Below are 202,174 nucleotides of genomic sequence, written 5' to 3' on the forward strand. Positions count from 1 at the left end.
TAAAAAAGTAACGAGAACGGTCGCGCCGATATATTAAACCGACGGCTAAACTATTAAAAAAAAGATCTACTTAAAACACGAACTATTTTAATATACGACTAGAACAGTAACCTCGTATTATCACGATAACTAAACGTTATAAATTACGTTTAATATAATAACGATTAGATTATTAAGTTTCGATAACTTAGTTAAACTTTAAACCCTATTAACCACGTTAAAAACCACCTCGAAAGCTATAACGGCCTCACTTTTTACCGAAATAAGATCTATATCCCTAAACGGTATCGTAAAAACTTCATTAAAAAGTTTTACGAACACCTCGTACACGGATACTAAAAAATATTTAAAACCTAAAAACGAATTACTAAATAATTTAATTACGAAAACCTTAAACTAGTTATAATATATCCCATAAGCGAATATCCTATATAAGCGAATATTTTATTTTTTTACACCCTTTTTAATAAAATATAAATTAATTTTATTATAACGTATTTAATATATTAAAATTAATCGGAATCCTTATTTTTAAATATTTCTATAGTATTTTAATAAGTACGCGTATTATACCTGGGCTCTCCGTAGATTCTATAACGTTGTGAGTATGTTTTAAACGTTCTCGTATAACTACTCCTTTAACGCGATTCGTTTTATAATTATTTATTAACGTTCCTTTAAAACTATAGGTCTTTTCTAGTTTATATACGAAGTAATCCTTTATTTTATAGCCGTTTTTTTTTTTGTACGGCGGCGCCGGCTAAGTATTTTATTTACTTTTTAAAGTGTTACGTTTTTACCTTTTAAAAGAGTAACTCGGTATATAATATGCGTTATAACTTTTACGATTTAGTTAAAACTAATTAAAATAAATATCGGAAAATTATTTTAATATTATATAATACGGTTTCGAACGTATTTAGTTTAGGACTAAGCTTTAATCGGGTTATTTAAAGTTTTTAATTCTTAAGGAATAAGTAGGCCGGAAGACGTCCCTAGAGGTATTAAAATACGTAGCTTTATATCTAATTATGAAATAATATATTCCGGATTATACGGAATAAGTCCTGTTTTTTTAAAAGCTTCTTCGTATATTCGAAACGGTGAAAATCGCTTAGAACGCTTTTAAAAACGTTAGTAGGAAATCCTTTTTTAAAATATAAATAATATACGCCCGTATAAAATATTTAATTTCTTTTTTATACGCTTTTTTTAATATATAAAAATAGCCGATATTAAGAGGTTAGAGCTTATATAACGAATAAGAAGGTATATAAAATATAATAATCGAGTTCTTTTTATAATAGAGTTCGAAAATTATTGAGTAATAACTTTCGTAGCCGTTTAGGATTAAAAAGTAATAATAACTCTTTATACGAAACTTAATATATTAATTAAAATATCGAATCTAATCCTCGCTTTTTTTATTCGTGGTTTAATTATTTTTAATAACTGCGATCACCTAATCCTTCGGTAATAGGTTATTTTTGTACTAAGAAAAGAAGTACGTTTTCCCGGTAAAGATGATGTATAGAGGGATAGCGTAACCGTGTAATCTAACGCTTTAAATAATTATAACTTATTCCCGATTCTTTTATTATATTACTTTAGGTTTTCTACGTCGATCGGAGGTGGTTACGATTATTTCGAACGAGATTTAATTTATAAAAAAGCCGGTTTCGTCGAAGTTATAAATATCCTCTTTTTAGATCCCGTATTTATAAATTATATTTCGTATAAAAATAAATTATGCGCGATACGCGTCGGGATTTTTATAAAAAACTTTTTAATAATCGATTCTTTAATTAAAACGCGTCCGAAGGTCTAATTATTATTATATAAAGTTAACGGCTTAATTAATATCGACGCGTTCCGCGTCGCTTAAATTAAATAATCGATCCGTTATATCTTTTATATTATTTAATTAGGAAAGAAATGATCGCGTATTTAAATTAATAATATATTAAATAATTATATTTTTTTTAAAATTTAAAACTTTTCGAGAATTCGTAAATATTTCGTATTATATAGGTTAATTATTTCGTCTACGCTATAAGGTTTTTAATAAGACGTAATAGATTAATATAGCTTTTCGTACGTTTAAAATTAAATCTTTTTAAAGCGCTTAAAGCGCTAGAATTATATTTTTTTTTTTAAAGTTATAATATTTTCAGACGTAAAAGAATATAAAAAAAGGTTAAAGCTATAAAGAAATTTATAAAAGTGGAATATTCGCTTATATAGGATATTCGCTTATAAGATACGTTAACTAAAGTTATTAATAAGTATAACTTATATAGTAAAGCTAAGTTTATAAAATATTAACTATATAAAGAATTATAACTAATTTCACCGCTAAATAAAGCGTGGAAAACGATCGCGCTCGACTTTATAATTAAGCTACCCCTATTAGAAAAACCCTTAACTAAAGTTAATTACGACAGCATCCTAATAATTACGGATAAACTCATAAAGTATACCTACTTCCTACCGTATAAAGAATTTAGCGATACTAGTAACTTAATTTATACCTTCCTCCGTATTATCGTTAACTAGCACGAACTACTAGAAACGATTATCTCTAACCGAAATATGCTATTTATAATAAAATTCTAGAAATTACTTATAACATAACTGGGTATAAAATATAAGTTATTTATAACTTATCACCCTTAAACGAACGGATAAATAAAAAGAATAAACTAAATATTAAAATAATACTTACGTTACTATATTAATTACGAATAAAATAATTAAGTATAATTATTACTTATAATTTAATTCGTTTATAATAATATAGATAACGAAACTATACATATATTACTATTCCGAATAAACTACGAATATAACTTAAAAATTACTAAAAAAACCCTAGAAAGAGAGCTAATGATAATCGCGACCACATAAGTCGAAAAACTAAAAAAACTCTAAATTACATTATAATAAAACCTTACCTTCCTCTAATAACGAATAAAAAGATACGCCGACTAAATAAGGTTAAAGGGATTAACTTTTAAAGAGGGAGAAAAAGTTTACTTTTTATAACGAAATATTAAAATAAAACGACCAAGCGATAAACTAGATTTTAAAAAAATCAAACTATTTAAAATCGTAAAAATTATTTTAAAAACTAATTACTAATTATTACTATTTAAAATAATACGAATACACCTTATATTTTATATTTTATTACTCGAATTAGCGGTCGAAAAAACCTTAATCGATATATAGCTAAAAGTTAAAATAGATTAGCACGAGTACGAAATTAATAGAATTATTAAAAAAAAAAAAAGCCGAAGCTTTTAATACCTCGTTTAATAAAAAGGTTACTTATTAAAAAATAACACTTAAAAGCTTAAAAAACATTTAATAAACTATTAGAATAGTAAGAATTGAGGTTTTTTATATTATTTTAAAAAGGGTGTTACGTACTTATACGTATAAACCCCTTTCTTATTTTATTAAGAGGGGTATACGATACCCTTCGTAGCTCGTATTAAAAATAGATATAAATAATAAAATAAGAATAATTAAACCTTGATTAAAACCGGAATTACTATATATACGAGAGTTTATTTAATACTAATTATTAATTACCTGTAGCGATTATAAATTAATAAAAGTAAAAAGATAGTTTTACGCCTTTATTAATATAAAAGCGACCGTATTAAAGAGCCCCGAGAATTTCCGCCCGTTAGAAATTCGGAAAAAGAGCCGCACTAAATCAATTATATAAGGAAGAACCCCTTTTCTTAAATATATATTATAAAAAAGAGATTAAGTTCCGAATTATACGCGAAACTAATTAAATTATATATAATTATATATTTAAATAACTTTATTATACGATTTATAAAATAATAACCCTTATTAAAATAGAATTAATTACGATTAGCGAATCGAGATCGAGCCTAAACGTATTAAACTTAAATAAACCGATAATTTTAAACCCCGAACCGTTTATATATAAAAAAATATTTTAAAATATTAGAATTTTTTTAATAATTTAAAAAAGAAACGTTAATTTCGCTTTTTAAAAAAATAATACCCGAATTATTTACGATATACTTTATATAATATTTTTTAAAATATTATATATTAAAAATAAAAAGGATCTCTTTTAAAAAATTATTTATTATAAAATTTAACGAATAAACCGAATATTAATTCGGCTAAATTAACCGTATATTTTAAAAAAAGCTTTTTAATTATTTTAAAAAATACGGAGTTAATATATTAATAGACCGATCTTTTAAAACTAAACTTATAAATTTAATATTACCGGCCAATCCTATATATTAATAAGACCGACCGGCAGAACCGATTTCGGAAACCCGAAAAGAGGATATTCCACACTCTTCCTAAAAATAGACAGTCGAAAAACCGCCGCCTAAGCGAGAAACACCCGGTCTCCGTACGGAGTAATCGTCCGCGACACTACAGGGCACTCTAAGACCGACGTTCAATCCCGGAGTTTCAAACACTCCAGGCCCGACGTCCAACCCTAGATTCCTAAGCACCTAAGCGTCGCAAAACATTATCCTTTTTCCTTCTCTGACTCCGATACCGCCGGACTAGACGGCACGATTATCTGGTCTAGCGTATATTACGAAATACGATATCCTTCTAAGCCGAGCTATTTATAACGGTAAAATCGATCAAAATAAGGTCGTTACTTTCTCGAAAATATAAAAGAAAGAAAAGAATTATACCGGCAAGCCGTACGATATCTTTTACGACAGAGTATAAATATTTATCGAAATATGCCGACGGCTAAATATACTAAAAGATTAATACTATACAATTTTTCTAAACATTCTTTCCGGCCGTGCGGAGGTATTCTATCTTAATTATATTAAACCCGAAAAGAGATAAAACGAAATATACTATTTAATAAATTTATATTTTAATATAATAATAAATTACGTATAATATTTTATAAATTAAACGATAATTTCTTTTATATAAATAAAAAATAAAAACGTCGAGAAATAATTTATTAAAGTTTTAGAAATCCTACTAAATAAGCTCTAATTTATATAACAAGCCCTCGGAAAAGGATTCGAAAGAAAGATCGCTTTCTATACCTCCGTCGTAAAAGTTTATCGAAGAGTTCCGGAACTTTTATTAACCTTTATTTATTAAAAACTAATATATAAAGCGTTATTTTCGAACTTTCGCGTATCGCTAAGTATAATAACGGATTAAATATTATCGGAACGATATTTAATAGAGGAACTATATCGAAACCCGGCTAAAAATACGTACTTAATTAATAAACGGTTTATAAATAACTATATACGAAAAAACTAATTAATTTATAATAATAAATTATTATATAATAACTAACTACTAAAATAAGAAGGTAATTAACGACCCGTTAACACTTTTTAACCAAAGCTATCGTACAAGAACCGGCAGTTCGAACGAAGAACCTGCCGAATCTGCCATAAGCAAGGCTATTAATTAATAAACCACCTAGTCGAAAAGCGAACCCGTATAATAATCTAATACTTTTAAACGTGTAATAACGTGGGATAAGATCTCCCTACTTAAAAAGAATACGGGGATTTCGTCCAAAATTAAGAAGGGAAAAAGGAAGAGCTAAAAAACGATAAAAAGGAGTACAATTATTTCGATCCAGAAAACGTATAATAAGGCATTATTTATTTAACGGACACCGCGTTCTATTACCGGCTTATTAGCGAAAATATTTATTCGACGAATATTTAATTAAATTAAAAACGATAAACGAGAAAAGATTATTAATCGATATTATATCGCTCCGAGAATTATATAAAAAAAGGGAGATCTCGGAGATCTGCTAGGTCGATAGCCGAAATAACCTTATAGACGCCTTTACCAAGAAATCTTTAAATAAAGCCCTCGAATAGCTAGTATTAATTAACAGGTTAACCGTACGCGTAAAAGCGTACGTCGAGAGACTAGACTTATACGGCGAGTAAAAAAAAAAGGAAAAAAAAAGATATCTTCTTCCTTAACGGGGTATAACGTATCGCGATATACAATAACGCCCTTACTACTATTACTATTTCTATTATTATTATTTTTTTTAATTAATAACGGGGAAATAATACACGTTAACATATAATAATTTTCCCTATTATTATTATTTTTAAGGGACCTGCCACTTAACTAAGTTAACGTTAAGAAGGTATAGTATTACTTATACGGCTCAAGCAAGCACCGAATACCGGATTAATATAACCTATCCGTACGAAACCCTTACGGCGGGAAGACTCGTTCTAATAAGGGGAGCTGGCCAAGTCTATTATTAAAATAAAAAATTACCAGTATTAGAATAGCAGGAATTAAGGTTTTCTATATTATTTTAAAAAGGGTACTACGTACCTATGCGCACGAACCCCTTTCCTATTTTATTAAGAGGGGTATACGATGCCCCTCGTAGCTCGTACTAAAGATAAATATGAATAATAGAATAAGAACGATTAAACCCCGATTAAAACCGGAACCACCGTATATACGAGAGCCCATTTAATATAAACGTTATTAAAAAGTTATAAACGTTTAAATAATAACTTTAAAAATCGGCTTAAAAAAGAAGTCGGTCGTGTTTTAATTAATAATATTAAAGCCCCCTTAAGCTTAAACGGCTATAACGGCCTCGGACTCCTAACGCTCCTATTTTTCTAGTTCGTTTAAAGAACGCAAGCTACGCTGTATTAATTTAACCCCTTAGGTACGAACTATCTCCTTTTATTTATAAAAACGAATAAAGCGAGTAACGGCCTCGTTAATCTAGCGTTAAAACTCTAAAAAATAAGCTTCCGCGGCGGACTCTTCTTAAAACAGGCGGTCGTACTCGTCCTATACACGCCGTAAAAAAGATAATAAAACTCGAATACTATTATACGCGTAATTAGCATAAGTATACTTCTTACACTTATTAACGCCTTCTATTATTATATAAAACCACCCCTTTAAGAAATAGCGATTATAAAATATAACTTTAAAACTAAATTTAGAAAAAGCTTCGATAAAATCCGTACAACCAATAGTAAAAGAACGATTAGGCTTGGTTCGAGATTTTTTAACACGGCTATTTATAATAAATATATATTATAATAAAAGCGATAAAGAAAAAAGAACTTATTATAAACTACGATAGCAGGCGGCTAAAATACTTATAAAGTCGATACTTTAAAGATAAAGCAATTAAAAAAAGGAGGATAATATTATAACCCGACCTAATTATACGGCTAAAAAACCCTATTTACCAGTACGGAATTACTATACCCCGACTAGGCTATAATACCACAGCTATAAACCGCACCACTAGTTATATTAATATAAAACTAGACCTTCCTTAATAACGAGTAACGATAATACTACCCCGCCTAGCGATAAAACGAATACGCTTATAAGTAACGGCGACCGTTAATAAATTACGTAACGCGGCGAACGCTTAAACGAAATTACTAAGCAGCGCGGGGCGTAATTAAAAGAGATTACTAAGTAACGTAGAGCGTAATTAAAAAAGATTACTAAGTAATACTAAACGCGCTTAAACGAAATTATTAAATAATAACGAATTAATAGAAAAAGGATTAAATATATAATTACGAATATTTTTTATATATTTTATATAAATATTTTTTATTTTAATAATTAATTTAAATATTAATCTAACTTATTAATAAAATAAACAGCTTTAATAACCCTATTATAAATATTTTTAAATCTATACACCTTAATTATCTTCGTTTTTACGAGCTATTACCCATTGTATCGATAAAAGCGGACTTTTATCGCACGTTTAAATACTCTTTTATATTATTAATATAAACCTTAATACGTCTTACTAGGTTTCTTTTAAAACCTAGATAGCGTTCGTTATAACTATTAATTATTTAATTTTTAAAAAAGACGTTAAAAAAGGGAATAAATTACTACCTTAAAATATATAAGCTATAAGAAGGTGGCCCTCCCGCCGCTAATTATTTTTAAAAGGGCCGACGTTTAAAATTAATAGTTTTTAAACTAAAACTGCTATTTTTAAAATAATTAACGGTTTAAGTATTACTTAAAAAGTAGATTAATAATTTTATAGTATTAAATTAAATTTAAAATATTTTTATTCCTTATATTCGGTCTCGTTATAGTAATAAATAAATTATTTTAATTTATAACGGCTATAATTTATATATAAATAAAGAATTTTTATAATTTTATTTTATTAATAAAATATAGCTCGTTTTTTATAAACTATATTATAATTATATTATATAACGTATCCTATAAGCGAATATCCTATATAAATAAATATCTTATTCTTTTACACCTTTTTTAATAAAATATAACGTATCCTATAAGCGAATATCCTATATAAGCGAATATTCCACTTTTATAAATTTCCTTATAGCTTTAACCTTTTTTTATATTCTTTTATATTCGAAAATATTATAACTTTAAAAAAAAAAGTAATATAATTTTAATATTTTAAGCGCTTTAAAAAGATTTAATTTTAAACGTATAAAAAGCTATATTAATTTATTACGTTTTATTAAAAACTTTATAATATAAACGAAATAATTAACCTATACGATATAAAATATTTACGAATTCTCGAAAGCTTTTAAATTTCGAAAAAAATATGATTATTTAATATATTATTAATTTAAATACGCGATTATTTCTTCCCCGGCTAAATAATATAAAAGATATAGCGAATCGATTATTTAATTTACGCAACGCGGGACGCGTCGGTATTAATTAGGCCTCTAATTTCGTACGACGATAACCAGACCTCCGGACGCGTTTTAACCGAAGAATCGATTATTAAAGAGTCCTTTATAAAGATCCCGACGCGTATCGCGTATAATTTACCCTCGTACGGAGTATAATTTATAAGTATAGGATCTAAAAGGAGGATATTTATAATTTTAACGAAACCGGCTTTCTTATAAGTTAAATCTCGTCCGAAATAGTCGTAACCACCTCCGATTAATGCGGAAGGCCTAGGGTAATATAGTAAAAGAACCGGGAATAAGTTATAATTATTTAAAGCGTCGGATTATACGGTTACGCCATCCTTCCGTATATTATTTTTATCGGGAAAACGTACCTCTCTTCCTAGTACGAAAATAGCTTATTACCGAAGGACTAGGTGATCGTAATTATTAAAAATAACTAAATTACGAATAAAAGAAGCGAGGACTAAATTCGATACTTTAATTAATATATTAAGTCTTATACGAAGGATCTTTATCGCCTTTTAATCCTAAACGGCCACGAAAGCTACTACTCGATAACTTTCGAGCTCTATTATAAAAAAAACTTGATTATTATACTTTATATACCTTTTTATTTATTATATAAACTTTAACCTTTTAATATCGGCTATTTTTATATATTAAAAAAGGCGTACGGGAAAGAAATTAAATATTTTATACGGGCGTATATTATTTATATTTTAAAGGAGGATTTCTTATTAACGTTTTTAAAAGCGTTCTAAGCGATTTTCACCGTTTCGAATATACGAGGAGGCTTTTGAAAAATAGGACTCGTTCCGTATAATCCGGAATATATTATTTTATAATTAGATATAAAGCTATATATTTTAATACCTCCGGGGATATTTTTTAGCCTATTTCTTCCTTAACAATTAAAAACTTTAAATAACTTGATTAAAGCTTAATTCTAAACCAAATACGTTTAAAACCGTATCGTACGGTATTAAAATAACTTTTCGACGTTTATTTTAATTAGCTTTAATTAAATCGTAAAGGTTATAACGTATATTATATATTAAATTACTTTTTTAAAAAGTAAAAACGCGATACTTTAAAAAATAAATAAAATACTTAGCCGGCGCCGCCGTATAAAAAAACGATTATAAAATAAAGAATTATTTTATATATAAGCTAAAAAAAACTTATAGTTTTAAAAAGACGTTAATAAATAATTATAAAACGAATCGCGTCGAAGGAGTGGTTATATAAGGACGTTTAAAATACGTTTATAGCGCTATAGAATTTACGGAAAGCCCGGGTATAATACGCGTACTTATTAAAATAATATAAAAGTATTTAAAGATAAGGATTCCGATTAATTTTAATATTTTAAATACGTTATAATAAAATTAACTTATATTTTATTAAAAAGGGTATAAAAGAATAAGATATTCGCTTGTATAAGATATTCGCTTGTGGGATACGTTAAGTTAATTTTACCACAACGTATTTAATATATTAAAATTAATTAAAATCCTTATCTTTAAATACTTCTATATTATTTTAATAAGTACGCGTATTATACCCGGGCTCTCCGTAGATTTTATAGCGTTATAAGCGTATTTTAAATATCCTTATATAACTACTCTTTCGACGCGATTCGTTATATAATTATTTATTAATATATTTTTAAAACTATAGGTTTTCTCTAATTTATATATAAAATAATCCTCTATCTTATAACCGTTTCTTTTTCGTACGGCGGCGCCGGCTAAATATTTTATTTACCTTTTAAAATATCGCGTTCTCACCTTTTAAAAGAGTAACTTAATATATAATATACGTTATAACCTTTACGATTTAATTAAAACTAATTAAAATAAATATCGAAAAGTTATTTTAATACCGTATAATACGGTTTCGAATATATTCGGTTTAAAATTAAGCTTTAATTAAATTATTTAAAGTTTTTAATTCTTAAGGAATAAATAAGCCGAAAAACGTCCACGGAGGTATTAAAATAGGTAGCTTTATATCTAATTATAAAATAATATATTTCGGATCGTACGGGAGTCCTATTTTTCGAAAGCTTCTTTATATATTTAAAACGGTAAAAATCGCCTAGAACGTTTTTAAAAACGCTAGTAAGAAATCCTCCTTTAAAATATAAATAATATACGCCCGTATAAAATATTTAATTTCTTTCTTATACGCCTTTTTTAATATATAAAAATAATTAATATTAAAAGGCTAGAGCTTATACGATAAATAAAAAGGTATATAAAGTATAATAATCGAGTTTTTTTTATAATAAAGCTCGAAAGTTATTAAATAATAACTTTTATAACTATTAAAAATTAATAAATAATAAATACTTTTTATATAAAACTTCTTATATTTATTAAAATATTAAATCTAGTTTTCGCCTTTTTTATTCGTAATCTAGCTATTTTTAATAATTACGATTACTTAATCTTTCGATAATAGGCTATTTTCGTACTAAAAAAAAAAGTACGTTTTCTTAATAAAAATAATATATAAAAGAATAGCGTAACTATATAATCCGACGCCTTAAATAATTATAACCTATTCTTAGTTCCCTTACTATATTACCCTAGGCCTTCCGTATCGATCGGAGGTGGTTATAATTATTTCGAACGAGATTTAGCCTATAAAAAAGCCGGTTTCGTTAAAGTTATAGATATCCTCTTTTTAAATCTCGTATTTATAAATTATATTCCGTACGAAGGTAAACCACGCGCGATACGCGTTAAGATCTTCGCAAGACTCTTTAATAATCGATTCTTCGGTTAAAACGCGTCCGGAGGTCTAGTTATCGTCGTATAAAGTTAAAAGCTTAATTAACGCTAACGCTTCCCGCGTCGTGTAAATTAAATAATCGATTCGCTATATCTTTTATACTACTTAGCCGAGGAGGAAACGATTACGTATTTAAATTAATAATATATCGAATAATCGCATCTTTTTTAAAATTTAAAAACTTTTAAAAATTTATAAATATTTCGCGTCGTATAAGTTAATTATTTCGTTTACGTTATAAAGTTTTTAATAAAACGTAATAAATTAATATAGCTTTTTATACGTTTAAAATTAAGTTTTTTTAAAGCGTTTAAAGCGTTAAAATTATATTACTCTCTTTTTAAAGTTATAATATTTTTAGATATAAAAAAATATAAGAAAAAATTAAGGCTATAAAGAAATTTATAAAAATAAAATATTCGCTTATATAAGATATTTACTTATAAGATACGTTAAGTTATAAATATAAGGGTTTTTAAGTTATTAAAAAAAAGGTAAAAAATCCTTTTAAAAGTATATTTAAACCCGGTTTTTAAACTTAAGCCTATTAAATTAAATATATTAAAATATACCGCTAAGTTAAAATTAATATTTTAACTCTTTTAACGATTTAAAATGTTTAGAAAATAGCTAGGATTTATCCGCGGGATCGATCGAAACCTTTATTATTTTAATATATTATTTTAAAAGATAAAAATATTACCCGATTATATTTAAAATTGCCCCCGGTAGTTAATAAAGAATTAACGCTTAATTTCGTCGCCGAATTAAGTTCAACGCTTATTAAAACACCTTTTAATAATTAAGTATTAAGATATAATAGTCGAAAACTAGCCGCTATAAACTTTATTTTTAATTTCCTTTTTTAAAGATTTTTTATTTATAAAGCTTATAAAGCCTTTAATAAACAAGCTAATAAAATCGCGAGCCTCGAAGCTTAAATTAATTATTTTTAAATTAAAATTAATAAAAAAACTATTAAAATACGTTAAAAAGTAAGAACCGTATCGAGATAGCGATTTATTCGTATAATTAATATACGACGGGCTAAGAGAAGGCTAAGGGGTAGGGTCGTATTTAAGGACGAATCTACCGATATTAAGGTATTAAGCAGGCTATAAAATTATATAAATGGAATAAAAAACGATAAAACGGAAATAAAGGATTATATTATTATTAAAAATATTAGAAAATAGTACATCCTAACTAATTTTAGCTATAAAAATAACTTAAATTAAAAAGGTATATTTAGTAGGTTTTCTAGTCCGCGAAGGGGTGGTCCGTGGAGGGGTGCTTTAGCTTAACGTCTAGACCAGAGTAGAATTCCATTTGAAACTCGCGTATCACGCCGGTTCGGCAGTGATGATAAGCACCTAGAACTGCAGATATCTTTCGAGGAGGTAATAAACCAGCGTGACTTCGTGACCCAGCATTGTGGTCCGCCATTCCAAGTGGCTCTAGTAGGTCATGTGGTGTGAACGACTTGGGAAGCTGTAGTGAGCGTGACTCCAACCACCCTAATCGGAATGGTAAGTGATGTACATAGATATACTGCATCGCCTGAAAGGTCGCTAGGTACCGAATTCCGTGCAAAACTTACCTAGGCCCCTGGGCTATAGAATCGAACGACAGTGTAAAATCCGTTTACATAACTAAATACGACCAATTGCGGATTGTTTATTGTTGAAGTCTTTTTTGGATCCCGATAGCAACAGTAAACCGATATCATTGCTCGCCTCCTTTTCGGCACCACATTTAACCAACATGGCAACCCCAAAAGGCCCGGCATCACTATCTTCAACATCCAGCTTACTCCAAAAGATACCACTGGCAGAGTTCAAGCAAGGGAGCTCACTCAGGCAAGTGCAGGCAAAGCCTCCGAGTTGTTGATGCTGAACCGTGTTCGCTATCACACCCTGTTCGACCAAATCGGTGTTCACAGTAAGTGCATATAAGTACGTGTTTAAGAGTGACGTTCTGGCAGACAATAATATCTCTGGATGAAGCACTCAGTCAGGTTGACTACTCCCAAATTCTCACCACACCTCACTCTTCTAATGGCGACTAATATTCCCAGGGTTTCTTCATCCAATGATACACCTAGGATGCGCCCTCGAGTTTCAGCAACCCTGTCTCGTAGCCGAATCGCTGGCATCGCCAAACGCAGGAACCGTGACCAGCTCGTCCTCGCCACAAGTACACCATTGGCTACGTGAAGGAAGTCATTGCAGAATCTCCACCACGTCGTGGCGTAGGTTAGGATTCTTTAAGCTGCCATCTCTGGGGGGAGCCCCAGCTTGACTCGTAGTCAAGTGCAACGAATGTAAGCCATCCTCGGCGGCCGCGCAGTCGCGCTATGCCTGCACCAACATCGAGTCGCTGGACATCGAGCTCAAGTCCGAGGAGCTCGGCGCCATTCACAGCACTGTGCCCTTCGACTAGTGATAACCATTACGGTCTATAGTTACAATGCCCAATTAACTGGCATGGCGTATGTAGTTACCATGTCGTGAGATGGATCATGGGTAAGGTTTGGGGTAGCAGCTTCTATCCGACATTTTGTACTTTTTGTGGAGTTGCCCCTGATTACATTGTGTATCAGGTAGTGAGACACCCGCGATGTTTTGAGGCTTTTTTCTTGTTAATCCGGACAATTCCCCTGAAGAAACTAATCCCATAAGATTGGTTCAACGTCTCTTTGACAAATTACGCGTTGATATGGAAATAGGTGCATCTCTTACAACTGTGTACTCCAGACGATATCAAATTTATTCTCGATGTTATTTACCGTATTGAACTCCGAAATAATGCTCTAATCGCTGGATGAACGCTACTTCCTATTATCTAGCTCTAATTCCACTTCAACTGTAGTGTGTACACCTGGAAATCATCGCTGTTGGCATGTAGCCCACCAGTAGCATCATGATCGGACTGGCCAGTAATGACTCCGTCACTCGTCAATCGACTCTCTTGGCGACATACTGTAGAAAAATGCATTGTAAACCATGACCCCCCAAAACAATACCAGTCCCGACGCACGACTGGCCTTCCGCTGAGACTATAATCAGCGGTACAAGCCATAAGGTTTCAGAAAGAACCTGGCTCGATCCTGATTTCTGTTGGCAGAGATGCCCAGGGCGTGTCTGGCTAACCCCGTCTTCCGCATCTGCCATGATAGTAGAGGCCTAACTCATGGTATCCGACGTGGGCATGGTCTGAGATGATCCGCCCTCGGCAGTGCTACCTCCTCGGGGCGGGGCACACCGGTGATTAGATGCTCGGATGCCAGGTTATTTGCCTGTTGCGTGTTGGGAGGGAGTTGCGGCTGACTCTGCGCCGCCTTGCTAGCAAATCATCAATGGCATCCTGCATGAGGGCCTGCATCTCGACTTTCATCAGTTTCAACCTTTGCATCCCCTTATCGATCCGGGCGAGCCGCTCCTCGTGCGCCTCCTCGTATTGCCGGATCTCCCACTCCACCACCAGCTCCCACAATATCACTCCGGCGGCGGCGGTCCCCTCCGCGCCCATTCCGAGGGTCATGAAGCGCGCGAGGTAGGCAACGGACTAGGCGGCCCTGCTCTTCCAGGTCGGGCGGGCCGTGTAGAAGGCGCAGACTTGCTCTCTCGTGCGGGGTCTGTTCGTTCGCTCGGTCGGCGGGAACTGGCCGGCGCTCTCCAGCTTCCCCCAGAAGTCACGGAGTCTAGAGAAGAGGCGAGGCATCTTGTGGGCTGACCGTGTATATGTCTGTGTTGCGGAATCGGCAAAAGCGTGTCACGGCGTTGCGGGAAGCGGTAGGCAAGAAGTAAAGTCATGCAGCGTGGTCCTGGAAACATTGGAGGGCTTTCCCGAGAGATGTAACAAAAGAACTAGAGATATACAGAATTGACTTGTCCCGGTGCTGAAATGACCTTCAGTCTTTGTCGGATGAGTGAAGCCATTGTAGTACAGAAACCGCCATTTGTCAATAGACGGTGTACCTGCCAGTTGGATGGGATCAATGACATGCAAAGCGTTGAGACGCAGGTATGCAAATGGCACCTTCCAGAGAAGGGAGAAAGGTTGAGAGAAATTTGCCTAAGCCATGGTTCATGGAAGGGACAGGTCAGGCACGGGTCTCGTGTCAGTGTGCATGTTTGCAGGTCATTTTGAGGGGCAAGAGAAGTGTCCACTACACACACGGCAATGACGAGATGCGAGAGACTTTGGGAACCAAGCAACTTCACATGCAAGAAAGATTGAGCTGGGCAATCGACTTCATTTCGAATAAGTAGCTATCGGAGGTACCGTCTGAGTTGGAGACAGAACATCGGAGTTTGGGGAGTCAATAGCGACATTGAACACGCGCCGGACAATAACGGTTGGCGGTGTGTGATGGTGTCGCGGTGTTTCGCCTGCCGTCCACTGTTCTACGTAACCCCTCAGAGACCGAAGCCCCCGAAATTCCGAACATCCCTGTTTGTCAGGCCCACTGCGGAATTATTCAAGTCCTTCCCCAAGCAAAACACAGCCAACACCATTCACCAATGAACACGGCAGCAACGGCACTGCAAAAGCCAACCCAAGAAATTGCCCAGGAAATATTGATAAATTAATTCTGAACCTTCTGAACAGCACGTCTCTTGGAGTCTTGGTGCCTCATCCGTTTATGGTTGCTGATTGGATGCTCTAATAAAGTTGCTGGTAGCCTGTCAGCACGTTGCAGTGGCCCTAGAAAGAAAAAGTTTGAGCCGCAGCCAAGCAGAAAGCCCGAAGCAGCCAAGAACGGAAACATCGGAAGCGGGCTGCATCCAATCTGTGGACTCGGCGAAACACTCCAACGTTCTTTCTTTTCTGTTTTTTATTCAACGTCTGCTTCGAGAAGACTTGCAACACGTCCCGATCAGAAAAGCGATTAGTAACAGATCGAGAAATCTTAAGATGCATTTACCTGGCTCGTACGTCAACTAGGCCCAGTTGCCCAGGGGCAGGCCCACAGATAGCCTAGCACGCGGCCCTTAGTGGACAGGGCCAGTATTGTAGGCGAAGAGTCCAAGACAGCAAGGCAAAGCTTGTTTCCACACTGTCACGGCATTTGCTTTGCTTATATCCTGATTATATCCCCCCTAGCCTCAGTCTAAGCAGTTAGCCTGTTCCGCGCCTGCCCATTCTCGTCCTGAACTGCCGTTGCCATGTGCGGAATCTTGCAAGAACATCGAAGCAACACCCAATTGTCAACTGTCACGAACCCACTTTGCCGCCTAGAAGCCGTTCCAATCGTACTAATATGTAAGTGTGATGGGTAAGTGGGTGTTTACGCCTACGTTATGTTGGAATAATGAGCGTTACTTTTATATCTGGCTCGTGCACGATACAAGGTAGTATGTAGGCGTCATTACTTTGGCCTGATACCATGTAACGGGCCTGTCAGGCTGTCAGGCTAGGTCCGCTCTCGCTACCTTCGTCCCTTAGTTCGGACGGGGAGGGGGAAAATTCCCCGAGGCAATTATGAGCCGACCTCAACCTGGCCAGGTTCGGCCGACCTCCCGACGCGCACCGCAACCGTCTTCCTCCTCTTCTGCAACCCTTTTTCCAACGTGTTCGTATCTCACAATATTGCGAGATGACGTCACGCAGGCAGCCACGCATCTCCAACTTTTGGAAACAGTCCCCGAACGAAGGCAAGATCGGCCGAACATGAACGGATGGATGACCCTAGCAGTTGCATTAGCACACACCTCCGTCGGGCGTTCGCGACTACGGCCCAGGAGACTTTGCGCGATGGGCCAGATCGCAAGAGCCACCCCAAGCCACCCGCCCAAGTGCCGCACCAACATCGGAATCCCGAACTTACTGGACTAAGAGCAAGCCTAATGCTTGTCAATACCCCCTGACCTTCCTTGATTCCCCTGGATCCAAGTGGACTTGCCATCCCGGCTGACAAGGGCGGCAGATCACCACCAGCTAGGAAGATACATGCTTCGATAATTCCGAAGTTACGGATCCAAGCTATCTCCTCAATGCGCAGGAAACACTTACGTTTCTCGATGTTTGAGATCTTCCATGCTCCTTCCATTCCGCTTTGCTGGGTCCCATGTACCGCCCTGTCGAGCCTCGCTTGATCCGACCATGTCGACGATACTACTCAGGAGTTGCATAAGGGGGGGTCCTCTCCACTCCCCACAACAAAACCTAAACGTGCAGAGATATAAGAACTCGCGGCGTCCCCTGATGGCACCTTGAGCTTCTGGAATAAAATGCCAGTTTATTTTGTTCTTGCATATTGCAGATACCCCTGTCATATCGCACTTTTGTTTCCATATTGTAGATTGTCATGGCTTCTGGAATGACGAACGGCACCGCCGCAGCCCACTCAACGGCCAAGAACCCCTATGGTCAACGACTTCTCCCGCATATCGTCGACCAGAATGCACTCGAAAAGCCAGACGCAGAGTGGATTTCGATCCCCAGATCATCTAACCCCAAGGACGGCTGGCGCGTGATCACGTGGAAGGAGTTCGCAAACGCTGTCAACGCCTGCTGCCAGAGGATAATCGCGAAATGCGGCGAGGCACCAAAGAACGAGTTCCCTACCATCACATACATCGGCCCTAACGATGCGCGATACTTCGTGAGTCCATTCGCCGTAACCTGTGCTGTTCCACGCATGAATGCTGACGGCGATCCCAGGTGATTATGATAGCGGCTGTGAAGACGGGCTACAAAGTGAGTGGAAAGAGCGCCCTTGAAGCTCCATAATACTATCTCGGGTAGTTGGTGATCAAGCGATCCCACTACGTCGTTGGTGCAATCCACGAACGAGCCGGACACCTTCTAGGATCTGTCTACGAGTCGCAATACTGACAATGAACTAGTGTCTGTTCATTTCACTCAGGAACACGCCTGAAGGACAGCTTAACCTCTTCGACAAGACGGACAGCCACATGATCGCCTACCCCGAGTCACACCGGACCATGGTTCAGCCATGGGTCCAGAAGCGCGACATGCAATCCATCGAGGTGGCCTCGTATGAGGACTGGTTCCCCAAGGAGAGGGCGCCGGTCTACCCCTATCACAAGACCTGGGAAGAGGGTGCCTGGGAACCACTCGTGGTTCTTCACACAAGTGGCAGCACAGGTTTCCCCAAGCCCATTCTCGTTAAGCACGGCATGCTGGCGGTCGGCGACGCCTTCCATGACAAGCCCGAATGGCAAGGAACCAACCTCTTCCTGGAGGAGTTCAACTTGCTTATAAAGCGACAGTTCCACCCAAGTATGTTTTCTCATCATTCATCGTATCTCCTCCGGTACTTCCGCTAACAACAAAACTAGTGCCCTTATTCCATGCTGCAGGTATCTACATTGGTACTTTGAACAGCATGTACTGGGATACGCCGGTGGCTCTGGGTATTCCAGACCGACCCCTGACTTCCGAGCTTGCCAAAGAGTGTCTTCAGGAGGCGGACGTACAAGGTACTCTCTTACCACCAGCGATTGTCGAGGAGATGAGTCAAAGCGACGAATGCATTAAGGTAATGCAAAAGATGAGCTTTATTGGCTTTGGAGGTGGTAAGTCAAAGATCCCAGAAGATGCGAGACTGTCCATTTTTGACTGATTCATGTCGCCTTCAGGTCAACTTCCCCGCGAGGCTGGAAACCGCCTTGTGAAGAACGGAGTGTTCTTGGCCAACCTTATCGCAGCAACTGAGTAAGTATTTAGAGTCGCGGCGTACCATTCGCAGAATGCCCCTTGCTAACATTTTAAAAGATGCTGCCCGTTCCCAATCTACTGGAACAAAGACCCTACCCAGTGGCAATACTTCATTTACAACTCCGACATCTTTGGCTGCGACTGGCGTAAGCAGGAAGGGCACGAGGACGTTTATGAGCAGGTAATCGTGCGCAAGGAGCAGGACCCGGGACTGCAGGGATACTTCTACACATTCCCGGAGGAGACGGAGGTCTCGACCAAGGATCTGTACAAGCCGCACCCGACGCTGCCAAACCACTGGATCTACTACGGGCGCGCCGACAACATCATCGTCTTCTCCAACGGCGAGAAACTCAACCCCGTCGACATCGAGGACATAGTCTCGGACCACGCCCAGCTCAAGGGCGCCGTTGTCGTCGGCTCGGAGCGCTTCCAGGCCGGCCTCATCCTCGAGCCCATCACGCACCCCCGCACCGACCAGGAGCGCAAGGCCCTCTTCGACAGCGTCTGGCCCCTGATCGAGCAGGCCAACAGGGAGACCGTCGCTCACGGCCAGATCGGCCGCGACTTCGTCGCCCTCTCCAACCCCGACAAGCCGTTCCTGCGCGCCGGAAAGGGCACCATCCAGCGTGCCGGTACCGTGAAGCTGTACGCCGAGGAGATCGAGAAGCTCTACGAGACAGCTGGCCAGTCTGCCGCGGCTGAAGCGCCGCCTCTGGATGTTAGCTCGGTGGAAGGCCTGACCGCGTCTATTGTGGACTTGTTCTCCACCAAGCAAGGGGCAGCTCGTCTGGAGCCGGATGCCGACTTCTTCTCGTCTGGCATTGACTCGATGCAAGTCATCGGCGCATCCCGCCTTCTCCGCGCCGGCCTAGAGAACGCCGGACACAAGCCCGATCCCAAGGCACTTCTTCCCCGTGTCATCTATAACAACCCAACGCCGAGGAAACTGGCCACGTACGTCATGCAGACAGTCCTGGGCAATGGAAGCAACGGCGAGCAACAGTCCGCGAACTCGCCTCAGGCCATGGAGGCGCTGTGGAAGAAGTACACCGAGAACCTGCCCGCGCCCCAGCACCCGGGCCGGCCCGAGGCCAACACCACCGGCCAGGTCGTGCTCCTGACGGGCTCCACCGGTATGCTGGGGTCGTACATGTTGGAGGCCATGGCGCGCGACCCCAAGGTGGCCCGCGTGGTGTGCCTCAACCGCGCTGAGGACGGTGGCGTGGCCCAGCAGGCCCGCAGCATGCGCGAGCGCGGCCTAGACACGGGCTACCACGGCGGCAAGGCCGAGTTCTACCGCGTCGACGTCTCGCGCCCGGACCTGGGCCTGAGCCCCGCCGTCTACGAGGCCCTGGCCCGCGATGCCGACCGTTTGATCCTGAACGCCTGGCCCGTCAACTTCAACATGCCGGTCGAGTCGTTCGAGCCGCACCTGGCGGGCGTGCGCTACTTCGGCGACCTGGCCGCGCGCGCCGCCAAGCGCGCCGCCGTCGTCTTCATCTCCTCCATCGGCTCCATCCAGGGCTGGAACATGGGCGAGCGCGGCTGCGCCCTGCCCGAGGAGCGCTTCGAGGACTGGACCTTGCCGTCGGCCGGCTACGGCTGCAGCAAGCTGGTCGGCGGCCTCATCATCGAGGACGCGGCCAAGAAGGGCGACTTCCCAGCCGCTGTCATCCGTGTCGGCCAGATCGCGGGCTCGGACCGCGGCTCCGGCGTCTGGAACCGCCACGAGTGGATGCCCAGCATCGTGCACAGCAGCCTGTACCTCCGGGCGCTGCCCGACAACCTCGGCTCCTTCGACCGCGTGGACTGGACGCCCGTCGAGCGCATCGCGGGCCTCGTGCTCGAGGTCGGCGGCATCACGGTCGAGACGCCGCCGCAGAACATCAGCGGCTACTATCACGGCGTGAACCCCAAGGTGACGTCGTGGTCGGGCGAGCTCGCGGCCGCGGTGCGGGACTACTATGGGAAAGACAAGCTGCCCGAGACGATCCCGTTCAAGGAGTGGGTCGCGCGCCTCGAGCAGAGCGCGCAGGAGCAGGCCGAAGATGTGGCGACGCGCAACCCGGGCGTCAAGCTCGTCGACTCGTACCGCGAGATGGCCACCGCAGCGGACCATGGGCTCAGGCCCGTCGAGCTCGAGACGCGGCGCACCGTGGGGCAGAGCCCGACGATGGCGCGGAGCGAGGCGGTGACGCCGGAGCTGATGCGGCAGTGGTGCGAGCAGTGGGCGTTCTAGATTAGAAGATCTGAACTATGATGAACCGAGTAGCTATGCTACTTGATATATCTGGTTGACATGTTTATTTGGCGCACCCGAATGAAGGAATATGGCTGGCGTTGGGTAATGATGACTTTTGTATATATAACAGACATAGAGAATTATGATATGAATAATCTAAAAGATATATTTGAGATATTACTTCCATAATGAACAATATGAAAAAAAAAGATTAAAATAGACATAACCATTGCTTCTTCTCGTGACTGTCTTTTGTGTTGTAGCATCTGGTGAAACGTGGATACCGAGCTCTTACCTGCTCATTGTGGCCAATTTCTCTTGATCCTTCAGGCGCTAGCTAAAACAGGGACCTTTCTGACCGTTAGGATTCAAGACATGCATATTCGGGTAACCACCCTGCATACAGCCGGCAGACATGGGTCAGGAGCTGCAGAGGTGGATACTTGCCTTTGGCGCCTCGGGATGTGACATGACCTGTTCATTCCGAGCAATCGTGAGGACGGACTTCCCAGATGTTACCCCAGAACTGACATGAGTCTAGAATACCATTTACCCCTTTTCGACGCTAATTACTGCCTTTTGGTAACAGGTAGGATTAGCTAAAGTTGAGATCTAACCAGTAACATGTACATTTTCTTCATGTATCAGTGTTGGTCACTTGGTCAGGGGCTCAGGGGCTCAGGGGTTTGGGTCTTCTGGCTACCCGTGACAAGATGCGTAATGTTGGTCCATGTGACACACACACACATCTGTATGAGTCAGAAGAGATATAGATGTTCCTCTTTTCAACGATAAGGCTAGTAGTCGGCTTTATAGATCCAGCAGTTGCATGAAGCTGATCCATAGCAGGACAAAGGTGAGTTCAGCGAAGCTAATATTTAGGAAGGATGGTAGTTTGGACGCCTCCCTCGTTAAGGTTTTCGCGAATGGACCGCGCTCCTATGCGTACTGTGATGATTTTAGCACCGTCGTCCTTCTATAAACCGACACTGTGAATTTTTCATCTTAGTGCTGAGTGTTTCGAAAGGTTTTGTCAATGAAGCTCAGCGGCACCTTCCTCCTACCTTACTGCCTTGCCTCACTCGATGCCTCTTCTCACAGCTCGTCCAGCAGACGACCTTTGTCAACCCACTTCTTGTGTTGCTCTGCATCCTTTGCCATTTGAATCTGCTGGAGAAAACGTTCCTGTGTTGTGGGGTGCTTGATGACCCAGCCAGCAGCTCTTGGCAGAAGCCAGTGAGCGAACAGCTTCAAAGCCAGGTGAAAGGCGCTTTCAGCCACAACTCGCTTGTGTGCCGGGACGATGACGAGAGATGCGAAGGGAAACTAAAGGGCTGCCATTGACCAAGAAATCGGCCCAGCCATCCAGGCACGCCTATACAAGCAACCCATGAGTCGGTGAATTCCAAGGGGTTTTTGGCACAACAAAAGGGGTAGAAAAAGACGCTTAGGAGCAGGAAAGCACCGGCCGCGTTAGAGAGCACCCACCCGTAGAAGGACTCGGGGTTTGGGCTAGACGTGGTGTTGGGATAGCTGCTGCTACTACTGTTGGTGGTGTTCGGTGTACCGGTCAGGGCCATGGCAGCGCTGCTGTTGTTGTTGTTGACCGAAGTGGCTGCTGTGGCGATGGTATCCTGACGTGCTAGCGCAGGAGAAGTGCGGTTCATCACCAGCAGGGACCAGTTTGCGAAGACCGTGTCGTCCCACAGGGCATCGTAGGCGCCTTCTTTGAGATGCGTGGCTATTGCGCCGATGGTTTGGAGCACGGTCGATTGAATAACCGCCGACAACATCTGGTATGCGGCCATAGTGTTCCTAGGGGCTGCCTCTATCCCCCTCTTTCTTGTAATAAACCAAAGGGAAAATTCTTCATGAAGATAAGAGGGTTGCCAGGTGTGTAAATAAGCCGGGCCGGGGTTGCCAAGGTCTAGTGGGCTGTTATGTCGCTGTTGCCTGGAGAAAGCAATTTACCTACATTGCCATTTCCGTGCCGTTTTTCCAAGATACCAAGACCACGGTTACGGCGCTGCCAAGCAAGATGAACCAATCAACTGGTAAGTTCGGTCAGACATGATGAGATAAAGACCCTTCTTCAGCCCTTACATTGGGTCTCATGTTCCCAATCGGCATATGCTTACCTAAGAGGTACTCAAGAGGCAGGAGAGGTTCAGAGAAATCATCCACGGGGAGATGATCATTACGCCAAGCTAATGGTGAATTGCCTCCTGTGCTTCTTCCGAGTAGGGTCTCTCTGGCAAATAAGAGTTTGTTAAAGCTGTTGCTAATTAAGTATATAGGTATTGGGACTACTTTGTTCTTGTATTGATAAACATCGCGTGGCTTATGCCTGGCCAACATCTTTGCACAACTGCATCGTATCCCTGACAACGGCGGGCAGTAGGTTGGTTGGTCATTCGACTAGGCAAACAAAAGGGTCACAATTGATCAGAGTCGCACATCAGACCACTGAGCCAAACGACCACCAAAGACGTACAAACACAGTGGTTCGAATCCCACCAAGAGCATAAACACTTTTACGTTATTCACTACACAGGGGGAAAATAGAAATTAACACCGCACGTTTCCCGGAGATGCTCCAGTACTCAGAGATACGCGAGAAGTCTTGGGGTCCTAGGAACATAGTAGGCAACCAAGTGGTTGCGGCAGTAAGTGGCCGGGGACCCTAGGCATCAAATTTGTCTGTCATTAGGACTTATAAGCAGACCCTCGCCAGGAGATATCAGTCAAAAGTTTCCTTACGATGACCGAGTACTGATTGATGCCGGCCCCACTCTGAGTTCCATGTTCTATGTCTAGACGCATTGAGCATCTATGAATCGTTGCTTAGCCAGGTGATCTCACCCCAAAAATCTTCTGTTGGCTCTTTGTGATATCAGACCGAGTCTTAAAGAGAGGCAATCCACTTACACCATGCGTTGGCCGTTGTGCAAGCATAAGGAGCAGCACAAACGGTAGGTCCTGAATAACCACTTCCACCACATCTTGGGAGTGTCAGTGCGAGATTCAGTCATCAGAGCCAGATAATCGACTTACTGTCCATAGCGAGTTTGAGTTGGGCCGCCAGTAGGAGGGCTCGTATCGGCAGGGGAGACGACGTTGTCGGCCGAGGCGGAGTAGTGGTGCTCGTGGGGCCTCCAGGGGAACCGCCGGAGCCGCCGCCCGTGATGCCGAACCAGTCCAGGACTACCTGCTCGTTGGTCGGCACGTAGTGGCCCACGCCCGCGCCGCTGTAGGCCACGACCTGGGTGCCGTCGCCGTAGACCATCTGGGTGTAGCCGCTCTGGGGGCTGTTGGTGACGTTGCGCGCGAACGCGACGCCGTGCACCGTCGACCACTGCTTCACCTCCTCCACCAGGTCCTGGTACTGGATCACGAAGTCGGCGGTGCCGTGCCACAGCTGCATGCGCGGGTACTTTCCGCTGTAGCCCGGGTATGCAGCCTTGACTTGGGTCGCCCACTCGGCGCCCGTCTTGACCTTCTGGCCGTTGGCGCACGCCGGGTCCGCCGAGATCGGGCTCGACCCGGGCGAGCCCGCGAGGCAGCCGTACGGCATGCCCGAGAAGACCGCGCCGGCCGCGAACACGTCCGGGTACGCGCCCGCCAGCACGTTGGTCATGATGGCGCCCGACGAGGAGCCCGTCAGGAAGACACGGGCCGGGTCCGCGCCGTACTTGTCGAGGGCGTACCGCACCATGTTCACGATGCCCTGCGAGTCCGAGCCGCCGTTGTGGGTTAGGGATGCGCTCGTCGCCGCGTCCCAGCAGTTGAAGTCCTTGGTCGTTCCCGGGTAGATGGCGATGAAGCCGAGCTCGTCCGCGAGCTGCCGGCCAAACTTGTTTTCGTTGTAGTACTGCTGGGCGCTGCCGCCGCAGGGGTGCATCTGGTGATGGTGATGTTCACGTGTCAGTCAGTGCTTATATGGGTGGGCATTACACACACACGTGTAAAGTAAGTCAAAGAAAGGGTCTTCCTACTGCTACTATGATGGCTGGGTTGGCAGGCAGGTTGGCAGGTGCGGCGATGTACATCTGGATGTTGGACGGGTTGGCACCAAAGTTGGTCACTTGCACCAGGCTGGCGGCTGAGGCCAGCGAGGCGACGAAGAGACCCGTCAGGCCATACTGCATTGCTGATGTTGAAACCATACTCATGACTTTCCAACGCAAAGAGGTTGGGTGTGCGGCAGTCGATGTTGATCAAAGGCTATCCCATATTTCAACACGTGCTACCAATGCCGCTATATACATACTGTCTCCCATCTCGAATGTTAGCTAGTCCCCGCTATCATTCGAATCATTGCCTTTGGTCGAATCAGCGTCGTGTGTGGAAGTTCGGTCCGCATGATCGAACAGCCCACCCTCACGAAGCAACCTGGCGATAGGAGACGGACCGCGACGTTGAAGTTGAGTGTAGGGCCCTGGGGACCAGTATCCAATCACCATCTCGAACACATCGAAGCTGTTCCATAACCAGTTACACCGCAGCAGCCCAACGCCAGCAAAGCACCTGTCAAGCTGCAAGGCCCGCAGAGCAAGCAGGCTAGCGGCGCTGGGCGGACCGGGGTTGTACCACGGCGCTCAATGCCGATTGGTGGACCAAGGCTGGTGGGATTTCGGAGAATATATTGCCATCACGGCCGCATTGGGCCAATTTCGCCGTCCGGTCCCGTAATCTTTCCTCATCCGGCGCCCTAGCCCCATTCCCATCGTCCTTTTCAGCTCTATCACGAGCCTCCCGTATGATTCACCGATATCTGTCCCCGCCGGGCCAGAGGCAGCTGCGGACTTGATCTACCAAGGCTGCCGGCAACAGTGATCGGCACTTTTATGATGTGCAGTTCCCCCGGATCTGCATCAGCTGAGAATGAGGATGTGCACGGGCGAAGCCATATGCTCGTAGCACACACCCTCTCCCTGTCCCGGCCTCGGCCCTTCCCTCTCGGTAGACCGGCGGCGCGTTCGACCCCAGTAAGAGATAAGCCATTGATCGCATTTTCGTCAGCCCATACCCGGATACCTTCGTTTTGCTGACTGCCTGCCAAGGTGTGGGGCAATGGGGTGCGCTGCATCGACGAAGACACCGCTTTAGAGCTCCGAGCAGGATGAAAGTAAACCTGCAAAGTCACAGGAAGTACGATAATGAAGACGCGACTTGGCAAGCCCAGCCAGCCTAAATAGTCACATTGAAAACTGCGTATATGCAAGTCCAGGTAAGATCGACTGATTTCCTCGCTTCCTGGCATCAATAGGCGAGGACCCCAAAAGTCAACACTGTGTCTATGAGACAAAAATGCAAAGTTAGAAGCTCCCCCGCACAGGCTTGAACTGTGAACCTCCTGATTGCTACTTTATAACAGTCAGACGCGCTAGCCAATTGCGCCACGGAGGATTCAATTTGAAATTGAGTGGCAGATTGATTACTGAAAATTTGGACCCCTATGGAATCCTATATAAAAGCTGGATACGACCTAATCCACCATTTGAGCTGTGAACCTCCTGTAAATCATACATCCTGCGCAACTCCCAAGCACATGACAGCCTCTGCCTCTATTTGTTAGAACACAAATGTCTTAAGTTGAGTATTACTGGTGGCACAATGTATAAACCTATCCTAAATACTTGGATATTTTCTTTGGACATTGAATTATAGCAGATATTAATAGACCAAAACGATTCTTTCAATCCATAACAGAGCCATTTGGGCTCGAGTCATGTGGCAGGACCAGATTTCATTTTCGCATTCACAGATTGATCAGAATGCCCCCCCACAATCACATACAGACAGAACCAGGATGTGATACATGTGCCTACCTGGGAGTTTAAGCCTACAATAACCTATGGTAGAGAATACGACATCGAGGATTGGAAGATGCCTGTCCTGATTGCCATCCATATGGTGGTTTTAGATGCGCCAGGTATGCTGCTTGTCCTCATTGTCGTCAGGAACAACCACAACTGCTTGATGATGAGTTGTGAGGTGTTTCGATTTTAATGTGGTCCGTGACGTTGAGGCTAGCTAACAAGGTGCAAGCAAGGGCTAGTCTCGGCTGTCACCCCACCAAACGCTTTCCCACAAAGAGGCTCCAAAGGCTCCTTGGCACTTGGGGCACAGGCCCGGGTTTGGCCTGGCACTTCAGGGCAACGGCAAGTGACGAGGGCAACAACAGGCGGACAGTCAGTTGCTGTTCAGTTTTGACGTGGCGTCACGGCGTGTGGTTAACCTGTCTGGCAGCCTGGGGCTTCAATTGGCAGAGAGCCAGTAACAACAACGGACTGTCTGTTACCCAACTCTCCAGCTCCAATCAATTAATGGAGCTCCCACTCTGGCACCGGCATCATCCCGTAGAATTAATTATGCATTGCATGTAGCTCACACTTCACACAGGACCACCATTGCACTCAAATTATACATTGTATCCGGGTATGGCCATAGCCGACTTCACTGCAATTGCGAGAATGCCGATGACATATTTGTACGGTCATTCACCCAGTTCTGAGTTCGGGAGAGCTGTAGCATTAGCATGCCGGTACTTGAGGGTAGATCAGGGGACCAACCGTCACAGTGTGTGGGCACGGGTTTTCTAGGTACATAGAGCATGTCCTGCAGAGAGCTGGTTGTTGACTTGCATCAGCCAGCACAATGAAAGCATTGATTGAATTGCGTGCTAGTCTACGAACTGAGGGGATTAGAGTACATTGAAGTGATTGTTATTGTTCTCATCCAATTCCTTAGTTTTCGTCACGTTAGATACCAAAAAGCAAGTACTATTGGGTTGTAGCAGGCAAACATGCAGCAGTGAAAATGGCGGAGCTAGAAACCCACCCCGAAAAGAAAGCCCAGCCTTACCTGAACGGAAGGCAAAGGTAAAATCTCAAAATCTCAAAACTCACCACCCCCAAGGTTTGACGTGCACATTACTTTAGGTTGAAAAAACTGTACCACCCTCTCAGCTACCAAAACCACAAGCAACATCACCTCATCCACATCCAATCCCAAACTCCAAAACATCCTCCAGCCTTTGCGCATCATCTTGAGACCTGCCTTCGCATCGCACTAATCTCTCTCCCACTCTACCTACTCTGCTCTGCTCCCCCTGCTCCAGGTCGACCAGACAGACGGACACCGTTCGCCCCTCCACTGCCTACTCCGAACTACGAGACACGCCACCCGAGACGCGACCCATTCCGCATCTCGATATTTGTCCAAATCCCGTTTTTGCGACGAGATACAGCATAGCGATCCAACCCAGCGCTCCTCGAGTACTTTACTGTCTATTTTCTCACATTGAAAATGCCGGCGACAAATCTTAGTTTTGCTTCGGCTGCTGCAGGCCAGAACCGCGACTCACGGAACGGTACGAGAACAGATGGACGTGGAAGCAACAGTGGTGAATGGTAGGTTATCCTCTACAAGACCCCTTCTTCCAGCCTGTTCATTGCGTCGACTCCTTGTTGTCCGGCCAGTCCTGTACTGGCCGGAAACTGGAAAGGTGCTTGGAACTACCGTCCCTTGCGCTACTCGCTACATAGTTGCGGGGTGGTTGGGTGAATCATGATGCTTCTCTCTACTTCCCTAATTCTTCCAGCCCAGTACTCCTCAGAATTGGGCGGATCATGCCTGCCAGCCTATTCACTCCTAGGTTCAATGACTGACATGGGCCCTCCAGGTCGAGACAGGGCAGATCAACCAATGGAACCCTCACCTTCCGAAGATCCTCGACCACTCCTAGCCAGTCCATGAGCCAGAGCAACGTTCCTTCCGAAGCCGTTCCCTCCTCAACTGCGATGCCAGAAAGACAAGCAGTACCGCCACCACAGTATAGAGAAGAGATGCTATCCATTTACAACAATCTCGAGCCCGGCAATGTTTCAAGTCTTTTTGTCGCAGGCTGGAACCCTGGACACGTGAATGGCAACAGCACTGCGACCCGGGGCTGGGGCAATCGTAATGATACTCATGTCTTGCCTCAAGAGCCGGATTTGTGCTGGGATGCGTCTGCGTCAACGACAGCGAGCAACCTGCGCAACCTAACTCCGGAGGAAAGGGAACTGCTGGCTACTGATATCAACGCTGCTGCCAAGCCACCCCAGCAGAATACCAAGGATGGTGGCAACCAGGCGGGCGGAGGAGCGGCGCTCAACGGACGGAAGACCTCGGTATCTCAAGGCACTGGGGGCAACTTCTCGTTGGCTTCTCCTACTTCTGCATCGAGACCTGGTACCCGCCGACGTGAGACGACCGACACTAACCCTTTCTCCAGTGGTGGCGGTCTTAACTCGCCTCTGTCTGCACGCCCACCCCGGGAGGATTCCTTCTGGGGAAGAAAGAACACCGATGCCAAGGAGACTACGTTCGAGGAACCCGAGGAGGCACCGGCCAGCAGTACCAAACCCAACCCCATGATGCCCTTTTCTCTGATGAGGAACAACTCGACTGCAGCTAATTCGGGTCTTGGCGCCGCGTCTTCCATCTGGGGCCAGGCGCAAAATCCTTCGACTCCAAGCGCCACAACTCCGTCTGCGACTATTGGCGGCGGAGGTGGTTTTGGCAATTTCGCCTTGCCGGGCGCGACATCGGCTATTGGCGAGAAGCGACCTGGAAACAACCGTGGCGAGTCACGTCTAGCCCATCTGATACCCAAGGACAGTTCCGATAGCATGAATGCTCGTGCTGCCGAAGGAGCCACCGCAAGCTCTTGGCGTGCCCGGCCTCGTACCGATACCGATCCCTTCGGCGGAGAAGACAATCTTTCTGGTAGTGCTTCCTTGGGTGGCGCTCAAGATACCAGCCCTCCACCTCAAGCTCATCGAGGTTCGACATTCGACACCCCGGTAAAAGGATCCGCTGCCGATTTTGGCATGGCTGGCCTCAACATCGGCAGCCACCCTGATCAAGACCACGAACCACTGAGCCCATCCGAGACGAACCCTTATCGCAGTCCCCCCGGGGAGCGCGGCGAGCATGAGGATGCAGGCGATAGGCTACATGCTCACGGTCTAGGACATGGTGGTAACGAGCATATTGCAGGGCCATTTGGCGGTGGTTTACATCGTGGCTTCGCGCCAGCCGGGTTCGACGGAAGCGATCGCAGTCAGACTTCCAGTGTTGGTGCCAAGGCTTATCCGTCTCTGGGAACTTTGGGTGGATGGCCCACATCGGCTACTCCAGATCGCGAGCGGAATCCCTTCGGATCTGCCTTTGGTGGTTCGCTTGGTGGTTCACTCTTCAACCCTATGGGCGATCTACATTCACCAAGTCTGGGTAATCTCAATGGTGTCTTCGGGCCACCCAGCACTACTGGCATGGCCGGATCCGGTTCTATTGGTCGTGCAAGCAAGCTGGGCTCTCTGTTCCCTCCTGCTATGCAGTCACAAATGCAGGCTCATGACAATGAGAGCCTCTCCGATTCCGTGCCTGATCTCCGCCAGGTTAACCCCCTCGGCGCCATTGGCCGCAACGCCTTTGGCGATCACTCCCGCGAAACCGAAAGTCCCGTGCGAGCAGGTAGGGGTTTCCTTGCCGATGTCTTGAATGCAGAAGCGTCGCGCACTCCTGCCACATCGGAGCCCTTACAAAGTGGTGTCGCAGCTACTCAAAGTCAAGGCTTCCCGCAGAACTCCGGCACCCCGTTCAGCGGCGCTCAGCCTTCCGAGCCACCGTCGGCCCAGGCACGCACCATGGTCATGCCAGACCGCATGCGATGGGTTTACCTTGATCCTCAGGGTCAACAGCAGGGACCTTTCACTGGCCTTGAGATGAATGATTGGTACAAAGCTAATTTCTTCACACCCGATCTCCGCGTCAAGAAAGTGGAAGATCCAGAGTTCGAGCCACTTGGGCAGCTTATTAGGCGCATTGGCAACTCCCGTGAGCCTTTCTTGGTACCGCAAATCGGCATACCCCATGGACCTGCTACGGTCCCTGGGCCATTCTCATCTACCTCCGGGGTTGTTCAACCTCCTCTTGTCGGCGCCTTCCCCAGCTTCGGCAGAACTTTGACGGCCCAGGAACAGAATGATCTTGAGCGACGGAAGCAGGAAGAGCAGTATCTCATGGCCCAACAGCGTGATATACTCTCGAACCAGCAACGTCTTGCTCGCGCGCAATTGCAGGGTCATCCCGGCCTTCACCATCATTCCAGTGCTCACAGCCTGCAAAGCCAGCCGAGTTTTGGTAGCATTGCCTCTCCTGTCACGCTCCCTCCCCAAGCCCCCATCGGCCCTATCGGCGCTGCCAATGCTTTTTTTGGCGGGCACCCGGCACACCAACCTATCGGCCACGGTAGTACGGGTCTCGACATGTTTCGAGACCGAGAGGACGGGCTCTCAACTCAGGAACGTGATCTCTTGGCCAACCTCGGACAGAGGTCCAACGATATTTTAACTGGGCAGCAATCACAGCCTCCCATTGGTGATCAGTCACAGGAGTCATTTCGGGACCGGCTCCCGCGGAGCAGCGATCTCCTCGACGATGCTGAGGGATTCCGTGCACGGCTCCAGGAGTTTGAGCAATACCAAGCAGAGAATGGCCAGATGGAACAGACATATGGCACCGCTCCCACCTCGGGGCCGGCTAATGGACCAGCAGCAGCTCAGTTGAACGAATCCCAATCCGCCACCATGGAGGAGATGATGGCAGGGCACGGTGATGATCAGTTTGCCAACGAAACAGAGTCTGCTGCTATGAACAAACAGTTCCAGCAAGCTCAAGCCGCCGAGGCTGCGAAAAACAGTGGTCTTCCTATGCCTTTCCCCCCTCCCCAATCTGGGACTCCTCTGCCTGCCCCAGCGCCCCAACGCGTTAAATCCAATCTCCCGGAGCAGTACGCAACTAGCTCTGGCTCTCATTCACCTGATGCTACCCCCTCGTCTGCTGCAGCCCAGCCCCCGCCTCTGGCACCTTGGGCCAAGGACACCTCTGGGTCTCATCGTGGACCCAGTCTGAAGGAGATTCAAGAAGCAGAGGCCAAGAAAGCTGCCAAGGCCGAAGAGGCTCTCGCAGCGTCGCGCCGCGCCATGGCCGAGCAGGAAGCAGCTCGCGAGCGGGAGAAGGCAGCGGCTCTGGCTTCGGGCTTGCCTACAACCAGCACTTGGGGCACTGCATCTCCCGTGAATACGACATCCGCCGGTTCTCCATGGGCCAAGCCTGCCGCTGCTCCCAAGGGACCGGCGCCTGGTTTGGCTGCCCCGCAACAGAGCTCCGACAAGAAGAAGACACTTGCGGAAATCCAGCGTGAAGAAGAGGTCCGGAAGCAGAAGGCGAAGGACACTGCCGTCCAGGTGGGCGCACCCGCTGCTGCGGGAAAACGTTACGCTGATCTTGCGAGCAAGCCCAACGCTGCTTCGTTGCCAGCTTCGGCTGCTGCCTCAGCTACATCGTCGCCCGCTGCCGGGTGGGCTACTGTGGGTGCTGGAGGCAAGGTCAAGATTCCTACTGGCCCTGCTGCTACTCGATCTGTCAGCACCACCAATGTGAAGCCTGTTGCTGCCCCAGCCGCTACCCCCAAGCCTACTGCGAAGCCCGCTGGGGTAACTGCCCCATCTGGCCGTAACGAGGCCATGGAGGAGTTCAAGAAATGGCTCAACATGCAGCTGACCCGGGGAACGACGGGCATTCTTGACAGTAAGTGACTTATCCCCTGAAATGAATGAATACATGGTAGTTGACACTAACCCCCGCTATAGTGAACGGGTTCATCCAGAGTCTTCTAGAGATGCCTCTGGAGGCCGACATCATCGCGGAAATTATTTACGGCAACTCGAAGACAATGAACGGCCAGCACTTCGCTGTTGAGTTCATTCGCCGAAAGAAGCTCGCCGAGAGAGGTGTTGTGGAGAAGCAGACGATGGATGTTCCTGCCCAATCTGGCAATGCTGGTGGCTGGAACGAGGTGGCCAAGAAGAGCACCAAGACGGATGCGAGCAATGAGGCCGCAGCTCTCCCGGCTGGATTCAAGGTTGTCCCCAACCGCAAGAAGGGCAAGAATAGACGGCATCCGCGGGTCCAGCTATCACGTCGGCAGATATGTTTGCACATGACGGCACCTTACAAGCCAGCTCGCGTGTATTTACCAAGCGTTGTTTGTCAAAATCTCCAGGGGAGATTGGTTTGTGTAGAATTGCTGTGTTATGACGACGACGACTGGTTAGGAGGAGCAGCACGATGCTAGGATCGTATGGCTGTACGCATGTATGTATGTATGTATGTATGTATGTATGAAGAGAATAAGAATCTCAACAGGCTCGCTTTGGGTGTGACGATGCGTGATAATATGTTTGGTGTGTATGGTATAAAGAAGAGAAAGCTTGGAGGCTCTGGTGATACATGACAAGGAGTTGACTTATCTTTTCATCACCAGTGGGCACTTTGCCCATAATCCTTCTTTCTCTCTAGATATATTACTTCATTTCATGGGTTGAAGGAGAAGGCGAGGCCAGTGAGCTAGAATTCTATACCTTTTGATTGAGGTCGAGCCGTGAACCACTTCACATACCTATCTAAACCAACCCAAGCGGACTGGGAGCTGGGTCGCACAGGAATAAATGCTTATAATACCGAGGCTGATGTCTTCTTCTTAAGTGCTAACATGATCAACTAAGTACTTATGGTATGGAAGCAGTATTTACCATCCTTAGCCTATCTTCTAATTGACCCTCCAGCTGTGTAGCTCTCGCGGTTATGAAGGCAGTCAGGGAGAAAGACGGCCAACAAGAACAACCAGACATGAAACTTCGCTAGTCGATCAAAACAGTAGCATTGATAGCTAGCTCTGCTGATATGGACCCAGACGATTCTTTGTTTGGTTCGGATAGATGGCGAGATTCGACCAAAGACAATTGTTCGAGCAACCCAGGCGCACAACTGTTATGGAATGGAATGGATATCTGCACTCATTCCAGGAATCACTTGCTTCCCTAGAACCGGTCGGAACTCATCTTCTCTTGATAGGTATTCCACAGACCCCTTTCGCAGCCAATATGTAGGCATCAAAAAGAGTAACTCCCGTCATTCTCCCTCATCAAGCCTTAGGCCCCTAGTGAATGTCTTTTCACCCCCTACATTGTGTAGAACAGAAAGGGTGGGGTTGGTTCTGTTTTGTATACAAAAGCACGCTTGTTACTTTATCGACGTCAAACCGAAGCCGCTCAATCTGTAGAGATCGGACTTGGATGTGTGATAATCGTTGGTATTATTATCAAGCGGAACGGGATGGTGGCGGACGCGGACAGCTGGATTTGATGAAGGTCGTGAGGATAGCCCTTGGCAGTCGTGAGCGCGGTCATACTACATCCATGCAAACCTATTGTCGACTCACTCTCGAGTAGACCCTGCAAATTCTACCTCTCCATTATCCTTGTGTACGTTAATTCATGAAAAGCCACGTCTCCGGCTTGATACCATTCCCTGACAGAAGCATGTTGTCTTGGCATTTTCCGGAGAAATGATTGAAACCATCAACGATGTCCTCGAACTTGTAACCTTTCTTTTTTCCACCTCGGACCCCATCTGCGTAGAATATATACACCAAGAAACGAGCCCAGGCCATGCCAGAGCCCGATGAAGGTGAAAAACCATGATCTTCCAATCGCATCGACCAGAGGTTGGAGAGCTGCCACGAGCGCGGCCGAGGTGACGCAGCGGCAGATGTTATTCGCCGCGCCGGCCGTCCCTGGTGTATCCGGGAAGATATCAACCAACAGCGCGCTGTAGATTTGGTGCAGAATAGTAGCGAGCGCGCCGAGGACGGCTTGAAGGATTAGGGTCACGGCCGGATGAACTCTGCGCTGAACTGCCCAGCCGTAGCCCACAAACCCAATTACGGACATCAGGATCAGCGTGTACGATCCTCTCGAGCGAGCTCTTTCTATGGGAAACCTTTGTATATCGTCTCCCGCTTGTTTGTCAACTGAGTAACCAGCCTGCTTGGCCACATGTTTGTAGTTCCAGTCCATGAGCCGACCGGCTATGAGCCCGCCGGCCAGGATACCTCCGCCACCTGCCAGATAGCACAGCCCCACGATCAACTCGTTGTAGCCGTAGACGTCGCCATATATGAGTGGAATGGAGGTTGTGACGGTATACCAGCTTGCGTAAGGGGAAGCGGCCAGATACAGCACAGTAAATGCGTCTTTGTGAAACAGAATCCTCACGGAACTCCATAGATTGGGAAATGTCCACTTGCCTTTCCCTGTCGGTCCGCCCCTTTCAGGTGGTATTTCACTCTCGGTGCAACCTGAAGAGTCGCGTCGCAGGAGGTCCATCCATGCCCGCCACATGCCTTGGGGCGAAACGGCACCATTACCAACCACCTTCCGGTTCGTTTCCCGCATGGTGAAGAGTATGAGCGTCAAGGCGGATCCCCCAAAGATGGTCAGGGTCCAGAAGGCCCACCGCGAATCGCCCGTGGCGAGGATGGCGCCCCCGCCGATCGGAGGTCCGATGGACGGTCCGAGATTGGTCGCGACCATCATGGGGCCCAGAAACCGGCCGCGCTCGGCATGCACGGCGTAATCGGCGACGACGGCGTACGCCAGCGAGAGCGTGGCGCTGCCGCCCGTGCTCTGGAGTGCGCGCAGCACGACGAGGGCCGCGTAGCTGTCGTGGCTGAGGGCTAGGCCCAGGGAGGCGGCCGTGTACAGGGCGAAGCTCGCGATGTAGACGGGTCGGCGGCCCAGGGTGTCCGACAGCGGGGAGAAGATGGAGGGGGTGAGGCCTTGCATCACTACGTAGATCGTGATGGTGAGGTTGATGCCCTGGATTGACGTGTGGTACTGGTCTGCCAGCAGACTGATCAAGGGGAAGTAAATGTTCGCCGTAAGGGAAGAGGCCAGGCACAGATAGCCTAAGAGCAGAGTGATGTACCACCGGTAGGTGAGCGAGAATGCCGTGTAAGATAAACGGCCACCATCTTGAGGGTTGGCCTGGGCCTGGATGCCATTTTCTTGACCTTTGACGCTGTTGGTAATGGGCTCATGGGGAGGTGTCGACTCCTTTTCCGCAGTTGCCCGGGCCATTTCATCGGCCTCGATGATCTTGACTAATGGATCAGGGGCGATTAAGCTCGGATGGATGCGACAACTTCGTACCAAAGGGAATCTTTGAAATCGAGAGTAGGGGTCCGGGTGATAGATACCCGCCGTTCTATCGACTTCCTGGTAGGCGGCCCGATGCCACCCGAGGAACGAGGGGTTTGCGGGCGAAAGGTTACCCGGCTGCTACCTTGATAGTGCGTGTTGGTTGCGAACATCCCTTGCGTGGTATTGCCAAGAAAGCAGATCCAACCCCGCCCATCAGTATCGCAGTTGGTTCATTGAGGGAAGCAATATGTTCTTAAACTGTCGGCAATCGAAATCATTCAACACTGAAAACCTAATCAGTGAAACGGAAATCCTCCAAGACAACCGAATACGTTTTCAACTCGCCGGCTTTACCTTGGATTAATCAACATGGGCCCGACTAGCAAAGATGTGTGGAATCAAAAGATCCCAGTGCCAGAGAACACTATCTCGTATGTCGACGAGGCCATCCGGAAGGGTACGTATCTTACCATATGTAAACAAGTAGACCTGCGGTAACAAGAAAGCTGATCGATGTTGAGTTAGTCTTGCCGAGTGGCTTGCAAATAGAGGGAATTTCCGCCAGCGGCGAGTCTTACTGGGCGCGCACCGCAAAGATCAAGGCTATCGACTCAGATGGAAACGAAGACAGCTATTTCGTGAAGGTATTACACTTCAACGGCCTGATTCGAACAATAGCTAACAGTACTCGAGGTTCATCAAGGCGAGCACGGCAAGACGATGGTTTCGGCCGAGTACGAAGCTATGAAGACCTTGTACAAGCTTGCGCCCGAAATGGTCCCGAAACCCATAGCGTGGGGATCGTTTGAAGACATGCCGGATATCCACTTCATCGTGTGCGAGTTCCACGAGATGCGTAAAGATGCGCTTCCCGATAAGACAGACTTCCCAGCGATGGTGGCGGAGTTCCACAAACGCTCAGCATCGCCCGATGGAAAGTTCGGGTATCCAAATCCCACTTTTGGAGGGAAGAACCCTCAGTTCTTCCCATTGAGCGACACGTGGGAAGAGTGTTTTAGGAAGGGGATGGAGGGATGCTTTGCTGCGGAGCTGGCGACGCATGGGCCCGACGAAGAGTTCCAGCGTCTCACCAAGTTGACGCTTGAGAAGACGATCCCCCGTCTCCTTGGCGCTCTTCTGGAGGCGGATGGTGGGAAGATCGTCCCCCGACTCGTCCATGGTGATCTCTGGGAGGGCAACTGCTCCGTAGATGACAAGACAGGTGTTCCGATGATTTTTGACGGCACCCCTCTATACGCACATAACGAATGTAAGTGTTGCCCAACACCTTGCACATATTCTACTTGACAAGAACTAATCTATTTATGTCTAGATAAGCTTGGGCCTTGGCTATGTCCTCGACATCGATTCCCCGACCACATTGACGAGTACGTAAAGCACTTCGAAGCCTCTAAACCGAAGGAGGAATTCGGTGATCGCATTGAGCTCTATTGCCTGTCAGTCACGTCAAGGCTATCGCTTATTGGAAGGCCGCTAACCGTCATGATTCTAGACGCTTCGATGTTCACTCATCCTCGCTGTATGCGGGAAACCTCTTTTTCAGATCTGTGTACGTATCGGGTGTTTTTGAAAGCAAGAATTATGCTGACACGATTCTCTGCAACAGCGCTCAGGAAACAATGAAAAAGCTCGTGGAAAAGTACCAACTCGATGAGGGACCGGAACGCGAGAAAGCCTCTGGGCCACGTCTGGAAACCGGCATCCTCTCGGGGAAATGAGATGGAATGCATATCTCGGACAGGGGCTATGGCGGCTAAATTCAAAGAGTCATTGGCCTTGGAGGTGATAGGATTAGGATGGTGTTGCATTGCATATAACTGTATCACCGACAAGCCCCGAGTCCCACCCGAGCTGCTGCTGTCCTCCTGCTTCGGTCTTGGCGGCTTTGCCTTTCCAGGGATATTCATCATCTTGGTTCTTGGCCCCCCATCGCAAGTTTCGCTCCTCGTTCACGTTTGTAAAATTGAAGCAAAACACCTATCCATTTGTTGAATCCCGCCAAGTATGGAGCCACAACGATCTCGCAGTTCACTCGGTAGCATATCGTCGTTCAAGTCAATCTTTACCCGCAGCCTGGCACGAAGGGACATTACTAAGAAAGAAGGGGAAGCGAGCCATCTCGAGGTCCCCTTGGGATTGACCACAGTGCATACGCCTGAGAGAGAGGCTGCAGCCGATTTTATCTTCGTCCACGGACTCAATGGAGACTCTCGGAATACATGGTCTAGAAACGGGGATCCAGCGTATTTCTGGCCTCGAGAATGGCTGCCGAAAGATCCCGCTTTTCAAGATGTTCAAATACACACGTTCGGATACTCTTCTTCTATCCTACGAGAGTCTACCGTGCTTAATGTGCCCGATTTTGCGCGATCGCTCTTAGGTGCTATTCAGGGTGCACCCACTATACCACACGAAGCAAACGTATGTCTTCATCCTACGTAGTTCGACCAGTGACTAACGTCTCGCAGTCTCCGTTGGTGTTTGTTGGTCATAGCATGGGTGGCCTTGTCATCAAGAAAGCCTTCATACTTGGCCACCAGATTACCGAGTTCAATCACCTTGTAGAGAGGACTCGGGCAATCTTCTTTCTCGCAACGCCTCATCAGGGAGCTGATATCGCCGTGGTTCTCAGTCGCATTCTTGCCATCATGCCCGGTGCTGGGGCGACACCATTTGTCAACGACCTGTTTCCAGGCTCGCCTGTCCTTCAAGCTATCAACGATGAGTTCCCCCGACTATGTGATCACCGCACTTCGCTTCAAGTCTTCTCCTTCTTCGAGACCAAAGCTATGAACTATGGGATCGGAAAAGGCCTGATAGTCGAGAAGCACTGTGCAATAATGAACTATCCTCGTGAGCGCCGAATGCATCTCGATGCTAACCACCGGGATGTTGCACGTTTCACTTCCCAAGAAGACCCGTCTTTCATTACAGTGCGCAATGCACTGGCTGCCTTCATGGATGCAGTGAGAAAAGCTCGTACTAGACACACTTCAGATGTCACAAGGGATCGTCTTGAGATTGTCTACAACTTCCTAGGGGCTCCTGATATTAGTGATGATGTCATCTTAATGCAAGACACACGCCGGTTACAGGGCTGGGGAATTGGCTTTTCCAAAAGCCCAGCTTCGAGCAATGGCGTTATGCCTGTTCTTCGAAATTATTGTGGCTTCGCGGTCGACCCGGTGCTGGGAAGAGCTTTCTTGCTGGCAATGCGGTCAAGCATTTACGACAACAAGGTCTTGACTGTTCCTGCTTCTTTTTTGAGTCTGGCGACAGTCGGAAAGCCACAGTAAATACTTTCCTCCGGTCCATGGCGTTCCAGATGGCTACTATTCACCCCGAAATTCAAGAAACTGTCACCAAGCTTTCCGAGAGAAAGGATGCTACCGTGGACCTAGCAGACCACAATGCCGTTTGGAGACATTTATACTTAGCAGGGGGCATACTCAAAGTGAAGTTGAGCAGGCAGCAGTACTGGGTGATAGACGCTATGGACGAGTGCAAGGCGGCATCATCCGATCTCATGAACTTCTTGACCCGAGCTCAAGAATTGTGGCCGTTGTGTATACTGGTCACGTCCAGGTACATGTTTGAGCCCCTTACGACTCGCCGCAGCGAGGCACTCACAGATACTGTCGATGATGAGGACAGCTCTCAGGATATTTCTCTGTTCTTGAAAGCCAATATCGACTTTCTGCCCGCGGCAACCGCTCTAGGCCGTGCTGAGATGGCCAAGAAGATTTTGGAGAGTTCGCGAGGATGTTTTCTTTGGGCTCATCTTATCATGAACGAGCTGCGTCATGTCCACACCCTGGCCGAGACAAATATGGTGTTGGACAGTACACCCTCGGATATGAACGAGTTGTACAAGAAAATCCTTGACGATATGAGTAGAGCCCGCTTTGGCAAAGACTTGACTAAAGCGATACTCACTTGGATCACCTGTTCATTCCGGCCCCTGGCAGTCGAGGAGCTGCATGCTGCCATTGAGCTAGATATAGCTGACGCTGTTGATGACATGGAGAACTCTGTCATCTCTTACTGTGGAAGCCTGGTATATGTCGACAGCCGAAAGCGGTTCCAGCTCATCCACCTGACGGCGAGGGAGTTCCTGGTGAGCAACGAGCTTCGATCCGAATTCGCGATCGAAACGACCTTGGGGCACACCAGGCTGGCCCTGACCTGCGTACAGTGTCTGGTTTTACACAACAGAAAGGACGATAGACCAGGTTCTCAGACAGATTCGAAGGCGCAGGGGTGGTCTCAGATGGTCGATTACGCTTCTCAATACCTTTTCCAGCATCTGATTCATACAGACTCCACCAACGACCAGATTATTTCCTTACTTTCCAGATTCTTCGGAAGCCTGAGCATCCTTACTTGGATAGAGTACATCGCAGCTCACTCAGACCTTAGTAAAATATATCAGGCCGGGAAGGCTGTTCTGAATCTCCTGAGCCGCCGAGCCCGCCACACCCCTGACATCGATACCCATCTGCAACGAGACTTAACGAGACTGAAAGCATGGGCTCAAGATCTTATACATCTTGTCACCAAGTTTTCACATCGGTTACGACAGTCACCAGCGTCAATTCACCAGCTGATACCACCACTTTGCCCTCCCGATTCAATCATACGAAGACAGACCTACGTTTCTCATAGCGGACTGAGTGTTCATGGCTTGAGCGGATCAGGCTGGGGTGCATATTTGACTACCATTCGCTACGAAGAGCATCGCACACCTTTCAGTTTTGCTGCCGGAATAGGATACTTTGCTTTGGGCATGTCCACAGGAGATGTTATCCTCTATGATGATACAATATTCCAGGAGTCTCGTGTCCTTGCTCATATGGAACCAGTATGGCTCCTTAAGTTTGGAGAGACTGGAAGATATCTCGCCTCATCCAGTGCGAAGTCCATAAAGATATGGGACACGCAGTCTTGGGATGAACTGTATAAGATCCCTCTGAAATCACGCCTAATCGCCATGAGCTTCCTAGAAGGCGACGCTACGCTACTGTACGCGAACAAGATGAACGAGCTAGTGGAGTGGGACTTGCTCAGCGGATCTGTCAGAAAGGGGCCTATGGACTGGACACTAGATTTCACCGAAGCCGGAAATGGGCCATATATTCACTTGAGAGAGCCAAGGCTTGCCGCCTACTCGCCTCACCAAAACCTGCTGGCTATCGTTTACCGCGGAGAAGACATCCTCCTTTGGGATACGGAGCAAAATAGAATACACGACATGTACGAGAAAGAAACAGGATCACGCAAGAAAGGGGCACCTGAGCTACCTGGCCCCTTGACACCCGTAACTACGCTTGCTTTCAGTGCAGCTTCGGACACTAGCCTTCTCGCTGCCTCCTATGAAGATGGCGATCTTATTGTTTACGATATCTATAGCGGAGACGTGAAAAAGATTGTTCGAAGTGCCAACATTCTTGCGCTCGCTTCGTCGCCCGATGGCAGGACATTAGCGGGTTCCGATTCACGAGGCGGCATTGTCTTGTTCAGCTTTGAAGGATTGAAAGATCTATATCGAATTTCTATTGTGAACTCAACCGTCAGGCCGCTGTTCGTTAATTTCACTGTTGGCGGCGAGCAAGTTATCGACATTCGGACAACACAATGCAGGGTCTGGCAACCAACCATACTTTTCACGCAAAACCTAGATGAGGGGAAAAGCGACACCGTACCAGTATCGACTGGCCTGCGCGAAATCGACTACCAGATCCCAGATCGTGTGGCCATTACTGCCATCCACTGCGTTCAACTTTCGTACCAGGCCAGCTCGCTAGTGTTCTGTGGTAAAAAGGATGGCTCTGTCTTTGCATATGATGTCACCGGGGAGCCAACGGGAAAGCAGATTTTCGTCCAAAGTTCCGGTTCGATCGCCTGTGCGATCGCCGAAATCCACTTCGATGACAATAGCGGGCTGTTGACCTGCAGTGACTTCGGCAGCGTAGTCACGGCTCGCAGGCTCACGAGACGGAAACTTGCTTACTGGAGTGCGGCGGACCCAGAGCTTCGCGTGGGCGTGGGTCTAAGTGTATGCCAGCTGCTGGGAAGTGGGCAGAACCATGCAGTCTTGGTATCGACCGTCGAGCATGCCAGGCTGTGGTCTACAAAGTCAGACGCAAGGCTGCTAGCGACCGCCGATAATACAGGTCAAGGAGAAAAGCGCTGGTTCGCACACCCAAAAAGGCACGATTGCTTGATACAACTGCGAGCCGAATCAGTCGAAATTCGCAGTTGGTCCAATCTTGAGCTTCTTGGACGCATTGTATTATCAGGGGGTGAGAGCTATCTGGGGACCATTCAACGCTCTATCCCTGTCAACAGTGCAATGTACTTTGTGACGATGGCATGTGGCGACTCTTCACCAGACGAGGCGACTCATTCGAGATTCGACTTTTGGGATTTCGACGAGTTTCAAGATAAAGGACCAGAGGTGGCAGCTTTCTTACCCCTCTGCACTTTGAGGCCCACATGGATCAACTATGAAGCAGCTATCGGGATCTACGGCGACAGGTTTGTGTACATCGACACCAGCTATTGGGTCTGCTCGGTCGAGATATCTCAGCAATCAGAAGCTCCCGTCCGGCATTTCTTCATCCCAAACGACTGGCTCTCCCTCGTCGGCCACCAGCCTGTGTTCGATATGGGCAAGATAGGGGAGATAATCTTCGCCAAGGAGTCGGACTTGGTTGTCATCAAGAGGGGTCTGGAGGTCACTGAAAGTGGAGCTCCATTCTATCCTCGCAGCCGAAGCAGCGCGGCCGCCATCCCACTGGTGAGGTCTGGCTGAAAAGGGTTGTCTGGAAGAAGATGGCAAATGTCACCAGCCGTATGGTTCGTATGTGCAGTATGACGGTATTTAACTATGGCGTGGCAAGCGGACACATAAGGACATCTCATACGTTCAAAACACAATAATCTTAAGGAGGCCCTAGTAAAAGATTTAACGAGTTGGAAGAACCCTAACTCCAGAACCCGAAACCTACTTCCCATGGCGCCAAGGCACCGCACCTGTCATGCAACCCGGGATAACAAGAGAATAACAGCCACAATAGCCACAGTGTCAGTCATTCACAGACGCATCCGCAAGCTGCCGCGAGCAGTTGAGTGTATTCAGGAGTTCGGGAGATTCCACCTGGGCAGATACATGAAGTACTCAGGGGCAAGGTCTCCGCGTTGTCCCGGAAGTTCGGTGGGAGGAGCGGGAAGGCGTTGAAGGATGCTATCCACATGCTGCAGGACATGATCTCGCGATAGCATCCTAAGGCACCACTGGCACCTTAGCAGACCAGCGAAAATGACCTCCAACCGTTGAAAATGCTGGGAGGGGTCGCGTGCAGCTTCGGCCAACTCGATGCACTTAGCGGGTGAAACCCAGGCTATTGTGCGTCTAGCCAAAGACTACATCCGGACATGTGAACCATAAGGCATCTATCTGGTAAAGTATACTGTATGTCCAGACTGGAATGTAAGCGAGGGCATCTAAGTTAATGATTTGGAACATACACAGATGACAATGGTCTGGAGTCTAGACTTTTAAAAAACAGAGGCGCGCTGTAGGTATCAGGGGTAGATTGGCTTATCGGCACATTCTGCACGGGCCACGATTGCTATCGCTATCGCTATCAGCTCCATGCCCCTCCCCCTCCCCCACCAAAAGCTACAACTGCAGCAACAAAAGTTGCATTGCATTTAGAGAGCAGTCGGAGTGTGACGCATCCTGACTAATTCCAAAGGCGCGCAAATTTTATAACTTTTTAGTAGACGAATCTGCGCGATTACGATATACTCATTCGTCTAAAGTCAATAAAGGAGACGAGGGACCTGGCTATTCCGCTTTATCAGTCCTGATCTCCAGACCTAGGCTCGAAGGTTTTACTGTTCTAACCTTACATTGGGACCTCAACTCGAAATCTGCCCCTCCATCGCCGAACCTCACTCAACCTCCGTCTTTCCGTCCCGGACTTGGTGGCGTGCCACTCAAACCCCAAGTGCGCAATGCAGTCTTCGGCCAACTCAGTTGGTGAAGATGTGCCCTATCTCTCAGTCTTCCGTTCAGATGTCGCAAAATCTTTGGTTGAGCGATTTGTAAGGCGCGTAGCCTCATCGGAAACTACGACGCAGGAGTCCGAGTCCATCTCTGAGGGCGCATTGCAGGAGGCAATTCAGACTGGCTCGTCCGCGCTGAACGCCTTCTTACAAGCCAATGTTACCGGCCCCGTTCTTCAAGCTGCCGAATGCCAAACACTATTCATCACTGCCTACAACCAGACAACACCACAAGGCACTGCAACCACGTCAAAAAACCCTATCGAGGCTTTGAGGAAAGTCTGTCTGAAAAGTCTAGACATTGATGGCGTATCCGTCTATGCCTACATACCTCACATCGAACTATTCTGTTTTGCGAAATGGGTATTGACATCAGGCGAAGCTGTCCCGCTGAGCAGCGACCTGGCCTGGACCCGGTTCCGCATTCATCTCTGGCATTATAAGCTCCTTTCTCAGCCATCTTTGGGGCCTGGATCACTCTTCACCAAAACTGGACGATTCACCGATGTGGCGACCCTGCAGGAACTTGTCGAGAAGAGTCTTGAAGATGCCGAGACCACAGTGCTGGCGTCAACCGAGGGAGGCGACGACATCAAGGCCCAGTTTCTACTCGAGAAATCCAATGCCCATGTTATGCTTGGAAACGATACTAAAGCCAAAGACGCACTGCAGCTCGCGGCACAGAAAAGTGGTTTCACCTATGCTCTCTCTGGTGCTCTCGGAAAACGAACGAAGTGGCAAGAGAAAAGCACTAGTCAACTTGTTGTCTTGGCCAAGAGTGCGGAGGACAATGCTGCTAACGGAGAGACTTGTTCAGGAGCGACAGCGCCGCAAGCGCTGGCTCTCAATGACGATACTCTACTGGAGAAGATCTCCTTCAAGGACAGTGGCAGCGAAGATGCTACGAAATCGCAACTACCTGAATCTCTGCAGGGATCGCTCCCAACAATCAACCCCAGCTGAAACCCGAGGACAAAATCATCCTTCTCACGGAAGCAATGTTGAAAGACACATTCTCTCCTTCTGACTCCCTTACCGCAGAGGAGATCTTGCCATTCGCTGAGCGAGTGATCAATGATAAGTCGACCAATTGGCAAATCTACACCCAAGCTCTGCTGGTGCGATCCAGAATTGAGCTGAATCGAAGCAGAACCCTTGAGCGTGGTGTATTGCAGATGCAAGCAGTTGTTGATCAAGTCATTACCGATACGGATGCTAGTACTGCACCTCCTACAAACGAAGATTTTCATAGGGATGCAGCAGTACCGTCTATTGAGGTCTCTCAACCAGGTGAACAAGCGCACGCCCAGACCTACCAGAACAAGCCGACATCTTTCCTACCCGCCCCGAAAGATACCGAATCGGCACCTGCTCACGAGCGACTCAGATACGTCAACGCACTATCATCACCTCCGAGGTGGCATCTAGAATCAGAGCTTGGCTATGCCTGGGCCTCTGTAGGATCTCTAATCTCGGCCTTGGAGATCTTCAAGCGCTTGCGTATGTGGCCCGAAGTCGCGCTCTGCCTGGGTAGTAGCGAGTCTCACGATGATGGAAGCGGACGCGGTGACGGTGGAGTAGAAAAGGCCAGAGCCTTAGTACGGTGGAGATTGTACCACCGAACTGGTGAAACGAAGGCTTCAGCTCAATCCGAAGATACAGAAGACGCTGTCAACACTGACGATCTGAAACTGAAAGACTATTACGGCGGGGAACGCGATCCACCGCCGAACGCGCCGAGGCTGTTCTGCATCTTGGGTGATCTCGAGGAGGAACCAGCACATTACCAGCGTGCGTGGGAGATATCAAAACCGCAGGTTCGCGAGAGCCCAGAAGTCTTTGGGTGAGTTGTGGTTACGGAAGCAGGACTGGGAAGCAGCTTTGGAGTCCTATCGTCTCGCAGTGGGTGTGAACAGACTGAGCCCCGAGCTCTGGAGCCGACTGGGAGATATTGAGCTTCGTCTTGCCCACTTCCCCGATGCTGCTGAGGCTTACCAGAGGGCCATCTACACCAGTAACGGCGAAGAGGGCGGCGAAGATGCTCGAACATGGAGCAACTTGGGCGGCGCTCTGCTCAGCTGGTATCGCGAGGTGGTTGCGGAAAGCAAGATCCTTAAGTCTGAGAAAAAGCCTACCGACGATGATGAAGAGCCTTCAGAGGCGCAAGTGGAGGACCTGGAGAAGAGGTTCCCCTCCACATCCCGAGCAGCTGATCTGAACAAGTCGGCCCGCAACCTACTTCTGGATTCACTATCGGCTTTCAAGCGTGGCGCCACTACTGCCCACTCCAATTGGCGAATTTGGGACAACGTCGTGACCCTCGCAGCCAGCTTGAAGCCAGAACCGGCGCTCGACGATGTCGTACTAGGCACCCGCAACGTTCTCAGCATCCGAAAGACCGAAGACGCCCTGGACCACAGTATTCTTAGCCTTTTGGTCCGCGAAGTCAGCAAAGAGCCCGCCGGTGGTGAGGGTGACAGCATCTACGTAGCACCTAGAGGCACGATACAGACTAAAATCATTTCGCTCTTCGAAGACGACGTCGTACCGCTCATCACGACCGACTCGGAAGCGTGGTCGCTGATCTCGCGCCTGCGGGCCTGGCGCCGCGACTACGCAGGCGCCCTGGATGCTGCCGAGAAAGGATGGCGAGCAGCCACGGCTGGCGCTGGGTCCGGCAGCGCGCTGTCGGCGTCTACGGGCGCGGACGGTGCCAAGCCCAAGGGCGACTGGCTCAACGACGCCGACGCGTGGGACACAGTGGTCAGCCGCACGGAGGAGCTGGTCGCGGCGTACGAGAACTGGGGTAGCCGCCTCGAGGCCATCGGCGACAGGTGGCGCGGCAAGGCGCGGAGTGCTGTGCGCAGCGTCATGAGCAAGGGGCGGGAGAACTGGGAGGGTAGTGCGGGGTGGAAGACGCTGGAGGATACTATGGAGGGGTTGAAGATTTAGGTTGGGCAGGATTGCATGGCATGGCATAGGATGGTGTTCACATCTATCTGGGCGGTTGGGTAAATGAAGTAAAACACGAGAATAGAAATGATATATTAAGTTAACGAGTTTGTCACTGATCAAAACTGATAGGTATTGGTTGTCGTTGAATTTGACAACTGCAGTGACTGGTGCCGATGCTATCGGCCGCGGGCGAGATTGAACAGATCTACAGCGGTGATTGGTGTGGTTTCGTAGGCTTACGGGCGCAAATAGCCGACGTCATGACTGCTTTCATTCCACCATCCATCGTTTGCCTATGGGGTAAAACTACCACATAAAGGGAAGAAACGAAGGAAACCTTCCTTAAACCGTTTCATTTCCCACACAATTGCTTGGCTATCTGAGCCCCTTTTACTGCTGCGCGACGGAAAGCAGAATTAGGAGCAACCGCAAGATGGGGAGGAAATCAGCGACGCTCGCAATAAGGCAACGGGATTCGAGCCCTTCCGACGTCACCATGGTCTATATCGGGGGCGTGCCGTACCTGCTGCAGCACGATGCGCCTGTGATGAACCTGGGGCCATTGTCGATACAGAATGGCCGGCAGCATGTCCCCGCCACGTCATTCGGGGGCTTGGTGCAGAGGGAGACCCCGACGGCCGTGATGCGGGCGTTTGAAGAGGATGCCGTTTGGACGGAAGACTTCTTGTTACGTAAGTATTGTCGTGGTGACTCTGGTCATGGACTGCCTTGAGCAGGATATGGGTGGGCTTTTGGTATGGAACGTATAAAGGAGTTGTCGCAGTCCAGAAGGGTCGACAAGGTCCCCTCCACTTTCTTCCTCTCCTCTCAGGAGGTCGATTGACATACATGAATGAAGGAAGAACCAGGAACTAATCAAACACCATCATTTCATAGTGGTTTTCTACGCTCAGAATGACTCAGACCGCTTCGAAGCATTCATGGCGGAGATTGTTCCGTCCGAATCTCGCGCATCGACAAGGACCCTCATGGTGGGTTCGGATATACACGGGCAACCGGTCCCACTGGCCCCGAGTCCCTATATCTTCGACTGCGCCACGGGTAATTTGCATCGCCCATTCCGTCTCTACGTGGACTCAAGCAACGCTTTCGTGCGCGGCTGTTTACCGATAGGAGCCGTGACTGGAAAGGGGAGTAGCAGTAACAGTAGTTACCAATGGCTGGAGATTTCGGATGTACGTACATTCTCCCGCGACGAATATCACCATCATCTCGTCTCACATCCCCTGAAAAGGCGTCCACGGTTAATACTTCTAGTCATATATTAGTTAATACCAGTGCCGTCGAAACTGCACTGCCTAGACGAAGATTGTACGACGAAGCCGAAACCTCTGTCCGGCTTGCGGTTCGGCGTCAAGGATAGCATCGACGTCGCGGGCTTGCACACGGGCAATGGCAGCAAATGCTACCGCGAGCTGTACCCGCCGCGCACTGAGACGGCGGCATGCGTCGCACGGCTCCTCGATGCCGGCGCTGTACTAGTCGGGAAGCTCCGGTGCGGGCAGTGGTGCGATGGCCAGGATCCAATTGACAGGTAAGAGAGTGGGGAGAGAGGTTCCCCAACCCCAACATCACTGCCTCGCATCCACCACCCAGCTCTTTCTCAACTGGAGAACCTGCCCCGTCTGCTTCTTCTTCTTCAATAGGACAAATCCTCATCATGACTTCCCCGCAGAATCGAAGAACCAACCCCCATCAACCCACGCGGCGACGGCTTCCAGAAGCCCTCGGGCTCCAGCTCCGGCTCGGCCGCCGCCTGCGCCAGCTACCCCTGGCTCGACTTCACCGTCGGCACGGACACGGGCGGCTCGATCCGGCACCCCGCCGCCGTGAACGGGGTGTACGGTGTCCGCCCTTCCTCGGGACGCGTGCAGCAGAGCGATGACGGCGGGATGCTGGTGTGCAGCCCGCTGCTCGACACGCCGGGCGTCTTGGCGCGGTCCGCGGCTGTGGCGGGAGAGGGTTACTAAAGCCATGTTTAGAAACGACAAAAACGAGTCTCTTCTCCCTCAATCTCAAGTTCGCCGGCGGCGGCGGCGGCGGCGCTTCAAATTCGTCTACGCCGTGGAGGAGGCCGACAACACAACTGACACGACGACGCCCAAGTTCTTCTCGGCGGACAGCACCGGTCCCGAAGCCAGCACGCCCGCGGGCCAGATCATGGAGTCCTTCGTGTCGCAGCTCGAGACGCACCTGGACTGCAAGCGCCAGGAACTGAATCTCTACGATCTATGGGCCTCCATCTCCTCCGCCAGTTCCGAAGAAGATCTAGAGACCGCCACGTCGACCATCTACCAGAACCTCGTCTACGGCAACCTAGCCCGAACCGCGATCGACCCCTTCGTCCGTGACTACCGCGCCGAAAAGGGGCCCAATGCCTATCCGTTCATCGAGGCCACGACGCGGAAGCGTCTCGAATACGGTAGGGGTGTCAGCGACACCGAGATGGGAGACTCGGCGCGCCGGCTGAAGCGCTGCGGGGACTGGGTCAACAACACAGTCCTGCCTGGCCCCCCTTTTTCTTCTAATACCGAGGATGTTCGACCGGCCGATGAAGAAGAAGAGAAGAAATTCCGCTCCTGGTATATCCCCAAGTCTGGGGCCAGCCCGCTTACCGTGACGAGCCCGCCACGCGCTCCCGTATCGGACCCGACGGTAAACCTTCCTTGTTCTGGACGGGCTTCTCGGCCTATTCGCTCGCCTACGCGTCCGGGTGTCCCGATATCGCGGTCCCTCTCGGCGAGGTTCCTTTCACGTCACGGATTACGGGAAGCCCAGGAGAAGAAGAAGGGAGTGACAGCAGCAGCAAGACGCGATTACCGGTAGCCATTTCAATCATGGCGCCGCGGGGCATGGACGAGGTGCTGTTGGAGTTGCTGAGACAGTTGGAGGGGTGTGGGATCCTTCGGGCAGTGGAGTGTGGGAATCGGTTGTTTAAAACTCAGACGGGAGGAGAGGAGGTGCACACACGTTTTGTCTAGATAGATCAGTACAAGTTTCTTACTTTGGCAGGATACATAGGTAGGCATAGGGGATCCCAGGGACCGAGCAACATAACATGGAATTAGAACATGGATTTGAAACCTCAGTAGCCTAACCAACTTGAATCTATTGGTTGTTCGAGCATGTAGTTGTTACAAAAGATGTCAGTCATCATTCAGAATCTGGATATCGAAGCATGATCTGGTATGGGTAAGATGAGTGGTGTGCTGGTACTTGAAGGCTATGTGCCAAAGTGTTTTGGAAGACTCAAGCAGTCGTCTAGCAGTCGGGGTCAGGTCTACCCACCATGGGAGCCCCCCAGCGAATGTGGAGCATCAGAAGCGTTCTCGGCTGCACATGCGGAAAACCGAATGATTCATCCCACTTATGAAACTCCAGGAAGGCAGACAGAGCATCTCTGCTTATTAAGCTCCGTTCTGCAAAGCCTCCTTGATGAAGCGTCGCTTGTTGATCGTCTCAAGTATGAGGATGAAGAGTCGCCCGTAGATGAAAGTCCGAGGTTTTTACACCCCCCAATCCACCCCGCCTCTCCCCCTCCCAGAAGCGACCACACTAGACCGATTTCCCCAGACTTTTAGCGGTGATCTTAGTGATTAGTGATAAGATTTGGGGTGATCCGAATCCATCTGCCGGGCGCTGGGTTGCTTAGGCCAGAGGCTCTAAAACCGAAGTTGGCCGATGCCTCGGCTGATTCCCCAACGCCCCACAAGAACCTGTCGAGTCGAGATTCAAGGGATCTTTGGACCCTCGGCCAGTTGTTGTCGTTACTTACTATCATCATCATTATCATCCTCCGTCTAGTAACTTCTCGTTCTCGTTGTCGTTGGCCTTGTTTAATTCTTCAATTACTATTGCTCTCCCAATTGAATATTTCAATCAATCCTACACACACACATACACAATGGCCGAGCGCATTGGTTCTATTCTGAAGCACCTGTCTCCGGGCTGGGGCTTTCGCAAGTGTATGTTAACAAAGCCAATCTATCTCCCCACCAAGTCCCGGCACATTGACTGACAGCCCGATTCTCCAGAACCTCCAAGAGCCCCGACGACATCGTTATTACGTTAGCCATCCGAACGCCGCTCTGCAAGGGAAAAGAAGGGAGGTTTCAAGGACACAACATTAGAATACATGACATATGCTCTCTTGAAGGAGGTCAAGGACCGCGCAGGATTCGACACCAACCTGGTTGAGGATATCTGCTTCGGCAATGTATGTACCGCCCAATATCTTTATTTGCTTCATTCTGCCCATAGATGCGCAAGCAACGTCAGGGACTAACGCAGCTCTTCCCCATTCTCACAGGTCTCCGACGCAAAGGCCGCCTACAAAGCCCGCGCCGCGGCCCCTCTCGGCCGGCTTCCCGAGTCCTCGGGCGCGTCCTCGGTGAACCGCTTCTGCAGCTCGGGCCTGAAGGCGACGGCCGACATCGCGCACGCCATCGCGGCGGGCTCCATCGAGGTGGGCGTGGCCATCGGCGCCGAGTCGATGACGATCGGCGGCGACGCGCTCGACAAGCCCTTCGACGAGGCCATGCTGCAGCACAGCCAGGCCGCGCGCGACACCATGATGGCCATGGGCTGGACAAGCGAGAACGTCGCGCGCGACTTCGGCATCACGCGCGAGCAGGTTGACACGTACGCCGCCGAGTCGTTCCGCCGCGCCGAGGCCGCGCAGAAAGCCGGTTGGTTCGCCGACGAGATCGTGCCCATCACGACGCGCGTCCAGGGGCCCGACGGCGAGGTCAAGGAGGTCACGCTGACGCGCGACGAGGGCATCCGCCCCGGCACTACGGCCGAGGGCCTCATGAAGATCCGCAGCGCCTTCCCGCAGTGGGGCCCCATCACGACGGGCGGCAACGCCAGCCAGGTCACCGACGGCGCCGCCGCCGTGGTGCTAATGAAGCGGTCCAAGGCCATCCGGCTGGGCGTGCCCGTGCTGGCCAAGTACGTCGGCTCGACGGTGGCGGGCCTGGCGCCGCGCATCATGGGCATCGGCCCGGCCGTGGCGATCCCCAAGTTGCTGGCGCAGCACAACCTGACGGTCGCCGACTGCGACGTCGTCGAGCTCAACGAGGCCTTCGGCACCATGGCCGTCTACTGCCGCGACAAGCTCGGCCTCGACTGGGCCAAGATGAACTCCCGCGGCGGCGCCATCGCGCTGGGCCACCCGCTCGGCGCCACGGGCACGCGCCAGATCGTCACGGGGCTCAGCGAGTGCCGCCGCCAGAAGAAGAAGATCCTGCTGACGAGCATGTGCATAGGCACCGGTATGGGCATGGCGGGCCTGTTTGTCAACGAGCAATGATGATTTGATACATGATTCGTTTTCCCTGTGTTTAGTATTATTGTATATATGACAAATTGATTACAGCGATGAAGCAATATATTCTATTTTGATATATCATTGCATTTGGACTACTTCATTGTTGAATTACATTGTTGTTGGCTATTTCCCTCCTGGACGGTGTTCGGGTAACATAACGTTGGTGTGTTTTTAATTACTCAAAACTGGCTAGGCCAGAGGCGACTTGAAGGTATAGTCTGTGTCCCAACTTTTACCCCTTATCTTGTACATCTGCCACTATCAAGCCTGCAATTCACTGCTTCCCAATCGTAGCCCGCCGTTCCCTCCCCGCCCTGTCGAGCAGCGCGACGTGATCCTCACCGTGCGTGTCGCACTGCGCCGCCACGATGCCGCGCACCCAGTCCCCGCGCGGCCGGAAGCAGGCCCGGAACGGCTTGGGCATCGTGACGAAGCCCTCGGTGCAGTCCACGTCGCTGACGCGGTGCCGCTCACCCGTGGCCTCGTCGACGACGCCGGGCTCCAGGGTCTCGAAAGCCCACAGCAGCCGCGCCGTCTGGATGAACAGGCCGTTGCGCGCGATGTTGCGGCCCGTGCAGATGCGCCGGCCGAACCCGAAGCCGGTCTGGGGAGGTCCTTGAGCGTGCACTGGTCGTGGTGGCTGAAGTTCTCGTTGGAGTCGGGGTTGGCAGAAGCGGCAGCTTTCTCGTCGGAGGGGTACTGGAGCCAGCGCTCAGGCTTGAAAGCGTCGGGGTCGGTGCCGAAGACGGACTCGTCGCGCGTGATGGCGTAGTGGTTGCCCATGACGATTGAGCCGGCGGGGATCTGGTGAGATAGTAAGTACCCATGTCCGCTTTTTGAATGATGACACGAGAACTCTGTGTCTCATTCCAATGTGCTATGATGTAACAACTTACGTGGTATCCCATATACGTATCCTCCTTCTTGGTGGCATGGGTACACCACCCACCACCACTGGCCGCCATCGCAGGACTTCGTTGACTACAAGTTAAGACACATCAATTATAGTTCCTACAGTATTCAGCAAAGAAGGCTCTGCAAGACCGAATGAGATGAAAGAGAATGGTGGCCATACCAATGGCATCGATGTAAGGCAACCGCGGCCGATCCTCAAACGACGGCAACCGGTCACGCCCCACAACGCGATCAAGGTCCGCCTGAGCCTTCGCGACGAACCCCTCCGCGCCACCGCCCGCCGTGATGCACGCCACCACCAACCAGTCCATAGCGACGGTGGACGTGTCGAGCGCCGCGTCAGCGACGATTCCCAAGTCGAACGCGAGCTCCTCGGTCGACATCCCCCGAGCCTCGGCGCTGGCCTTCATGTGCTTGCTGAAGTTCCAGCCGGGGTTCGCGAGCCCGCGCTCGAGATTGCCGACGTGCAGGTTGCGCTCGAGCTGGTAGAGTTGTTCGCCCTCGCGCTTCCAGGGCGCCAAGCAAGCGGGGAGGTGGTTCAGGACGGGGAAGGAGTCGACGAGATAGGCGCCGACCTGGCCCGTCCGGGCGAACTCGGCTTGGACGCGCTTGGCATCTTGGAGGGACTGCTCGTGGCCGGTGCGGAGGCGGTAGCCGCTGTGGGAGAGAGCTGAGTGTTAGTGACTACGTATGTGAAAGAATATGCCATGCATTCATTCATGGTATGAGAAGAGGGTACTTGTAAGAATCGGCTTACTAAGGTATGTGGTCAGCGATCGAAGTTGTATGTGAGGCTGCATGACGCCAGCGAGAAGTGGACTCACCTATATCAATGAATAGATAATGCTGGCCAGACCACGCTCAAAGTGGTGATGGAAGTCTACTCCTTTCTCGCCATGGGTCTTGGTATCCTCGATGATGTCAAACAGCAACTGCCTCGACTCCATTTCTTGTATGGGGCGATAGCAGTTGGACGCTTTCATGTTGAGAAGAGGCGCCTCCATGCGTTGGTGTAGCCTGTACAAGGTGAAAAAGGAGTTTCAGCTCTGGGTACCATTCGCAGCAGCAAGTATACTCGTAGGGGGTTCACTCCTCCATCAAGGGTGCCCGTCTCTGGAGGCAGGGGAAGGTATACACGATGAAGCCTTTCTGTTATTACTCACTTGTACTGAGCGTCGTACTGGCGCAGCAACATGTGCATGCCCTTGGTGACGAGCTCCCCGGACATGACCATGCGGGGCCGGTCCGAGTACTGGGCGCTGCGGCGCGCCAGCAGGCCCTGGGCGGCCTGGTTCGTCGACAGCAGGACCAGGGACTGGCCGGCCATGCGCAGGTGCATGACAGGCCCGTACTCGCGGCTCCAGCGGTGGAAGTGCAGCCACTGCAGGCTCCTGGGCACCTGGTGCAGGTTGCCGACGAGGGGCAGCGCCGGGGGCCCGGCGGCAGCGGGGGCCGCGTCGACCGGGCCCAGAGGCTCTTGGCCAGCAGCAAGACGCAGGCGAGTGCCAGCGCCAGTGGCAGGGAGGCGATGGACGAGGGCATGGCTAGGGGGTCGGGGGTAGGTACCGGAAAGATGCTACTATATCGTTACACGAGGTGGTTGGTGAATGGAAGTACGATGAAGCTCAAGACGCCATGTCTTTGGGGGGGGGGCGCGAGGGTGCATCGTAAGCACACATCCCTATCCTTTTGTACAGCGGCCTGCATGCGAACTGATCACTGCACAGCCTTGGTAAACCAGGTTGAAGGAGGGGGCCAGCTCCGGACTCTTTTGGGGAAGTTCATGTTTATCCATATGACAGGTTTCATATGCGGGTTGCCGCCACGTTTCTTCAATGCACGACTCGCAGTCCATATCCAGCCAGCCTTGATTCCAAGCCCGTCCACCCTTCATCTCCGTTGATGCCAAAGACCGACGCCCAATCAGATCGTGCCCAAAAGCGGCGATCTCTTGCCCGAAGGTGGGCGTTCGCCTACCCTTGTCATATTCTGATATGGGCATACGTCCGATGATCTGTCATGAATATGTATGCCCAGCTGCGCACGAAGTTATGCATGATGGATGGTCTCATAGTATGTAGGTCGATTGCTGTAGCCATACCGGCATTTCCCCGTGGCGGGAGGCATTTCCTTTCCCATTGGAGCTTCCCTTTCTCGAATGGCTGCTCCGTTTGCGCATAAGCACGTCTACACTGGCATGGGTTTGTCGGTCGCACGAAGTCTCTGATAGGCTGGAGAAGGCCGCGAGATAAGTGTGCGAGTGGGGCCAAAAAGACGTTGACAAGGGGTCCTGGGAGGGGGCATACACTGGCAGAGGTTGGCAGGTCTGTCTCTCGGTTGGTCGGGTGGTTGGAGGCGGCCAGGCGGCGACTGCTCCTTTGACCCAAGCCCCGACTCCGCACAGTGTCCGGGGTGGGTTGACGAACGGGCCGCGCCGGAATCTGAGCTCGGGAGGAAAAGCAATGCCATCTCGCTTGATACTGCCTAGATGCTGGGCCTGTAGGGTTGCGCTACCAAGGATGGTGATCTGACAGCGAACTAATAAGAATCGCTTCCTGCTAACCTTTCTCGCTTCTCGCCCTATTTCAAACCGCCGGTGATGAAGTGGCTGAAGTCAAGGCGCGCTTTTTACGTACTCGCAACTCTCAATCATGATGTCCGGCTCAGCTGAGATCTCCAGTATATATACTTTTTCCTGCTCCGGTGCTTCCCCACTACTGCCGAATCTACCGGCCTCATTGGACAGTGTCATTCAGGGGTCATTAGTTAAGCCTATAATTCTGCAGGACCCCCGGTCTACGCTCCCATCCACCCACATGGCGCCGGCAGGCCGGCCATCTATGTACCAGTTAGCCGCTGAGAACGACCCAGAAGAATGAAGAAGAAACGATGATGCATGTTCGCATCGTGACACTTGAACTTATGCAATGCAGGCGACCGCGACTCGCTAGTTTTTGCCTCCGAGAGGGATCGAGCCAACCCAGCCGGACGGCACATGGATGGCGCACGCACTTAAGCAAAGTGATGAGCGGCGCGACCGTCATGGCTGACAGAAAAGAAGACACAGCAACGGCGGACGTGCGCTTTGAGGCGGCCGCACGAGCTGAAGTGCACCCTGGCTGCCTGCTTCGCAAGAATGAGCTATCATAAAGCTGGCGATCTGCCCCGGCACCTATCACATATGGCTTTTCACATTTGCTGTGTGGCTAACTTTGGAGAAGAAATGATCGGATTATGTGTATTGGCGACTCTTTTGGTGTTTAATAGGTAGAAAGTGGTTGATAGAAGATATATATTGGTCAAAGGCAAGATGCAATGCACTATGGACATTTAAACTGGACTTATCGAAGCTATATTTGAGATTGACAGTTCTGAAAACTTATCTTTCACATATACTGCCTGTGCATACTTCCCCTGATTGTGGATCATCTGTCTGTCTCATGTTGTTCCGTTGCCTCTTCGCCTTTAGCCTAAATGCTTCCTTCTATACTAATTACCTACTAGCACCATGGCGCGAATCACGATAAGTATCTTCAAGGGCGGACTAGCTCTGCTCTGCCTGATACAATTGGTTTATGGTCAACAACCTATGCCACTTTGCGCGGTACGCTCAGAACAAGAGCCGCTTGGGGAGTGACCAGTCCCGCTTACTTGTATGACAGAGTCGATGCCTGGAGACACACTTGCAGGAGTCAAGATACTCAGCTACCGACTTTGCTTGCATCTGCGCCGACCAGAAACTGCAAACCGATGTCGGAACTTGCACATTGGGAAACTGCTCTCTGGTAGAAGGACTTGGTAGGCAGGCTATCCTCACCATGCACAAGAAATGCGATTTTATATACTAATCTTGCCATTCTGCAGCGGCGATGAACGTCACCAAGACAGCATGCAAAGAACCCATTCGGGATAAGGGCACACAGACGCCAGTGGTCGCGGCTATCTCAGGCGTACTGGCAGTCATATTCGTGGCGATCCGCCTTGTCAACAACCACATGAGAGGCTCGTTGCACATGGCCGACCTATGTGCTGTTCTCGCGCTGGTTAGCCACCCTTTCCTAGCTCTCTTATAACGACACTGTTTGATCTAATCTGACACATTGCCGAAACAGGTATCTTCCATTCCTATGGATGTTTTGGAGTTTTATAGTATGGCCTACCCCTTATTAGCCGTGCAACAAGTGAGATTTCCACCAAGTCCTAACGCATCCAACTTCTAGTGGTGGCCAAATGGATTTGGTAAGGATATATGGACCTGAGATCAGCCGCGTATCAACAACGTCGTAAAGGTAAGCAAGCACCCTTCCCTCCAGAGCAATAGCACGGCACGCCCAAACGACCGAACTGCGCCTAACAAACCTATCTTCCTCGTAGTACATCTGGATCACCGAGATCACCTACGTGCCCGCCATCGGCTTCACCAAGATCTGCTTGCTCTGCTTCTTCCTGCGCGTGTTCCCCTCGCGCCGCTTCCGGCACGCCTGCTTCGGCACCATCGCGTTCGTCGTGGCCTTCAGCATCGCGACGTTCATCACGACCATCTTCAGCTGCGCCCCCGTCGACTTTGTGTATCTCGGCTGGGCCGGCGACCGCGAGGGGACGTGCATCAACGTCAACACGTTCTGGTTCAGCCAGGCCACCATTAACATCACCACCGACCTGTGGATCATGGCGCTGCCCATCCCGCAGATCTTCAAGCTCGACCTCGAGCGGAAGAAGAAGATCTTTCTTTGCATCATGTTTTGCGTTGAGCTTTTGTAAGTTCTCCTTGTGATTTAAAACACATGATGCTCAAGGAGCGGCACAGCTGCTGAACCGCGTCTTCCCCAACTGCTTCGGCGGCACCTTCTTCAGCTCCGGCGGCGGGAAGAAGGGGCAGAAGTACCACACCATGACGTCGACGACGGCGGCCACTGGATCCGGATCCGGCGCGGGGGCGACGGGACGTCGTCGAAGCTGTAGCAGCAGACGACCAACGCCACGACGGCCACGGCCACGACCACGGATGATGGGGCTGGAGAAGATGGGGATGATGATGGACGGAAGTGCGGTTCCAGGGTTTCCAGGAGCGCGGAAGAATCCGTCGGGGCCGCGGAGGGGGCGAGCAGATACCTTTGAGTTGGCGCCGATAAGAGAGACTCTGGCTAAGTACCCGGAGTGGTGAGGGCGACAAAGGAAGACATCTGGTATATCGAAAGACGTGGCGTGGACTTGGTATTAACCAATTTCCGGTGGCAACATGACAAGTCTGATGGATCAAAAATGGGGTTCCTGTGTGTATGTATGTAGTATAGTGTACTTGGGTACTGCAAGACTTCTACTGCAGTAGAATGAACAAATGATTCCATGCTAAGGATCTTTATAAGCCCCAAAGACCCCAAAGGCCTGCCACACACTGCTGCTTCGGGGCTGTGGTGTTGGTTTGCTGACTTTTGGTCGCGTTTGCCCGCCATTGACCCCTTTTAATAAAGCCTCCTCCATCTTCCCTTGTCTCTACTCCTAATCTTGATTTGCTTCTACTCCTAATCTTGACTTGCTTAGCTGACGGACTGGAATCCATGGCAAAACCATGCAAGTCAGTGTTTTCACTTTTCTATGTCACCGTCATATTATGGAATTACGGGTTAAGGTCATTATTCTTTTCGAAACATTACCAAACCTTTCCCACAAGACCTGACAATCCGATGTGGCGCCTCGTATTCTCATTTCTACAATTGTTTCCTGTGACCCGGGAACCCCTGCTGCCGCGCCTTTGTCACTCGGCTGTCTCGGGTGAACTTTGGGGCCTAAGAGTTCGTTGGTGAGACGTGCCGAGCCGCCAAAAAGAAACGAAACGGAAAGGCTAAAGATTACCGGATTACTGTCTCTGCATTTGCATGAAGGTTAATTACAGTACACGTGCTCAAACAGGAGTGTCTTCTTGGCATAACTAATGACGTGGGAATTGTTTCTGATTTGGAAGAAACAATTCCGAGGATCATTGATGAATCAGATTACCATCCCTTCGAGATGACTGGTAAGGAAAGCGCACACCAGTGGATGCACAAACCTAAGCAAGCAAGATTGATCTTTCGATACATGAGGCATTCTTTCGGGACCCAGGATGTGACTCAAATTTCTTCTTCATTTGTGTTTGTGTGAGTTGATATATACGTGTTGTATCCAACCAAAATTGCCATGCCATGCCATCATGACCCTGAGCTATATGCAGTACCAACCCTTGTATCTTGAAAAAGCAAGTATTAACGTATACGGACCCACTTTCCCAACCCATCTATAAAACGGAAAGTGAGGGTATTCTTCTCATGCTCCTCCATTTTCTTTTAGGCGTGGGTGGCGAAGCCCAGCGAGTTGTTGCCACCGTTGAAAGCGACAAAGTTGCTCTTGAAGAAGATGTCACCGTAGATGAACATGTTGGCAGGGCTGGCCTGGACACCACCGAAGCAAGCTGTAGTGTACATGTTAGCATATAGAACTCAAAGTATAATCGGAGAAGAAGAAAGAAAATACTTACTGGTCTGGTCGACCTGGGCGAAGTTGATGAACTTGCCGGACACGGTGGCCATGGTGCCGCCGACGTCGAGCTGCAGATCGGGCAGCTTGGCGTCGCAGGGGAAGGTGACGCCGCCGGCCTGCGGGTCGTTCACGGCGCCCTGGACCTTGGAGTAGTAGGCCTGGACGGCCTTGGGGTCGGCCAGGATGAGGGTGGTGCCGGTGTCGGCGATGGCCTGGGAGCCCGGGGTGCCGGCCTGGGGCGCGCCGCCGTCGACGGCGAACTTCTCACTGTTGAACTGCCAGAAGCCCTGGCTGTTGTCGACCTTGACCCAGGTCATGGCGCCCGTGAACTTGGTGTTGTCGATGCGGCCGAACTCGTACGCGCCCGCGGCCTGGGCGCGCAGGTCCGCCGTGAAGACGGGCTCGGCCAGGCTCGGCATGACATTGTCGAAGAAGGTCTTTTGTTGTTGGGGCTTGACCGTGTTGAGCTTGCTGAAGGCGAGCCCGAGCAGGCCGTTGTTGTTGGTGTCCTGCACGAAGGACTTGGACACGGCCGTCGCCAACTCGATGGCCTGGGCCGGCACCGTGGCGCCGCCGAGGTCGACCGTGTCGGTGCCGACGTTGCCCGCGGCGCCCGAGCCGTCGCCGTAGCTGATCTGGAAGCTGGCGCCCTGCATCATCTTGAAGGTCTTGGACTTGGTCGGGTCGTAGATCTGGTGGCCCTGGGTGGCCGCGGCGCTGAGCTGGCTGTTGAAGACCCACAAGTCGGAGCTGCCGGAGTCGAAGTCGAGGTTCACGGTCTGGCCGCCGATCTTGACGGGCGAGAGGTACTCGACGTCGTTCTTCTCGGGCTTGGCGGCGACGAGACCGGTGCCGTTGGTTGCGGCCTTGCCACCGGTAGCACCGGTGCCGTTGCCAGCGGCCTTGCCAGCGACAGCGCCGGCACCGACTGCGGCACCGGCACCGGCACCGGCACCAGCCGCGGCGGCTCCTCCCTTCCTGCCCTTGCCCTTCTTGGCTCTCTTCGAGACCATCTCGACGGACACCTTGTCGGCGCCGTTGTTGACGTACTCGGCGGGAACGCGGCGCTTGCTGATCATCTCATCTTCGATGCTTTGAGCGTTCATGGAGTCCATGAGGGCGGCGGGGACCGGCATACGGTATTTCGGAGGGTCTTGAGGAGGGCTCGGGGGCCGTTCCGGCCGGTATAGTTGGGATTGGGTATCCGCTCCACCTTGTAGACGCCGCGCTTCTGGATGGAAGACATCGGGGAGGCACAGGCCAGGGCCACGAGGCCCAGGAGGAAAAGGACCTTCATGATGGACTGCATTTTCACAACAGCACACTCAAAAGAAGAGTATAAGAGCCCTCAAAGAAAGAGAAAACACCACACCTGGTGGTAACGAATGGAAAGGAATGGACGAGTAGAGGACCAATGAAAGACCTCACAAGTCGCTATAAAAAAAGAGGATATATAGTACAGCGAAACAAAACTGGACCTGCCCAGATGGAGAAGAAGAAGAAGAATGAACGGAGTCAAAGCAGCGAAAGGAAGGGGATGGAGAATAGAGAAACAAGAACGACCTACATGTTCGGATCTTGGCGACCTTTAAAGACAAACGACAGAGAGCGACACCGAGACTGAGCACCTACATGACCTCGAGCCAGCGAAGGGATTGGCCCACTAAGACGACATCAGGGGTTTCGGGAGCCGAGACGGGACGAAGAGGATCGAAACGCAGAATAGGCAAGACTAGCGCATGCTTATCCCGGTTTCCCAATACCTGTCGCCTACCAGGTAGAGGCATTGTGCGCAGGTGGTGATAGGACACGGACAATGATAGACCGGCTGTGTACTAAACAACCCAAGCAACTTACGTATGCGCAGTGGTAGTCGAGGCGGCTCTGCTGGTTCGTCATGACCCCTGCCAGTCCAAGACACGCCATGCAACAGGATAGTGGGGTGCGGACCACTAAACGGTCAGATCGATAGGGGAGCCGGTGGATCGACGTAGGCACTGATTGGCGGGCTTGGCAGACCAGACAAGCTTCTGAACCCCGACCGGTGCGCATTTGAGACATGGCCAGCAGAGGACATGGGGACCCTCCTGGAAACGTCGGATCTCGTACCACTATGGCCTATGGACCGATTCGACATGCAAGTGTGACGAATCGCGAGCAGCAAGGTAACCAGGGTTCTGACCAGGGCGATGCAACTAGGCAGGGTCGGGCTGTACCGCCTCTACGGACTGGACGACCGTCTGGGACTAGCGACTGGCTCAAGGGACTGGCAACTGGTGACGGGAAATCCTGCAGCGAATCGGGTTGCGAGTCGTGGGTAGGGAAACACGATTTCTTGGCACAAACCGTTTGAGCTCCTCAATGCTTGTGCTCCGTACTTTCCATACATGGCAGGGCTTACGTAGATGAATGGGAAGATGGACCATTCGGCGTGGGCATTCCTCCATCCTGCTCATCTCGCCAAGGCGAATGTTTCGATTTGACAGTTCATCGGAGAGGCAGTGCCGCCAAGGAAAGGAATAAGAGTAAAGTTCCCGGGTTGAGCGGCAATAGCAAACAAACTATTCCTGACTGCTCTCGGGGCCATCCCAGCCACCGGATGAGACGACACACACACACAATACTGTGGTTGTTAGACGGGAAGTCCTGGCGTCTTCCTGTCAGCATGTCCGGGCGCCTGCCTATTTGGAGTGTCGAGCTTGTTTCATGAGCGGCGCAGGGTCTATTCAACCAGCCACTGTTTCTGTGTGCAGATCATGACTGTCAACAGCTTAAAGTTGCTGATGGGCGTTAATACGTGATTCAATATACCGCATTCCAAGTAGGACAAAACCAAGTAACTTCCTGGTTGCTAAAGTAACGATATAAAGTCGATGTATATGGCCAGCAGCGGGAGAACGAGATGTGGTGCTCCGTGATGAGGCGGCTGGAAGATGGTTTAGACCGAAGTGCCTAGCTCTCAGATGCGCGAGCGTTGCTGGGTTTCGACGAAGGAAGCGCCGAACAAGAGCACGATTGGTTGCGCAGACGATAGGACATGATAAGCATACATACATACTTAAGTCGGCATCCCGGCAAACTCGCCATGAAGAGATGTGTTCCCCAGATAAACCAAGGGCTCTCCAGTTCATCCATCATATCACACAGATGCACCAGCCAAGAAAGCTTGGCGTGAATTAAGCTCATGATGGAGAGATCGCTGAGGGTCGCCAAGAAGACCGCTCAATTCTTGCATCTCGGATGCCCCTACCCGCAATTACCACATTCAATCATTCTTACCAACTCCAGGTGACGCGTGTCCAGTGGCTTCAGTGGTTGCGATTGGAGGGTCAGTGGACGGTTGCGGTCGCATTCGTGCGGGCGTGCTGAAACCAGACTGCTGTCATACTTCCCCACCAAAAAAACATGAAACGGGCTTCAGATTTCGCCTGGCCACGGCGGTTGGTTGGACGGTATTGGACGACCACCCCCAGAACCAGAACACCCCAAGGAAACTGGACCCCATCCTGGTCGTCAATGCTCAGCGGCACTTCTTTCTTCCCCCCCGATCCCGAATTATCCACGAGGTTGAACTACAGGTAATTGATAAATCCTTCTTCTGCCCAGCCAACTATCCTCATACCTTTGTATGGGAGTTGCGGTTGTTCCACCAAGCATCGCGCCATCTTAGACGACATGGGACCTATCATCTAAACTTCCTACACCATACAAGTGTCGCCCTGTATCCCCCGGCTCCGGATTTGAACGTGTGACGGAGGGATGCGACAGCAGAGCAGTGCCATGTGAGCTCCTGGAAACAATGATAAGGCACGCCTCTATTCTTAAATGGAGATGCGCCGTCATCTTTCAAGTTCCGCTAATGACATCCATCTTGCTACTTACTAGCCGAACATCTCTCTCACTCTTGCTTAGATGGCAGCCTTGATGTTTCGACGTAGCAGAATTCCCGACAAGCTGGCCTAGTTCTAAGTGAGGCGAGTGACGGTCGCAAATGCAGTGAACATGATCAACTTAGCGATGGCTAATGTTTACTGAAGTCTTAAGTGAGATGCAGACAGGAATAGGGGCATGGGCTGCTTTTCAGAAGGCAAACCCCTTTGTTTTTCCATGACGAAATGCTATTCTTATTTCAAAGGTCAAGGATCAGTAACCGGGCTATGTTCCTGGCCTCTTGTCCCGCTCTCCCTATAAACCGAAGATATATCAGCTTCCAGGTCACGCACATCGCCCAACCCGAATAGTCCACTATTTTAATATACACAAATACGGCCGCAGCATACTGGGTCAACATGGTTACTTATCTGCTGCTGTAATAAATACCTGGTAATTGACTCATAAAGTTGATACAATTTGTCTGATGCTGCAATCAAAGGTCCAGCCCGTATTGGCATTGGCCACTGGAACATTGAAATGTTTTCTTCGTTTCGCTGCATGGGCATCGCCTGGCTGTTGCGTTGAATGGACCTGCCCTAACAGGCGGGTTGCATCAAGCCCGCTGCCCCAAATCCATCTGTTCTGGATGGATAGGTATGCCAGAGCATATGTTTCGGTCACTGGATCGAAACTTCACTTGAATATCAAGCAAAATCGTCCAAGACATCCGAGTAATATACCTAGTTAATCACACATTAGTATTCAACTATCTGTAGAATCAGTCATGTCGCACTCTGAGCAATTGCGGTCACTTAGGTAAAGTGAATAGGATTGAGTGAGCTATTATCAGATACTAAGTCACGTGAACTAACGGAGAACGGAGGCAAGAGGCTACAGTTTCAGTTTTCTCCCACCGTACAGTTTTGGGAGTCGCTTACTCTCTCTCTCCACCTGCTACCCCCATTCCATTCCCTCCCACCACCAACTTACCATAACTGCCGTTATCGACAAGCAAAGGGAAAACGGACTTTTGCCAACCTCCTCCCATATTCATTGGACTCCACCCTCCCTCATACATACATCCCGGCCCAACGGACGAGTCTAGAACGACCGATAAGCGAAGCTGGAAGGGTAGCTGACTGTCGATCACTAACTACCTTTCCTCATTCAAATCCACACCACCGATCATCGATAGAACTTCATTGCACGGTAGCGCCTATCAATTAGGTCCGACAAGACCCTAATCTCGATTGTCGCGATTGGGTGACCCTCGAGCGATAAGCAACAAGGACGTCCCCGCGTCGTCAATGGCGGATGGTGCCCAGTTCGCCGCCGCCGCTGCTGCTGCTTCCTCTGCCACTGCCACCAACAACACCGCCGCCATGTCGGACGACGAGAACGATAACGCGGGCGGCACCGCCCACAACACGCCCTCGTCGTCGTCGCGACGCAACCCCGACCGGCGGCCGCCGCGGTTCAGCTGGAACGCGGCCTACGAGGCCACCTTCTTCCGGTCGTTGTGCGAGTCGATGCAGCTGGGCTTCAAGGAGAACCACAGCTTCAAGTCGGGCGCGTGGGAGCGCGCCGCCATCGCCCTGCGCGACAAACACGGCGCCTTCCCCGAGAAGTCCCACCTGATCAATAAGGCCGACAACGCGCGCAAGCGCTTCCGCATGTGGCGCGGCCTGCGCGAGGACTCGGAGTTCCTGTACAACCCCAACTCGCGCATGGTCACGGCGAGCGAGGAGGCGTGGAAGCGACATTTCGAGGTACGCGATGGACTCTCTGATATTTCTCTGGATTCCCAACATTCGTCTATCCCACGACTGGACCCGTCGTGCAGAGGCGGGATTCGCTCGCAGGAACATGCGTTGCTAACTTGATTTTCTCCAACAGAAAGAACCGCTTTCAAGAGCACTGCGCGGACGGGCTTTCGACCATGAAGAATTCATGGAGATCCTATTTCCCGATGTCATCGGCTCTGGTGGCGCGCCTAAAAGGATCATGAAGGGCAAACGGAAAGATACTGATGGAAATACAAATACTTCCGTTGACCTCACTGGTACACCCAGCTCAGGCACCGCAGTGCCAGCGGTAGATCCGAACCTATACTCGCAGAGCCCAACCCAAACACCCAACCAGCCACAGCAACCCCAAGCCTCTCAAGTGCCAGTACCGACACCAGCCTCTATACAGCCAGCCCAGCGACCCACGTCCGCCATTCTACCCCCTCGAACATCGATTACTTCCACTAGCGCTCTCACACCCCCGGACGAGAACGTACCGAACACGGCCGGGGCTGCGGCAGCGAACTCTAGAAAGCGCTCTGCGCCCGAGCCCCATGGATCAGCCCCCTCCGAGAAACGTCGGGGCCGACCGTCTCAGGTTTTCTGCGAACCTTTACAGCAGCTCGCCCGCTAACATAGCACCCACAACCACATCCATGTTCGCAGCACCCTCACAGACCACTACCATCGCCGCTGCCGCCACGCCCTCACTGGGCACCCGAGCCCAGCCCATCCACCCTCTTTCAACTCCAGTGGGCTGTTTGAGGAGGGACTGATCGCCCTGGCCGACGCGCTGCGGAGCAGCAGTCGGAACAATAATCCGCCAAAGTGGTCTGAACAAGCTATGGAGATCTTCTTCCGCGACTTCGCCGACGAGGACCCGGATCTGCAGCTTAAGATCGCCGAGAAGGCACTGACGGATGAGAACAAGGCCCTCGTCTTCGCCAAGTCCACGCCCGAACTCCGCAGGCATTGGGTGGGTAGGCTTAGGGAGGTGCATATGCGCAACCTCGGAGGAGGCCTTGGGCTGGGCCGCGTGGGCGAGGAAGCATCATGATCGTGTGAAGGAGTCTACCCGTCAGAACTGAGGGAAGGAATTCGTACAAAAGTTTTTCGTCTTCGTGTATTGGTTCGAACGGACGAATAAAAGGAAGAAGGAAGTAAAGAGTGGAAAGCACATAAGGGCCTTTTCGTAGCACGCGGATACGGCCGTCTTGCGTTTGCTTTATTAGTATATTGTCACTTTTCATATATATCCTTCCCGCGTGGGTGGGGAGAGGCAAGGGGCTGAGATGACGGTATGGATTTACGCGTTGTATCTCTCTTCCTCCTGCAAGAGCCAAGAGGGATTTGCTTCATATTTTCTTTGCTGAATAACCCGAAAACACATTGGCCGGTTGGGCGTTGTTGGTGCAGAAGAGCATCGAGAGCCGAGCGGGCGTCACTTTTTTTTTTTTTTTACTGATATGAGAGTGACTATTATTTTCATTGTGATTCTTGTTCGGAAGCGACATGTGTTTGACTGAGGTATATGCTTTCACGGCTGTAGCCCAAGTAGCAGCAGCAATGGCAGACTGTCTTGTGAAGGAAAGAAGTTGAGGCATCTGTTCCGGCGCATCTCAGGATTTTCGCTTTCTCTTCTCGATGGGCATGCTATGCTGCCTTCGGTGTCCCCAGGTTTCTCTTTTCTGAACGGTTCACATCTACGTTGCCTCTCATTCTCCTTCACGATGACACAGCATGTCACGTATGTATCGAAGTACAGGCCGGCTGTCGCGTGGGCCAACCAAGAGCCAACTCCCAAGCCATTTCCTTTGAGATTGGCAAGATTCCTCTGCCTTACGTTTCTGTCTCTCCGGTTGACTTGGTCAGCGTGAACTCAATCCCCAATGTCTCCCCATCTTGTCCCCATCGCTTTCCCAAACAACGCATACGATGATGCCCAACTAAAGTGACACCCAATAGTCTACTATTGAGAGCTCCTCTCTGATGCCTCGTCAAGCGGTTACGACAAGAAGAAAGCTGTATTTGCAACTTGCAACATACCAAGTGCAGTGACTTAATCATCAGCCGCGTAGGGAAAGCAAAGACAGAGGAATCTTGGATGGAATCGGTCTGTTCTTGAGCTCCCATCTCTCCCTACCTGTGGATCTATATCACCTTCCAATTCAAATAAGCATAGTAGATATTCTATATTTGACCGTACCTACGGCAATTAGAACCCTCATCACCTCCCATTGCGAAACGTTCACGCTCTTTCAAATCACAAAATTTCTAAACTGAGGATCCCCATGGATACGCTCAACTCCGCCATGTCCAGCAACGCCGATGGAACACTTCCCCCGTCCCTTTCGTCGGTTTGTTCTGCTCGTTCTGCTCGGCCTGCTTCCGGATCCTGGCCATCGCGGCTCGAGCTTCTATCATGTGCCCGTAGGACACAAGCGAGGACCCACAGAGCGTTCCCAGCGTCGGGTCCAGATAGTACTTGTCCACGCTACCGCGTGGCACTGGGCGCGGCTGGAATGAAGTCGGCGTCATGGCCATGTCTGGTGAAGACTGATATTCATCAACCGTACCGCTACTCGCACGATTTGCCTTCTGGACTGGCTCATGTGGTAGTAGTAACGATGCTATTGGTTCGAGCAACCTCGCTGAGGAGACCGAGAAACTGCCACGCTCACCTATATCTTCATCGGAGGGATAAGCTGGATTCCTTGACACGAGTGAGTTGATCAGGCCAGCCGGCAGATTATAGTAGTCGTGATGCCGAAAGTCACTCCAGTCTGCCGACCCAGCCCACCGGGATTCTGCATAACGGCCATAGTAACATTTCACAAAGTCTGAGTGGATCTCCGATGCCTCCATCCGAGACACGATCCCGACCAAGTCAACTTCGTGCATGCTGCTCCTCCAGGTCGACTGGGTCCACGTGTCGTTTTCCTGCAGGTACTTCGTGAACCGGCGGGCAAGCATGCTACAGCATGTGCCCACAAGGTCTGGTAGCGGAGTATAGAGCTTCCTTCGGACAGCGAAAACATCCTTTGCCAATGCCGACAAGAGGCGCAGTGATTTATCGAATTGTGCGCGCCATAGGAGCTGGAAGAAGATGGTCGAATAGGAGAAGTCGTCAATCTCTTCTATTTCTCCTTCTCCCATCTCCCAGGAGACCGTATCATCTTGCACATACTCCATGATGACCTTGGAGAGGCTGAGTAGTGCCGACCTTAGCAAATCGATCTCCGAGGCTAATTGTGACTAGGACCATGTGACCCTTCCACGTGTGTTTTCTCTGCCTGCCCAAGATGATTCGTAATATAGATTGAACATCTTTCGGGCCTCAAAGAAATAGAAATCCTGAAGCGAGTGCAAAATGCTCCAATTGGCTTCGGGTCTGTGCATGAGATATGAACATGCCTGTTCACTCAGCTGAAGCGCCGTCGTCACGTGCCGTTTTGCGTCCTCATACATTTCGTACAACGTGAATTTGCTGGCTAATAACAAATGTGCCAGAATGAAAGTGTCCCACCCGGCCGACGAGGTCTCTCGATTCGGCTCGTACTTCTTTAGGAATGATGAAGCCCAATCGCATGCGAGTGGGCTGTGGGTAATAGACCGCACACATGACAATAATGTCATCATATCCACGGCCCTGATGCAGGAGTCGCCAAGTCTTTTCAGCATCAGGGTATAGAATTTGAACGCCTCTCCGTCCCGCTTGTTTCCGCAGAGGTAGTCCCCGATATCTTGTAGATAGAGCTGTATGTTGGCGGTGGTGTTGGGGCCCCTTGTGTTTTTTGGATATGGCCGGGACCGAACAATCTTGGCAAGCCGAAACACTTCACGAGCTATCTTGTCATTCTCTTCACCAGCATACCATCTGGATTCCGAACTGTCCACAAAGTCCCAGGACTCACGCGCCGGACTTTTAGTAGGATGGCCGGGTATTGGGTAGCTAGATTGCGTGACGGCCTGTGAGTTACTACCGGCTCTGGCGGCTTCCTTGGCCCCCATGGCGACGACTGCCCGCCTGAGATTGTCGAACGCAGGCTTCTCGACTACATCTCCATTTGGCCCAGTCATCCGTTCCACAGCCATCCGGAGTCTCTTACTAAATGGCTTGGCGTGGGATGATGATAATGATGACAATGAAGATGGCATGCCGTGTTGATCATTGCCAGACGCTACACCCGCTGCAGTGTGTTTGCGCTTGCTGCTGAATGCGTTGTTTGAGTCGGACTTCTCGCCGTGGTTGACCTTATACTTATTAACCCCCCATTGCTCGAGCTGGTAAATGTACTGCCGACGGCTTCGGGTGGGGTTAGAATCCAGCTGCTCGTCCCATTCAATGGCGCTACGTACCTTGCTGTGAAGCCAGCTTCTGCCATCTTCTTAATGACCTCGTCGAGAGTGAAACCTTCATATAGATCGATTATTTGGGGCTTCTTCTCCTCCCAGAGGGCACGAGGAATACGCGCTGACTGAGTCTGTACGGGCTCACTTGTGTACTGAATGAATGCAACGTCGGCCATGGCTGGATTAGGAGACGATTGCTTCATAAAATAAGCTGAGAGTAGGGAGTAGGAACGGTGGACGTACAAGCGATGGTAGTTCAATGAGGAGCAGGTTTGGGCAAAGTAAGAAGCATCGGAAGAGGTTCCTTATGGACGACAGCCTGATAGTAGAGTGCTTTACCAACCGACCAATCAGAGGGTGCATGGGACTGCATCCGCAGTCCTAGGACGAATTTCCAAAACCCCAAAGGGGTTAGCTCGATCGGTTCATGATGACGCCCCTGAAACAAAACGAGTGGCTGCCATCTCATCACCTTGCAGCTAGCCGAAAAGGGGTTTTGGAAGTTCGGTCTGGTCACTTGATAGGGGGCCGTAACGCACAACATATCTAGTTGCATCATGCTTGGCACGTGAGTCCTATACGATCTACATCGTCTCCGGCGAGCTTAACATTTTGGGGAATTGGAAAATGACGACACGGTAATAAATACATTGTCTTTGCATGGTTGGCGTCGAATCAGAGGTGAATCACTTGTACTCTGAGGACGGTGCTTGCTACTGCCTTGTAATAACAAAAGTACGCAAGAGGAAATTGTAAATGTTGGCTTAGGTTGACTCAGTAGATGTTGTATGTGAAGTGCAAATAGCAACTGGCCAGATGCACTCACCCATCTAGTCCACAAACACTAACTCCCTTTAACATAATTCCTTCTTCATCCCCGAAGATAACTTCTGCAAACTCATCATTCCTGTAAGCAAATCCCCAGCTACCGAGAATTTTGGGCACAGCTCAACGACTGTGTTATCAAGTCAAAAAGTACATTGCTCTCTAAGTGTGCCTAGACCCCTCCCTACTGATATAAGAAAATTTCCTTCTAGATCTTCGTATTAGACAGCACGTGTCCATTACTGCTCAGAATCCTCCTCGGTGTTGTCACATTATCGGGCACACAGCCTAAGAACATCCAGTCAAGCTTCTCGTCATGGCTTCCTCAAACTCCGCCCAACATCAGAATACTCAACCCAAGAGCCAGGCTCCCGCCACTTCCCAGGATGTCATGCTTGCCCACGTCGGGTCTTGGACTGTGAGTATGGACCTTCATATATGACACCGAGACTATCAGCTGAACGAGACCTAGGAGCACAATGGTCCCGTTATGAGGGATGGAACAGCACAGCCACCTCAGTCTTCACAGGCCCAGCAGCCTGCCACGACCACAGCAGGAGCTGATCAAGGCTATCAGATGGCTCGATGGCTGCAGGAAAGCGGTAAAGAAGGGCCTTGGGCCCCTCATGGGAAGGGAACCCAAGACAGATGAGAGGCGGCTTTGTTTGGTACCAACCTGCCTCTGCAGGTTATCATAGTCTTGAGAGACGAGATACTGAACAACACATGGATAAAATAGATAGTCTAGGAAGGTCTTTCGTCGTCAAGTCAAGTGCCCCGTGTTGTCACCTTGCTGCTTATGTCATGCTAGTTACAGCAGTATTCTTACAGTTTCTAGTACCAGACTTTCATATATTTAGTTAGTCCTTTGATAGCATGTTGTGTCCTGGTTCTTCATGCTGCCTCAGCATAATCCTTATGTATCGTCTCTTTGGATTGCATGGCCGTTCATGAACTGTGAACAATACATGCACTACTCGTGGGTATGACATAAGCCTTGAGTCAGGCTTCTATCACTCCCATGAAGAGCAATTGTATATGTCGTGCTAAGACGAAGCATCTATAGTCCAAGCAAGTTCCCATGATTTTGATCGCCTGTGTGGCTCCCGCAAGGAACCTTCTCTGTTTGATATGAATACGGCGTCCGGGAAAAGCCGCCATTAGTTAGCTGTTACTAGATCGTAGGGATTAATCCTGCACCAAGTTACGCCAGGAAATGGTGGTTTATGATGGTAAAAAGAGGACGATAGAGAAAGGAAGTCCATAAAATAAAAAAGACTGACCATAAAGTGTCAAGAAAGTTGACTCCATATCTGATTTTGATACATTAACTGAGCGGGTCAGTCTTCCCTCGGGACTCGGATAGGGCGTGGATGGAACTGCGTATTGTTCTGTCCCTAATCTTTGTAAGAACCAGCAAAGTATAATAGTTGTGCGACACCATTTGTCATGTGTTACAGCGAGACGATCCGAAATCATCTCTCTTGAGTGGAACGCTCCACGACGTATCGCGCTTTGTACTGCTGAAGAATACCAAGAGCATGGCTGTATAGGTAAGCAGTCGAGGGCGGACGTTTACATATGGGCTCTGCCTCGACACCTGGCGCCGCTGTGGCTTTATTCATCTAGACAGGTGGCTTGAATAAGGCCCAAGCTAAGATGCCCTTGGAAATGAGTACCTTGAGATTGGTTGGTAGCTAGGTGTATTTCACTTGGTAAAGTTAGATTTCCATGATAGGTGTTGGGTTTGTTAGGGGCATGTGCACTAATTACTATGAAGCTCGAACTAGACATGATTTTATTTATGATTTAGTAGTTAATAAACGGATTGGAATATTAATAACTACAGTAGAAAGGGGTAAACTACATAGTATTCATCGTATACAACCTTTGTAGCCGATTCGAAACACCGACCGCAACGTTCCAAAAATGCTAGACGACAAGTCAGAAGGCAAAATTATATGACGAGCGTTTGGCGTTGTCAGAACTTAGCGGCCAGGGAAGTCGGAGGAGGGCGGGCAATCCCCCGGTTCGCTAGAGTTGGCGTGACAGAGACAGAGACAGAGACAGAGACAGAGACAGACAGAGTGGGCATTGCCAGGTGCCTACCGCTCTCTGCCTGCAGCATGCCCGTCCAAAGAACTTCATAATGCTCCGGTCAGTCAGCTTGTGAAATATCTTCAATTCCAAATTTTCTACTCAGATCTGGCAGTAGATCAGTGTAGCGATTCCCTAGGCTAGATCGGCTCTTGTGCCGAGTCAATGGTACATGTTGGTGTGGTTGATCAGTGGATGGCACTTGGTTAGGTTAAATCTGAATCGACAACACCGCAGAGGACGCCGGCTGGCCAGCATGGTTCACTGGAAAGTCCAACGTATTTCAATGAGCACAATCAGCAAACCAACTCCAAGAAACACAACAAAATGTAGATATCTTGCGAGGACCGACATTCTTTATAGAGTCGCAGTGTGCATTAATAGGCCATGTCTGTCGTCAGTCGTAGTCGTTTCTATTGTTAGCACAATTGAGCCGCCGGGATGAGACGAACCTGTCTTATCTTGCCATGTCCACAATTGATCTAGATGCAGGACTTTAGTGGTCTTTACGTGCGCGAAGCCGCCGGGCCAAAGCGGAAGGTGGAAATCATGTGGCGCTAGCAGGCGTTCTTGGCGTCGTATTTTCTCTAGGGCCAAGGTGCTAGCGGCAGTGACAAGTAAGAAAGAAAGAACAGCCGAGCAGTCCATCCTGCCTGCCTGCCTGCCGACCAAGATGCATCCATCTTCTCTTCGCGGCAGACCTGATAGGTGAACCTATCACCCTTGCATCTACGAGTTCTCCTCTTTCTTCCGCACTCGCCTGGTTGGACCTGACTAATGGACGGCCCAACTAGCCAAGTGCCCCCCAGTCTTCAGCTGGTTGGGTCGTTGGTCGCCCTGAAATGCCCTGAAGCTAGAGGCTAGATGCAATCGGTCGAGTGCGAATGAGCAGGTTCTGCAGCCGCTCTACCGATCAACAAAACACCATGACAGCGCCTCTTGTTCTTGTTCGGCTCTCTCGGCCGTTCAATCCTCGTCCTCTCTTTCTTTGATTACCTTGATTCTACTGTACCCTTCCTGTCGTTTAGTGATTCGTCCCAATACCGCTCGTTGAAAGTCCAACAGCCGAATAGTTGCAAAACCGACCACCTCCACGCAATTGGTTGATCTACACCAGGGGACCCCTCGACCACCTCCACGATTGCATATCGGGGCAAGAGAATAATATCGGCCTCGATCCATTCTTTCGGCGGTTTTCGTGTCATCCTTCTCTCCAAGATGCGGCAAACAACACAGTTCCTCCTGGCCCTCGGCTCCTCGATAGCCACGGCGTCTACCTCGAGCAAACGCGGCCTTGTCTTCGTCCCCAACGAGCAATGGCCCCAGGATAGCCAGATCTGGGTCGAGCCCAGCAGCGACCTGACGTGGTACTACAACTACAAGATGACGCCGGCACCCTCCTTCGCCGACGTGACGCAGGACAAGTTCGAGTTCGTGCCCATGATGTGGGGCAAGGTCGACGGCACCACCTTCCTCGACAGCGTGACCCAGCAGATCGGCGGCGGCCTCAACATTTCCCACGTACTGGGCTTCAACGAGCCCGACGGCGCCATCAGCGGTGGCTCCAACCTCGACCCCGAGTCGGCCGCTCAGATCTGGGTCACGAACATGGAGCCCCTGGCCAAGCGCGGCATCAAGCTTGGCATGCCTGCTGTCACCGGTAGCGACCGCGGCGTGAAATGGACGCAGAACTTCGCCACTGAGTGCGCCAAGGTCGCCAACAAGAACTGCACCTTTGACTTCCTGCCTATCCACTTCTACGGCAGCTTCGAGGGACTGGCCAGCCATATGGGCTCCATGTCAGCTTCGTAAGTTCTCTCTTCCATCTCTTCTCCCTTCGCCTCCACCAAACCCTTCTGTTACACTTGACGGGCAGATTGCTGACTTTGTCTCCCTTTTTCTCACAGTTTCCCCAACGTAACGCAATGGATCACCGAGTACAACTGGGACAACCAGGACCTGTCGACGACGCAGAGTTTCTTCAACACGACTTGCGAGTACTTCGACCGCCTCTCCAGCGTCGCCCGCTACAGCTACTTCGGCTCGTTCCGGTCCAAGGTTAGTAACGTTGGACCCAACGCCGTCATGCTGAACAACGACGGCAAGCTGACGGATATCGGATCCTGGTACCTGGGTGGTGACGCTACGGGGGTCAATCCACAGTCGGCCGCTGGCAAGAGCGGGGCTTCTGTTTTGGCGGCCGTGGCTGCTGCAGGAATCGTGGGTTCCGTTCTGGCTTCGTTTTAAGGGTTCGGCCGGAACAACCACTGCCAGCTTCGAAATGTGCTTGGATATGTCGCTGCGACCGTAGATACTTGTATTCACATGTATCTTTATAATATCCAGCTCTAGAGATGGTCGGCTATTGGGTACGAACTTTCGGTATATGAATGAGGGGACATTGGGATATGGACATAGATGGGATTGGCGTTCACACAGAGAATCACCTGTGTAGGAGTTCATTTGGCTGATCTAGACATTATATTTAAGATCTAATTGTATTACATCGTGACACGTTTGAAATGTCAGGATATATTCGTGTCGGTCTATGCGTGGTTTCTGCATAACTGTCAATCGCTGCGAGAGGGGGTTTGGTTTAGGCATTCCACCTCGCAAAGCCTGATAGCTATCAACATAACCTACAGCCACCAACAGCCACTCCTGAAGAAAATCGAGTCTCGGCGCTTACGACTCTATCGTTTTATTCAGTTCCAGAAATGAGATGAATTCCAATCAGAAGCTGAGGGGCGGCTGCCACCTGAAGCAGATGCCTAAAGACCGCTTACGTATACACCTCTCCACTCAACAGCGTTGGCGGCTACACCCAAACATCCACTTAAACAGTGTCTACACGGAGACTGGCTTGACTGGTCAACCTCATTCGCCTGAAAAGAATGGTATTCGCTACGAGTAAAGACTCCAGATACGACGCCTGCCGCTTACTTCAGCAGTACGGCATACCTTGTGTCATCTGGTGCGAGGATGCCTTTGGGTACTACGGTATGAACACGGTGCTGTTCAGTCTCCATGTCGTGGTTTCGTCTATCGACATAGCGACCGAAGTGCTGCTGCAGCGAGGATGGACTCGGTTGGATCCTGCGCAGAGACCCACGGAGGTCGGAGTACCCTGGGTGGATATGCCGGATCATAGCATGTGCCGCTTGCTGCCTCCGGACTGGGTTGAGAATCCCGTCCTGCCCTGGCCGCCGCTTCCTCCGTCCTAAAACCGGTCGTGCCGCAGCCGGAACTCGTGCTTCACTCGGCCGGGCATTGGCACTTCCCGGAAGACCAGCTGGCCCGAGATGATGACGGCTTGATACCTCCGCTCGCCACGCTGACCGACTGCCTCATTACGGCCCTCATGGACGCGCCCGACGGCACGTTATTGCAGATGCGCCTGACCGTCTACATAACGAACTTGTATCGGGGCAGGTCGAGGGGGTGAAAGAACCAGGGTTTGCGGAGAAGCTCAGCCCCGTCAATCGGCATTTTCACCAAGACGCGTTGAGCGGCAAGACGGTCACGGGTTTGCCCGTCCTCAATCGCCAGCGCGAGATCAGGAGGAGGATACTTGGTGAGATGGAGTGGAAGTGATGGGTCAAGCCGTTTACATGCCATGCTTGCTGGTCTTGTGAGAGCCATTATCATAGCCTCGAGTCAACATTGCGCACAGCGAAGCCAATTCCCATTCGAAAACGGTTTAACGGAGATGAGTAATATCCCGGGTTGCTTCATCCAATTGGATCCAAAGTGGTGGGTTTATACGGAGATGCCAAGAAGAGCTTCGGAGGGATTACAAGCCTGCGTCATGCCAACGCGGCAACACGTTCCACTCTAGGACCCTCTGTTAACTTGTTGCCTACCGTGTTAGGTAGACACGTACTTTATACACAAGGGTAAACGCATAAAATGGTTGCTGGAACAACTCGGATAGTAGTAATCTCAAGATTAAATGATATCTGATCACACCTGGTGCTACCTACAAAGACATTTCCATACAGCCCCCCTTTCCATCACAACCATGTCGGACCCAAACCCAGCACCAAAGCCAACCAGACAGCACATCATAGACGCCGCTGCCGCCGCCGCCTTCGCCCTAGGCGACAAGGTCCCCTACGCCCTCGTCAGCGGCGGCGCCTGCTCCGTGCTGGGGTCCCAGCGCGTGACCGAGGACATCGACATCGTCGTGCCCCAGGGCCGCACGTCCGAGGCGCGGCAGCTGCTCCGGGAGCTGCCCGACTACTTCGACGTGGCACCGCGCACGCTGCACACGTACTTCCGGAGCGAGCCCGCCCCCGTCCGGGTCGAGCTGCTCGCGCCGCCGGGCATGTTCCGCGAGGCGTTTACTGAGGCGACGCCGACGCTCGCGGTCCATGATGGTAGGGTCCGGGTGCTGAAACCAACGCTTCTGCTGAACACTAAGTGCGGCTCCGTCCAGAACCGGCGCAGCGAGGAGCGGAAGCGGTCTGATGCGCTGGATATCTTGTTTCTGTTGCAGTGGTGTCATCGGAATGCGCTGTACCCGACCGGCGACGAGGTGCCGAATGCGACCGAGGCCCTCGTGCAGACTTTTATCGGCTTGTTTCCTTGTGCGGAGCACTGGATTAACGCGGGCTACGACCTGGTACGTGTGCGATGTGATGTTCCCTCCCCTCTTTACACGACCAGAGACGTTGGAGCTTCGGACTCCTTGTTTCTTCCGGTATGATACTGACGTGTGTAACCTGGATAGAAGCATGGACGATTCACTGGCGCTGCTCCAAACAAAGAGAGAAACAACCAAGATCCTTCTTCGAGCCTCGGTTGAAGCAACCACTGTGCTCGAGATGCGAAATCAGTTTCGACGTAGTGAGAATAACGATAGAACATGACTAGAACAGAGTATACATACTATACTCAAAGGCAAAAGAGGTCGATTCCCTCTGTGGACACTATGAAGTACCAAGCTGCCTTGCCGTCAGCCACGACCAAATACATAAAACTCGCTGTCTCAGATCAGCCTTACGCCTTCACACAGCCCTCGGGCAAGGCTGACGGACAACATATGGACATTAGCAATATGTATCCGGTGGCATTTACTTCACTTGTCATCGACGCCATGAGGCTAACGTTCGGACCAGTTGAATACAGCACCAGCAATCCTTTAAATGTCAATATAACCCCATTAATGTCTACCTGAGGAGACCGAGCAGAGACGCCTGTATGACGAATGACTTGGGGGTGGCGCGAAGCAATTCGATCTTTGCTTTTCCCCCCTCTAACTGGGGGGCTTGACGGCGGAATAGTTTCTCCTTTGAGGACCTTTTTCGGCCTAAGATGACCAATACTACTTCGAGTTTGGATATCGTGATATAGAGCACGGCAGTGCCCTCGGCGCATAGGTAGGCAGTGCTTACTTGATTTGGGTACTTAATAAATATGTCATTCCCGCTACTTAATGACTGTACCGATGACCCCCGGGTTTGATTGTCCCGCCATTCTTCACCTTTACTATTCAAGAAGCAACCCACTTTGCTCGCACAGTAAATCATAGCGTGGTGGAAGAGAAACGAGGACAGTATCATGGCGTCGTCTGGGACAGTGACCACGACCGCAGCGCCGGCATTGTCGTCCTTCTGGGTCCGCCCATCCGACTCCGCCTGTTTGCAGACGTTGGACTACTGGATCTGGTCCTGGGGACCGTCGACAGATGCACGCACCGTACTCGGAGGCCCGTCGCAGATCTCCAGTTGTCTCCCCCTGAGCTGGGAGCCGACGGGGACATACGCGGGAACGGCATGCCCTCCACACTACACAGTACCCATCCTTTCACGTGTCGACAGGGTCTCACCACCTCAGACCATGCGGAGTGGTTCCGATGCAGACTGCAGTACAGGCAGTCGGAGACGAAGCTGATCACAATAGTCGATATGAATGCGCGCACGACATCGACCGCATTGGCGACGCACGGAACGAACGTACACCTGCACGCCCTCGCTGTCGTCTATCAGACGCCAGTACGTATTAACAACCACCACTAGACCGCTGGATACAACTCAGGGCCTATCCACCTTCCCACCACTCAGATGGAAATCTCGATGTTGTGCTATTAGCAGTCGAAAAATACTGACCCTGATGGCAGGCGATTACGGGAACACCAGTTCAATCGACCGGTGCCTCGGCTTCGAATCCTTCGTCTTCGGAGCTGGGTGACCCGTCATCAGGGGTGGCCTGTCCACAGTGGAGACGGCCGGGATAGGCATAGGCGTAGGCGTCGCGCTGGGCGTGGTTCTGGCGATAGCAGCAACGGTCTTCTGGACGTGTTGGCGGCGGAGGAAAGGGGGAAATCCAACAAGGCTGCCATTGCGGAGCCGGCGAATGCGCCCCATGATACGCAATATCCTCCTTACGAAATACATGGCGAGACGAAGAAGAGGACGACTATGGAAGTAGGCGTGTTGGAGCACAATACGACGTTGACGGCACCGTCCACCGGGCCACATCCCGTGGTTCCCGGGCGACACGAGATGGAGGTCGACCGGAACCAGCGGACCGAATTGCCCACCTGGTTGGGCAATCAGTATAACTTGATATACAGGCCTAACATAATATTATGATAGGTAATCTTCGGTAAAGCACAGAATAGGTAGGCGCTGGCATATCGCTGCCAATGAGCCTCAGGCAGGATTGATAGTCTAAAGCACCCGCTTGCTACTCTGTGGCCCCTGAAACATGAAAAGATTAGTAGGAACCGGCGAGTCGCCCGATGGCTTATGGGAGAGCCTTCTTAGTAACTCCACAATGCTGCAATGTCGCCCGCACAATCCAACGTGTCATACATGGTGCTAACTCGCGAAGGCCCCCCACAACCTTCATAGATTCTTTCGCACCCTTTCCACGTAGCATGGCGGCATGTGCGCAATCAGCGAGAAGAATGCCTTGTAGCGCATATCCTGCTTTGGATCGACCTGCCGAAGATCGTAGTTCAGGACAATGGTGGCGCCGATCTTGGCCAGTTCCATCCGGGCGAGGTTCTGTCCAGGGCACGAAGCGTAACCAAGCCCGAACGGCACGTAGTTCTTGTCGAGCCGCGCCGCGTCGGTGCTCAGCCAGCGCTCGGGGTTGAATTCCCTGGCATCGTCGCCCCTTGTTTTCCGACATCAGAATTAGTGCATACTAAGGTAAAGTCTCGAGAGCCCTAGCGGTGAGGACGGTTGACTTACCAGATCTCCTTGGAGTGATGGATGACCCAAGGATGGACGGAGAGGGTGGTGCCTTCAGGGAAGGTTTGGCCACCTATTTCGAGGCCACCTGGAGGCGCTCTACGGGCCAGGCCCACTAAAGAAAGATCTCGGATCAGCAACCCCCTTTTCCATGACAATGTTCGGTTTGTCTGGGCTGGGAAAACCACCTACTTGCACCGGGACCAAATATCCGTAACGCTTCCTTGAGGCATGCCTGCAGATACGGCAGCCCCTGGGTATCGGCAAACGAGATCGGCCCCTGCCGCCCCCCGAGACCAGCGTCTTGCATCTCCTGGCGGGCCCGCCGCCATGCGTTGGGGTGGCGCATCATGTAGTACAGGAACGCCTGGATGCCGGAAGACACGGTGTCGGAGCCCGCGGCCACGGCGTTGAAGGCGGCCGAGTCGATCTCGTGGCGGTGCATGCGGCCGGGGTTCTGTTTCAACATGCGGAACCAGTGTGACGATGCGTCGAAGCGGCCGTCGGGGTTGGCTTGACGCTCCTTGATGGCGCCCATGGCGGTGTCAATGATGTGGCCCCAGGGTACACTGATGATATGTTAGTGAGGTAGGTAAGTAAATAAATCAAAGTTGACAGCAGGGATGCATATCGACTTACATCCCAAGACCTGTCATCACGGGATTGGCCAACAAGAGAACATGGATCCAGCGAAAGAACCCGACCGCCGAGACGTAAGCACTCTGAGCCTCAGAAGCAGCGAAAGCGCCGGCGATGTCGGCACCTTTCTTGAGGAACCCAAAGGGCTTGGAGAAGACGACCTCGCCAACGACGTCAGAGGTCGTGAAGGAGACGAACTCGTCCAGGCGAACCGGCTCTCCACTCTTGGCGAACTTGTCGAGCAAGCCCAGCAAAAGGGCGATGGTATTATCGATGGCTTCTTCCGACTGGAGGACGTTGCTCAGAGTGTAGGCGGGAGCCACGTGCTTTGAGAGCTCGTTCTTGACTTTGGGGTCGGTGGCGGCGAAGGGGTTCATGTACCGACCATCCTTGTGTGGAGGTCGTTGTTAGTGTTGACGATATCATCGGCCATGGCAGGGGATAGGGGGTAAGGGCAATACTGGCATATCCCAGTGCGAAGGAATAAGTCTTACGGGGAATGTTGCCACTTTATACCAGTCTGCCTTATGAAGGGTGGCTAGCAGAATCTTTTTGGGGCCGTCCGGATGGCTGACGCTCACCTCTCCCGGCGCGATGCGTACAAAAATGCCCTGCCACATTGTTTAGCAACCCAAAGTAAGCAAAAATGTAGACAGGGGTGTGTAGATCTAGGCTGAGCGTGCATACCATACTTTTCGTGCGCACGTATTAGCGCCCGGTTCTGGTCGCCTTTGAGGACATGCCTCACGTGCCAGAACCGGGTAACGGACGCGAGGGCCGGCCCGGGTACAGAGCTGAGGGGTGAGAGGAGTCGTCTCCATAATGCGACGCTGACAATGATGGTTCCTAGCCCGACCAAGACGGTAGCCAATGCGAGAAGGGCCATAGCGTATGAGTTTGCTTGCTTGCTACTACCCCTGGTGCGGTTAGCTGGCGAAATGTTTGCTGCGTTGGCTGTGGTCATGAAACTGACAAATCTGCATCGCTCGCTCGTAAGACGAGCCATTTAACCCTACTTGTAATTCGCCAACGTCGTATGACCTCCACCAGTAAGACGCTGCATTCAGAAGTGTGACCCGAAATGAAATACCCCATATATATGCGAGGTTTTGGAGCACGTTGCCATGGTGGTGGAGCAACCAGATTCTCATTGGACTATCCAGTGTGCCGGGACGGGGGCCGCATCCGGCTCAAGGGACAGAGTCGGTACGAACCGGGTCCCGGACGAACCAACTGCCAAAATCCGCGGGGACCCCTGACCAAAACCATCCATAACAACACACGAGAGGACGCCATTCGGCTTGCCGGACTCTCTGTCCACCCAGATGGATCTGGAGCGAGGAGGAGGGGCTGCAGGCTGCCGGCTATGAGAAATTTCGATATGAATGTCTGGAGCTCCTGTTCGGAAGAACCTGGTTGCTTGAGGTTGAAATAAATAACAGCCCAGTTACGCCCCTTGGAGTTCCATAACGTGTGTCTCAAGCCACTGACAGCAAACGGGATCTTCTTGCCTATGAAACACAATATTCGACGATAACATTGCTCTCAGGTTTGCATTCATATTTAAAAATCGAAATAATATTATCAATAGCTCTACATGTAAGGTAGTTATTAGTCCGACTTCCTACAAAGCCGGCTGTTCTGCGACGGCAGGTTCCCCAGAATCATCTCCGACATCTCGCAGTCCTCACTGCCCACCGCGTTGTGCGCGTAAAACACCCCGCGCGGATCCCACGCCTGCTTGAGCGCGTACAGTCTCGGATAGTGGGCGCCGAAGAAGGCCTGCGCAAAGTCGGGCTCGATGTAGTCCGCCTCGGACATGTACGCGCCGGCCCCGGGCGACACGTCCCGCAGCCGCCGCATCCAGTCGAAGGTCAGCACGTCGCTGACCTGCTTGATGTCGGCCGCGTGCAGCGACGCGTCCCAGAGGCTGGCCACGATGGCGTGCAGCACCGTCTCGCGCCACGCCGGGTTGACCGCATTGTCCGGGTACCCTCCCGTCTCCTTCTGAGGGTTCGCGGCGATGTTGAAGGCGATCAGGTAGCCACCGTCCTCCACAACCGACCGAATGGCGTCGAACGTCGCGTTGAGCTTGGCCGGGTCCTGCCAGTCGGCCCGGGGGAACAGCCGGCTCGCCTGCCGGATTGTGTTGCTGCCACGGCTCCGCCGGGAAGCTGGCGGCCCAGGCGTCGTGGTAGTTTGCGTACTCGCGGTACACGGGCTCTATGTTGAGACCCAGCGCACGGAACTGGGCAAACAGCGGCGCGGTGAGTTCCTGTAGCTCCGGCGTGGACAGACCGGGTGCGAACCAAGGCCCCATGTCGGACGTGAACTGGCCGTCGCCGAGGTTCTGGATGCGGAAGTATTCGTAGCAGCCGGCGTCGGTGTAGGCGATGAACCCGTCGAAGAAGGCGCGCCACGCGGCCCAGAACTGGTCGGTTGTGACGTTGTCGGCGCCTCCTGTCGCAAGAATGTACGTCATGGTCGTCACCACCGGGAGTTTCGGCAGCGCCTTGACAATGACAGAGGTAACGACGCCATAGGTCGAACCGCCGCCGCCGCACAGGGCCCAGAGCAGGTTCGGGTGCGAGGCTGCGCTGGCCGTGACGAAGTGGCCGTCGGCCGTGACGACCTCCAGAGCTAGGACTTGGTCCGCCGCCATCCCGTACCGGCTGGAGAGCAGGGAGTGCCCGCCGCCGAGGATGTAGCCGCCCATGACGCCGACGGTGCGGGCCTCGCCGCCGACCACGGTGACGCCGTGCGCGTGCGCGGCCTCGTACAGCTGCGCCGCCTGGGTCCCCGCGCCGACCTTGAACGCCGGTCCCGCATAGCCGTCGTCGTCGTCCTGTTGTTGCGTGTACGACGCGAGGAAGCGGATGTCCGTGAGGTGGTGGGTCCAGATGGACAGGGCGCCCATGCCGGTGGACTTGGCGCCGAAGTCGTGGCCCGTGTTCTTGACGACGAGGCGCAGATTCAGATTGCGCGCGAGGTTGACGGCCAGCTGGACCTGGGCGACGTTGGTGGCGTTGACGACGTAGAACGGGTAGCCGCCCACGGTGCAGGTGGGGGGAGAGGGGGAGTCGGGCAGCATGGTGGGCGGCATGCACGTCTGGCCCTGGAAGAGGACGCCGTTGATGGAGGTGGGGTCTGCAACGCATGAAGGACCCGACGGCAACTGGGATCTGCATTGACAGCGGCCTCTTTGTGGTGTGGACAGCTGGCCTGACGATTTTGACAGACGTGCTGGTACTCGCCTTGCCGTTCTGGATATTTCTCGGCCTCCAGATGAAATGAAAAGCAAAGCTGGCCGTCATGTCGGTGTTCCTTCTGGGTGGAGTGTATGTCCCCCATAACCACCCTCTATTCCTACTTATGTCAAACGCCCGAAATACTGACGATCTTGGGCAGTGTCACGGTCATCAGCATTCTGCGCTTGGTCTGGCTGGTTGAGGTCACGTTCTTGCCGCCTTCAGACGATGCAACCTACGACATCCGGTTCACCTACTCCTCGGTCGAGACGAGCCTGGCCATCATTTCGGCCTCATGCCCCGCACTGCGTTGCCTTCTGATACAGTGGTTTCCCAAGCTCTTTTCTTCTTCAACCTACGGCGCTGGGACGCCAGGTAAGAGCCGCCGCCGCTACTACAACGACGGTCGATATTATGGGCAAAGTAATGCTGGGCCCAGTAGCAGCCACAGTAGCAACAAGACCAAGACCAGACGGTCAACCATTACGCAGTCCTTCGCCATGCAGGACAGGCGTCGGATAAAGTTCGAGGTGCGCGCACACTCGCCCTCGGCGAGCGAAGAAGAGATCATGACGTTTGACGGAATCATGAGGACTACGGAAATTCGCGTGCAAGGGGAAGATGTAAGAACGTCGACGGCGGCTTCGAAAAATTAGACACTCTCGTCCCATGCGACTTCTGACCGAAAGTGATATTTTTAATGTATTGCAGCACCACCATCAATAGCAACTGAAATATACCTACTCGGAATCTACTAAGGGCGTCTTCAGATGTGCTCACTTCTTACCTAACCTATCTGCCATGAAATGGCGCATATCAAGAAGCTATTTACTTGAGCCTCACAAAATGGAATTCTTCTAAACCGCTGGGGTCGAATGAAGCAGCCTCTTGGCGCTCCTTCACGAGAGAAAACGTAGTGACATAGCAACGACTGGGATCACAATCATGAAGGCGTTAGCGGCCAGGATGGCCCTCTACTCGTCTCGTTTAGTAGGAAATGTTGCCATTGCCTAGCCTGGGGCCTTTCTGAAAATCGAACCGTGGATGGGGGGGGGGACGGCAGTTAGAGATGCGCTGCCTGGCCTGTAATCAACGGGTCGAAACAGCTGCATGATCTTTGCGAAGAGCGCGATCAGTTGTTCGCTTCCTACGAGTCGCTGGAAACTCAAGATGGGCTACTATCACAGCATGAGGCATTCGTTGCTGTCAAGGGGTTTTCGCTTCATATTTCTACATGGCTAGGTACGTTACAGTCTGATGAGGCCGGTCCCAAATTAGGATTTGAGGCTATCTCAAGGGACCGTTGCAATTCAGGTGGAATCTGGTAACTTTGCAGACCTTGATTGAAATAAGCTTTCTGGATCAACGGTCAACGGGGTCTCCGGGCACAGTGGATTTTGGTATCAGTGATCTCGGGTTCTGTGGAAACAGCTGGGGCGAAATGAGATCACAAGCTAGGCCCAATCAGATCAAGGAAATTGTTGTGCATAATGATTGCTGATCAAAAAATGTGCATTTACCATAATATTGGTGCTCATTCAAGCCATTGTACTGGCAGTGCATGTAGATAGGTGGTGTGGGAGTGAGCTGAGCGCATTGGGGGCCCACAAGTCAGTCACGTGGACCCTTCAGGTTGACATGCTGCAGTTCTCACAATACGCAAAGGTACGTACCACGAACAGAGTGATTTGAACCAGTAAATCCTAAGCCCTAATCGAGTGCCTAGAACCAGGAGCTTTCAGTTTTCCCAATCAAGGGTATGTATGAGATCAGAGATTTAAAAAATAATAAGGCAGCCTTGAGGGCACCTAAACGTAGAACATGGCCGAAAAGTGGGTCCAAGCCCGAAGCATAGCTGTGGCAGCCAATCAGGTGTTAGGGAATTAGCCAGCTCCCAAAATAGCTACCAACCACATGCAGGAAACAATTGAATTCAGTGTGTTTTTCTTGCACTTTGGCAGTACCCGATCTGCCCTGGACCGGCACAATTAGATCAGATCAGATCAGTAGCTACTGATTCTGCCCTGATCCTGGCCCACTCTGCCTCTCTGGAACCGTATAAATACTGACCTTCTCTCCCAAGAATTCCACTTCCCTTTCCTCTTTCCTTTCTCATACACACGTTGCTTTGCTACCCAGCATCAACTTACACGGTATTCATCAACAACATCATCGACATTGATCATCAATCATCAGCATTGATCATCAGCATCGATCATCAACATCGGTCCCGGCCCGACAACAGCCTCATCTGCCCACTGCCCACTGCCCCTGCCCGACAGCAAGCCTGACGACACAAAGCCCTCACCCCGCCCGACCCGATGGAGGCCAGGGATATGCATGAAGCGACAGGAAGGAGAAAGAGCAGTCCCCAAACAGCAGGGTGGTGGTGGATCGACGGTGGGGCCTTGCAAGGACTGGTGGGCACGACACCTCAGCGGCTCTGAGTGGCGACCGAGTACTCGACGACAACAGTGGCAGTGCTGGCGATGAGGAGCCCTCGGGGGCAACGCCTTCGGGCAAACAATTTTTGGAACTTCCGAGTCACTGACTCCTCGCCTTTTGGCAACACATTTTTTTCATTGTACTCCCTACTTCGTGCAGGGATATGAAGAAGGAAATCTGCTTCTCCTCTCATTTGTTCGTCACGATATCTTACATGATGGATTTCTGGTGTTGATGCCTGTTGACATCTGCTCCGCGCGGCCTGGGCTACTAGGGCCTCTCAGTCCTGCCAAGCAGCGCAAAATGGTATCTTGATCATTTGACGAGGCTCTTATCTGATAGATGCTGCCACCAGCCCTTGTGAATATTCGTAGGATGCTGTTTGTCTGCCAATAACTACATGCTTTTCTTCCTTCTGAAGTGACCTGCTTCCGATTTCATGATGTCTCTCTGGGTTCTCCAGGAACCTGAAGAGGAGCCTGATTGTATTGTGATCTCACTTGTGAGCCACGATACGATTCATGATGCCTTTTTGGTGTTGATGCTTGCTGATGTCTGCTTGCCGCGGCCTGGGCTTCCAGGCCTTCAGTCTCACAGTCTTGCCAAGCAGCGTGACATATTATCTAATTATTACCATGGCACTTGATGAGGCTCTCGCCTATCTCATGCCGTCCATGCTGCCGCCTGCCTTCGTGAGTATTTGCAAGACACCGCTGTCCGCCAATAACTACATGCTCTTCCTACTCGTTCCGTAGTGACCTACTTCCGTTTTTTTTTTGCTCCTGTCTCTGGGTTTGCCGTCAACTTGAAGGAGAAAAACCTGACGGTGTTGTGATCTCACTTGCAAGTTCACAATACGATTCATGACGTCTTTTTGGTGTTGAGGCACCACCACTTCTGGACTGGCAATTCTGACGAAGAAGCAATCGTAATTGATTGGGATTTTACATCCGTAGGCCAGGATAGATTCCATGATGAGACTTTGGTGTCTGAGATCTCATGACTTCCATCTGATGTTAATTCTCGCTGAATTCCGCCTCCAAGGCCTTGTGTTCTTCTGTACGACGTATTACCCTTCCAATCTCAAGCAGGTACTTCTTCATAATGCCATCACCTCCGACGGGCTGCCCAGATGTTGTCGCTGACTTTTGCAGTCCTTGAATGGCCGCTCACGTTGTTCATTAATTATGGCGTAACTGGTGGTGCCCAATGACTCCGGCCACATTTGAAAACATGCCACTCACATTATTGACTTGAGGTAGCGACAGGTAACATGGTGATGAACGGGCCAGGTTCCAGCATTGCACATATCTGGATCTGCCATCTTGAGCTTCACTACTTACAGTCACGTAGAGCGGCAGAGCTAGGTTACAGCCAACGAGATGAATAATAACATGCAACTATTGCAGGATGCTGACTTTCATGGCCAGGAAGGTTTTGAGATTGCCATGCTAAGTGGTTCAATACTCGCCCATGCCTCTCATTTCTACTGGAGAAGCGGTCATCGTGGTCTATTCACTTCCAGTCCAGTAGTAATTCTTCAGTTGAGCGTCTCGGGTAGGATGAATGCACTGTTCGTTCTAGAAACCGTCTCCCTTCCCTCCCGAGAACACCTGCTAATTCTTGGAAGCATACGTGGCCGAGGGCCCTACGTGTGAATAATGAATCTTGGTGTCGAATCCACGTTCAGTAAAGCCCGATCATGACTGACAGAAAAGACGATGGTCCGAGAAACGGCGGGTATCCATGGTGGTGGAAACAACCTGCTCATCGTCTACACTTGCTTTCTGCTGGGGCTGGGTAGACATGAAGGTTACTGTGTTGACAATGGACCCGAACATCACCAAAGCCTAAGTTCCCGACGTCCTTGCTGTTGGCACGAAACATACTTACCATACGAAAATCTGAGGATATCCCGGAGTTTCTACCAGCTGTATCGTCTCGTGAAGAACATGCTATGTTGTTACCCAACATCTGTCAATTTGATTGTCTGAAGACACTTGTGGCTGGCCGGACTTGGCAATTGAATTATTATACCTACTGTTGGAACCCAGGTATGCTTCAAACTTTACATAGATGGCTTCAAAGGCACTGCCAGTAGATTCTCTGGGTTGGGCACGTATGACCACTGCACTTAATTGGAGACCACGTAGAGTCAGACGGTGATTCTGAGAAAGTTGAGGGGGATGATGAGCCCGACGAGGACGACGATGAAGATGAGTAAAAACAGGAGCTTGTTGATTATAAGCTCGAATATCACGTTTAAATGGGCAGTCATGCACGCAACTCCGAGGAGGATACCGAGATGAGTGGTGAGATGTCGAGACTTGGCATGTGAGCTTTTTGGGATCTTGATCCATGAGAAGTACGAGTGCCTTCTACAGCGATGTCATGAGCACTGCAATAGGGAATCATCCATCTGGGGCGCGGCATCTATGTCATTGGTTGTTGGACACAAAAGCTGAAGAGTAGAAACCTCGTCATGTCATGGCACACTAGTTGTCGCACAGGCAGTTATGGAATGAAAGCAAGTTACCATGACCATGAAGCATAAGATGCACGAGTAATTACGGCACACCCTATGGGAAGTGTGCCAAAGGTTTGCTTGAATTTAGCATTACATTAGGTGTCATTAATCATAAGTGGCTATGGCGTTAATTACGATAATCCTTCAGGACCTATTCACGCGGAGCTCGGCCATTGTAATCCACGCCTGCCTTGGCCGTGTAGTTAGCATGGCAGTCGTAGTTGAAGTCGATCTCCTCGATCCGCTTCAGCAGCACCGAGACCACGTTGTCGAACGAACAAAGCCCATGGGGGTTTGGCTCACATCCGGGGTACGATTCGTTGATCGGCAGAACGGCATCATTGCTGGAAAACCAGTTTGTTCATTAGCGATCACGTTCAAGAAGAGGGGGAAATGAGTTGGAAAATTTAAAACACGGAGAAAAACTTACACCATGAATCGGATCTGCTTAGTAGACTGGTAAGCCGGGCACTCGAGCACCTGCGTCGTGAAGTGTGTCGCGAACGGGACGACCTTGCTACTAGAGAAGGCGCTGCGCCGCTCGTTCTGGGCGAGGCTGAGCGGCGGGCCCTTGAAGAGCGCCGACAGGTTGAAGGCCGTCAGCACGTCCAGGACCACCACCTCGTGTGTCGCGTCAGCGTAGATGGACTGGTTCAGCGGGAAGTAGGTCGACGAGTTGTCGAATGTCTCGTTCAGCGCCGAATAGGGCTCCGGGTACTCGTGCGTGAACCGCGCGACGTATTCCTGCAGGTAGCCCTTGCCCTGGGCGGCCGACACGGGAGAGCCGGGGCCGTTGTTGTAGTAGAATTCCTGTGTAGCAAGTGAGTAAGTCTGGTCTGCCAACACTGAGGATGACGCGCGTTGCTTACAAGGTCGTAGTAATACTCATAGTTTAGGAAGTCTTCCTCACTGAACAAGCCACAGAATGACGAGTACCCGAGAGCAACGGTTTCGTACGAGCAGAGCTGCAGCATGGAAATAGCATCGTTGGCGTCGAATTCCAAGCCAGAGATCTGGGAGTTGAGTCGAGCCAGAGTTGCATTGAAAGCGTCCTTGGCGAAAATGGCTGCGACGGTGGATCCAATGTAGCCTTTCGACTCATCCTCGGCATTGGGACAGACGTAGTACGGGGCCCCCGAATTGTTCACGTTGGGTGCCTCGACTAGGATCTCGATGTTCACCTCGTCCATGTACTCGGGCACGCCGAAGAAGCCAGCGGCAAAGTTGGTGGCCGTCTTGACCATGCGGTCCTGGGACTCGGTGCGGAAGACGGGGATGGTGCCCTGCTCGGTAAAGTTGTTGAGGAGATCGCCGTATAGCTGGCGGTGCTCCAGCCCCAGAAGGAACTCTTGGCTGCGGCCGAAAGGCGTGAGCAGCTCGGCGCCGAGCTTGTAGGTCCAGTCGGCCAGGAACTTCAGATCATGCGAGACCTCGAAACCCTTTTTGGTGGCGTTGGCGATCTTCTCGGCGAACACAGCTGGGGCCGCGTCGCTGGTCGGGTAACGGGCGCCGTGCCGGTACAAGAGATGGAGCTGGGTGATAGTGCAGCCGTCGGGGATGAGAGGGCTGGCGTCGGGAAGGCCATAATCGGCGGAAGGCACCGAGTACCACGGTGAAAGATTGCCCCAATACTTCTTCATGTTGAAGGTGGAGCCGGAGCCCGCGCCATGGGCATTAGGAGCCACCAGAGGGAATGAGGAGGAATCCCCCCCCATTGTAGGGGTATATTGGTGCAGTCTGTATGGCGGCGGGCTCTACTCCGGTGGGCGTGGGCCCGGCAAAGCCAACGACCGACTCAGGGGGGAAAGAGTTTTGAGTTGACAGAAGCTGAGGAGCAGATGTGTGTCAGTGGCCAAGTCCATATGGTCCAGGTGAAGGGAGACTTACTGCCTGAAGGAGGGTAGATGTCGGAGGCGGGAGAGCCAGCGAAAGGAGCTGCTGGGATGGTCATGGCACTGACTTGGGCAGTCAGTGCCAATGACAGAGACAGGACGTTCTGCATGGTGATTTGCTGGCGGATCTGGTCTTGGCAGGCACCGATTGGCGACGATTGGCCTGTATTCAGATATGACTATCTCCGGCTTCTATCTTCGGACAAACCCTAAAAAATGCCAACACTCGAGAAGTCTAAAACCAAGAGAGACCCGAGGGCCGGGAGATTCTGGTCATTCGGGAAGCATGCGCACTTTATATGCACTCCCTCTCACCGCAAGTCCGGGACGCTTGAATGTGCCGCTCCCATCTGGAATCCATGGCAATCGCCCGCACTTTCCAACATTCCTGCGTAACCCCTCATATAGAAGTAGTCAGACAGTGCTGACCTACACGATGCAGGTGCAGGGGGTTGGCTGCGTTCAACGGCTACTAGTCCGAGGTCGCTAATGCACTTTGCTTAGGTGATCGCGCCGGCAACGTAGCCGAGCTAGGGTAACAACATTTGTTGATAAGCAAGTATTGAGAGAGCAAGCGGCAGTCTCTTAGAGTCTTAGGTGCTGTTCACGGCTCGCCCGGAATCCTGCGAGAGAAGCTAGCGCATGGAAATGGTCATGAATTGCCCCCCTTCGTAAGAGGTGCAGTGCAGCCACGACGGATCAAGGCGGGGTTGTGGACGTACTATTTCGCCGAGCTGCATCAAAGCCGACTTGAACTGTTGAACCAACCAACCCCTCATTCACATTGCGCGACTCGCGACACTCGATGTTCAACGTCAAATATACCGGATTATACGAAATTGTTAACCTGATGGCGAATCTACAGTAATAGTGAGTTTAGCTTGGGAATTGTAAACATGTTTACATGTACTGAATGTATTTGTTGTTTCGTTGTTCAGCGCATTCGATCGCCCAGTGCAGGTGGTGGCTGCAAGCGCGCGGAGCTTAATCAAGAGCATCGGGCCTCTGCAGCTTCCTGACAATTCTCACATCCTGGTGTCAACTTTTGAGACTACTGTCAATCGCCATCAGTTCAATTTCCACGTGTTTCTCAAAAGGGCCTTGCCGTGTACAGCGATAATGGCCAATAGTTATCTGGTTTCTTTCGCTTGTACCGAAAGGACATTCAATTGGCTTCTTGATTTCCTCCTACTTCAGTATCTCAGCAAACCGGTGGCTGCGTCATCTGTGGTTAATCTCAGGGTTCTGTCGCATACTTATCAAGAGCAAACAAATATTCTAAATCTTGTAGAAGACCCAATACGTGCTTGTGCCAGACGAAACCACTACAATTTCTCGTTGGATAAGAGCCAACGCTCAACCCAAAGGAGTCATCCCTATTTGCTAGACCTAAGCAAATACGCAACCACTGATTCATTCGTAGGAGTATGAATAACAACTAGTTTCCGCAAAGCCAGTACTTCAGGAGACCGTTCCCCCGTCGTTTATCCAATAAGACTCTCTTATACCCAGTTCTTATGTCCAGGGATACGAAAAATAAGTTGTACTTCAAAACGGCAATGATCACGTCCCAAACTATATAGCATCGATACATTTCGGGGAGCGGGTATTTACTTTCCTGTTTAACTAGTTGCAGCCAAACCAGAATCGTTCTCACTTCCAGCCGCTACTTTTCTTCCCTCTGATCCTTCTACCACATTGGAGACCCAGACAAGACGAACGCCGCCCTTGATAGCAAGAAAGACGCTCACCTGGCCTGGGTCGCGAGCCGTGACGCGCTGGAGCAGTTAATTGGCCTGAACAACTGCCAACGGGGCAACGCGCACCTCTACCTTGCGTATAACCACTTTCCACAGAGGTGAACTAGAGGACGCCGCGAAAGACCTGTTTTACTCGAATAGTCGACTCTTCGAGAAATATCCGAGCCGACCTAGAGGACGAGGTCTAGGAGAGCTTTTGGGGGCGGCTTGGTATGTACTCCGTGCCACTGGCACTAAGCTACGCATAGCTAGCGTAACCCCCTATTTGTACTACAGACCTATCAAGTTATCTGATCTAGAGGGATGAGCTACTTAAATTGCTGGCTTTGATAGCTTCATGGAATCCTACCCCCCTCGAGAACAGCCTGCTAATGTAAAGTTCTCATTGGAATCTCTAGAAACTAACCGTCGGTGTTTCACTAGGGTAGAGGCATATTACCTTGCGAGTATGAGAGTCCCATGGCCGGAGCTCGGCTCGGTCCAGAAGACCAATAGCTAGCCACGGCAGAAGACTCCCGCCTATAGCGGCACTGCTCGGACCCGACCTGGACACCCAGCGAACCGGGTCGAGCCAAGCCCGCCTCTTCGAGCGTCCCTTCCTTCCTGGCGCGAAAGAAAACGTGCCCCGAGATTCACCAAGCTTGTTACGCCGCTGCGCGTCATGCACGGCCAGGGAGATACCCCAGTACCGTAGGCGGCCAAAGCCCTTCCTGCAGCATCACCGTTGCGACGGATAGAAGAAATCATGAACCGTCCCGCTCAGGGCCCCTCGGCATTCGACGTAAGAATCAATACCAAACTACACTACCACGAAGAGGTGGGGTTCAGCGTAAGATGCCATGGCGGACATCTTCTTGGAAAATCACGCACCGATCCCCTTCGAGTCCTTCATGACGCCACCGACTTGAAGCTGAAGCAATAGTGGAATCGCCGACCAACCGCGATCCACGGAATTGACTTAAGTAGAAGAGCAAAACGAACCCCTTCTATATTGCAAATCTTCATGGTCCATTAGCATCGAAGATCGATCGAATATTCCACGACTTCGGAAACCCTCCATGGACCAGTTCTACCACGGACGCCAGGTCAGTGTGTGTTATTACGGCCTTCGCGCAGGCGCAAGTGAGCTCTTCATCAAGAACTAACCTCGATCACTTTTGCACAGGTAGTTCCCTTAAATCATGGAGATAACAGGGTACATTTCCCAGGTTGCACTACACCCAACACTGGACGGCCCCGATGGGACCTGCACTTTGCACGCGGGACCCAGAGACGGGTGACTACTTCAGCTTCAGCCTCGAGCCTGAAGGAGTATCACCCACATACCGTATCTTCCAGGTCAGCACCACCACAGGAAGTTCTACAATATCTCCGACTCTTTTTGACGTGCCATACGCAGACGCGGCGCTGCACCACCTCGCCACAGAGGCTAAAAGGGGCCGGAGGGTCAACTGCGTGAAGCATTCTGGAATACAAAGCGAGTGGAGGATGAAAACCTTCGCCACCTCCGTTGAAGCTCGACGGAGACAAGAGACCGCTTGAGAGACCAGATCAAAGCTGGAGAGCGAACTCCAGGCGGAAAAGTACCCGGTGAAAGTACAGGAAGACGAGCCCCACCCCGTCCAAGGAGGTAGAAGTGGACAGGGTAGCGTTCTTCTTCGAATTTGTGAAGAGCACAAGAGGATGAGCTTACCACCACGCCGGGGATCCAATCAGCTTTTCAATCCCTAACCAAAAAGCCCAAGAAGGTCATGGACGACTACCTCAGCGCTTTCCCGGTTGGTGGTGCCCATCTCGATGGCGCGGTCGAGGACTGCGGAACCCCTCTTGTTACTAAGTGTAGGTCCATACTTGGATAGACATCGAGAAGAACCGAGCCCTAGGCAAGACCAACGGGCGCCATTACTGCCGATACGGCGGGCTGGAATGCCCTGGGCTGGCATGGAGGTATTGGAGGTATCTGGCTGTGAACTGCTTATTGATTACAGCGCGCCTCTGAATCTTGTCGTTCAGCTGGTCCATGGTTTGGGTAAGAAGCCCGGCATTCCCGAGTTTCCTTATTGCTCCATCACCGCGGCCGGTAAACAAGAAATCACGTCCTTCAATGGCCCCATGAGCCTCGAACAATTCACCCAGCTGGTCGCAGACCATCCCGGTGCGATGTTCCATGAATTCAAGATCCGATCTTTCCTTGTCATCTCCCAGCATGAAGTCATGACCGAACAGCACAACGAAGCATTCGTACTCGGACTCGTTCTTGAGAGTTGCGATGTGTCGCTACTACTTCAATAGTCTAGGTAGATCAAAGCAGAATCACTACTTTCCGGAGCAAACATTACCTTGCCTTCAAGGTCCATGGCCCTTCTGTATACTCTCGAAGTCCCTCTTTACCACACAGAGCTTCGGGTGGTGGGTATGTATGCCCCAGACTCGAGCGCTCATGGTATGAAGGCATGGTCGATGGGACAGATGGTGGTGGTGGATATGTGGCTATCTGCAGTGGACGATGCATGACATGCTTGATCTTGACGTCCACCGGCGTGAGAAACCCGCCAGTAAGTAGCGGCGGTGACAAAATTGAGCCCCGTGGGCTTCTGCACGAACTTGCAACAGAGGGTCCTACTGGCCGCCCAGAAACATCTATCGCGCCTACTACCGAGTGACATTTAGTGGCCTGGATCAAGTTCGATTGACCACAGTTGTTTTTGTAGTCAAAGACGTGGCTGGAATGAAGTCGTTAGAACTAGTGGAATGAGATGTAATAATAGCATGGCCGGTGACAACTTGAATACCATGATATATAACAACAATAGCAATGGCGAAGAGACATTCGAGCTACTAGGGATAGACCAAGTTCTTCATCGTCAAAATAATAACTTTAGGAGATCAAGTAGAAAAGCTCTCGTCACTGCCCCGCACTCAAGAGGACCACATATGAAAGAATGTATGTCATATTTTGCTTCATATAAATCAAGATGCTATATCACCTATGCTGCGGTGTAATATAATGCGCCCCTCCCGAACGCCGTTTTTGATATCATAGATGCCGCATTTTCATCAAGTCACATATCCTAAATCAAGCCAGCAAGGACCCCCTTATTCCTCGTCAGATTCTTCCTCAGCAACCTAATTATCAAATGTTAGCCGAAACCGTCATCTATCAAACAGAATCATGAGTCAATCACTTACGTCAGCGTGGAAGTTCTGTCCATCCGTAGTCTCCTTGATGATACCAGCACGAATGCAGAAGTCACCAAACCTCTCGCCCTCCTGCCTCTCGGTAGCGTACTGCTTCAGCAGGGGCTTCATGATGGCCAGGATCTCGTCCTCCTTGATGCTGGAGCGGTACAGCTTGTTCAGGCGCTGACCATGGTAGCCACCACCCAGGTACATGTTGTAGGCGCCGAAGGCCTTGCCCACGAAGGCCACCTCGGCTAGCCAGGGGCGGGCACAGCCGTTGGGGCAACCAGTCATACGCATGACGATGGAGTCTTGACGCAGACCGTTCTCCTCGATGCAGTCCTCGAGCTTGGAGATCAGGACGGGCAAGTATCGCTCACTCTCAGCCATAGCCAAACCACAAGTAGGGAAGGCAACACAAGCAGAAGAGCTGAGGCGGAGACCAGAGAACTGGTAGTTGTCGAGCTTGTACTGCTTCATGAGTTCTTTCATCTGCGGCAGGTCCTCATCGGCAACGTTGGAGAGGATGAGATGTTGGTTACCAGTAAGGCGGAACTCGCCCTTGTGTACCTTGGCAATCTCGCGGAGACCAGTCTTCATCTGGAAGTCGGCCGTGTCCTCGATACGACCGTTCTCGATGAAGAAGGTGAAGTGGTTGAGACCATTCTCATCCTTCTGCCATCCAAAGGTGTCGACGTTGCTCTGGAAGTGGAAAGGGCGCGCAGGCTCGAATGTCTTGCCCCACATGGCTTCGACCTTGCTGCGGAAGACGTCGACGCCCATGTCGTCAATGGTGTACTTGAGACGGGCATGCTTGCGGTTCTTGCGATCACCGTGGTCGCGCTGTACCAACATGACCTTCTCGCAGGCAATGTGGACCTCGTCGGTCTTGACGAAACCCAGCATGCGACCGGTCTGGGGGTACGTCTTCTTGTTGTTGTGCGTGGTACCCATGCCACCACCAGCGAGAAGGTTGAAACCAACAAGTTCACCGTCATCGCCCTTGATAGCAATCAAACCGACATCGTGAGCGTACACATCTGTGTCGTTATGGGGCGGGATGGCGATGGTGATCTTGAACTTTCGCGGCAGGTATGTAGGTCCATAGAGGGGCTCGAAGTCCTGCACAGCTTCACCGGCAACTTGCTTCTTCTCGTTGTTCTCGTCCGTGAGCCAGATCTCGTGATAAGCTGTGGTAGCAGGCAGCAAGTGGTCGCTGATCGTCTTGGAGCAGGCCCATACTTGCTTGTGGTACTTCGACTGGGTAGGAAGAGAACTACACATGACGTTTCGGTTGACATCACCGCAGGCGGCAATGGTGGTCATGAGCGAGCGGTTGATGGCCTGCATAGCGGGCTTGAGCTTACCCTTCACAACTCCGTGGAATTGAAAGGTCTGTCGGGTGGTAAGCTTCATCGTCTCGTTACCCAGACTGTTGCTGATATCGTCCATCTGGATCCATTGCTTGGCGGTCGAAACACCACCCGGCAGTCTGCACCGAATCATGAACGAGTAAGCGGGCTCCAGACCTTGGGCCTTGCGTTCATCTCTCACATCACGATCGTCTTGCATATAAGTTCCGTGGAACTTGGTGAGTTGCTGGTCAGCAGCGGAGATGGCAGCAGTCGTAGGGTCGTTCAGGCCCTCAACAATGGTACCACGAAGGTAGTTGGAAGCGAGCTTGATGTCCTCGTTGGTAATTGGTGGTGGTTCCTCAGGGAGACCATCAACGTTTGCAACGCCGAGAGCCGACCAGATCTTGGGCTCCCACTCGGAGTAACCCGTTTGGTAACCATCAGGATCCTGGTCGTCACCAAGACCAACGTCGGCAAGTCGATTACCGCCAAAGTTGCCAAGGACGCGGTCAAGGTCCTTAGCTGGCTTGTTGTAGTAGACACGGTCCTGCTTTCGGGGCCAGTAATGCTTGTCGCCGAGACCAAAGACGGAGTAGTTGACGTTGGCCAGATCGAGATCCGTGCTATCCTTCACAGCATGCCAGAATGACAAGCCGTTCTGGGGGAACTCTCCCCTGTCCAGCCGTTGATGTGATGAAGATGATGTTCTCCTCAGTAGACAAGTCCTCGACGGGGTAGTCTTCCATAGCCATAACAGTGGTTTTGAGTCCTCGCGCACGGCCACGGTTACCAAGTCGCTTTGCCAGCGACTGTGCATTTCCGTTATCAGAGGCGAACAGAATGGTGAGCGGTGCACCGAAAAGACCTTCCAGAAGCTGAGCGTATGCATCCTTGGCCTTTCGCTTTTGCTGCGCCCGAACCTCAGTACCGAAGTCCTGGGCCAAACTAGCAGCAAAAGTGGGTTCCCTGCGCATGAGCTGAGTAAGGTGGTTGTCGCGGTCAAGGAACTGCTTCAGCTCCTTCTTGATACGCTCCGAGTCCAAGGAGAAGTTGGGCTCGCCCTTAGCGTCGTTGTCGGGGTTCCAGCGGTAAAGGGGCCAATAACCAACATCGACTGCCTTCTTGGTCTCTTGCAAGACAGTCAGAGCGGAGTCATGCTCGCCAAAGTAGGGAAGGTAAGCAAGGACAATCGAGGGGCCATTGAACTGATCAGCCTCGAGCATTGCCTGCAGAACCTGTGTGTAGGAGCTGTAGACTGCAGTGGATGCCACGTAAGCATTGCCAAAGTTCATGGCGTAGAGGCCAATGTCCTTCTTGCGCCTCTCCGCATCAGCAGCGGCTCTCTCGGAGTAAGGAGTGGAGTCGATGATCAGCATGTTGACGTTCTCACCCGAAGCCAGAACATGGTGAACACCAGAGTTGCCCAGGTCGTATGACCAGGCATCCGAACCCACAAGCCAGAGCGACTCCTTGCGGAAGAGGCCCTTGCTGGAAAGAAGATCTCGAGAAACTTGCGATCCATCGGTTTCGAGGCGAGCGATAACATCGTCGGCGACCTCACTGGCCTTCTGTGCATCATCAGCTACGGCGGCCCACTTGGCCAGCCAATTCTTGGGTGCCTCAGTGATGAACTCGCTTGACGTAGCCGCGTTCTTTGCTTCCTTCACGAATCGCTGGCGGTGCTCCTTTCGGGCCAAGAGAGAACCGAACCCGAACTCGGGGCTTGTCGCAACAGTTGTAGAGATGCCGGCAGTCTTCGAGTTCAGGGCGTTGGCCATGTAGACTCGGCTTCCGAACAGCTGGTTAAGAATTTTGGTGTAGGCAGTTTCGAGTTTGGGCTGCTCCAGTTGAATGGTAGTCGATGCGGGAACATCTCGCTGGCCAACCTCGAGGTTTTGGAGAGGCTTCTCCGAAACAAGGTTCTGGAAGACGCCGCGAAGAGCTTGGGAGATGGTATCACTGGTAATGTAGCCCAGCTGATAGCCAACAACGTGCTCGACACCACCGAAGCCACTCTTTACTGAGGTGAGAATATCGATCAAAAGTGGGCCCCACTTCGTCGTCTTTCTTGAGATCTGCTCGATGACTGCTATCCGCTTAACAGACTTGGGGATTGTCTCAATAAGCTTGGATGCTAGCCACGGCCGGTAAAGTCTTGCCGTGATCATGCCAGACTTTGCGTACTCGTCAGTGGACTTAGCAGAATCGAGGGCCTCGGCAAAGATTCCGGCATCGGAGCCGAAAACGAAAATGGCCTTGTCAGCAGTGGCTGGTCCGGACCACTCAAATGGATTGTATTCGCGACCGTTTGCCTGCTTGAACTGAGCCCAGATTGCTGTGACATACTTGTAGATATCCTCTGAGCTGACTACAGGCGCCTCAGCCTCGATGGTAGTCGCCGTAGAGACGCTTGGCGGGGCTGTCGATCCACTCTCTTGGCTCGACTTCTCTGAAACCGCGGAAGACGTGGCCTTGGAGGCGGCGTCTAGTACTGTTGAGTCTGAAAGGCCGTTGGTGCCGTTGGCGGGGGCCTCGCGCCGCTCAGAGGCGATTGCGGATCTTCCGTCATCGGCATAGATGCCCGAGCCAGAGACGGGGGCGGCCTGGTATCTGCGGATATCGTCGATGTTCAGGACCTGTCGTACGAACTCTGAGTCTTCGTTCGCAATAGGCTTGTCGTGTGCACAGGCGCCCGAATCGAAGAAGTGGATGACACCCTTTCCTGATCGAACTGCGAGAGCATGTGCTGTGATAGCCATATCTTGGGCCTCCTGTAAGGAGTCCGACTGCAGGAACGTCCATCCCGAGTTTCGGATTGCTGTTATGGAGGAGTAATCGGGCGACTGGGGGGGCTGAAGGGAGACGTGAAGCACGACTGGGTAGTTGGCGAGCTTGTAGAGGTGGGCAATGGATGCCAGGAGGATCTCGGAGCTCGTAGTAACCGAGACGATGCGGCCGGAGCGAATCGGCGCAAAGACGGAGAGGAGAGGATCGTTGTTGTGCCTGACGGCTTGTATCTGGAGAAGAACTGTCAATCCGGCGCCCCATTTTCAGTGTATAGTCAAAACCGCAATATAACATACCTCAGGGACAGCGGTTTGGTCCTTTGCGACCAGGCTGGGATCCTTTCGTTCGGCGTACCGCTTAAGGTGGGATGAAAAAGCAGAATCCTGGGCCAACGAAGGCTGGACTGAGACAATTACATCGCTGGAAAGATAGGCGATTCTCGCAACTACACGGGAGCAAACGAGATCTTATTAGCTTTTCTAATTCTCAATTGTCTCTTCCCAAGTAATAGGGATCTGGACTGCGGAAGTGGAAGACGTTGTTGAAGTGACATGGCCATGGACACCTGCGCTCGGCTTGCAGCAGCAGAATTGCCCCGCCATCCCACCATGGGACGTGGTTGGTGGGCTGTGGTGGTGACAGTGGTTTCTTATTGCAACGTACCTGCCTCTTCGGGCGTGCGAATCTGGATATCCGCCATCTTTGCCGATGCCTGAGCTGAAGACGAACCGAAAAGGAAAGACATGGTGATGGATGTCGAGGGACTCCTCCCCAGGTTTTTATCTAGAAAGCGATTTTAATGGGGAGTAGAGCGATGGCGGCAGCATGACTTGAGGGGCTCGGCGTCTGGGAAATTATTTTCTGGACACACTACAGCACTATTTTTTCTCGAATCGGCTGCTTGCTCCCAAGATGCCCGTCCCATCTGAGCCCCCGCTATGAGTGATAGTGGAAAAGCGGTGGTTTTATTGCCTCCAATGTCAGCTGCTATCTCTGCTATGGTGCAATTGTCATCCGCTGCCATTGATCGATGGCGTGATCGCGACTAGTCCCCATGGTGCCACCCCAGAGACCGAAACCGCCCAATTGCAGTGCTTCCCAAGGTCAGAAACAGAGAACCGCCTGGACCCCGAACTGGTGCCAAATGCCATTTCGAACCCAAAAGACCGAGCCTCCTCCGCTTAAATCGCTGTTACCCCTGCAGACCCTGCACACTGGCTGCACTAAGACGGCTGTCGGTCGCCTGGAATTAGCCTCAACGGGCGGCTGAGAGAGCTGACCATATTTAATGTATCCCGACAGCCGCTCCAGTAGGCCTATAACTCTAGGGACGCTGCCCATCACCACCACTTTCCAAGAACAATATTGGGTCTTAAATACGAATGTAAATTGAACAAAATATGGCATTTATGACTTAGACTCATCATTATCATTCTTTCGGTCTAGATACTCGCTAATTGTACAAGTCCCGTCTGTTGTAAGACGGTGATTGCTACAAACACCGACTTCCGACAGCCGCCCCAAAGCCGCTCATACCCCAGAACCCAAGTATGGCGTCATGCAGATGTGGATATACAACAGTACAACAGGCCATCAATGATCAGAGAATGGCTGGCAGTCGACAGAGATAAACTCTCAAATTGGTAATAATAAATGCAGGCGGTCACATTCAAGCTGAAGCAACCTTGTTGCTTCGGAACTTGAATCGGACATTCTTGGCCCACTCATCGTCCTGCTTCTGGCCGCCGAGCCAGAACCCTCTGCCCACCGAGAGCATCGCACGACCGATCTTGCCCTTGTAGCCCTCGCCCTCGGGCGTGCCCTCCGCAAAGGGGTTGCCAGCCAACTCGGGGTTCTCGCCCCAGCCCTGCTGTTTCGCGTTGCGGTGCTGCATCATGACCGACTGCGCGTACGCCATGATGACGAGCGTGAAGTAGACGCGGATGAGGCAGAAGATGACGATGAAGCTCGTGCTTGCGGTCGTGTCGATGGCCTTCATGAAGGCGCTCAGGGGAACGCCCGTATCGGCGGAGTCGGGCGGCGTCGGCCCGCCCGTCTTGCCGCTGGCCAGGTACCAGCTGACGGCGAAGACGGTGGTGTAGCAGGTGTTGACGACAGTGTCGACGATGTAGAGCCAGGCGAAGGCGAGGTTCTGGAAGGGCGTCTGCTTTCGGATGTGCGGCAGGCAGTACGCGAGGATGCCGAGCGCGACGACCGAGTAGACGTACATCGACAGCTGCAGGGCCGACAGGTGGAAGCCGGTCAGAATGGCGAGTAGTCCGTAGAGTCCGGTCGCTTTGTTGAATAGAAAGGAGAGCGCAATCATCTCGGTGCCGCTCTGGAGGCTCATGAGCCCGAGGAACGTCTGCGACGACAGGGTCAGTGATGCTGTTGCTGCTGCTGGGCAGGCTGGTAGGCGTTGGGCACGCGACCGCCTCCACTTCGAAAGCTACTAACCTTGGGACGAGGCAGCTGGAGCTGCACGCCGGCGGGAAGCAACATGTTTGTAGATAGTGTCGATAAAAGCCGTTGGAGTGCTGAAGTATGATTCGAGCCGTCGCTAGGGTGGCTTTTGGCTGCTAGAGGTAGGGAGACTGAAGCGCTTCTAGGCAAAAGGAGAGCAGCGAGCGACACCGATTGCAGATTCCTCTCGAAACGATGACGCCCGGCTGGCTCGGCCCCACGGACTTTAGCGCCTCCACTGCAACTGATTGGTTACTCATGCACCTTTAGCGCCATGTCACCTTCATAATTCACGTGCAATATCACCAACATCAAACTTGATTCCAATTCTGGTCGTACATTGACTTGCTGGTCCAGAGCCAGGGATCAACTTTCGGCAGGTTGGATTGCGATACTGCCCCGACTATATCGTTGATGTAAGCTCTTGAGCAGCTCTGAGCACACTTTGAACGCCTTATGTACGTTGAATCCATAAATTAAGCAGGACAGCAATGCATCCTCAGACAAGGGAAACCAGAGTTTTGATCTGCATGATCTCAATGGCGACACATGTCAGTAATGACCAAGATGTTGACTATATATCACCTAGTTGCAGATTTGACTTGGGCATGCTTGATAGTTCTCCCAGCATGGAGTTTGTGGGGGTTATGGGCGGATACCATATCTCCTCTGCGAGACCTTACCTCGAATTACATAGTTGCTCAATAACGTTCATAAACATCTGAACTCACCGTCTTTCGACCCTTCTCTTTACAATGTATGGTTTTGACCATATCACTTGGTAGCATGTTCTTGCATTCCAAAGGATCACGATGATCATTTGATAAACATGCTGACGGCCATCCCCTTGTGACTATCCGCCAAGGAAGCCCAGTTCGTAACAGCATATAACCAAGAACCTCGCCTTCCATTGCTGCTTGAATTGCTGGATCGACATGTCTACCTGGCTACGATCATGAACTCCGCTTTGTATCCTGGCATAGATTCGCGGACTTTGGTACACCTGGACAGGTCTCCAGCCTCCATATGCCCGCTAGCCATGGCAGATGCAAAACGCAGATGTTGTAATATTGTCTGAGCTGGGCATCGCTGGAGGTGCCGTATGCAGAAGAGATTTACTCGATGTTTGACTGTTGGTTCTGGACCTTCTGTGGTGGGATGCTCACTGGACATTGGCGGGCGTCTGCAATGTAGCTGAAATCGTACTTGGCGAAAATCTGTCGAATTAGGTCCTATAGATTGATGGTGCACATGACTTACCAGTTGTACGTTCTGTAAGTACTGAGACTAGGCTGTCTAACATGTTTCCAATTGTGCCAATGGCTTCAGTCGAACTCAATCTAGTCTCTCATGGAAACTTGTCCAGTCTCTGCGACATGGAAGATAAATCCAGGGCTTTCAGGCGGCCGCTTGAGTGTTCAGGTCTCTTCCTTTCCAGCATTTATTATTGATTCTCAACATCTTTATTTGCGACCGTGGCTACGCGCCAAAAAGCTATAGCCAGCCTACATAGTCCGAATCAATGATTACAGTGAAATCATAGTGGCATGCTTCTAAGCCGTCTGAGGCCCATACATGCGTCGCCTACATAGGGACGACGATATAAATCATGCCACATCAAACTTTCTCTAAGTCCAACATTGGAGGCCCTGGAACGTGAAGTTCTCGATGAATCATTATATTTGGCAATCGTATGGTTAGCTTTCTCATTGTCCTTGGCGGTTGCTATAGCATGTCTAGATAGAACGTTTACTCATTGCAAAATGAATACTTTTCACTAAATACGAGGGTAACTCCCTCATTGCCAACCCGACTTGGTTTTGAAGAGACCTGATACTTCAACATATACCATGACTTGGGCAAAGCAAATCTTGCGTCTGACGTAGACTCACCATCCGAATATCTGGTGGAACTAGAAGACCGTTCCGGATTGTGTGCGATATTCAGCAAATAAGGGAATCACTGCCAGCTATATGAAGTTATGTTTGATTCTAATGCTAAGCTACTTGCAAATTATGAGGGTATACTCTGGACACCGCCTAGTTGCTTGGGCATCTGGTGGCATATATTGAATCTTGTTCCGATTAGCGTATTACGATTTGCACTTGCTTCTATGAGAATACAGATACCCCTGAGACGTTAGGCAAGCCTTCTCAATTCCGGCAGGATGGAATACCCAATGACCAAGGAGAAGAGGAAGTCTCGCGAGACGAGATCACTTAAGGTTGGTGGGTACACAGCTGACTGCAAAGTCTGATTTCATGACGCAGAGAAGGTAGAAGAACAGTATCCTACATCCCGAGGCCAATTCGGGGAGTTCAGGTATGGTAGGACTACTCAAGGTGTAAGTACAATTGATGTTCTTGTTCATGAAGTCCTGGTGATCCACTTCATCATAAAGCAGCAGTCCATATACATGCTCCAATCCTGGAGTAACATCCTTGGGGTTGTTCTGCTCGCACCTGACAATGAGCTTATACGACTCCTTGTTATTAATATAGAGAGTAGTCAAGTTTCTGCGCGTGCTTGAGCCTTCTGAATCTCTCGGGCATTACTCGCTTTGCTATACTCTGCCCCTTTGTAGACTAATAGGGGTTATCAAAACCCAATATAACAACATGAGTTATCGTGATCCCATTAAGACACACTTCCTGAGGTCCGGGGCTGCCTGGCCTGTCGGCGATCACCCCTCAAATGCCCAAATCGTGGACCTTGTCGGCGACTAAGCTTAGGAAGCCTTGAAATCCCCAGGCTTACCCTCGCAGTGGCAGCAGAAACCCTATCGACTGCTGACAACCGAAGTAATACAGCTCCCTCACCACCCTAGCTCTGTTGCTCTCGCAGTGTCAACTGGAATCCTATCGACTGCTGACAACCGAAATAATGCGGATTCTTCACCACCCTAGCCCTATTGCCCACGGTAGCTTCATTCTCTCGGCTATATATAGACCCATTCATTCCCGAACCTCAAACATTTCACCACAATCATTTTTCCTTCTCAACCACCAAGTTCTGGAACGAACTTCCTGCACTCCCGCACATACACACTTCTTCTCTACGTCTTGAACCACCACCATCGTAGTTCATCTTTCTTCTCCTTCATCAACAAACATCAGCAAAGCCTTCTGTTTCTTTTACCTTCACACTTCCTTCACCCGGTCTTCTTTGTTGCCGTCCGACCTTCCATCACCACAAACCTCCACCGCACCTAGCGGACTTTCTCGAAAGTGCCAGTGGCTTGGAGGAGCTGGAACACTATTGGACACTTTCGTTTTCTCATCCATCGAACACGAAACAGGGTACCATCATCTAGCAAGCAAAGGCTATTCCATCACCGCTACCATGGACGACGAACTTGACGAGTATGGTCAACCTCTGGTGCTTCCTTGCACATATCCATCTTGCCATGGATGTGAGCATTGCAACAGTCATCTTGCTTACCCAGAGCTTGGTGATGATGGCCGCCCCATCACCAGCCATGACCAGCATACTCAACAGTAAGTAAGACCTATTTCATTGTTCCTCCAACTTCGACATCCCACAACCTTCCACTCCTCTCATCCTACGTCACACTTCCACTCCTCTCAATAACAATGATCATCATACACAACAGTAGGTAACACCTTTTCACTTTTCTCACGACTTCAACATGACACATCCTTGCACTTCTCTCACCAACAATGATCATCATACACAACAGGAAGTAATACCTCATTCACTTTTCCCACAACTTCGCCAACCGTTTTTAACCATTCCGTCTTTGGTATAGAGACATTGGAGAACTTCACACACAGGTAAATCCTGCCGCAGCATCACTCGGAGATCACATACCTCAGGTGACCTCAGCATCAACCATAGCCCATTCCTTTCCATCCCATCCAGATATGCTTGGCTCTTTGCCTACGTTTGGTTCCGCACAAATGTCTCACTATGCACTTCCACATACGCTTGATTCTTCAGGTGAGTTTGGCTCTTTATATCCGCTGCCCCACGCGCCTATGTTTCCATCCCACCTCCATACGCCTGACACTACACATACATATGACTCCGCGCATACTTCTAGCTCTTCACATGGGTTTGTATCTCCTTCATATACACTTGGCCATCCCTATACACCTGACAGTCCTTCACATATGCTTGGGCCTTCACATACACCTGGCTCTTCACATAGGTTTGGCACTCTTCCGCGTCCGTTTCATAGAACTTCAAGTCCGTTTCACGACACCTTAAGTGCGTTTCTCGGCACGCCAGATCCGTTTGGCGGTCGTTCACATTCGTTCGGGCTTTCCAACACGGTTGGCGCTACTCACGCTCCTTCCTTCCCAACCTATTCCTCTAACAAAACAGCCTCTGACCATCCGATCATCCCTGCTAACCACCATCTGCCGGTAGAGGTTGATCAGAGACTCGCTGGCCAGACACTCTCTGCTGCTGCTCCACAGGTAACTACCACTATTGCCCCCACCACACACCCCTCTACCACCGCAACTTCCTCCCGTTACGTTTGCGGGGTGTGTGGTAACAGCTACCCAACTCGGGGCCAGCGGCAACGCCATAGGACCGAGAAGCACCACAACTTGACGGCCATGGGGCGGGTTCGCCAACAAGCCCAGGGACTGCCCCGCATTCACATTTGCAGCAATTGCAACATGGGATTCCATACAGCGGGGTCATTGAGGACACACGAGGAGAACATGCACAACCCAAACTCCAGATACCAGAAGATGAAGCAGAAGAAAAAGACGCCGTGTCCGGTTCCGGGGTGTGACAAAATCTTGAACTCGGAGAAACTACTGAGAGACCACGTGAGCCGTTATCACCGTGATCGTGATCATGATGGCGATGGTGGCGGTGGCGTCCAACAGTAAAATGTTGGTTATCCACGAGTGGCGATGAGACTCGGGCGATTCTGCCACAGCCCGAGCAAAGAAAGCCTTACAGATTGAAGAAGGCTGTACGAGATACAAACAATACCTGGATCCTTCGGTGGAAAAGACGAAAAAGCAGCGGCTGTACATTACATCAAGCAAAACGACAAAAACACTTGGAAAACCTAAAGAAGGAAAAAAAGAAAAAGAAAGAAAAACGGATGAAAATCCACCAAGTTCAGACGAAGGACCAGAGCCAGCAGGGAACCCAGCTGACATGTGGTGGCACTGGAGAAGTCATCTGTTGCGATGGTATGTTGATCCCTTCTTATTATCTCAATTCCTGTTGCTGACTATACACAAGGCTGCAACTACTGTTTCCATTGTGTGAAGACACGCCACAAGCCTCTTGTATTTGTGGAGGGTGGAGGATATTACTATTGACTGCCGATCGTTGTACCGCGAGGTCGACAAGGATACTTATGAGCGACTGCCCAGCTTCCTGCCCAAAACGATTCACCGTTTCCGAGTCTCTTACGTCGTGCGCGACATGACCAAGTCGCTCAGTGTCGCATTGAGTACTTATACCACTATTGCCGCAAGCATTAGTGGATATCCACTTCTGTGTGCGACACTAAGTCGCACAGCCAACTCGCAGACACTGCCCAGGACGACTTCCCTGAGCTTACAAGCGTGGTTATTGGCGTTACCGATGATATCTCGAGACGCGCCGGAGCCATGAGATTGGTAGTGGAACCCTTGTTCGCGAACAAAGGCATCGACTTTGCTTGGAGAGAAGATGTTCGCAAACAAAGGCATCGACTTTTCTTGGAGAGAAGACACTTACCTCCAAGAAGACACTTACAGCCCATCTGCGCGTGCCCTTGTTCTTGGTGCGACTAGGCCAGTAATTGGGGTAGTTTTTGAAGAATGCCTATTCTTGGTTTCATCTGAGTCACGTTGAAGATGTATGGTCCTACCTGAATCATACTACAAGATGTTGGCCTGTCCCCCTTCCCGTCTGGAAGCCCAAGTCTGCCGACGAGGATTCTGACAAATTTGTCGAGCTGCTCGACACTGAGGAGAAGAAGCCTGCTGCCGCAAAGCCTGCTGCCAAGGCTGCCAACTCAAGCACGCGCCTGCGGCCTTCCTTGGATGTAGTAGCCGTTTCTCAGGCTCCTTCTCCGGGGTCGAGCCCTAGCCTTCCGCCCCCAAGCCGGCTGCTTCTGACAACACCAAGGATTCTTGGATGTCCGCCGTCCCCTGTGAGGAGGAACAGATGAAGCTGCTCCAGGGCGAAGACTCCTGGAACGAGGTTACCACCAAGAAGAGCACGAAGGGAAAGAAGGTCACCGACAGCTCTGCCAATGCGGCCTCGACCGAGAACGTTGCCGCCACTGCAACTCCGGCTGTTGTATCAATATTTCCCAATCACCCTGTTACTTCTGGGGAATACAAAGCCATACCAAAAGGCTAAGAATGGGAAGAAGCATTCCTACTTGGGCAACCGCCAAGTCCCACGTAGAGAGAAAGCAGAAGACCGTCAAGAAAGAGGCTCTCCCTCACATAGAGACTCGCTTCTTCATGGTCAAGAGCGTCGATACCCGCAACATCCTCCCACGTTCTGGCATGGATTCTAACTTAGAGGCGTTCGGCCATTATCCCGCAGATGGTAGCGTCGCGCTTCTTCATGATCAAGAGCGTTGACACTCGCAACATCTTCACCTGCCAGGAGGACAATATCTGGGCCACCTCGTCAGTCGAGAAAGGTAACGTCCTGGCATGTTGTCTTGCTTTTTTGGTCTTGATCTCGTTGCGAGCATTTTGGCTCAAGACCAACTTGAGCAGCGACGATGTCAAAGCACTCGAGGTCATGCTCGCCCAGGTTGAGGCCTTGAAGAGAAATATCACTCATGCTCTCGGATCCTCTCGAGGCGACGATGCCGGTTCGGATCCCAACGCCCAAGGCTGCTGAGAGCAATGGCATGGAGGATTCGATGTAACTGGACTAGGGGGGCCGGACTTCGTGCTCCATTTGCGTCTGGGGTGTGTTCAAGGTGCTACCCTGTAGCTACCCTGCAACGGAACTCGTTTCTTTTCGAACATTACCAGAAGACGATGTTATAGAGAACGAAGCCGATTGGCCTGTTTAATCTCGGTGTCTCTGGTGCGGTTGAGGATTGTCCGTAGCTTGGCAAGATGTGGCAAGAAACGACCTTACCATGGGAGAGTAAGGGTAGTCTGGTACTTCACCTCCTACTAAGAGACGCACAGTAGTGAAAGCCAGCCTTGAGCGGACGGGATCCCTAGTATTCAGCAGGATATGGTCGTATGTGGCAGGAATCTGGGGTGGCAGGTCACATTTGCGAGAGCCAGGACACCGAGCTGCGGACGGCTCTCATCAGCAGCCCGTCATGGTTGCCACCAAGGAGACTCGCTTGACCCGCCAGACCGTTCAAGAGCAAGACGAGGATGCTATCGACCGAGCAGTTCTCAACGGGATTGCTGTTCACGATTAGCTGCTAAGCAAATGGGTTACGTTTAATACGTGCGTTGATGTGTCGCATTCAATACGTGTATTGGTTGGTTGGTGCATTGCATTCAGTGTAAGCATCCTTCCGTTTAATACGGGTATCGGAGAGCTTCCGTTCAATGCGGCTATTGGCAAGCTTACGTTCAATACGGTGAAGGAAGTATAGATATCCCCATCCCCCTCCACTCGGACGGAAGACTCTCCTGGCAAGCACCCATTCCATTGCCCAAACCCCCCTTTACTCTTCCCAGGCGCCGTCCCCAGGACTTTCATCGGCGCTTTTCTTTTTGCCGGCCTCTCACAGCCCTTCGTTTACCCGGCAGGCTTCCGGCATGCACAGCTCATCGTGAGGGCCGTTGTAGGGCTGTTCTCTAGAGGAAGCTATAGATGATAGCTTCTCTCGGGTAGCCGAGACCTGACCGGCAACGCCCGCCCAGTGAGCCTTGTATGAATATTGTCATGAAAGAACCGGGCCGTCGCTATCAACAGCGGCATCACCGAGGTCCGAACTTGCCAGTGTTGCACCGCCGACACACTCGGAGCCCTTGCCCCCACGGAAAAATGTGATTGCATGGTGGCAGGACTAGCGAGTTCTCTTTTGGAGAGGCAAGTGTTGCTCTTTCGGCACCGAGCGACGGCTATCACGCCTCAAAAACTGCAGCAAACTTTGTCTTCGTAATTTAACGGAGAAGACATGTCCCGGCTGGCATGGAACCCTTCCGCGGAACTAAAGGTAAGCAACACTCCTGGTGAGTAGCAATTACATAGCACGTCCATGGCTAACTTGAGTTTGTTTATAGCGCAAGAACCATAACCAGGCTGGCAATGCCAGTCTGGCATTGCCAGACGCGACGTTCAAAACCGAACTGGTGCCCTAGCTATCAACCATGGCATCATCGGGGTTCAGGAAGAGCCGGATAGCTTTGCGAGGACGCATCTTCAGGCCCTGGCGACGAGCAGGGCGAAGCCGTGAAGGAGATCGCGGGTATGTTTCCCCAATGGCACATTCGAATCCAAACTTGCTAACTCTAGTTTTCATCTAGTACGACCGCAGGAGGCTCACGCCGCACACAGCGGCATCATCAAAGCCCGTCGACAGCAGAACCCAAGAAGAAGCGGCAGTATCGCAAGCGCAAGGCTTCTGTTGTCGAGGGTGAAGAAGATGGCGAAGCGAAACGCAAGGAAACCCGTCAAGTCCCCCAAACCCGGGATGGCAAAGATGTCGCGAATGCAGGCGGCAAAAGTCGGCGAGCTGGGTGATGTTGGGTTGCCTCGGTTGTCAAAACCCCTAGAAGCCGCGATGGAGAAAATACCGAGCCGCAACAGCAAATCGGACATGGCCAAGTCCCAGGAGGGAATGGGCATGAAGAGGAAGAAGACCGCTGGTGAGCCAGCAGCGCGGCCCTCGAAACGTACTCGGGCTTCCAAGACCCCGCGGCAGATACTCCAGTCTCCGGCGGCACGAATTCGTCGGGCTCTACCTCCAGCGGCTCGCCCTGCTGCGATCCCAGTTCCTCAGATCCAAGCTCCTGCACCACAGCCTTTTGTATCTCAAGCTCTCCGGCAGGGCCTTCGAAGCGTACTCGACATGAAGACATCGCGCCTCAACAACTGCAGCAATCCAGCCCCTGCTGAAGAAGAGTTGGTTACTCCTGGAGGAGAGTCGCCCCCCAGATGAGCAGCCCCAGCCGAGGAGTCGGCCCCTGCTGAAGATTCGGCTCCTGCTGATCCGTCGGTCCCTTCAGAAGAGTCGGGTCCCACTGAGCCGAGCCAAATCTATTGACTGGCTGCAACAAATAGCCATCACGAGCTCTCTTGATGATACGCTGCTGCAGGACGCTTGATGAGGGCCTCTACAACAAACCAGATACAGTACCGCCCTTCGCATACGAGATGATGCCTAGCCGTCGGTTGAGGAGACCCGGCAGTCGAGTCTGGCGGCACCAGCCCCTAACCCAGACCAGCCAAGAGAGAGCCCCCATGATTGGCGAGGGAGGGAGGATTACATCTGGTGATGGCACAAGTCACCGACTGAATTTTCACTTTGTTAACTCGGCCAATGACGATAACCAGAGCATGGAAGACAGCGACTCTGGGAACGGCGGCAGAATATCCGAACCTCAACCAGCCAAGACCAGCGTGGAAAGGTACTTGGAGGCCGCACACTCTCTCCGCCAGAATCTGCAGAATCCGCGGAGCTCAGGCGCAACGAGAAAGGAATTGCCACCGCCGCATGCCATCGCAACCCTCATTGCGAGTTTGGGAATGGCAAAGTTATTGCGAAGGCAGTTGGCAAAGTAGGCGAGAATTGTGGTTGTTTCGACACCAACCAGAAGAATATCGCGCCTCAACAACTGCAGCAACCATTGTCGTGGTAACTGTGGTTTCTCATTGAGAACCAGAACCAGACCGGCAACGCCAGACGCGACGTTCAGAACCGAACTGGGGCTGTCGCTACCAACAGTGGCATCATGGGGGTTCATGATGGCAGTCTCATCATGAAGGGCATTTGCTGGCAACGGAGAGCTGGCTGATCTGGCACCCAACATCCCATGAGACACTTGCCAGTGAAGGCACTCTTGGCCAATATCTCAACTGAAGCAGACACTGCCGATGTGACTGATACAACAGTGCATCCTCCCGCACTGAGAGAACAGCTATATAAGCATCAGCATATTGCTCTCAAGTGGAGGGACTTGAGGCAAGATGAAGAGAACGTTGCTGTTGGCGACGTCCCCCTTGCGGAACGCGCTTCAGTGGGTGACCTTCCTGTAAGAACGATACGGTAATGCACTGCAGTGGCTGACCTTCCTGTGGGAACGATACGAGAACGTGCTGCATACAATGTGACACCAAGCCAGCCATGTCATGCTCTCGTGCAACATCTGCGGCCTCGAATGCACCAGATGCGACTCCCTCACCGCGCACAAAGGCTTTGTCCATGCCATCAACACTCCATATGTTTGCTACATGGACAATTTTCACAGCAAAGGCTTGGGTTTAACCACCCACGATTTGCTCGTTGAGCATCTTGGTCACAGGCACCAGGGGGCTAATTGCCAACCGGGTCTCCTTTGGGGCTTTCGCAGCTGTGCACTGCCTTCGGTGCTACCTGGTGCCGTCGGTGCTGGTTGCTGCTCTCGGTGCTACTTGCTGCCTTCGGTGCGACTTGCTGCCTTCGGTGCTAGTCGCCAGCTGCGATGGCAAGTCCTTCTGCAAACCTCCTATCCACCTTCACATCCTTTCGATCACCTCAATATCGTAGAATACTTTATTTTGCAACGAGGCCTTCAATTCACAGACTCCCTTTCACTACGTGACCATCTTCATGGTCAACAAATAGGGGGCCAAGCTGCTGCGCTGGATCACCGAGTGCCCAGCCCACTGAACAAGACGTATGGCACCTTAACAACTGCAGCAAAAACAGCAGAACAGCGAATTGTCGTCGTGTGCCCAGCCGGCAGCAAGCAGCTAGCTAGGCCGACCTGGCCGGGGTGAGGTACTCAACCAGGCCCCGCACGTCGTCGCTCCTGCCACCGTTCTCAGCCATGCTAAGAGAGTTCAGGAGGAGATGCAGCAGCAGGCATTGAGCGCCTCGGAGGCTTCGGGGTTGACGCCGTAAGTAGAAATGTCCATCTTCAAATCCTTAAACAAAGAACTAACAAACTCTAGGAACATTTCTGCGGCCACAGGGATCGCGTTCGCGCCCGCGCCTAGCTTGTCCATGCTGGTCAGCAGCCTCCTGTCAAGGAGGAGCCTCAGAAGAAGGGGGGAGGAGTCATTGCGGGACCGGGCCGAGGAGGTGGTGCTTGACTTTGTGCGGCAGCACGCACTGCACGACGTTCTGCGGCTCGTGACGCTGGAGCACAACCCCGGCAGGGCGGCGGTGTGACCCACGGCCTGCGCTACGCACAGGGAGAGTTCGCCCTCTTCACCAACGCCGATGGTGCTTCTAGTGAGTCCAAGAAGCGTTCCAAGAAGCGAAAGCTGATGCAAGTCACTCCCTGCAGGTGGTACCCACCATCACCTGGTGCGCCCCGGCCCTGGCGGTGCTAGCAGATCGGCGCTATTGGTGTTATTCCCCCGGCTGTGCATGTCGGTGCTGCTGCCCTGGACGAGGACAGCGACAGCAGTAACGCGAAGCTGGACAAGTGGCTTATCGTTACGGATTTGCCTAAGCCGTCAACCCCCATTGCTACCACTTTCAAGTCTGATGCTACAGACCAGCAGAAGATCGACCAATCGTCGTCGTCATCTTCAAGCACGGTCAATAAGCCCGTCCAGTGGGCTGATGACCAGCTCACCGTCCCGTCGTTCCGAACCACGACCACATACAGCCGGGGTGAGGCCAAGGCTGCTGTATTTGTCCAAGCCGGCTCTAACCAAGAACGGGACGAGGTCCGCCGACAGGCACGACACGAGACCATCTACAATGCCATGATGGAGGAAACTAAAATGCTCCTCTGGATCACCCAGCTGCCCGGCTATAACGGCCTCGACCCAGCTTCCTGGTTACGAGGCTGTTGTTGCCGGCGGTCTCTCAAGCTTGTACCATGATGCTGTTGAGGACTCAGACGAGGAGGACATGAACAACAACAAGGGCAATTCTGGCAACAAGGGCAATGCTGGTAACGAGAGCGACCTTGATGGTCAATTTGTTACTGATGGTTACTACATCGAGAAAGCTTCTCGCAGGAGTACATGGACTTCTGCAACGCCTACAAGCGCTACGATCTCGAGCATATCCGGGAGAGAAGAGCCTACCAAGAGTAACAAGAGCGATGCTGGCGACGATAGCGACTTCGACGGGCAGTTCGCAATCGACGGCCATTTCATCGAGAATCTGGATGGCACTCTCAGCTTCTCGCAAGAGTTTATGGACTTTTGCAACACGCACAAGCGCCATGACCTCGATCCTCGTCTGCTGCTGCCGACGACAAACCTGGTGAGGCCTTGACGTTCCCTCACCACCACCTGGTTCCCCGACACACGCAGCCCGGCTCGTCGGCGTCGCGTTCTGGTTGCGATATAGGCTTTGGCCATCGATATTCTTCGCGATACCCCCAAAAGCCTCAATGGAATGAAGAAGAAAGAGCATGGCATTCATATGCTCACATCGGACGAGATCACAATTCACTTCTCGTACATATTTTCTATGCCATCTTTGGCACTTTGAGCGCCGAGCGACCGACGTTGGCCAAATGATAGTTCCAGGCGGTAGATATTCCCAGGCTCTTTGGCGTCGCTTTCTGGTTGCGATAAGACGTGGCGGTGCTGCTTTACGCACAACCTACAAATATCAGTAGATGAGAAATCGCTAGAAGGGCATGCGGTTCCTCAGAGGGAAAGGCCCGGCCGAACCTGAGGCAGACCGGCCAGCCAGGCCCCCGAAGCCTTCACCGTATTGGCAGCATCTTGCCTCCTGCCCCACCTTGAACATCAACAAGGGAAGAGCGGCGCTGGCGAAGATGACGACCTCGGCGTCCAGTTCGCGATCGACGATCAGTTCATTGAGAATCCCGACGGCACCCTAAGCTTTTCGCAGGACTATATGGACTTTTGCAACTCGCACAAGAGATATGATCTTGAGCCGATCCGCGAGGAAGAGCCTACCGAGTCGTCGTCTTCTGATACTGCCGACGATGAGCATCGTGAGACCTTGTCGCTCCCGTACCGACTACGCAGCGTTCACCGCGTGGAGAACATCCTGGCCCCTGCCCCTTTCTCCTCTCTTTGCTGCGACGACACCGACGACGTCGACGTCAAGCATTTCGTCACTCGCGAGCTCGGTGGTACCACGGCCAAGGACATGGCCGTCCGCCCGTACGATCCGGAGAAGGATAAGGACCTGGTCATGCTGGAGGAACAGCAGGATGAAGGTGGTGAGGACGCAGACTGCGATGACGATGGTGTCGGCGATAACGATCCATCTACACCCGACCCCAACGCCCAAAAGACGAGTCTTCGTGTTCTAGGATGGATGCCTGGTTACCCCAATCGGCTCCCTAGTTATTCCGACCTGCCTTTTGCTTGGGTATTTTCGGATGGACGGATGACGGTGGCAGAGATTGAAGCTCGATCCCCTGAGCAGCCCGCTACTCCTAGCGGCAATGATGGAATGGGACATGACTCCTCCCCCATCTTTAAGGTTCAGTGGCATAAGCGCGCTTTAAAGGAAAGCGATTTGATACGCGGATCGATCTTGGATGGTGGTGATACTAGGATAATCAGGTTTCTAGGGAGGTTCCCTACACCAGGTGCCTAGGTGCCTTCATCCGGAAAACACCTCAACAATATGATAAGAGACTCGGGCTCTACTTTCCCGCGGACTTCTGGATCAAGCACGATGATGGCTCGAAATGCATCATGGCGAAGCTCGAGAGGATTGAGGATCAAACCGCGATTCCCGATCGTGGCAACACCCCTGATGCCGATCCCAACGCATCAAGGAAACATTATTTTGACTTGACCCACCCGTCTGCGTAAGTGAGCTCTATAACTAACAAGATTCTAGGAGGAGTGTAGTACATGCAAAGAACCCCCTGTTAAGAGATACAAGGGCCCAGCTGTTTGGGTTTCTATTCCTGCGACACTACCCAGAAGCCGTCTAGCTATGACGCTCAGCCGACTGAGAGTTACGATGAGAACTACCTCAATACGCGTCATGGCACAAGAAACGTGTGTCCGATCTCATACGAACTGCTGCCAGATCCCCCCAAGTGGCAAGTGCTTAAGCAAAGACGATGAACTCCGTCTTTCCGACGCCCACAAGGACGACAAGCAGAGGACTAAGCGGATCAACTGGGAGGGCTCCACTTGTCCGCAATGCACCAGACTCAACAAACGGTCTGCTACCAAGCACCAGCTCACAAAATGGTGGCTGGTGTGGCGGGGATTGACTATACCGACATGACTCCGAGCAAGAAGTCAGCGTTGAGGAGGTTCTGCAGAGAACTGCACGGGCCTGGCCATGCTCCAGAAGTTCATGATCTTCTATGGCGTCTACCAGTTCTGGCACATGGCGGTCTTCGATCGCGTCTACTGAGCATTGGATGGATCTCGCTAGGCCTATTGCACCTGGTTGATGGGGCATGAATGATGATTCTTCACTCAGCGCTACGAAAGCACGGAATGAGGGACGAGGACATCTGAATAGAACGTGTGTTCGGGAGATCCTTGCGCCCGTAAGGCCTAAATGCAGCCGAACTGTATCAGGTTAGAAGATACTATCTGGAGGCAGGGAACAAGCAAGAGGCAGAAGACACTTTTGCTGCCGCCCTGTGTTGCCTCCATGAAGGAGGTCGTGGGAAACGTCTTCGTGGTAACGGCTTCGGGCAAGATGCCGTGCTCTCCCCTTCAGCATCCTCTGCGCCATCCTGCGGCAGCGGCACCTGATCCTGCAGATCGCTGCTTTTTCGACCGAGTTCCAGACCCTCGGGCAAGATGCCAAGCCTGAAGCAAAGACATAGCCGGAGCTTGTCGCAAGAGAGGTCCCAGGAAGTGTGAGTCCCATCTATCAAACTTGTGATAACATGTGCAAAATACTGACTGGTGAAGTCCTCAGACCCACGGCCTAGTGAGGCACGAGGCGTGCAAGCCAAGCTATCGAACTGGGGTGCTTCCCACTCCTACCGCTTCCTGAAGTTCGGCCTTGGCAGCCGCATGGAAGAGATTGTGATTGGGTTAGTCGCTGCATGAAGAAACATGGCATTCTTAAACTGATGGTGTGCAACAGGTTCAAAGAACCCCAGAGGGCCGTGTTCAACAAGGCCCTGGAGGGCCTGATGCACCGCGGGTTGGTGCACCGCAAACGCAACGACGGGGCCGCCTACATTGCTACCCACCGTAGGTAGGCTACCCACCGCGCACTGCAGAAGAACATGCTGTGCAGACTTCGATGGGGCACTCGCCCCTTACCCAGTCAAGCATCGGCGCCCTTTCTGTTTCAGGGGCTTCTTTCTGGTCACATATGTATGGGCCGAGAAAGCCGTTGCAGTCGAGAGCAACCCGCCCCTGAGCCTGAGTTTAAGGTCTCAACCATTGACAACATGGTTACGCGCTTTGTGATCAGGTATCACGATCTGAAGGGAAAGCCGAATGACTACGACAGCTTCACCGAGATAAAGTATATCACGAACAAGGAGGTAGAAGAGCATGCTGCCCTCAATCTCCATCGCAAGGATATCGATGTGCGTCGCTTCCGTAACTAGACCCTGGATAGCATGCGCATTGCCCAGGTAAGTCACACAAATATCATATATTTTTGTTGATTCACAAGGACAAATACATAAATAAGGATTACTAACTTTGTCAGAAACAAACAGTACCACCAGATGCTGAGCGATAAGTGGCAGACTGTTACTGATCCTCCGAAGCCGTCGACCCTTTTCGCTGCCCGGTATCCGAATACATGGTACGGCCGGAGAAGGTTGATCCGCAAGTAAGGGAATTGGATGCCGGCCGGCTACTGGCGTGCTGGCGCCTCAAATGCCAAAGCTGCTCTCAGCGAGCCCTGGGACGAGGCTTTGGACAACAGAATGGGCCAGATGGCATTTGCTAGCACAAGGCTTGTGGATGTTTACATTAAACGTTTGCCTATGGTAGGTAAGCCGTCGATATATTTGCTCAGGTTCTGGTGGCTAATGTGACTGGCGGTTTATAACATGAAGCAGGAGAAAAGAACAAAGGGCGGTTAGCCAAAAGAAACCGAAAAGAGACTGAAGTTAGACCGACGTTTAATCGGGCCGAGAAAGAGACGAGAAAGAGACGACAAAAAAAGAAAAAAAGACAAAAAAAAAAAAGAAAAAAGAAAAAGACAAGAAAAAAAAAGAAAAAAAAAAGAAAAAAGAAAAAAGAAAAAGACAAGAAAAAAAAAGAAAATGACAAGAAAAAAAAAGAAAAAAGAAAAAGACAAGAAAAGAAGGGGGAATGCCTTGACCCAGGATGTGGTCAATCCAGGGCATGCGCTCCTTGCAATGACCAGTGTCAAAGGAGGCAAAAGAAAAAAGAAGAAAAAAGGAAAAAAAAAAAAAAAAGAAGAAAAAAAGAAAAAAAAGAGAAAAGAAAACCGATATCGGGGTGTTCCATCAGGCTTCTACATTGGGGGCATGCGCCTGTCAAGCCTGGATCAAATGACCGACGACACGATGTGGTCCCTGTGGCCTATAAAGCTGGTGCAGCGACTCTATGGGCCGTTCCGAAATACCAAGAACACCTCGAGTGCAGCTGGAACCATGGCCGGCAACAGCATCGTCGCTGGGGTGCCTTTGTTGATTTGGAATTGACATTCTCCCGACAAGACTAGCGAAGAGATTTGACGAGAGGTCTGGTTGAGGGCCTTCTCCGAGCTCTTGGCACCAGGGAAGGGGTGCTTGGGTGGCTAGCAAGGCTCCTGCTATCAACACTAAAGTCGCTGGCGATACCCAGGAGCCAGCCGCACCGACGAACAGCTATTTCCGCTTCGATAGTAGCTGGCTGGAATGGCCGGTGCAACACAGCCCCAGAAACCGACCAGGGATGATCAGGATGCTTCGACCCCGGAGGAAGGTTTGAGCAAAGGGAGACAGGGCGACATGGCCATCCGTTCCAAGACAGCCGAAGGCTGAAGAACTTTTCGCCGACTTGACTGATGAACAGAAAGTCAAAGTAGAAGAGGTCTTTGGACGATGGCCAGCCGAAACATTTCGCGCAGAAGGCGTTCTCAGGTTGCTGGAGCCTGCCTATCATGGAAGGCAACAACAAGCAAAGATCGAAGAGATCCTGCGACCGAAGCATGGACTCCGACAAGAAAGATGATAAGGTTGAGGAGCCAGCCCCTAAGCGACGTAAGGACGACTCCGGTCGGCCCTCCGCCTCGTCCGCGCCCGCACGAGACAGCCCAGCCACGGGCAGCTCGACTCTGCCACGACGCCCCAGCCAGAAGCCGGCCGCTTTGTCCCTGCTTTCTAAATCCGCGGCAATCCGGGCTATGCAGGAGATGCAGGCCGATCAGCGTGATGCCGGAAAGAGCCCCGCCTATAGTGGCACTGCTCGGACCCGACCTGGACCCAGCGAACTGGCTCGAACCAAACCCGCCTCCTCGAACGGCCCTTCTATGCTGGCGCGAAACAGCGCCTCCAAGATCACGCCACCCATGAACACACCCCGTGGCAAAGGCTGGGAACAGGGAGCCACGTACCCCGTGGACACCCTACAGCCTTGCCTGTACCGGCCGAAGGTCATGGAGCTTCTCCCGAATGCCTTGAGAGCTGTTTGACCGCGCTATCGCCGCAAGACGTGATTTCACAGAGTTGTATGAGCAACACCGCCACGGAGACTCGCCAACCCCCGTCAGTGGGAAGGACCGGCATTGCCTGCGAAGATGAGGTGGTCGGTATCAAGGCAGACGATGAGCGCGTGCTGGGCTGCGGACACATACGATTGGTTATGTCGGATGAGTTACGAGAAAGGTACCGATTTGCAACGGGGACGCTTTGCTAGTGGTGGCCCATCCCGTCGCTATGACGATGTTGTAAGTCAGCAAGAGACACAGACCTCTTGGCGAAACGTAAGTTGTCATCGATACTCCATCCCTAATAACCTATGTTAACACATTCCAGATGGATTTCAGAAGGGTGTTTGCGTTTCGGCCGGTCAAGTCGGCCATGATGTCGGTGCCATTCAGACCGGTCAGGTGCTGCGATGTGGACAGGATCCTGGTAAGGCATTCTACGTTAATCGCCAGACGGGAAGATGCCTTTGAAGGATGGCTGGCGCTTGGAACACGAGCGAGAGAAGGTTCGTGACCTGGGCGTCATTGAGCTTCGAGTATTTCGAGTCCAAGAGCTTGGAGCCTCGGAATTCAAGCCCAACACCGAGACCTCAAGACTTGCTGAGGTCGCCGAGAAGTCCTTGGTAGGCCGAGCCGAGGCGGCGGAAACAGCGCCCCTTCGAGGACCAGTACACGATGCGGTTCAGCAACGCGGCCGAATGACGGCTACTTTGAGCAGCTGTTCAAGGACTAGCAGCGAAGTCACGGCGGCCGGCATGACAGGACCCAGCCAGTGGAAGGATGCAGAGTGCGTTCACCCATCCATGAAAGGAGTCAAGATGCCGGATACATCAGCAGCGACACCAGGACAGACCAATGTGCCCAACGCATTCCTGATGTACAACGAGTACATCACGGTCAGAGCAAGCAGTGGAACCTCCAGTGCTTGACCACCGGACACTCCGTTCCGGTGACATCTACGGACGTCTTCGGCAAACTGCTGTTATGCTGGGATCTCCAACGGCCATGCGCTCCTGCTTCTGGGCGAGGCAGAACTCGGAGACCCAATGCTCGTCCTTACAGATGCCTCTTACAATGCGGGCAAGGATGCCAAGGCGAAGGGTAGACTTGAGAGGTGCCATAACTGGAAGGGCTCCCACGAACTCGCGCATAGAGCGGCAGGAGAACGAAAAGAAGAAGAACCGCCAGCCGTTGAGCAAGGCGCCCAAAAAGATCATATGTTCTTTTACTGGATGTACCAGCTCATACCGCTATGTTTCAAGGCCGCCAATGATGAGGAGCCCATTGACCAGTCCATGGATGAGGACAGCGACGAGGTGAAGAAAGTCCGTCGACTTTTCTGCATGTGAACAAGAACACCATTAGAAGAACAGAGCCGTTATGTTCTTACTCAAATCCATCCGAAGACATCAGAATCGGTCGATGGTGCACCGACATCAAACGACGTCGAAGACTTCGACGCCAAGCAGCATCGCCGCGACACCACGGCTTCTATCGGAGGTATGGGCTCGCTTCTTGCCCTCCTGGACTAAACCGCCATGACCGTAGGTACAACCATGTAGTACATACTGTCAACCCCGGCTGGGTGGTTCTGGAATGCCAATTCGACGGTGGCAACGCCGTCCACCTGGCCATACCCAAGGAGTCGGCCATCACTTGCACAGGAGGCACCAAGTCCAAGTTCGATGAGCTTAGGGACGCCTGCAAAGCCTATGAAACTGCAGCTCCTTGTAGAGATAGCATGCTTCGGCAAAGCGGCCGCCGTCGAGGCCGAGAGCAGCAAGCAGATGATGATGAGCCTGTCACGCCCTGGTACATGAAGACCATGAAGGCCTACAGGCGACACTGGGGGTTGCCCTCACCATTTGCATGACCCTGTCCAGGTCGACGCCTACCCCTTCTGTCTCCTATACGCCGTGGGCCGCCTCGTCGATCAACGAGGCCCCGTCCCCGCAAAGGTTGACTACCTGCCGATCTACGGCGCTGGCGGTTCCCGCATCCGAGAGATCCAAGATGCATCTGGAGCTAGGCTCAATGCGTCTGATTCGTGCTTGCCTTTATCCACTGAGCGCGCTCTCGTGGTAATGAAAAGACGTGGTTGGAAAGCTACCACCACAAATCGCGATGGAATGCTGGTGTTTTCGCTTTGGAGAGTGGGCTCCAGGGATATGAATGGTACTGGCGCATCGAACCTGGTGCAACCCGTCGACAGCAGAACCTGCGACAGCATCGCAAACGCAAGGCCCCTGTAGAGTGTGAAGAAAATGGCGAACCCGCATCAGCGGCTCCAAAGAAGCGGCCCAAGAAGAAGCCCGCGCAGCCAAAGAGGCAGTGCAAGAAGAGAGCCCGCGCAGGAAGAAGGCGTGGGAAAAGGCGAGGGAACCCCAGCAGGCCCCAAGCCACGACGACAGCGCAAGAGCAACGCAGCTCCGGTACGACGCGGCCGGGTGGCTTCGGCTAGAAGTTCGATGACATTGTGTACTGGGACCGGACCTTCTACCGGTACGACGACGGGAAGTGAGAGGAGGAACACAACCCCTTTGTCGAGCCCGAAGTCCACCGCGCCAGTCACTGCCTCGTTGACCAGCAAGTACAGCGACTTGAGGTCAGCGCCGTTTTGGTTCGGGGCTGGAAACGACTTGGTGTTCTGCCGAGTAGAGACGACATCAATCCTGCCAACATCCAGACCTGGCTGCATTTGGTTACTGTCAAAGGCAACCTCTTGAATCATCACAAGAAGCTGCCGGAGACCGAGGGAAAGAATTGGCTCGTAAAGAGATTCATCGTGGCAGCGCAGTCGTGCAACCTGCTTCCCAAGTGCGCCTGGATCCGACTTGATAACTGTCAAAATTGGCTATACCTCTTTATACCGATCCACAACCCCTGGACCACCGTCCCCTCCTGCACGAAAGAGCTGGCGTACTGGAGATGTTAGAAGAAAAGGTAAGCAAGCCACCACTCTGACTTATAATACAGAGCTTGAAGCTAACTTGGATGCCTGTGACTAGAAAAAAAGATACGAGAAAATAGAAAGACGAGAAAATAAAAAGACGAGAAAATAAAAAGACGAGAAAAGAGAAGCTTAGAAAACACCTCGAAAACCGGGAGAAGGAAAGGAAGCCGAGAGCAAGATGGTGTAGCCATTCACCGGAGCATGATGGCAAAGAAGCGTCTGCTAGCCACCAGTAAATCGTGGAGTTGTGTCACCCACACGAATTCAGAGCGGACATGGCTGACTTTTATGAATCTTGGAAGGCAAGAACTGGCTCTTGATATTCGATGATGTGGTGGAATGGACCGCTATAAAGGGTTTCCCCCCAACAGCACACGGTTCGAGCCTGATCACGACTCAAGACCCGAGAATTATCCCGAACGCAACTCACAATTTGCAACTCGACTCCTTAGACTCCATCTCGGGGGCTGAACTGCTTTCCGCGTATCTGAATTCGCAAGCAGAGGCCATATCTGAAGACGACCAAGGACTTGCTCGAGCAGTGTCAGAGGAGCTCGGCGGCTCGCCCATGGCACTGGCCCATAGCAAGCATGTGTTGGTGTCGACAGGGGATTTGGCATGCTTGCTGAACCGCAGCAAGAGCTTTCGACAAGGCGTTGGATGATATCGTCAAGGACCTCAAAGCCAATTCAGAATACCCGGATCCGCCTCCTTCCCGATCAGCAGGTCCGATGCCGTTTGGTGTAGTGCCTGAGAGCAGCTACTCGTACTACTCTCACAAAGGCTTGCTCGATGCTGACAGAAAACCATCCGGCTTCGAAAAGGGCGTGACATCGGAAAGGGCGCGACAAGATACTGGGCGCCTACTCGTTCTGGGTCTTGGGTATGTTCGCTTGGTTTGCTGTTGATCCCGTCCGAAAAGAGGCGGCTGAGAAGAAGCGTCTGGAAGGAAGCGTCTGAAAGGGAGCGTCTGAAATAGTCAAGATTAACAACGGGTCACATTGAATGCAAGGGAGTCACCCTCACCTTGAATACATGGAAGTCACCCCTCATGTTAAATGCAAAGCAGTTAACTCTCGAGTTGTTGAACGCAAAGCAGTCAACCTTCGATCTGAACGCAGAGAGTCAACCCCCAACGCGAAGCAAACGACATTCGTGTTGAACGCAATGCAACAGACGTTCGCAACCAACCAGACGCAGCCAATACTCGAGGCAGTTACTCGAAACGTCGAAACTGCTGCTATCAAGACAGCCATCCACTGGAACCTGGACATCTGCGAGTACAAGGAAGCGCAATAACAGTCTGCCCAATGGTTAGAGACCACTGAGGACTACGAAGATGTGGCCGAAGGCGAAGATGTTGGCGCGAAACAGCAGAAGATGAAGTATTACCAGAAGCGCGTGATAAGTTTCTACCGCCGGTCAGAATCCATACTGGACCTCACAAGAGAAGTTCATGCGCACTGGAGGTCGTTTATTGCTAGGCTCCTGGACACCATGATTTCTGAACTTCGAGGAAATCATGACTTTCTAACAAGTCATGTGGAAAGCGAGATGCCAAATTCGTTTCTTTGGTCGACTTTGTTCGCATGCCTATCTGACGGAGTTGTTCCTTTCCTTTGCTTGGAATGAGTTGCGCATGATCGTTCATAGCGTCAGAAGGTGCAAGAGGACTGGATTCGAGATCAGGTTCACGATGTGCAGTTGTGGTTGTTGTTGCTGTGGCCAGTCAATGGTCGCACGCCTTTGGGAGCGTGCATTGGCAAGGGCCACTGAATTAATACGCAGTCATGGTTGTGGTTGGTCGACATTTCCACAGATAACTCGTGTGCTTTTCTGATAGCTTATCACGAAAAGAAACGAAGGTTGCCCTTTGATCAGATTGGAAGGCGCGGATGCCATACAACGGCAAGAGTGAACGGAGACAGGACTAGAGATGGGGAGAAGAAGACCAGTTCAAGCTTTAGGAACATGCCTTCCTGTTCTTATTGCACACTTCGCTCGTGCATTGGTCTTGCCTGGTTGGGTCGCACGCCACAGGTGATACACCACGCTGCTTGCTCTCTCACAGTCCCTGTGAGGTTTCAAGCAGACAAGAAGGATGTTTCTGGATGGTGGCAAGGCTGGCGAGGATATGTTCTGCCCGACAAGGCCTCCCAGTAAGGACGAGATGTGTCCCGTCCAGGTGTCCATAGACCGCGCCACGATCTCCTCCACCGACGAGTCTGAGATGGTAGGGGTCCCATTTCGTACGCCCTGAGCGCAGATATCACATCCATTCTCTCAGGTTCTCTCAGCCCCATTGGCGCGATCGTGGCTCTGAGATCATCGTCGTCGTCGCCTCCGCCCCTGTCCACGTCCCCTCCGCCACCATCACCGATACCTGGGTAAACTCCCAGACCGGCGACCAGGTCACCAGCGAGGTCTCCGGCGTTTCTTGTAAGTTTCTCGTCCATATCAAGTCCGTTATTCGTCGCTTCTTGTATCGGTCGCGTCCTTAGCAAAGCATCATTATACTCTGAAAGAGATGGAGATTAAGGACTAAGAACTGAGGGCTAAACAAATTTATTGAGTAGCGTACTCCTGTACATGCGACGAGGGTTTTGCTTACGCCACCAACGAGCGGCACGTCGTCGGCTGTGCCTTGGGCACATGCTCACAAATGAAGATGGCGGCAAGACTAGTTGTGACGATATGCTAGGAGGATCGTCATTTTGGATCCCTTCTTAAAACCCTTGGATCGAGAAGCAGGCTGTTGATCGAACCAACTGCTTGAGTTCGCTACATACCAACTTTGGTGAGCCTGGATGGCAAGACCGGTGTCTACTACATCCATATCCGACAAGCGACTCAGATCTGCATGCAAAGTCCTTCACCACATGCAGGTCCTTCACCGCATGCAGAGAACCCCGTTGGAGTACATCGCATCTTGATCTAGGACATGGTGCGACAATTGGCAAGCCCAGTCATTCTCACGGATATGCGAGATCTTGTTGAGGGGGGCCGGTAACGGGGAGCTATTGCGCTTGCCCAGCCCAGATGGGTGTCATGCCCAAGAGGTGCATCATGCCCCAAGAGGTCCATCATGTTGCACCTTGCCCAAGTGGTTCATCATGTTTCACCATGCCCCAAGTGGTCCATCATGTTGCTGCTTGTCCCCTCGACCACTTTAGGGGACAGAGTAGACGAATGTGGATTGAAGACTTTGTTGCTTTATCCTCCGACAAGACTAGCGAAGATATTCCCTCTCAAAGCGAGAGGTAATGGCAAGAAAGGCCGAGCTCGACGACAGTGTCTTGAAGGGTGGCAACATCAAAGTCACGCCCGAGAGAGCACTCGGGTTTGAGAATCGAGGATTCGAGATCGTGTTAGCCACGGATCTGGCAGAGGTTCATTCGGTGGCAGAGGAGGATTCTACCCACGAGGGTCGATTACTGTGGCCATGGAACCGGTGGCTTCAACTCGTACTGGTGAGCCGGCTGTGAGATACCTCGGGTCGCAGTGATGGTTGCTACTAAGCGACATCACACCTGGGCTTCTTCCCCAACCCCAAGGAGAAGCTTCTCGACAGCAGCCAACACAGTGTGCGACGGCGAAATAACGGCGTCACATAGCCGCAGTTGATGTTAATCAATACAACAAGACAAAGGTTCTTCCCCAACACCTAAGGGATTATGAAGGCCCATGGTATCAACGGTGGTCTCACCAGCAATAGGAGTTCAGCAGACAAGAATGCCAACTCTCTGCCCTGACACATTGGTTGAAGCACGAAGTCGTCCATTTTCCCCACAGGGGAGGTAGTTCTATCTCTTGTAGAACGTGTGGCAAGCTCCCATCCACGTTGCCCGATCACGACGACCAATCTACCCTCTACTACGAAAGGGGCCAAGAACGCGACTTGGACAAAGAAGATGCTCCTAATGTTGAGAGCCCAATAGCAATCAATCCAGTTGTCTCTTCTTTCTGTCGACTAGCAAGTCCCGTCAGTGAAGTTGAATGCGATGGGAAGTCTTGTGTTTCGTGTGGTCACTCACTACAGCATGCCTGTATGCACGGAACGTTGAATATGCCTGTCGAAGACTCTGTCCGAACCATCTCGAATTCGGCCGCCCCGTCAATCCGTATGAGAATTTGTATGAGGTAATGTGGTCTTCTTTCCCCGTTGATTCTGTCGAGTCCGTTCCCTTGGCTATGGTTTCGCTTGATACTGGATATGGACAGTGAGAATCTCTTTGATCCATTCGTATTCCTTCTCGAGCGACATGGTGGGCGGGACTTCTCCGAATCCGGCTACGCACACTCTTTCAACAGCGATTCAGATCAGATATGGCACAGAGTTCGAATTCAAGCGAGACATCGTCTGTCCACAGCACGGTCTGTGCAGCCGGCAGGTTTATTGTTGTGGCTTCCAATTGGCTGCCAAGGGTGGTGGTGTCTCCAAGATCGCCCACCAGATCAGCTTCGATGTCGCCCACGTGTATGAGCCCCTCATGCACATAGCAGGCCAATCGAAAGTGGTAGTGGTAGAGCGGACTGAACAGAAAATCGCAACCATGATTTCCGACGACAGCGACAGTTCACCGACTGGCCATCTTTCTCAGCTCTGTATCTCCTCCATCCAAGATACAGAACAAGGACTCGCTTCCTCGACACATCATCACGACGTCGCGTTTCTCTAGCAGAGACTGCTTTCTTCCGATAGGTATGTTCTCTTTGCTATCACGTCTGTGACGCATTGTTACCCCAGCGATATTCTCTTGATACTCAATTGCGTTCTGCGCCTATGCCGCCTGAGAACGAGCGGAACTCAATCGCGTTCTGCGCGCGACAGAGTCCCGTTTTGTGCTATTCGAGTTCCTTTGTACCTCGACTAACATGGTCTACAGAAGCAGAAAGAGAGAGAATGAGGTCATCCCAACTTGACACATGCGCCACAGTGCCTCCAAAGATCACATGGTTCTCATTGTCATTTACCATCTCTTCGAGGTCGATTCCGCAGAGGAGGTGGCGGTGGTGGTAGCCAGGCCCTCCCGCCACTTCCAGCCGCCTGTGCAGGGTCCCGCCCCGAGGGTATTAAGTCTCAAACTACATCTCCCTTCGCTTATTGCGTAACAATGTCTACTCTAGACTCTGAACTGACATTTTTAACAACAGTCCTGGTCAAGCTTGTCGTTGGCTGCTGTCGCGCATCAGTAGCCGCAGTTGTGGTCTGCCCAGCGAAGCATGGGCCATCGAAGAGAGCTTCGAAAGTTCTGATCAGCACTGAGAAGACGAAGTTGGAGACCATTGGCCGACTACGAAACGCAAGGAAACCCGTCAATTCCTGATGCTATGTGGATACAGGCTACCGGGAGATCTGTGGCACATTGCAAGAGCGATGAAGAGACGAAGCCCCCGTGCAAGACGGTATGTGGAACCCTGTGCGGTCCCATGGCGGAACAAAGCGTCGACAGGGCAGACGATGTCCTAAACCAGATCCCACTGCGTACGACAACAGCTACCTGCGCAACAGTGCAGGTTTCAGCTCACGTACCAGCCGCCGGGCTACGTCGATGACATGCCAACGAACCGTCAGTACCAGGCAGTCTTCCGGGCGATATTCAATCTCCCAATTCTGAGAGCCTGGCGAACCGCGGCAGAAGAACATGTCGCAACATGGCTTCTGTGGTTCTGCTTGCACGGCCCTCGTGTATTGCGAAGACAACTGAGCTTTACATCCTCGTTGTCCACCCCAGCAACACCTATGTTGTTGCCGCGCTGGCAGACATGCCCATCGAGTGCATCTTTGGTGGAGATTTGTCGCTTTCGCCCAGCTGAAGATCACTGTGAACCACCGTGGTAAGGGACCAGAGCGACGAGGTGTGGCAAGGGTCAGAGCGACGAGGTCTGTCCGAAAAGAAACACCGACTGGTCGTCTCAACGATTGGATCCAACTGCTCAACGAGGAGCTCAAGATGATGGCTTTATCCTTCCGGACGCCGCAGTGGCCGAGTTGGTTATCATGAACGACGATGCTGTATTATGGGTGCCTTAGGTACGCTGCCATGGCCATGAATGTGACCGCGCGACAGCCTGCCGCAGTCGGACAACCGGCGACTGCGACCAAGTGATGGGAAGGATATGGCGTTTTTCCAACGCATTTCGGTCTCGACCGGTGACTCTAGCACAATTGGAAGGTCATGTAAATAACTGAGATGGGTAGCGGCAGATTGCATTATGAGTACGATAGGCAGGAAAGCCTACGTACACAAATAACCAGTTCTACGCCTTGATTGAGTCATGACCCCTCGATTTGTCGAAGCACCACTGTGTTCTGGTCTTCAAGAATTGGCACAGATCAAGGAAAAGGCGATGTGCTGGGGTTTTCATCAGACTCTTCGAAGTCCTATAAGCAAAGGTTCCAAGATCACCCACATCGTGGCTGCACTTCTCGTTGTCATACTTGAAGACCTTCGGGGGCATTTCGTGTTGCCATCGAAGCCTGCAGCCGGTTACTGGAAGAGATTTCAGGGACACGCCCTAACCATCGTGTTACTTTCTTCTACGCTGATTCATTAGGCAAGGGCAGGGCCTCTGCTCTCCTACACCCCGAGAGCAGACATATAAGCCATTTGCTTAGCCAGCTTCTCGCATCCGGGCGACTCGGTCCTCTGACAAGACTAGCGAAGAAAAAAGCCCTGACAAGGGAAGCGCTTGAGTTGGCTACATGCCAACGCTGGTAAGCCTAGCCGGCAAGATTGGTGTCTACTACATCCAGAGCAGACAAGGCGACTTGGATCCGCATGCAGATCCTTCAAGACTACCTTCATCGCCAATGCGATTAGGATAAGTCAGTGTTTGCTCAAGTGATTGAGCAAGTCCATCTTCTTGATTGGGGGATGGTATCTGGCTTGCGTTGACATTAGCCAGCGCTGGGCGGGCAACAGCCACGGGAGCACGGTCTCCGGCAAATTGGATGTGGTTATCATTGTTTGCCGGTGCGAACATGGGGCGTTCTCGAGAGCTGGGAGTGGCAGGAATGGGATTGGCCCAGGGCTGGTGGGGAAGAATACGGATCTACACACCATGATTCGACTCGAGTCCTTCCCGGCCGTTGCTGCTTGCGCTTGCAGTGTGAATGAAGTCCAATCAGACGACAACGACGACGACGACGACGAGGAGGCCACCGCGACACCGCTCGTCATGAGGAATTGCGTTACGAAGCCGCACACCCTAATAAGCACCGGAATGCCGGCCTGGCGCCACGTCGCGTGTAGCGCGAAGCGCATGAGGGGCTGGGCGAGGTCCAAGTCGGGACCGAGGGCCAAGGCCGGCGTCGTGACGACCACGCAACCAACGCTAAAGTAGTTGACCGCAATCAGGGTGTGGGCGCGGGTCCCGATCTGCCACAGCGTGACGATGGTGATCTACTATTGTTACTTCCCGGTGTGCATTTGAGCCTACCGTCGCTGATCTCCCTCAAGCGTAAGGAGGAGCACCGCCAGGCGATGAACCGTAGTAGCAAGAAGAAGAAGTCGAAGCCCGATCACTCCTTTGACCTGCTGGACCAATAGAACAAGGACGATAATGCCAAACCCAAGGAAACTGGCAAGAAGGATAAGGTTGGCGAAGAAGCGCGCCAACGCGAGGGCGACCATCAACAAGCGGTACAGGAACTGCTGATTCCTGTATTATTGCCTCTGCAGGAGACCATAATAACACATCAAGTGCCAAGGATACCAACCTGTCCCCGAAGAGACAACTGGTGAGATCCTAGATGACTTCCTTCCTCACATTAGGTTTATCGCGATCGACTTCCTCCACGGCCCTAGTGCAGCAGATGCGGGAGGTCTGCGGCCCCGTAACCCATGCCTATTTCTCTGCTCCTACCTGCACAACGATAACTTCACCGAATCGTATGTGACCAATACGGTCATGTTCGGCAACTTCCTCAGCGCGCTCAACCAGACCGATCTTCAGCTGGAGAACGTCACCTTGCAGACGGGAGGCAAGTACTACAACTTGCATGTCGAGCCCGTCCCATCGCCAACACAAGAAGACGACCCGCGCCGGCACAGGCCGCTCGAGGACTTCTATTTCCCCCAAGAAGACCTGCTGGACGAGATTTCCAAGGGTACGCTTCAACTGAGCTTCTGGCGGACTGATTTCGGCTAGAAGCATATTATTCGTTAATTTCAGCTATTTTGAAACGTGCTGTTTTTCGGCTTTTTTGGCTCTGCGAAAAATACTTCCTTTTATCGACCGGCCAATCACATCGACGAACCTGTTTATAAGCAGCTGAATGGCTGAATCCTGGCTGAATCGAGTGCTTTTGGTGAGTGTGGTATTGCTCGCGCTCGGCCCTCGACGTACGCTCGATCGCAACGCTGTACGTTGCATGCATGCGATTAATCAGCAATCGCATGTATACAACGTATAAGCGCTTATTGCACGTGTGTGTGTGCAACGCTCTGACCGCACAAACATGGAAATCGGCGTTTGTCAAGGCCGACCTGGTCTGCCCATACTGATACGGTCCTGGATGACTTCAACCATCGATAGGTGCGCAGCTCACCTTAAGCATTAGAGCAGTCCATCGGATGACTTCCTTCCTCGTCGTTCTGTTACTCCGAAGTGTGGAAGAGCGACCTACCTCTCCCACGGTGCGGTTCAGATAGTGCTGAAACGGGCCTCCGAACGTTGTTGTGCGGTAGAGACTGCGATCGGCCGAAGCAGCTTACGTAAGTATGCAAAGGCAACTTTGTTTGTGTGGCATACTCGATAAGCAGGGGGCTTAGTTGGACATATGCAGTATGCGCATCCATGCGCGTATTGCACAGCGTTGCGCGATCGTCCGCTCGTCCTCCCGGAACGTTATCTCTATTTCGACCGCAGCAGGGAAAAGGCCGTGTTGACGTCGACGATATCTTGAAAGTATCATAAGCTTGCTGAATGAAATCAGCTAGATTCGGCTGAATTGGGGGAAACCGCGATTCAGCACTCGCCAATTCAGCAATTGAAAGAGGCCCTAAGCGCAGTGGGGGTGGGGAGAACGAACCCGGGCGCCGCCGAGGGCGCCGATCAGCGCGGCCATGATGGCTATCAGCCGTTCCGCCGGCGTAAGTTCCGTGGTGGTGGTGGCGGCGACAGGGCTAGCTTCTTCCTACGGCTAAAGTACCATTGCCACTCAACGGTATACACCCTCCGCTACCGGCCCAACCACCGAGACAGCTCCCGCGATGGCGGTTGGGTCCTTCGCCGCTGCGGCCGTCGCAGCGAACAACGAGATCGGACGTGCCATCAATACCACGCCAGCTAGGCCTATGAAGGAGGCCAACTGCTCCCAGCGCGTAAATCGGTCGTGCAAGAAGACGTGGCACAGATACCGTAAACCTCGACAGGGATAGACTTGAGCTTGGTGCTGATGTTGGAAGAGCGTTCGCCGGTGATGTTCCAGCACCATCGAAGCTTCTCGTTTCTGTCTTCTGCAGGAATATACACGTTACATTCCGGTCGATAGCAGTAGACGCGCTGCAACCGGGATACAGCCTCGTCGTTCATGATGAGGTGTCTAGTAGCCTCGGCATCCACAAGTTGTTGGTGGCATCGCGAGCGGCGGCGGCAGTGATGGTGTTGCTTTCCACGGGTAAGCCTAGGCCTACTACATCCAGAGTAGACAAGGCGACTTGGGTCCGCATGCAAGTCCTTCAGGACTACCTTCAGGTCCTCGCCGCATGCAGGTTCTTCAAGGACTACCTTCATCGCCAATGCGATTAAGACAAGTATTTGCTTCAGTGATTGAGTAAGTCCAAATTCTTGATTTGGGAATGATATGACTGACCAGCCGAACCTAGTCTCCCTGGATTATCTCTCGCGCCAGTTGCGACCAAGTAGGCCAAGAAGGCTCAGAAGAAGTCGGAGCAAGTTGGAGTGCACGCACGTTTTTGACTGGGCGGGTGGCAGCAACCGCGAGATCTATGTCCTGCTCAAGCGGGATGTCGGAAAGATGGATGCGCGGGGCAATGACGTCTCGGGCATGTTTGAGTCATGTAGCGCTGTTGATGGGAAGCTGTTTATGATGCCGATGCACGACGAATTGGTTGTGCGTGACCCAGGGCCGCATCCGCAACTTAACCGGCGAGAGAAAAGTCCTTGTCGCCCAGCTAACCCAATCCTGTCCGGGCTTCTTCCCCAACCCCGAGGGGAGGACAAGAGATCAACAGAAAATAATGCCAATGCTCTGCCCTGGCAGCTCTGGTGAAAGCGCGCCTACAGCGTCCGGCTCGACTGGGTCAAGCAGTGGCCCATGTGCTTCGCCGAAGACGTCAGGTTCAGCTCGGACCCCACCAAAGGCGTCCTCTGCAAACCGCTGCACGCCCCAGGTATACCCGCCGGTAGCAGGAGCAGCAAAAACCCCCTCGGCAAGGATGAACTGCGGGGCCGGGGCGAGACTGGGAAGAAGAGTTTGGCGACGCCCCAATGCATACGCTAAGCTGTAGTATATGTGTATGCCTCTTCTCCAGACACCATGTATGACACGTTGCAAGGTGTTGGGTACATGTATACTGGTGCATGTTAGGATTGCCCGCCCCGAGCAAGATCCCAAGAAGCTCCGAGATGCAGAGCACAAATCCGGCCTTCTTCGTCGCCGCAAGGAGTTTGACGGATACCGGAAACACCTCGCAGGCCTTGGCCTGACAACTGGGATCACATCGTGTACAAGCCTCTGATCCATCTCAAGAAGCTCGTCATCAGCGACATATACCCATCTGTTGCACGGAATACATATACCACTATATCGCACGCATATAGTGGATGGCGTCGCTGACCGACCGGGTGGCTGCGCTGGCGGACCGGGTGGCTGCGTTCGCAGCAGCAGAACCAGATGCAGCAGCAGCAAGACCGGGTGGCGGAGCTGGAGCGAGAGCTCCAGCAGCTGAAGGAAAAGCTGCTGCCCAAGCCGCAGAAAGGCCCCGGCCATGGGATATCCACTTTTGCGTGCGATACCATCGTACTTAGGGGACTTTCTCGACAGTGTCAGTGGGTTGGAGGAGCTGGAGTGCTATTGGACAGTTTTTCCTCCATTGAACACGAAGCTGGGTACCATCATCAAGTGGGTAAAGGTTATTTTGAAACGTCTCTGCCTCTCATTTCTACCTGGGTCTGAGGGATACTCAGACCAGGAGTCGTGCCTCAGGTACTGTGCGTGGTGTCTCCATCCCGTATTGTAGACACGCCGCCATTAGTGTCATCTTGACCGGAGGCGAATCACGAAAGAAGTCCCAAGCTGAAGATCGTGTTCGTTGGGTGCCCGCCCTCGTCGTCAAGCGCCTTCTCAAGCGCGCACAAGGGTACTGGTGGTGCTGGTGCAGGGACGCCCCTGCCGCACTCCCTGCCGCTGGCGTCGAAGCGGGGTCCGCAGATGGAGCCGGAGCCCCAGCTGGTAAGGGCAAAAGTAAAGGTACCAGTGCTGGTGCCGAGGCCGGTGCTGGAGGAGAGGCACCTGCCGGAAAGGGAAAGGGAAAGGGCACTGGAGCTGGGCCCGACGCTGGTGCCGGGGCTGGAGCTGAAGTTCCTGAGAGACGGGAAAGGGCAAGGGTACTGGCGGTGCTGGTGCAGAGGCCGGTGATGAGGCTCCTCCTTCCCCAGGTCCGGTTTTGTCATCACGTCAGTCCATCGCGCAGAAGATGTACAAGAAGGCCATGGTCCGGGAAAACGCATACCTCCTCGTCTTTGGACGTCGCACACCCGGCCCTCCATGATTTGACTGGCCACGGCGACCGGCAGGGCCATGTTGATAGGGGCGCCAAACTTCACACTGCCGCGGAAGTCCATGAACATAGGCTTTCCAGTCGCGCCGGGCCGCGTCTTCGGATGGCAATCTTGCAAGGTCGGCGGCAACTTCCTGTCAAGCTCCAAGTCGGACGGCATCTGGCCCTGCGACACTGTCAAATTGCGGGGACCTCCTAAGGCCTCTAGCTACCGCGGCCCTCTGTAACACAGGGCGTCAGCACCGGGCGTAACGGCCCAGGGATGGTACAAACGCTAGAAGGATGCATCAATGGACAGGTGATCTTGTCAGCGGCAGCGGCATCTTGTTTGGAAGCCATCCCAGCCCTAGGCATTATTGCCCTGCCCGAGAGCGCTGTTCTCGGTGCGCGGAACTCGTGCCGTACAGTTCAGAGCAGGAGAGACATCCGTTATTGTCGTCGATGGCAACAGCTCTTAAGGGTTTCAAGATTTCCCACAAGGAGATGGGAACCGTCCTCCGGTTCATGCGCGATGACAGCATGGCCTAGGGCTTTAACCTGGCTTTTCTTGGCGACGCCCGCACTTACCCTTCTCTGTGGTATCGCACCAAGGCTTTCAAGCTGTCGCACCCGAACATGGTGCACTGGACCCGGGCGTGCGGCTATAGACGCGCCGCACCTTGACGGCGCCCACGAATCCAGGCGACATCTTGCCTAGCACTTCGCCTCCTGAGTTGTCCACCCCCAATGCCGGGCTCAAAGCCGTTTAAGACGAACAAACAGATACTACTGCAGAGCATAACCTTGCCAATGGCAGCGGACAAGACACTATTGTGTCCGTACCAGTTCTAAGTTGGTTGTTAACCGTACGCCTGCCAAAGGCATCAGAACCCAGGTGCTGAAAGCCGCCGGCTATTGTGGCAGAGATTGAATTTCAACCAACCCCCCTAGCGGCAACGATGGAATGGGACAGGACTCCTGTCCGGTCTTCCAGGTTTAGTAGAGCGTTTCGCCAGAGACCAAGATCGAATCTCCCGTCTTTAAGACTGACACACCCGACTTTGTCGACATTCGCGAAGCTGGCCCGACTCATCTTCGTGACGATGACAAACTTCCCGCTCATCTACGAAAGGTTTGGAAGCCCAGGTCACCCAGAACTGTGGAGGCTAAGCCCGCGGTCGTCGAAGAGAGCACTGAGCGCGAGGCACTTGAGGAGGAAGTTGCCGGGCCGAGAGCTCGACCAGCGTCAGGGTGACGACCGCGGCGGCCCCGGGGTTCGCCTGCAGGTGCCGCCTTGGGCTGGGCCCTTCACACACCGAAGGACTCTGGAGACATTATCCGCTCGACCCCGACACACTAGAAGCCCATGGCAGCAACTGGCTTTTCAAGGTGGTCGACGAATTCCACAACGCTGGTGTCCCGAACATCATGGCAATGGACAGCATCACCCTGCCGACCGTCGAGGCGCCTGAGCCTGAGTTCAAGGTCTCCACCATCGACAAATTGGTGACGCGCTGCGTGATCATGTGTCATGATCTCAAGGGCAAGCCCAACGATTACGACAGCTTCCCTGAGATTAAGTACATCACAGACAAGGAGGTTGAAGAGCGTGCTGCTCTGAACCTCCATCCCAAGGACGTCGATGTTCGTCGCTTCCGTGACTGGACCCGCCAGATACGAGATCATGGCCGAGGAAGAAGAATACAACAACTGTCAGTTCTACTCCACCTCGGAGATTGGTCGCCCCCTCGAATACTTCCGGGGTCAAGGGCATCAGGGCTACCTTGTCTGTTTTGGTGTTGCTCCCAGCGATCCCAACACGGCCGAGTACACTATGTGAGCTCGTTAAGTGTTTCGGACAGAGTCCCGGTGACGTCCCCAGGTTGGCGTTTACGAACCAGAGATGAGCCGATCACAGTACAGTCAGAACTGAGCAAAGACAAGATGGCCTCCCACAACCAGCAAGATCCCGACCGCGACCTGGACGACTGGCTCGATAGAGGTACTTTGGAAGGTTCTCGAGATTGTTCTTCGTAAGCATCCTCTGTCGCACGCAAAAGTGGACATCCACTAATGCGAAGATTAGTGGCCTTGATATACTCCGTGTAACATCCTCTCACTAAGGAGAAGAAGAAGGAACCTTAGACATGAGTTTGACGACATGGAGGAAAAGATTCTGAGCATCGAGCCTGGAGACTAGCTCAAGAGTATTCCGCTGAGCATGGGGACTTTTCAAATCCGACGTTGTCTGCAAATGAGCACCTCGACTAGTCTGCTCCAGCCTACTCGGTGTGCTCTCGACAAAGCAGTAAGGTGCTCCTGAGAGGAAGCAGAAGATGGAGTTTGAGCGAATGGGCTCACAGGATAAGAGAGACAGGGATAGATGAAAGCATATGGCTGTTGCGTCCACTGTTGTTGCGTCTAATGTTGTTGCGTTCAATGTATACTGCGTTCAATGTATACTGCGTTCAATGTATGAAAGGTCGGTTCTATACCAGAGTTGTTCACTCAGTAAAGATGAGAAACACAAGGAGCAGATAGTCAATGCAGGACATAAGCATAAAACTGAACTTCAAGGTGAATTGGTGCACGCGTGACATATAGTGAAGGTCAACCGAAAGCTCAGGTTGGGTTCTGAACCTGATGTCGAAATGGGAATGGCTTCATAAACTTGAGGGTATTTGATAGATCGGTATAAAGTATGAATTCATGTAATAGGGGGCGAGGAAATTCCCTCCGTGCACCGCAGCCAAATCGTGAGACCCCCACCATCACAGATGTTCTTGGGCCAAATGTAGCGCCTCAGCAGTGTCCTAGCCTCCTCCCACGTCGTAAGCTCGAGACGAGCGATGAGCGAAGTCAACATGTGCCGGTAGGCCAACTCGGCGGGTGTGACACCGCCACGCGTGGCGACCGCCATCATGCCAAGAACGCAAGCCCAGAACAAGAAGGCATCGTCCTTACCCGTCGTGTAGGCAGGATCGACGACACGTGCAGCCAGCGCATGCGCTGCGATACGGCTGGGTTCGAGCATGGGCATGGGGTACGTCGAACCGAAAGCTACCACCAGCATCGCCAGACGGCTGATCTCGTCGGCCGGAACGTCGCTCGGGAGACTCAGCAGGCGATGTAGTAGGAGGTTGCGGTAAGATACGATGGCGCCGAGTGTAGCGTCTGGTCGACCAACGAACCGGTTGAAAAGGCTGCAAAGCAGCTTCGTGTCCAGCAGCATCTCCTTTAGTTTCCCAGCAGCGACGCCGAACGCGTCGACTTCGAGGTCCGGCGGGCGCGCCTCGGTAAACTTGGTGCGGATGACGTCGTGATACAGCCGGGGCAGTTCGAAGTTGGGCCTCGAGAGTGTCCGACTCACGTGTAGTAAGTCCATCATTAGTATATACTCCCGATTGTTGGGGACAACGAAAGAGTCGATGCCTCCTCGATCCACCAAGATCCTCTTGTACAGATCGTACTGCTTGGTGTCATATGTCAGGCAGCCATGCACTTCTAGGGCGCCGAGCTTGACGACGAAACCAGTCCTGAAGAGCTTGAGGTTCTCGTGGGCTGTCGACTCGTAGCCTGTTTCTGCACTGATGGTCATCATGGTGGTGAGTACCGTGTCCGAGAAGCGCTTCTTCGCAACATCTTCCCGTATCCGTGGTATTATGCGCGACTGGGTCTCGCATAGCAGTTCTATGTTCTCCTGGTTCTGTGTACGGGCCATTAGGACTTTGGCCAATCGAGACAATGTCGCATCCATCAGCAGTGGATCTTGAAGACAGCTTTGAAGTAAACCCTTTCCGCCGCCGGGCAGAAGTGAGGGCCATATTGTCGTGTACGCTGTGTGGTCTCGTAAGAAGCCGATGTTGTTGGGCATACGGGTAACATACCCGTATAAAACATTTTCCGACAAATGGGAGACTCCAGTGAAGGCGAAAGCCCCCGCAGGTGGTCGACGCTTCGGGGAATCTCGATAACGCCATCATTGGTCGAGGTAGCCGGTGCAATTGACGTTGGCGATTGGCATATTATTGCCTTTGTGCGAGCTGGCTGGTCAGGTTTATCTGAGCCTTTGCGTTTCCCTGCATAGAGCCGTATAAGAGAGCGCAAGGGACAGGGCATAGAGCCATTGATCGGACGGAAGACTGTCTAGGTTAAGGGTTTGCTTACTCTTTGCTCTCTGGTTCAATCTGTTCTGGACCCTTCTCCGCAGTTTGGCATCATCGCATGCGGACCAGTCTTCGGTGTCGTCATTGGCGAGCACTAGATTCTTATACGGAGAAGAGCGGTCATATTCTCTCACGGGAGAATTGGGATCACTCGGGACCATCAAGATTAGGCGCAGAGAAGACATTGTGTTGAGTAATCTTCATCATTTGGCGGTTGTTAGCAGTACGGATTGCACTGCAGTGAAAGTGCCGACAGAAGCGTGCTGGTGGTGAGTGGGCCGGGAAGGGCAAGCGCCAAAAGGGGGTGCTCGATGTGCCGTTGGGTACTTGTATTCAATCTTCATGGCTGTGCATCATACATGACCTTTGGCAGGCGCTGGTCGGGGATGGAACGGAGAATCTAAACAACCGTGGAATAAACCAGCAATAGATGTGTGGGAACCATGCGCCGTCCTTTTGGCTTAGTCAAATATATGTAGTGCTGGAGGATTCAGGGGAGGAACCGACCCCGATTCTCGGTTAGTTTCGTCACTGCAGAAATCACTGCGTCCCAAGCCAGCCAGCTCCCTGACCAGGACCTGACTACCGATCCTTCCTCGGGCCTATCACACCCACGCGCGATGGCCTAGGCCACGCTAGACGTTTAGGTTGACCTTCTATTTTGGGGGGCCCCGTAATTGTCAGGGGTAGCGTATTGAGCTATCGTTATTCCCGTTGACATAACCGATCAGACCGGCAAGTGCTCCCGGTGTGTCACGTAGGGGCTCAACCTTCTGTGCGATTGTCCCTAGATATCCATCTAGATATCTCAGAATCAGACCTAGTCAATGTTCTTGCTCACTCGAATAACAAATGGCCGGGGTATCAATCAGAAGTATCTTTCTTTGGACTGTAGGGATGGAAGTAGCAAGCCGGAATAGGTGCTGACGTAAATCACATCCTTGTCATTGTCGCTTTCTGCGTGCAGCCGGCGGGCCCCCACTGTGAATCCATGCTAACATGAGCTGAGAAGCCCAAGACAGAAATGTTTGACTCGTGGTATAAGACATTGGTTTCCACGCACCTGACATTTCTGTGCAAACCGAGGTGGCAGAAGCCAGGCAGCACCATACAGATTGCCGCTCGCTTCCGGATATTCGACAGTGACTCGGCGGCATCATGTAAAAGTATTACATCATCTCACCACAGGCAGCCCACTCGAGACAAGCAGGAATGCACCTCGGCAAATGCTGCCAGCTTACGGATACCAAGCAAATCAATGGGGTTTCCTCGTCCATCAATCTGCAATTGATGGATGCTGAGCCCTCATATCCCACCATACAGAGAAGATGCTAGCGTCCCACGCATTACCCAAACATAGCACATCTTCATGACGAATACAACCCTCAGCATGCGATACAACTGCGTTTACTGCGACGGCTATCGGTGATCGAAATTTATTTTCCAGCCAATCCCCAACAGTGACCATTGCCTGTACTTCAGGTTCCTCCAACGAATCATCTGTACACCATAGATGCATGGTTGTGGCCATCCATCATGGCATGCGAGCCAGAGCTCTGGAAGGTCCACACGCTGCGCAGTTCCAAGTCAATTGCCAACAGGTCTCCAATACGGAAGTCATCGCTTTGCGGGTAGGGCTACTCGACACGTATCCAAGCGAAGCTCGAGCCGGTCCGTCACTCCGGACCAGCCCCCGGTGACAAGGTCACGACGGACAAAGGGGTTTGCGGCGGCGATCAATCCTTCGAGTCTTCGGGTCGTCTCATTGCGTCACCGGAGAAGAAATTACTCGTGCGATATTCGCTCCGACTGCGGGCTTTCGCATTCCTTCGCCCATTGCAAGTTGGTACTTGGGTTATATTACGCTGGTTCACTCATCAAACGATCATCTGTATGAAGTTACGCTTCGTACTCAAAGCATCATGTTTTCGAATTCACCACGAGACAGGGCTTAATCTTAGCAGGCAACATCGTTTCTGTCTTTCTATATGCTCAATGCGACGAGAGCTTCTGGGTCTTATCGGGACGATTGCCAACAATACGGGACACACCTCACTACTGTCGGTCCAGGTTGGCGGAGCTTTTGTCGGACGACATCTCGGGACAGGGCCGAATCACAGCTTCAAACCTGCAAGGCCCTCAGCACGATTCGACTCCCTATGAACCCACTATTCGCTGGCTGCTCTAAGTTTGGCAACAATCCGGTAGAGCAAGAATGCAGTATTACTTTCAGTCCAAGCTCACTTCTCCTGGTTTTCTCTTCTTCGCGGCAAACTTTGATGGTGATGGCCACTTGCAAGGTCGGGCTTTTCACTGTGGTCCCACCCAAACCAGTGCTTTCTGCTACGTTACCACGATGCTATGCACATGTCAGGTCAACCGAAGTCGAGTGCAATATTTGGAATATACAAATAGGTCGAATAGAAGGCAAATTACCGATTCACACAATATGCTACGGTCCATGTTGAGCCACACACTTGGGCCATTTAGCGAGTTGCTACTGCATCCTGTCCTCGTTGGTTGTTTGCCTTTTATATACTTTTTGAGTTTAACTTTCAGCAGCGTGAAGTTGCCGATCACGAGTCATGCAATATAGCGATCGAGCCATAAGATAGCACTTCGTACAGATTATGGTGCCAACAGTTCTTCCACACCCGTACCCCCTCGACGCAGCTTTCTACTGTCAGGAAAGCAACAATTTCATATCACACCGTAATTCTAACGAGCCAAGTATGGATTTGCTCGTGTGCTCACCCGAAGATGTTATGGCGACTGGCACTTACAACACCCCCCTCCCTCCCCACAGTTGAAGCAAAGCAGACAACGTAGATGATACAGATATGATCCATGGCTGACCCGAACTGTCAGTATCAAACTCTTCGGTCCCCAGCTTTTCCATCAGGCTGAAAGTCTTCGACATCTAGCACTCAACCATGGCCCGACATCGATCCCAACTATGATGAAAGTCTAATATACGGCTGCCTTAAACATTACAAGATGGTTGTGGGGACGGGTTTTTCTTCGCCAGTATAAATAGGGCTTATTTTCTTTCCTGACCCGATTCAATCTTTCCATCCCAACAAACCATTACTCGGAGATATTCTTCAGAGCTCACCGAGATACCTTCACTTGTCATATCACTTCGATACCTTGACTTCAACTCTCTCTTCTACTCAGCTTACCTACTGCAAGCTCTTGAGCTGCACAGCTATCTATCTCATCCCATCAGAGTCTCTCTATCTCTATTACCATCTTGATAGCTCTCAGCTTTTCACAATGGCTGCATATACCTATAACTCCAGCTACAACACCCGAGGCTCTTGCTCTCCAAACAACCACACCAAGAACAACAACAACCAACGGCAATGGCAATCCAAACGTCCTCAGACTCACTGGGAAGCTGGCCATCTTGCCTTTCTCACATCCTGTGAGAGATACAATAACGAGGACTACCACAACCTCATCAAGTCAAAGGAGATCCCTCACAAGGCCACCAATCATCCCTGTGTGATCCTTCAGAGGCTCAAGGACTCAGATCATTGCCTCATCACTCCCGTCTCGGCCTTCAGTGCCAGCGAGGAGACCAACTTCCTTCCACCATGGAAGCAGTCGTGCCATCGGTACAAGAAAGTCGAAGACTTCCGATCTTTCCGTGGCTCTGAGAGCAGCAGCAGCAGCTCCGGCTCGGACTCGGACAGCAACAATGATAAGTCCTGCCAGATCTTGGAGCTCCGCAACGGGCGCACCATGCCCAAGCCCAAGGCGTCCTGGATCTACATCCAGCGCATCTACGTCGTTCCCGTCCATCTCCTCATCCCCTTCAAGAAGCCCGGACGAGGAGAGCGGGAACCACAAGAGCCACGCCAGCTCACAGGCGCCAGTCTCGCTACCCTACGAGCACACATCCAACAGAAGTGTACGGTGTTCCAGAAGCAGATCAACAAACTCAACCAATTCAGACGGGGAAGCCAACAAGCTTCTTCCCGTTGCAACAAGCCAGATCAGCCACAACAGTGCTCTTCTTCTGCCTCGCAATTCCACCGCGAGGTCAACCAAGCCTACAAAGCTCTCAATCTTGATGGAGCAAACGATCAGACCAAAACCAGCAGCAAGCCAACTGCGAATTCCAATGCCAATGCTACAACTACTACTTCACCGAAGACAATGTCTTCTACTACCTCTTCTCCAACACAAGGGCCCTGGAGAAAGCTTCAAACTGCTCCAGTTTCTCCCACTGCGCCCAAGAACACACCTACCAAGAAGGGTCCCAACCAACTACAGAAGACTCCACAACCACTACAGATTGTCAACGGTACTCAGTGGAGAGGCAAAGCTTGATCATAACAACATGGATTTGATCACCACCCACAAATCTACACATCTGCACTTTTGCACTCCTACAGATATGCACGCCTACGCTTCTGCACGGCTATACATCTACACGCCCACAGTGTGTGCACAATCTCACAGGATGTGAAAGTTTTGGACATCCTGGTGCTACTGTTCTTCTTTTTTTATGCACATAACCTGTGTGCTGACTACATGGAGCTTTTGGGAAGCTATGAGCGTTGCTATTTTGGATGATACCCTTGTTGGATATGATGGATATGACGGACATGACGGATGGATATATGATGGATTTTGGATTTTATATTGCCAGAGGCAATCAAGGGAAAAAAGAATCCCTATTTTCAGCGGAGGATTATCATTGGATGATATACACACTGGTCTGCGACTGGCTCAACTCAGGCCCGGCGTTCTAGATGGCATTTGGTCTCAAGCAAAACGAATTCAAACAACCCATATTAATTCGATAACGTAATCAGTGACGACCCCCATCATGTTTTATTAGTAAACTTCGTGGCCTGACTCCAGTCTAAGCCCTCGTTTCTCTCTGACGCTCTACTTGCCCGTACTCAATCACCTAGGCCTATTTTCTTCTGTAATACATACATAGTTTAACAACACAATACCTGCTATTACACCTTGTATCCCTCTATATCCAGCAAAGCTTGAGAAGCTTCGCAGCAAGTCCTAAATACCTACCTGTTTGAGACGGAAACTTGGAAACCGCTGTTTAATGCCAGCCCTATGCCACTCCACTGATGCTCGCGAAACACCGGCCAAACGCTGAATAGTTGAAGAGGACTAGATTATCGGGACTTATATACGCATATGGAAGATGCGTCTTCCACAACTCGGTCCCGTTGTTTATGGTTTTGGTGGTGGTTGTGGGCGTCGTGGACGTGAAGGACGTGAAGGACGTGAAGGACGTGGTAGAAGTGGTACGAGAGATGATGGTATTGACTGGGATGATTTGCGACTGACGTCGTGGCTGGAATGACTGTACTTATACCGATAAATACGATGGGAGTTGGGGCTCCGATGGGAAGACCGGTAGTGGTGCTTCTGTTGCGTGCGACTGGGATATCTTTTGCGAGAGGAGTGTTGACGTGGTTTCCTGCCAGTGAGGTTACAGACTGGCCCGAAACAGGAAATCGCGGAGCCCATCGTCGATCTTCCCCAGATACCGTCTCTGTTAGTTTCGGAAATCAATCGCCAAATGATTTGCCTGGCTAGTTGTATTCAACCAGACAAGTACTGAATCTGATGCAACTTGTGCAGGGACATGGAATATTGTCCAGGGATTCGAGAAAGCCACCTCGACCTCGATGGAGGGATAGTACCTGAGTTCTAATCGTTCGGTGATCAAGCAAGTTATACGGACTCGTCAGAACAGACAAGTTGATCAGTGCTGTGTAGCCGGTTCTCAAGATGGAAGGTCTTGTGTTGATTCCATCCTTTTCCTCACTGTTTGCACCTTTGATGACCCCACTTCGGGCCCCTTTATAGTTCGTAGTTTCAGAGGAGACTTCTGTCATAACCATGACGCATGGGGACTTACAAGATGGGTTCTTGAGTTGATCCAGTCACATTTACGTTGAGTGACTCGGAATAACACACAGTCATGGTTGAGTTGGCTTTGATTTATGTGTGGTGCTGGTTAGTCACGTTCGAAGCGGCAAAGGAGCTGGATTGTATAGGTAGGTCTCCTTTTCATTTTGGCTAGTAACCAGTATACGAACTACTTCAATCTGCGTTCAAAAACAACAACACCAAGCCAAGGATAATTCATCTCATATATCTGATGGCCTCCCGCTGGAAGGCCTAACCTCCCCATCATGCTCCCCTGCCACAACTAGTGGGAGACTGATTCAGTCATTGCAGGCGCCGCCGTAAGTAGGTACTCTGCTGATTTTGGATAAGGATTTACACTTGAATCCCTGTGCTAGACTTACTAATCGAACTGGCTGCCCACTCCCGAGGAGGTCTTCTTCCTGCTGTTGCTTCTTCTCGGCCTCCGTCTTCTTGGACTTCTTTCCCTTGCCTGACTTGTGCTTGTTCTTGCCGGAGGACTTGGAGGCGCCGTGGTGACCACTGCTGCTGGGAGAGGGCTTGGGGGATGATGCGCCTCGACGGGACTGGGAGCCGTAGACGGCGTCGGTGGTGTTGACGGAAGACCTATGGGCAGTCAGTGCTATCTCTGCCAGGGAAACCCGAGGAGCTCACATTCTGGCTGGGAAAGTTGAGGATTGGGAGTTGTTCACTGTGTGTGATATTAGGTGTATTGGAGCTTTGTTGCTTGAGGGAAATAGACTGATGCATTGGTCGTATGGGACAACTTTTTGGCGGCGGGAATTCATTATTTTTATCCATGGGAGGAAGCAAACTAGTTGTCGGGCGTCGCGCAAGTGGTGGCCCTCAACGGCAGTGTTGCCATAATCCGGAAGGCCACCACAGTATGCACCTGACCGAACTCATGCTTGAGACAGGTCATGAGAAGAGAAGGCTGGCGATGTTGATTGGGTAGATTAGTGACCTGCCGGGTGGTCTCCTTCTATGGTTGGATAGATTGGTGACCTGCTGGGTTGTCTCCTTCTATGATTGGACAGATTTTTGTCAACGTCCAGCCTCGGCCCTGTAGTTCACTGACTAAGCCTTTGCGGTAGGTCGTAGGACTTCTCGCCGTGGCGTGGCGTTTGTTTTAAATCATGGCGTCATCATAGGTCAGATATTGGACGTCCACCGCATTGACTCATGTGCAACGGCATGCAGGGACTGCACCTCATAGGCTGGACTGTGGCTCGAGAAGCATCAGCGACTCAATTCATATTGCTAACAGGGTACAGACTCAGACAAGCCAGCCATTGGCCAGATTCTGGGCGTTTCGAAGCATGATGTGCAGCTTCTCTCGGCATTCCGAAAGCAGCTTCGCGTCTGACACGCTAGGCTGGCCTGTCCGCCTTGTTCTGGGCAAAGCCCAAACGAGTAAATAGTTGGATTTCCCACCATGCTTGAGACTGAGACCCGTCTTCCCAGAACACTCAACACGACCCCGTCATCGTCCGCGATTGTCAAACCTCCTAGTAGTTTGTCTCCCTACTACCCTTTCTTCTTCCGATCCTCTTTTCATTCCACCTCAGCCGCTACCAGCGAGAAACGTGTTCATCATGTCATCTGCATTGACTATCAGATGTGCCAATGACCTCAAGGACTTTAGTATTTGGGATCATCACAAGGAAACGTTTCGAAGGCTATTTTTGACAGAGGGGATGAGCCTGGCTGCAGTGAGAGACAAGATGGTGGTCGACTTCAAATTTCCCGTGACTAAGTAAGTCTCTGCACTCATTACACCTGCATTGCAAAATCCAACTGTCTATTCCAGTGTTAAGACTTACGAGGTCGTTCTCCGGGAGCACTTTACGTTTCGTAAGAAACTGGAAGCGGGTTAATGGATTCTCGTCAGCCAGATACTCGACAGACACAGGCAGCAAGGGATAGACTGTGTCGTGCATCTGTCTGGGAAGCCTCTGGACTACAGGCTTGTTTCAAAGAACATCCGACGAGAGCGCAGAGAACTTACCCGTGGGAGACTCAAGCCCAGTGAGTAGCAGCCATGCTCGACCCAAGAGATTTATTTCTCAATCCAGAAACGTGTATTAGACAAGCCAGACTAAACTCGAACAAGGCACTTGTAAAGAACTTCCCAGCTACCTCCAGATAACCCCCAAGGGAGGTATCGGGCCTGCTACTACTCCCAGAGGATCTCTGATTTCTACCGGTGCTCCTGAAACTGCTCTCTCTTCGATTCTTGTTGCTGGATCAACGGAAAACAGCAAAATTGCTCTCATGCCGCCTCTCCGCCCTCTACTAAGCCACAGTCAGATGTTCCCTGAGACGATAAATACGGACGAAATCATCATCCAGAACATCGTCAACAACCCCATCACTCAAGTATATGGCAAACTCCGTAAAAATGTGCTATCCCAGGAACTTATGCGGCTTCTCCGTCATCATTGTAAGTGTCAATCGACTCCCTGTTTAGACCTCGCTCTAACTTGGACGATAGGGGAAGGCGAAATGTTATCTACAGACCAGAAATTTATGATTGCCGGTGCTCTGCATAGTCTGGCCTATATGATCAGCAACTATAGGCCACCCACCAGCAGCCAGCCATCTCTGCAACCTCGGACTTTTGGAATGAGCGCCTCTATCGCCGTACTCGAAACAGCTTGCGTTCAGCTTACCAACAAAAGCAACTTCTACAATGACACGATCCAGCGCCCAGTGGAAAATTGGATTGCTGACGTTGCCGACCCGATACTACTACAGCAGTTCTTCCGTCTGAAACGACCTGCTGCTGCTGCTGTCTGGATCAATCTATACTATGGCTCTTTCATGAGAAACAAAAAAGCCTTCAGAGTTTCAATGGAAGTGGCTCTAGGAATTTACCCCGATGACTAGCTACGTCCTCTTTTAGAAGAGCATCTCCTAACCGCCATCATCAAGGGAGATGAAGATACTCCAGAACGTATGATGGCTTTGTGGCATACCTGTATCGGCCATGGACATCCGCTGATACTCTCAGAAGCATGTCGAAGAGTAGGCATAGATTCTTCCAGTCTCTCCTATAACCTTACCAGGGATAACCTCCTCGCCTCCATGAAGCTTTTGTTACGACTATCCGTACGCCACCCTATCTCACACCTGGACTTGGACATTATCTTTGGCATGTATATCCCGAAGTGCTATAAGAATTGTGTGGAGGTCATACATTGGCTCTTGGAAGTAGGGATACACTTATACCCTAAAATTGCCGATTGAGTACCCCCAAGTGCCGAGCTACTACCTGCGGGTTGGACTTTTCTTTGCTCTCCATCTTCTATGGCTGAAAGCGATACGTTGGATTCGCATCGGCATTTGTTCTCAGCAGCGCCGCAATTAAGCAGCATATGGATGAAGTATTTTGTGCCAATCTGGGCATGTGTTATGGCTGCTAAGAGTGGGCACGAATCTTTGCAGCAGTTTATGGGCGCACTTCACGATCATACACCACGTGAACGGGACCGACTACAACAAATGGCTCTAATGGAAGTTGTTGGACAAGGCGACGCCGAGGCATCTACACTCTTCTTGAATATTGGTGTGGATCATGAGGTCAAGCTTCTCCCAAGGATCAGTTGGGTTGATGTGCCCCGGCATTTGTACCAGTGGGGTCACTCCCTGGATCCACTAAGTCGGGCGGCTAGCAGATGCAACATACGTTTACTTGGTGTCCTTCTCAGCTACAATTTATACGAGCCTCGACATATAACTAACACACTAATGGCTGTGTCGCATATATGGGATCTGAGACGGCGCGAAAGTTATCTGCATATTTCACGACCCGACAACGAAGAGGAACAAACGGCCACCGTCGCCATCCTTTTAAATACTGATGTCAAGGGCATATGGGAGAGACTATCGGCATTGAATGCAAGGTCATGCCAAGATTTTGTATTGCACCATTGTCAGCAGCAAATCAATCTACAGGCAGATCCTTCAGCACATCCCTGCGCTCTACTATCCATCATCTTTCCATACGACACCCTCAGAAATGCCATAAAACATGGTTTCAGCCTTAAATCTATCGAGTCCCTACTTCCTGCGGGCATGGGTATTCATTCAGAACATGACGAAGATGGGAACACTCTGCTCATCGACGCACTCCTTTCTGCATCCAAGGATAGGTACCAATTGGTGCATTTTCTTCTTCAGAGGGGAGCAGATCCCTGCGTAAACGGGCTGACCTTGACTGTGCTCGAGGCCACCCTATGGACTACCAAGACTCCCAGAGATGCAAGGAAACTGGTCACTGCTGGCCCTGCGGCGGGACTCTTGGACGATGAGGAACATGACAAAGTTGCTTTGACTTTGTTCAGAGAACTTCTCGAGCTGGGAATACCGATCAACCGAAGTTCAGGCCACCAGAAGCGATGTTCAAGACCTCTACTTGTGCCTCTGATAGAGTCTGGCGCGGATCTGTTCTTGATTCAGCAGGTTGTGGCTGCTAGGGCTAAAATCAATGAGCAACGCGAAGAACATATTACTACCCCCCTGATTTCTGCCCTTGAAACAGATCAGATGGAATTTGCTCGGTGGTGGATTGAACAGAGAGCAGACGTGAATGCTTCTGGGGCCAACATTTGGCTTAAGTACTCTATTCTATCCTACGCCTGCCATAAGGGGACATCACTCACCCAACTTCTTATCGAGAACGGGGCTGATGTGGATCCCCCAGAGAAATCGTACGCATGTTCGCCTATGGAACAAGCGTTGGCAAATGGTAATGTTGAGATCGTTATCATGTTACTCGCCCACGGCTTCAAACTCAACCAAACCAGGGGATGGGGCGAGCTGGACTTCGCTGTTGATCAGGCCGCACGGCATGGCCAGTTGGACATCCTGAACATTTTTGTTGAAAGTGGGGGGGGGAGAGGGGGGAAAGCATCTACCCGGGAGTTAGTGGATTTGATAAAGCATTTCACCATGCCTATCGGTCTGGCCACCCCGGCATTTTTATGTACTTGGAACAACATACGGGATGGACAACGTCCGCGGTTATCTCTTCACTGGAGGCCAAACGAAAGGAGCTCGGACGATGGCCTTGGCCCTTGAGTCCTTCTCAACGCAGCCTGAAGTGTTTGTCGGATTCAGAGTATTCGTCGGAGTCGGAATCGGAATCGGATTCCTAATGCCTAATTTTCTGTCTCGAATGAGCTAGGTTTTCACTTTGATGCCTCACTGCTCCCTCTACTCTCTTTACGTCCCTAGGCGGTGTCAACGATCGGTTGGGACGACTGCCTAGCCTCGCTTCTGGTCATCCTGGCTACAGAATACTAAAAGTTCAATTCATTAGTGAAGTCTACATGCTTCTTTCCTTTGTCTTCACGTGTACCTACTTGCGCAACATATGGAAGAGTAATCTCTGTGACACTCTTAAGGTGGAAACCATATCCAACGGCCTTCTCCGGGCCGCTACAGCCGCCACGAGTAACCAGTGTATGAAAGTGGAATGGTCTGCCCAAATTGAACGTTCGATTGTTGGTAAGAGTGCTCGAGGCTGTGTACACCCCTTATAAATTCCTGGTGTCAGTCTCCATATCAGATGGGACTGGGTAGCCCTGCCAGAGACTGGTGCTTTTGGGTGAATACTAGTCTCATACAAGATATATGAACTTGGCTATCACCTTGGAACGTCTGATCTCTGCTAGCTTTGCTCGCTGGTGATCCTCTTCAACTTTGATTCATATACCAGGTCAGCCCGGCAGAAATGGACAACTCACGCATATATTATTGCCCTATTATATACTTACGTTGGAAGCAAACATATTACATCCCATTGCCATCGAAACACATAAAAGCCTCCCTATATTATGTATGACCCGTGCCGTACCTACGCATCAGCTCGATTTTTGCTGTGAAAGCTGTCTGCACCTCTTCCGCTGCCGTTCGCAGTAAGCTATGCCAGTCTTTGCTGGTGGCCAAAATCCAAGACCACGTGAGGGTATATTCCCTGCAGCGACCTCTGCTAGTACCATGAATGACGTGGGACACATACATACCATCCGATCCGGAGGGCGGTGGCGCATGGTTAGTCGCCGGATAAGGAGCGAAGATCTTTTTCAATTAAGAACCCATCCCCGGGGCGGCTCAGCCGGCAAGCGCCCCGGCAGGAACCACGTGCCACGTGAAGCGTGACGGGGAATCCGGGATCGTCAATGCGATTTCCCCTTTTCGTCGTGTTCCTAGACGATTCTCTGTGTGATGATGATTACGAAGAGCGTATCTCGCCTAACCTTGCCCCCGCCAGCCCGCCCCGTTTCCATTGCCGATATGATTACCCCATCGGAACGCGGGGTTCTATTTCGGTGTAGGGACGATCCTGAACCTGCTGTGCTGCAGACGATGACGTCTCGGTGTCGCCCTGTGGCTGAATCCCGTGCCAATCAGCGGTGCCGTCATTAACCCGCGGGGGTGGTTGAGCAGCAGCAGCCACGGAGGCGTCCCCCGTCCACTGAGCGGCCGCGGTCACGTCGCACCGACCCCAGATGCCCTGCTTGTCAAATGGCGGACGTTTGACGAAAGATCGGCGTCACAAAAGATCCAGGGCGTTCTAACGGTTTTTTCTTCTTCTCGCATACTCATGCCGCAACGTTGTATCGCATTTGCCCCGGTGATATATGATATGAATTTTCAGGCGGCGGCGGCGCGAATATGATTGAGATCGACCGGACCTGTGCAAATAACTGGTTTAGGCCTTCTGCAGGCAGCCGGCAGGTGTCTCCTGACATCACAAACATGCTTGGCAGCTTCAAGTCCATGTTAAGAGCGGCTATCATACTGTATATAAGACTGCAAGGGTGCTTGATGCAGCGCTTAAGTATGGACTTGATAATATTTGTTCTTTCTTACCAAGTATCAAAAGGGACTACTGTTTCGCTGCAGAACAAATCTCGAGGAATAATAACAATGCACCAAGGGCCTAACCATTCGCTTCCTACAAAACAAATCATTGCCAATCCCAACACCCTACCAGGTCACTGAAGTGGTCATGGACGAGTCCCCTCATGTGAGTAAATAGTTCCATCCATGGCTCTGAGGGTATCCGAAGGTGGCTGACCTCAACAACAAGGCAGCACAGGGGTCCCAGGTATCTACATTGGAAGAGTCTGATGATGCCACTGACACAATCATGACTCAAGATATCCCACAACGGGTGAATGGAATACCTCAAATCAACGGAGACAACACTGTCCCACGCCATGGGGCCACCGTCCATGTGCCGGGTACCATCACCAACTCCCCTGCCATTACACACAATGGTGTGCTGGAGACCACCAACTCAGCAGCTGATCTGGCTCAGATTCCCAGGGTCGTTGAACCTAACATGCACCAGTCCACGATGATGCCCGCCGCCTCGTTGACCAATAACACATCACTGCAGCCCGAGGCGCCATTACCCAGGGAGCTGGCCGGTCCACCTCCTGTTGTCGTCAGCCGCCAGGAGTGGACGAATCGTCGAACATCTAGAGCTGCTCTTGTCAACGACTGGCGACCCGTCTCCAGCCCGAATGGGGTCACAAGCCATCAAGACCGCACGACCCTCTCGAGCTGGCACAATACGCAACCAAGCGACGAGCCATGGCATCACATTAACGAGTTTGACCATCTAGGGCCGCCTCAAGAGACCAGCCACCCCAACGCAGATGGGAGCCCCAGAAGTGACATTGGTGCTGTTGCTGGGTCCAGTCCCCGCAGTCCAGAGCAAGACGACTGAACTTCATTGTCGGGATGTTGGCGATGGAGAGAAAGAAAATCTAACATGGAACTGCGTTCAGAAAAAAGAGAAATTCAGGGTAGGTAGAATGTGCTTGCAAGGCGGACAGAGTGCGCAAAACAAGGCTGGGTAAATTGATTGATTTGGGCAAAGGCTGTTTTTGTTTTTGCTTCTTCTATTCAACGTATGTCTCTGGTAGACCAATACACCTCACCATAGACCCGGAACCGCATGATCTATGGGAACCCTCCTGGGCTTCCCATGCCAACCAATCTGATCTTGTCGTGCTGTGAGAAGGAGCGAGTTAGTAACTGAACAGAACAGAACGACACAAGGCACTCGAAAAAGATGGAGAATGAAGAAGAAAGCAGCCATAATGTAACGTACGGTAACAAGCCCATCCCGTTCACCTTCCACACGCCCAGCGCCAGCGCGACCAGCTGGGCCGCGATATACGCCAGCTTGACCTGGATGAGCCGCCCTTTGTTGGTCTCGCTCTCGAAGCGCTCGAAGGCCTGCTGGGTGCCGAGGATGCCGAGGATGGGGTTCTTGAAGGCCATGAAAACCATCATGATGCTGAAGATCTGCAGCGAGTTGCCCGACATGTACATCATGACGGCCGTCATCGGCAGGTTCTTGAGCGGGCCCAGCGCCACCTCCCACGCCTTCTTGAGCTTCAGCGTGTCCATCTCGTCCGTGGTGGGCTGCTTGCGCGGGGCGACGGCGGTCGAGGACTTGGCTTTCTTATCCTGCGGGCGGGGAAGAAGTGTTGGTTAGCAATCAAGTACAGGTAGAGTTCGAGTAGGTCTGCTTTGCGCCGAAAGAACAGGTAGTCTGGGTAATATGACGATGTATTTACCTTGGAGCTGCCGCTTAATTGAGACGGATAACCCGGCGGGTCAGGAATGCTGCCATTCTTTGATTTGGCCGGCGGCGGTGACTGGAGGTCGGCGACCCATGTCGGTATCGTGGTCGTAGTCGTAGTCGACATTTTGGTTTGTTTGGGTCTGGTAGTATCGTAGGCGATCAAATGATCGTTGCAAGGCTGGATGCGCACAATGGAACAAGGTGGTGTGGTAGTTGATCAGCTAAGCCTGTATCAGCTCATAGCCACAACAACCATAGCTGACGTCAGCCACATGTGGCGGTACAGCCCAATCAATGATCCTCTTTCATCCCAAACTCCAATGTTTAAACTCGGACAGCTATTTCCAGTCCAACGTCATTTGGCCGCATTCGGGCCAGCCTCCTTAGAACAATATCAAATTGGCCGAACAACTTCTTATTCATTGTGAATTTGACCTCGCATGCAGACTACAATGGCATGCCGCCTGCTAAAAGAGGGACAAACTCACTCAGTAGTAGGAAGGATACGGAGTACACTAGGCATATTTAGGGGCTGTCGCTAAAGCTCGACAGTGGCCAATCAGAAGATGATGTTTGCGAGCAGACCAGTGACGTACAAGTCAGCTTACTCCACTATCTTGTTCAGGGAGTAAGACGAGTGATGAGAGAGCTGAGAACGCATCTCTGACTTCTGCTCTGACCGTATCTCCCTAGTGACTATTTTATACCTTTCCTGCCTGAATATCCGCTGGAAGGTCCGCTGGCTACACACGCAGATCGCTAACGATAAGTGGTGGTTACTTACCTGTGTAGTGCTCGGTTGGGTGATTGGATGTAATATCTGGTCGGCAATCTATAGATCTGCAAGGAATATGCCTCCGGTGACTTCCAAACCTCGCAGGCTAAAAGTGAAATCAGGCTGTCGGAAATGCAAGTGAGTCGCCCCCCTTCCTCGTCAAATTACCCCTTTTGGGAGAGGAGCACCTTTACTCACCACAACCTCAAATGGTAGGATACGTAAAGTCAAGTGTGACGAAGGCCGGCCCGCCTGCGACCGCTGCTTCTCCACCGGCCGCGTCTGCGACGGCTACGGCGTCTGGGGCGGCGGCGGCAACGGCTTCGGCTCCCGTCCGGCCGGGCCCCGGCCCTGCGAGGCGGTACTGCCACACCGCGGGCTCTCCCCAATCGGGGGCGGCAGCAGCAGCAAGATTACCGCCGCCGAGCAGGACTGCTTCGAGTGGTTCTCGTGCAAGGCCGCAACGAAGCTGCAAGGCATCTTTTGTATTACGTTCTGGTCGCAGCTGCTGCCCCAGGCCTGCCTCAACGAGCCAGCCATTATGCACGCGTCGCTGGCACTGAGCTCGACGCACCAGAAGAACGTGATCAACAGTAGCGACGTCGACCCGTTGTTGTCGTCGGTACCCCCCTCTGGGGAAGATCGTTGCGTGTTGGACAAAAGCGACGAGTTCACCCTCGTGCAGTACAGCAAGGCTATCCAGCAACTGCAACCCCATCTCGCCACCGCCGGAAAAAGCAGCAGTGCCGCCTCCATCCGCGTGGCCCTGATCGCGTGTCTGGTGTTCGCCAACCTCGAGTTCTTGAATAGTCGGTACAACATCGGCATCGCGCATCTGCACAGCGGACTGAAGCTCCTCGGCGAGTTTCAGGGGTATGCGCTCGACGGCGACGAGCCCGTCCTCGTGCTCAAGCCGCCGCGCGACTTTGTGGATGAGTGGATCGCCGATACCCTCACCAAGCTGCTCGTGCAGGCCAATCTACACGGCGCACAGGGGATGCCGTACCCGCGCCTCGTGATGCGCATCACGACGACGCCGCTGCCGAGCTTTACTTTTCACACCGTCACCGAGGCCCGGCAGCATCTTGACCAGCTGTTCAACGACGTCCTTTACCTGGCCGAGGATAGCCGGCGACTACGCACCAGCACCAGCAGCAGCGGAAACACCAAACACAGCGACATCGAGAAGAGGAAGTTGACGAGGCGGCAAATCAAGATCCTCACCGGTCTTCATACCTGGCACAGCACCTACACGGCGTCCCGCAGCCTGATGAAGAGCACGCTAAGCCCCTTCACGCACTACGGCTACCTGCTGCTTCTCAGCATGTACCACCAAGCACAGATCATGGCAGCCGTGTGCCTCACGGCCGACGAAACCGAAGCCGAAGCCGTGTACGACGCCCACGCGGCCAGCTTCCTGGCCATTGTGCGGCACTCGAGCGAGCTGCGCCGCCTGGTCCGCTACGAGGCGCACTACAACCCGCTGGTGCAGTACACGAGCAAGATCGCGCAGTCGACGGCCGACATGGGCTGGATCCCGCCGCTGTACTACACGGCGCTCAAGTGCCGGGCGCGGCGGGTGCGGCTGCACGCGCTGCGGTTTTTGGGGTTCAAGCCGCACAAGGAGGGGATCTGGGATACGGAGGTGGCGGCGATCGTCGTGCGCGAAGTTATCCGGCTCGAGGAGGGGGGAGGGGGCGATGACGTTAGGAGTATTAGTAGGATCACGGACCCCGCCGTGGCTGTTGAGGTGCCTACGGAGGAAGAGTTGGTGGGGATACCGACGGTACCGGTCGCGCGGAGGTTGCATGATTTCCATCTGAGGTTGCCGGATGATCTAGCGGGGAAGATTGTCATTAGGTATAGGCAAGGTCCTAGGAGTAGCGGTGCGCTGCTCTGTATTGGGGAATACGACCTTCTCAAGAGAAAGTGGGAGGATGGCTGGAGTGAACAAAGGAGTTACAAGTCGATATAGCATTGGATGAAACCGAAAGTAAGCACCAAGGCTCAGAACAGTTATCGCCATTAACTCGGATCATCAGAGCCCATGAGATGTTAGCAAACAGCTAGGGCTATGTCCAAACACCGTTACAAAATCTGCATCATATAATAAAAGCTTTATCCTTATTTCAACCTCACCCCTGACAACATAGTGCCGCATCATTGGCCTGAAGCTCTGCAACAGAATGTAACTGGGTCTTATTCATGGGTATCATTATCGCAGTAAAAAGCGTACAGCAACTACTACTATTGGTCTGCTAAGCCTCTCTACTGTCTCTGGTACGTAACCTTCATCAATTTGTTGCTCTCGCCCAGCGCCATGCCGGCCGTCTGCTCCTTGGCCGAGATGGCGCCGGCCTCGGCCTCGTACTCGACGAAGGCGATGCCGCGGCGGCCGGGCACCAGGCGCACCTCGCGGAAGCCCTCGAAGCGGCCGAAGATGCCCGTAAGCAAGTCGATGTCGTAGTCGTCTGGCAGGTTCTGCACGAACAGGATCTTGTTGGGCGGCAGGTACTCATCGGGCACCACCGTGTTGGCGGTCGGACCGGTCGACTTGAGGCCACCGCGCGACGTCTTCGCGGGACGGTTGGCGTCGGTGGGCGCGGCGGCGCCGGGGCGCTTGAGGCGCTTCTGCTCCTCGGCGGCTTCGGCGGCCCTCTTCTTGTCTGTGGAGGGAGACGTGTCAGTTTCCAATGTTCTGAGATAATCTCGTAGCCAGCTTCCTGAATGTACATACCCTTCTCAGCGACACGCCTGCGCTTGTGGAGCTCGAACTCCTCGTCGTTGCCGGTCTTCTGGACGGTGGCGTCACTTCTAGTGCGGGCGAGGGCGAGCTGCATGGGCTTGTCGAAGAGCTCGAAGCCCTGGACCTCCTCGATGGCCTGGAGGGCCGACTCGGGCTTCTCGAAGACGATGAAGGCCTGGCCCTTGGCCTTCAGGTTCGTCTTGGCGACGATGTCGATGATGGTGCCGTACTCGGAGAAGATGGCATCGAGAGCGACTTTCAGAGGTTCCGGCTTGACGCGCTCCTCGAGGTTGCGCACGTAGACACTGTTTTCCAAGAAAGAAATCGCGGTTTCACGTTAGCAAAGCAAAATTCACCAACCAAGCCAGGGAGTGTATGTGTCGGAGTGCAATGACACATACGTGGCAATGGGTGTGTTTGACGCCATTTTTCTTCAATATGTTACCGAGCCAGTAAGAATTCTTGATAAGACGGGTGGCTTTTGTGGTTTTGATATGCGACGGATGATGTTGAAGCTGTCAAGAAGAAAAGAATCCGAGCTTGAGGCTCCAATGCGCCTGTAGCAGCAGCCTTGTGCTAGAAGTGGGGATCAGGGAACAAAAAGTTAGCGGATACCTCAACCAAATCCCTGTGCTCGTCGTTCTCTTTCCTTTTCTGGAGTCTCGACAAGGGACGACAAGGGCCGACAACGAACAGGGCAACAAAAGAGTCTCTCCGCAGAAATGCTGCTTCTTGACTCTACTTAGTCTAATTGTACAGAGGTATGATTCCTGAGGCATTCACTACTTTTGGTATGCGCATCAAATTGGCACTTGTTGGTATCTCTGAGATGCTCATCCCATACAGTGGGAGAAATCAGGGGTGCTGTCCTGTCCTGACTTGTCCTGTCCTGCCAAGCAATGAAGCATGGGCCATATGCAAGTACTAGCGGGCTTCCCCCATGCCTGATAGAGTTGAACGGTGCATTCCCTAGCTTCTGCCCCCTAGGACATGCAGGTCGCTGCTCGGGCGGATTTGGTGGAGAAGGAACGGTCCGGCCGGAATTTCGATGTCGAAAATCGGGCAAGGAGCAATTGTTTCTGGTTTCTGGCAATCAACATCTACCTCTATATTCCTTCGACGATGCCGATAACTTGCAGCCGCAGTTCTTGACGAGCGATACCCCGACCGAGCAGGATCCCGCGATCTGATCTGACCAGCCGTTGGACGATTCGACGAACCAGACGATGCGCATGTGACGCGACGTTGCTCGACTACCCCTCCACGACCTCCCTGTCGCATCCCGCCACCCCTTCTATCCCGATACACAAGGCCTAGACAGCCTGTGACACTCCTCCTTACCTAGATCACTGCACCATAGGGGACTAGCGGTCTACCTTGCAGTCGCATCCTGGGAGAGTCACCCCGAATCGCATCCATCTGTTCAATAGTTAGCGATCAGCGCCTTCAGCCAACTAGTTAGCCGGAAAAAGGACGACCGTCCGTACAATAGCAGATACCAAGAAACAAGCTTCTATTTGGTGTCTACACCTCCTTCGCAATGTCTAACCCTCAAGTAGGAGGAGACTCGAAGCTGTTCGCTCGAGTAAGCCAATCTTTCATTTATTCTTCCCGAGACATACGATGGCCGTCATTGATGTCATATTGCTTGTCTCGAATCACATTGATATCAATTGTCTTCCCCCACCCGATTACCTCGATTCCTGGCTGATCGCGAGGTCTTGTGCCTCTGGTCGTTGAACTGCCATCTTCAACTCCTCTGTACTTTCCCTAACCCACTCCTTGACCTCCGTACACCATCCAAAGCTCTTTCCCGGTTCCCAGGCGCAAGCTTGAAAGCTGTCCTAGTCGATCGCAACACCCCATGCCACACACCATGAACCCACTACCCTCTCTCCTATTGCTTCCACAATCATGTTTGTCGCATACGTCCCCCGTCCTACTATGGCTCACGACCTATGACAATGCAGGGCAAGGTGGCCGAACTACGCCTCGAGTTGAACAGCGGTGGCAAGAAGGACAAGAACTTTACGCAAAAGAAGATTGCTCTCAAGAAGATTGTCGCAAACATGACCATGAGCAACAACGAAATGGTCCAGCTGTTCCCGACATAATACAATGCATGAACATACCGAACCTCGAGATCAAGAAGATGTGAGCTACACAGGCATCAGAACGAAGGAAGGAGGAACGCGCTGACTGGAGAGGACAGGTGCTACTTATTTCTGGTTAACTACGCAAGAATGAAGCCAGAGTTGGCTGTGAAGGCCATCCCGGTTCTGGAACAGGTATGCCGGTTACACCGAAGGGGAGCGAAGACATGCGCTGACAGTCGAATAGGATATGGAAGACTCGAACCCTCTTGTTAGAGCTCTCACCCTCCGCACCATGTCCTACGTCCACGTCAAAGAATTCGTCGAGGCCACAGTTCCGATTGTCAAACAGATGCTGCGCGACGCAGACCCTTACGTCCGAAAGACCGCGGCCTTTTGCGTAGCCAAGCTGTACGACCATGACAGGCACATGGTAGAACACTCGGACCTGATCGAGCGTCTCAACTCTCTGCTGAGAGACGACAACCCGACCGTTGTTGCGAGTGCATTAGCCGGCCTGATGGACATTTGGGAGAGAAAGTGATGCTATTAAACTCACCATCGACTACAGCAATGCTTCCAAAATGGTGGCTATCCTGCCCGATTGTTCCGAGTTAGTATCCTCCACAGGCTGAGAGGGGGAGATAGAAACTAACACGCTGCAGATGGGGCCAAACATATATCCTTGAGGCTTTGATGTCTTACGTGCCACAAGAACCTGGAGAGGCTACTCTCCTCGCCGAACGGATAGCGCCGCGACTATCACACTCTAACTCGGCAGTCGTTTTGACGTGTATACGGGTGATACTCTACCTCATGAACTATATTGCCGAGGAGAAGCAAATCTCGGCTTTATGTCGAAAGTTATCACCGCCATTGGTAACTCTACTAGCCAAGGGGCCTGAAGTGCAATATCTGGCACTTCGAAATGCTTTGCTCATCCTGCAGAGACGACCAGAGGTGTTACGAAACGACATCCGTGTATTCTTCTGCAAATATAACGATCCCATTTACGTCAAGGTTACCAAGCTTGAGTTGATTTTTATGTTGGCCAATGAGAAGAACATCGACGAAGTGCTGACGGAACTACGCGAATACGCTACTGAGGTGGACGTACACTTCGTCCGCAAAGCAGTCCGCGCCATCGGAAAGCTGGCCATTAAGATTGAGCCCGCTGCTCGTCGGTGCATCAACCTACTCCTCGAGCTGGTCGCCACCAAGGTCCCGTATATTGTGCAGGAAGCGACGGTGGTGATCCGCAACATATTCCGCAAGTACCCGAACCAGTACGAGTCCATCATCGGCACGCTCTGTGAGAACCTCGACAGCCTGGACGAGCCCGAGGCCAAGGCGGCCATGGTGTGGGTCATCGGGCAGTACGCGGCGCGCATCGAGAACTCGGACGTGCTGCTCGAGGATTTCCTGTACTCGTTCGCCGAGGAGCCGGTCGAGGTGCAGCTGGCGCTGCTGACGGCGACGGTCAAGCTCTTCATCCAGCGGCCGACCAAGGGCCAGGACCTGGTGCCCAAGGTGCTCAAGTGGGCGACCGAGGAGACGGACAACCCGGACCTGCGCGACCGCGCCTACATGTACTGGCGCCTGCTGTCGACGGACATGAACGTCGCCAAGCAGATCGTCATGGGCGAGAAGCCGCCTATCACGGCCGAGTCGGAGAAGCTCGACCCCCAGACGCTCGAGGAGATGTGCCTCAACGTCGGCACCCTCGCCACCATCTACCTCAAGCCCGTACAGACCGTGTTCCGCTCGGCGCGGCCCCGCCGCTTGCCGGAGAGCCCCGCCCTCCAGAAGGATCGTCTCCCAACATCCCAGAATCTGCCGACGTTCGAGTCCCAGAAGCACTTGTCGATGCTCGGCATGGGTGGTCAGCCCGCCGTCATCCGCACCTCGAACCAGGGCGGTCTCGCGGGGTCTGACAACTACGCTCAGCAGCAACAGATGCAGCAGCTGCAACAGCAGCAGGCTGCCATGGGCGGCATCACGGATTCGTCCGTCATCAATGACGCCGATGCCTACTTTGCTGGTATAGGATCCCAGCAGATGGCCGCCATGGGCGTGAATGACGATAACGGCGATTCTACGTTTGGCGGCGGCGGGCATGAGGCTGGGTACGTGGTCAACCAGTATGCGCCGCAGCAGGTGTTCCGGCCGGCGCAGGGTGGGGGGAGCAATGGGGATTTGTTGATGCTGTGAGGTGGATGCCACGGAGCAGCAGAGGTGGAGAGAATGATTGTTCATGGATCAACTCGTCGATCGGGTGCTCTTTCTGGGGAGTACCAAGTGATGAGGATGGAGGCAGGCGACTTGCTTTGCTGTTGACAAGTTTTTGGGAGCGAGTATGATTGAGAAGGCGGTTGAGTTGGAGCGAGAGGAGATATATACTTCAATAATACACATGGCTATGATTCTTTTTAAGCAAGGAAATCACTTACTTACTGTTCCTCCCCATGTGCGCAAATGGAGGGTCAAGCTTTGTTCAATTTGCCCATTCATTGCACCGCTTTTCGAGCCACCACATATCACAATTCAGAAAGCCACTTTGGCAGATTTATCTTAGGATTCATCTCAATTCATCACTGCCCAGCAAGAATACGTTGCGGGCATAGAAACCTCCCTTTTGTCGGGTGGTTCCATCATTTCCCCATGCCAAGTGAATACGAGTGAACGCCATAAAATGCAATCAATCCATGTCCATCCGTGTCCATGTGCGGACAACCATATGCTGTTTCCATAACCGAAAACCAGAAACGCCGAATGCACGTTTTACTCAGGTGTCATTTTCCCCCATTCCGTGCTTTCTTAGCAGTAGGTGAATCATCATCAATCATGCCCCATCAACCAGGTGGAATAAACCTAGCGAGACCCATTTCCAACGCTCAGTAGACATGATCAAAGCCTGTCATGTGCCAGAATTGGAAGATGCAATAGAGAACGATGAGCTTCTGGAGCATGGCCAGGCCCGTGCAATTCTCAGCTGCTGCGCTGGGCTTGTCGCTCGTGGCAGTCGCGCTCTCGGCGGGATCCGACGTGGCATCCGGGGTGTCGCCGTCACTGCTGGTGGTGCTGCTGTTCTCGGCGGCCGAATCGCTGGAACTGCTGGCAGCACTGACGGTAGTCGCAGTAACCGTGGTCGTAGAAGACGAAGAAGCAACAGAGGAGGAAGAAGTTGCGGTGACAGTGGTGGCGAAAGAGGTGGATGAGTCGCTGCTGCTGCTCTGGGTGCTGCTAGACGAGGCAGTCACGGTGGCAGTCGAGCCAGCAGAGGCAGAGGTAGTGGCAGAAGCACCGTAGTCAGCACCAGACATGGGGAGCTGGCTGGTAGTGACGGTCGCCGTGGTGCCCAGAGTGACGTCCAACTCGGTGATCCGCGACTCGACGGCGTAGGGGCCGTCGATGGTGGTCACCTGGCCCGAGGCGAGCGTCAGCGTGAGGATGCCCGTGGTCGTGACGGTAGTGATCAGCGTAGATCCCTCGTCCTTCTGCTGCATGATGAAGCCAGGAGGCTGATGGCTACCAGAGCCGCCGCGCTGGCCACCGGCGGCGACGTGGGGCTCGGACAGGATCTGGCGGTCGACAGTGTCCAGGGCGCCTTGGCTGGTGCCGTCATGGGCGTAGCCGATGAAGCCAGGGCCAGTGCCTTGGTCTGGGGGTTGGGGAGAGTCAGTACAGGCTTCAAGAAAATTGTGTTATGCAGCAACGACCCCTGCCTGGGATGTGTGGCCTGGTCGCGACTTGTCAAGGCCGTACCAAAGAAATCTAAGTCATGCCGATTTTTATGCAAAACAAAAATAGAAGCATCATTGCGACGATGAAGGGGAAGGGAAAAAGATGCTGCAATTGGTTCACAAGACGAAACTGAGCTGAACTTACCCTGAACGGCTGCGCCGACGACGAGGCCAAGGCCAGTAGCCAGAGTAGCGACGAGCTTCTTGATGTTCTTCATGATGAATGGATTACTAGTGACGGAATGAGTTGCTGGAGTGGTCGTAGAGTCTTGAAGAAAAGGTCGTTCGGTTGGTGCTTTTGGTTTGGGGTGTCGAGGATGAGGAATCAGAAAGGTGTGTGGAAGAGGGTATGTTTCTTTGGAGGCGGTGGTGGAGGAAATACACGCGACTTGGGATTCACTTGGGGCCAGGCAGCTAACACGACCCAAACAGATTGACGCCTTTCCGGATTAGGACAAACGGAGGTGGTGAAGGCAGAATCGAACGCGAGATAATCGGTTTTGTCCCGGTTCAATCGAGTTGTTGTTGTTGTTCGGCGGAGGGCGGTCAGTGGTGCCTCATCCGTCCGGTGTTTGTGCTGTTGGGGCCTGATGTGGGTTACAACACAAGTTGAACCACGTCACGTACACTTCACGTTGGCTTTTGGGCCTTTATTGAATCTACATTGAGCAAGTACTTGCATCGGGTCATAATAATTATCTACATGTGTGTGACAGAAGCAGTCTATATAGGTACACCTTGGTTTGCCAACAAGAGATCTCTCTATCCAGGTCGAGCTTAACACCTCGGCGTTGAAGTATGTGATCATTGCCAGCCTGAGAAAACCCCAGGTCAGATACCCGCAAATAAGGTGACCAGGCCATGTAATCATTGGTCGTAATTTTATGCTTCTCTCCAATCGGCCAATCGTGTTGTTCCAGTACGCCCAACGAGGAAGGTCGGGGGTGTTGCCCGTAGGCTGTTTCGACTACGCCCGCTGCGGCTCTCACCAGACACGGTGTACTTGCATCTTCCTCTGGAGGTCTACACGATCCCGAGCTGGTGATACACGGTGAATACATTTCGTAAAGAGGTGCTCATTCGCTTCCCCAGGTGGGCTTTGGTGGGATATCTGATCTCGTGATAGTGGATAGGGGTCCACCTCATTGCCGTATTCAATAATCCTGAGGATATGCACTGCCGAGATAAAACGAAATGCCACAAACCACTGCTCTACATTTTAAGCTAATGTGGCTTTATTGGTGAACATATGAATTTGTGAAGTCAGGTACTTACTTCAGTGTCTTTGTAGTCGTTGTAGTTTGAAGTCAGGTGTGGCTCGAGCAGGAGCTTGCAGTACCTATGATAAGTACCGTGTCTCAGGGGTCTACCCCGCCAAACCCCAGACCCTATTGAAGGCACCCAGCTCCTCACTGCAGTATTCACAGCTGTAAGTCGACGCGCTGCGAATCGCTAACGTATCCTACAAGTGAATGTCCCACTTTTATAAATTTCCTTATAGCCTTAACCTTTTTTTATATTCTTTTATGTCTAAAAATGTTATAACTTTAAAAAGAAAGTAATATAATGTTAACGCTTTAAACGCTTTAAAAAGATTTAATTTTAAGCGTATAAAAAGCTATATTAATTTATTATATTTTATTAAAAACTTTATAATATAAAATATTTATAAATTCTTAAAAGCTTTTAAATTTTAAAAAAGATGCGATTATTTAATATATTATTAATTTAAATACGCGATTATTTTTTCCTCGGCTAAGTAGTATAAAAGATATAGCGAATCGATTATTTAATTTATATAATGCGAGACGCGTCGACATTAACTAAGCTTTTAACTTTATATAATAATAACTAGACCTCTAGACACGTTTTAATTAAAGAATCGATTATTAAAAAGTTTTTTATAAAAATCTTAACGCGTATCGCGCGTAGTTTATTTTTATATGAAATATAATTTATAAATACGAGATTTAAAAAAAGGATATTTATAACTTTAATAAAACCGGCTTTTTTATAAATTAAATCTCGTTTAAAATAATTATAACCACCTTTAATTAATACAAAACGCCTAGGGTAATATAATAAAGGAATTAAAAATAAGTTATAATTATTTAAAGTATCGAATTACACGGTTATATTATCCTTTTGTATATTATCTTTATTAAGAAAACGTATTTTTCTTCTTAGTATGAAAATAGCTTATTATTAAAGGATTAAGTGATCGTAATTATTAAAAATAGCTAGACTATAAATAAAAGAAGCGAGGACTAGATTCGATACTTTAATTAATATATTAGGTTTTATACGAAAGGTTATTATCGCCCCTTAGTTTTAAACGACTACGAAAGCTATTATTTAATAGCTTTCGAGCTTTATTATAAAAAGAACTCGATTATTATACTTTATATATTTTTTTATTTATTATATAAGTTCTAGCTTTTTAATATCGGCTGTTTTTATACGTTAAAAAGGGCGTATAAGAAAGAAATTAAATATTTTATACGGGCGTATATTATTTATATCTTAAAGGAGGACTTTTTATTAGCGTTTTTAAAAGCGTTTTAAGCGATTTTCACCGTTTCGAATATATAAAGAAGCTTTTAAAAGATAAGACTCGTTTTATATAATTTAAAATATATTATTTTATAATTAAATATAAAGCTATATATTTTAATACCTCCGGGGATATTTTTCGGCCTATTTATTCCTTAAGAATTAAAAACTTTAAATAATTCGATTAAGGCTTAATTTTAAACTTAATACGTTCGAAACCGTATTATACGATATTAAAATAACTTTTCGATATTTATTTTAATTAGTTTTAATTAAATCGTAAAGGTTATAATATATAATATATACCGAGTTACTTTTTTAAAAAGTAAGAATGCGATATTTCGAAAAGTAAATAAAATATTTAACCGGCGCCACCGTACGAAAAAAAAAAACGATTATAAAACAAAGGATTACTTTATATATAAACTAGAAAAAACTTATAGTTTTAAAGAGACGTTAATAAATAATTATAAAACGAATCGTATCGGAGGAATAATTATACGAGGACGTTTAAGATACGCTTATAACGCTATAAAATCTACGAAAAACCCGGGTATAATACGCGCACTTATTAAAATAATATAAAAGTATCTAAAGATAAGGATTCCGATTAATTTTAATATATTAAATACATTATAATAAAATTAACTTATATTTTATTAAAAGGGGTGTAAAAAAATGGGACATTCGCTTATATAGGATATTCGCTTGTGGGATACGTTATATTCAATTTGCAAAGACGCACCGTTAAAAGGTCGGGTCTTTGTTGCTACAGACAGCCCTGACGCAGAACAGCACATCTCTCGCCGCCGTCTCCTTGCCCACAGGCGTAATAAAGCACCGAGGGAACAACAAAGTCGCTTCATCATTCCCCTAGCATACCCAGCACATGCCAGATTTGTCATTCCACATGAAAGGCTAGATGTTGGTTTCGTGCAGCAAGTCATATCAAGAAGCTCGTTATGGCTGACGATTCGGGTGTACGACCAATAAAGATTGATCGCAGGAAAAGAGCGTTTCGGAGCTCGCTGTTGAAAGATGAAATGGAGAATAATCGGGCACCAAAGCGAACCAAGAAGCAAGAAGTGCCGCAGTCATACCTTTGCCGGAGCGACGGCGAGATCATGTCCGACACAAACCGACTGACTTTCATAGGGAAGTTGCCGACAGAGGTCCTGATAGAGATCGCCGAACTTGCCCCCCTCAACGCTACAGTCTGCCTCACGCTGACCTGCAAGCTTGTTCTTGCCGCCCTGGGGACGCAATGGTGGACCAAACACTCAGATCTCACGAAGGAAAACGGTCGTAGAGTTTGGTCTTCTATCTCCGCTGAACCCATGCTCTCCTCCGCGGGCCGCATGCCACTCCTGAGGCTCCTCTACCGTGATATGGGAAATTCCCATTATGAGCTCTGCGAGAGCTGCGTTAGCTTGCACGCGCCCCCGGACCCGCCTGCATGGCATACCCCGACCGAGCTGAGCAAAACCTGCCAGGGTGGTTACATTAACTATCTTCCTGGCTACAACCTCCTGCTGGCCCACCTTGCCACCGCCTTCGAGCGGAAGGCTTCCATTCCCGAAGTCTCGACCGTGTATCTGGCCGGACGTCAGGACACCTTCACCACTACCGCAAGCTGGATCGACGGCAATTTGATACTGCGCCACGGATTCCTGGTGTCTACATATCCTACCGATCTCCCAATAAGACTGTGTCCGCATCACACCACCGCAACGGACATTGTAACTAAGATCCAGGGGTGTCCACATAAGAGGCGGCAACCTCTTCTTCTCTACAGCATATTGAGAGCCATCTGGAGCCCCAACAATGCAGTAGCCTGGCCTTCCGGCCGTATCTTCCACCCATCACGTTCGGTGGAGCGGGAGCAGCCGACCGAAGTAGCGCGCGATGGCAGTGTCCTGTACAAGTGCGAAGGCTGCCCCACGAAGTGGCGAGTCACGCACAACAAAACGGGCGGATGCCATGCCTCCAATTTCACGCTGACAGCGTTCCACTGCTTCGGGAAGGATCTGAACACGGCGAGCCGGTACTTTGCCTGGTTCAATCTCCGGCACGGCTGGGAGCTGGGCATGGATCGGAGGTTCGTTCTACGGTACGGCTGGGAGCTGGGAGTGGATGGCAGGTTCGTTCTACGACAAGGCTGGGAGCTGGGCGTGGATGGGACAAATGAGGAGTGCCCAGAGAGGTCTTTTGCAGATTTCCAGGTCGAGTAAGGAGTTGATATGGCTTGATTAGTGGAGCCACCTACGTTTGACTGCGTACGCAAGCAATGCCACAACTTGTGGAAGAGATGTATTACAGGACATGGGTTGGCCTGAAATAGGACGAATGGATCAATACTGTTATGACTCACTGTTCTCGCATGATACATCTGGTATTACTTGATGTACTTGGTGTGAATATTCTTCATTTTCTTCTTTTCATTCTTGCTACTTGTTGGAAACATATAAACAGGCCCAGCCCAGTGAAACAAACAGTAGGGTAATGCATAAACAGGTTTGACACACACACAAACAGACAAGTCATACTAACTCAGGGTTTACTGGGTTGCTTACCTGGGTACCCTCGGCAGTTGTCTCACGATCAGAAACCGCAAACTAGCCATATGGCCATTTACTGGTTATTTAGTGATAGAAGATGTAGACGATGGGCTCCCGCTCCCACTCCGGGCTGGCAGGGGGCGCAGGTTCGTCGGACGCTTCATCGTCATCAGACGGCGAAGACGGCAACCACGACGACGACCACGACATCGAGGTCGACACTGTTACCAACAACGACGGTGTTACTTCATTTGCGCTAGTTGGCATATCCACGGTCACGAATGGCGGCAGCTCGATGGGCGCTGCGGGATCGACGCGGGGGATGAAGGCCTGGGCGTTCACCGACGGCAGCGAAGGCAGCAGCGAAGGCAGCGAAATGGTACCAAGGTCGAAGGACAGCGCACCGGACCGAGAAAGACAGCCGGCCAGGGCGAGAAGGACCAGCAGGAAGGAGAAGGCGCCCAGGCAGTACCAGCAGCAGAACGTCCGCCTTCAGTGATCGAGAGGGTCTCCCTGACTATGGAGACTCCGAAAGTGCCCTCAGTAGACGTGTCCGGGTACGCGCCCTCTGCCCTGGGAATAGGTATTACCGGAGACAGTAGACTAAGGGTCGAGATCGAATCGTCAGTATGAGCCCTCGAGATCAAATCTTGAGGTATCACTGGGGATGGTAAACTAAGGTTCGAGATCGAATCGTTTGTGTGAACCCTCAAGATCGAATCGTCTGTGTCGACCCTAGTACCTTGCACGACCTCCTGATCGCCGTCGGTGGGGAATTTCGTTATGGGATTGTCGTCGGTGGGGATTAACGGGAAAAGCGGCGAGTTGCCCGAATCCATCCCATAGATTCCAAGGCTCGAGCCATCCTCAGAGGGCTCTCCAGAAGCAGCCGGAGTATCTTCCAACTCTCCAAAAGCACTAGGAGTATCTTCCGGTTCTGTGGTAGAGGAGGAAGAGTCCCTTTGGTTTTCTTGTTGGGCGCTGTCGCCGTCGTCGTTGCTGTTATCAAGAAGAAGAGGGACGAGCTCTGCGTTCATCGGGTCATCCTCCAAAGTCCTCAAAAGTGAAGGACTCTTGGTTGCTGTTGGTCTCATGGTTGCCATTGGACTCAGAGCTGCTGCTGTCGGCAAGGACGAAAGCCATGGTCAAAGGCTGTTCTAAGTGCTTGTTGTTGTGGCGTATTTTGTTGCTTTGTTTGTCGTGCTTGGATTCAAGGCTTTCAGAATGACAAAGGTATTATCCGAGTTGTTTACTTGATTGGATGAGGCGCCAACTTCTAGCTATATGTACATGTGCTTCTGCGGATCAATCCCCTTGTTTTCCTAAACAAAGATAGAGAGTCGGAAAAACAGGTACGCTGTTTTTCTATAAAGTTTGTTTCCTCACTGGGGTAATGCTGCATAATCCACACGATATCCAGGCACATCCAGGGTCTGCTGCTGTAATTGCTTTGTTCCCAAACAAGCCAGCGTGAGAGTTTTATTTTTTTAGCAAGTAGTAACAGGAAGCAAACCGGTCGGAGCGGCATCTATGTGTTAGTACAAGACATAGAACAAACGCCCTGTGACAACAAATGTTAGAGCCCTTGGAAATTTAGGCATTAGTCACAGTGTCTGGAACCAATATTCTTCATGTACAATTCTGAAAGGCCGTTCAAAAGCACTTATCACATGTACCATGTCACATTGTAGAGACCTATACCAGTTGCCGATACTGGGTGTATTATGTGAAGTCCTACTCAATCCCCCCAATTCTCTCGAGAACGGGTACTGCTATTCTGCATTTAGGGACTAGTCGGGTCTCTGTATCTACCACCATCCAGACGAAGCCGGCATGCACAAGCATTTCAATGAACCCACCTGGGAACATGCCCAGTCCAAGTTCTCCGTTTCCGATGACGTGTATGAACTTCATCCAACGTGGGTAGACCCTGTGATTCAGAGCCGTGCTCGAAATGCCCTTTAGGTGATGGTATCACGAAGTCTCCGGTAGATACCAGGCTGCGTGGTCTGCAGTCTTCGGATCTCTACCAGCAGCGCAAGAACGGCGTTGCAGAGTTCCTCATTCTCCGCCTCGGTTTCGTTCTGGTGATCTCTCTACTCCATTAGCGTATTGTAAAGGTCCCAATTCTCAGCCTCCAACCCTGTAATGTAATATTTATGCCACCAGCTCGCCGTTGTGTGTTGTAAGGGTATGTATCTATTATGTTGTTGCGCTGGGGGGGGGGGGAAGGTCTCTCACTACGTAGCTGTTGAGAATACTTCGTAATCCTATGTGCAATGTGTGGGTGCACGGGTGGAGCCGCGACATGTGCCACCAGCCGGCTGTTTACCTCCTCTACGCAAAGCGGGGGACTTCCCAATGTTAGCTTAATACGATTATTATAGCTGTGAGTTAAAAAGACCTATATCAAAAGTGATGAAAAAGACAGACTGCCGTTAGGAAAGCATCTAAGCCAGAGGAACCGGGAGTCAACCTGCCAGACTTCACGGAAGTGAAGACTTTGTGCGGCGGGTTGAGTTTACCCGACTTTCCATGCGGACCTCCACTTCGGATGCCTTGGCTTTTCTGGATTCATAAAAAGAGGGTTCCGGTGCTCAACCCCCGAGAGTATGGCTTCTTCTGTAGAAGTATTCTCTGTATTTGTTTGGGTTCTCGTCAAACTTGACTTCAATGATTATTCGGATCTGAAGGGGAATTCAGATACCTATCGCTCGAATGCTGGTGGTTGTGAGGTTTTCGTAATGATGACGAGGTTCTTCACGAGGAGGCGTAGCTGGTTTACTGTGTTGCCACTGGTAGTTGTCGTTGGTATGAGAGGGTTTCTCGTAGGAAAAAGAAAGATGATGTGTTTTGACTTTGGGAATGGAATTCAGTGGTGGGGCTTTTAATTCCGACAATAGGGTGTTGAATCAGTAAAGTAACTACGACAGAGGCACCCGAATCTGCACCGAAGCTTTGCTATTAGCAGAACAGCAGGGTCGTATCCGCGCCCAACAAGCTGTAGTAGAGCTTTGCATCAGTACGAGTGCCGCAACTAAGGTAACTCCTCGCAGCTTGAAAATGACGAGATTATCTGATTCCTACTTTCTCTAGCAAAATATGCCAGACTACAGCATATGTAATCGATTAAGACGCATCACATTGTCCAGTTCTTCCCTTAATGTCAACTATTCGATTGGATAGGGCAGTTATATAGAACCTACGTTGGGAGCTTCAATCCTAGACTCTGATTGCTAGACCATACAAAGTTATTTGATGTATCCTGTGCTCGATTGATTGTCATATGCACGCAAGATGGGCAGATAGCATCACCTCAGATTCGCGTCATCGTTTCAGGGAAAACACTGCTGGATGTATGCTTGGCCCATAGAAATAGTTTGGTCAGGAGCCATCTGGCTTAGTGTTTCAGAGCCAAACAGCTTTTATGTGTCTGTCATCATAGAAGTTGTGTTTTCTCTGGGGAGAAAGCCTCTGGTTGAAATCTGGTACTATTATCGCTCTCCAGTAACAAAACATGCGACCAAACATGACTGACCGCCTTCTGTGTACCATCAACCTTTCTGCGGCAGCGAACTCCTAGAGCCCAATAAGTATGTGGTGATCTCGTCAGTCCTTGCGCCTACCGTATATTAAGCCATTGACCGTTTGGTGCAATGACAGCCGATTCAAGCTGATCTTCCTTTCCGGTTACCACCCCCCAGAACCCATGCACCGCGTCTTCCTGAAAGAATAGCTTGCGGGTCTCCCTGAATTAGGGTGTATAATACACCATGCCTGTGATGTACTGGCCATTGTGGCTTGATCGTCACTGAATTCACCGGCCGGGTGTCGAATAGGGATCTCGTAGACCAATACCCCTGGCATTACTTTTCATTGTGGCATAGAAGCTGAGTACTACGACAAGAAACTACTGCAAAGCGACTCTCAAGAAGTTAAATTACAAGTGTGGACTTAAAACAAGAACATTGATATGAGGCTTTCCAGGGGCTGCGTAGAACTTTAATTACATTTCTTATAGCTCGTGTCCGTGCTTCATGAAGTCCAAACTAAATTCCGGACCAACAGAGAATGTGTTCCCAGCCATATTACTGTTCAAGCCCTGCTACTAATGTCCCGTCCCAAGTCTCTGGCGAGGTTGCAAGATGTTAACGCCAACCGATCCATCAGCCCGCGGTCCAAATCCGAACAAGAGCTCATCGTTCCACCGACCGTCCCTCATCAGCTCCTAGTCGTCCATCCACTCGGCGTCACTCGGCGTCACTCGGCGTCACCCGGCACAAGCGGAGTGTCCCAACTACTGCTGCCGTTCCTCTCATCGCCGTCGCCGCCGTCACCCCACAGGCCGCTACCCGCCACCAGGACCGCCACGCCCGCGATGCTCCCCGGCTCGTGCGGCAGAAAGTTCGTGTCACGCATGGCCAGCCACGCCGCCACGGCGGAAGCCGCCATCAAGCCCAGGAGCAACTGGAGCGCGACCTTGGGCCCCGCGTTCTGGCGAAGCCGCGTCTGCGACTGCGTGGCGACCGCGGGCAGAGTCCGCTGGGAAGAGGGCAGGATCGTGCCCGGGGAGCGCATGATGCGGTGCATCACCTGTGCCATGAAGTGCCCGTACATCTTGCTGGTGGCCTCGACGAGGCGGGGCGCGTTTGCACTTCCGACCAGGTCCGTCGGGTCCATACCGCCGTCCGCGAGCACGACGGCCTGGTAGAACCAGTCCAGGCCCCGGAAGGTTTGGAGGTCGCGCAAAACGGCGTTGTCGCCCGTCACGGGCCGGAAGAAATTGGAAAGGGGATACGCGACCAGGTACTCCTGCACATTGGATGCCTCGGGCGTCCCGGCATTGACGAATCGAGCAGTCCCCTCATCGGGGACCGGGGCGCGGCCGGGGTCGATACCGAGTGACTTTCCCCTGCGAGCAGTTGTAAAGACAGGGTGATATCCACTTCCTGGATAAGCTGCGTACAGGCCAGGGTTGTCACTTGGGCATCACTCGAAGAGGGTTTTTGCGACGCGCGGCTTTGCGAGACCTCAGATGGGAATGAGCCGTAGTAGAAGATCAAAGAATGAAAGCCCGGTTGGTTTGCTGGCGGAGGGTGGTTGGTATATAGCGGGCCACCATCAGTGATATTTGCCGTCTCCCAAAGATTTCCCAGCTGCCCACCGAAACCTGTCAAGTTCGAACGAGTAGAAATGATCCTCGTCGGGATGGGCTTGCCGGTGCTCCCCGGGCAGCGACTACGAAGTTCGGTGTGTATGGTATAGGTAGAGGTGGAGTCGAAGCTTGACTTTTTGATCTCAACTTTCACTTCCTCTGTCTTTTTTGTATCACACTGCAGCATAGCTCGCCTGGCTGGAACGGATACGGTGATTCTCCTAGTACTATCAGCCGTACCCAAATCGGCTTCGCTTAGGGTCAGGTTGGGGAATATGAGATCGTCGTAAGTCCACTGTGGGTACGATATGTTCTGTCAAACAATCAGACTAAGCGCTTGCCCAGCTCCGCCGTCATCAAATGTAGTCCCGTTCCAGGTCACGCCGAAACCGTCAGTCCGCTGCACTGTCATAGATGTCTCAATATCGAGACTCGCAAAGCTGTAGAGACCGGCCACCAGGATAGTCAGGAGAGAGCCAAGGATTGTCCCTATGGCAGAGAAGCAAGCGGCAATGTGCTTTTCTCGGAGAGAGACAAAGAAAGTGATCAAGGGCAGGCGTCCGAGGTTGCGGCTCAGGACACCCCGGCGCGCCGCTGCGCTAACTCTTGAGGAGTAGTGGTACGATTATGGCTACTAGCCTGCACCAGTTCGTCAACACAATTGGTTGCCACGCTTCTTGGATCTTATCAGGAGCCGCTGTAGATCCTTTGCGCTTTTCAGTCCTAAAGTGATCCTCGATATTGACTAAGAACTTGGGCCTGGCCCCTGCTAAGACGTAGCTTGAGATTCGGGCATCCCGTATGGACTGCTTAAGTCGTGACAGACCGGATCCGCATCGTCGCTGTAGCTCGTGGCTGTTGCGAAAGATGGCGCCAATCCCGCCAATGCTCCTAGGGTCGCGGGGGACAACGCCACGAGTACGCAAGGCCAGTAGAAGAAACGAAAGCAGCAAGCCTAGGACCAACAGCCCACAGATGGAGAGCGCGGCACCAGCGGGCACGCGGACCCGTGATTCGTCGTGAGCTGCTGTCCCTAGTATTAGTTCCTGCGCCGTACTAAGCATGCGCGTGTGTACGGCAATAGACGCCATGCCGGAAAAGGCGTCCCTGATGTGATCCGCCAGGACTTTGGCGTCTAGGAACGGCTCTAGATAGATAGTATCCATATCGTCTCTCAGCAGCGATACAGATGCGGCCCGAAGAAAGAGGTCGTTGTTCACAGCCGTCTTGTTGGGCTGCTTCATCAACGGCAAATTCGCCATTCGGGTAGAATTGACAATATTGGATAGCAGGTTCATGGGGCCTAACCCTTCCACCTGAGCTGATCCGAGCTCGAAGGTACTCCAGTCCACCCTTGTTTTGCTATCTGGCGGTGCCACCTGGACAGTGACATTCTGTACTGAGTACGACGGGCGGCAGAAGAGGGAACTGAAGCAGTAGTAAGCATGGCGGCAGGTGGCAATCATTGGGGCCATTAAGTGTTACTAACCTGGATCGAAGAAGCTTCATGTTACTGTCGACCAAGGTGACTGAAGCAAAGTATCTCTGGGTTTGATCCGGGCAGGTGATCAACTTAGAGGTGCCCACGAAGCTTCTGTCGGGGTTTTTATGCATAGCTCTCCACGTGCTCACCTGATTCGAGTCTAGCAGGGGCAAATCGACATCGTCGCTGCAAGACGGCGCCTTGAACGTGATGCTGGCTATGTAAGTGTAGTTGCTGGTTATCCGGAGGTCACCGTCGATTCTCGGCTCCGCGCACTCGATGCCAGGGAAGAAGCCTCTCGTTGTGCCACTATATGACGTGGCCGACCCTGCCTCAACCGTCTCGGGTGGCAGAAGTGGTTCGAGGGTAGCATTCTGGAAAGTCCACTCGGGCCACGGAAGCTTCTGTGCCCACACCCCGTAGTAGACTGTCGCGGTCACGTTGTCATTCATCTCGGGATCCCATCCGGTGACATCAAACCTTGACGTTTTGAGTAGTGGGAAGTCATGCCTGGCCAAGGAGACTGTGTCCACCAGGAGTAAACCAGTCGACAACACTCGCTGTTGAGGCATCAGTAATGACCACACTCATCCAAGGGTATATTCATGGAATACTTGTGATGATGTTCAACACGAGCACAGCGGCGATGGTCAAGAGAGAAGGCCAAGCCTTGAGTTTCGATGCTGTCCATATCATGACCGGTAGCATTGGCGTCAACAAATCTAAGAGTACGGTACTCTCGGCCGTTCCTGGTCCACTTCGTAGGTTGGCCCAAGGCTGAAGCCATCGACTAGAAAAGTCTATGCCGTTCCAAACAGCTAGAAGAATCACGATTACTATCACGTAGTATTATGGTAGAAATGCCATACTTTGGCATAACCATGCACAAGGGATGCTCAGCTCACCAGTTGTAGGCAGGTACTTCCATAGATAGACAATGCCGTCAGTGGAGGAGGTCGATCCAAGTCCCTGATTTCTAATCGATATGATGTATAGTCCCAATATAAAAGCTGCCAATATGAATAATGACGCCGCCATAGTGATCAAGGTAGTTCGGCGAAGCCATAGGGGTTGCCAGGACTTCGGCAAACGACTAAGACTGCCCATTGGTTCATTGATGCGATTTTGTGTGGCATGTTCTTCGTCCTCAGAGTCGGAGGGAAGTTGCTGCAGTGAATCCAAGTCATCGGGCCTGTCCTGAACGGGCCCGTTCCTAGTGTGCCCAGGGTAGCGTCTTCTAGAGGAGACCGTTTGCCACTTGGGAGTTGCCATTGGTAGCAGCTTCTGCGTCGTCGCCATTTATTGATGAAACTGGGCTGTGTGAAAGAGAGGCACAGCTTGATCTTCCATCATGGTCTCTGCTGTCTTGGCTGACCAGGCGTGAGTCGCGCATGTTGATTGCCATTAATAATATTAGCAGCCGAAAGACAGCGGCAATTAACGAGTAGGGGGTGACATGACGTGACCTATGGAAGGACGGAAGTCTTGAGAAATGTTCGACCTGTCAGTTCAGCTGTTGCGCATCGAAAAAAGCAGATCTACGCTCAGCTACTTAGTTATTGTGAATCAGCATGCAGAATTTCATTTGGTTCATTGCCAAGTATGGGGGCTGCTCTGGGGGCGACGCCATCTACCAACGGAGCACTCTTGTCTAGGTACGTTTGAAACCATCTGCAGGGGCATTGCAGGCACACGCTGGGTGGTCTTTCTATTAATAGAACAGGGCAGTCATAGCCTTCTTCAACGAGATAGCACCGAATGTGCAAAAAGACTGCGTACGTTCGGCGCAGCACTTCAGCTTAGCCACACTGGTCAGCAAGAGGCTTCAAGAAAAACGTAAGCTATATACCCCTCAATCCGGAATGTGGCCCGAACCGATCCCCTTCGGTAGCTGAAAAATCCCTGCTATTAGTCAGATTTTCACGACCGAAAGGGGCTTCTGGCTGAGACAACCACGGCGAGGCTCTGGGAGGATGCGTAGCCCAGTTACCTGTTCTCTGTTCATGTGAGATTTGTCTTACTATTTAAGGTTAATAGGATATTATTCCTCCGTCTGCCAACAGCTTGGATTAATGCCTGGTCCAGAATTGCTACAATTTGATGATTGGTCCCCGAAATGTCTTCCTCCCTCACATTGCGTAGTACAGAAAACTGTCCGAATCACCGCAGTAAACGCAACGACTAACATGCCCGGGGTAGCCCCGAAGCTCGGGGCCAGCAACTAAAGGAAAATGTATAAATCAGGTAAATGTAGCAAAAGACACTATCCGTAACACTAAAGAACCCGCGGATACGCTATAAAGCCCACTCAGGTAAGGATTTTAACTATTATATTATTGAGATTGGCATCGTGTTACGGCTATCTGGTCTCTCCTAGTATAGTATTTGGTAGTAAGCAACGAAGCTGTGATTAAGTAAGTGCCGGAGAGGTTAATGATGGACAAGAAGATGACGGCTCTATAAGTAAACCCCTTTATTTTTCAGCCAGGCCGCGATCGCCAGCAAAAGACCAGTATATGCAGGAGGTCGATGCCTTGCAGCCGGCACGGGCACTGAAGCTTAACCAATGTGCAGGCACACTCACCTGCTGTGGACGGTTATTGATTAAACCAAACAGCTCTCTACTCCTGGATCTCTCCTCATGTTCTGTGTCTCTAAGGATGCATTGCCAGTGCTTAGAAAGGGAATGTGTAGTTTTATATAACTGTAGTCTTCAAGCAGAGCCAGCCCGTAAAACAGCTCTGTAAATGACGTAAGCATACGTTACGCAGAAACTAAAACTATATTATACTATGCTAAGAAGCAAAAAGGTAACACTGTCGATGGCGTATAGGTATTAGTGATCGAGTGACGTATGCTTCATAAAGGAGGAGCAACAAGAAAAAAATGACGAGTAAAGAAAATGTTGCACTTTACGGGGGTCGAACTTGTAAACCGGCGGGAAAAAAAAAGATATCGAGAGGGCTGTGGGAACGGGCATCCACAGCCCAAGAGCGTCCATAGCCGAGATTCAGTGTGTTTTTCCAATCAGCTACCCATGCTACCTCGTTAGGGGGATCTGGGGTTATTTGGCTTAAGTGCCTACTGTGTCTGATCTCTCAGACCATGGTTTTGCCGAAAGTTACGGTCGAAATCTGGTGGAGGAAGGTTAAAATGTTCCTGGTTCCGTCCGCCCTTTGCGCCATGCCCAACCCCGCTGTTTAGGCATAGTTCAAGACAGCAACACGCGATCACGGACTGGACATTGATTGCATCCTACGACCACATGGCGCAGCAAGATCGTCTGGTGGCCTAAGTCTCCGGCAACCGCGAGGGGGTAAATGTATGGACAGTAGACATAGTCATAGCCGTTGTTATCAACTCTATCTTACGAGCTTGGTTATAATGTAGGTATTCCAATTAGCAAGTTGCCTTCTTAGAAGACCCAGGGAGTCGGTAAAATTATATGAGCATTTCCGGAAATAACCAACAGATATGGAATCGTGTCAGCAAGGTCTATGCTAAGATCCAACGCCCAAGTAGTCTCTCGATCATGGCGGGCTGGGTTTACATGGAATTGAAGTTGAAAAAGGGGTCCAGTATATAAGATTTGGCACTCTCCTATCCCTCGTAGATGCCATTGACGGATCTCCACATGAGCCAGAACGTGAAAGGACCAACTTTATTTTCCATTCTCTCCACTCCTCATCAGGCCCCTTCATAGCAGGAACGATCAGATTGTCTTCGGTGTAACCGAATCAATTGGTTTCATTTAATGGCCTGCCGTAAGGGGTGGAATCTAAGTAAAAGTCGAAGCCGAACCGGTCGGCTTCCTTCATACCCCAGTCCATAAATTGCTGCGCCACGCCCTTGCATCGGTAGTTGGGGTGTGCGAATATGATGAACAAATTTAACGCAGTGCTAGCCTGCAGGCAAGGATGTGGTGATGGGTTGGCACGGCCTGTACTCCGTAACTCACAGACATGTGGCTTGGGGGCAGCTTGTGACCGAGGCCTGTTATGGAGTTCTAGACCCTGTTCGGCGAACCTCGGTGCGCCGCCGTCCGGGAACCAAGTCACTTCGGGGTGTGAGGGGCCGGTAAAGGGGTTCTCCTTGTGAATGTTCCACAGAGCGCCACCGGCGACTCTCCCCGTCTCGGTGTCGACGACCTTCTGCCAGTGCATGGTCTCGTCATGGTCTTGCCAAAGCTTCAATCGTAACCTAATCGAGGAGGGTGCTTTGTTTGAGGCTGGCAATAATCACAGCCAGTCGGAGAAATGTGACTTTGTGGGGAGTTCTTAGGAATGGTCAACCTGGGGTCACGGAGGTACCCGTAAAATGAGATGGCATACACACTATTGGTTGGTTGGCTTTGTTGGTTCGGCAATTCAAGGAGCGTTCAAGCTTCTATTACACCACATAATGCAATGCGACTTGACAGGTCACATATTTATCCCTCACTTCTTGCCATAATTTGGCTCGCTCTTGGACCCCGTGTACGTTTGTCTGGCCAGGTTCGGTGTGTGGCAAACTCTCATTCTGAGGTCTGTTTTGGTCGGATTGGCTTCTGCATGCATTTTATAGATAAGATGGTTTCTCATATGAATAGCCTCTCAGCAGCACTGAGACGATAGACTCATGGAGCTTTTCTACGTTGATCCCCAATCTTGACGTCAAGTACGATCGAAATGGGCATGCAAGACGATGCTGCACGCGACCAAGGCCCTACCATACAAGTGTTGATATGGTTCCTGTTCACATCAGCGACACTCAGTGTTGTTTTAGGGATGGGAATGAAGTTTGCTGTAGTGCGGAAGCTGGGGTGGGATGACCTGCTTCTAGTCCTAGCACACGTTCGTTCATTGGTGGCTGGTGGCTGGTGGCGCGTCGAGCTGGATGACGCCTTTCACGGCCAAACAAATACTGACGACTGGCATAACAGGCCATATACCTCGCTGAGTGCAGCTCAACTTCCTTTGGCGCATCGATTGGTCTGGGGAAGTCATGGAGTTCCTTGGCGAGGAGTCGCGAGAGGGCTATCTCAAGGCACGATCCTTTCCGTTCCGCTTGCATTCACTGTACATAGCTGACCCACGTCCTCAGGCAGAATACACCAGCCTCGTCCTCCTTATAGCTTCAGCTGGGATTTATCAAAGGATCCATCGCCGTCTTCATTCGGAAGCTGAGTGAACGTCGTGGCTCTTGGCTCCTCCATTCGAGCCTGTGTTTAGCTGTCGGGCTTTGGCTTGTTTCGGCAGCTCTCACTTCACTGTTCCAATGTGCACCGCCTAGACCTTGGGACTATGTCAACGGCTCGCGGTGCCTGGACAGAGCATGTCGCTCTATTCTGTTGCTCGCCCAGTCCCAAAACAAAGTAGGCTCGCTAACAGCAGAAGCGTGCCTGGTGGGCATATGTATCTGGATTCAATATTCTGTCCGAGCTTTGTATTGTTGCCTTGTACTTTAGCGTCGTGTTGAAGGTTCAGATGTCCCGCACCAAGAAGTTCGTGGTACTCTCCGTCTTCTCAACTCGGGTCCTGTGAGTTTCGCTGCGATGCACCAACCCGCCCTGGAACTGGATGTCATGAACTGATTCGGCTCAGAGTTGCTGCGGCTGCTATCACCCAACTCATAGCATTCCTCGGCGCATTTTTAAATCCTGATTTGGATGTAAATAGTCGACCTCTAGTGTTGCATGCTTCTAAATCTCTATTCGAGTTGTCAATCGGATAATATTTGTAGTCTCCCAGATGCGATTTCCTCAGTGTGCATCTTCTTCATTACCAGCTTCAGACATTCTCCTTTATCATACACACACACACAAGCACCGGGCCGGCAAAACGGGTCATACAATCACTCATGCAAAGGTTACGCCAGGAGGATACCTATGGAAGTATAGAAGAGCTACGGGCTCGGGCCTAGAATCACAGAAAATGGGAAAGGGGAAGTGAGCGCGTAAAGGGGTGTTTCCCCTTCAGGGGAGAACGAAAATAGAAGATTGCCCCGACAAAGAGTGTCATATTATGATACGTATTAAAACAATCATCTACCCCGAAGTCATAGCGGACATGTGAGTGCCAACCAGTATGCAACGACGTTGCGTCGTCACGACGTTGAATATGACAAATAAAACAAGCAAACAAACAAGCAATATTTTTACTAGCCAGCTAGCTAGGTTCAATCTCTCCGAATCAAGGGATTCGGGCGCCAAGCAAGCCCTGCAGGTACGACAGATTTGCAGCCAGCAGCCTATCCTTGTATTTTCGATAGGAGCATGTCGGTTCGCAACCGATGTCACATAAACGACCTGATGTGGCAACCTTTGACACATTCCCGGTCAGAACTTGGACGCAAGGGTTGATGCAATTGCCGAACTCCTCGGTTAGGGTCTTACCTGCCACCCGCCATCCTGATTCTAGAACTGGAATATGGTCAGTTGTGGCGCATAACCTTGCCTTATCGACGAATACAATGCTGTTTGCTTCAGTCGTGCATGCCCTCGGACTTTCCCCGTTTAATGATGGGATTGATCACACTGCAGGCCGCTTTTCGTGTTACCATGAAGATTGAGTGCCAATAAGAAGGCGCACTCTTGGCCTTCGTCAGGCAGCCATTTCCTCTCAACCCAGCCGTGGACGATATCAAAGCTTCCATCCAATCCCCCCCTCGTTCGAAACCACTTGATTATCGCCATGGACCGCAGCATTGAACTCAAGGTACCTCCTGCCAACGCGGACGAGGTGTCTTTGCCTCAGCCAAGCTCGCGCGACGATGCAGCACTGGTGCGTCCGGGAAAGAGACCCGTCCTGAAGAGAAGCTTTGGTTTCTTGAGTATCTTGGGATTCAGCTGCACCGTTCTCGTCACCTGGGAAGATTCGTTGATGTAAGCATCGCTCTACTCCAGATTGGTCGTCTCGAATGCTGCTGCCCTGAACTGACAACAACAACAATACAGAACCTTCCTGTCCGGGTTGCAAAAGTAAGCAACAAAGCACGAACCTGCCTACTCCTCCATCTAATGTGCATTTTGAAAGAGAGGCCGAAGACTAATTGGTTTTGTAGTGGCGGGCCTGCCGGCATCGTCTACGGCTTCCCTCGTCGTTTGGGTGGGAACCCTCTCCGTCTTCACCACTCTCGCCGAACTGGTCTCGATGGCGCCCACGTCGGGCGGTCAATACCACTGGGTCTCGATGCTGGCCCCGCCCTCGTCCCGCCGGTTCCTCGGCTACCTGACGGGCTGGCTGTCCGTCACCGGGTGGAAAGCCCTGGTCGCGTCGGGCGCGCTCCTCGCCGGCACGGAAATCCAGGGCCTCATCTTACTCACCCATCCGGACTATGCTGACCATATGCAGAACTGGCACGGGACGCTCCTTTTCTGGGCCGTGGCGTTGCTATGCCTCGGCATCAACGCCTCGTTCGCCTCTCTGCTGGCCCGGTTTGAGGGCCTCGTCCTTATCCTCCACCTTCTCGGCTTCTTTGCCGTCCTTTTTCCACTCGCCCTTCTCAGTGAGCACGGGCCCAGCTCGGCCGTGTTTCAGACATGGCTCAACCTAGGTGGTTGGGATAGTCAGGGTCTCTCCTTTTGCGTGGGACTCTCGGGCTGTGTCTATGCCTTTCTCGGGGGAGACTGTGCGATTCATGTGAGTTCCGAAAAGTACGAATAGTCGTTCTACTTCTAATGGTGTGTTGCAGATGTCTGAGGAAATCGAAAATGCCGCTGTTGTCATACCTCAGTCCCTTCTGACAGGACTCACTATCAATGGCTCGCTCGGGTTTACCACGATGGTCGTAACACTGTATTCCATGGGAGATATCGACGCCGCCGTTGCTGAAAACCCGTATTCTTTCATGTCCATATTCCGCCATGCCACCGGTTCCACTACCGGCGCAGCCGTCATGTCCGCCATCGTCGTAGTAATGACATTCAGCGCCACGACGGGTGTCGTTGCCTCTACCTCGCGGATATACTGGGCCTTCTCTCGCGACCGCGGTCTTCCCAGCTGGAAGCTCTGGAAGCAGGTGGACCAACGGACCAGCATCCCCCGGAACGCGGTTCTCCTGACTACCGGCGTCGCCATCATCCTATCTCTTGTCAATATTGGCGACCAGACGGCGTTTAATGGCGTTCGTTTCCATTGGGATTGCCGGCCTTTTTGGTTCTTACTTGATAGCTGCGTCCTTACTGCTCTACCGCCGGCTTGCAGGAGACATTTGGGAGCGAAACCTGGATGACAGTCTCACGAATTCCATGGGGCAAAGCCTGACCTGGGGGCCTTGGCGTATTCGCGGGTTACTTGGAGTGACAAACAATATCTTCTCTTGCATCTATCTCACCTTTACCTTCTTCTTCAGCTTTTGGCCATCAAGCGTCGAGGTCACAGCCGCAAATTTCAATTGGGCAGTTCTACCGTTTGGTGCGGTTTTCCTATTCAGCCTTCTATATTATGCAGTTTGGGGCAGGAAGACGTATCTGGGGCCGATCATTGAGATCTGATAGTTAGGTAGTTCTCTTGGACGCCGAAGCAAGTGGATAGGCATATTGTTGATGGGTCTCTCTTACTGTACGATCCCATTGTAGAGCCATGTATCCACACCCATGGTTTGCATCATGATCTCCCGTAAACCGGGTTGTATATCGTTGTCAAAAGCAACTCGCTATGTCCAATCTATTAACCCAATGCCCAAATCTATGTACTATCTATTATCTATATGCATTATCCCCAAATCTAATCGCTTCGGCTTCCGCTAATGAAACCATTATTACAGCAGGCTTCATCACCCGCTCTCCCAAATCCACCCTCCTTAGGGACCCACCAACCGCAGGCAAATCGGGGCATGCAAACCCTGCATGCTCTCTCACTCTTCCGATAACATGATGAAAGGCGTATCCTTCCGCATGATATAAACCTCACCCACGAGGATGGCGCAGCCCACAGCGGTGGCGATGGCGATGATGGGCGCGTTGACGCGGAGGAATTCGAGTCGTCGAACGATGACGCCCTTGGACAGCAGGATGTCGCGCCAGAGCAAGCCTGCGAGCGAGGCGCAGAGAGCGGAGCTGAACGCGCCGTAGTTGACCCCCAGCGCCATACCGTAGACCGCACCCCAGAAGGTCCGGTCGCTCGTGGCCCGGCCCCCGCTCGCCAAGATTTGCTGCCAGGCCTGCATGATGCGGCACAACAGGATGGTAGTGCCGATGTTGGTACCAGTGAACTGTGTTATCAGACGTTTGTTAGTCGAGGAACTTATAACTAGGGAGAGAAAGAAGAGGAAGGAGAAGAACGTACGTTGCTCAAAACGACACCCAGGAACCCCATCCCGCCAACGGCCCCCACGACGCCCGTCCGCTTGATCCACGCGTCCCAGCCGTAGGCGAACACGGGCACCCACCCCGGGTCACCAGCCCCTGCACCAGGACGAACATGGCGAAGGCGAACGGCACCAGCTCGAAGGGCAGGCGGGACATGACAATGGACGCCGCGGGGAACGTCTCGCGCCACCAGGTGTACGCGCGACGGGTGAGCGATATCAGGTTCGCGGGTCGTTCGGCCTCGCGCTTCTCGCGTGCCTCAAGCTCGTGGGTCACGGCTGCCTCGATCTCTTCGTCGGTCATACCCCGTGGTGGCTTCTCAGACATGCGGCCGTTGCCGCCATGAGTCCCCGACGGACTATCATCTGTCTCCGAAGACGTGTTGGTCGTCACTGGGAGCGTATCGGAGGTGGCAGCGGGGGCGGCCGCCGATCCCCGCAGTTCCTGCTCAATCGCAGCGCGCTCCTCGGCGAGACGACCTTTGTGGGCGACGGCACGCGTCGCGTGCCGATGCCGCCAACCGAAGAACAGGTCGGCGCTGAAGCAGAGGACAGCCGCGGGCGCTGTGACGTACATAACGGGCGTGGGGTGTCCACCGTCGCTGGCAGTGACGGCGTTGATGACTAGCACCGTAACCAGGGTGGCGATCATGATGCCGACACTGATGGCGGCATGGCGGCGGTCCAGATAGGGATTAAGAATCTCACCGATACCGGGGCTCCGATCCTCACCCGCGCCCGCATGCGGGATGTTGGGGTTGACGGGCAGCATCTCCTTTTCCGCGTCGGGCAGGGTATGCATATCGATGACGTGGGGTATCAGCTTCTCGTCGCGGAACACCAAGTAAAGCAGACAGGGAAACAGGAGGGCCGCGGTGAAGAGCACGGGCACGATGATGTTGGCCGTGTAGTCGATAAACTTGATCTGGAACGCGCCGGCCAGCACCAGGTTCGTCGGGTTCGACGAGACCAGGATAGCCGAGCTGACGTTGGCGATGGCGAACTGCGAGAATACCCAGGCTCGCGCTGAGGCGATATTGCTAGAGGCGCGGATCATGTACGCGAGGAAAGCGGTGCCTGACGGTGGCGCCAGTCGGTGAGTCACGGTTCAGGGCCAGTAAGGGGCAATAGGGGGGAAGAGGGGAAGAGGAGTTGCCTACCGGATAGAACAATGGGGTCATTCCCTATCGCAGTCCCTAGAGTGAAGAAGAAACAGTAGAGGTACAGGAAGAGCCTATGGCCTTTCGCTCCACCCTTCTGGAGCACCTTGAACGCTAGGAATTTCAGCAGGCCTAAAGCGGGCGAGTTAGCAAGTTGTCATCTTACGGCCTAGGGGTGGATTTACTTACCCGAAGCATCGATCGAGATGGCAATGTACGCCAGTGTGATGAAGAAGATCATGACATCGTAGGGCTCAATGTTGTCCGAACCAATGGTGCCTGTGAAGGAAAGTGTCAGCCGGGCTGGCACACATGTATCATCGAGTTTTAGCAGTACTGACCATCGTATACCTCTGTCCGACCGATCGCCAGAATGGCCAGTAGAAACAGACAGGCATACACAGGCGCCGTGATGGTGCTGATAGAGAGGTGCAGCGTCACCCAGTGCCCACCAGCCTCATCTTTCGACCGCTTAGCATGGTCTCGCGGCGGGATGATTTGCAGTTTGCTCAGTACGCTCATAAACCCCTTCCATAATATCCGCGGTACGGGAATGGGGATGTGGAACGGAAAGCTCACGATCACGTCTGGTCAAAGTGTGTTTGTTAGCCAGGCTGAAACTTGAGCTGGAGTTATGCGGGGACGGGGACGGGGACAGGGGACAACTTGCTGGTGATGACAAAGACGACGAGGGTTATGATGGATCGCCAACCACTGATCTGGCTGATATCAGGCGGCGGCGGTCGTTCGCTCATCTCCAATCTGGTGGTGGATGCAGTCTCCAGCCCGGCACGCCCGGCAGTTGTGCTGGTGGAGTGGGCCAAGGCACGAAAAGAGGGGATGGCGATTGATCGCGTGTGGAACTTCCTGCACCACACTGGGATGTCGTTGGACGTTGAGTAACAGCAACTGCGTGTTGATGCGTCTTGACGATGGTGGTATCTGTTGGCAAGGCTTTGCCTTTAGACCGACAGAGATTGATGCCACTGCTCGTGCTGGGCAGACTCCTTCCACACTCGGCACGGCTGACCGCCTGAGCCTTGCAATTGAATGGTACGCAGACGATGCCAAGCCTGGCCGTCGCTTTTCACGATCGCATTACCGTGGCATGAGGGTATGACGTTTATCGAACGGGTGATTAATATAGTGACAACGTGACAAGCGGTTGGCAAAGGCACAGATAAACAGTTTCTAACTCGAAAAGTAAAGGTAGGATTCAACGTAGGTCATACGAAAATGGGAATCTCGTGCCGAGTGATTGGGCTACGCAATTGGGCAGCATTTGTTTGGTGCAAATTCGCCCGTTGATGATCCACCTGGCAGGTGCTGGAATGGAGACACGGCGTCCCCCCGGCTGGCGCTCCTGGCCCTTTCATTGGCTAGCGCTACAAAAATCTGCCACCTGTGGGGGGCCTCAGCTGGCGGGCGTTACGACGATGGTATTTTAGCGAGGGCCGGAGGACAGGGACAGGGGACAAAGAGGCGCGATTAGATTAGGAGTCCGACTACATACATGTACTCGGCTACTTTAGTCGATGGCCTACTAGTAGTACCTCATAGGCTATTAGGGGGTAAAGCCACCGATGACCAACATCAGCCGCCCCTGGGCACTTACTTGGACATTGTTTAAGCCTCAGTAAGCATCTATTAAGCACATGCATCCCGGACAGCAAGGGGCCATGTCTTGTCTCAGAATGAGTCTGCACCCCACGGAGAAAATGAGGGCCTCACTCCACCAGTCATCGTCGGCTGTAGTCTAAATAGACATTCAATCCACACGCTAAAAGGGACATCCCAGCTGGCTGGTACCCGCTCTTTGGACTACATATCTCGATGGCTTATGGCCACTGCGAAGCCCGGATGGGCGGGTGACTGATATGACTTTGAGATATATGAATTCTTTTTGAGAATTCTGGAGGTGCTGAGTATCTTCAGCATCTAATGCATACTTTTATCTAGTCTATTTGTTTATCATGAGTCTTTCGTTTCAACTGAGTGGCTAACGTTGCATTGAAATCGAAGTTGGAAGAAGCAAACATGGACTTGTGTTCATCTACCATCGAGGGGAGCCTTGCCGGCACATTTACTCCCGCAAGACGACCGGGGGCATCTTTATTAACAGCAGCAAGAGTTGGAGGGAATAATATCAACTGTCCTATATATGTCGCCAGCTGGGGGCTTTCCCAGCGCAGCGGCGCGTGACAGCATGGAACCACATACACCCGCTTCCTAATAAGCGCACGGCATTCCGAAAATAGACACTACTCTTTCCAGATTAGTCCAGTGATGATGTTCTCGGCTTTATTTTAGCCAGTAGGTACTTGCATTGCCCAGAGGCTTGGCCATGAAGAAGAAGGAAGTACATATTAGGAGTCTTTTCTCCAGCGCTAGGCCCAGGGGCTCTCCCCCTTGCAGCGAATCCGGGTGTTTCCTATACCCACAGAGCTACGAGGCAGGGGTCCACCCAACAAGAATCATATAAGGTGTATTATATCTCATATTCTTATCAGAACTCAATTAACTGGACGCATGATTCGTAGTGTCAAATCGATTTAAAGAAAGACCAGGTTCCGCTGGTAGATCTAACAGACTCGAAGGCAATAGGCACACTCTAGTTATATCTCTAATAAAAAATCACAAGCGACATAAACAAGAGCAGAGGTAGGTTATATAGTAAGATATATTTTCTATTCATCCTCATTGTGTTAAAAGAGATACTGGATAAAATGACCATACCGTTTGCGTTGGTGAAGAAGTAAATGAGTGACAGATAGATAGGTGGTATAAGAACATAAAACCAAATATACATAGCTCGCTTTGATAATAGGAATACATGAGAAACCCAAAGTGTTTTTCGATCCCGGCGCCAGCGCGGATGACCGCACAGCAGAACATCAAACGCGCATTAGGACCAGAGCGGGGAAGCACACACACCGTACTTGCCACTCCAGCTCCAAGCCGCCCTTCCCCTTCACCCCCGTTTCTCTTTGGTTTCAGACTTCTTGTTTTTTTCTTCTACCTGCGAGCAGACGCTTCCACCGGTAGCCCGCGACTGCTCGCGCGCCTCAAGGCCGGGCCGAAGTGCCACAGCACCAGCGGCATGAAGATAGCGATGGACAGCGTGACGACGGCCATAAGGGTGCTGCCCCAGCCCTGGCCGAGGTCCGCGTAGATGGGCGGGCCCAGGAGCGGGAACGCGAACTCGGCCGTGTGCTGCATGAAGGTGCCGGCGGCGTGGGCGCTCGCGGCGTACTCGGCGCCGTACGACTCGGTCACGTACGGCTGCAGGCTGAAAAAGCCCAGGATGAGCCCGATGGCCAGGAAGAAGGCCGCCAGGTCCGGCACGATGTAGTGCATCTTCTTCTCCAGCGCCCAGCCGTACAGGATCAGCGAGGGCGGGATCAGCAGGGCCGCGCCGCTATTGACGGGGAGGCGCCACTCGGGGCGGTGGCCGCTGGTGTTGTGCTTCTTGCGGAAGTAGGCGGACCACTATGTTGCACGGCATGGTTAGCAAAAGTGTACTACGAATGATATATAGAGCGGTGTGAAGATCAGTACATACCCCGTCTATGGCATAGCGGCTGATATGCAATCCGAGGACGAAGCCGGCACCGAGTGATAGGATGTTCAGACTAGCGCTGATCTTATCCATCTTGTAGAGGGTCTCGAAGTTCTTGTCAAACGTAGAGATGCTGCAAGCGAACTGTGTTAGGGGCATCATGGCAAGATGTTGCTAAGCGGAAACTCACAAGAGATACATAATACCGAAGAGATAAGCCCTGTACCCAAAAGCCAGCTGTACGGTCGGGTGGCATATCAGCATGACGTAGGGCAGCGCGATCTTCTTCATCATCCACTCCTTGGTGGACTGTCCGGGAACCTGGTAGGGCGTGTGCAGAGCCTGGTTGCCCGTCGACTGCTTGAGGCGCTTGCACTTCTTGGACAGCAGCAGCGGGTGCAGCGTCTCCTCGAGAAAGGCGAACGCCAGCACGATGGCGACGGTGCTGAACATGGACGTCGCCCAGAAGATCCACCGCCAGTCGGTGTACTCGGCGATGGCCGCCCCGAAAATGGGCGCGAGGGCGCTGCCCAGGAAGGGCAGGTACGCGTGCACCGCGTCGCCCCGGCCGCCGATGGGGGCGGGGTACACGTCGGCGGTGAGGCCGGGAGCGATCTAGGGGATTTGCCGGTTAGCTGAAGTAATGCGAGGAAGGGGGGGGGGGTTGGAGGGAGAGAAACCAAGAAAGAAAGGGAAAGAAAAAGAAACACTACACTTACAATTGAAGGAGCACTAGCCCCAAGCCCACCAATAAAGCGAAAAGCAAGCAACTGGGGCCCCGAAGTAGCAAAGCCGCAAGCCGTGTTCCAGAGCATGTGCCAGAGGTGAGCGTAGCGAATGACGGGGGCGCGGCCAAAGTACTCGAGCAGGGGCGCGATGAAGGCCGGCCCGAGACCGGCCGCGAGGACCTGCATGCCCATGATGAGCCGCTGTTCGGCGCCGGGCGCGATGTTAAGCTCGGCGCCGATGACGTCGATGGCGGGTCCCACCATGGTGGCTGAGAAGGGCGCGATGAAGCTGAACATGGACAGGATCAGCGACGTCTTGTACTTCTTCATCATGGGCCAGTTGCTCGGGCAGGCCGGGTCGTCTGGGCCGTCCCAATCGACCTGTTGTTATTGCACTGTCAGTTATACGGGTTCAAGAAGACAAGCTGCGGTGGTGGCTGCTTTTCTTTTTCAAGCGAAGAAACTCACCAAGTTTTTATCAAGCTTATCGGACTTTTCATCAATATCATCATTGCTATACCAAGTACTATCCTCGCTGAACTTCTCGTTGGGGCTAAGCCCCTGCTCAGCGTGGCTATTGTCACGGGGACGCGTCCGCGTCACGATCGGGTGAATGGAACCCCTGGCCGTCTCCGGCGGCGGCTGCACCGCCTCCTGAGCCGTGGTGATCCGTAATGCCTCGAGCAGGACGCGGACCCGCGGGTCCTCGAGGTCCTCCTCCGCGGGGCTCATGGTCAGCGGCCGCGCGTCCGGGAGGGGCGGGAACGGCTCTACACCACCACCGCCGCCGCGAATGGTCGAGCCGCGGACGGAGCCGCGAGCGGTTCTCGGCGTCAGGGGCGGCGCGCCAATCTGGTTCTCGTAGGCCTCCTCGTAGTCCTCGGACAGCCTTCTCAGCTGCCGGGCCCGCGAGGGCGTGCGGCTGTGGCTGTTGTAGCGCGGGGGCCCGCGCGACGACCCGTTCGAGGTGATGGACCTCGACTGCCTACGATTTCGGGACTGGGAGCGCGCCCGTCTCTGCTCCATGGGCGGGTCTGCTGCGTACCTGCTCTCCCGCCGGCTCCGGCTCCGGTACACAGGCTCTGGTGGCACATCCGGGTCCACAAACGGGTTGCTGGCGCTGTTGTTGTTGTGGGCGTCGTTCAAATCCGACATCTCTACGTCGGCCTGCGAGGCACCGCTGCCGCCATGGCTGCCGCGGGCATGTTGTGATGGGAACAGGGCAGGGAGTTGGTGGGCCGGAGAACGAGCCGTCGAGCGCCGCGGCGCCTGCCTTTGCCAGTCGCGCCTTTGCCTGATGGGCGACGATGTCCTGGCCATCGGCGACCCTATGTCGTCCTCGATATCATCGGGGTAGCGGCTGCGGCTCTGGGCCCGCTGGCGGCGGCGGCCAGATCGTGGGGAAGAACCGCTTCCAGTGTCGTCGGGGCTATCACGCAGGTAGGGGGATTCGTCGTAGGAGTTTGGGGAGGATGAGAGCACCATCGTGAAAAGTACAGGTTAGTATGCGAGGCTTAGTGCAATCATCAGTTGAGGATGCAATGATAATTGGACAAGATATTCCTCGCCCCAGATTTCCAAACAGACAAGATACGTCTATGTATATAGCATTAGGGCAGCCCCAGCCCCCTTCGAGACCGTGATCATAGAATGGTCAGACGTTGTTTGTGCTGGGGATGCATCGCCACGCCCACCCAGATCTGAAGTATGATTAAGAGTTTCTGAGTTTCCTTCAGCGGTAATGCCGAGCGATTCCTCGATACGAGATGCCGGTCGTCATTGTGTTTGTGTACAAGATGAGGCAGGCTAAGCTTCTTGGGACTTGGTAATGTCACAGGATTTGTCTTTCGGGGTGCAAGGCCCGAACCATGTAGGTGTAAAGTAAATACGACAGATGTTACACGGACTGTGCCGACTGAGTCGCTGTGCTTTCTTTTGATCTGCCAAGCTGTTGGCAACATCCCTGTCGTGCGTCGCACTAGTATTGGTCATTAGGGGAAATAAGGTAGACGTACCTAACCTTGTATACGCCAGCTTATTCCCGATATATCGTGTTTTAGGTAGAAAAAGCAACGATGGTTTGGGATAGAGAGAGAGAGTCCCTTAATATAGTAATCCTTATTCTATACTAAATCACCAGTCTACGTGAGGTAGCATGTGGGTATACAGCATCAGTATTCAGTTATGTCGGCCAGTAGCGGTATTTGTCTCCGGTAGCACCGATCATCTTGGTGATGATATTGACAGCATCAGCGATACGCGTTGGCGTGTGTGATCGGCGGATTAGATCATGGGTAAAACCTACAATGCCTACACATATCGGATCTCCAGCGGCACGTAGGAATCGCTGAGGACCGTGGGGAAGATGGGGGACTGGTAACAGGGGAGATCGATTACGCCAAGTCGCCACTAGGGCCCGGGTGTGAAACGGGCATGCCGCGGAGAAATCGGACGAAGGTCACGCAAAGCCTCACAAATATCAGATGGAAAGTATCGATCGGCCGAGCTGGATCCGCAGGCGGAACCTTCTTGCCTTGGGAATCGACCAGTCATGACTGGTGTATTAGAAATTGTGAGATCTTGGCCCCCATCAGTCGATCTCGGCGGCTCAGGAGGTTCAATGATTGTTCGCCAATAAGTCCAGAATCCTTCCGATTTACCGGAACCACACTTGGCGCAAGCCCCAGACATTCGACGACATTTTCTTGTCGGCTCGGTGATTTACCACCGGTTCCATCGTTTGACAAATCGGACGAAGACCGGACTAGAACACCTACGCGAGCCACTAATGCAAATCCAGCCGCTACGCCCATCAACTCAGTCAAGAGCGAAGAAGACGCTCCTTCTAAGACCGGCAACTGAAAAGCAGAAGGCCTGCCCGCCACAGCAGCGCTACTGGACGAAGAATTCCACGGATTTCCCACGTCTGTCGTTGCCGTGCCGTACTAGGTCTTGCAGGCTTCTGCTGCGCGGTGTGGCAGGGCGACCATAGGCACCATGGTCTAGGCGACGAGCTCGGATCGCAATGAGGCACCAAGGGACGACGTCACCGTCGATAGCGGACCTGTTGCCGTCACCTGTTAGAGACAGCCGCTGGCGCCGGTTCCAAAGATGGTAACTTGTGTGGTGAGGATCGAATAGTCGGATGGGAAGCCGGCAGAGGCAGACCGACGTCGGCACCTCAGCCTAGGGTAGGGAGGCATATCAGGGTCCGTCCAAGGCCCGAGCTGTTGATGAGCTGTTAGGTAAGTATTGTCAGCATTTTCATTAACCCTTTCAGTTTTCCATGTTCTATTTGTGAATAGATTAAACATGTGAATAGGAAACGACCACACTCTATGTTAATTATTCCCTACCTTAAACAACACAAAATCGATGTTACACCCCTGTCCATGATGCCCCGTAGTGCATGGTGCTCAGGGCATCTACGACGCGCTCAGACGGGTAACATTCGCCTTACCGGAAGTTACAGACGTCATAGATGAAGATATCTGGCTTACTGCGTAGCCCTAGTATCATATGACTTGGCTTAGCGGTCGCACCTGATGCTGGTGCCGTGAAGGTGTGGTAAATGCACCAGCATTATTGAAAGAGAATTGAGATAGTGTTGTTGCGAACGGCATGTTCTAGTGATTTACTCGTCACCCAGCACGAGTAGAAAGAATAGGATAGTCTGGTAGATTGACTGACTTATTAGGGTGGCTGCACAAAGGCATTGCACGGCTTATAAGTCGAACAAACTCCTCCAGTGTAAGGTTCTGGGCGCAAGGCCCGAATATTCCCGCCCACGCTGTATCCGTCATAATCCGGGGTAAATCTCCCGGTGCCCGACGGCTTAATACTTACTTTACTCGTATTTAGAATATACCCTCGTATCGACGAGAACTTATCACCGTTACCGGAGATCTAAGTACGAGGAGAAGCCGTATAGAAAATAATAAAGATATTCCGGAAGATACGTGCGAATATCGATATTTACCGAGCTTTAAATACTTAGAACGGACCGGCTATTTATAATATTTTAACACTCCCACTTCGAAGTAAAGTCTAAATTTAGCGAAAAAGGGAAGGATAAACCGGACTATATAAAATAATAGTTATTAAAGATTATATAATCCGGGTAAATACCTTAGATAGCCCGAAAGCCTTTCGAATAACCTAAATTAAGCCGTATTACCTAGAAGAGGCCGGAAAACTATAAGATAAGTTAAATATATAACTAGATTCGGAATAGCCGGTAAATACTTTAAATACTAAACCGATAACCGAGGAAATTATAGTAACTCTTATATAACGTGGCTAAAAACGATTTAAAAAATATCTACCCCGGAACGTTTTAATTACCGTATTTTTTACTTAAAAAGAATAAAAGAATTACGATTTAATAATTAAGCTTTAATAAAATAGCGTTATTATTTCGTTTAAATATTTATTTTAAGAGTTTAATACGGAAAAGATTAATAATCTCGCCGCACGGGGAGTTTTCGAATTTATTTAATTTAACCCGGATAAATATACCGGCCGGAGAATTTTTAAAATACGGCTTGTATGAAAGATTAAGGGTAAAACTATAAAGCTATACGAGAAATCTAGGCTTATAATATAAAGCTACGAAGATATAAAAAAGGAGGTTATTTTAACTTAGTTATTAATAATTTAACGGATAAGCTAAAAACTCTTTTTAGTTTTTAAACCGACCTTAATCCGAGATTTTAATATATAAAGCGAGCTAACGTATCCCACAAGCGAATATCTCATATAAGCGGAATGTCCCACTTTCATAAATTTCCTCATAGCTTTAACCTTTTTTAATATTCTTTTGTGTCCGAAAATGCTATAACTTTAAAAAAAGAGTAATATAATTCTAGCGTTTTAAGCGTTTTAAGAAAACTTAACTTTAAACGTATAAAAGGCTATATTAATTTAATACGTTTTATTAAAAACCTTATAGTGTAAACGAAATAGCTAACCTATATAATACGAAATATTTACGAATTCTCAAAAGTTTTTAAATTTTAAAAAAGATATAATTATTCGATATATTTTTAATTTAAATACGCGATCGTTTCTTTCTTAATTAAGTAATATAAAAGATATAGCGAATCGATTATTTAACTTATATAATAAGAAACGTATCGGTATTAATTAAGCCTTTAACTTTATATAATAATAACTAGACCTCCGGACGCGTTTTAATCGAAGAATTAATTATTAAAGAATTCTTTATAAAAATCCCGACGCGTATCGCGTATAATTTACCTTGTACGGAATATAATTTATAAATATAAGATCTAAAAAGAGGATATTTATAATTTTAATAAGACCGGCTTTTTTATAGGTTAAATCTCGTTCGAAATAATCGTAACCATTTTCGATTAACGCGGAAAACTTAAAGTAATATAATAAAAAAACTAAAAATAAGTTATAATTATTTAAAACGTTAGATTATACGGTTACGCTATCCTTTTATATATTATTTTTATTAAGAAAACGCACCTTTTTTCTTAATACGAAAATAACTTATTATTAAAGGATTAAGTAATCGTATTTATTAAAAATAATTAAATTACGAATAAAAGAGGCGAGAACTAAATTCAATACTTTAATTAATATATTAAGTTTTATACGAAAAGTTGTTATCGCTTTTTAATCTTAAACGGCTATAACAATTATTACTTAATAACTTTTAAACTTTATTATAAAAAAAACTCGATTATTATACTTTATATATTTTCTTATTTATTATATAAGCTCTAGCCTTTTAATATCGGTTATTTTTATATATTAAAAAAGGCGTATAAGAAAGAAATTAAATGTTTTATACGGGCGTATATCACTTATATTTTAAAAAAGGACTTCCTACTAGCGTTTTTAAAAGCGTTCCGAGCGATTTTTATTATTTCAAATATATAAGGAAGCTTTTAAAAAATAGGACTCGTTCCGTACAATCCGGAATATATTATTTCATAATTAGATATAAAGTTACATATTTTAATACTTCCGGGAACGTTTTTTAACCTATTTATTCTTTAAAAATTAAAGATTTTAAATAACCCGATTAAAACTTAATTCTAAACTAAATACGTTCGAAACCGTATCATATAATATTAAAATAACTTTTTAACGTTTATTTTAATTAGTTTTAATTAAATTATAAAAGCTATAACGTATATTATATACCGAGTTACTTTTTTAAAAAATAAAAACGCGATACTTCGAAAAGTAAATAAGATATTTAGCCGGCGCCGCCGTACGAAAAAAAAACGGCTATAAAATAAAGAATTATTTTATATATAAGCTAAAAAAGATTTATAGTTTTAAAAGAACGTTAATAAATAGTTATAAAACGAATCGCGTTAAAAGAGTAATTATATAAGAACTTTTAAGATACGTTTATAACGTTATAGAATTTACGGAGAGCCTGGATATAATACGTGTACTTATTAGAATAATATAGAAGTATTTAAAGATAAAGATTTCGATTAATTTTAATATATTAAATACGTTATAGTGAAATTAATTTATATTTTATTAAAAGGGCTATAAAAGAATAAGATATTCGCTTATATAGGTTATTCGCTTATAGGATACGTTATATAATATTATATAAACGTATAATTAATTATATAATAAATTAAACAGATTAGTTTATATATATTTATTAATAAAGCTAAAGATTTAATATTTCGAAACGACACTATTTTAAATCGTATTACCCCTATACGGACTAATAGAGTTAGGATTTTATTAATTTAAACGTATTATAATTATTATATATAAAATTTAAAAATAATAGTTTTAATATATAACGCTTATTTAATATTTATTACGGAGGGACCGGACACTTTCGATATTATAGTAATATAGACCGACGATACGTTTAGCTTTATTATAGCCCCTTTTTTTAAAAAGAGGAAGAAAAGCTAGTAGAGGAATAATTCCGTGTAAAGCTAAAAAATATCTTAACCGAAAATACGCTAATCGAGTTTAATAGAGGTAGGATTTAATTAAAATCGTACGATATTTTTTTTAAATAAAAGGGATAGGTTAATTAGTTAAAGCTTATCGATTTAAAAGTTATTAATAAAAATTAATAATATATTTCTTAACGTATAAAAAGAGTATATCTAGTTTTTATTTATTAATTAAAGGTAATATATAACCTATTTATTATTATTTAAATATAAACCTTAAAAAATAAGAATATTAAGAGCTTAAACGAGCGTATTAATTAGTAGATTTAGAACCCGATACGCGTTTTAAGATATATCTCGTTTAACTTTTATTATATAAAGATATATATTTTTATTAACGGTTTATTTATAAATAATAAGGATTTAATTTCTTAATTTAAATACTTAATCTTATTAAGTTAAAAAATAAATTATATAAAAGATTAGTTTAAGATTTAAAGTAATATTATTTATTAAAGCTCGATAAAATATAAAAAAGTTATACGGAACGTATTAACTAGCGAACTATACGGCACGATTTCCGATATAAATAGCGGTATCGTATTAAGTATCACGCTTAAAAAAATTGTATAAAATTTAGAATTTTAAGATATATTAATAACCTTTTATATAAATTCGAGGTTTTTTTATAATTATTTAATTAAACTAGGTATAATAAACGAAAAAAACCTTATAATTAATATTATATCCCTCTTAAAATCGTATTAAAAAAAGGAATCTTATAAATTTATTATATTAATAATAAATAAAACCCGGCAAACGCTTTTATTAAAATATCCCTAAATAAAGCCTTCGAATAAATAGTCTCGATAAATAGCTTTACCGTATATATAAAAGCGTATATCGAAAAGCTAGACTTATACGTCCCTGATAAGGTATAACGTATCGCGATATATAACGGCACTTTTATTATTATTATTAGTCTTAAACCATTTTTTTTTAATTTATAACGAAAAATAATATATATTAATATATAATAATTTCCTTTATTACCGTTATGATTATTAAATAATTAAAATAATTAATTAAAAAGATTTATTATTTAATAAAATTAATATTAAAAAGGTATAGTATTACTTATACGGCTTAAATAGGCACCTAATACCGGATTAGCGTAACCTATCCGTACGAGACCCTCGGAAAGGGAAGGCCCGTATTTAAAAAGGGGAACAGGTTAATTTTATCGCTAAAATAAAAAATTACTAATATTAGAATAATAGGAACTCAAGTTTTCTATATTATTTTAAAAAGGGTGCTACGTACTTACACGTACGAACCCCTTTTTAGTTTTATTAAAAAGGGTATACGAAACCCCTCGTAGCTCGTATTAAAAAGGGTATACGAAACCCCTCGTAGCTCGTATTAAAAATAGATATAAATAATAAAATATAATAATATAATCTCGATTAAACCCGGAACCCACTTGTATGTACGTACGAAAGCTTATTTAATAGTTACTTTTATAAAATATATAATATTTTTAAGCGAAATTCGAATAAAACTTTTAAAAATATCGGTAATTAAAGAATAGCTTACGATTATAAATATTATAAAAGTTAGATCCTTTTTAAAATTAACTAATTATTACCGGATTTTTATCCCCGGGTTTAATAAAATAATAATACTTTTAACGAATTTAATAAAAAAAAATAAACTATTTTAATAAATAGAAAAAAAGCCGAAACCTTTTACGATATTAAAAAGCGGATTTTTAACGAATTAATACTTCGCGTAGCGGACTTTACTAAACCTTTTAAAATTAAAACCGATAAACTAAATTATATGATCGAAGGGTAATTAAATTAACGAAATAATAATAAAAAGTCGTACCTTATCGTATTTTTTTTAAAAAAAGCTTAACGAATTAAAACCTAATTATTAAAGCTTATAAAAAATAAAGATATTATTTTAATAAAATAGTAAAATTAATAAAGGTTTATATTAATTATAAAAACTTTATAACGTTTGTTATTATTAAAAAATTAAATAAATAATAAATATAATAGTTTAAATTCTTTTCGATATTTAACTTTATTATTATTTATTAAAAAAATAAGGAGAATAGCCGCATTAATATATTAAACCGACAACTAGACTATTAAAAAGAAGTCTTACTCGAAACGCGAACTATCTTAACTTACGACTAAGACGGCAACCTCGTATTATTATAGTAATTAAACGTTACGAGTTACGTTTAATATAATAATAATTTAGCCGGACCTTGAATCCCGCCGATTATATTAAAAATTACCTCGAGAACTAAAATAGTCTTACCTTTTACTAAAATAAGATTTATATCCTCAAATAGTATCGTAAAAACTTTATTAAAGAATTTTACGAACACCTTATATATAAATATTAAAGAGTATTTAAAACCTAGAAACGAATTATTAAGTAATTTAATTACGAAAACTTTAAATTAATTATAATTAAAATAATTAATAAATACAACTTATATAATAAAATTAAAACCGCTTAATACCGATTATATAAAGAATTATAACCGATTTTACCGCTAAATAAAGTATAGAAAATAATCGCACTTAACTTCGTAATTAAACTACCCTTATCAAAAGAACCCTTAATTAAAGTTAGTTATAATATTATTTTAATAATTACGGATAAACTTACGAAATATACTTACTTTTTACTTTATAAAGAATCTAGTGATACTAATAACCTAGCCTATATATTCCTTCGAATAATCGTTAGCTAATACGGGCTGCTCGAAACGATCATCTCCGACAGAGACAAGCTGTTTACCGCTAAATTCTAAAAATCACTTATGGCACAACTCGGTATTAAATATAAGCTATTTACGGCTTACCACCCCTAGACGAATAAATAAACCGAGCGGATAAACTAGACCCTAGAGTAGTACCTACGTTATTACGTTAATTACAAATAAGATAATTGTGTACAATTATTACCTATAGCTTCATTCGCTTATAATAACACGGATAATAAAACTACGCGTATATCACCATTTCGAATAAACTACGAGTATAACCCGGAGATCACTAAGAAACCTTTAAAAGGAGAGCTAGCATTAATCGCGACTATATAAGTCGAATAATTAAAAAAACTCTAGTTTACGTTATAATAAGACCTTATCTTTCTTTAATAACGAATAAAAAGGTACGTCGATTAGACTAGGTTAAAAAGATTAACCTTAAAAAAAAGAAAAAAAAGTATACCTTTTATAACGAAATATTAAAACTAAATAACTAAGTAATAAACTAAACTTTAAAAAAATCGGATTATTTAAAATTACGGAAATTATTTTAAAAATTAACTATTAATTATTACTATTTAAAATAATACGAATATATTTAATATTCTATATTTTATTATTTAAACTAGCGGCTAAAAATATCTCGATTAATATATAATTAAAAGTTATAATAAATTAATACGAATACGAAATTAAAAAAATTATCGATAAAAGAAAAACTAAAAAAAGCTTTTAATACCTCGTTTAATAAAAAAGTTACTTATTAAAAAATAATACTTAAAAACTTAAGAAATACCTAGCGAACGCTGCGAAAGAACTTTGGGAGTTCGAGCGACGATAGGAGGAACTAAGGGACCCAGGCCTTTAAAGTTAATTAGGCTTAGGGAAGACTAGTCTATATTAATAAGAACGCCTAAGTTCTAAAGGTTATTAATTAAATAACCCTCGTAACTATTTAATATAGGTAGGATATCGTTCTCCTTATCTAACTCTTCTATATTACGACTAAATAAGTCGGCGCCCTTTTCCTTCACTTTCCGACAGATCTTTCGAATTCGCGATAACCGACCTGCCGCCTTAGCGAGCTGAAATTAAAGCTTAACTAGCTTAGAATAAAGCGATAAGAGCTTCTCGCTCGTGTCCTCTTTATCCGCGTCTATCTTTCGTTATTACTTTAAACCCTTTTTTAAAAATAAAGGAATTAAAAAATCGTTATATAAACGACCGCGATTTATATACTTTTCGTAACGAGAAAAACGATCCGAAATATAATAATTTAACTTTTTATTTTTAAAATAATATAAATAAAGTATATCGGCCGAATAATTATTAAAAGAAATATAATTATATAAAAAAAATACTCGCGAACTTTAATAAAAAACTTTTTAACACGATTTAAAATTATAATAAATATATATTATAATAAAAGTAAAATAAAGAGGGAATTTATAAAAACTTTAATATAATAATATATAACGAGTATTTATAATAATTAATTAATTTAAAAAAAAAGTAATAAAAAAAAGATAATATTATAACTTAATTTAACGATACGATTAATACTTACCCTCGGAACGAAATTAAGATAACCCGAAGCGTTTACGAACTAATAAACGGTTATTAACTCCGCTAATTAATACTTATAACCCTATTTACGATAATAAGAGTCCGTTATATTAACTGTAATAACCGACACCACGATAATAAGTATACACGGCTAACTTAGGGCAGTACGCGAAGGATAACGTAGGATAGATAAATAGGAATAAACGGGTAAAAATAATTAATATAGGTTAGATAAATAAAACTAAGTTACGTATTAATAAAATAAAGAGCTATAAGATCACGACGTTCTTAATAATTCCGGAGTTATAAAATCACGACGCTCTTAGTAATTCCGGAGCTATAAAATTATAATACTCCTAATGATCTAAAACGACGCATTACGATATATAACGTAATCCGGCGTGGATTAATAAAGGAAAAACAGGATATATAATAATAAATATTTTTTATATATTTTATATAAACGCTCTTTATTTTAATAATTAATTTAAATATTAATCTAACTTATTAATAAAATAAATAACTTTAACGAAACTATTATAAATACTTTTAAATCTACGCACTTTAATTACTTTAATTCCTACGGCTATTATATATTATATTAATAAAAGCGGACTTTTATCGCACGTTTAAATATTTTTTTATATTATTAATATAAAACCTTAATACGTTTTATTAGGTTTCTCTTAAAACTTAGATAACGTTCGTTAGAAGCCGGCTCGATAGGATCTCGCGAGATCCTCGAGATTCTTAAGAACTAAGGGATATTAATAAAGGAGGGATTAGATATATAACGACGGACATTCCTAATATATTTTATATAGATAGTCTTTATTTTAATAATTAATTTAAGTATTAATCTTAACTTATTAATAAGGTAAATAACTTTAATAACTCTATTCTATAAATACTTTTACCCGAGCCCTTATTACTACGTTACGACCCGGCTATTATATATTATATCGATAGAAGCGTTACTTTTATCGCACGTCTAGATACTCTCTCGTATTATTAATATAAACCCTAGTACGTCTTACTAGGTTTCTTTTAAAACTTAAATAACGTTCGTTATAATTTAATACTTTAAACTAAGCTATTTTTATTAAATAAAACGTAATTTTAAACTGTTTATTATAAGGCTATTACTTTTTTAGCTTTTCAAAATACCGTGCTCGTTTATATTA

At 50.1% G+C, this 202,174-nt stretch overlaps 72 protein-coding genes across 72 annotated transcripts; 44 read left to right on the forward strand and 28 right to left on the reverse strand.

Moving 5' to 3' along the window:
• Window positions 1-13,423: 13,423 nt before the first annotated feature.
• Window positions 13,424-13,976, forward strand: PG994_013452 (uncharacterized protein; the record flags this gene model as incomplete). Its single annotated transcript, XM_066864861.1, has 3 exons — window positions 13,424-13,475; window positions 13,715-13,785; window positions 13,863-13,976. The coding sequence occupies 3 exons, from the start codon at window positions 13,424-13,426 to the stop codon at window positions 13,974-13,976; spliced, it is 237 nt and encodes a 78-aa protein (XP_066709822.1).
• An 828-nt stretch (window positions 13,977-14,804) lies between these two features.
• On the reverse strand, window positions 14,805-15,065 carry PG994_013453 (uncharacterized protein; the record flags this gene model as incomplete). Its single annotated transcript, XM_066864862.1, has 1 exon — window positions 14,805-15,065. The coding sequence occupies one exon, from the start codon at window positions 15,063-15,065 to the stop codon at window positions 14,805-14,807; it is 261 nt and encodes an 86-aa protein (XP_066709823.1).
• A 2,782-nt stretch (window positions 15,066-17,847) lies between these two features.
• Window positions 17,848-21,465, forward strand: PG994_013454 (Non-canonical non-ribosomal peptide synthetase; the record flags this gene model as incomplete). The annotated part of the gene is made up of 6 exons (XM_066864863.1): window positions 17,848-18,144; window positions 18,204-18,239; window positions 18,389-18,785; window positions 18,845-19,081; window positions 19,145-19,220; window positions 19,281-21,465. 6 exons carry the CDS (start codon window positions 17,848-17,850, stop codon window positions 21,463-21,465), a joined length of 3,228 nt encoding a protein of 1,075 aa, XP_066709824.1.
• Window positions 21,466-22,718: 1,253 nt separating this feature from the next.
• Window positions 22,719-23,276, reverse strand: PG994_013455 (uncharacterized protein; the record flags this gene model as incomplete). The annotated part of the gene is made up of 1 exon (XM_066864864.1): window positions 22,719-23,276. The coding sequence occupies one exon, from the start codon at window positions 23,274-23,276 to the stop codon at window positions 22,719-22,721; it is 558 nt and encodes a 185-aa protein (XP_066709825.1).
• Window positions 23,277-24,499: 1,223 nt separating this feature from the next.
• Window positions 24,500-25,616, reverse strand: PG994_013456 (uncharacterized protein; the record flags this gene model as incomplete). The annotated part of the gene is made up of 2 exons (XM_066864865.1): window positions 24,500-25,369; window positions 25,464-25,616. 2 exons carry the CDS (start codon window positions 25,614-25,616, stop codon window positions 24,500-24,502), a joined length of 1,023 nt encoding a protein of 340 aa, XP_066709826.1.
• A 3,163-nt stretch (window positions 25,617-28,779) lies between these two features.
• Window positions 28,780-33,658, forward strand: PG994_013457 (kinesin-like protein; the record flags this gene model as incomplete). Its single annotated transcript, XM_066864866.1, has 3 exons — window positions 28,780-28,883; window positions 29,156-33,111; window positions 33,174-33,658. 3 exons carry the CDS (start codon window positions 28,780-28,782, stop codon window positions 33,656-33,658), a joined length of 4,545 nt encoding a protein of 1,514 aa, XP_066709827.1.
• Window positions 33,659-34,943: 1,285 nt separating this feature from the next.
• On the reverse strand, window positions 34,944-36,503 carry PG994_013458 (uncharacterized protein; the record flags this gene model as incomplete). The annotated part of the gene is made up of 1 exon (XM_066864867.1): window positions 34,944-36,503. The coding sequence occupies one exon, from the start codon at window positions 36,501-36,503 to the stop codon at window positions 34,944-34,946; it is 1,560 nt and encodes a 519-aa protein (XP_066709828.1).
• A 432-nt stretch (window positions 36,504-36,935) lies between these two features.
• Window positions 36,936-38,305, forward strand: PG994_013459 (uncharacterized protein; the record flags this gene model as incomplete). Its single annotated transcript, XM_066864868.1, has 6 exons — window positions 36,936-37,023; window positions 37,092-37,210; window positions 37,260-37,836; window positions 37,900-38,023; window positions 38,080-38,136; window positions 38,194-38,305. The coding sequence occupies 6 exons, from the start codon at window positions 36,936-36,938 to the stop codon at window positions 38,303-38,305; spliced, it is 1,077 nt and encodes a 358-aa protein (XP_066709829.1).
• A 286-nt stretch (window positions 38,306-38,591) lies between these two features.
• Window positions 38,592-39,883, forward strand: PG994_013460 (uncharacterized protein; the record flags this gene model as incomplete). The annotated part of the gene is made up of 2 exons (XM_066864869.1): window positions 38,592-39,008; window positions 39,056-39,883. The coding sequence occupies 2 exons, from the start codon at window positions 38,592-38,594 to the stop codon at window positions 39,881-39,883; spliced, it is 1,245 nt and encodes a 414-aa protein (XP_066709830.1).
• Window positions 39,884-40,080: 197 nt separating this feature from the next.
• PG994_013461 (uncharacterized protein) lies at window positions 40,081-43,401 on the forward strand (the record flags this gene model as incomplete). The annotated part of the gene is made up of 1 exon (XM_066864870.1): window positions 40,081-43,401. The coding sequence occupies one exon, from the start codon at window positions 40,081-40,083 to the stop codon at window positions 43,399-43,401; it is 3,321 nt and encodes a 1,106-aa protein (XP_066709831.1).
• A 1,208-nt stretch (window positions 43,402-44,609) lies between these two features.
• Window positions 44,610-47,612, forward strand: PG994_013462 (TPR repeat-containing protein C19B12.01; the record flags this gene model as incomplete). The annotated part of the gene is made up of 3 exons (XM_066864871.1): window positions 44,610-45,546; window positions 45,594-46,503; window positions 46,577-47,612. 3 exons carry the CDS (start codon window positions 44,610-44,612, stop codon window positions 47,610-47,612), a joined length of 2,883 nt encoding a protein of 960 aa, XP_066709832.1.
• A 499-nt stretch (window positions 47,613-48,111) lies between these two features.
• On the forward strand, window positions 48,112-50,462 carry PG994_013463 (amidase signature enzyme; the record flags this gene model as incomplete). Its single annotated transcript, XM_066864872.1, has 5 exons — window positions 48,112-48,307; window positions 48,513-48,811; window positions 48,905-49,170; window positions 49,312-49,575; window positions 49,619-50,462. 5 exons carry the CDS (start codon window positions 48,112-48,114, stop codon window positions 50,460-50,462), a joined length of 1,869 nt encoding a protein of 622 aa, XP_066709833.1.
• A 1,078-nt stretch (window positions 50,463-51,540) lies between these two features.
• On the forward strand, window positions 51,541-52,947 carry PG994_013464 (uncharacterized protein; the record flags this gene model as incomplete). The annotated part of the gene is made up of 4 exons (XM_066864873.1): window positions 51,541-51,601; window positions 51,658-51,703; window positions 51,732-51,852; window positions 51,946-52,947. The coding sequence occupies 4 exons, from the start codon at window positions 51,541-51,543 to the stop codon at window positions 52,945-52,947; spliced, it is 1,230 nt and encodes a 409-aa protein (XP_066709834.1).
• A 292-nt stretch (window positions 52,948-53,239) lies between these two features.
• PG994_013465 (uncharacterized protein) lies at window positions 53,240-56,924 on the reverse strand (the record flags this gene model as incomplete). The annotated part of the gene is made up of 6 exons (XM_066864874.1): window positions 53,240-53,569; window positions 53,635-53,769; window positions 53,862-53,946; window positions 54,010-54,537; window positions 55,044-55,424; window positions 56,893-56,924. The coding sequence occupies 6 exons, from the start codon at window positions 56,922-56,924 to the stop codon at window positions 53,240-53,242; spliced, it is 1,491 nt and encodes a 496-aa protein (XP_066709835.1).
• A 464-nt stretch (window positions 56,925-57,388) lies between these two features.
• On the forward strand, window positions 57,389-58,641 carry PG994_013466 (uncharacterized protein; the record flags this gene model as incomplete). The annotated part of the gene is made up of 4 exons (XM_066864875.1): window positions 57,389-57,484; window positions 57,543-57,678; window positions 57,745-57,923; window positions 58,255-58,641. The coding sequence occupies 4 exons, from the start codon at window positions 57,389-57,391 to the stop codon at window positions 58,639-58,641; spliced, it is 798 nt and encodes a 265-aa protein (XP_066709836.1).
• Window positions 58,642-58,671: 30 nt separating this feature from the next.
• On the reverse strand, window positions 58,672-59,440 carry PG994_013467 (uncharacterized protein; the record flags this gene model as incomplete). Its single annotated transcript, XM_066864876.1, has 2 exons — window positions 58,672-59,024; window positions 59,401-59,440. The coding sequence occupies 2 exons, from the start codon at window positions 59,438-59,440 to the stop codon at window positions 58,672-58,674; spliced, it is 393 nt and encodes a 130-aa protein (XP_066709837.1).
• Window positions 59,441-60,203: 763 nt separating this feature from the next.
• Window positions 60,204-61,693, reverse strand: PG994_013468 (eukaryotic aspartyl protease; the record flags this gene model as incomplete). The annotated part of the gene is made up of 3 exons (XM_066864877.1): window positions 60,204-60,328; window positions 60,395-61,488; window positions 61,527-61,693. 3 exons carry the CDS (start codon window positions 61,691-61,693, stop codon window positions 60,204-60,206), a joined length of 1,386 nt encoding a protein of 461 aa, XP_066709838.1.
• Window positions 61,694-65,651: 3,958 nt separating this feature from the next.
• On the forward strand, window positions 65,652-67,113 carry PG994_013469 (uncharacterized protein; the record flags this gene model as incomplete). Its single annotated transcript, XM_066864878.1, has 3 exons — window positions 65,652-66,038; window positions 66,166-66,647; window positions 66,696-67,113. 3 exons carry the CDS (start codon window positions 65,652-65,654, stop codon window positions 67,111-67,113), a joined length of 1,287 nt encoding a protein of 428 aa, XP_066709839.1.
• Window positions 67,114-68,357: 1,244 nt separating this feature from the next.
• PG994_013470 (uncharacterized protein) lies at window positions 68,358-70,585 on the reverse strand (the record flags this gene model as incomplete). Its single annotated transcript, XM_066864879.1, has 4 exons — window positions 68,358-68,659; window positions 68,738-69,301; window positions 69,677-70,362; window positions 70,416-70,585. 4 exons carry the CDS (start codon window positions 70,583-70,585, stop codon window positions 68,358-68,360), a joined length of 1,722 nt encoding a protein of 573 aa, XP_066709840.1.
• Window positions 70,586-71,550: 965 nt separating this feature from the next.
• Window positions 71,551-71,886, forward strand: PG994_013471 (uncharacterized protein; the record flags this gene model as incomplete). Its single annotated transcript, XM_066864880.1, has 2 exons — window positions 71,551-71,652; window positions 71,707-71,886. 2 exons carry the CDS (start codon window positions 71,551-71,553, stop codon window positions 71,884-71,886), a joined length of 282 nt encoding a protein of 93 aa, XP_066709841.1.
• Window positions 71,887-74,549: 2,663 nt separating this feature from the next.
• PG994_013472 (uncharacterized protein) lies at window positions 74,550-75,578 on the forward strand (the record flags this gene model as incomplete). The annotated part of the gene is made up of 2 exons (XM_066864881.1): window positions 74,550-75,139; window positions 75,239-75,578. The coding sequence occupies 2 exons, from the start codon at window positions 74,550-74,552 to the stop codon at window positions 75,576-75,578; spliced, it is 930 nt and encodes a 309-aa protein (XP_066709842.1).
• A 647-nt stretch (window positions 75,579-76,225) lies between these two features.
• Window positions 76,226-76,555, forward strand: PG994_013473 (uncharacterized protein; the record flags this gene model as incomplete). The annotated part of the gene is made up of 1 exon (XM_066864882.1): window positions 76,226-76,555. The coding sequence occupies one exon, from the start codon at window positions 76,226-76,228 to the stop codon at window positions 76,553-76,555; it is 330 nt and encodes a 109-aa protein (XP_066709843.1).
• A 797-nt stretch (window positions 76,556-77,352) lies between these two features.
• PG994_013474 (uncharacterized protein) lies at window positions 77,353-78,138 on the forward strand (the record flags this gene model as incomplete). Its single annotated transcript, XM_066864883.1, has 2 exons — window positions 77,353-77,955; window positions 78,067-78,138. The coding sequence occupies 2 exons, from the start codon at window positions 77,353-77,355 to the stop codon at window positions 78,136-78,138; spliced, it is 675 nt and encodes a 224-aa protein (XP_066709844.1).
• A 642-nt stretch (window positions 78,139-78,780) lies between these two features.
• PG994_013475 (uncharacterized protein) lies at window positions 78,781-79,351 on the forward strand (the record flags this gene model as incomplete). Its single annotated transcript, XM_066864884.1, has 2 exons — window positions 78,781-78,791; window positions 78,865-79,351. The coding sequence occupies 2 exons, from the start codon at window positions 78,781-78,783 to the stop codon at window positions 79,349-79,351; spliced, it is 498 nt and encodes a 165-aa protein (XP_066709845.1).
• Window positions 79,352-79,456: 105 nt separating this feature from the next.
• PG994_013476 (uncharacterized protein) lies at window positions 79,457-79,699 on the reverse strand (the record flags this gene model as incomplete). Its single annotated transcript, XM_066864885.1, has 1 exon — window positions 79,457-79,699. One exon carries the CDS (start codon window positions 79,697-79,699, stop codon window positions 79,457-79,459), a length of 243 nt encoding a protein of 80 aa, XP_066709846.1.
• Window positions 79,700-80,182: 483 nt separating this feature from the next.
• On the reverse strand, window positions 80,183-82,136 carry PG994_013477 (uncharacterized protein; the record flags this gene model as incomplete). The annotated part of the gene is made up of 6 exons (XM_066864886.1): window positions 80,183-80,456; window positions 80,534-80,648; window positions 80,726-81,102; window positions 81,173-81,561; window positions 81,667-81,755; window positions 81,860-82,136. The coding sequence occupies 6 exons, from the start codon at window positions 82,134-82,136 to the stop codon at window positions 80,183-80,185; spliced, it is 1,521 nt and encodes a 506-aa protein (XP_066709847.1).
• A 647-nt stretch (window positions 82,137-82,783) lies between these two features.
• Window positions 82,784-84,263, reverse strand: PG994_013478 (FAD-binding domain-containing protein; the record flags this gene model as incomplete). Its single annotated transcript, XM_066864887.1, has 2 exons — window positions 82,784-83,324; window positions 83,380-84,263. The coding sequence occupies 2 exons, from the start codon at window positions 84,261-84,263 to the stop codon at window positions 82,784-82,786; spliced, it is 1,425 nt and encodes a 474-aa protein (XP_066709848.1).
• A 221-nt stretch (window positions 84,264-84,484) lies between these two features.
• Window positions 84,485-85,076, forward strand: PG994_013479 (uncharacterized protein; the record flags this gene model as incomplete). The annotated part of the gene is made up of 2 exons (XM_066864888.1): window positions 84,485-84,510; window positions 84,581-85,076. The coding sequence occupies 2 exons, from the start codon at window positions 84,485-84,487 to the stop codon at window positions 85,074-85,076; spliced, it is 522 nt and encodes a 173-aa protein (XP_066709849.1).
• A 4,467-nt stretch (window positions 85,077-89,543) lies between these two features.
• PG994_013480 (uncharacterized protein) lies at window positions 89,544-91,107 on the reverse strand (the record flags this gene model as incomplete). The annotated part of the gene is made up of 3 exons (XM_066864889.1): window positions 89,544-89,736; window positions 89,823-90,202; window positions 90,262-91,107. 3 exons carry the CDS (start codon window positions 91,105-91,107, stop codon window positions 89,544-89,546), a joined length of 1,419 nt encoding a protein of 472 aa, XP_066709850.1.
• A 2,995-nt stretch (window positions 91,108-94,102) lies between these two features.
• On the forward strand, window positions 94,103-94,586 carry PG994_013481 (beta-beta-carotene 9'-10'-dioxygenase; the record flags this gene model as incomplete). The annotated part of the gene is made up of 2 exons (XM_066864890.1): window positions 94,103-94,129; window positions 94,239-94,586. 2 exons carry the CDS (start codon window positions 94,103-94,105, stop codon window positions 94,584-94,586), a joined length of 375 nt encoding a protein of 124 aa, XP_066709851.1.
• Window positions 94,587-94,795: 209 nt separating this feature from the next.
• PG994_013482 (uncharacterized protein) lies at window positions 94,796-95,707 on the forward strand (the record flags this gene model as incomplete). The annotated part of the gene is made up of 4 exons (XM_066864891.1): window positions 94,796-94,883; window positions 94,928-94,991; window positions 95,033-95,285; window positions 95,342-95,707. The coding sequence occupies 4 exons, from the start codon at window positions 94,796-94,798 to the stop codon at window positions 95,705-95,707; spliced, it is 771 nt and encodes a 256-aa protein (XP_066709852.1).
• Window positions 95,708-96,140: 433 nt separating this feature from the next.
• PG994_013483 (sulfite reductase) lies at window positions 96,141-101,111 on the reverse strand (the record flags this gene model as incomplete). Its single annotated transcript, XM_066864892.1, has 5 exons — window positions 96,141-96,170; window positions 96,234-98,207; window positions 98,248-100,596; window positions 100,663-100,769; window positions 101,030-101,111. The coding sequence occupies 5 exons, from the start codon at window positions 101,109-101,111 to the stop codon at window positions 96,141-96,143; spliced, it is 4,542 nt and encodes a 1,513-aa protein (XP_066709853.1).
• A 924-nt stretch (window positions 101,112-102,035) lies between these two features.
• On the reverse strand, window positions 102,036-102,868 carry PG994_013484 (uncharacterized protein; the record flags this gene model as incomplete). Its single annotated transcript, XM_066864893.1, has 2 exons — window positions 102,036-102,731; window positions 102,824-102,868. 2 exons carry the CDS (start codon window positions 102,866-102,868, stop codon window positions 102,036-102,038), a joined length of 741 nt encoding a protein of 246 aa, XP_066709854.1.
• Window positions 102,869-108,976: 6,108 nt separating this feature from the next.
• On the forward strand, window positions 108,977-109,672 carry PG994_013485 (uncharacterized protein; the record flags this gene model as incomplete). Its single annotated transcript, XM_066864894.1, has 2 exons — window positions 108,977-109,111; window positions 109,532-109,672. 2 exons carry the CDS (start codon window positions 108,977-108,979, stop codon window positions 109,670-109,672), a joined length of 276 nt encoding a protein of 91 aa, XP_066709855.1.
• A 224-nt stretch (window positions 109,673-109,896) lies between these two features.
• PG994_013486 (uncharacterized protein) lies at window positions 109,897-110,216 on the forward strand (the record flags this gene model as incomplete). The annotated part of the gene is made up of 2 exons (XM_066864895.1): window positions 109,897-109,927; window positions 109,972-110,216. The coding sequence occupies 2 exons, from the start codon at window positions 109,897-109,899 to the stop codon at window positions 110,214-110,216; spliced, it is 276 nt and encodes a 91-aa protein (XP_066709856.1).
• Window positions 110,217-111,104: 888 nt separating this feature from the next.
• Window positions 111,105-111,828, reverse strand: PG994_013487 (uncharacterized protein; the record flags this gene model as incomplete). The annotated part of the gene is made up of 3 exons (XM_066864896.1): window positions 111,105-111,252; window positions 111,303-111,482; window positions 111,647-111,828. 3 exons carry the CDS (start codon window positions 111,826-111,828, stop codon window positions 111,105-111,107), a joined length of 510 nt encoding a protein of 169 aa, XP_066709857.1.
• A 522-nt stretch (window positions 111,829-112,350) lies between these two features.
• Window positions 112,351-112,713, reverse strand: PG994_013488 (uncharacterized protein; the record flags this gene model as incomplete). The annotated part of the gene is made up of 1 exon (XM_066864897.1): window positions 112,351-112,713. One exon carries the CDS (start codon window positions 112,711-112,713, stop codon window positions 112,351-112,353), a length of 363 nt encoding a protein of 120 aa, XP_066709858.1.
• A 1,088-nt stretch (window positions 112,714-113,801) lies between these two features.
• Window positions 113,802-114,122, forward strand: PG994_013489 (uncharacterized protein; the record flags this gene model as incomplete). Its single annotated transcript, XM_066864898.1, has 2 exons — window positions 113,802-113,848; window positions 113,903-114,122. 2 exons carry the CDS (start codon window positions 113,802-113,804, stop codon window positions 114,120-114,122), a joined length of 267 nt encoding a protein of 88 aa, XP_066709859.1.
• A 51-nt stretch (window positions 114,123-114,173) lies between these two features.
• Window positions 114,174-114,787, forward strand: PG994_013490 (uncharacterized protein; the record flags this gene model as incomplete). The annotated part of the gene is made up of 2 exons (XM_066864899.1): window positions 114,174-114,185; window positions 114,290-114,787. The coding sequence occupies 2 exons, from the start codon at window positions 114,174-114,176 to the stop codon at window positions 114,785-114,787; spliced, it is 510 nt and encodes a 169-aa protein (XP_066709860.1).
• Window positions 114,788-114,815: 28 nt separating this feature from the next.
• Window positions 114,816-115,187, forward strand: PG994_013491 (uncharacterized protein; the record flags this gene model as incomplete). Its single annotated transcript, XM_066864900.1, has 1 exon — window positions 114,816-115,187. The coding sequence occupies one exon, from the start codon at window positions 114,816-114,818 to the stop codon at window positions 115,185-115,187; it is 372 nt and encodes a 123-aa protein (XP_066709861.1).
• A 594-nt stretch (window positions 115,188-115,781) lies between these two features.
• Window positions 115,782-116,495, forward strand: PG994_013492 (uncharacterized protein; the record flags this gene model as incomplete). Its single annotated transcript, XM_066864901.1, has 1 exon — window positions 115,782-116,495. One exon carries the CDS (start codon window positions 115,782-115,784, stop codon window positions 116,493-116,495), a length of 714 nt encoding a protein of 237 aa, XP_066709862.1.
• Window positions 116,496-119,954: 3,459 nt separating this feature from the next.
• PG994_013493 (uncharacterized protein) lies at window positions 119,955-120,485 on the forward strand (the record flags this gene model as incomplete). The annotated part of the gene is made up of 1 exon (XM_066864902.1): window positions 119,955-120,485. One exon carries the CDS (start codon window positions 119,955-119,957, stop codon window positions 120,483-120,485), a length of 531 nt encoding a protein of 176 aa, XP_066709863.1.
• Window positions 120,486-120,961: 476 nt separating this feature from the next.
• On the forward strand, window positions 120,962-121,429 carry PG994_013494 (uncharacterized protein; the record flags this gene model as incomplete). The annotated part of the gene is made up of 1 exon (XM_066864903.1): window positions 120,962-121,429. One exon carries the CDS (start codon window positions 120,962-120,964, stop codon window positions 121,427-121,429), a length of 468 nt encoding a protein of 155 aa, XP_066709864.1.
• Window positions 121,430-125,554: 4,125 nt separating this feature from the next.
• On the forward strand, window positions 125,555-125,998 carry PG994_013495 (uncharacterized protein; the record flags this gene model as incomplete). The annotated part of the gene is made up of 3 exons (XM_066864904.1): window positions 125,555-125,686; window positions 125,751-125,892; window positions 125,916-125,998. 3 exons carry the CDS (start codon window positions 125,555-125,557, stop codon window positions 125,996-125,998), a joined length of 357 nt encoding a protein of 118 aa, XP_066709865.1.
• A 718-nt stretch (window positions 125,999-126,716) lies between these two features.
• On the forward strand, window positions 126,717-126,938 carry PG994_013496 (uncharacterized protein; the record flags this gene model as incomplete). Its single annotated transcript, XM_066864905.1, has 1 exon — window positions 126,717-126,938. One exon carries the CDS (start codon window positions 126,717-126,719, stop codon window positions 126,936-126,938), a length of 222 nt encoding a protein of 73 aa, XP_066709866.1.
• A 3,579-nt stretch (window positions 126,939-130,517) lies between these two features.
• PG994_013497 (uncharacterized protein) lies at window positions 130,518-131,090 on the reverse strand (the record flags this gene model as incomplete). The annotated part of the gene is made up of 2 exons (XM_066864906.1): window positions 130,518-130,859; window positions 130,983-131,090. Coding segments are annotated over 2 exons (450 nt in total), but the record flags the coding sequence as incomplete, so codon positions are not given.
• A 277-nt stretch (window positions 131,091-131,367) lies between these two features.
• PG994_013498 (NAD(P)-binding Rossmann-fold containing protein) lies at window positions 131,368-131,607 on the forward strand (the record flags this gene model as incomplete). The annotated part of the gene is made up of 1 exon (XM_066864907.1): window positions 131,368-131,607. The coding sequence occupies one exon, from the start codon at window positions 131,368-131,370 to the stop codon at window positions 131,605-131,607; it is 240 nt and encodes a 79-aa protein (XP_066709868.1).
• An 853-nt stretch (window positions 131,608-132,460) lies between these two features.
• PG994_013499 (uncharacterized protein) lies at window positions 132,461-132,895 on the reverse strand (the record flags this gene model as incomplete). The annotated part of the gene is made up of 2 exons (XM_066864908.1): window positions 132,461-132,595; window positions 132,632-132,895. The coding sequence occupies 2 exons, from the start codon at window positions 132,893-132,895 to the stop codon at window positions 132,461-132,463; spliced, it is 399 nt and encodes a 132-aa protein (XP_066709869.1).
• A 543-nt stretch (window positions 132,896-133,438) lies between these two features.
• PG994_013500 (uncharacterized protein) lies at window positions 133,439-133,924 on the forward strand (the record flags this gene model as incomplete). Its single annotated transcript, XM_066864909.1, has 2 exons — window positions 133,439-133,534; window positions 133,697-133,924. The coding sequence occupies 2 exons, from the start codon at window positions 133,439-133,441 to the stop codon at window positions 133,922-133,924; spliced, it is 324 nt and encodes a 107-aa protein (XP_066709870.1).
• A 776-nt stretch (window positions 133,925-134,700) lies between these two features.
• On the reverse strand, window positions 134,701-135,273 carry PG994_013501 (uncharacterized protein; the record flags this gene model as incomplete). Its single annotated transcript, XM_066864910.1, has 1 exon — window positions 134,701-135,273. The coding sequence occupies one exon, from the start codon at window positions 135,271-135,273 to the stop codon at window positions 134,701-134,703; it is 573 nt and encodes a 190-aa protein (XP_066709871.1).
• A 1,337-nt stretch (window positions 135,274-136,610) lies between these two features.
• PG994_013502 (uncharacterized protein) lies at window positions 136,611-137,022 on the forward strand (the record flags this gene model as incomplete). Its single annotated transcript, XM_066864911.1, has 2 exons — window positions 136,611-136,826; window positions 136,900-137,022. The coding sequence occupies 2 exons, from the start codon at window positions 136,611-136,613 to the stop codon at window positions 137,020-137,022; spliced, it is 339 nt and encodes a 112-aa protein (XP_066709872.1).
• An 867-nt stretch (window positions 137,023-137,889) lies between these two features.
• PG994_013503 (uncharacterized protein) lies at window positions 137,890-139,533 on the reverse strand (the record flags this gene model as incomplete). Its single annotated transcript, XM_066864912.1, has 3 exons — window positions 137,890-139,019; window positions 139,070-139,261; window positions 139,350-139,533. 3 exons carry the CDS (start codon window positions 139,531-139,533, stop codon window positions 137,890-137,892), a joined length of 1,506 nt encoding a protein of 501 aa, XP_066709873.1.
• A 3,091-nt stretch (window positions 139,534-142,624) lies between these two features.
• On the forward strand, window positions 142,625-143,686 carry PG994_013504 (uncharacterized protein; the record flags this gene model as incomplete). Its single annotated transcript, XM_066864913.1, has 1 exon — window positions 142,625-143,686. One exon carries the CDS (start codon window positions 142,625-142,627, stop codon window positions 143,684-143,686), a length of 1,062 nt encoding a protein of 353 aa, XP_066709874.1.
• An 815-nt stretch (window positions 143,687-144,501) lies between these two features.
• Window positions 144,502-146,052, reverse strand: PG994_013505 (uncharacterized protein; the record flags this gene model as incomplete). The annotated part of the gene is made up of 5 exons (XM_066864914.1): window positions 144,502-144,884; window positions 145,077-145,193; window positions 145,254-145,263; window positions 145,648-145,870; window positions 145,919-146,052. The coding sequence occupies 5 exons, from the start codon at window positions 146,050-146,052 to the stop codon at window positions 144,502-144,504; spliced, it is 867 nt and encodes a 288-aa protein (XP_066709875.1).
• Window positions 146,053-146,859: 807 nt separating this feature from the next.
• On the forward strand, window positions 146,860-148,153 carry PG994_013506 (uncharacterized protein; the record flags this gene model as incomplete). Its single annotated transcript, XM_066864915.1, has 4 exons — window positions 146,860-147,020; window positions 147,075-147,118; window positions 147,378-147,707; window positions 147,759-148,153. 4 exons carry the CDS (start codon window positions 146,860-146,862, stop codon window positions 148,151-148,153), a joined length of 930 nt encoding a protein of 309 aa, XP_066709876.1.
• Window positions 148,154-148,717: 564 nt separating this feature from the next.
• On the forward strand, window positions 148,718-150,346 carry PG994_013507 (uncharacterized protein; the record flags this gene model as incomplete). Its single annotated transcript, XM_066864916.1, has 1 exon — window positions 148,718-150,346. The coding sequence occupies one exon, from the start codon at window positions 148,718-148,720 to the stop codon at window positions 150,344-150,346; it is 1,629 nt and encodes a 542-aa protein (XP_066709877.1).
• A 2,077-nt stretch (window positions 150,347-152,423) lies between these two features.
• PG994_013508 (uncharacterized protein) lies at window positions 152,424-153,008 on the forward strand (the record flags this gene model as incomplete). Its single annotated transcript, XM_066864917.1, has 1 exon — window positions 152,424-153,008. One exon carries the CDS (start codon window positions 152,424-152,426, stop codon window positions 153,006-153,008), a length of 585 nt encoding a protein of 194 aa, XP_066709878.1.
• Window positions 153,009-153,244: 236 nt separating this feature from the next.
• PG994_013509 (uncharacterized protein) lies at window positions 153,245-153,999 on the reverse strand (the record flags this gene model as incomplete). Its single annotated transcript, XM_066864918.1, has 2 exons — window positions 153,245-153,757; window positions 153,868-153,999. The coding sequence occupies 2 exons, from the start codon at window positions 153,997-153,999 to the stop codon at window positions 153,245-153,247; spliced, it is 645 nt and encodes a 214-aa protein (XP_066709879.1).
• A 727-nt stretch (window positions 154,000-154,726) lies between these two features.
• Window positions 154,727-156,625, forward strand: PG994_013510 (C6 zinc finger domain-containing protein; the record flags this gene model as incomplete). The annotated part of the gene is made up of 2 exons (XM_066864919.1): window positions 154,727-154,788; window positions 154,867-156,625. The coding sequence occupies 2 exons, from the start codon at window positions 154,727-154,729 to the stop codon at window positions 156,623-156,625; spliced, it is 1,821 nt and encodes a 606-aa protein (XP_066709880.1).
• A 293-nt stretch (window positions 156,626-156,918) lies between these two features.
• Window positions 156,919-157,823, reverse strand: PG994_013511 (uncharacterized protein; the record flags this gene model as incomplete). Its single annotated transcript, XM_066864920.1, has 3 exons — window positions 156,919-157,316; window positions 157,388-157,701; window positions 157,798-157,823. 3 exons carry the CDS (start codon window positions 157,821-157,823, stop codon window positions 156,919-156,921), a joined length of 738 nt encoding a protein of 245 aa, XP_066709881.1.
• Window positions 157,824-158,936: 1,113 nt separating this feature from the next.
• Window positions 158,937-159,510, forward strand: PG994_013512 (uncharacterized protein; the record flags this gene model as incomplete). Its single annotated transcript, XM_066864921.1, has 2 exons — window positions 158,937-158,981; window positions 159,367-159,510. 2 exons carry the CDS (start codon window positions 158,937-158,939, stop codon window positions 159,508-159,510), a joined length of 189 nt encoding a protein of 62 aa, XP_066709882.1.
• Window positions 159,511-159,639: 129 nt separating this feature from the next.
• On the forward strand, window positions 159,640-161,700 carry PG994_013513 (AP-2 adaptor complex- beta-adaptin subunit; the record flags this gene model as incomplete). The annotated part of the gene is made up of 4 exons (XM_066864922.1): window positions 159,640-159,684; window positions 159,737-160,029; window positions 160,061-160,102; window positions 160,155-161,700. The coding sequence occupies 4 exons, from the start codon at window positions 159,640-159,642 to the stop codon at window positions 161,698-161,700; spliced, it is 1,926 nt and encodes a 641-aa protein (XP_066709883.1).
• A 692-nt stretch (window positions 161,701-162,392) lies between these two features.
• Window positions 162,393-163,685, forward strand: PG994_013514 (uncharacterized protein; the record flags this gene model as incomplete). Its single annotated transcript, XM_066864923.1, has 3 exons — window positions 162,393-162,618; window positions 162,799-163,166; window positions 163,665-163,685. 3 exons carry the CDS (start codon window positions 162,393-162,395, stop codon window positions 163,683-163,685), a joined length of 615 nt encoding a protein of 204 aa, XP_066709884.1.
• A 3,143-nt stretch (window positions 163,686-166,828) lies between these two features.
• On the forward strand, window positions 166,829-168,016 carry PG994_013515 (uncharacterized protein; the record flags this gene model as incomplete). The annotated part of the gene is made up of 1 exon (XM_066864924.1): window positions 166,829-168,016. One exon carries the CDS (start codon window positions 166,829-166,831, stop codon window positions 168,014-168,016), a length of 1,188 nt encoding a protein of 395 aa, XP_066709885.1.
• A 433-nt stretch (window positions 168,017-168,449) lies between these two features.
• Window positions 168,450-168,842, forward strand: PG994_013516 (uncharacterized protein; the record flags this gene model as incomplete). Its single annotated transcript, XM_066864925.1, has 1 exon — window positions 168,450-168,842. The coding sequence occupies one exon, from the start codon at window positions 168,450-168,452 to the stop codon at window positions 168,840-168,842; it is 393 nt and encodes a 130-aa protein (XP_066709886.1).
• A 159-nt stretch (window positions 168,843-169,001) lies between these two features.
• Window positions 169,002-169,437, reverse strand: PG994_013517 (uncharacterized protein; the record flags this gene model as incomplete). Its single annotated transcript, XM_066864926.1, has 2 exons — window positions 169,002-169,018; window positions 169,086-169,437. 2 exons carry the CDS (start codon window positions 169,435-169,437, stop codon window positions 169,002-169,004), a joined length of 369 nt encoding a protein of 122 aa, XP_066709887.1.
• Window positions 169,438-172,603: 3,166 nt separating this feature from the next.
• On the reverse strand, window positions 172,604-176,280 carry PG994_013518 (uncharacterized protein; the record flags this gene model as incomplete). Its single annotated transcript, XM_066864927.1, has 9 exons — window positions 172,604-173,292; window positions 173,337-173,811; window positions 173,881-174,097; window positions 174,144-174,926; window positions 174,988-175,461; window positions 175,526-175,541; window positions 175,596-175,817; window positions 175,887-175,957; window positions 176,012-176,280. 9 exons carry the CDS (start codon window positions 176,278-176,280, stop codon window positions 172,604-172,606), a joined length of 3,216 nt encoding a protein of 1,071 aa, XP_066709888.1.
• A 2,438-nt stretch (window positions 176,281-178,718) lies between these two features.
• Window positions 178,719-179,144, reverse strand: PG994_013519 (GNAT family acetyltransferase; the record flags this gene model as incomplete). Its single annotated transcript, XM_066864928.1, has 1 exon — window positions 178,719-179,144. The coding sequence occupies one exon, from the start codon at window positions 179,142-179,144 to the stop codon at window positions 178,719-178,721; it is 426 nt and encodes a 141-aa protein (XP_066709889.1).
• Window positions 179,145-179,648: 504 nt separating this feature from the next.
• On the forward strand, window positions 179,649-180,503 carry PG994_013520 (uncharacterized protein; the record flags this gene model as incomplete). Its single annotated transcript, XM_066864929.1, is given in 4 exon segments — window positions 179,649-179,813; window positions 179,926-180,081; window positions 180,095-180,334; window positions 180,351-180,503. 4 exon segments carry the CDS (start codon window positions 179,649-179,651, stop codon window positions 180,501-180,503), a joined length of 714 nt encoding a protein of 237 aa, XP_066709890.1.
• Window positions 180,504-181,652: 1,149 nt separating this feature from the next.
• On the forward strand, window positions 181,653-183,224 carry PG994_013521 (uncharacterized protein; the record flags this gene model as incomplete). The annotated part of the gene is made up of 5 exons (XM_066864930.1): window positions 181,653-181,843; window positions 181,916-181,939; window positions 182,006-182,600; window positions 182,653-183,084; window positions 183,132-183,224. 5 exons carry the CDS (start codon window positions 181,653-181,655, stop codon window positions 183,222-183,224), a joined length of 1,335 nt encoding a protein of 444 aa, XP_066709891.1.
• A 592-nt stretch (window positions 183,225-183,816) lies between these two features.
• Window positions 183,817-186,184, reverse strand: PG994_013522 (uncharacterized protein; the record flags this gene model as incomplete). The annotated part of the gene is made up of 7 exons (XM_066864931.1): window positions 183,817-184,173; window positions 184,248-184,307; window positions 184,361-185,346; window positions 185,430-185,561; window positions 185,619-185,708; window positions 185,771-186,016; window positions 186,100-186,184. The coding sequence occupies 7 exons, from the start codon at window positions 186,182-186,184 to the stop codon at window positions 183,817-183,819; spliced, it is 1,956 nt and encodes a 651-aa protein (XP_066709892.1).
• Window positions 186,185-188,444: 2,260 nt separating this feature from the next.
• On the reverse strand, window positions 188,445-191,201 carry PG994_013523 (MFS general substrate transporter; the record flags this gene model as incomplete). Its single annotated transcript, XM_066864932.1, has 5 exons — window positions 188,445-188,918; window positions 188,992-189,121; window positions 189,179-189,603; window positions 189,708-190,097; window positions 190,185-191,201. The coding sequence occupies 5 exons, from the start codon at window positions 191,199-191,201 to the stop codon at window positions 188,445-188,447; spliced, it is 2,436 nt and encodes an 811-aa protein (XP_066709893.1).
• Between the last annotated feature and the right edge of the window lie 10,973 nt (window positions 191,202-202,174).

The sequence above is a fragment of the Apiospora phragmitis genome (assembly GCF_038363925.1).
Source record: "Apiospora phragmitis strain CBS 135458 chromosome Unknown utg000011l:1.0-3236445.0:1.0-3240683.0, whole genome shotgun sequence".
Taxonomy (NCBI): domain Eukaryota; kingdom Fungi; phylum Ascomycota; class Sordariomycetes; order Amphisphaeriales; family Apiosporaceae; genus Apiospora; species Apiospora phragmitis.